The 221379-nt window shown below is 43.7% G+C and overlaps 3 protein-coding genes, 1 long non-coding RNA gene, 2 other non-coding genes and 3 pseudogenes across 28 annotated transcripts; 4 read left to right on the plus strand and 5 right to left on the minus strand.

Annotated features, from left to right (window-relative positions):
* Positions 1–17789: 17789 nt before the first annotated feature.
* On the minus strand, positions 17790–83145 carry Uso1 (USO1 vesicle transport factor). 4 transcript variants are annotated; one of them, XM_087584169.1, is made up of 25 exons: positions 82921–83145; positions 70291–70377; positions 69917–69981; positions 63356–63432; positions 54605–54705; positions 54101–54203; positions 53904–53959; positions 50047–50167; positions 46265–46443; positions 43248–43388; positions 40973–41061; positions 40372–40526; positions 39264–39469; positions 37761–37781; positions 32823–32933; positions 32448–32566; positions 32146–32327; positions 30897–31018; positions 27678–27816; positions 26349–26512; positions 24787–24873; positions 22093–22191; positions 20662–20769; positions 19244–19459; positions 17790–18741 (listed from the first exon to the last, which is right to left on the minus strand). In XM_087584169.1, the coding sequence occupies exons 1-25, from the start codon at positions 82984–82986 to the stop codon at positions 18661–18663; spliced, it is 2895 nt and encodes a 964-aa protein (XP_087440295.1). In that variant the 5' UTR covers positions 82987–83145; the 3' UTR covers positions 17790–18660.
* On the minus strand, positions 27062–27201 carry LOC148001247 (small nucleolar RNA SNORA57). Its single transcript, XR_015637755.1, has one exon. It is a non-coding gene; the product is annotated as a small nucleolar RNA SNORA57 (small nucleolar RNA).
* Positions 83146–83376: 231 nt separating the features above from the next.
* On the plus strand, positions 83377–174871 carry G3bp2 (G3BP stress granule assembly factor 2). Of its 13 annotated transcripts, none has more exon segments than NM_001401437.1 (12): positions 83377–83519; positions 149162–149280; positions 157750–157831; positions 159279–159452; positions 161149–161239; positions 161868–161970; positions 162928–163108; positions 164060–164158; positions 169059–169161; positions 170650–170778; positions 171556–171674; positions 171981–174871. In NM_001401437.1, coding segments are annotated over 11 exon segments (1449 nt in total). In that variant the 5' UTR covers positions 83377–83519; positions 149162–149185; the 3' UTR covers positions 172254–174871.
* Positions 94182–101096, minus strand: LOC148001248 (uncharacterized). Its single transcript, XR_015637314.1, has 4 exons — positions 100851–101096; positions 95984–96112; positions 95194–95283; positions 94182–94801 (listed from the first exon to the last, which is right to left on the minus strand). It is a non-coding gene; the product is annotated as an uncharacterized LOC148001248 (long non-coding RNA).
* LOC120096837 (small nucleolar RNA U13) lies at positions 117370–117474 on the minus strand (annotated as a pseudogene).
* Positions 118735–119206, minus strand: Lamtor2-ps1 (late endosomal/lysosomal adaptor, MAPK and MTOR activator 2, pseudogene 1; annotated as a pseudogene).
* On the plus strand, positions 170856–170982 carry Scarna23l2 (small Cajal body-specific RNA 23 like 2). Its single transcript, XR_015637765.1, has one exon.
* A 7783-nt stretch (positions 174872–182654) lies between the features above and the next one.
* Cdkl2 (cyclin dependent kinase like 2) lies at positions 182655–217566 on the plus strand. Of its 8 annotated transcripts, none has more exons than XM_087582922.1 (15): positions 182655–183482; positions 185334–185442; positions 186024–186222; positions 189869–190063; positions 193743–193921; positions 194319–194431; positions 196574–196719; positions 200175–200263; positions 202965–203094; positions 204612–204907; positions 205417–205510; positions 206985–207108; positions 207235–207341; positions 214725–214813; positions 215643–217566. In XM_087582922.1, the coding sequence occupies exons 3-14, from the start codon at positions 186055–186057 to the stop codon at positions 214788–214790; spliced, it is 1707 nt and encodes a 568-aa protein (XP_087439048.1). In that variant the 5' UTR covers positions 182655–183482; positions 185334–185442; positions 186024–186054; the 3' UTR covers positions 214791–214813; positions 215643–217566.
* Positions 194646–194873, plus strand: LOC148001249 (protein transport protein Sec61 subunit gamma-like; annotated as a pseudogene).
* Positions 217567–221379: the final 3813 nt, after the last annotated feature.

Consider the following 221379-nt stretch of genomic DNA (forward strand, 5'->3'; position numbering starts at 1 on the left):
CAACTAGCAGAAATGGGCTCGCACCAAAAGAATGGGGTCAGCGTAGGAGACAACTGTTTCTTGGAATGGTAGGTTCAACTTGGACAGAGCGTGCCTACCACTGAGCCCACCATGCCAGAGAGCTTGTTCGAAATATACAGCAATCCATTCTCTGCTGTAGACCTGCAGAAGGACGCGGTATGTAAGCAGAACCCTTCATTCCTCGGTCACACGGGACCATGTCAGCACATCTGTCAGAGTAACTCCAGGGTAGCTCCCCATTCCATACATATGAGGGTAGCTTTCACACTGAAAAGGTTATTTCTATTAAGCATAGACTCTCTTCAGAGATACCAGAAGTGGGCACCGGATCCCATTACAGATGGTTGTGAGCCACCATGTGGTTGCTGGGAATTGAACTCAGGACCTCTGGAAGAGCAGTCAGTGCTCTTAACCACTGAGCCATCTCTCCAGCCCATTATGCACGTTTTTAATGAATCATTTTGAAACAGGGTCTCATTTGTAGCTTCCGCTGAAGTCCAACCTGTCCTCAACTGCCCATAGATGCTCCTCCTGCCCTGCCTTCTGAGTCCTGGGATTACAGGCCTGAGATTGTTTTGATAGGAAACTAAGGGTGGTACAAGTCCGCCTCTCTGGTCACACTGAGTGACCCTGATCGTGTTGCCTCTTCAATGATCCCTCAGATGAAGACCCCTCCCACCAGCTAAAACTCCCATTCCTGCGGCCGGTCTCTCCGTGGCGTGTTTGCTTCTCCTAATACTGGAGTCCTCTCAACGTTTCCCAGAGACAGGTCCAGAATGGCACGTAATACCACAGATGTGATCAGGAAGGTGACAAAGGCAGGATCACCTGTGTTCTATATCCAACGGTTCCCTTGGACTCCAGAAAAGAACATTGCCTCTGCTATCTGGTATGTAATTGGACTCAGCTCAGCATCCCGACACATGGGTTTTACTTGGTTTGTTTTGAGAGTGATTTGTACTGTGTAGTCCAGGTTAGCTCAGCATACTGGCACATGGGTTTTATTTGGTTTGAGAATGATTTGTACTGTGTAGCCCAGGTTAGCTCAGCATACTGGCACATGGGTTTTATTTGGTTTGAGAATGATTTGTACTGTGTAGCCCAGGTTAGCTCAGCATACTGGCACATGGGTTTTATTTGGTTTGAGAGTGATTTGTACTGTGTAGCCCAGGTTAGCTCAGCATACTGGCACATGGGTTTTATTTGGTTTGAGAGTGATTTGTACTGTGTAGTCCAGGTTAGCTCAGCATCCCGGCACGTGGGGTTTATTTAGTTTATTTTGAGAGTGATTTGTACTGTGTAGCCCAGGCTAGCTTCCAGTGCACATACATTTCTCTTATCTCCCAGGTGCTAGGGTATAGATAAGCTCTTTCACCGCTGACTCGGGAGATCTGTTTTGCTTTGAGACAGGATCTCACTATGTGGCTCTGGTTGGCCTTGAGCTCACATAGATGTACCTGCCTTTGTCCTCCTGGGTCCTGGGATTAAAGGCACCAAACCGAGTACAAGAGATGGTTTTTCCTTGTTTTTTTGTTGTTGTCGTTGTTCCTTCATTTGTTTGTTTTTGTTTTTTTAAATCTGGGGTCTACGACTCAATGGCTCTCCGCTCAGCAGGCCAACCTTCCGTCTCAGCGTTGTTCATTCATCTACTTTTAGTTCTCTCAGGACTCTGCAGGATATTGAAACAACATATGCCTTTGGAATGCTGGAGCTGGCCCTCCAGAGGGAAAGGCATAGCCCTGGTTGTAACTGAGGGAATCTTTAAAGGCACGCAGAAAGTTCTTAAGGAAAAAGATCAAGAAAAGTGCCTGTTGTTTCTTTGTTTTTGTCCTTCGGCAAGGGAAAAGTTTAAAATGTACCTGTTCTGTTCACAGGTGACCACTTGGATTCTTCTTCAAGGAGAAATGGCTGCACTGACAGAACAGCTTCCAAAAGTGAAGTGGGAGAGGTGATAATGAAGGGATGTGCTAACAGCGCAAGAGAAAAACGGTGAAGAACAGAAAGACCGGTCAGCAGGTTACTCAAAGCTCAAAGTCTTCCGAGAACTACTCAGTTAATTACAGTACAAATGGCTGAAATTCACTCTAAGATTTAGTGCTATCTTTTGTGCAGCCAATGGAATGACTCAGAGGGGCGCCTTCCACAGTTAATGCTCTCTCGTAAAAGGAACCTGACAGGCCTAAAGAAGCAAATCGAATCCCTTTTGCACACCCAACTCATAAAGGACAGGGCCTGTGAACTGACCTGACTAGGCACTTGTGGTTTGAATGAGCATGGTCCCCGCAGGCTCATATATTTAAACCACTGGTCCCCAGTTGGTGGAATTATTTGGGAAGGATTAGGAGGTGTGGCCTTGATGGAGGAGGTTTGTCACCGGGAGTGGACTTTGAGGTTCCCAAAGCTCCTGCCAGTCAGTCAGCTCTGTCTTTACCTTGTGGCCGTTGTCTCAAGATGGGAGTTCTCAGTTACTGCCCCGGCACTACGCCTGCCTGCTGCCACGCTCTCAGAAACCGCGAGCCAGCCCCCGACTAAATGCTTTCCTTTCTAAGTCGCCTTGGTTATGTGTTTTGACTTGACTGTAGGAGAGTGACTGAAACAGCTCCTGTTGCACACGTCTTGAAGGTGGAAGACAGGCCCGTCGACATTTGCACAGCAGGAGTGCGGCTGGATTTGCCAAGCGTGGCGGTGGGTGGGCCAGCTGTGTCTAACAACGGCTCTGTGTTCATTTGCAGTTTTGCCGTGATATTACCAGACATGGAGTGTGGAAACATGTTAAGGTACGCAGCCTTAGACAGTGTTTCTTCCACATAGGCAGAAACGGTGAACAGAAATGTCCTCACTAGTGTAGATAGTAACAACAAGAATTCAGTGAGTTTGGGGTACTTTTATTTTTTTTATTTATTTATTTATTTTTTTTGGTTCTTTTTTTTTCGGAGCTGGGGACCGAACCCAGGGCCTTGCGCTTGCTAGGCAAGCGCTCTACCACTGAGCTAAATCCCCAACCCCAATAGGCTGTGTTTAAACAAGCAGCTTACAAACTTTCAACAAAGATAGACACTGAACAGGTGGCTCCGTGGTTAAGAGGGTGTTGCTCTTGCAGAGGACCTAGATTCAATCCCCAGCTCCGATACGGTAGTTCATGCCCGTTTGTAACTCCAGTACCAGGGGATCTGATGACCTCTTCTGACACCTGTGGGCACCAGGTACACATAGGGCACACATATATACACGCAGGCAAAATAGTCACACACGCATAAACATTTAAAAATCTAACACCGTTAACTAGTCCAGCATACTGTTAGGCACAGTGATTAAAAACAAAGTGTAAAAGTGTTAATTGGGGCTTTTCTATGCCGCCCTCGTTCCTGACATGGAGACCTATATATTTGTCATAATGCTTCTAGCGCTGCAGTTGGGCAAATTCTGGTGGATTCTAACATGGCGATACTGCCTACTTCCCAGCCATGAGCCTCATCATCTGCCATCTTCGTCTTGCCCTGAATGTCTTTCATCCATGTCCTCAGGGTGACTCTGGTCAAGACTCTCCGCCCAGAACTCCTTCACCTCTGAGTTCCTGAAGAGAACCCAGGAGGGGTTATTGGTGAAGGTGTGGTCCAGTTGCCATGGAGACCCAAGAATTTTGGAGATGCCAGTTCTGGGGAACTGGCAGGGATTGCAGGAGTGGTGGAATGGAACCAGCCTGAGTCTAGGAGACGAGCTGTACGTGTGCATGTGAGCGTGCATGCATGAGTGCATGTGTGTATGAGCATGAATGTGTGTCTCTGTGTGTGCATGTGTGTCTGTGTGTGCATGTGCATGTGCATGTGAGCGTGCATGCATGAGTGTATGTGTATGTGAGCATGCATGTATGTCTCTGTGTGTGCATGTGTGTCTGTATGTGCATGTGCACGTGAGCGTGCATGCATGAGTGCATATGTGTGTGTGAGAGCATGCATGTGTGTCTGTGTCTGTGTGTGTGTGCGTGTGCATGTGCGTGTGTGTGCGCACGCGCTGTGGATGATTTCCAAGCTTTTTGGAGGAACCCGGATGATCAGGAGTGGATCCCAGATACTAGACTGCATTATTCGTACTGTTTGGGTTTGGTTTGTTGCTTTGTTCACATTGATTGTGCCCTAGGTCTTCCCTCTTGAGGTACAGAACTAACTGTACTGGCTGGTTCTATGACACAAGCTGGAGTCATCAGAGAGGAAGGAGCCTCAGTTGAGGAAATGCTCCCGTGAGATCAAGCTGTAAGACATTTTCTCAATTAGTGATCAATTGGAAGGCCCAGCTCATTGTGGATGGTGCCTCCCCTGGGCTGATGGCCTTGGCGTTCTGTAAGAAAGCAGGCTGAGCAAGCTAGGGGAGGCAAGCCAGTAAGCAGCACCCCTCCATGATCTCTGCATCAGGTCCCTGCCCTGCTTGAGCTCCTGCCCTGACTTCCTTTGGTGATGAACAGCAATGTGGAAGTCTAAGCTGAATAAACCCTTGGTGCTTGAGGTACCTGTCTGGTCTGTGATGTAATTCTCTGACAGGAAGGTCAACTAAGTAGGACTTTCTGATGCTGATCCCCTGCATCTAGGCAAAGAGCTGGGAGTAGAGACCTGACAGTAGATTCTGTCAGACCCCGCGCACACGCCTTCCATACATGAAATGGGCATGTGTGGCTCCTAGTCCTTGTCCTGGCAGACCAGTCCTTCTCACACTTAAACTTTTTGTTTACAAACCCCTACCCCCATAAAACGAAGCATTTCAGGAGGGGGTCCTACTCCACCACTGCCAGCCACAAGGCAACTGCAATTCGGCCAAGCACCCACTGGTTTTATTACGTTTAACAGTGATTAGGCTAGTTTTGGCCATGAGGTAGAAGACAAATTGAGTTTAGGCTTTGAGTACCAACCCTTCAAACATTTCTTTTATCAACAATGGTCAGTAGTTCTGACTATCAATCAAACTTGTACGGCACAATAGACTTCATTCTAGTCACTTAACTTTATAGGGCAGCTTTCAACCTTCCTAATGCTATGACCCTTTAATACGGTTCCTCATGTTGTGACCACCATAAAATTATTTTTGTTGTAATTTTGTACTGTAAGCTTTGCTACTGTTATCAATTGTAATGTAAATAGCTGATTTGCAGGATATCTGATTGATATGAGACCCTCATGAAAGGGTTGTTCCACTCCCAAAGCTGTCACCCCTCTCTCACAGATTGAGAACCGTTGTTATGGAGGGACGAGAGAGAGCAATACTTAGTACCTAGTACCCGAGTTTCACGCAGAGGCTTGGTGGCTACATATGAACAGTGTCTTGGCTTCTGCCACTCAGCCTGTGCTTCCTAAGCCCATGGCTGTGCCCATAGCTGCGCCCATAGCTGTGCCCATGACTGTGCTCATGGCTGTGCCCATAGCTGTGCCCATAGCTGCGCCCATAGCTGTGCCCATGGCTGTGCCCATAGCTGTGCTCATGGCTGTGCCCATAGCTGTGCCCATGGCTGTGCCCATGGCTGTGCCCATGGCTGTGCCCATGGCTGTGCCTATAGCTGTGCCCATGGCTGTGCCCATAGCTGCGCCCATAGCTGCGCCCATAGCTGTGCCCATGGCTGTGCCTATAGCTGTGCCCATGACTGTGCCCATGGCTGTGCCCATGGCTGTGCCCATAGCTGTTCCCATAGCTGTGCCCATGACTGTGCTCATGGCTGTGCCCATAGCTGTGCCCATAGCTGTGCCCATGGCTGTGCCTATAGCTGTGCCCATGACTGTGCCCATGGCTGTGCCCATGGCTGTGCCCATAGCTGTGCCCATGACTGTGCTCATGGCTGTGCCCATAGCTGTGCCCATGGCTGTGTCCATGGCTATGCCCATAGCTGTGCCCATGACTGTGCTCATGGCTGTGCCCATAGCTGTGCCCATAGCTGTGCCCATGACTGTGCTCATGGCTGTGCCCATAGCTGCGCCCATAGCTGTGCCCATGACTGTGCCCATGGCTTGCCCATGGCCGTGCCCATGGCTGTTCAGGAGGATTAAGATTCCTGGGTTCATTCTATAGGTTTCTCATCTCCACAGAGATTCCTGTCCACACAAAGATCCATGATTGACACTTCCTGGCACACAGTTATTTCCCAGCACATAGCATTCTTCATCTAGCTGAACTTGGTGGTTGCCAAGGAGACAATGCTATGAAAAGCTGTACTCAAGGTCACTTTCCAGAATAGCCTTAAATGTTAGGCACCCAGGCCCAGGGTCAACTCTTACCTACAGGAAGTTGTCAGCTGACTTGGAGGAAAGAGTTCCAAAATGTTAATAGGAGATAGATGGGTGGGGCACTATGGGCTCGTAGCTTAGTGGTAGAGTGTGCGGGAAGCCTTGGTTCAATTCCCAGGACCCAAAATACATTCATACACACAAAATACAAACATACACACATACATACAAACATACAAACATGCATACATACACACAAATATACATGCATACATATACACAAATATACATACATATACACAAACATACATACCTACACACAAACATGCATACATACATATACACAAACATACATATATACACACATGCATACTTACATACATACACACATACATAATACACACACAAACATATACACATACACATACAAACATACATACATACACACAAACATACATGCACACAAAATACACACAAACATGTGTACATGCATGCATGCAAACACACACAAAAACATGCATACATACACACAAACATGCATACACACAAACATATATTCATATGCAAACATGCACACATGCATACAAACATATACAAACATGCACACATAATGCACACAAACATACACATACATACATGCACACAAATATACACATACATACATACATACATACATACATACATACATACATACATAGAAGACAAATTGGCAGTGGCCAAGCAGTTACTTGAAAGGTGCACGACTGGAATGCAGACTGCCCTTCCTATGGCAAGGCCTGAGGAGTTCGATCCCCACATGGCAAGGACCTGTGGGGATATTTGTGCAGAATTTCCCAGCCTTTCCTGAGGGAAAGTTTGCTTCACTCTGCCTTGCCTTCGGGTTCTTGGCTTTGCTAATGCAGTTTTTACTTTCACTTTGTCTGTGACCGACCTTTCCCCAGAATGAGAAAAAGAAAGCTAGGTTCAAATTCAGTCTTCTTTGTTTCTGAGAATTGTGGGAGTGGAATAAATCACAAGTTTGTTATTAATGGTGATGTGCTTAAGCCAACACAAGGCCCTGGTTTGGCTACTTCTGTGACTTCATTCTTTCTCAATGAAAACTTAGTTCTGACAACAATTTGCCCACCAATCTGTTCCAAACAACAGTTAGAGGACTATCAAAAGGTTAGAAGTGTCCTGCTGGGTCGTTGGTTCCAGAACATTCAGAGGTGAGCCAAGCATGGACGAGGAACTGACTCAGGTTAGTAAACTGCAGAGAGCCCTGGGCTTTAGAAGAATTAGATCTCTGGAGATGCCAGGTGTCGATGAGTGACTCAGAATTCCCTGGGTATGTAGTCCATCGCCTCTCTGTACTGTAACCGCAGCTGCTGCCAACCACAGACATGGTTATGTATTAATGTGCTGGGTTAGATATTAACTGCTTCCTGAGGCTGTGTCTCCTCTTTCTTTCTTTTTTTTTTTTCTTTTTTTCGGAGCTGGGGACCGAACCCAGGGCCTTGCATTTGCTAGGCAAGCGCTCTACCACTGAGCTAAATCCCCAACCCCCTCTTTCTTGATACAGTTCGTGGGTTAGCAGGAAACCTTGGGTTGAGGAGGAGAAGAGCACATTATTGTTCAATGTAAGAAGTTCTTAAAAGACACTGTATGTGAGAAAATGAGGAAGTGAATGTGAAACCTTTCCAGCTGTGAAAAAAAAATGATGCATAAATGAAGGGAACCCGAGGTGTCTGAACCAGAGTGTGTGAGCTGTGCCTCTTGGAACTGGACTCACAGATAGCCGTGAGCTTCCAGATGGATGCCCAGAATTGAACCTGGCTCCTCTGGAAGAGCAGCCAGGGCTCCCAGCCACTGAGCCATCCCTCCAGTCAGAAGACAAATTCTTATTAAACATGATTGTGTCTGGAGTTCAGACTTGAAACAGTTTTCCTGGTCCATCCACTCTCCGATACCCTGAAATGTCTATTTTTACAACCTCTCCCCTTTCCCCAGAGTTCTCTCCCTCCAAGTTCATCCAATTGCTTTGTACTTACGTGAAAATAGAAATACATTTTCTGAGCATACTCCTACCATCACATGGGAAAATTTTTCTTTGTTATTCACATGCTCCATATTCCTGTTACTATGGATATATCGCCTAGGCTCCAATCCAAGGCCACTTTTGCCAATTGCGCTTTAGATCGTAGGTCCTCTTGTTTATTCAAGGACCTTACCCCAGCACTGTAAATTCTCTTCTCTGTCCATCCTTTCTTTCCATCAGTACGTCTCCTTTAATATTTCTGAATAGGACGTCAGAGCCTGCTCCATCTCGCACTCTATTCTTTTTTTTTTTGGTTCTTTTTTTCGGAGCTGGGGACCGAACCCAGGGCCTTGCACTTCCTAGGCAAGCGCTCTACCACTGAGCTAAATCCCCAGCCCCTCTATTCTTCTTTATAGAGTAACACCTCAGAGGAGTTCCCAGTGCTGCAGTGAGAATTTTGGTTTCTTTAAAAACCCAGTTATGGGCTGGAGAGATGGCTCAGCGGTTAAGAGCACTGACTGCTCCTCCAGAGGTCCTGAGTTCAATTCCCAGCAACCGCACGGTGCTCATAACCATCTGTAATGGGATCTGATGCCCTCTTCTGGTGTACCTGAAACATACATTAAATAAATACATAAATATTCAAAAAGAAAAAAACCCAGTGATGTTCTGTGAATGTTTTTGTTTTAATCCCAGGTGTGGGATATGGGGCTGCTTCAGACCATCTGTTGCAGTGAACTATAATGTGTCTTGTGCTCAGGCAGGGTCATGACTTGTGCCAGTTGCAGTTAGTTTAATTCTGGCAACTCTTGAGAGGGTATAAATGGGAGAGCCCAGCTGCTGCTCCCCGAGTTGCTGCTGTGTTTGTTATTACTGGTTTGCTGGACAGCTGGATATCTTGATGATGAAGGTCAGAGGTCCCTATTCAGCAGGAAGCAGAATATAGAGGTCTACACCTCGTTTCCCCTCTAACCCGACTCTTCTACTTCATGCCTTTGATCTCAATACTTGGGAGACAAAAGGCAGCGAAGACAGGATCTTTGTGAGTTTTAGGCCAGTCTCAACTACAGAACAAATCCAGGTCAGCCTGGGCTATACAGAGAAAACCTGTCCTTTTTTTTTTTTTTTTTTTTTTTGGTTCTTTTTTTCGGAGCTGGGGACCGAACCCAGGGCCTTGCGCTTCCTAGGCAAGCGCTCTACCACTGAGCTAAATCCCCAACCCCGAAAACCTGTCTTAATAAATAATTTTAATTGTTTTTAAATTATCGAAGACATTAATCTCCAAAGAAGGCAGAAAGAAATGAAGATTGATATAAATGTTTTCAAGGGTACATAGATAATAAATAAATCAATCTAGGTCTTTGAGCTCAATACTTGGGAGACAAAGCAGGGACAGATAGGTTACTTGTGAGTTTGAGGCCATCCTAATCTACAGAGCAAATCCAAATCAACCCAGGTCACACAGAGAAACCATCATCATCATCATCATCATCATCATCATCATCATCATCATCATCATGTTTTAAGTTATTTTAATTATTAAAATGAATGGTTATAACCTCTGTGGTTGTGATGGTCTTACAAAATTTCAATGAGAGAGGTCAAAATAGAGCAGATCTAATAAAAATGAGGCTACTAGATCGAATCAACCTATACTTTCAATGATTGCGGACTGCTGGACCAAGGACATTATTTTGGGAGAAAGGTTCCAGGTTTGTGTTAACAGAGAAGATGAAGAGGCTTTGGACTCCTCCCAAAGTAATAAGGATCAGATTTGGTAGAGGGAGACCCCCTGAAGACCTTGGCTGCAGACAGGAGAAAATCAAAAGGACCAAACGCACTGGTAATGTTTGTTGTTAAACCCTTTATTGAAACAACTTTGGAACTAACAGGGACACACATTTGTCAGTAGCCAGAGCTTTAGTTTACATAGCCAATACATCTTGTTGGCTACAGAATTCTCATGACGTATTACATACCGTCCTTTCCTATGGCACGGATGGAGATTTACATTACAGTTTGATTATATGATCAAACTAACTTCTAAAGAAAGTTGTCTTTCGCCTGCTCAAAGAGCAGGGGAAATCCTTAACTGATCTGTGTATCCGGCACTTTCCATACAGATGTCTTAATAGAACTATGTGTTGCCTATAAGGGAGTATTGATTACTTAGCATTCTATAGAATGTCTGGTTTGGGGCTTCAGTGGAATCGAGAGCATTGTGTATGTGTTTTGTTTTGTTTTGTTTGTTTTGTTTTCGGAGCTGAGGACGGAACCCAGGGCCTTGCGCTTGCTTACCACTGAGCTAAATCCCCAACCCCTGAGAGCACTGTGTGTTAATGAAGGGGTTGTGCCACAGCAGAGGGCACTGCATCCCCATTCCTCTTATTATTCTAGGTCTGGTCCAAGCACCACATTCATCTGATGTAAGCAATTGCCTGCATGCCAGGTCATATGAACTCTATTTTGTCTATAACAGAATAAAAAGCCAGGAGAGCAGCCCTGGCAGGATTTACCCTTGGGGCTGAGAAGCTAAGACCTACTACTCTAGCTCCTGGGTGGAGCCTGCATTGACTGAGGCTGTTTCCAGAGACTTGCTTCTAGAATAACTTCCAAATGGACTGCTAATGGACCTCAGTTCATCCAGCCTTTCAGACTGTTCCAGTCAGGACAGGACTTCAGTTAAACCCTGAACTTTCTCAACACAGAGAGACTGGACAACAAATGGTGCCAACTGGCTTTCTTTCGACTTAACCATTTTTTCAATTTCCTTTTGGGTCACAAACAGGATTTCTTTGCTCCAATTTAACAGGAAGCAATTACAAGAAGACATTATCCTAATCCCTTAAATTGGGATAGATGGTTTTGGTAATTTTATAAATTATAGATATGTTGTCATTTTAGGGGACGATTACAAATAATTACGGTCTTGGACAGGGAGGAAATGAAACAGGAAGCTTAGACTTGGGGATTTGTATCCTTCCTCTCCTCTCCTCTATCCTCTCTTTCTTAGATAAAGGGAAGGGGGTTGAGAAAAGGCGGTATACAGAAATAAAAGAAATTGGACAAAGAATTAGATTACTGAATCTACTCTTAAACCAAAAAGATACTTCATAGTCATAATCTTACATTGGTAGAGATCTTTAGATTTTGATGTAGAATTGAGGTTATATTTTGTTACATTGATACAGATTTTTATATACTGATATAGGTTTAAGGTTTTCCTTAGTATAAATCTTTGTATATTGATACAAATGTAAGATTAATTTTGTTACAACATAATATATGTATGTATCAACACTTAGATGGCATTGTGCCTATGTAACTCACTTAAATATACAAGATTTAGTCCTCATTCTTTTTTTTTTTTTTTGTGGTTCTATTTTTTCGGAGCTGGGGACCGAACCCAGGGCCTTGTGCTTCCTAGGCAAGCGCTCTACCACTGAGCTAAATCCCCAGCCCCAGTCCTCATTCTTTTAATAGCTGCTATTACAAAATGTTTAGGATAATTAAATAATGCAAGTTAATAGTCAAACTCATAGTCATGTTAGACTTTATATATTAGTTAGATCTTAGATATCGTAGAAATATACATCCTGGGTTTTACAGATAATAGGTAGCTAAAAACAGGCAATGTTTGCTTGTTCAGATATGCTATGAACAGACAGATGATCTTCAGAAATCTCAGATACTCACAGAATATGACATTTAAACATAATTTTATTAATTTAAGTTCTTTTTTGACATTGAGACAAGTCAACCCTGGCAGCACCCCATTTGTCTCGGAAGATGACGAGTATCAAAAACTTCCACACGGAGTTGCTTCAATTGTGGCAAGCTAGCCACTGGGCAGAGAGAATGCCCTAAATTCATCTGCAGACAAAATGCTGTCCCAAAGGACAAATGGATACAGGATAGTTGATTGTTAGGCTCTGCCAATACAGGGTAAGCAAGCCCCTCATAATTCCTGCTTCACATGAGGTCTGTCAGATATTCTGGGCCAGAGGAAGATTAGGTGCTCCAACATTAGAAAGAATATTGGGAACTGTCCAGGCAGTCAGCTGTCTCTGTCATTCCTGTAATTTTTGGAATCTGCGTCTCTGAGCTTCCTACACACTCAGGTAATATTTATTCCTTCTCAGGTCTTTAGTGGGGTTGAAGACTAGATAGTTATGGTCTCACAAACTTAAGTTGTTTAGCATTTAGTAAGATATTTTGGGTTTAAAAAGATATTTTAAAGTTAATATTACAAATTAGGATAGCAATTAAGATAGAAATTGATTTAGACACATAATTCTAAGCTCACCAAGATAGAATAGATAAAATACTTTCTTCTAAACTGCCAAAACAAACAGATTAGACTTTTTGAATGTTAACACATATCTATACTATAAGAAAAAGAACTTTTTTTTTTTTAGACAAAAAAGGGAATTGTTGAAGTTTGGTCTTTTGCTATGTATTGGAATGCTAAATACTGGCCCCCAAGGCCTGGTGGCTCCCAGGGATGAGAGAATCTGCACGTAGACCCAAGTGATGCTGTGTAACCATTCCCCCTAAGTTGTCTCTGGCTGGTGAATAAAGATGCCTATAGCCTGTAGCTGGGCAGAAGAGAGATAGGTGTGGGTGTTTGGTTCCCAGGCTTGGGGTCTGAAAAGACCACTAGAAAGGGAGAGATGGAGAGAGGACAGGATGACATGGGGCAGGAATCCTGAAAACATGGCCATGAGCGCTGGCCAATTGGAGTTAAGAGCTGCTCAGACAGAACACAGCAAGTTATAACTCAGGGTTACCGATGGGGAAGTAAATTCTAATAGCTTAGAGGGTAGATGTCTGCCTCGCTCTAGTGCTATAAAGGCATATTATACATATAAAAGCATATTGTAAAGGTCGTATGTCTTTTATCTGGGAACTGAATGACCAAAGGCATGGTAGAAACCCCCAAATTGAGATTAAATGTTTTCTATGACATGACCAAATGGGATGAAGAATGTTTAACTTTTGCAAAGTTACTGTTTTAAATCTAGTATCTATATTTTTACAAGTGCTTATTTGCTTTAATCTGGAAAAACCTGGAGACATTATAACATTAAAATATCTTTGCAACCTGATGTGTATTGTTATTACTTGGCCTTTAAAAAGGTTCTGTTTTGTTTCTGAAAGTACTAGATGCTTTGAGGATGTTTGCTAACAAGAAAAGTGTCAGCTTAGAAACATTTGATATGTGACACACGGAGGTTCAAAATCCCATCATCCTCATCACATACTAGATATATTTATGTATGATAGCTAATTTAATCAGTAGATATCTTGATTACATGATGGACTGTCATTTCTCTGAAACAAGAAAAAAAGGTCAACGTTAGTCTCTATTTCCTAAGCATTAACACTTTGAATTACAGTACTAGCCTGCTGAGATCAGCAGGGTAAATGATTCCTGCTTTGAAGAAACCTTTCTAGGTTTGTTTTATGAGTATTTTGCCTGCATGTATGTGTGTATCACATGAATGCCTGGTGCCCTCAGAGATAAGGTGGTGTCAAATTTCTCAGAACTGACATTGCAGATGGGTGTGAGTCAGCACTAGGATCTGAACTCCGTGAGAACGAGTTCTTTGAATTGCTGTCTCTCTAGCCCCTTTAATAGTTGGAGAAAAAGAGTGTTTGTGATAAAAATCAGACTATGAATGCATCTGACAGGCTTGTTTACATCATCAGGCTATCGAGGAAAATATAGCATGACTCAGCTAGCAACACGGGGTCATGCTTCACACTTCTTGGCTGACAACCATGGTTGCTTGTCAACAGAGTACAGCACTCAGCAGATGTTGGGTGCTCAGGAGATACTAGAACATTGCAGACTCATTCATTACCTTGCTTGTTTGCAAGTTAAGCCAATCCATATCTGTATAGCTGTGCTTGGGGCCCGAAGGATAAGATCCCTCCCATGTTTAACATCCAGCTTCCTTGCATTGCTACAGCCTGTCAGATACTATTTTTCTGGTTCCAGGAACCCCAGTTAGCACATCTATTTCCCTGGTGGACATACGCTAGATGAACATGTCCACTTGGATCTCAGGTTCAGCAAGTCCACAGAAAACATAACCCTTGAAAACCTGCTCCTCTCATCTTGAACTCAGCAAACCATGTTGCCCTTCCAGGAACTGCTTTTGATTTGTCCTTTTCTTCCTCCTCTATTCCCTAGATATTTGCAGTTTGAGTCCCCTTAGCTCTACCTGCAGAACACACCTCCACTCCTACCGCTTTAGACACCATTACCCCTGCAATATAGTCTGACCCAATAGCTTCTTACATGGTCTCGAGTTCATGACCTCTGCCCCAGACAATTCTCAACAGAGGAGAGATGGGATCTATGGGCATTAGTGGATCTAATCACTCTTCTGGCTTCTTGTCCAACTCTGAACAACATGCAGACTTCTTTCCAAAAGCTACAGAGCACTGGACCGTGTATTTATTGGTACTTACTCTAGAACGTAAGTTAAGAAGGTTTTTGTCTTTCCCTCTATATCCTCGGTGCTTGGAGCTGAATCAACAGGTTTTGCTTTGCCAGTGAAGGCGAGTTCTGCAGAGCAGTGCGAGGCCTTAGTCAGGGCTCCACTGCTGTGAGGCATCACCATGACCACAGCAACTCTTAATAAGGAAAGCATTTAACTGGGGCTGGCTTACTGTTCCAGAAGTTCAGTCCATTACCTTTATCGTGGGGAACACGGCAGAGCATACGCAGACCTGCTGCTGGAAGGGGTAGTTCATAATCTAAAGGCAGCAGTAGAGTGTGTCACTGGACCTGACTTGTGAACACTAAAGCCCACCTCCAGTGACACACTTCCTCCAACAAGACCACACCTACTCTAAAGGCCACACCTCCTAATCCCTCTCAAGTAGTGCCAGTCCCTAATGACAAAGCATTCAAAACTATGAAGCTGTGGGAGCTGTTCCTGGTCAAACCACAAGGTCCTAACCTGGTTGCAACAAAACGATGAAACTTACATATTTGATTCCTACCCTAGCACAGTTCCAGATAAGTAACAACCTGTTAACCTGTAAACTGGTACTCTGGACAGCACCATCTTTGAGAATAAAGACCGTTCTCAGCAATCCAGACTGTCAACATTGCAGAGTGTCAACGTCACTCCAGAGGGTCAGTAATGGTGAAGGGCGTGGTAGGGTCCCACTTGAGAGGCTTCCACCACATCAGTACAACTCATTCTCTTCAGAAAGAACAAGCCTCTGGGTTATTCAGACGAGGACACAAAAAATGGCTACTCTGTACTATCTGTGGTCAAGTATAGAGGTTGATCAAGGTGTCAAGCTGGACTCAGGATATAATGGCAGCAGTGGGAGAGTCGTAGGCAGGGGCACTGGAACGGGATTTATGAACAGCTGTAAGCTGTCATGTGGTTTCTGGGAACTGAGCCATGAGTCCTCTGGAAAAGCTGCCAGTGTTAACTGGTTGGTGAGCCACCTCTCCATCCCTCATCTTTTTTTCAAGACAGAGGACTACTTTTCTTTCAAAAGTTAGCGCCCATTAGTGAACTACACGCGCCATCTCTGTACTCAGGACAAATGATAGAAATTGGCCCCAGCCTTTGCTATCCCGATTTAAGTCACGTCCTTGAGCCCTTTCTATTTACTTTGTGTGTAGGTGTTTTGCCTGCATTACTTCTGCATGTGCATGCCTGGTGCCCATGAAGGCCAGGGAAGGATGTGCGTATCCTGGGACTAGAGTTAGAGAGCTGTGAGCCTTATGTGTGTTATGGACTGAACCTGGGTCCTCTGCAAGAGCAGCAGTGCTCTTAACTCCCACTGCCCCTGCTCAGCTCTCTTTTTGAGATATTCTTATCTAGTCCCAGAACTCACTATGTAGCATAGCTGGCCTAGAACTTGCTGCAATTCTCCTTGCTTCAACCTAAGTTCTGGGGTTAGGGCTATGAGATACCACACCCTGCAAAATCTACTGTTAAAAAAATTGCTAACAATTCAAATCTGAATGTAAGAATATTAAAACTACCCTTCGGAACTTGGCAGTAAAACCCTACTGCTGAAGACACCACATACTGAGAAAGAGAACACAGAGAAATCAAGTGGTACTCGCCTGAAGATTCACCGTCACTGCCTAGCCTTAAAAGTGCTGGAATGCGTTATACACGTTACTGGAGAAGAAATATGAGCATCAACTTTACCCAGCTGTGACCTCTACAAGCTCTAAAATCGTGCCCACTGGTACAGAAGTAAGCAAGTATCACAGGAGTAACCAAACACTTTTCGATGAGCCTTGAGGAACAACATGAAGCCCATAGCCAGCACTGTTAACAGGCCAACAACCTGTGGCTATGTGGGTCCCAGGCCTCAGGAGAGGACCTGCTCCTCCTGCCTTGCTAAATGGACAGTATTAAACTGCCTCCCAATGATTTAATATTGTACCCGAGACCAGTGTACCTCTCAACCCTCAGCAGAAAAGCTTCTATTTATAACGATGGAAACCGATACAGAGGCCTGTAAGTGGTCAAGGTGCAGAGTAAGAGACTTTGGGATGCTCGGCCCTAAGTGGGGCACCTGTACCACTCCCCTCCCCCTTTCCACATAGGAGGGAGTGAAACAGCCACGAAGGCCAGAAATGTTGAGGAAGCAGTGTTTTTGGTACCGCCGTGTACTGAACAGAGGAACTCGGCAACTGTAAGATACACAAGATGGGTCAAACCACACGCCAGACAAAGTCCCAGCACGGAACGGGTGAGCAATGACCCCTGCCCTTCCTTAGCTGGGGAGCTATAGACAACTAAGCTCCCAAGAGAGAGGGAGGGAGGGTCAATTTTGCCTCTGGGAGGTTGGTGGGGTAAAAGCCCTAAACCTCACTTTCAAAACCGCTTCCACTCTGGCATCTGCTCCGATCAGTTCCTTCACTCCCTCGGAATCCTGGCCGTGGGCTTCACTGGGAAGATTGCTCCAAAGTGTGGTAGTTTGAATAAGAATGGCCTCCACAGGCCAGTATTTGAATAAAGCCAGGGAGTGGCTTTGATAGGGTCAGAAAGATTAAGAGGAGATGTAGTCGGACCTAAGGAGTGTCTTTGAGGTTTCAAAAGCCTGTGTCAGAGCATGTGCATTCGTGTGTGTGTGTGTGTGTGTGTGTGTGTGTGTGTGTGTGTGTGTGTGTGTGTGTGTGTGGTCTCTGCTGATCAGGAGGTAGCCCCCATGCACTCCTACAGTGCCATGTGTGCATCCCTGCTCCCACCATGGAATGTCCTCAACCCCTGAAACTAACCAAGTTCTCAATTTAACCCTTTGTTTCTTTTTTTTTTTTTCCGGGGCTGGGGACCGAACCCAGGACCTTGCGCTTCCTAGGCAAGCGCTCTACCACTGAGCCAAATCCCCAACCCCAACCCTTTGTTTCTTAAGTAGCCTTGGCCACGAGTTCTCCTCAAGGCAACAGAACACTGACTATTGGAAACTCCTTAGTGCTTATTTCCAGTGGTCTTAGTTCTTATAATGAACTTAATACTTTGTTAAAACCTAAACAAAGGGACCGATGACAGAGATTAAGTGAACATAATATCTATTTTTATTATGAAAACATTAGACTTTGACACATTGCTTCATTTGCTTTTTAAAAATCTATTATCTGACTTACACCTATTCAGCAAAAATGCCAATAAATTACATAAATCATAGTTTGGGTTTTTGTAAAACTAAGAACATGTTTTGTGATAATCAAACAATTCTAATCCCAGCTGTATGAACTGCTGACTATAATCTGTTTCCTTCTTTAGCTTTAACAGAGAGAAAACCAGCCACGTTAATACACTGTTCCAGCTCCTCAGAGTGCTTTCACACTCCGGGACAGTCTTTCCGCTCAGTAGGCAGAGGTGGCCCTGCTGGACGGCAAGCACTCTGAACTGTCCCATCCTGCTCACCAGGGAGGCACAGTGGGGAAGGGGGTGATGACACACAGGACCCCTGATTCAAGGCTGCCCTGTCTTTAAGTACAGTCCTTTCTTTACAAGGATTAATCAGCCGAGAATGCAAACGCTGATTTAGAAATAGTGATTCCCGTTCAATACACATTAATCAAATGTTAGTACTGAAGGCCCAGACTCTGTCTGAAAGCAAGCGACCGACCAGTGAACCAGTAAGGAACTGCACTGCCACCACGTGCCTTCAAATGCTGTGTTTTTGGAACCTGGTGCCCTCTGCAAATTTTGGGAGAGTTCAGAAGAACATAAATAAAACTTCCACATGAAGTCAGAGTTTCCCACATGGGTGGCAATATTAAAAACATACATCAATAATTTTATTAGTGAATGCTTTCCACCTGGTTCTGTCTTTATTTTTTGTGGAGGCAAGCCAAAGCACTGTCTTAAGACTTCTTCAACACAATGACATAATCTCTATTGTTCCTAGGGTTTAAAGCTAGATATCCTGGTCCCTGTCACCATCGTCAAGTTCATCATCATCATCTTCTTGGTCTCCAGATTCATCTTCTTCTTCAACCTAAGGGGAAATACAGATTTGTTCATATACACACAGAATAATACACATGATAATCATACACAGGTAAAACGCATGCTAATAAATATTACCAGCCAGCTGTCCCTATAGTAGAATCAGATTTCCTTGACTTCATAATGCTCAGGGCTCCCTGTCACTTTTTGCATGACTGGGTTATGCTAATCAACTAACTTCAATGGTAAATGGTCACACCTTTCTACCCACTGGATGCACTGGGGTAAAACCATGGCCACCCAGCTCAGCCTTGACTGTGACTGCTTATTACTAAGAGCAATGGAAACAGCTGTTTTCTATCTATGCTTGAGGTCTTCAAATATTGCAAAGAGATTTTAATTTATCTCAGATCAACTCTCTAAACAGTGAAAACTACAGATAATAATACCATGTTCACAACATGAACATAGGTACGACTGCCTCATGCAACATTAAACTTAGGAACATGCTTTACAGACAGAGATCATATATGGAAACGTCTCAGTCTTACTGGATGACCAAGATCCTTGAGTTTACTCTTCAGTGACAGGATTTTCTGATCTTGATCTGCCAACAGCACCAAAAGATCATCTTGTTCTTTCTTAGAATCCGTAACTTCCAAGTATAGCTTGTCTTTCTCCGTTTGTAGGATGGCGATGGTGCTGTTGGAGGAGTCCAGCTGCTTTTGAATGGCGGTCCTCTCCTCAGACAATGCTTTAATCTCATTCTACAAGAAAGGTGACAACAGCAGTCTAAATCAGTACTTACTTCCTAGAGCTCCTAACAGTTTCTGTTGATGACAAATCACTGCATGTCCTGGTTGAGGTGTGAAATATTTCCCTGGGTGGCAGATGTAGCCACTAGTCATAGTAGTCTTGAAGGCGATTCTGTTTCTGGTCTGGCTATGCAGTCATTTCTTGATTTGCCCACCTTGGCCACCACACACAGCTGTGAGCTGCTTCTGACAAACACCATGTCTTCCCAGCACTAGGGACTATGTCACCCGGACTGTAATCCAAAACAACCCTCTGCTCCTCAGAGTCCTCCGTCAGGCTCTTGCTTACAGAGCTGTGACGGTAACTAACATGTGACACTGTTGAGTCTGAGGTGCTTGGCGGGAACTGGGCACGTGAGGCGCATGCACACCCAGGAACACCAGCACTGTCAGCCTACTAGGAAAGAAAGCCACAGTGAAGAACAGAGAGAAGTGCAAAGCTTAGCTGCACTCAGCCCCCTGCCCCAACCCTGAAGATAACTCCGTGCACAAGAAGGAAGTGTCAGAACCCAACTCGAAACTCAAGGGGAAAACTCCATCTCATTCCGAGAAGTAAATGAACAGTTTCAAACAAAACTACAACAGACATCATTTAAACACAACCCAAAAAGCCTAACTACATATCATTTTCCTTTTCCAAACTTTTCTTCATGATTTACTTATGAATGTCACTCGATTCTTCATGGTACGTATTCTGACATGTTGTCACAATACTCTTCAGCCCTGTGGAAGTTTACATTCTATTTTGTCTTTTGTGATAGTATCATCATATGTCCTTGGCTGGCTGGAGACTCATGGTCTCACCTCTGCCTGCCTGGCTATATGTGGTTTTGTATTAGCCAAATTTGTTACCCTTAAATACTGATATTGGTAAGAATATGTGCTGGGCATGGTGCCACACACTTTTAATTGCAGCACCCTGGAGGCAGACGCAGGTGGGTTCCTGTGACTTTGAGGCCAGCCTGGTCTACAGGGTGAGCTCCAAGACAGCCAGGACAGTAAGAGAAACCCTGTCTTGGGAAAAACCCAACAAACCACCCTAGCTCCCAGCTTCCTTCATAAGGAGGAGCTGAAGACTCAGTGACACAAGGTCAAATGCTTTGGACTTGAGGTCACATCAGGTCTAATAAACAGCAGTTTTTACCAAAACCAACCTTTAACTCTTTGGTCTCCTGCAGCAGGGCGGACAGCCTTCCCTCTACATCCGTAGTTTTTGCGGCTGTCACAAGCTCACTCTCTCCTTCTACAGGAACTGACTTTGCCTGAAAACAGAAATTTGAAAAGTCTCTTGGAAGTTACAAATGACACAAACTTTATAAGTATGTGTACCTTCTTGCCATGCTAAAGTTTTATTTCAAATAAAAGAAAATAGGGGGTTGGGGATTTAGCTCAGTGGTAGAGCGCTTGCCTTGAAGCGCAAGGCCCTGGGTTTGGTCCTCAGCTCCGAAAAAAAGAAAGGAAAAAAAAAAAAAGAAAAAAAAATAAACTCATGTATTTATGTGAAAACGACAAAACGTGCTGACAGAAGAGCTGTCCCACCATAGAGTGGCATTAAACATCATCGGCACACAGGGAGGCAAGGCACAAGGCAGGCCAAAAGAGTAGACACCAATGGCAGGGACTCAACACTGCCTTCTAAGTTCCTGTGGTAAGGCCAACACTGTCACCTCAGGCTTTAAACCAGCCCAATGCCTTCACTTGGTGAATAAGTAGCTTAAGTGTTCTACGAATTGAAAGTTTTCAATCCCCACCCTTTCTCCATAAAACACCAGAGTAGGGACTGACACAGCACCTCCTCAGGTTGTGACAGTGTCCTTGGAGCAAGACAATGAGTGTAGTTTTGTGTGAGTATCAGATGAGGCTTAAGCTACTTCAAAGAAACTACTGATAGGAATATGAACATCAAAGGGAATTCAGAAAAGGATTCATAAAGAAAAGAGAAGTGTTATAAAGGATGTTTTAGTTTTGTGTGCACACGTGGAGAGAATGTATGATGACGTCACAGACAGAAATGGGAAGCAGGTTGGGGATTAGGGGAGACTCCCTGTTATAGAGCAGTGGAGACCGTCAGAACTGTGCTCTGTTATCTCAAGAGAGCACAGACAACTGACCGGCCAGTGGGCTGGTCTGTGTATCTGTGTTACCATGGGCTCTACCTCACAGTTATCACCCACTCAGCATGGTTACATGCACAACCTGAATCCCTTCTGTAGCTGAGATTCCTACATTAAGTACCACAGTGCAGTCTCCCTCCTCTCTGTGTTTACTGGAAAGTATAAGAGGAGAGAGAAATTTACAAATGAGTAAGGAAAAATGAAATTTTGAAAATTTCAGCCTACCTAGATTGCAAAATACAAGAAAGTATGTTATGGGGAAACCATGAGGGGTCTGCACCACCTTTTGTTAGTGACCATGCGGCGGACACCAGGGACAGAGATGAGGTATCTGAGGAGGGCTCTCCTGTGTGATGGTTGGATGCATGGATGTTGACAAGTTTACACAGTGGGGAAGCCATCAGCTTTGTAAAGGGAACGGTGGATGTAAAGAGAACAGTCAGCGTTGGAGAGGAAGACAGGGTGACTCACCAAGGTCTCTGCTCTCTGTTGCAGCTCACTGTTCTCTGTCTGGAGTCTAGTGATCTCCAGAGACTGTGAACATAACTGGGACTTTAATGCTGACAATTCCTAAAAACAACAGTAGAGTTGGGGTGGGAATAGCACGGTTTCATTAAGGAAATGTCCATTTACAAGGGAGAATCCTTTCTTGACACTATCTTTAAAACTCAGTCACATCCAAGTTGTAGAATTTATCAAGATGGAGAATGAATCACACATATCCACCCCTGTTGTCTCTTGAGAGCCTATATGTCCTCCCCCTCCCACAGAAAACATCCTAAAGGGATAGGATAACAGGGGAAGAAAGGAGTAGCCAGGCAAGGAGGCACGAGGACAAGAAAATAGAGAAAATGAGTCTGGAGAGCACACTGGTGACTGAAAACCCACTTGGGAGACCTGAGGGCTGACCACAGAGAGAGCAAAGCTGACACCTGAGTTACAAGGAAGCTGTGGCTTTCTGGTGCCATTAGCTATGTTTACATGTAATGGGGGTTAAGCTTAAGGGCTGGTCCAAAGTCTTATTTATGAGAGAGCCATCAGATCCATGCCAAATCTCACATTTCACTACTCCTGGCTCAAGCCTACAAGCTTGGTGTTTGCAACTTGAAGCAGGACAGCTCAAGGTCAAGGGCTATAGAGCATGGCTGCAGCAGTGCTCCCGGGAGGACAAGGAAGAGGCCACTAGTTTTACATCGCTGCACATTCTGATGCTTATCCCCATTTCCCACCAAATACAGTGACAGAAAAGCAATTAAAACATAACTCTCCCCAGTGATGCTCCTTACCCCTCAGGCAATGCCTGGGGATATGACTGGTGGTAAGGGACACAATGATTCAAACATCTGTTGTGTACATATATGTCTTTTCTCTCATTACTTCCTACTGCCAATTATCAACACAAGTATGCGGAGAGTGACAGTGTGGATCATCTTTGCTCTTGTCTATTTTCAGTGTGTGTGTGTGTGTGTGTGTGTTTGTGATGTATATATGCGTGGGTGGGTGGTAACACTGTCTTGGGGCCTGTGTGGAGGCCAGTCATTGCCACTGGTCATCCTCCTCTTGCTCTCCACTTTACTTCTGAGACAGCCCCTCACTGATCCTGGAGCTCACTGTTTTAGCTAGACTGGCTGGAGAGCCATCCCCAGGATCCAGCTGCCAGGCATGTAACAACATGGCTGCCTTTCTCTTACGTGGGTGCTGGGGATTCAAGTTCAAGCTCTCATGCTTGTGTAAGCAAGCATTTTTACCTACTGAGTCATCTCCCCTGTTCCTACACAGTGTGGGAAAACTCTGCTAATTAAGGTCAAAGTCTACCCTGACTGGTTAGCCTCTGAGCTTGGCACAATATGAAAGACTCCTTTCATTAGCGGGGCTTTTCCTTCTCTGACCTTGTCTGGGGAATTCTAAGCCCCCACATATGCTATTCCTATCTTAGGAATACACATAGCCTCAATTAGATTACAGGATCATCTTCCTTTCTCTGATAACAACCTGTTCAGCCAGCACCTGAGATTCCTGAGATGCTTCCCCATGCTAACGAGGCATTTCAGGTACTCTGAACCCCCAGCCAATGACCTCTGCCCATCCTGGATGTTCCTACTATCCATCCCCCAAAACTTTATTACCCTTGAATCACCCAAAGCAAGGCTTATCCGGCTCCTGATAGTTGTTCCCGGTGTGTCATTCACCAGAGGTACTCCTAGGCTTCCAAACACACGTCCCTTGTTGGTTCTGCTCCCACTGCCCTTGTGGACCGTCTGGCCAATGACCCATGAGAGTGGGTAGACCCACACAGCATTTTGCAGTATGTAATATAATACATAAACTCCTATGTTGCTAGGTAATGCCGTCATTTAAAAAAAACTTTTATATTGCCAGGCACAGTGGTTTATACCTTTAATGCCAGCACTTGGGAGGCAAAGGCAAGAGGATCTCTTAAGTTCTGAGGCCAGTTTGGGCTTCATAATAAGCTATAGAACAGCCAGGGCTACATAACTCAAAACAGGAACAAAACCAAAACCTCCTACCTACACACAAAACCCTGGAGCGTGTAATGTAAGAATAAAGAAATGTCTGTAGATTTAAGATGCAAGGACACTGGTGACACAGGCACAGTGTGGGCATGCCTCAGACAGCTGTGTCTGTGAGGGAGGCTGCTCACTGCAGGGGACTCTAGCTCAAACAGCAGCGCAGCCTATGTCTTTTCTAATAAACGTACACACCTTTATAACACAGAAGAAGGAAGGATGATGGAGAAGTGAGAGAAAGAAGGAAGCTTGGAAACAAGAAGCTGGGCTATGAGATGGCGCAGTGGGAGACTACCTGAATTCACTCTTAGGATGCACACAGTAGAGGGAGAGGCCCAACCCCTGCAGCTGCACTCTGACTTCCAGATGTGGTCTTTACAACACAGCTGTGCGCACACACACACACATTTATAGCATGAGATAAATACACGAATAAATGTAAAAACACTAAAACAAACCAATGAAAGACAAAACATTGCTACCAAGTAAAAGCTTCTAGATTTTTCAAAGCTTGTCTTAAATACCAAATCTTATTGTTCCTGACAGTGGCATTCTACAGCAATACAATGGCAGGGGGCTGTTACTCTATTGGAACAGAAACAAGACAAAGCAGAACTGGGCTCAAGCTGGACATTACCTGTTTTAACTCTGCAACTTGCTCGGCATCTCTGGGTGAACACGTTGCTGAAGCCTGTTCACTCATGCCAGACACTTGTGAAGATCTCTACAATTAGCACAGAAATAAACTGAAATTAAACCTGGAAGAAAGGGAGTCAAAGCAGAGGTTCACACTCACAGCCGGACCTTAGAAGCTCACCCAGGATTTCAAATAAAGACTTTAATTTTTATACGTGAGTCTATTTCAGCAGAGCGCTGACTGTCTACCGCTCTCCACAGCCTCAGAAGTTACACTTGTGCCAAGTGAGTAGCCATGAAATTTAAACATATATGAGTTTGTACCCTATGCTAAGTGAGAGACTGCTCGTGTAAAGGTGCCAGCCATCAGGCCTGCCCATGGGATATTGATTCCTGAGACTCACACAGTCAAAGGAGAAAATCAACTCCTAAAAACTGTCCTTTCGCCTACACTCTGTGGCTTGAGTGCTCATGTCTGCACAATATACACACACTAACTGCAAACAAAACAAAACAAAACAAAAACAAAAACGAAACCACAAATGTCTCTAAAACCACACCATCACTATTTTTAAAAGAAATAACCCCATATTTATTTAAAATAAATAAAAAATAAAAACCAGGGCTGGAGAGATGGTTCCTTGGTTAAGAGCACCGACTGCTCTCCCAGAGGTCCTGAGTTCAATTCCCAGCAACCACATGGTGGCTCACAACCATCTGTAATGGGATCCGATGCCCTCTTCTGGTGTGTCTGAAGACAGCATACTCACATAAAATAAATAAATCTTAAAAAATAAAATAAAATAAAATAAAAACCAAGCTGAGTGTGGTGGCTCAAGTCTTTAATTCCAGCAGAAGTGGCAGATCCAGCCTAGTCTACATAGTAAGTTCCAGGAAAACCAGGGCTACATAGAGAAACCCTATCTCAAGAGGAAAAACAAAACCAGCTGGTGCAGAGGACTTATTCTCAATCCCAGCATCCAGGAGGCAGAGGCAGGCGGAGCTCTGTGAGCTCGAGACTAGCAATGTCTACATGATGGGTTTAGAAGCATCATGCCAGGCATGAGGGCACATATCTGTGATCCCAGCACTCAGAAGGGAAAGGCAAGAGGATCAGGAATTCAAGATCACCGTGAGATTGTTGAGCCTGTCATAAAAACAAGAATAGGGCTGGCTATGGTGGTACATAACTTTCAATTCAGCTCTTAGAAACTTTGAGTTCAAGGCCAGGCTCATCTACATAATGAGTTCCAGACCAGCCAGAGCTACACTGTAAGACCCTGTCTTAAAACAAAACACCAAGGGGCTGGAGTAGTGGCTCAGTGGTTAAGAGCAATGACCGTTCTACTAGAGGTCCTGAGTTCAATTCCCAGCACCCACTTGGTGGCTCACAACCATCTGTAATGGGATCTGGTGCCTTCTGGTGTGTCTGAAGACAGCTACAGTGTACTCACAAACATAAAGTAAATAAATCTTAAAAAAAGAAAACAAATAAGGAAACCCAGAAGAACAAACAGGTATGATTGATCACTTGTTTACAGTTCTTTTTTAACCTTTACTTACCAAATTTTCAATCACAGTGTCCTTTTCAGCTAGCTGGCTCTGTAAGAGCACCTGATGACTTCTTAATTCTTCTATCTCTTCCCTCAGCCGACTGATTTCCTCTGGCTGAATGCCATTTACCTGAGCCCCGTCACTGTGAGAACCTTGATGGTGATTGTCTTTCCCTGTTAAACATAACATCATGGGGAAGGCTGGCTCAAGTCAAGCTTTTCAACACTGGAACTAGAAGACCACAGTACAAGACCACCTAAGACCACAGAGAATGTCTCCTTAACTGGGAAACTGGCAGGGCACTCCCCATTGTAGTGGGTGCCGATCGCTTCAAGGGTCCTGATTAAACGGTATGGTTTGGTGATTACGACTACAAATTACAGTAGCTTTAATTCCAATTCTGACTTATCCATTTAAAAAGCTCTCCAGAGGAACAGCTATCCACATGGGTTAACTAACCAAAAAATTATTGTCATAAAGAAAGATTTGTTTCTGAAAACATTAGTCACCCTCACAGAAATAAACTTCTTACTCTTGAGTACCTGGCATTATCATCACAAAGCTTGCAAGATGACGCTTGCTGCAACACGTGGACTGGTAGTGTGGCTTACTATACAGCACCACACACACACACACACACACACACACACACACACACACACACACACACACAGAGAGAGTCCAGGATTGGAAATTGGAGCCCCAGCATCCAGAATGGGAATCCTTTTCCCATGGAGCTGGTGGACCGGAGGCCACAGGTACCAAAGACATGCATGGTGCTAAGAGGGCTGGAGTCCTCTCCTTGTGCTTCATACACAGTGGGGAACAGGACTGCACAGCTGGTCTCCACCAAGAAAAGATGGGTTTACCAGGTCAGGCCCAGACCCAGCAGTACCCAAATGCCCAGGCACAACCACAGACAATTAAAGACATTGGAGAAAAACGCTTCTTCAAGAAGGGGGAATGTGAATTTTTACCTATCTACCTGGGACTAGAGTTTTACATATCTATTCTAAAAATTATTTCATTTATAGATGACATGAATGCTGTTACTTCAATTCTGAAATTGAAGCAATTGATATACTGTATCAGTCAATCTCAAATAGCCTATGGCATATATCATGTGGGGAACTTGTAATGAATCAAAACATAGTGTGTTACCAGGGTCGGCAATCACTGGATCAGCCAATCAAGCAGGAAAATGGAGACAGACTTTACATCGGAATGATCTGTTATTAGCTACTTGAGTTACAATCCATCCTGCATGCATTTGTCATAGTGATTACGGTTGAGAACAAGCAGGCCAGCTCCTGAGGACAGAGTGACTCAGACACTCACCGAGCTGAACTTTGAGGAGGTTGTACTGATCCTTGTGCTGCTGAATCTGAGAAGCCTGCTGGGTGACTGCTGTTTGCAGCTGCTCGTTCTGACATTTCAGTGTGGACACTTGCTGTTTTAGTTCCTCCAGTTGTAGGTCCTGTGAAACAAACACAAGTCAGATGTTCTCACTGCGCACACCAGGTACACAATAAAATACAGAGGCTTAAAAAGATCAGTATGTTAAAGCACTCAACATGCCCCAAATCAACAGTGAAGCAATAGGTCTTGGATATGTCCGCAGCTGATCATCATGTGGAGGCTTCAAGCAGGGCTGGGCTGTCGAGCACCATAGCCCACCTCACTCACTCTGGGGCCACGGACCCATTTAAGAAATATATACCAACTACTTACTAAACTTAGTACATGAAGATATCCATGTGCAGCTATACTATTTACTTGTTTTATGTGTGGGAGTATATGTGCATGGGCACAGGAGTGCAAGTCAGAGGAGAATTTGTTCTATCTTTTGAGCATGTCAGAAGACTCTGACACCTCTGTCCTTTATGGACATCTGCATTCATGTGCACATAACCACACAGACACATAACACATAATTATAAGTGATAAAGACAAACAAACAAACAAACAAACAAACAAACAAGCAAACAGAAATTGGCCCACAAGTAGGCTCTAGCATGTTCTCTAAACTTGCTAGAGCAAGTTCATATACAATCTTAGAGCATCTAGGTAGCTTACTAATTCTCCATACTACTGTACAGCTTTCATAATCATAACTTTAAAAACTATATTGATTTGTGTTTATATGTGTGTTCAAGCACACATGTGTGCCTGTGTGTGTGCACATGGAAGTCAAAGAGGGTGTCCTCCTCTGTCACATTCTGCCTATTCCTCTGAGACAGTCTTTCCCAGAACCTATGGCTCATGCTTCTTGGCGAGGCTGACAGCCCACAAGCCCTATCAAATCTGCTCTGCTCAGAGCTGGGGTTACAGGTGTACTGCGTGCCTGGTCTGTCACGTGGGTGCTGAGATCACAACTCATGAGTTGAATTTTCAGCCATAAGGTCATAATTCTTAATGCTCATTCGGTACCTGATCAAGTAGATATAATATAAATTACATTAAATGTTTTGAACATGAAAGTTAATTTCTACTTTTTTTTTTTTAAGTTTTTTATATTATTTATTTTATGTATACGAGTACACTGTCCGTGTCTTCAGACACACCAGAAGAGGGCATCAGATCCCATTACAGATGATTGTGAGCCACCATGTGGTTGCTGGGAATTGAACCCAGGACCCCTGGAAGAACAGTCAGTGCACTAACCGCTGAGCCATCTCTCCAGCCCAATTTCTACTTTTCTAAATGATAAATGTTCATTTAACAGTTTTTCTTGAATTTTGGAAAAGACTTTCAAACGTCATTCAAAGGATATAAACATTTTTATAGTTTTAGATGTTTAGATAGGATTTAAGTAGTGAGAATGTATAAAATTAACATTTTTTAAATAAGTCAATAATTAGATCAGAACAGTTTCCTCTTTCTAAATCAACTGTACTTATTAGAACCAAATGGAAGCTACACACTACATTGCAAAAATACTATACTCAAAGCTAAGAACGGCTGCACTTGGACCAATACATTGATTAAAAATCTATAACTGGGGCAGTTTAATGACTCAAATTTTGAACACAGATACTGATTTTTGTTTATTGATTTGTCTGAACATTGAAAAGCTGAGGACAAACTCCAAGAATTCTATTATCACTTGTACATTTTCTTTAAAAAAAAAAAAGATTTAATATTTATTATATATAAGTACACCATAGCTGTCTTCAGACACACCAGAAGAGGGCATTAGATCTCATTACAGATGGTTGTGAGCCACCATGTGTTTGCTGGGATTTGAACTCAGGACCTCTGGAAGAGCAGTCAGTGCTCTTAACCACTGAGCCATCATATCTGTTACATTTCCTTTATGACACTAGGATTTTAATAATATCAGTAATTTAATTTTTCAGATAATACTACATAATGCTTTACAAAATTCTATCATAGTATATACCATGATAAGAAACTGAATGACATTTTAAAGGATGTGACAGGACCTAAGGTGCACAATATAACATAAAGGACAGTGACTAGCAGTATGAGAGCAAAGCGGCACTAGACCACCCGAGACAGAAATCTTGGGATCATACTTATCCTCCTCTTTGCACCTTAATACCTGCAGAGAAACATCACCAAGTCCCCCATGTTTTATCTTCAGTGTCCACATTCCTCAAGTCTATCCCTGCCATACCACACAGTATGAGCTTTACAGTGTCACCAACACACATACACTTAGATTCTAACAGTTACCGAGAGATGCTGACAGGATTCATTAAGGCATAGATTCCCCATATAGTTAGAATATAGTCAGTCACTACTTGTAGGGATGCTGTGAAGTAAGAGATACTGAGGGCTGTAGAGATGGTTGAATGGTTCGGATGGCTCAGCGCACTGGCTGCTCTTCCAGAAGTCCTGAGTTCAATTCCCAGCAACCTATGGTGGCTCACAACCATCTGTAATGGGATCTGATGCCCTCTTCTGTTATGCAGTTATACATGCAGATAGAGTATACATATACATAAAATAAATAAATAAGTAAATCTTAAAACAAAAGACACTGAGTTCACAGAACCCAGCAAATATGTAAGGCAGTCACTATCATCATCCCTGTCACCAACATCCTCCCCTAACTGACCCATCACAATAATCTTCCTGGCCTACCTCCCTAGGCTTTCCCATCAAATGCCTCCTTCACATAGCCAGAAGCTGCTCTAGGCTCATGGCAGCCACAGCAAACTTACTGTGCTGTATGCCATCTCCTGCCGCTCTTCCTTAGCTCTCTTATGGAGAGTGTATTCCTAGGCCCTCTCAGAGCTCAGCCTGAGTGAATGCTGCTACACCTTTGATTAGCTCTAGCACTAGGCTTAAAATGGTATAACATATATACCACAATAATTTAGATATCTGCCTCACCCTGACATCAACAGGAGAATCTATAACATCCTGAACAGTGCCTGGGGTAAAGCAAGTCCCCAATTTCATAAACAAATGCATTTGAAAACAATGCAGTTTACTTTATGTATCCCTCATCCATTTGAAATGCCAAGAAGCGCCTTCCCTCAAGCAGGGTTGCTGCCAGTCAGGAGAGGACAATTTGTTGGTACTTACTTGCTCACGGATCATATTCTTATAGTGAGTCACAATATTATCATGCTGTTCTAAGGTTTTCTTTACCTCTTCCTCTTTCTTATCTTCTTCGCTGGACTTATAAATAGCCTTGGTAATAACACCTGTAAGACAAAAGGTACTCAACTGTAAGTGTAATGTAGCTTTTGTTTCCTCAGGTGAAGGGATAAGGTGAGATCCATACCCACGCTGTGTGAACACATGGCTTGAGGTGAGCCCAGAGCGTTTCTTTCTCTGTACTAACTATCCCTAGGCCTAGGCCTGGAAGCTTCTAGCCTCCATACAATCTAATCTTCTGCAAGCCCAGACCTTGAAGGCTTCAGCTTCCAGCCTCCACTTGCTAACCTGGGCCTCTCAGACTTCCTGCTGAATAAACTCACCCTTTCTGAACTCTCTCTGAACTATTGCTGGGTAGTTCAACACAGCTGTTCTGGCTCAAAACACTTCTTCAAGGTGACTGACTCAAACTGGAATCTCTCGGCTTCTGACTGGATTGTTATGCTTGAAAAACCTGCTGCTTGATTTCCATGAACTCAACGACACTGACTGCACCTACCAAACAGACCTCAACTGCACTCAGCTGAACTGCACAGAACTCAAGTGAACTTCACTCCACCTCTCTCTGCTCTGCTCTTAAGTAGTTTCTCTTTTCTATGTGTTCTAGTGAGAGTTGGGCATATCCTAGCTCTGACTCATTCTGTCAAATCTTTCTCTGATCTGTCACTTTGTCCACCCCTCAATTAGACATCATTGTTTGGAATTAGGGATGTGTACTAAGTGTGTGACTGTTTTCCAGCCAGATCATACTGCAATTCATGGTGTGTCTGCATTCCAGCTGGATCACAGACAGACCTAGGTGGTCTTTGGATGTGACCTCTTGTCAGAGCAGCCATGTTTCTAGATTAAAATTCCTCTATATAAACTGCAGTAACTGGTTTTCTTGAGGTTCTGCAGACTGAATACAGGACCTCAAGTGCTGAAGTGCATGCCTTACCACTCACTTTGTAAACATGACTTAATTTACAAATAGCCTAACTCAAGACAGTCATGCAATACTTTCTAATCTTAGCGATCCAAAGTGCTGCAGATGAACTTTCTGGCTTACTCATGGGCATCCCGAAACACACACACACACACACACACACACACACACACACACACACACACACACACACACACTGGCATGCGCACGTACAATGACTTTGGATCAGTGCAAACCTTCACATCTTACCTTCAAGTTCTTTCACCAGTTTTGTAAACTCATGATCAAATATCATGTATTCTGGACTCGGAAAGTTTGGCTGGGGTTTCTGAGATGCTCTGGAATATAACTCATGCTTGCTAATAAATCCAAGTTTCTCTATGTAATTCTCTTTGCCAATCCTCTTCTCTATTAGTTGCTTTAGTTTCTCTCTACGTGAAAGACAAATGGGAAGCTTAAAAGGCTGCAAAGTCATAAGCTTGGTTTACTTACACTTTAGCAAAGGCGTATCACTGTCTCTGGTGTCTAGATGGCCACCTGCCCTTACTTACTTCGTGTAGTTTTCTAGTGAGTTGTCGTTGAAATAAATTGAAATGCCCAAAAGAAGGGCACATAAGCCTTGGACCAACTGCTCTTCTTCTCCGAGATTTTCTGCAATCTGTCCTGTAAGCTGACATCTTTGTTAAGGAGTTGAGTGTTATAGCATCCAGAATATTTTACTTTGTAATCTGAATTTAACACACATCTTATGTAAAGTTTTCTATAAGAAATTCTCTATCTATCCCAAGCCAGCATAACATAAAAACCTATACATACACAGCTTAAGCATGCATAGTTATATATCTGTAACATTTTCAGAAGTTGTAACACAAGTTGAAAGACGTAAGTTACTTACACACAATGTACCAAAGCTTTGCAAAGGATACAAATGGAACATTGGCTGAGTTGTGAAGAAAGTGTGTTACAGCAATCGGACAGTTGCTTAACCAGGTACAAAGCAACATCAACAACCCGACTCTTGTCTGTATCTTGCTTCCCTGTAATAGATAAGTTGGCAGAAACCAGTTTATATTTACTATTTTTTCAAACTCAAAGTTAGCATAAGATCCCTCCTTGTCTTTTGTGTTAAAAGAACTTAAGCATGTATAAGAAAGCCAGATTTTAAAAACTGGACTAAAATAATACATTTTTGTGTCTACAACAAGCTGCCCTTTCCAAAAGAGCACAGTGCAGAAATTAGAATCGATTCGTATGCACAAATGGTTATTTAAAAAACCAGTGGTGGCTAGGCTGGGAGTACAGTTCAGTTGATACGGTGCTTGTCTAAAATGCAAGAAGCCCTGGGTCCCATCCTCAGCACTGAACAAAGCCAGGTGTGGTGGTGCACGCTGTAATTACAGCACTTGGGAGGTGGAGGTTACAGGATCGGAAATTGAAACTGGTCCTTGACTATGCAGGGAGTTACACAAGAGCCTGTACAAATAAGTAAAGCATGCTAAGACAGATGTTAGAACAAAACTATAGTGTGGGAGCCTTAAAAGATCAATCTCAAGACATGATATTAGAATAAAAATAAGCCCATATAAAGTTGAGTGGGGAGGATGGTGGGAAGGATCTGGGAGAAGCTGGGGAAAGCTACAAAATATACTGTATAAAAAATTAGAAAATGAATAAAAACAAAAATATATGTTCCAGAAAAATTAGTTATACTTCACTTTTTTAAATTAGCAAAGTAATGAGATTTTACTGAGAAGTGAAAGTGTAAGACAGCTATACTACAGAAGAAACTTGAACGGAATTTTAAAAACAAGTTCTTGATAAAAGGAAAAAAAACCCTCTTCTTTCTTCAAAAACCATCACAAAACAAAGACAAACAGGCACAGAAAGATCTCCTAGGTCATTTAATGAGATCCCACGAGAGCAGTGTTCTCAGTCAGGAAGATGAGAGCCCTGCTGCAAAGCTAGGGTCCACGCCCTCTCACGCTTCCTCTCACGCATGCCTCGTGGAGCTCGGCTCTCTGACATCCAGATAAGCCCTCAGCGCGCACTGCACGGCTGCCTAGACCAGGCAAATAGGATCAACAAGTCATAGCCATGTTGAAACTTTAATATAATACAGTTAGGTTTCCATGTATAACGCTCTTATTTCTAATACTGCCACTCCCCACTTATAATACTTTTTAAAAAACAGAATCTGAAAGAAAAATAAAATCAGCATAATAATGCATCATTTGGGGGGAATTTTCAGAAAGAATCCAAATTAGAATTACTCAAAGGAATAAACTTAACTGTTGCTACGTTTTTCAAATGTTCTTTTTAGATTTAAAATAAATTTACTTATTAGTACGAATGTGGAACAAGTGCCGCATCGCAGGTGCGCGTGCCCATGTCAGACTTTGGTGAGTCAGTTCTGTCCTTCCAGCATGTGGGTCCCAGCGGTTGGATCCAGGCCCTCAGGCTCGGTGGCAAGGCTTGCAACCACTGGGTTATCTCTTTCCCTTCTTCAAATCCACCCAGATCACTCTAATTTTGAGATCCTGGAGGCCTTGGTCTACTTATGATCTATCCTCAGGCATACGTAATATTAAACTACTCTAAACGACCTTCTAGGTAGACATCATGTGAGTTAGCTTTCCCTGATGTTTTCCTTGTTCTCATCTGTAGCCTCCTGTTACAGAGACTAACAAGCTGAAAGCTCACGCTTAGTCAGGTGCCTGGGCTGTCGACCTCCTGGATCAGAATTCCTCACAGTAGCGATCGGCTGGCAACAGATTCATTTCTGTTGCATATGGAAAAGCTCTGCATATGCAAGAATGACTCAAACAAATCATCTTAAGAACAGATTTCTTGGGGCTGGGGATTTAGCTCAGTGGTAGAGCGCTTACCTAGGAAGCGCAAGGCCCTGGGTTCGGTCCCCAGCTCCGAAAAAAAGAACCAAAAAAAAAAGAACAGATTTCTTTCTTCTTTCTCTCCTTTTCATGATAGAGAGTGATGTCAGGGCTGACCCCTGCTAGGCATGGGCTCTAATACTGAGTTATACCCTGTTTCCAAAGTTTTATTTTTGTAGGACTAAATAATCTGATTCTTAACATCATGTGGAAAAGTAAACTAGTGTTTACTGTGAAAAACAGTAATGAGGTTGACAGCAGATCCTGAAGAGAAATCAAGAGATAAAGTCCAGAAATAGACTTGTACAAAGGAGAATCTCAAGCAACCACCAGATAGACTTTAAAATACTGGGGCAACTAGATAGCTACCTAGAAAAAATAATCTGTGAGAGCTGGCAAGATGGTCCAGCAGATTAAATTGCTTGCTGCCATGCCTGGTAAGTTCAGCTTCCAAAACTCATGGAAGAAAAGAGAGAACTGATTTCCAAAGTTGTCCTCTGATCTCCATACCCACACCATGGAATGTGTGCTAAGATAGGCAGCCAGACATGCACACATGTGCACACAGATGGCTATGATGATGGCGATGATGGTGATGATAAAATAAAACTTGAAAAGATGAGTGGATCTTGTATCACATACAGTTCATTAAAACATGGCAGAGGAAAAACACTCACATAACTGGAACTTATGGTTAAGTACCCTAGAATACTTAAAGATGATCTTTCTAAGAATGACTTATAAAGCAGAGACCATAAAAAACTGATTTTAAAAATCCAAAACAAGGGCTGGAGAAATGGCTCAGAGCACTTGTCAAAAGAGAAATGACATGCAAAAAAAAAAAAAAAAAACAAAAAAAACCAAACAAACAAAAAAACATAGCTGCGAAAATACACAGCTGTGAGCTGCATCAAAGGACAGCACACAGCTGAGCTCCTCAATGGGTGCAGAGATTAGAAAGCACCAGACAAGTGCACACCTTCTGCGGAGCCTACGGAGCCCCACCGTGAACCATGGAGATTTACAAGAGTAGGCTGAAGATATTACTTGGGCATTCTGAAGCTTAGTCATTAGAATCCAGAGTTGAAAGGGTGAAAGAAAAGCCATAAATCCACAAACACAATGGCATTCTTTGTTTCTTATGAGAGAGGGAGTAGTCAGGGTGTGTGCACATGCACACATGTGGTATATGCGTGTATACAGGATGCCACATATCTTCCCTCTCTTTCTCCACCTTTTTTTTCCCGAGTCAAGTGAGCCTCTGACTGGACCCAGAGCTCACCCAGAGACTGGTTGGCGACCCAGCAGTGCCTGGGCTGCACCTTCTCCAACCCTTCCCTCAGTGCTGGGGTACAGGTGCACCACCATCCCAAGCTTTTGTGGGCGCCAAGGATCAAAACAGAGGCCTGCGTGCTTATGGCAGGCACCTCACTCGCAGAGCCACCTCACAGCCCTGTTTGTTTCTCTGTCTGTCTGCTTGAGACAAGGTCTTGATGTGCTAGCTAGTCTGAACTCACATTTACACAAGGCTGGCCTCACACATACACTGATCCTCCTGAGTCTGCCTCCAAAGTGCTGGGATTATAGGTGTGTACCACCATGCTCAGGCACAAATAAAATACTTGAAGTTAATGCAAATAGTCCTCATTAGCAGCTATGATACTCTCCCAACTCTATTTTCTAAACAAAAGTCCTTCTCATCCCTACTACGTTCATTCTAGTTGAGCATTTTTATACTGTTTATGTAAACAAAAGCTGGCACTTAAAACTTTTAAGGTTTTTGTATGAAAATAAGGTTGTAGAAGTTGGACATAATAGGTCTACATATAATCCTAGCACCTGGGAGGCAGAGGCAAGAGGGTCAGGTGTTTAAGGCCAACCTCAGTCACAAAGGGATTCCAAGGCTAGCTTGGCTTCCATTAGACCCTGTCACAAAAGCAATAAAAATAAGTAGTTCTAGTGTCATAGGATCAGACTCACTTTTAGCAGCAGCTTCTAAAAGAATAAGAGCATTGATGTTCTTGAAAGTACAAAAATATTCTATAATTTGCTATGTGGTTTTTTAAAAAGTCAATCAATTGAAAACACAATGTCTGTCTTTTAAGTGCATGGCATTTATACTTAAAAATATATATTCTAATATCAAAAATTTGGGGCTGGAGGTTACAGCTCAGTGGGAAAGCACTTGCCTAGCACACACAAAGCCCTGAGTTTGATCCCCAGAACCATCTAGTAAAACAAAGGAACAAACAAACAGAAACTGCTGGCACAAGTTGCCACATATGTGTATGTGAGTTACAAGTGCATGCTAGGTCACATGCACACATGAAGTGCAGTCACTAACTAGGCCTAACTTACTACCTGCCCTGCACAACTGAACCACAGGACCAAACAAGGATAGTAAGACTTTTTTTTTTTTTTTTTGGTTAAACACTTTGTCAAAAGAAAAACTAAATCAAACTGAACATAAAGATAGTAAAACCAATATGGTAGTTGGAGCATATAGATTATACCCAGAATAATCCATACTACTTCATTTAAGATCATTACAATTACAAAAATTTTACTATTGTACTATTAAAAGAATGTAAGTAATAGAAGTAAAAGAAGAAGTTCCTCCTTCATATATTGGTTAAAAGACACACTTTATCTCTAAGTGTGGTTTTCTTTCTTTAAGCTGTTTGTAAGGGAAATAAAGAAACAAGCTTAGGCGAACAACACAAGAACCAAAACTGCGAGTCTGAGAGAGTGAGCACCCTGGAGGAGCCCAGGCACACAGTGTGCTTGTTCCCATAGTTCTCAGTAACCAGCCAAGAGCAAAGGGAAGAAACTGGAGAGCCACCTGTGACAGCCAAACTCGCCAACACGTGTGAGTAGAACAGAACTTCAAACAAGCTGTTAAAAACCAACTGCAAAACCCAAGACAAGGAAGAAGCCTGTCAGAAGAAAAGGCCTCAGCTTATCAGGTATACATACCCGTCTGTCGATCTTATCGCCCTGCAAATTATATCAAACATTATTCATAAACATTGCTTTAAATCATCCAAGTCCAGAAAAGACCCTAAAATATGCTCTTAGTCTCTGAAAATCTAAGCCAACACTTAGAGGTAGTGAAGCTCTACTTCTTTATAGAGTAGGCACACAGAGAGGCCTTGTGATTACTTACAGGGCCCAGACACCGGCTCCCGAGGCCCTCACAGCGCATCCAGCACACTCACAAAGCTAGGGTGGCAATGCTGGGCATGGAGTTCCCACAACTGGCTTGAAAATAGTTGTTTTCAACAGTGGCAGGAGACCACCAAGCATTAAGTAAGTAAAGATTTGGAACATTTAATATAGGGTTTTTTTGTTTTTTTGTTTTTTTTGTTTTTTTTTTCCGGAGCTGGGGACCGAACCCAGGGCCTTGCGCTTCCTAGATAAGCGCTCTACCACTTTTTTTTTTTTTTTAAATCACTAAGGGACAAGTGATAAATTGGCAACTGAAGTAAAGCAATTTAAACATCATTCATTTTTCTTCCCTATCTTTATTTTTAAAGATCTCACTTATAACTTCTATGAATAATAACGGTATTTCTTTAATTAAAAAGTCCCCAAAAGGCCTGGGAAGTGGGGGTCTAACTCAGTGGTGGAAGGTGTTTAGTAAGCATCGAGAGTCCAGTGCCGAGCAGCAAACAACATCAACAAAAAGTTCAAAACAAAGAAAGTGCAGTGTGTGGTGAAAAAAATAGTGAGGACCACAGCACAGCACAGCGGGAGCACAGCACGGTGGGAGCACAGCACAGTGGGAGCGTGGTAGGGAGGACCCACCACTACTAGAGCAGTAGACAGAACAGTAGGCTTCTCCATAACCGAGCTTCCGTCAGGACCCTGACTTTACAGGCACACTGTGAGTCAGCTTTAAGCCTTCAGAAGGCTAAGCGGACATGGGCAAATCGGGTAGGATGCCTAAGCCCTGTGCCCACGCTCCACTTGTTCTCATTAAGTATCTGCAGGAACACAGGTTTTAATTAGTCTCGTCTACCTTGCTAGGCACGTGAGAACTCAGACAGGGGAAGTAAACACTGTACATTTGCATACTTAATAGACTACGATTGCTTGTTTTGGGATGACCAACTGCTTCAGGAGAAAACAGGGAGGCACAGAACTACAAACTGCATTACTAACTTTCTCTGTTTAACTAACCCAGATTCAGTTACTAGGAAGATAAACGACAAGGAAGAGCCCTGGGTAATTTAAGGACAGAGTAAAACTCGAAATAGACCTGTGCTGAGGACTTGTGTTTTTATCATAATAAAGTCCTTAACCATTTGACAGAAGTATTCCTGTAAAAACAGGTACTGCTTCCTCTCTACCTTAAACCTTCCTGATTTCACTGAAGTAGAAGCCAGCAAGTGCTCTCTACCTCTCTACCTGTATCTTCCTGGGGCTCCTGCCCGGGGTCCCTGGCGCTCGCCCCTCAGGAGCCCTGGTGGCCCTTACCTGGGACAGAATGTTGGTGCACTGCTGCAAGAGCGACACTGGGGGGTTGCCGATGCTGGTGGCCAGCTGAACCCTGAGCAGCTGCTCCTTCTGGGTGGCGTTCCCTTGCAGTGCATGGGCGAGGGCCACGGCAGCACACCAGTTTGAGAGGGAGTCTGTGGAAAACAAACCTCCGCAGAGCAGCTGGCCAGCTGAGACCGAGTTACCTGTTGCTGCGAGCAGACAGGAATGTTAGCCGCTGAGCACACGGAATATCCCAACCTCATGAGGGTTCAGAGGACCACGTTCCACACACAGATGGTATAAACACTTACGCACTCTCAGGACATTCGAACCTGAGAGGGACCTAGACAACAGGAAGCCCCTCCTAAGAACGGGAGCTGTACACACGAGCACCACAACGCTGCAGGCGTCAAGCTGACTGCCACTTTACAGACCCCACCTTCGTGGAAAACGACATTTCTACTACCTTACTCACTACCGCCATCATCTGAGTTCCTTCCATTTAAGAAAAGAAAGCTTTATAAGAGCTTTTACAAAAGTAATTTTAGTAAAATACAATTAAATACTTATAAACTTTTGCCAACTTCCAATATTTATGTGATTAAAATAAACTCACTGATATTTCTAATCACTTGTGTTAAATTGCTTTTAACTTTGTGAAAACAGCCTTTTAAACACATCTCAAGTAAACTCAACACAGGAGAAATCCCTAAATGATGGCTGTACTCTGTCACAGAACAATAGGCTGAAACATGGAGCCTAAGCGGTGGGATTTATCTGCTAATCGCTGTCAGCGGCAGCCCTGTTCACTGGTGTTTACTATATACCAAGACCCACAACTCTGCCTGTGTAACTGCGTACGTGTAAATCATCACAACCTTTCTAATGACATCATCCCATGTACAGACCAACGGCAGAACCCTCACACATTAATAAAGCAAGACAAGTAGAAAGTGCGAACTCAGGAGTGGTCTGTCTTAGCTCCTCTCCAGCCCAGGGAAGGTTTCCCCTAAGTTAGAGTGCCTTAGGGTAAAATGCAAGCAAAGGGTTAACTACAAGCTTGAAAAGATTTTTCCTTTCTAAATATTAGAACTAAATTACTTGCCGTCAATAGTGGAAGGTAGCAGAGTGGCCACAATCTCTCCTTGTCCTTTCTCGTTTTTATAGAGGAAGCACTGGAAACAGTAGAGCACGGCGCAGCGCAGTACAAATGGCTGCCTCTCGTTGACCATGGACATGAGCAGCACAACGATTGCCGGTCTGTCAGAGTGCAAGGGAAAGAGTGAGCAGAAGTGCACCCCACCCCCACTACCAGTCCTTCACAAAGACCGACGTGCAGAAAGGCTGGTAGCTGGACCAAGTATTAAGTTCCAGAAGCATGGTCGTAAACAGCAATACACTTTTACTGTCAGACCATTTCCTTTAAGAAAAATAAGATGGGGCTGGAGAGATGGCTCAGTGGTTAGAGCGCTGACTGCTCTTCCAGAGGCCCTAAGTTCAATTCCCAGCAACCACATGGTGGCTCACAACCATCTGTAATGGATCTAATGCCCTCTTCTGGTGTGTCTGAAGACAGCTACAGTGTAAAAAACTAAAAAAACAAAACAACAACAACAAAACACTTAAAGAAAAAGAAAGTGACATGTGTATGAGACCCACTGCACCCGAGACCATCCTTCATCCTCCATGCACTTCCTGATTCCTACCGTGGGGGATTTGAAGGCGCATTCACAGAAGCAAAGTAGTCTTGATTTACTTGGCAGCCTCGAATAACTTCTGATACAGTATTTATGGTCTGTCAAGAAAGAGAAACAAAGGACCACATGGAGAGTAAGTTAAGAGGGAGAATCTGTTTTTTAAAGAAGAAAATGTTATAGCTTGCTTTGTGTTTTTATTTGTTTATTTCATTTGTTCTATCGAGACAGAGTTTCTCTGTGTAGTCCTCCTGGCTGTGCTGGAACTCACTCTATAGACCAGGCTGGCCTTGAACTCACAGACCTGCCGGTGTCTTCTCCCAAGTGCTGCCACCACCTGGCTAAAGCTATTCCTAGCTTCAGAGATTTGACGAAGGAGAGAAATGAACAAGGAAGAGCACCCACTCCTGTATCTGAGGGGAACAGACCTGCTGTTGCTAAAAGGGTCACTACCGAGGCGGGGGGGGGGGGGGGGGACACACCATATTAGCATGAGTAGTTTTCAGAAAACTAGAATTAAAGAAAAGATCCAAAAATGTTCTGAAGAAAAAAGCAGGTTTCACTAGGAAAAAAACTAGAATTCAAAGTGATCACATATTTCTCCAAAGTAGTAACAGAATGATGTCCAAAGGCTGAGTGACAGTGATTTCAATCCTGAGTTCCATACCTAGTCAAACAGTAAAATAATATTTTCATGTATAAAACAACAACAAACCCCCCATTTTGGCAATTACTTTTAGGGAACTTAGTAAAATGAGCTAAAGAATCGAGAAGTAAGGAGGAGAAGATTCAAAAGGAAAAAAGGAATTCAAATCAAAGGAGAGGGCAGGGAGATCCCGAGAGAATGGCAGAAGGAAGTCTAGGACCGGAACTGACCACAGCTCAGATGGAGCAAGAGGATGGAGGGTTTCCAAGACTAGAGTGAGGCGCGCTGCGCTGAGCTGCGCTGAGCTGCGCTGAGCTGAGCATGGATGTACAGTTATACAGAGCTGCACAATGAGAAAGAACGCAGCCATACCTCATGTAAGAGTTGGACACACATGATGCCCTCTCCCACTGGATACAGAACGGTTTGGCTGAGCAGAGCAGTACTAGTACACACATTAATGCACAAGCCGCAGCAGGGGACAGTGGCTTGGGCCTGTAACCTCAGCACTCAGAAAGCTGAGGCAGGAATATTACCTGGAGTTCAAGGCTAGCCTGGGCTACAGTGATAGCCTGCCTCACAAATGTTGTATTTATACATATAAATCCCATTAGTTTAAACATACATTCCATATAATAATCCTGCCATGCCAGGAGGAAGTGAAGTAAGAGTTAGGAATCAGAGGTGTTTGGGAGTAGGGAGGCTGACTTAAAGTAGAGACAAATGTGACCAAAGACAACTGGTGTATGCTAAAACCTTTGTTATTGTGTATACTTTTAATATGTATAAATTAGCTGACAAGTTACACCTTACTTAAAAGTTTTATATCATTTACGTGTTTGTTTACACCTGCATGCGTGTGCCATGGTGCTTATATGGAGAGCACACGACAACTTGTGGGACAGGGTTCTCTCCTTCCTTGGGATCCAATTTATCTCAACAGGTTTGGTAGTAAACATCTTTACTGATTCTTCTTGCCAGCCCAATAAAAATAATTCAAACAAAGTATCTATATTTCTGTGAACTAACTTCTTTATTTTTATACATAAGAAACAAAAAATGCCATAAATCAAGGTAAAAATTTACTATTCTATGAGTTTTTCTGTTGAGGAAAACTAAATTTGCTCTTAAGATTAAAACTATAAATTCCTTCTGTACGTGGTCTGAAATAACCCAAGAATGGTGGTTTGCTACTCTCCTGATTCTAAAAATGCCACAAAATCATGCGAATCGAGAGGTTCAAATCTTTGTGTTCATTTCTAAGAACACTAGGCCATAGGGTATGCCTTTCTGAAAAGCTACTGGGTACTTGAAAGATGTCACTTCAAAGAAGCCATGTTTGGAGGGAGGAAAGGAAAGAAGAAAATAATATTATGATATTATAATTTCAAAAATGATTCATTTCTGTTAAATATGTTTAGTAAAATTAATGAATAACACTTCCAGATGATGGGCTAAGGTTAAGACTGTATGTTATGAAACTTGAGGAAAGACTATGCCCTTGAGAACTGACACTGTCATTATCGTGTAACGAGTGAGGAAGCTATCCTGAAAGTGGTTAGCTATCACTCTTCTTCCTTCAGTTAATGTCCAATTCCTAGGATTCCCAACTTCAACTTCTGCAGAGTGGCTTTCATTTACCTCAGTCAGGATATCAGCAGGAATTCCGGTAGCCATCAGGATAGTGCAAAGCTGTTGTAGTAACCCACACTGGAACATGGCCTTCTGGCAGCTACTGGTAGCACCGGGAGGGTTGGTGGGAGACACCAGTACCCGCACAAGCTGTGAAAGAGAATACACTTTGTCTTTTAAAAATTTGCAGCAGGGTGTGATGGAGCATACCTGCAATGCTAGCTAGCACTTGGGAGGTGGAGGCAGGAGGACCACAAATCCAAGACTAGCCTACTTGGATGAAGCCCTGTCTCAAGATCATCTGCAAAGGCTTGAGACAAAGCTGACCACGTGAACAAAACCATCTGTATGGAGCACTCGCTTATGTGCTCACACAACTAAGTGCTGTCACCTCTTACTTCTATGGCAACAGTGTTAGAACATAATACATTTTGCTATTTGCTTAATGCTGTCCCTCTCAGGTGATTTGAACTCTCACGGTAGCATCTGCTTCAGTATTCAAATAATAAACACAGTATTTATAAAATAAGGGATATTTAATACAAAACTGAATTAAGATATGGGATGACAGGCTTCTCAGAGAAAGTATGATCTAATAGAATGGGTCTAAAAACAGGCTCGCCTGATTTATGATGAATTCCACTAACCCTGGAAATAAAGAGAGGCTACAGCTAAGAGCCGGAGGTCTGACAGAAGACTCAGGCACTGGGTGGAGGCTGGTCTCATTATTAACCAAATCCCCATTACTCCATGATTACTTTGAATCTGAACACAAAATTTCAGAAACAAACAACTAATTAGGCCCAGTTAAATCTTCAAAATAACTTCAAAATAACTTAACAAATGGCTTATAGTGTACAAACTAGCCATGTTTTATATACAAAAATCATGTACTATGTAATATTGTATTGATGACAGCATTTAGGTAATGAGAGTGAAGACAAATGTCACCCATGATGTTATAGTACAGAAGTAATCAACTAGAACAATTACATCACTAGAGACAGGACATGCCACAGATTCTGCTTCCCTGATAGAGGACTTGGGAGAGGGCAGAGCAAAACAGCTCTGAAGGGAGACTTTGTTAGGTGGTGTGGCACACCTTCCAGCTCTCAGGATGGAGTCAGGACAGGGCCTCATAGTGAAACCTAACCTCCCTCTCCTAAAGATAATAATTTCGGTTTTCAATGGCTGAGGCGTCTACTCAAACAGAAGCAGTGGCACACCGTCCTTCAGCGCTGAAGAAGGACCTGAGAGAGAAGCAAACCTAACCACAACTGCAGAGAGAGACTCTGCAGCAGCGCTAACAACATCAGCTGTGGCTACAGAGTCAGGAAGTCAACCTCTCCATCTGTGAGTGGAAAGACAGAAGATGAGTGAATCTCATTCGCTGCGGACTTCATGGTCTTCACTAAGCATAAGAAAGGGATGTTTCCAGTAAGGGAGACGAACTCTGCAATGAACCTACATATCTATGTAGTATATAACACAGTTTAGAATATACATATATGTAGTATATGTGTAATACACAGAACTATATGTAATACTACGTTTCTCTGCTTACATGATATACTACATTAACTTTTTGGACAGACTATACTATTTAAACTGACACTTTCTTCAAAATCTCTCATTGTTAAGCAAATTGGGAATAATAGGACCGAAGGTCAGAGAGGGATGATGTTAACATGAAATGCCCTTCAAGGGAGAGCGAGCTTTATTTATTTTTCAAAAGTTTTATTGGTGGTGAGGACCAAACCCAGCGCCTTGTGCTTCCTACACAAGTTCTCCACTTCTGACGTAAATCCAAGCCCTATTTTAAAATTTTTATTCTGTGGGGAGAGAGAGATGGAGGGTTTGGGGTATAAATGAATGAATAGTGAAGAGGCAGGAAGAGGGAGTTTGATCCCTTGAAACTGGAGCTACAAGCAGATGTAGCGTTCAAATATAAATAAATAATGGGGCGGAGTCGGGCTCCTCCAGAACAGCCAGTGTTTTTAACCACCGAGCTCTCTCTCCAGCCCCTCGAACTCTTTCCCTGTGCTGTGAGTCACACCTCAGCTGCACTCCTCCAGGTCCAAAGGGCTCCAAGCCGACTACGGCACCGATCCTTCCACATCAGTGCTTACTGCACTCACAACAGCTAAGTCACCGAACCAACACAGGGTCCAGCGAGCGCTTACGGTGGTTCGTGAGGACGTGCTGACTCTAGGTTCTCCAACACTCTACTCTGACCTTCATGGATGCCCACCATAATGGCACACATTCACTCAGACACATATAGATATAAATGAAAATAAATCTTTAAAAAAAGGTTGGGGTTGGGGATTTAGCTCAGTGGTAGAGCGCTTGCCTAGGAAGCGCAAGGCCCTGGGTTTGGTCCCCAGCTCTGAAAAAAAGAACCAAAAAAAAAAAAAAAGGTTGTCTGCAGAAAAGTGAATGCAACTAGAAATAATCCTACTAAATGAGCAGGCCAGTCACAGAAAAACAATGTACTATTTTTTTTTGCCATTTGTGGTTTTTAGATTTTACATAAATCCAGAGAAGTATGTAAGTATGGGTGACAAAGGAACAGAAGAGAAACCATCTACAGAACTGAGGGGGAGGTGAAGAAGGGAGAGGGCGGGGCAGTATAGGTGCACGTGCGGTTAATACTTAATATATCTTTTCCTTGTGGCAGCTAGTGGGAAATTGCCTGATAACCTGAGTTTGATGAAACTTAAATAAAAGTACCCTACATGGTGGGAAAAGACTGACTCCCTAGAGTTGTCCTCTGACCTCTATACACATGATACGACATGCATGCTCAAGCACACACAGAACACTAAAATAATAACAAAAGGAATGACAATCCCCGTGTATACCACAGTATATATGCAACGAATATATGTTACTAAAATTCTTTTAAAAGGCTTTGTATTGCCTTAAACACCCACTGAAAGGCCTGGCTTCACTAAGTCGAAGCGATCGTCTTCTGTGGGAAGAGCCCGACAAGACGCTTTCCACGACGTCTGAGCAGCACATACCTGGAGCATTAAATGAAGATTGGTCACTTTCTGTGCTGACCAACCAGGATTTTCATCTCCAACTTCAAACCAAGCTTTCATACGTTGAATATAAGAGCCTTCTTTAAAAAAATTTTGATTGGAATTGTTGTTTTTTAACAAATTTTGGAGCAAAATCAAACAATCTTCCACTACTATACCTGGGGACAAAACATAAAATGGAGGCATTGAGGCTGGCAACATCTGACAGAGCTCAACCAGTGTCTCAAGTGTCCGTCTCCACCGCGGTCAGTCAGCAGGACACAGCCTGGTCTGACCTGATACCCATGTGCCTGGCTGTGCTCTTTCTCAGTCCAACTCACTATAGTAAGCCACCTTTCATATCCACATGCAAGCTTAAATAACAGGTTTTCAGTACTGATGGTCAATACCCCATGGCTAGACTAGACGGCCTTCTAGAAGCTCATTCTCTCCACTAGACTGTAACGCCCAAACACAGGAGTCTGTAAATGTCCAATGTAACTCTGCAGTCTTGGCAGACACAAGAAACTACTTCAGCTATATACAAAGTAGCAAGTACTAAACATTTCCTGTCACTCCCATCTGACACAGCTCTGCCTCTTCTCTAAAACCCTGTCCCCAGTCTCTCCATTTGGCCCTCTTCAGACTATGGTCCATGTCCCTGTCCTCCGCTGCATTCTTTTCCTACTTCTTTAATTACAAATGTCACTGTCCTGGGCAGTTTCAACCACTCCAGCTTCTGCTATTATTGCCACTAAAACCTTCTCACTGACCTCTACTAAGTCTAAGACAACCAGGAGTTCCCACGCACTCTGAGTACAGAGTGCTCCAGGCACTGCCAGCTCTAGGTCCCCCAGTACACACACACCTTTAATCTTACAGGATTTATGTTCAGTGGGGTAGATGACTTGCTGAGAACCCTGATGACCTGAGTTCAACCCCCAAGGTGGAAGGAGAGAGACAATTTCAGCAAACTGTTCTCCGGTCCCCACATGTTAAATGTGAAAAGCGATCTAAATAACTGCTTCTTAGAGCAGACTTACAGTTACAGAAAACAGGACAATAGCGCTTCCGCCTGCTCCCCTCCCCCGATCTAGTGTGGTGAGTCTGTCACAAAGGACAAGTAAACACTGGCGCACATTATGGAAGATCACACTTCACTCCTCACCCTGCAAATCACTGAGTTCTGACAAATATAGAACCTGTGTATTTACCAGCACAGTACCAAACAGAATAGTCTCACCACTCCAAAACTACCCGCCCTGCTTATCCCTTTTTCCTATCCAAACCCCCAGTAACTGCAAATACTTTGTCCTGACCACAGTCTTCTTAGAAAGCTGCATAACAAGAATCATTCAGCAGCAGGTACTTAAGGCTCCCATCGCCCTTCTGTAGCTTGATGACTCCTTTCATTGCTGAGTAATATTTCATTCAATTACCTATTAGCATGTGTTCATTCACCTACTCAAGAACATCCTGATTGCTTCCGGGTTTTAGCAATGTGAATAAAGCATGTATGAACATTCCAGTGTAGCTTTTCGTGTGGATGTAAGTTTTAATGTAATTTGGATAAATATGAAACAGTAATCCTATGAGATCTCACAGTAAGATTGTGTAGCTTTGAAGAAACTGCAGTGTCTTCCACACTGCTTGTGCCCCTTTGTACGCTCACCAGCATCTAGTGGAGTCAGTGTTTTGGATTTCCCCAGTGCACTGCCATGCAGTGGTGTCTGGTTGTTCCTGCTGCAACTGCCTGATGACGTAATGTTGAGCATTTATTTGTCTATTACTGCAAACTGTGGTATCTGCTTTAATGAAGACTGTGTTCAGACCTTTTGCCTAATTTTTAATTTGCTTTTCTTTTTTAAGTTTTTAAGTCTTTTTTCAGATATGTTTTAAATATTTTTCTCTCAGTTCATGCCTTCACCACATTCTCTTAATAGTGTTTTCTGTAGAACACAACTTTCCAATTTTAATGAAGTCCCAGTCATCGGCTTTGCCTCTAAGGCCATGCGTTTGGAACTGTTATCTGAGAGCCTGCTGTTGTTTGCAAACTTAACCATGTATTTGCAGTGGTTATTTACTAGGTATATAAACTGACAAAATACAAATATGCAAACATAAGGACTTATGAAAATTATTTGTTTGTTTGCTTTGAGGCAGGGTCTCTATCATGTAGCTGTCCTCTAACTCAGAGAACTACGTATTCTGCCCGCAGAGTGCTGGGATCAAAGGTCTGCGGCACCACACCAGGATCAATTAAAATCTTTAAACTCACAGGAAAGCAACCTTGGCTCCAGAATGGTCAACTTTTCGGCTTTACTCCTCCTGACACCTTCAAGCTGTCAACCAACTTCTTCCCTCTCGCTTTCCCTTCTAACCGTCTTCAGAACACACGCCTGCAATCCCAGCAGCTGGAGGCCAAGGTGAGACGATCACACACTAATGCCAACTTGAGCTACTGATAAGATGCTGATTGCTTAGAAATGTCTGAGATCAAGTTTGCTCCTGCCTTAAGTTCCTCCGTGCTATAAAGAACAACTGTGCCTTGCCCTGAGAGATTTGAAGCAGTGTTTGACTCAGTTTTGAGGCTGGAAGGAGACTTTGCACCTAAGAGACAGATGAACACCAGCTTTGTAGCTCTACCATGAGGCACAGACTAGTCCTTGGGAGTAGGAAGGGCACCCCATATACGTATTGGGGTGAACTAAAATGTTTAGGGGCCCATGGGCACAATAAGATCATATCAGGAGAACAAAGTCTACTAAGAGCCATGTGGTTGCTCAGTGGCTACCAGAGCGCTGCTGTGCAGGCCTGGAGCCTGAATCTGATGCCTGGAACACACCTAAAGAGCAGTGACTCTTCCACATTGTCCTCTGACCTCCACACAAATGCAGCTCAGCCTACCACCACCACTCCCTGTGCCACACAGCAGACTCAGTCTACTGAGTCTGATCCTGTGCTTGATCCGGAGAAAGCAGTGAACACTGAGCACTGGGACAGTAACAACCCTGTCATCTGATAACAGACAAAGGCTTTCCAACTGTCCCAGGCTTCAATCTACTTGTCCCCCTGTTGGCATGGTCTACTGTAACCCTCATTTGCTTGTCCTATCATCATACAGGACATTTAGCTCGACTCTAAAGCTGGCACCAGCAGTGTAACTTCTCCAGCTCTTGGAGAAGCTCAGTTTGGTTGATTTTCATATTCATACAGAACATGCTCTATCTGTTTCCCTGGGTTCTGAAACCTCTAATTCTACCCCTTAGCTCTGTGTACTCTATATGTCACACATGTAGATATATTTACTGTATGATCTGTAAGTTAATTCTAGGAATTAGGACTTCAATAAAAAGAACCTGTGTTGGCGAAGAGGGCGTATCTGGAAGATGCTGCGTCTGAGTTACAACGCCTGGGGATCACCACCCCACACACCCTGACACTGGAGACGTGGCTGTGCTCGTGTGTCTGGCACGGCGCACTCGCAATGCAGACAGACTCCTGCCTTTCTTCTCTGCCTGGCTTACATGTCCACAGCTCTCATTTCTTCCCTTGGGGAGATAATCTGCTAAAGACTCCTGTCCCAATGATACTTCTAGGTCCCCTCCCTGGAAAGACTGAAATCTGTGAAAACCCGAGGTTGTACAGCAGCATTTGATCCTGGGAGTCTATGGTTGGCAAGAGGGGCAGTTATGTAATCAAGTGTATGTTCTGCTACAAAAGCATGGTGCCTCCCTCAAGATGAGGGAGGACAAAGCAGTCTTCCCAGTCTCCCCTCTTACCTCCATCGCTGTTCCCCTCCTCTGTAATAATGTCCAGTAGTCTCTCGAAAGCATTTTCAAAAGCAACAATTTTCTGGATCGCTCCGTTGCTCCTTGTTAATGCCTGCAGTAGTAAGACGCCCTGAGGGAAAAGAAAGGTGGCGTTCAGTTGGGTACGAAATTTATTGGACACCTGAAAATTACTTTAAAATCACAGACTCCTACAATAAACAGGGTCCAACTGTTTCGCTTTCTATATACAGAAGGTCATAGAGGGCAGAGACAGTTCAGCAAACTGTTCCCCTGAAGGTCATAGATCACATAGGAATGGGGCCTTGGCAAGAGTTTACATCTAACAGGTCTTTCCTTACTACATACAGTAAAAACGCAATTACCTCATTCCTATCTGTCACTGTGTGGTTTCCACAAGCTGAGACTGATTATAAAGTTCTCATATTTACTCTACTCGAAATGATAATATAAATCATGAAACACCACCATGTTCTAATAGGACTTCTACAGAATTCAGGAATTCTTGCAAATCAGGCCCCTAAATTCCTACAGTTTGATTTTAAATCAACAGAAAAAAGAAATGAAAATTCGCAACCTGTGCAGGAAGTTTACAGAAGGTACATGTGGTGCGGCTTTTCTGCCCATGGTCTTGTCCCACCCAAACTGTCAAGAATGGCTTCCATGAGGAAGGGCAGCGAGAAGACTGGCTGTCCTGCCACCCACAAGGAATGATCCAGGAGGGTGCCATTGACATTCCCAAGCAAGAAGCAGGCCATAGGCATTGAAATCTGGAATGTGTCATGGGGGAGATGAGGTTCAGATGGGTAGGGAGCCTCCGGATGCACCTGAGGACTGCATGGATAAGGACGCAACCAAGTTGTCTTGGCCAAAGGAATAAGGAATATTCCACAGTGTATCATGGTAACTTATGACCCTGTTTACACATTTCAAAATCTAGTCAGTGTGGATGAGACCTAACTGCTGAATGTCAGAACAAACAAACAAAAAGGTAACTAAGTCTTTGCCCTGACTTTTAGGATTTTTTTTCAGCCTATTAAGCTGTTTATAATCTTTGTCATTCACAATTTAAAAAACATGTACATTACTGTTTATTACTTGTTTCTTTTCATGTGTATGGTGTATGTATGCCTGTATACACTTGTATGCCTAGTGCCTGTGGAGGCCAAAAGAGGGTACAGGATCCCTGGAACTGGAATTACAGACAGCTAAGAGCTAACACGTGGTTGCTGGGACTTGAACCCAGTTCCTCTGGAAGGGCAGCCAGTGCTCTGACCTGCTCAGCTGTCTCTCCAGCCCTATGGCTTACTCACTTCCTACTTCAGCATCACTCAGCAAGTGACCACAAGAACTATCTGAAGGGGACAGGCACAGCTACTGCTTCAGAGGTTTGGCACACAGGGAGGAGCACACGGTGGCAGCTAAGCACCCACACAAGTTTAAGAATGCTATCGACTCGCTGGGCTCGTCCACCCTTCTCCTGACTTTCAAATTTTAACACTAACATGAAAGAAAGGTAAAACAGAATTTAAATGTCAAATTCTCTTGCCCACATAATGTTGCCAACTTGAATTTTAACTGCATGAAAGGGAAAAAAAGGTATACCGCAGACACAAACCGAGTCTCATGAAGTGGACAGAAGCTAAATGCCCTCCTCACTAGCTGTGTGACTGTAAGTACACAAATTCCATGTTTCAGTATACTTATGTGCAAAATAGAGTAATAGTATCTTGAATCCCTCTGCCACACTCTCCATGGAACACTCTACACACACTAGACTGGCCTTGAACTCACGGAGATCCTGCTTCTGTCTCCAGAGGACTGGGGCTACAGGCATGTTCTACCATACCTAGATGTCATATAATTTTAAAGGTGGGAAAACAGCACCTACAGAGTTACCTTTTTTTTTTTCTTTTGGTTCTTTTTTTTTTTTTTTGCAGAGCTGGGGACCGAACCCAGGGCCTTGCGCTTCCTAGGCAAGCGCTCTACCACTGAGCTAAATCCCCAACCCCTGAGTTTACCATTTTTAAATCTCAACATTTATTAGTAGTTTATTTTCCTGAATAGGTCAAATGAAACCAAGAAAATATCCCTAAGAAAATAAAACTGAGATATTAGAGGTTACAACAAAAATAAAACTTAAGCTCTACTCATAAAATTAATAAAAGTCAACATAGACAATCATCTTATCTGTCTCGAATAAAACCTGAAGCAAAAAAATTAGAAGGGCCAAGAGCTAAAGTAAATAGACTGAAAACATGGTGGGGGTGGGGCACCAGGGGGTGCTGGCATAAAATATAGCTTACATAAAACACATGTAGTCATTTTATTTTGTACAATGAATATACATGCTCTAAGAAAGGAATTAAGGAACCAAAGTGGGCATTTGTAAAAAGGACAATTTTATATCTGAAAATAAAACAAATTCTGAAGACACGAACGAAGACTTAGAGAAAGAGAATTTCTTCATTTGAAGGCTTAACATCCTCTTAGCTAAACTTATGGCTGAGTAGAAGCCTTGACTTTAAGGTACACAGCCATGTTTTATTCACTTAAGATTTGTATTTATGTACATGTGTGTGCATCCTGCTTGTCTGTCTGTGTATCATGTCTGAAGTGCCTGTGGTGGCCAGAGGAGAGAACACCAGATCCCTGGGAAGCAGAGCTACAAGGGATGAAGAGCCTCTTGACCTGGGGACTGGGAACCACCCCTGCCTCTGTAACAAATCCTCTCAATCACTGAGCCACATCTCTACCCCCATAGTCGTATTTTAATTATGGAAAAACATCCCAAGTTATTCCTAGTAGATGGATGCTCATTTCAGAAAGAGAAAGCAAGCAGATATATAAGTCAGGCACAAAGACATCTGTCTGTAATGCTAGCACTTAGGAGGGGGTTCAGGTTTTAGGCCAGCCTGGGCTGCAGAGTGAGATTTTTACCTTAAAACAGACAAACACATACACACACACACACACACACACACACACACACACACACACACACACACACACACACTTGTAAAATCACTGTTACAGCATTTTACTGTCAATAATATTACTTTGCCATAGATACTACAACATTTAAAAGTTTTAGACTTATTTTTATCTTATGTGTACGAGTGCTTCTTTGATTCTGTGTATGCGCATGGCTGGTGTTTGCTGAATGCCTTAGAACTGGGGTCACAAATGGTTGTGAGCTCCCATGTGCTGCTGGGAACTGAACCCGAGTCCTATCCAAGAAGCTCCAGAGCCATCTCTCTAGCCCCACTACAACACAGTTTTACATGTTAAGTTAAAATATGTATGTATTACATGGGTTACAAGTCAAGGGTTTGGTTTAGTTCTGTTTCTGCTTTGCATTAACCTGTTACAAAGTTCAAAACCATAAGCAAGGATCACAGTAAGTACCAGATGGAGAATGGCTAGGGAAGAGTGACACTCTGCCTAAAGAGATCACCAATGAAAATCAGTCCTCTGGACACATTCTCAGTGGAGTAAGAATGAGGAAGCCACGAGACGCATGGTAAACTTACACCATGCGGTGTCTCGGAATGTTAACTGGAGGAGCAAAGACAATTTCTGAGGAGGATGCTATGTCAGCATTTCAGAAGACAACGGAAGAAAGTCTAAACATACAGAAGTGGTCAAGCTGAATAACAAAATGGTTTGTCTAAGTCCAAATTCTTGATAAGCACAGATAAAGAAATAATACGCCTGACACTTGAGTCTTAAAGTTGGCCAACGCTTTCTAAAACTAACTTTTCTTAACTCATAAAGGTAAAAAGAGATTCTATTTGCAAAAAGAGAATAAGCATCATGTTCTGTTTTTCTTTCCAAATTAAACTTACATCATTACGTATAATTTCCCTGGAATCTGCCAGCAAGTCCATTAATTTTGAAACACCTAGAACATAGAACCATGAGAAAATTACATGCAGACCAACAACACGAATAGCGGTTTACAATTTACTAAGTCGCTACTTCAGTCCCTTCCAGGCAGTGGCCCCTACTTTGTATGTGAAGTTACTCAGGAGGAACTGCTTACCCATGGGGCTGACTAGGATGATTTGCTGCACTGGAGGCCCTAGCTGTTTTAAAAGAGAAGTCAGAAGTCTCACACCAGGCCATCGGACGTGGAAATCAAACTCCTGCAATGGAAGAATTTCAACTGTTTAGCAACTCTCATTGCTATTTAAGGAAAACAATGTTTTCAACTAATAGTGCAATAAGAAACTACAACAGGAAAACAGAATTTCAGGGAACTTTAAAAATGAATTTTAAGAAATAAAAAGTTAATGTTAATTGGTTAAACTTACTAAAATGTTAATGATAACAAAATTATACTTTGTAAAACTAGAAATAAGATACATGTTATTTTAATAGATCACATATTTCCTCTATCAAGTCGCTCACATGCATTCAAAAGCATGGTACACAGCAGACTTCACTCACTACCGCCTTTCAAGTGTGCACATATTACTTCTTCAGAACACCCACAGGCAACGAAAGCATCTCATTGTATGACGAAATGTCAGGATTCCCTATTTACCTCCAACAAAGATAACAGGAGAGTGACATTTTCTGGCTGCTTAATGAAAATTTCTGTAAATTGGCTTCCCAAATCCTCACTCTGTCTTGTAGAATTTTCTTCTGTAATATTCAAAGAACAAAGTACTTCAACATGATGCTATGTTAAAGTATCCTTTCACTGACGAGCTAAACAGAAATGGTCATTTTCCTGGAATATAAACAAGTCAACAGCATGGCTGGTATCAGTAATGCAATTAAGATTGAAAACTATATTTGTAGCCTCACTTTCAGGGGGCAGTTAGACATCACATTTCCTCAAAGACTCAGGTTCAACTTTTATCAGGATAAGGCAAGTGTTTATGGTACAAATGTTCTGTCTTGATTGTGGTAGTGGTTACACAATTTTTTTTCCAGTGCTGGGGTTTGGACCCAGGGCTTGCTTTATGACAGGAAAGCATTTAACCACAGTGGCACATCCCATCAACCACTACTAGACTCTTTTGTTGAAACTTGTAAGACTATACAACATCTATGAGCAAATTTTACGTTAACTGTATCTCCAAATCAGTATACCTCAAAACGGCAGTCTGCTGATCTGTGCTTGTCAGTACAGTTTGATTATGAAATAGTCATTCACCTTCCGACCAACCAGTATTGTTTTTATATAGAACCTAGACAAGTATTTGGCAGTAAAAGCAGAATTAAACACTGAATTTCTTGACAGTGTTATGTACTAAAATGATCTAAATTTTATAGGCCTAAGTGGCAGGGTGCCTGTAGGCCCTGCACTCACGTGGCTAAGGCAAGATGATGGCTTTGAGTTTGTAACTGTAACTGAACGAAAGTAGAGCAAAACTAGTACTAGGAGTGGGGTGCTGAAATAAAGCTAACTGTGTGTCTCTATGCCTTGGACTGCTTTGTTAGAGGACTGTGCAGGACTTTGGAACTCTGGGTTAGAAAAGTCATCCAACACTCAACAAGGTATTCATCCTTGTGGACTCCTGAAAGAAGCACAGACAATGGAGGCCTGGCTTGTGGGGTTTCAGAGAGGGGCAAAGACTATTAAGGCAGTGTGTGATATTTTGGATTAAGAATCTATGTGGGGGGGTTGGGGATTTAGCTCAGCGGTAGAGCGCTTGCCTAGCAAGCACAAGGCCCTGGGTTTGGTCCCCAGCTCCGAAAAAAAAAAGGGGGGGGGGGGCTGGAGAGATGGCTCAGCGGTTAAGAGCACAGACTGCTCTTCCAGAGGACCTGAGTTCAATTCCCAGCAACCACATGGTGGCTCACAACCATCTGTAATGGGATCCAATACCCTCTTCTGGTGTGTCTGAAGACAGCTACAGTATACTCATACTATATATATATATATATGGGGCAAGAGATGCCAGCTTATAGTTAAGCCACTTGTTGCTTTTGTATAGCACCTGGGTTTGGTTCCCAGCACCCAGATGGTGGCTCACAACTGTCTATAACTCCAGATCCCATGTTCGAGGGATCCAATGTCCTCTCTCACCTGCATGAACAGCAGGCAAATGCATGGTGGGCATACAACCGTGCAGGCAAAACATTCATTCACATAAATAAAAATACTCCCCACAAGAAAAAGGAACCTGTGTGTGCCAGTCAGTTGGGCCTGAAGAATTAGCTACGATTAACCAGAAGTCAGGACCATCATGGCTCACTGGGGCAATGGGATGCTAGCTGGCTAGAGCTGAAAAGTCAGCTGCAATTGGTAAGAGATCTGCTTCACAAGGAGAAGTCTCTGGGCTTCACTGGGACAACAGTAAAGTATCTCCCCGGGGCTAGTACACAGAGCCTGTGGTCCAAGGGGGCCCAGCCCGTATCTCAAGCTGACACCAGAACTCAGCAAGGTGTAAGAGAGCCTTCATGGTACTGGCTTTGAAGGATCAAGGGGTAAAAGATGGAAGTGGGGTGGAGGGCGTCACAGAGAGCAGCTGAGACCTGGCACTGCATGGCAGGGTGGGATTCCTGAAGAGAGGTCAAGAGAAAAGGTGTAGCCTCAGTTACAGGGAGCTCGGCCCACTGTGTTTGGCACTATCTCGAGCAGGCATCCTGGGCTGTACTTACGGCTAAGCCTGAGCCTGTGAGTGAACCCATAAGGCATAATCCTTCATGATATCTGCTTCAACTTCCTACCCTGACTTCCTTCAACAACAGACTGTGAGTTGGAAGTGAAAGCCAAATAAATAAACCCTTTTATCCCTCAAGTTGTTTTTGATCATGGTGTTTATTACAGTAGCAGAGTAAAACATACATAAACCCTAAATTATTAAAAAGTTGAGTTGGGGATTTAGCTCAGTGGTAGAGCACTTGCCTAGCAAGCGCAAGGCCCTGGGTTTGGTCCCCAGCTCCGAAAAAAAGAAAAGGGAAAAAAAAAAAAAAGTTGATAGAAATGGACCTAATCAAATTTTAGTAGTCCTGAACTAGAAGCAACTCGATGCTCACCCACTAAGAGAAAGGATTGAACGTATTGCATATTGGGGCTGCAGAGATGGCTCAATGGTTAAGAACACTAGCTCATGGATTCAATTCCAAGCATGCACATGTTGGCTCCTAAGTGTCTGAACTCTAGTTCCAGGGCATCCTATGCCCTTTTCTGGCTTCTGCAAACACCAGGCACAGGTGATATATAGACACACATGCAGGCAAAACACCTATACACATAGAAAACAGCAGAGTAAACTAGTCAAAGAAAGGAGGGAAAAGGTTCTAACTTGATGGATTCACTGTATAATGTCTTTTGTTAATTTAGAAATACTTATTTACCTTTTAAATTACATGTATGAATGTTTTGCCTGCATGTGTGCGTATGTGTACCTTGAAACTAGAGTAATGGATGGTTGTAAACAGCCATGTGAGTACTAGGAACCAAATCTGGGTCGTCCACAAAAATAGCAAATGCTCCTAACCCCTGCTCTAGACCCTAATTTTTTTTAATGTTGAAATATTTTTATGTAGTTAATTACAAATAACTTATTTATAGTTTTAGCCTTGGTAGCTTTTTCAAAATACAGTTCAGAGAGGCAAGGTAAGAGCATCTGGAGAAGCGAGAGCCTGGAGACTGGTGTGTCTGACAAAAGCTGGGCAGCTTCTCACCACTTACTATCCCGGCGGGGTCTGTAGGGCCTCCAGTTACCTACTTTAGACTTTTTATCATACAAGACCGGTCTTAGAACTCCTGTGCACACTCAGGGATGCAGGCCAAATAAAAGGGAAGGGTTAATGTAATACTTGCACCAAAAATAAGAGAATAACCTATCAAGAAACAGTTTAGGGGCTGGAGAGATGGCTCAGCGGTTAAGAGCACTGACTGTTCTTCCAGAGGTCCTGAGTTCAATTCCCAGCAACCACATGGTGGCTCACAGCCATCTGTGATGGGATCTGATGCCCTCTTCTGGTGTGTGTGAAGACAGCTACAGTGTACTCATAAATAAAGTAAATAAATCTTTTTAAAAAAGAAACAGTTTATATCCTTGATTTATTCTGTTACCTATAGCATACAAAATACTGTAGCTTATTATTAATTGGCTCTACATTTTGAATTGAGCTAATGTGATATAATCTGATCTAAGACTTCTGTCCTAGCTAGGGTTTCATAGAGATAAATCACTATGACCAATGTAACTGAGAAGGAAGGGATTTATTTCAGCTTAAAACTGTAGTCATAACATAAACATAGCCAAAGCAGGAACTCAAGGCAAGAACCTGGAAGCTGGAGCTGAAGCAGAGTCCGTGAGGGAACACTGTTTCCTGGCCCGCTCAACCTACTTTCTTATACACCCAGGTTCGCCTACCCAGGGACCGTAAGCCTACAACGGCTGGGCCCTCCCATACCAATCACTCACATTCTTGTCCTCAGGCCAATTTATGGAGCCATTTTCTCAATCAAGTTCATTCTTCCTAACTGTGTCTAGGATTGCATCAACTTGACAAAACCAACCAAGGCAATCATCAATCTTAAAAAGTCGTCGCCTAGGGCAGTGCTTCCAAATTTTAATGGCTTATTTATTTTTATTTTATGTGCATAGGTATTTCCTCTGCATGTATCTGTGAGCGACACATGTATGCAGTGCCTGCAGAGGCCAAAAGAAGATCTGAGATCCCCTGGGACTAGAGTTACAGAACGCCGTGAGCCACCTTTGGGGCTGAGAGCGAGCCTGCGGAGCCCTGGAGGAGCAGCCAGTGTTCTTAAGCACCGAGCCATCTCTCCAGCCCAGCCCTTCTGTGCTTTTATGCAGTGCCTTCCAACTCGCTAAGTAACAGCACACACAGCTTTTGGTGGTGTAGTAAGGAAAGACTGTTAAAACTATTAAATCAATCATATTTAAAGTTTTAAATCAAAACTACACCCAAAGGAAATAATTATCTAGCTGGGCATGGTGGTGCCTGAGGGGCAGAGGCAGAGGCAGGCATATCTGGGAGTTCTAGGCCAGCTAGGTCGACATAGTTAAGTTCCAGGACAGCCAGGGCTATGTAGAAAGACGCTGCCTCAGCAAAGCAAAGCAGAGCACAGCAAAGCAGAGCAAAGTAAGTTATACTTGTAGGCAAGAGCATGAGACAGGCTATCTTGTTGATCTGGTCCACTTACATCATGCTGAGTGTACCTCTTTAATCTTAGTTTATATATTATGTGCAACTTTCTCTAACCTGTAAAACTGAATGATCCCTAATGTAAGTGGGGAAAAGTGATCTACTGTTATAGCGAAGATAACCCTAAAACAGAAGAGTAAAAGCAAAGCCTAATCCTAAGGACTTTGTGGGGTACATGTGTGTGTGTAAATTTATATATGAATGCACATATATATATATATATATATGATACACTTATCCCATATATAATAAATACACATATATACCCTTCTACTTTCCAGATCTATTTATAGAACTAGCTTCTAACTAAATACATACAAATACATTTGTTCTTAAAATATATTTATAGATATATGTTTTCCAGAGGTATAAACTGTTTAAACACACTATAGGACCTTTTGATGAATTCTGTATCAAGTTCATAATCTAGAGAACAAAACTGCTGTATAAAAAGGGCAGTCTACAGCAGATCATGGAGGCACATGATTGCAGTCTCAGCAATCAAAAGGCAGAGACAGGAGAATGACTGCAAGTTCTAGGCCAGGCTGATCTACAAGTTCCAGGCCAGCATTACAGGACCCTATCTCAACCCACCCCACCCGCCCCAAAAAAAGAGAAGAGGAGCTAAGAAAAGTACACAGTGAGTTACCAAGTAATCTTTACAACTGTGACTCACCAGCTAAGCAGCCATGCCTATTTTAATGATTATCTGAATTTTCTATCAACCAGTTATGTAAAGATATAATTCATAAGTTCTATGAAAACTTAGAAACTTTAAGTTTTCTTAGAAAACTTAGAAAAACTTAGAAACTTAGAAAACTAGAAAGTAAAATTGGCCACGATTTACTCAATTGGAAAAATCTATGGGGCATGAAAAGCAAGGAAGTGCAGCGAGAGAGGACACTGTTCTTCTGCTAACTGGGTCACAGCATGAGTGACACTGCCCAGCCTTTGGTGTTTAATCTGAGGAAAGAGACGCAACACCTACCTCAACGGTGCATGAGGTTAGGTAAGATAATGGGCATGAGAGGACTCTGCGCGCTTTAAGGCTCTACACAAATATGAGAGAACAATAACAGAAACGACAGTTCCTGCTCTGTAACATCCCAAAGAAACAGCCGACAAACGTCAGGGCTGTGCGAGGCTGTTCTGATCCCAAGCAAGGGGCTCAAATGCCAAGAAAAGTAGTAAGTTAGTTCTCTGTTAGTTTCGGCAACTGTTATTTTAAATCTACTTTAGATAATAATGGTTCATTCATTCTAAAAAGCATTTAAAAATATTAGTTAAACAAAAGTAAAGAAAATTGATTATTTTAATTATGAAGAAAAGAAATACTGTTAAAAGTTACTAGAAGCCAAACAGATCACCAGAGGATAAATATCAGTGAATTCCAGAAATTAGTGTAAAGGTCAGTAACTGAGGCACAGCTGTGCACACGGCACTTTAAAGGGACAACATCAATATACATTTATTCTCTGAACTGAGTAATTTCTAGCTCACTTATAAGTAGATATGTATGCATATATATGTACATATATGCAAATATTACTTATAAATAATGTTTTCCAGGAATTATATACAAAACAAATTTGAATAAATGGAACTACGAGAAGAAATTAGATTTTATTAAAAGAAACACTAAAATAGCTTCATGGTATGGATAACAGATTATTAAATATTGCTTTTTAATTCTGATTCTGACACAACAAAACCAATGTCAGACTTTTTAGCAGTCAGAAGAAACAGCATTTGACAGTGTCCTTTTATATTACCAGGTTTTATGTCTAAAGCATCATGCATATGAAAATGCAAACTTTTACCTTCAACATCATCTGAAAAGGTAGACAAAAATAAATAAATAGAAAGTAGGTGACAGAGCAATGGATATCTGTGTGAGCACAGGAGCCGGCCAAGCAAGCAGCATAGCTCAGAAAACGAGATTCTGTCACTGCGTCAGACAGGTGAGGCTCGTCCAGCACACACAGCTGTATATTAGATACATATGCTATGTATTCAAGATTATCAAACAGATTTATCACCAAAGGGTTATAAAACATTCCTAAGGTAAAGAACTCTAGTTTTTAGATCACTGCCTCGTGATGAAGCATTTAAGGAGAAGATACTGATAATACAACTCAAGGACACATTTTCTTATTATCTAGTTTTTAAAAAATTTATTCACTTAACTCAAGTTTCAGAAGCAAAAGGCCCTAGAAAAACTATTCTGCTACCATTTATTCTGATTCAAAAGCTGCTTTCCTATGTTATCAATAAACCTTTTGAATGATGAATTAAAAATACAGAGCAGAGAGGCAGGCTGCCTATAATCCTAGTGCCCAGGAAGACAAAGGATAAAGACTGGGCTGCAAGGCCAGCCTGGGCTATGTGGTGCGTAATGCTTGAAGTACTCTGAGGAACCCTGTCTCAAATGTACAAGTAAATAAGACATGTGGCTTGGCATGGTTTGGCATGCCTTTATTCCCAGCACTTGGGAGGCAGAAGCAGGTAGACCTGAGTTTGAAGTCAACCTGGTCTACAGAACAAATTCCAGAACAGCTAGGGCAACATAGAGAAACCCTAGCTCAAACACAACAAAAAGGTGTATTGTTTTAATTTTCTTATCTGAAAACCAGCCACGGGAAGTAAATATCTTTCTCTTCAAGAATACTTAGTCTTATGTATATATTTAAGTGGCTACATGTTCAACTTCTTTTTCCAAGGATAATAAATTATGTTTACTAAATATATTTACCCCTTAGAAATTAATAAACTGAGATATCACAGAGACATAAAACCTTAAGGAAAAGTATATTTGATTCTATGGACCATGACTATTCAACACTTCATTTCAAACACTCACACTCCCCACCAGTACTCTGTGGGGTTAGCATGCACATGCTTTCTGCCTAACTGTTATACAGTATGTGCAAGGTCAATACTCACTCACTATTTCTGTTCTGTTGTATTTTGATATAAATTAGAATTATAAACCACAAGAATAATAAGTTGCTCTTTTCTGGGAAGTAATGAAGTCCCACTATTGTCTCACTGTGGGTGGCAGCTGGGATACCCTCAAGGGTACGGTGCAATGTTACTCACTGCGCATCTTTTTACAGGATGGACAACTAAGGCACAGACAGTCAATCAAGCCTTTGGTCAAGTGACAAGCAAAGGGCAAGCTGCCTCACCTAAGTACCCAAGCACGTTGACTAGAAAGGGAAAGGAGGACATACCAAAGAGAGCAGACATCAAAGACATCTATACTATTTCATAGTGAGAACAGAAAATAAAAAACTCCCTACAACCTACAAATTGTTACTCTTTATATATTAACAAGGTCTTACCCCCCAGCCCCCAAGGCTTAAGTATTAGGAGAAACACCACTAACTACTGCGCTGGCATAAGGGTAATAACACATACAAAGACCAGCCAACCAGAGAGGATTATTTAACTCCACACTGGCTAATACCTACACTGCCTACTTACAGCCCAAAGAAGGAGAGACTTAAGGAGGCCTTCTTCCGGGTGTGACAGGGCACTCCTTTAACCACAGCACTCAGCAGGCAGAGACTGGCTGATCTCTACAAAGCCAGCCTTGTCTACAAAGTGACTTCTAGGACAGGTAGAGCTACTAACAAAAAAAAACAAAAAAACAAAAAACAAAACAAAACAAAAAACAAAAAAAAAAAAAAGAAAGAAAGAAAAAAGGGAGAGAGACAAACAGAGACTGACAGAGGAACTGGGGTTGGTGAGTGAGAGTGAAGGAGAATCTACTAAAACACACTTCATTTGAAAATATCAGAATATCTAATACCTTGTAAGTTCACTAAAAACTAAAAATGTAAGGCGAGGCACGTTGGTGTGTGTCTATAGAGGGAGGAGACTGAGCTTAGACTAGTCCAAGCTGCGCCGTGAGCCCCTGACTTAAGGACAGAAACCTCACTCCCATTCGTCATAATGGTCCGGACCACACACTGAGCAACTGTCCTAGAGACACCATTCAGTATGAAAGTGACATCTTTACTGTGTTGATTCAGAGAACAACTTAGGAAAACACCACACAATGAAAAGTTTATGAAATAAACTCAACTTCAAAGCAAAATTGGTATAACCTAGTTAATTTATATAGAGAGATACAGTAAAATAACTGGAAACTTACCTACTTCTTCCTCTTCATCATTGGATATTATATTATAGAGTGTGTCCAAAGCATACGCTATTATTTCAGAATCCGAACTGGAAAAAAAAATTATTACACTTATACACTACTGGCTGGACTTTAATGTTATGCACATTTTTAGGCGGATTTTTTTAAGACCAATAAAGTATTCATTTTTTTCCCTAGAAACTTAATCTATGAAAGTATTAGTAAAGCCAGGAAGCTCACACTGTACTCTCTGTGCTTGGTAGCCAGAAGGAGGGCAGCTGGCTGCAAGCTCCAGACTAGCCTGGACTACAGAGTGAGTTCCAGACCAGGCCTGGCTACAGGGTGAGATCTTTATCCTCCTCCTCCTCCTCTTCTTCTTCTCCTCTTCCTCTTTTTTTCTTTTTAAAGATTTATTTATTATATATAAGTACACTGTAGCCGTCTTCAGACACACCAGAAGAGGGCATCAGATCCCATTTCCGATGGTTGTGAGCCACCATGTGGTTGCTGGGAATTGAACTCAGGACGTCTGGAAGAGCAATCAGTGCTCTTAACTGCTGAGCCATCTCTCCAGCCCCCTCTCCCACTTCCTCATCCTAATCATCATCATTCTAATAATAATGATAATAAATTAATTTAAAATATGAGTCTATGTAAAGATTTATTTAGAATTATAAAAATTGAGATTCCACTTGACTGTCTAATTAAAATATAGCATACATAAGACAGCAATAAAAATGTATCTTAAGAGAAAATACAATAGCATCATAATTAATAAAGTATCAAGCAGAAAAAACCAAGGGGCTGAAGAGATGACTTAGCAGTTAAAGTCACTGGCTGTTTTTCAATTCCCAGTACCCATATGGTAGTTCTCCATTGTCTGTAATTCCAGTCCCAGGGGATCTGATGCTCTTCTGACGTCCATGGGTACCATGCGTGCCCATGGTGCACAGATACATGCAGGCAAAACACCCATATTCATAAACAATAAAATAAAAAGTTTAAAAATAAGGCAGATTGGGGTTGGGGATTTAGCTCAGTGGTAGAGCGCTTGCCTAGGAAGCGCAAGGCCCTGGGCTCGGTCCCCAGCTCCGAAAAAAAGAAAAAAGAAAACAAAAAAATAAGGCAGATTAATTCGATGTAGTAAAACTTATGTATGTAAATATATGTTTATGTGTGCATGCATGTTAAAACATGATATATTTATAAAAATAAGCCAAACTTTAAAGCTAGCAAACAGGAGAGTCAGTAATTTTATGTTCGTGTACGTTCATATGTATATAAAATGTACAAATCTGTAGATAGTCTACCTTTTCTATACTTCATTTTCTCAAGAAATTCTGTGGTAAATAGTAAATACATACAATTTATATAATCAAGAACACAAGATCTTGTACTTGCTGCCAGATTTCAAAATCTGTTAGATTGTTCCCTCTCATGGAGGATGACAGAGCATCCAGAGAAACAAGAATGTCACGATGGTTTCAGAGAGTCAGCACACAGTAAGGACAACGGGAACAGATGACAACCCCAAGGGCTGTCAGAGCGTGGGGAGACTGAGCCAAGTGGGCTTTTACACAAATTATTCACAGCTTTGCTTCTGGAAAATTTGAAACAGGTCTTTAAGGGATGATTGAGAAACCCAAACTATCAGAGACCTTCTTTAACACGATCAAGACACCCGCAAGAAATCATCCAGACAGCATGTGTGAGGCCCTGCGGTTAATCCTCAGGGTTCCAACAAGACAGAAAGGTCCCGTAACTAACACCAGCGAAGGGAAAATGCTCTCCCTCTCAGGTAAGAAAGGCAAGAGCAGTACCCCTTGTACCTTCACCCAACACTGAGCTAGAAGCTAGTTACAAAAATATATAGGTAAACTGGTGCTGAGGAGATGGCTCAGTGGGAAGGAACACTTCCTACGTAAGCACAGGACTGGAATCTGAATCGCTAGCACTCACGTCCAACAGCTGCATGGAATCATTTCAGTCCATACAGTAGGAAACAGAGGGGTCAAGGACACCATGAGAACATGGTTCACAGAGTCAAATCAACTAAGCAGGGCTCATAAAGATTGAAGCAACAAACAAGGACCCTGTATAGGTCTGAGGTAGGTCCTGAGCATAGTCCTTAAAGGTGTGTAGCTGGGTGTTCTTGTGGGACTCCTGACAGTGGGGAGTTGGGGGATCTCAGTCATTTCTGCCTGCAGTTGGGACCCCTTTCTTCCTATTGGGTCACTGTGTCCATCCTTGACAAGAGGGTTTGTGTCTAGTCTTACTGTATCTTGTTACACCACATTCAGCTGATGTCCCTAAGAGGTAAAAGAGCATTTTGGACACTGAATTCATTAAGAAACTCCTAGAGTTGGTGAGCAAATTAAGCACAGACTACAAATTCAGCTTACAAAATCAAATGGTTAGGAAGTAAGAAAACAAATGTTTGGAACAGAATTTCCTTAAAAGGTCTAAGATTTGTACTTGAAAAGTTCAAAAAGGCCAGGTGGTGGTGGCACAGTAGGGAGGCAGGCAGGCAGATCTCCCAGGTTGAGGTCAACCTGGTCTACACAGTGAGTTCTAGGGCTACAGAGAGAAACCATGTCTCAAAAATCAAAATGAAACAAAACAAAAAAACCAACAAACTAAAAACAAACAAACAAAAAAAAAACAAAGGAAGGAAGAAGAGAAGAGAAGAGGAGAGAGAGAAGAGAGAAGAGAAGAGAGAGAAGAGAAGAGGAGAGAGAAGAGAGAGAAGAGAAGAGAAGAGAAGAGAGAGAAGAGAAGAGAAGAGAGAGAAGAGAAGAGAAGAGAGGGAAGAGAAGAGAGAAGAGAAGAGAGGGAAGAGAAGAGAAGAGAGAGAAGAGAAGAGAAGAGAAGAAAAGAGAAGAGAGAGAAGAGAAGAGGAGAGAGAAGAGAAGAGAAGAGAGAGAAGAGAAGAGAGAAGAGAAGAGAAGAGAGAGAAGAGAAGAGAAGAGAAGAGAAGAGAGAGAAGAGAAGAGAGAGAAGAGAAGAGAAGAGAGAGAAGAGAAGAGAGAAGAGAAGAGAGAGAAGAGAAGAGAGAGAAGAGAGAGAAGAGAAGAGAGAGAAGAGAAGAGAGAGAAGAGAAGAGAGAGAAGAGAAGAGAAGAGAAGAGAGAGAAGAGAAGAGGAGAGAGAGAAGAGAAGAGAGAGAAGAGAAGAGAGAGAAGAGAAAAGAAGAGAGAGAAGAGGAGAGAGAGAAGAGAAGAGGAGAGAGAGAAGAGAGAGAAGAGAAGAGAAGAGAGAGAAGAGAAGAGAAGAGGACAGAGAGAAGAGAAGAGAAGAGGAGAGAGAGAAGAGAGAGAAGAGAGAGAAGAGAAGAGAAGAGAAGAGAAGAGAGAGAAGAGAAGAGAAGAGAGAGAAGAGAGAGAAGAGAAGAGAAGGGCTGGAGAGATGGCTCAGCAGTTAAGAGCACTGACTGCTCTTCCAGAGGTCCTGAGTTCAATTCTCAGCCCAACACATGGTGGCTCACAACCATCTGTAATGGGATCTGATGCCCTCGACAGCAATGATGTGCTCAAATACATAAAATAAATAAAATCTTTAAAAGGAAAAAAGAAAAGAAAAGAGAGGGAGAAAGGAAGGAAAATACAAAATAATGCCAGGCATGTATAATTACAATACTAGCTGTTGGTATTCTGTCTAAGCTCCACCCCCACAGTTGCCTGGCAACAGCCAAGTATGCCTGACTATAAAGGGGGCTGCTTGCACACCACCACTCCCCATTCTCCTCTTGCGCTCTCTTGCTCTTTGCTCTTCTCTTCCCCTTTGTCCCGGTCCCTTCTCTCCCCATTCCCCTCCCTTTTCCCTCCATGTGCTCATGGCCAGCCTCTATTCTTCTATTCTCTTCTTCTCATTAAACCTCTCCATGTGGAATCATGTTGCTTTGGTGTGTTCTGTCTGTTGAGATTTAAACCCCAACACTAGCCTGTCATTCTTCAGGCCTTCCAGAGTACGTTTCACGTTATAATTTAGGGCATCCTCTCTCACTTCCCTGTCCTGGTTTTAAGGTCCCAGGTAGTGACACTGGGTCTACCTAAACAATCTGTGTGATTTCCTCTTGTCCCTTAGCATAATTATATCGGCAAAGTTCCTTCTGCTGTGTAAGGTGACTTTCCCAAGTGTGGCTGATAAGGAATGCAGGTATCTGGTGGGATATTACTCTACCTACTGTAAATTACACACAGTAGCTGGCTTTGAGAAAGTAGTCAATGCACGCTCCTACTGGGAAGAAGAAAGGACAACCACTCACTGAGGAGTTGCTGGACTATACTCAAAGTGGCTATGAAATAAGTGGAAAGTGGTGCCTACATCTTTAAAAAGCGTATAGTCTTTGCCATAAGAAATCTGAATGTGGGGGTCTGGAGAGATGGCTCAGCGGTTAAGAGCACTGGCTGCTCTTCCAGAGGTTCTGAATTCAATTCCCAGTAACCACATGGTGGCTCACAACCATCTGTAATGGGATCTGATGCCCTCTTCTGGTGCTGTCTGTAGACAGCCACAGTGTACTCATATACATCAAAAAAGTAATTCTTTAAAAAAAAAGAAATCTGAATTTGGCATGCAGCATATGCCTATAAGTCTAGCACTTAGGAGGTAGAGGCAGGTAGATCTCTGAGTTTGCGGCCAGCCTGGTCTATAGACAGGACAGTCTATAGTTCCAGGACAGCCATGGCTACACAGAGAAATAACAAACACACACACACACACACACACACACACACACACACACACACACACACACACACACACAAGAAGTATGATGGAGGGCTGGAGAGATGGCTCAGGGGTTAAGAGCACTGACTGCTCTTCCAGAAGTCCTGAGTTCAAACCCCAGCAACCACATGGTGGCTCACAACCATCTGTAATGGGATCTGATGCCTTCTTCTGATGTGTCTGAAGATAGCTATAATGTACTCATATAGATAAAATAAAATAAATCTTAAAAAAAAAGAAGTCTGATGGATATTATACTACAATGAACTGGTGAAAACACATACTAGTCAAATTACAGAGAGATCAAAAGAAAAAAAATACAGTTTAAAGGTAGCTTTCAGATAAAAGCTCTCTGATACAGCTCTCAGAGGGGGGACCTAATGAGCCACCCTTTAAATCGACACAACTTGCTTATTCATTTCTGATGACTGCAATTAAGAGTGTACTTGTAGGGTTGAGGATTTAGCTCAGTGGTAGAGCCTAGGAAGCGAAAGGCCCTGGGTTCGGTCCCCAGCTCCGAAAAAAAAAAGAGAAAAAAGAAAAAAAAAAAAAAAAAAAAAAAAAAAAGAGTGTACTTGCTTGGTCCTTGCTCCTTCAAATCACAGGTTCCAAGTGATCCTAGAACTGCCATATATCATGAGGGTGCTCAAACAGGCTTAAAGACAGCAAGAGGCTGAGAGGCCTCTTACTAGCACATATGACTGAGTCATCTTGCAGTCAGACCCTCCAGCACTAGTCAAGCTTTTAGCTGACTCAAGCCTCTGGGCCTCCTGACCCAAGCCACTCAGTCAAGAGCAGGAGGACTAGAGATCAGTTGAGCTCCTGCTCTCTGCCTGTTTCTTTTTTTTTTTTTTTTTTTGGTTCTTTTTTTCGGAGCTGGGGACCGAACCCAGGGCCTTGCGCTTCCTAGGTAAGCGCTCTACCACTGAGCTAAATCCCCAGCCCTGCCTGTTTCTTTCTTGCAGCAAGAGGCCATGTTGAGCTGTTCTCTGGGTACCAGGCCCTTACGCTTGTACAGAAATACTTGTCTTCCCACCCCAATTCTGAATTTAAGGTTTATATGGGATCTCAGTGGAGAAGAAATGTGTGACAAGCAGCTAAAGTCTGACATATTTATCAGAGGCAATCTAACAATTATCTATGCACAGGTGATTAAAGCAGAAAATACAGATAAAATCTAAAAAGAAAGACTGAGTTAAAAACAGGCTGAGTTCCCTCTCTCTAAAGCCACACCAGATTTAACATCAGACTCTTTGTGCATTTGGTATCCTAAGAGGAAAAGTCTATTTACCTACGTACTGTAACTTATTTTGTAAATAAGTATCAATACATACATATATCCAGTACAAATCAAAATCTTAATTTCAATTAAGTTACATCATCACATTTTTTTCCTAAGACAGGGTCACATGTAGCCCAGACTGGCCTAGAACTTGCTAGAAAGGCAAAGATGATCTTAGCCAGGGGGTAGAGGAAAGCACATCTCTGTGAGTTTAAGGCCAGCCTTGCCTACAGAGCAAGTTCTAGGACAGCCAAGCTACATAAAGAAAGCCTGCCTCAAAAACAGACAGATGGACAAATAAACACCACAGAGGACCTTAAATGCTGACCTTAAGTCCTCTTAAGTGCTTTGAGTACATGTGTGCACTACCACATCTGGATCTTTTACTCCACTTTATGTCTAAACTAACACTCAGCGAACTGGTTTGTATCCAGAAAGGAACAACTAAGAATAAAAAGTGTTGTGTAGACTTAATGTCACTATCTTCTGGATGGTCGTGGTTACTCTAGAACAAATTAAAATTCCACAAAAAGTTGGAAAGAGAAGTCAACACATGAAACTTACCGATCTGTCTGTAAGACGTGGATAAGATGCTCCATGGCTTGGATTCCCACTTCCAAGCGGTATTTCTGCGCAGAAAACAAAAAGTGTTTTCACAGAAACTAAGGGCTGAAACACAACCACAAAACAAAACACAACCACAAAACAAAACAAAACAGTAACTTGGTTGGAGATGGCTCAGTGGTTACGGGTTAAGAGGTTAAGGATTTGGATCCCTGCACCCACAAGGCAGCTCACAACTGTCTGTAACTCCATGCCCTCTTCTGGGCTCTGCAAGCACAATGCATGCAAGTGGTGCGGACAGACATACAGACAAATCACCCACACACATAAAGTAAGAAATGTTTTCAGAGAAGCAGTGCTTTAGTGTTGCAAACCTTAGACAGTGACTTAAGGGCACGGACAGCATTTCTTCGGTCGTCCAGTAAAGTAGATGAAGCTACGCGGTCACAGAGCTTCTGAATCTGTCAATGAAAGGTAAAACAGCATTACAAGAAAAAAAAAAAAAAAAAGAAACAATCATGCTTTGCACTCCCAAATTTTACCATTTAATTTTGAAGAAAAATCAGCAAATGGGATGTTGAAGAAGTGATTTTTTGGGCTGGAGAGATGGCTCAGTAGTTAAGAGCACTGGCTGTTCTTCCAGAGGTCCTGAGTTCAATTCCCAGCACCCACATGGTGGCTCATGATCATCTGTAATTGGATTTGTTGCCCTTTTCTGGCATGTCTGAAACAGTGACACTGTACTCACACATAAAACAAATAGGTAAATCTTTCTAAAAGTGGTTTTTCTATTTATATAGGTAGTATTACTGAATTAGAGAGATCTTTTTACCCCATTAAAGACTTGAGAGGTGAGAAGGGCAAATGAGACGCCAACTCAGTAAGGCAAAGCAGCTGAGTTGGAGGAGTCACTGGCGGGGAGGGCAGAGGTCAGTACCTGTGCCTGCCAGTGTATTTCAGCTGGGAAGTCAGGCAGGCAGGCAGGCTCTGGTCCAACCTAACTGTGCTACCTTCACAGCACACTATGCACTGGGCTAAGGAAATTCAATATGTGTATAAAACGTTTTAAAAAGTTTCATTTTATATAATTTTTATTTTATCATGTGAGTGTTCTGCCTGCATGTGTGTCTGAGCACCACTTGCCAACCTGGTGCACAGAGATCAGAAGTGGGCATCAGATCCCCTAGAACTTGAGTTAACATGAGCCACCACATGGGTGCTGGGATCAAACTTTGGTCCTCTGGAAGAAGTGCTCTCAATTCCCAAACCACCTCTCTAGTTTCCAATTTTAAAGTTCTAAGTGTCTCAAAATCTTTAAAGATACAATATTTCTACTTTAAAACAATTGACAGGAATTAAAATTCAAATAGAACAAAATTAAACATCAGAGAACTAGATACAACAGAAAGATGTTGGGTAAATGTCCACCAATGAGAAACACCGTGACATATTTGATGGACCCATATAGCTATTCAAAAGAATTAACTAATGACATAAAGAAGAGCATCACAATAAATATAAGCAATAGGTAATTGAGCCCAAAGGAACAAGGGCATGTGTGTAAATAATTATATTCACTTTCTTTTTTTTTTTTTTTAAGATTTATTTATTTATTATATATAAGTACACTGTAGCTGTCTTCAGATACACCAGAAGAGGGCATCGGATCTCTTTACAGATGGTTGTGAGCCACCATGTGGTTGCTGGGAATTGAACTCATGACCTCTGGAAGAGCAGTCGGGTGCTCTTAACCGCTGAGCCATCTCTCCAGCCCTATATTCACTTTCTATGTGTGCACGTGTGCAGATGTACATGTCTCTGGGTAGATATAGGGGTGTGTGTGTGTGTGAGAGAGAGAGAGAGAGAGAGAGAGAGAGAGAGAGAGACAGAGACAGAGACAGACAGAGACAGAGAAAGAGAGAGAGAGAAACAGAAAGAAAGACAGAAGGGGAGGAAGAGAGAAAGAGAGGAGGGGGAGGTAGAGGGGTGGGGAGGGAGGACACAATCTGTAGCAAACTACTCGTTTCTACCTGTAGGTCTGAGGAATTGAATTCAGGTCTCCAGGCCTGGTGCAAGTGTCTTTACCAATGAAACCATTCTGCCTGCCCGCAAATGTGTATTTTAAAAATTGTACTGAAGAATTAATCCTCAATATGACAAATATGAAAAATATTGTAGAGCTACAAAAAAACAAACCCTATAACCTTCAAACAATAAAAGAATTTTCAGATGTATATTAAGAGAACACATCACTTCTGTTATTTAAGACACAGTTCAGAAAATAAAAGTGGTTAAGGTCTAGACTTGGTGAAAACATCTGACAAAGAAATAGTGTTAAAACTACTCTTTTTTGCTTAGTATTTTTATTAAAAATTGATACTAAGGCCAGGTATGGTGGCTCACGCCTTTAATCCCAGTGCTTGAGAAGCAGACTCAGGAAGAGCTCTGTGAGTTTGGTGACAGCTGATCTACACAGAATGTTCTGGCTGACCAGGGCTACACAGTGAGATCCCGTTTCAAAAAAACAAAACTATGCACTCCTTAATAAGTTACTTTGACAATTCAATAAAGGAGGTTTTGGTATGTCACTCAAATGCTTACACTGTTTATATGTGAATAGTATCACACAGAGCACTTCTCTACATTGCACATAGGCGTGGTCTCCAAGCCAGGTTATTTTCTCATTCATTCTAGCTACTCACACTTAGAAATCGCTTCTACCTTAAAATGTAACTACCATGTTCACAACAAACACAGGAGGGCATGTTCGTAACACTAGTGTTCGGGTATTTGTTCTGTTTCTGTCTCTACTTGAGACCCGAGCAAGCTCGTATTTGAACACACAGCCTTGCCACTCCTACTTTTGCTGTTGGAAAGCATATGGCCTCCTGCTCATATTCAGGACGACTGTGGTGCCCCAGTGATCTTCCTGGAAGGAGTGTGGCGCTGCTACTCTCTACAGACAACTACAACAAATGAAACAAAATATATCACCTATACCCAAATCCTACAAAGGTTTGTTTTTGTTCAAACACAGATGAATCAAATACAATCAAAGATGTTCAAATATATCTTTCATTTCTGTAGCATTAAACTGCTTAATTCTACCTAGAACTTGTCATCTTAAAGACTGTCACTCCCAGTGTCTCTCGCTGCTGTGTAATTGTGCTCAGCTATTCAGATGCACTCACTTCCTTTAGTTATGGTAAGTCTGTGTGCGACACTGTCCACATAGAACACTGCTGAGACTGCCTGGAAACATGGCATCAAGTGTGACCACATTCTGACCAACAGATTCTAACTCCAAGGTCATGTTCTTGTGTTTCTCACTCCTCTTCCAACTTGTCTCAGCCTGGAACGTGAACCTGATGGAACTAAAGAGTCTTCACTAGTTCAAGTTAGTACAGTGTGGCTGGGGACGGCAAGTACCATTCAGGGATCTAAGGAGCAAAGTCCCGTTGCCTGTCAGCCTGAACTTTAGACAAAGAGAGACTCCTTTCTCCTTTAAATCTGTCTACTAGCTTTCCATACAGCAGCTGAGCCAATGCCCGCAAATAATAAATTCATTTTACAATAAACATAAACTCTGGGAAAACACATTCTTAGCAGGTAGATTCAATCCTTCAACCCTTAGTTCAAGTACACACACACACACACACACACACACACACACACACACACACACACACACACAGAAACTGGTTTTGAAAAAATATTTTGTAAAACGTTTTCGGCAAACCATCATTTCTGCTAATTAGTGATTTAAAAAACTTTAATGCCCACTATTACATATTTTTTCTTGGAGTTGGGGACCGAACCCAGGGCCTTGTGCTTGCTAGGCAAACGCTCTACCACTGAGCTAAATCCCCAACCCCACTATTACATATTTTTAAAAAGCAAATCTCCCTTTGTATATACATATATATTGGGGGAAGGGAAAAAAAGAGATCATTTTTGGTGATGAGAAATAAGTAAATTGTAGACTATATACTGATTCTTATTATTCTAAGATTTATTTTTGTTTCAATAACCTTTTCAATAACCTAAAAAAAAAGTCTATTTTATTTTAGCATATTTGTTCTAAGCTGACCACTTGGCTTAATATTCATCTGCTTTATGCGTACAACTGTTCCTGCTGTGTCAGTTGTACTCTAGCAAGTCACCATGGACTCACAACCAGTGGGCCCTTAGGTACTCTTCTGGAGGGAAACACAAGGTTCGCCTCCTGTGAGCTGACAGTCAGATTTCTGTCATGCGAATCAATAGAAAACCTTGTTTTTAGCCAGGTGTAGGGACCCATCTCTAATCCCAGGACTCAGGAGGCAGGGGCAGGCAAACCTCTGTGAATTCAAGGTCAGCCAGGGCTAAATAGTAAGACCTTGCTTGAAAGAAAAATTGAAACTAAAACCTCTCAAACCAAAAATAACCCCTTTGTTTTATGTGTACTTCTCTTTAAAGATGCCTCATTTAATAAGTAACCTTATTCCTGGAGAATGAACTCAAGGCCAACTGCCCTTCATCCTGAATGGACTCCTAGAACTCAGTTTTCTTAGGATGTTGTCTATCCTGCCTGTACCTAGGAAAACCATAACTGCTCAGGGGCCGTTTGTTAGGGAGAAATGTCAGGACAGATACAACATGTGAAAACGTAATAGTGCAGAACACTGAGAGGCTGTTCACACTGAGAAGTAGAAACAGGGTGAGGCGGGCTTCCTGGACCTCGCTGATGTGGAAACTGGGAGTCTGCTTCACTGCTCTGCACCGTCCTCAAGTGAGCAGGAAAGCACCACAGGTATTGATCTGGGGCTGCAAATATGTCCTAGTAAAACTGCACATTAGGGGACTGACAAAGACGATGTTCCTAAAGTACAGTTCTAAGTCCACGTCGTTATCTATAACGTAGAAGGAGCTCAACAAGATGCACTCTTGGGATACTTAATATTTAAAATTTGCATGCATGAAGAATAGTCTACTTCAGCCTAAGGAATAGTAGCATACTTAGCATTTGAAAGTTATCTGACTTGCACATGAAATAATGTTAAGTTAGTTTTTAAAAATTAAAATATTTCACATGGAAGTCTACATTTCTATTTTTTCTTAAAAACACTAGCTTGATGGCCATAACACCATGTTTATGCAATGTAACAACATTTTATGTATTTATTTTACATTTATGTATTGTATTTTACATTTTATGTATTTATTTGTGTGTGTGTGTGTGTGTGTGTGTGTGTGTGTGTGTGTGTGTGTGTGTGTGCTTGCATGCATGTGCTATGGCCTGCATGTGGAAATCAGAGGACGACTTGTGGGAAGTAGACCCTCATTCAGGTCTAGGGGGCTAAACTCAGACAATCAGGCTTAGTGGCAAACATCTCACTGGTCCAGAACGATACATTTTAAAATTCACTCATTACGGTTTTTAAAAAAGATTTGTTTAGGGCTGGAGAGATGGCTCAGCAGTTAAGAGCACTGACTGCTCTTCCAGAGGTCCTGAGTTCAATTCCCAGCAACCACATGGTGGCTCACAACCATCTGATGCCCTCTTCTGGTGTGTCTGAAGACAGCTACAGTGTACTTACATATAACAAATAAATAAATCTTAAAAAAAAAAAAAAGATGGGGTTGGGGATTTAGCTCAGTGGTAGAGCGCTTGCCTAGCAAGCACAAGGCCCTGGGTTCGGTCCCCAGCTCTGGAAAAAAAGAAAAAAAAAAAAGATTTGTTTATTTCTATTTTATGTGCTTGAGTGTTTTGCCTGTGTGTATTCTGTATGTGCTTGGTGCCCTCAGAGGCCAGAATCCTCTGTTGGAGTCCCCAAAGTGGGGAGTCCTGAGCTACCTTGTGAGTAGTGGGAACCATCCCAGGTTCACTGTAAGAGAAACACACTCTTAGCCACTGAGTTACCTGGCTGGGCCCACATTTTATTTACTTTGCCCGCTCTCTAAAACTGGCTCCTGGGCCTACATTTAGGACACCCCTGGCTGCTGCTGAGTGCCAGTGGCCCCCTGTAGCCAAGATAAGTTGCCATGGCTTCACCTTGGGCTTCTGGCTCACCTATGCCCTGTCTGCTTCACCGATGCATCCACCCTGAATGAAGGCTTGTGGCCCTCACATTAAATAACAAAATACTATACAAGGACAATATCACCAAAAGAGTTCTTAAGGGAAAAACTTTTTGAGTAAAATTTAACCAGGATGAAAGATTCATACTTAATTAGTAACATGTTCACCTCTGGAAAGAGAATTCTAAATGTAGAAGATGGCCAAAAAGAACTTCATGCTTACTGGTATTGGATGTAGTACATGAAAACACAGACACACAGCCACGATGTGGTGGCACACATCTGTAGTCCCATCTATGCAGGATGCTGAGGCAGGAAGATTATGAGTCAAGACCAGCCTGGGCTACAGAGTGAAGCCCCATCTCAAAAAAAAAAAAAAAAAGTCTCATCAATAGAGCATCTGAGTCACCATGAAAAGTCTCACCAACAGAACAGTTGAGTCACCACAATTCACATGGGTGACTGTCAGAATGCCTTCGTGTTAATTGCCATGTGAGAGTCATACTTCCATTTAGCAAGTAAGACATGAAAGAAAGAGCCCTGCTAACAAGAGGCAAATTTGATACACACAGAACTGTAACTGAATGATCTGCTTATTAAAACTAAATGGGGAACTAATAATGTCACTTACTAATACACAAAGGAGACCCCCCCATAAAAGCAATGGGAATAGCTGGGAGTGGGACAGAAAAATGAAGGACATGACAGCGAAAGCCTGGCTTGAAAAGATGGCTCTGTGAGCAAAGGTGCTTGCCTCCAAGCCTGATGACCTGAGTCTGATCCCCAGAGTCCACGAAAAGGTAGAAGGGGGAACTAAGAGTTGCCCCGTCCACGCCATGCATGCCCCATAATAAAATACGGTTTAAAAAACCAGAAGACCAAAAGCTATCAAAGACAAAGAGGGGATTAGGGACACACAAAACTAGGATGAAGGTTGACTTAAATCTGTAAACAGTGACAGATTTAAGTCAACCTTTTTCTGTTCCTCATAGGAGTCTAACAGGCATGAAAAAATGAAGGAAAGAACAACAATTAGTTCTCTAGCTGTTCAAGGGGCAAGAGAAATGGCTCACTTCAGAGCACTTCTGCTCTTTGGGGTCCCAGCACCTACACGGTGACTCAAAACCATCTGTACCTCTAGTTTCAGGGCACCTGACACCAGACCCATATGAGTACACAAACATACATCCTGGCAAAACACTCTCATACATGTAAAGCTAACTAAATAATGTCTTAAGACATTTTTTAAAAAGCCCTCTGCGTTCAGTAATTTAAAAGGGATTTGCTCACCTACACCAACTTCCTATAATGATCTATCTCTGCTTTCTGTGAGTTTAAAACACAATTGTACCTCCCAAAAAAAGAACTCCCAAGGAAAACCCTTTTTGGTAAGACTAAAACAATTCATGTGACCCTATAGCTAAATCATAATGCATTAATAGTATAAAAATGTTACTGCTATCAAGAGATATCAGCTACAAGCAAGGACAAGGATTTGTTTCCAAAGCAACTCTGTAACTCTGAAGACAAGAGAAAAACAAAGGCGAGTCTTCCGATGACCTTACTTCTGTTACAACACATGTGAATCTGCCAAGGTACTATACTGCCTTATTCACTGTTCACACTTTCCCTAGTAAATGGACTATTCCTAAGAAGGACAACCTTTCAACAAGTCTATCAAGAAATTTGTCTGCCAAACAGCCTGTCATAAATACCAGTATCTTAAAATCTAACACTCTAAGGGTTAGAGAGATGGTTCAGTGGTTAAGAGCACTGGCTACTCTTCCAGAGGATTCTAGTTCAATCCCCAGTACATACATGGAAGTTCACAACCACCTCTAACTCCAATCTAGGGGACCCATGTCCTTTTCTTGCCTTTATAGGTCCCAAGTACACCCATGGTGCTGGCAAAACACCCCCACACAAAAAAATAAATACTTAATTTTAAACAACAACAAAAACCCTAACACTATAGGGCTGGCAAGATGGCTCATGGATAAAGGTTCTTACTGCCAAGCCTAATGACCTAAGTATTACCCCTGGAATACACATGAGTAAAGGCAGAACTGTCCTGACTGACACACTAGTGCACGTGCATACATGTGTACCCATATCCAGACACACAGGTAACACGCACACATGCACATAAACAATAAATGTTTGAAAAAAGTAACACTATAGAAGTTTTCAAATTAGAAATGATTAGCACTTTATATAAGAGATGTTTATAATACTTCTCTTGTGTAAAAACAGGCATAACTTTTCCATGATATTTGGACTAGCTAAATAAAGAGTTTTTATACAGAGAATTTCTGGGCTAGGTGTGGTAGTTTATAATCCCAGCACCAGGGCTGAGGCAGTTGAATTCTGAGTTCAAAGCCAGTCTAGGTTACAAAGAGAGACCCTGTCTCAAAAACAAGCAAACAAACACAAGCCTCTGGAAATGAACTGGGTATGTTCTCTCCGAGGAGATAATCCAGTTCAAGATGTTTGTAATTACTCTCTGAATCACAGGGTTTCAGGGCTTATTCTTTTAGAGCTGTTGTCGATCACTGCCTTGAAAAACTCTTGAAAAACAAATTAAATAAGCATATTATATACTTATATCACGGTAAAATAGACCTGCTAGGACAATTTTTCCCTAAGTACTTCTCAGAAAAGTAGATGCATGAAGTTCCCTGGAAGGCACAAGGAGGTGTGTGTGTGTGTGTGTGTGTGTGTGTGTGTGTGTGTGTGTGTACACATCCAGGGTGTAGACAGAAAACTGTGAAAACAGCACCTTACCTATACACCTCCATATAAGAGGGCTTTCTGCTTTGTCTGTGACCAGCAGACAACACAAGTCCTTGGTAACGAACTGTTTCCAAAGGCTGTTGTTATGCTCACAAGGTGGAGTGACCTGTGGCAGCATTAGGGCATGTAAATTTTAAGCGATTCTAGTTTTTTTTAAAGGGGCCCAACACCTTCAAAATGGAAAGTGACATTTAAAACAAGTCAAGAAGACATCTTTGCCTAGACATAAAAATCATCAGAAGCAATTCCCTCTCCTGTTTTCTCTAACACTACTATTGCAAGCCAAGGGAGAAAACATCCCAATTAAGACACTGGCCTCGTTACTAGCATAAATGGAAGCAGCAACTCCAAGAGGCATTTCAGAGCATACACTTCTACTACACTACCATGTGCTCCGTTACACACAAACGTCATCATCACATCTCTGTCTTGTAACTACGATAGGCGGGACATGCTCATACCACAGTGCTATGCAGAGTTCAGAGGACAGCGTTTGCTTCTTCCTTTTTTGTGGGTCCTGGGGACTAGCAGTTGTCAGGTTTGCATGACAAGTGACTTACCTGCTGAATCAATGGCCAACCCTAAACTCTGATTTAAGATCACATTCATCCCTGAATAAGTTTAGTCAAAAGAAGCACACCTGTAGGGCTGGAGAGATGGCTCAGTGGCTAAGAGCTTGGCAGCTCTTCCAAAAGTCCTGAGTTCAAATCCCAGCAACCACATGGTGGCTCACAACCATCTGTTATGAGATCTGATGCCCTCTTCTGATGTGTCTGAAGACAGCTACAGTGTGTGTGTGTGTGTGTGTGTGTGTGTGTGTGTGTGTGTGTAATAAATCTTTTTTAAAAAGCACACTTGTGGCTAGCTTGTTAGCCCTCCTGCTTTCTGAGCCAATTCCTCCAGATCAACCCCCACAGAGACACCTGAAACAGGGACTCTGTAGCTGTAGTCTGTTGGCCATTTTCATGTCTCAGGATCTAACCAGAAAACAGAAAGAACTACAACTTATCAAATATACTCACATTTCTTATGGACTTTGCATGGAACTATCTTTTAAAACCAGTAAACTAAGAACATGTGAGCATTCACAAGAATGTGTGTCCTGTCAAGGTTTCAATCATCAGCCATCAGTGTCTTTCTCTGCCTCAAGGGGGCAGAGGTGGGGAGAAGAAACTATATTAAAAAGTACTAGACTTTAAAATCCAAAGTGTGCTGTGGGTGGAATTCTAAATTTAAAATGTCTCCCCTTTTCACAGACTTGCTGATGATCCTGTGATACAAATATGGATCTTTACTACTTGGCTGGTTTTGAGGAATATCTTAATAAAAGTCCAAAGTCCCTCTCAGCTGAGGCTAGGAGAGGCTAGGCACACAGTCAGCAACATTACTCTCGTTACAGACAGGAGATGCTAAGCGGAGCTGGGTGTAGCTTACTCAGTCAGGTTCAATTTCTAGCACCAAAACCACTTCCACCCCAACACTCCGCACCCCCGTGCCCTCCTACATTCCACAATAAAGGAGGAATAAAGGGGAAGCAGGAAAACAGCTACAGCAATCCGTTCACTAGAAAAATGTCTAAGTGAAAAGCCTGACAAAGACAGTTCAATTATTTAATCACTGTGGAGGAATAAAGTAGCATTGTCTACCACCTAATATTTGTGAGTTGCTGACTGTAATATCTGTGGTTTATTTGAAATATAAATCTAATTTATTATTTTTTCAAAATGTGTATGAAGGGGGGATTAGAGATTTAGCTCAGTGAAATGTCAGTGAATAAGTTTTTATAGTGCAGAAAAACATCTGAAATACAACTGACTCTTGGACAAAAAGATACTTTAAAGGATGATATATATACACATATATATTTATTATGTTTATGTGTGTGTATGTGTGTGTGTGTGCGCGTGTGTGTGTGTGTGTACCATATTAATGGTAGCAAGACATACATATAAACCTAACACCTAGTTATAAAGCAATGGTTGTCCCTTGAGGAAAAGAAATTATTTGTAGTTTATGGGGCAAAGAAGTGAGGGATGCATACTAGAGATGAACAGGTCGAATTCAGATAAAAAGCTTTCCACTAGGAAAAAAAATGAAAAAGAAAGAATGTAGACCCACTCTGAAGACGATAAAATTTAATTTGCAGCAATGGAAGAACCTAGTAGATGATTATACAGTGAATGTTCAAAGCCCTGGTAATCAAACACGTAGGCCAAATCAAATAACGACAATTAAAGCATCTAATATTACACCATGCACTCCACTGAGGCTCTATAAACCCATGTCAATTAGTGGCCCATGGGACCTTGGTGTACTTCCTGACAGAATAAGAACTATCTTTGATCAGAGAGTAACTCAGTGAAACTTAGTCCTCAAAAGAGACTACTGACTCAATTCTCAATGCATGTGAAGTAGCAAGGGCATCCCTTTCGTCTCTCTTTACATGTTTACGGCGGTGACACTAGGGCATCACTATGAAATCATCATGTAAAACCATGATGTTGATCCATGCACACTGAACCAAAGTGTCCTGGGCCCAGCTCTGCAATACCAAGTGCACAAGTTACTTTGCTGATCGTAAAGCGAGGAGGCTTCACCTCTCGCTGCTCCAGGAACCTCAGCTTTAAATTCCTCTGACTCTGTAGACGGTGACTTCCACAGAGGTCACCATAACAAGGCCAAAGGATAATCTTAGTCTAAGGTACTGGGAGTCAGGACTCTCCTTTCCTGAGCATCTACTAAAGGCCGCACTTTCTATTTCTCACTTAAGACTCACTACCACCATAGGAGCCAGCACTTCTATTTACTTAGGAAGTGTTAGCCTTCCTGATCTATCCAAGTCAATCAAGCCTGGAAGCCTGGATTCAAATCAAGGTCTGATTTCAAAGCAAGCTTTTAATTTGTGTGTTACAGATATCAGACAACATATAGAAAGGCTAGAGACTGCGGTAATCCTGAGTCCATGGTTTTCTAGTAACAAGGGAAGAAGCCAGGTATTGGGGGGAAAAGGAGATCTGATTTTCAAAATCAACAGACTTGACAGCTTTCAGCTCGGTTCTAACCTGGTGGGAAGTCTGGTTCGTGGCAAAAGAGGCTTGCTGGCCTCGAATGTAATCAGGCCCTGGATTCAGTTCTAGGAACTCCTCCATCTCCCCCAGTACTAACTACATCAGTAACTACACTAACTACATTAATAAACTACATTAGTTAGTTAACTCAACCCTAACTAATGTGTTAACTTAATCCTAACGAATGTGGTTAACATCATGTAAATTTCCAAAAGTGCCAGCTAAGAACTGAAATATAGGGATCAGCAATAAAGTCTAGGCTTAGCAGAATGCTTAGTTTCTTAGTTTCCGCGGTAGTGAATTCTAGCTCCAAGATTCTGGTCAAGTTACTTTAGTAAAGTAACTTGCAGGGTATTTTATGACCCTTCTGAATCCACAAAACAGAGAGCTATGACAACTATCCAAAGTTTATCTTTAAAATACCACACACGGTCACTTTTTTTTCTGTATATCTAAATTTACTCTTCTCCAGTGAGCCATCCACAGCAGTTTCCAACTGGCTCTGCAAACTTCACAGGAGGTGTATCCTAAACGTAAAATCAAACACTGGTTTTCCATGTCTTAATAATTTAAAAAAAAACATTAACAAATCATGTCACCAACAGAGCAGAAGAGTCCCTAGGGTGGTTAGCGCCCAGATTACTACAGAGTGCAAGAGTAGTATTGCCACCACATGACACATTTGGGTGAACCAGAAAAGTAGGGTCTGAACCACCAACCCCGAGCAAACGCCCATTCTTACAGCTGATGGGGCAGGAACAGGTGGCATTGTGCCCCAAGAATATCGTTTTATTCTTAGCCACACGCCTTCGCCAACAGCTGGTTTTTAACCTCCTTCCAGCCCTCCAGAGCCGGGTTTCAGCCGGCACCGGCGCCGGCCGACAGGTTAAAGGGAAGGAGGGAGGGGCCGCGCGGTCCGTCGCCGTGCCGGGTCCCTGAAGCCCTCCTGTCACTACGGCCCGGGCCGCGCAGCCGCGCGGGGAGCTCGAGCGTCCGAGCAGGAGAAAGGAAGGCGAAGAGAGCGGCGTGGATGCCCTGTTCTCTCCCAGCCCGGCCCCAGCCCGGCCCCGGCGCTGCGCTCACCGTCTCAGCTTCTGTGTGCTGGGGTCCGGCACTCTGACCCCCCATCACCCCGCGGAGGAAATTCATCTCGTCGCTCAGCCGCCGGCTTCACCAGCCCCTCCGCCAAAGAAAACACGACAGCCCCCCGCCCCCGAAGGGCCTAGCCCCCGAGCCGGCTCTCCCGGCCTCCGCCACCGCAGCCTCCTACTCAGCAGCCGCTCCGGCCCCCTGAGCCCGGAAACAGCCACCGCCGCCAGCCGCGGTGCGCATGCGCGGGGACGTGGCGTTACGTGGCGGCTCGAAGGGCGAAGGCAAAAGGGGAGAGGAGGGAGTCCGGGCTGCAGGCCACACCCACCAGTCCGGGGGCGCAGACCACGCCCACCAGCAGGCCTGCCACCACAGGGGCACGCCCCCTCCTCCTCCTTGCTCTGCTCGCTGCCGCTGGTCGCGGTCACCCACGTGGTCGCAGCCCTGCCCAGTCGGCTCCGGAGGCTCTGATTAGACTACGCGCTTGGGCTGGTAGGTGTTTTGTCGCGGAGCGGGACGGACTGCAAGCTGTCAAACCTGAGGGCTTATTTTGTTGAGTCGAAAGTGAAATTTTCCTTTGACCAGCGTGACAGGTAAGGGGGAGAAGGGTGTCCTGTCCCCTGGGAGGATTCGTTTGGTTCTTTTGGTTAAGTGGTGTCAGCGAGGTGGCCTTTTGATCTTCTCAAATTGCATTTCTACACAGGGCTTTGTTTGGTGGTTAAAGGGGGTGCTAGAGACCCCTTATTCCACTACCACTGGAGGGCGCGTTTCTAAGTTCTTGCTCCTCAACCCTGCTTAAAGGAATTCCTAGATCTAAACAGCAGGTTCTCTGCTCATTTTCAAGTGTGAGAAAGAACCCTCATCGAACGCTGCATTCATCTCTAATAAGAGATTAGAAATAAATTTGTTCCAGAGTGTTATTTTGGTAGCATTATGCCCCCTCCCCCCCATTAAGTCTTAATTCCTACGTTTTCAATGGTTTTAACAAGCAGAATGTCATATTTCCAAATTGGCATACTTGTTCTTTCCAAATGAAGCACCAGGTACACATGCTTCTGGAATAGTCTTGTAAATTTCTGGACACTGAAAGGCAGTCTAGTGAGACAACTGACTCATGCATCTCTCGGTTTCAATTCTCCATAGGTCTCAGATGTGACGATTAAGACCTATGCCTTCCCCAGTCTCCCTCTAAAAAGAAATCAGTATGCTTCCACAGCGTTCCCTAGCATGCTCAGTAGTACTTCTGCCCAATAATTCCCTAGTCCATAAGGAGGAATCTGGAGACTTTGGCTTTCCACCTTACCATGTCCAGTGTTGAGCGGATGGTGTGCAGTTATAGAATATTTCTCAAACCCTTCCTCTCCTTGAATACTCTGCTTGTTGATACGACTTACATCCACACTGAGAGTACAGTGTACATCTAACTAGTTTATCTGCATTTAGCCCTGGCTCTCCTCAGCACACCAGCCCAAGAAGAAATACGTCAGTCCTCTTGTTAGAACGCTCAGGTGGTTTCCCGGTTTATATAATGACATCCAAACTCCTTAGTTTGGCAGACACACCTGTTAGGGTTGAAGCTCCGTGTCCCTTGAATACTCAACAGTTTCCTCTTGCCTCCGTGTGCCCTTTCCCTCTTTGTGAGACAGATTCCCGCTAGTTCCTTAACCCTCTACTCCAGCATCTCAGGAGAGAGTTCCTTGAAATCAAGGTGCAGACCTCTGTGCTGTCACTTTGCCGGCAGACACTGAATTAAAACTTGGCTTAGCCCAGCCTAACCACTGGACCATTTGTGCATCAGTCGCTAGTGTATTTACCAATCATAGAGTGATTTTGATGGATAAGGGGATAGCTTGTTGAGTGAATATGTGAATAGCATGCTAAGAAGACGGTCTATTCTGCCCGTGAATTACAGAACACCCTCGATACAGGCCATAGTGATAGCCCCAAGGTCGTAAGCCTGGACACAGAGCATGGTGGGATATTATTGCCAGAAATACTGTGTGCTGAGTATTGTCCTCTGCTTGGCATTTTGCTTTAGACATTTTCCGTGAGGGCATTTTGTCCCAGCCTAAAAAAAGTAACCATTAAACTCTCACTAGTTACCAAGTAAAGCCTGCAGAGAACCTCACCTAGCAGTCTCACCTTTCCCTGAGCCTGACCTCTCCTCTTCCCCAAGCCGCACTTCGTCCTATCTCAAGAGATGAGGCTCTCATACGTTTGGAGGGGGCTTGGAGACCTCTCTGTTATTTGGTAACGGAACGCAGGACCTTGGCATTGAACCTCGTTGAAATACTTTGTGTTAAACTTTGGGGGGGCATAGTACTCATGGCTTACGAGGTGTCCGTCATTTGTTTTATTCCCTAACATTGTGCCCTGGGCAGGTGGGATCGTGGCCAGGAAGGACTGAAAGACGGACAGTTGGGTGCAGAAGTGATGAGGGCCCCACAATCTCCATTCTGTCTGTTCACTACTTGAAGTCTAAAGAGGAGGCAGAGAAGGTGTAAACTCTTATTTATGCCCCAGGTAGGACCTGAGGGAGCCCAAGCGGGGAGCAGCTGTGAAGTGGCTCCTTATTTAAGGAGAGGGTTACTTATTAATCCGTCAACACTGGCGTGTCTACAAGAGTTAAGGACACTGTCTTCTTCCTGCTGTGCTCTCTTGTCATGTGGCAGAAGTCACCAGCATAGCAGTTGGCCAAGAACCACTTGTCGAAGGACAACCTGAGGAAGCTGTAACTGACTTTTGTAAGGATTCGGGACAGTGCGGTAATTGGTGTGTGGTTTAGTGACATTTCTACAACCTGAAACTCCAAGTTGACGAGAATAATTTCCCATTTCCCAAACTAAACCTGGCCAAGAACATCTACTAAAATTAATTATTTTGAAATCCATTTTTCTGTTGTTGTTGTTGTTGTTGTTGTTGTTAAAACCAGCTTCCTTCAGTGTCTGAGCTTGCCTAGACTCTTTTTATTCTCTAGTCAAAAACTCCGCAAAAGGGCTGGAGAGATGGCTCAGTGATTAAGAGCATCGACTGCTCTTCCACAAGTCCTGAGTTCCAATTCCCAGCAACCACATGGTGGCTCACAACCATCTGTAATGGGATCCGATGCCCTCCCCTGTTGTGTCTGAGGACAGCGACGGTGTTCCCACATACATAAAATAAATAAATAATTCTTAAAAAAAAAAAGAAAACTCGGGGTTGGGGATTTAGCTCAGTGGTAGAGCACTTGCCTAGGAAGCGCAAGGCCCTGGGTTCGGTCCCCAGCTCCGAAAAAAAGAACCAAAAAAAAAAAAAAAAAAAAAAAAAGAAAACTCAGCACAAGCAATAAAACATCTTAGCATAAGATTGTTTTATAGCTTGGAGGGGCGGATCGGGGAGGACAGTCTATGCCTCACAGTGGTGGTTCTCAACCGTCTAGCTGCTGAGACCTTTGACTGCTCTTCCTCATGTTGTGATGTCCCCTTCCCCCCAACCACAGAATTATTTTTAATACTACTTCATACCTGTAACCTTGCTACTGTTATGAATTGTAATGTAAATATCTGATACGCAGGATATCTGATAATGTGACCCACAGGTTGAGAACCACAGTAATCATCTGCATTTGAAACATCATATTCTGGCCACTGAAGAGCTCCTACTGGAAAAGCAGTGTCTCAAAACACCGTTAATAAGACTATCTGTTACTGTGCAATTAACCCAATGACTTACAACAAAATAAATTGATAGTGAGGCTCGTGGGGGGGAGGTGGGGGGCTGTCAAAGGTCAGGACTAATCAATAACAATGTCAAGTACTTTACCCTTTTCTGCTAGGCTGTGTTCAGAGTGCTTTGCATAAAAGAACCCCACTGGGCTGCAGATGTAGGTCTGCGTTAGAGGCTTTCTTAGAGGCTTTCTTAGAGCCGGAAGCCCAGCTCAGCAAGTACAACTCCAACTCAAATTAGTATGGTCCTTGCCAAGCAGGCATGGAGCCCTGGGTATGAGCCCCATAACCATATCAGCTTGAGGAGGTGAAGGTGAAGATGATGGGGAGGGGGTGGGGCTCAGAAGTTCAAGGTGCATAGCAAGCTAAGTGGCACTGACAGGAAAAAACAAAACAAAAAAAAAACAAAAACAAAAAAAACAACAAAAAAAAAAAACCAGACACCTAAATTTTCCTATGCATCCAGAAAGTTCACTTAGCATTTATGTGGCCATGGGTTCAATCTGCAGTATCACGAATAAATGAAAATATACATTAGTTTTGCTTGAATGCTTCATTGTATTTCCTGAGGCAGGCTTTCATTCTTTGTGTAGCTCAGGTTAGCTTTGAGTCTGAATCCTGAGTACTGGACTTACTGATAGGTACTGTCACACCGGACCCAATAACAATTGGCTTAGTCCGCATGGCAACTCAGTGATGTAATGTTCTTAGCTGTGTTTTAGAAATGGATAAATAGGGCTGGAGAGATGGCTCAGAGGTTAAGACACTGACTGCTCTTCCAGAGGTCCTGAGTTCAATCCCCAGCAACCACATGGCATCTGTAATGAGATCTGATGCCCTCTTTTGGTATGTCTGAAGACAGCTACAGTGTACTTATATAGAATAAATAAACAAATCTTTAAATAAAAAAGGAAATGGATAAATAAGAAACAACCTTGACGAGTTGTTTCCTGTAGGCAGAGATGAGCACACGTTGGAAAAGCTTGTTCTTCTTTCTCTCCGGCATCAACACTGTGGCCATGCAGTAAGTTAAAGGCTTGTGTGGACTTTGCGCTGTATTTTCCCTGTTTGGGAAGTTTGCTTCTTCTGTTCACCCAAAGGCATGTCACCTGCAGGCCTCTATCATCCCTACCCTCTTTAGGTCGGCTCAGATGTCACACAAGTGCTGCCTGACTCTTGGGAGCCCCTCTTCTACCTCTCTCTGCTAGTCTTATGCTTTCTGCACAGCTCCTGTAAGGCACAACCTACCAAAATAAACGTACCAAGCTTAGAGTTTGTAAGTGGGTGTGATGGTTTGCTTGTGCTCGGCCCAAGGAGTGGCACTATTAGGAGGTGTGGCCCTGTTGGAGTAGGTGTATCACTGTGAACATAGACTTAAGACCCTCATCCTAGCTGCCTGGAGCCAGTCTTCTCCTAGCAGCCTTCCAAAGAAGATGTAGAACTCTCAATTTCTCCTGCACCATGCCTGCCTGGATGCTGCCATGCTCCAGTCTTGATGATAATGGACTGAGCTTCTGAACCTGTAAGCCAGCCCTAGTTAATTGTTATTCTTTCTAAGACTTGTCTTGGTCATGGCATCTGTTCACAGCAGTAAAACCCTAAGACAGTGGGAAAATGTACATTTTAGGATTCATGAAATACAGTATTTGCCGAGCATATTTCATCTTGTTTTTGTCTGTTCCACCCCAACTCCTAGAATGCTAGCTCCATTAGAGCAAAGATGTCAATCATGTTGTCCTTTACCCTACTGGTTAGCACTGTATCTGACCCATGGGGACAAAGAGGAGATCCCCACTGTGGACTTGTGAGCTGATTCTGTAGTTTGCTAAGCATTTCACAGTGGCCATATTCATTTGGGACCCTCAGATTTTTGTCTTTTAATTTAAAATTTTACTTATGCGTATGGGCATTTTTTTGCTTGTATGTCTGTGCACCCCACACTGCAGTGCTTTTGGTGGCCAGAAGGGGGCACTGGAACCTCTGGAACTGAATGACATGTGGGTGCTGGGAATCAAACCCTGGTCCCATGCAAGAGCATCCAATACTCTTTACCACGAAACCATCTCTCCAGCCTCTCGACCCTCACCCCCTTATTATTTATCTTTCTTTCTGAAACAGGCTATAGCACACACAGGCTGGTTGTGAACTTACTACCTGGCTGAGTCTGGCCTTGAATTCAAAATCCCCTTCCCTACCTTCCAAACTCTGGGATTGTGAGTATACACGACCACACCTCGCTTGAAAATTTTATTAATATAATGAATTTTGTAACTCTGTTCATAGATATGTTGGTGGCCTTCAGTGACTAAATGGACAGTTAACCTTTATCAGAAGTAAATATAAACATCCGTGGAAGGAAGGACTTAACATTTTTACCATTCGATCTCCGTCCTGTTTCCCTGTGGTCAGCACATCTGACTTTAAGATCTACCACACTTGAGGCTGGAGAGATGGCTCAGTGGTTAGGAGCACTGAGTGCCGTGCTCCTGCAGAGGACCCAGGTTTAATCTCCAGCACTTACATGTCAGCTCACGACGACCTGTAACTCCAGTTCTAAGGCATCAGATACCTTCTTCCATCTTCTGCTGGCACCAGACATACATGCAGGTGACATACACACATGCAGACATACATACACGTAGACATACATACATGCGATGCACAGACATACGTGCAGGCGCATGAAATAATTCAGGTTGTAAAACGAAAGGAAGAGAGAAAAAGAAAGCAGTTGCTCCTGACAGCTGGCTTCTTCCCTTTTTTCTACCTTCATGGAGACTAACGGTGCTCACGTTCAAGTTGGGTCTTCCCACCTTAGTAAATTATTTCTAGAATGTCCTCAAAGATAAACCTGGAGGTGTGTTGCATTCAGCTCCTGGGACCCTCTTATTTCCATCACGTTGAGAGTCAAGTTTGATCATCGTAGGCTGTAATCAAAGCACGGAGGTAGAGGCAGGAGGATCAGGAGATCAAGGTCAGCCTATGCAATCTCATAAATGGGAAGCCAGCCTTCAATATGTGAGGCTCTCAAAACAAAAGCCAAACAAACATTAACTGTCACACATTACTGTCCTAAAATATTCAGAAAGGGGTCCATAGGAAAAGTCTCTTACCACTTTTTTTTTTCTTTTTTTCGGAGCTGGGGACCGAACCCAGGGCCTTGCGGTTGCTAGGCAAGCGCTCTACCACTGAGCTAAATCCCCAACCCCCTCTTACCACTTTTTGGTTACCCAGGCAGTTAAATAAGCAATTGTATATTCATCCACATACAATTGTGTGTGTAAATATAACACTGTTTTGTTGCTAATATAAATAACTGTACTACACGGTATTTGCTGCTTTATATATTTTCTCCTTTGATAGAGCTGGAGACTAAACCCAGAGCCCCAGCCATTCTAAGTGCTCTGCCACTGAGGTAGCCCACAGCCCGCCTCTCCGTTTGACTCCGTAGCTTGGCGATTGTTCTAGATCAGTCTAAAGGAAATGTTCTTATTCTTTTTGAATCTGAGGCACTTCCTTTGGGACAGGTTTTCATGTATCCCAGGCTGGTCCCAAATTCACTGTGTCGTGTGAGGGTTCCCTTTGTACTTCTGATCTTCTCGCATTTACCTCCCAAGTGCTGGGATTTCAGACATCTGTCACTTTGCCGGTCCATATTTATGCAGTAGTAGGGACCCGGCCTTCTGCATGCGCAGTAAGCACTCTACCAACTGTGTTCCAGTTCCATAAATCCAGCCCTCTGAAGGAAGCCCTTTCCAAAGTATTGTTTAAGCTCTGGGAATCTGCGTTAGAAGTAGGAGCAAGAAACGGTCTGGATTCATTCACATCCTTCTCCCATTGACTGGATCTCTAAACGCTTCCTGTTTAGGTTTAAACAAAGATTCAGAGGCAAAAATGTTGGCCAGTCACCCTTCACAGGCGACCAAGCCAGGACTTGGAATAGTTGGGACATTGTGCAGGCCCTCAAGTCCAAGCTTCTGCACCTCTTTAATAAGGAAGTGAAATCGTTACCTTCCTGGTACGTTTGGTTGTAAGATTAGAGACTAGTAGTAAGGACGTAAAATAAGGGGTTGGGGATTTAGCTCAGTGGTAGAGCGCTTGCCTAGCAAACGAAAGGCCCTGGGTTCGGTTCCCAGCTCTGAAAAAAAAAAAAAAAAGGACATAAAATAAATGTTACCGTGAAGACCCAAACCGTCCTTGGTGTGTATCGTCGGGGGGGGGGGGGGACCTCAGATCATCCTAAAAATGCAAGGAAAAATGGATGTCCTTTAAGAGATAGCTGGAGTTCTGTGCTATTAGTAACTTTAGCAGTACAAGAAAACCCAGTTATTCACCAGTTCCTTCAGCAGACTGAACCTTTTGCTAGATCTTTTTAAATTACACTTATTTGTTTGTTTTGGTTTGTTCGTTTGGGGGTCATGGGGAGCATGTGTAGCGTAAACGTGTGTGGAGTTCAGAGAACAGCTTCTGGGAGCTGGTTCTTTCCGGCCGTCGCCGTCGTGTGGTTCCTGGGGATGGAACTCAGGTTGTCACGCCTGGCATCAGACACCTCTACCTGCTGAGCTGTCTCCCAAGCCCCCTGCCAGGCTTTAAAAGTCTTCATCATCATCGTTGTTATTACTACTATTATTTATGTGTGGGGGTGCTTTGCCTGCATGAATGTCTGTGCATACAGTGCCTGAGGAGGCTGGAAGAAAGGGTCAGGTCCCCTGGAATCGGAGTTTCAGACGGTCGTGAGCCGCCATGTGGGTACTCGGAATCGAACTCGGGTCCTCTAAAAGAGCAGCAAGTGATCCCGACCACTGAGCCATCTCTCCCCACCTCAGTGTATTGAGCACACCTCTTCGGCGGTGCCATTAACACATTACATTAGTTCTATGGCTTTGCAAGATAGCGGCAGATTAAGCTGTTATTTGACGAATTCGTAATTTTTTTTCTGTCTGCAAGGGGAATCTAGACCTTTATAGAAATTTTTTTAAATTAATTTTTTAGGGGGCTGGAGCGATGGCTCAGAGGTTAAGGAGCACTGTCTGCTCTTCCAGAGGTCCTGAGTTCAATTCCCAGCAACCACATGGTGGCTCACAACCATCTGTAAAGAGATCCGATGCCCTCTTCTGGTGTATCTGAAGACAGCTACAGTGTACTTATATATAATAAATGAATAAATCTTTAAAAAAAATAAAATTTTAGGGGTTGGGGATTTAGCTCAGTGGTAGAGAGCTTGCCTAGCAAGCACAAGGCCCTGGGTTCGGTCCCCAGCTCCGAAAAAAAGGAAGGAAAAAAAAATAAAATTTTAAATGTCTATATAAGACACTGTAGCTGTCTTCGGACACACCAGAAGAGGGCACCAGATCCCATTACAGAAGTTTGTAATATAACCACCATGTGGTTGCTGGGAATTGAACTCAGGACCTCTGGAAGAGCAGACAATGCTCTTAACTGCTGAGCCACCTCTCCAGTCCGTAGACTTTTTTTTTTAAAATGCGTCTTCCTAGTGTGTTTCTAAGTTTAAGAAAGTATGATAAAGAGAAGTGCTTACTTATGGAAATATCTAAATTAGGAATGCCAGTGATTTATTTTTATATAAAACTATGGAGGAACAATTTTCTGGGATCCAGGCTCTAGCACTTCGCTTCTGTTGGGCATCTGACCATCACCTCCTCCCCTCCCTTGCCCTCTCCCTCTCCCTAGGGCTGGCTGAGGCTGATCAGTCAGGTCCTAAGCAGTTAAGGCTCGGGATTAACATGTTTATTGTCTCATTCCACAGCTAGGCCAAGCCTTTGAAGTTCTCATTGGCTGATGCCAAGATTCCATGAAAGTATAAGGTGACTTATTATAGAGTCACAGCCCCTTCTCCAGCAAGCCCAGGTTACAGGGCAAGTTGCAGCTGTCTGTCTCTATTTGCTGGTGGCCCATGGAGTAGGTGGCAGGCTGACTATCAAGGCTGCCCCGTCTCTTGAGAACAGAATGTAGTCTGTCAAATTAGCCTGAGCTTCTAGGACTAGAAGCTTCCAAAGCTAGCCAGCCTGCACCTTCAAAGTCCCGCCCCTCCCTTTCCAGGTTTGTTTGTTTGTTTGTTTTATTTTAGTCACCACCTCCACTCCAACTCCTCCCCGAGTGTGTGTGTGTGTGTGTGTGTGTGTGTGTGTGTGTGTGTGTGTATAAACTGGTGGGACCTAGACCAACTGTTGTGAACATGCTAAACATGCTATTTCCCATTCAGCACATTCCCAGTCCCCCAATTCCAGTTCTTTAATGGAGTTGATGATGGTATGCCAATGCTGCACTCCCCAGCCTCCCCCCCCACCCCCTCCCCTGCTGCCAGAAAACCAGAAAGGGCTCAGCAGAATAACTTGCAGGTGGAGACTCCAGGACTGTCACAGACAGACAAGTACATTGAAGAAGAGAGTTGGGTGTAGACTTTATTCCCTGGCAGCTACTCAGAAGGCCCTGGACAGTGGTGTGAAGAGGTGGGAAAGTAAGAAGAGTAGACAGACACACTGAGAGACAGAGGCTGCATTAGCATACTGGTAGCATCCATCCCGTCGTCGCTGTGCAAATCCTTCAGCAGAGCACACTGTTACCTAATCTGAGGAATTTTGTATCACACAGTATTTCTACCAGAAAGGAAATAACTGGAGGCAGATGTGGCGGTTTGAATAAGAACGGCGCCCGTAGTCTCATATTTGAAGGCTTAGTCACGAAAGAGTGGCACTGGATGAAGGGACTAGAAGGAGCAGGAGGTGTGGCCTTGTTAAGTGGGTGTGGCCTTGTTAGAAGAAGTGTGTCACTGAGGGTAGGCTTTGAGGTTTCAAAAGCCCACACCAGGCCTGGGGTTTCCTCCTGTGGATCAGGAAGTAGCTCCCAGCTACCGTTCTAGTGCGTGCCTCGTGCCACCATTCCTTTCCATGATGGCGACTGAACCTCCGAACTGTAAGCCAGCCCCAATTAAACGTTTTGTTTTCTAAGAGTTGACTTGGCCATGGCGTCTCTTCACAACAATAGAACACTGACTAAGCCAAGAGATAAAGAGGTAGAAAAGCCCCAACTTGCCTTCCTCTCCTTCTCTCTACCTACTAAACGTGTCTCTCCAAAACAGAGCCACGAGGTCTGTGAGACCCAAAGTGACCCAGAGCCAAGCCCCAGAAAATCTACCAAGTATTTGTCTCTACCATAAAATACCTGAGATGCAGGCTGCCCAGACCAAAGGGGAGAACTGTCCCTTTAGCCCAACATGAGCATGGTGGCACTGACACACATACACCTTACATGTACAGCTAAGAAACAAATAGCCGGTGTGAGACCACACACCCTCAATCCCAGGGCTCCGAGGGCAGGGGCATGAGGATCAGTTTGTTGTGGGCCAGCCAGACCTGAGTAAGGTCCCATCTCAAACAACAAAACCTCTGAGGTCTCCTTAGGATATGGGAACCACTCTCCTTCCTGAAAGGCTGCTAACTAGGTCTGGGCCTAAAATCTGGGCCAGAGCAAAATGATGGTTTCAGCATTAATTTGATGGTACGGTCGAAGTCAGGAACTTAAAGAAACGTTCAGGATCCACACCATTTTAATCAAAGCCAGGCAGTGACACATTGATGAACACATTTCATCTGAGCCTGTATTAGCCCTTAACCACTGAGTCATCGCCCACAGTCCCTGGCTAAGCATCATGGGGTTGGGGGATTGGGGAAACAAAGTCATTTTCTCAAGACCACAGTTTCAAAGCGGCGGGATTGCAATGAAAACTGAACTCTGTCCAGATTTAAAAAGAAAATGTGCCTAGAGGCCTGGCCTCAGTGTGTGAGGCAGCAATAGGGAATCCAAGCAGTCTCAGATGGGAACATGGTGAGGACCCGCAGGAGGGCCTGAGGCACAGATAGATCTGGGCCGCACTCAGTGCCTTCCTGCAGCTTCCCTTCCGCAGGCTAGAGCTCTGAGAAGCTCAGCCCATGCTCGCTCGGCCCTGGCTGGAGCTCCCTCACACAGCAGTTTGGGTTTTCTTTTGGCAGCTGGGAAGAAGGGTCCTTCCTATGTGGCAGCCTTGCCCTCCACCTCCGGGTGAACCATTTGGCTCTTAGAACTCGTTACATGGTATCCTTACCCTCCCCCGAGGTGGAGGTAGACAGTCGGAGAAGCTGACTGGAACAGGGTCAGAGGGCTTCTAGGCGGGACTGGGAGGGGAGAAAGTGCCGGGTGTGAGATCCAAGAAACGAGTGAAATTGCTGACTCACTTCTGCAGCCTTATTAAGCATCACCCACATAAACACAGTGACCCCCCCCCGCCCACGCTTAAAAATAGCTCACTGTACCAGCACACAAAAAGACAGATGTGCTTGGTTTCTTGAATTATTGATTCAGCCAACACTGAACTGGCGCTCTTGTGCAATCCCCCCCCCCTCTCTCTTTCTCTCTCTCTCTCTCTCTCTCTCTCTCTCTCTCGCTCTCGCTCTCGCTCTCTCTCTCTCTCTCTCTCTCTCTCTCTCTCTCTCGCGCGCGCGCGCGCGCGCGCGCGCGAGCCGCAACCACCAACAAGAAGCCCTGCAAGTCTCTTTCATGTACTTACTTGAGTCAACTAGGAAGTTTTTCTCTTTCATGTAGTGCTTACTTGAGTCAACTAGGAAGTGTTTTTCCTGTTACACAGGGTGAGGCCTGCCTTTGGCATGGAATAAAGCAGAAAAGGTACATTTTCTTTGCAAATCTAGATGGTTTCTCTTAAAATCCTGCCGCATTAGAACTGGTCTTGAGAAAACCATCCCTCCCCACCCCCACCCGCCATGATGCTTAGCCAGGGACTCCGAAGGTGGCCCAAAGGTTAAGTGAGCTTGCTGCTTCTCTTGCAGAGAACCCAGGCTCAGTTCCCAGCATGCACACAGAAGGTCACAACTCCAGTTCTGGGGATCTGACACGTGATCTTACAACCACCTTAGGGGCAGCCTATCCATGGTTTGAAAACATACATGTAGGCCAATCACTCATGCAAATAAAATACAAGTAAGTAAATCTTTTTCTTGTTTTTAATTAAAAAGATAGAAACCAGGGGCTGGAGGGATGGCTCAGTGGTTAAGAGCACTGACTTCTCTTCCAGACGTCCTAAGTTCAAATCCCAGCAACCACATGGTGGCTCACAACCATCTGTAATGAGATCTGATGCCCTCTTCTGGTGTGTCTGAAGACAGCTACAGTGTACTTATATATAATAAAGAAATAAATCTTTAAAAAAAGATAGAAACCAGGGCCTACACATGCTGACAGTCATAACCACTGAGCTACACCTGTAGGACAGATTACTTAACTTTGCTACATCTTTTGTGTGTATTGTAACAGAACAGGGAAGAGTGTCTCAGATAAGATACCTGGAAGTAGGCAGGGTGACTCCCTAGGGTATCCTGTGGGCTCCAAGTTTTGTCTGCCTGGCAGGACGCCCGCCTGGCTCGCTTTGCGACTCTTGCCGGCTCTTCTCTCTCCTGCATTGCAACCTTATTCTGGGCAGGAGAAAGGATAAGGATGAGGACCCCAGAGAGCCTACCCACGGAGCCCCCCCATTCTTTCACCCTTTTAACCTTTTATTAATGAGCTAATTTCAGAACCAGAGAGAGGCTGCAAAAGCTATATAAAGAATTCCTCAATGCCCTTCACCCAGATCCTTCCAACAGAAGCATTCCTAGTTGCTTCACTCTCTGCAAATGCATACATCTCCCCAACCATCCCTGAGGAATGATTGGCACGCCCTCAAGGACTTCATCATCCGCGTCATAAAGATGAAACTGTTTTCTTAAAGAACACAGCGCTGTGTTGATTAAAACCAAGAAATTATATATGATGCCTTGCTGTTCTCTCTCTCTCTCTCTCTCTCTCTCTCTCTCTCTCTCTCTCTCTCTCTCTCTCTCTTTAAATAAGGTTTTTCAAGACAGGGTTCTCTGTGTAACCCTGGCTGTCTTGGAACTAACTTGCTCTGTAGACCAGGCTGGCTGAAACTCACAGAGATTCTCCTGCTTCTGCCTCCCTAGTGCTGGGATTAAAAGCATGCACCACCAGCACCTAGCTGCTAGCTATTGTCTACATATCTTTACATTGTTATTTTTATTTTTTATTTTTTTTACCAGTAGTCCCGCTAATTCCCTTTCTAAGGGGGATTTTTGCTGCTGTTGGTATTCTGGGCTTGGATTAAATGTTTCATTTATATGTTCTGTATCTTTAGTTGTCAATTTCTTTGTTTTCAAGAAAAGAATTTGGGTGGGGGGCAGGGCTAAAGAAATGGCTCATGGGTCTAGAGCTTTTGCTGTTCTTGTGGATGACCTGGGTTTGGTTCCCAGCACCCATGTGGCAGCCCATAACCGCGTACCAACTCCAGCTCCAGAGAATCCTGTGCTTCCTTCTGGCTCTATGGGCACCAGGCACACATATGGCATACATACATGTATGCAGGCAAAACACTCATACATAAAGTAAAACAAGATAAAAAAGAATAATTCCTTGGCTGGTGAGATGGCTCAGTGGTTAAAATACACTCACTGGTCCTGAGGACCAGAGTTCAGTTCCCAGCACCTCCCTAAAGTGATTTACAAACAACACCTCCAGCTCTGGAGGACCCTATGCCTGTCTCTGGCTTCCTCAGGCACTGCACACACACACACACACACACACACACACACACATACACACACATACACACACACATACACACACACATACACACACATACACACACATACACACACATACACACATACATACACACATACACACACATACAGACACACATACACACACATACACATACACACACACATACACACATACATACACACACATACACACACATACACACATACATACACACATACACACACATACAGACACACATACACACACATACACATACACACACACATACACACATACATACACACACATACACACACATACAGACACACATACACACATACACACACATACACATACACACACATACACACATACAGACACACATACACACACACACATACACACATACATACACACACATACACACACATACAGACACACATACAGACACACACACACACACACACACACACACACACACACACCTCTGATTAAAAAAATAAAATCTCGCGCAAGGCCCTGGGTTCGGTCCCCAGCTCCGAAAAAAAGAACCAAAAATAAATAAATAAATAAAATAAAATAAAATAAAATCTCAGGCTGGAGGGATGGCTCAGCAGTTAAGAGCACTGACTGCTCTTCCAGAGGTCCTGAGTTCAATTCCCAGCAACCACATGGGTAGCTCAGGGATCCGATGCCCTCTTCTGGTGTGTCTGAGACAGCTACAGTGTACTTATATATGATACATAAATAAATCTTTAAAAAAATAAAATAAAATCTTTTTTAAAGGCCCTGGGTTCGGTCCCCAGCTCCGAAAAAAAGAACCAAAAAAAAAAAAAATCTTTTTTAAAAGGAAAAGAATAGTTTCTCTCTTTTCCCGTTGCTTATGGTCTGAACATGGGTGCACAGTGCGTGTTGGCAAGGGCTTGCTTTGTAGAATGCCCTCAACTTAAGTTTGTCTCACCTTGCTCCAGCCTTGGGGTCAAAGGTACTACAGAATTGCAGTTTTCACAGTACAGCCTTCAGGAGGCTCAACACACCTAATTTTTTCATTATTAGTGGTATTTTTGAGAGAGAGGGAGAGGGAGAGAGAGAGAGAATAAATGAATGAATGAATCAATCAATCATGTAGCTTGGGGTAGCTTTGAACTTGCAATGTAGCTGAAGATGATCTTGAACTCCCGGTGCCTCCACCTCCCAGGTGCTGGTCTTTGTAATGAACAAGTTGCCTTGGTGGTGTGCGTAGGCTTGCTTACATACCCCATTTGTTTTATGTACCCCCCCTCCCGTGTGTGTGTGTGTGTGTGTGTGTGTGTGTGTGTGTTTGTGTGTGTGTGTGCGCGTGCGTGTGCGTGTGTTGTTTTGTTTTTATGGTGTTGGGGATAAAACCGAGGGCCTTGTACATGCTAGGTGAGTGCTCTAACCCTGAGTGAGCGAAGTATCCAGCACTATGAATATGCTCTTTCCAGCTTCCCTTAGGGTTGCCGCTCTGCCTCCCATACGGGAAGCTCTCCAAGAGGCAGTCCTTTGACTTCCACCGATCTTGCTAAGAATTTTATCCAATTTTGTTGTTGTTGTTGTTATTGTTGTAGTATGGGCATCTTATTAGAGACAGAAAGATCGAGAGAAACCCCGTCTCAGAACAAAAACAACATCACAACATCCCCAAACCAGCTAGACGGAAGGAAGCAACGTCACTTTCACGGAACGACTTGACTCGAATTTCCTCATCTTTGGATCCTGACCCCTGACCCCTGACCCCCTGACCTCTAACCTGTGTTGGGCCAGTGGGTATTCCCTTATTCCCCCAACGATCAGCTTCTGGAAAGACCTTGGAAGGGAAAATGGTCAGAGGATAAATGACATTTGCTCAGTTTGATAAACAAACACAGTCACGGTTATTGATTCTTGGTAGTTTCTAAAATATTTAACAGCAAGAAAGAGGGAACTGTAAAAACATTTCCCCTCTCCCGACAGTTAGAAGGAATTGGAATTTTAAGGCTGCCTTGCCGCTGAGCTCGTTTGAAAGAGCATGAACATTTAATGATGATTGGCAGCAGGAACTCACGCCACCTCACTGAAACTCTTGCACCAAGTGCCATAAAATAGTAATATCAGTGCATGACAGAAGTCAAATACGATACTAGGAGAGGAACAAACCAGGTTCAAATTACACTCACGGATGATCACAGCTTGTTTAAAATATATCCATAGGGGGCTAGAGCGACGTCTCAGTGCTTAGGAGCACTGGCTGCTTTTCCAGAGGACCTGGTTCGATTCCCAGCACTGTAGTGATGGGTTCACAGTCACCTGTAACTCCAGTTCCAGGTCCGATGCCCTCTTCCGGCCTACCTCGGGGACCACACGCATGAGGTGCACAGACATACATGCAGGGAAAACACCCACATGCATAAAGGAAAAGCCAAAACACACAGAAGGGAACACTTACAAAGAAGCACAGTAAGGTGTGAATAAAGACTAAAGCCGGGTGTTGGGTGTGGGGGGCACACCTTAAGTTCTAGCTCGGAGGCAGAGGCAGGCGGATCTCTGAGTTCAAGGTCAGCCTGGTCTACAAGGCGAGTCCAAGACAGCATGGGCTCTGTTACACAGAGAAACCCTACCTCGGGAAACAAAAGGAATAATGGTGGGCACTGCGGTATATACCTTTAATCCTAGCACTCGGGAGGGAGACAGAGGCATGGGTCTTGTGAGTTCAAGGTTAGTCTGGCCTATATGATGAGTCCTAGGACAACCAGAGCTATGCAGAGAGAACCTGTCTCAAAAAAAAAAAAAGAAAGAAAGAAAGAAAGAAAGAAAGAAGGAAAGGAAGAAAGAAAGAAAAAAGGCAGTTATATAGTTATATTTTGGAGCCAGCCATGGCTTTAATACTCTTGGGAGGTAGATGTCTGTGTTCAAGGCCATCCTGGTCTACATAGCAAGTTCCAGTCCCATCCACAGTATAAACTAAAAAAAAAAAAAGGAAGAGGGCTGGAGAGATGGCTCAGTGGTTAAGAGCACTGACTGAAGGGGTTGGGGATTTAGCTCAGTGGTAGAGCGCTTGCCTAGGAAGCGCAAGGCCCTGGGTTCGGTCCCCAGCTCCGAAAAAAAGAACCAAAAAAAGCACTGACTGCTCTTCCAGAGGTCCTGAGTTCAAATCCCAGCAACCACATGGTGGCTCACAACCATCTGTAATGGGATCTGATGCCCTCGTCTGGTGTGTCTGAAGTGTACTCCCATAAAATAAACAAATAAATCTTTAAAAAAAAAAAAGGAAGAGGAGAAGGAAAGAAAAGCAACAGATTAGTGATATCTTTATGGGAGATCCTGAGTTCTAAATTTTCTGTTAATAATTTCTAGCTTTATTTTTGCTCTTTTTTTTTTTTTTTTTTTTTTTTTGGAGCTGGGGACCAAACCCAGGGCCTTGCGCTTGCTAGACAAGCGCTCTACCGCTGAGCTAAATCCCCAACCCCTATTTTTGCTCTTGAGATAGGGTCTCACAATGCAGCCCTGCCTAGCTTTGAACTCAAGGAGATCTGCCTGCCTCTGTGCCTGGCCCCTTCTGCTTTTTATTGTTTTTTTTTAATAATCATAAATAACAGATTCATAAGACAAACATACCAATCAGCAACAGCTGCGGAAGAGACACATCATCTGGACTCCTGACAAGTCTGTTACTTCACTCACGAGGAGAGCCCAAGGGGCTTTACCTGTGGCTGGTGCCTGGGCCCAGATTCCATCCCTTGAGCCTCGATGCCATCCCTTCCTTCTGACCCTCCTGTCCTTTGCTCAGTTTGTCATTTCCCTTTAACGTTGGGTAGATGACAAGATTAAGAAGTAGTTTGGTTTAGTAGGAAGAACTGTAATGCCAGAGGGACAGGGATTTGAACTTTGGCTTAATCTGTATTTATTCAACCAACACAGCCTGGGAGCTGGGCCATTGCTGATCTGTAACGGTTAAAACAGACACAATTACTGTCTTTGTCGGGGTTAACCTCCTGGTTGGATCTGGAAACCACTGTGTCTTCAGAGTTCCCGGAAAGACACCTAGATCAAAAATTACCTGCCTGATGAGCTGCGAGGGCTCGTTTAGAACTCAACCCTTTGGATGAGTAACCTCTTCAGCAACACAAGCATCAACAGAGAGAAGGACGGTCCTCTGAGGCCCTGTGAACCGGTTGTGTTGTTTCTCAAGAGCTCTGAGAGAGCAATGCAGGAACTCACATCTTAAGCAAGGACCTGTAGGGACGAAAGGTAGAGGAAGAGTGGACTTGACTGGGTTCCAGAGCACTCTGTGCAGGGACCCTGCAGAAACACGTGGCTTGGGAAATACACGGCAGATGCTGTAAGATCGGTAGGACGCAGATCTCATCCATAGTGTATTCATTTGTCCTGACGGAAGACTTTAAGATCTTCAGTCCTCTCCTTCTGAAGGCCAACATCATCTCAGGCTTTCCCGAGAGGTATATCCGCGGCCTTCTCAAGACCCTCACATCGGCAAGTATTTCTAGAGTGTCCATCTCCCTTAGAACGTGCACAAGAAACGAGAAAGAGTCACGAACAGCCCACTGGGGGATACATACAGGCTTTAACTCATAGAGTAGATGATATTGTTCACATTCAAAGACTATATTATTAATTTGTGACAAGGTCTCACTTTGCAGCCCATGATCCCCTGGAACTTGCCTTATAGGCCATGCTGCCAAGTGCTGGGAGTAAAGGCGTGTGACACCGAGCCTGGCTAAGGTTACTTTTGTGTTTGTGTAAGTGAGTGCAGCATGCATGCAGAGAGGGACTGAGGGCAGTGGGTCCCTTGGGTGGTTGTGAGCCACCTGCCGTGGGCGTTGGGGAGATTGTGGTCCTCAGGACAAACAGCAAATACTCTTAATCACTCGGCCATTCTCCAGCCCCTCGTTCTCCTTTCAAACAACTGGAAAAGACCTCGAGTTCCTTCAAAGGGCCAAGGCTCTGCTGGACTTGTCTCCATGCGTCTCCATATTCAGTCACGCCTCCATCCTGGCTTTCTGACACTTCTCCGATTGGAAAGGAGTTCTGTGAGGCTCGGGTGTCTGTCCCATTTGAAGAAACATCATTGCGAGAGATCTTCAGGTCAAAGACGGGACGATTGTGACATACAGGGACATCTTCAGGGATGTAGCAGGAAGTGCTCACGGCAGCCTCTGGGTTCTGTCGCATGCACAGGATGTGCCCGTGTGAGTGCCTGCGTGTCTGTCTGCCTCTAGCTTCACTGTCTTTTGCTTATTCCAATGCTATTTCTCTCTCCACAATCAGCTTTCTCTGGACTCTTGGCCTCTCTGCTATAAAACCTGTGGTTGCTTTGCCCATGTAGACCCCACTCCAAGCTCAGCAATGGCTCATAACTCAGCTCCCAGCAAACTCAGACCAGACCTCCTGGCAATCTCAGTCCAGGGATAAGCCCTCCTATTATTTCCTGTGCTAGTTTTTGCCTTGGTTTTCGGATGTAAAGATCCGGGGGATTATTGATCTGATCTATCTTACTGTCAACATGTTTTGGACTCATCAGTTTTGCGTGACTACAACACTAATTAGCATCATTTCTAGTCTCTCCCAACTTCTGTACCTAGCTTTTTGTGCAGACTGCCCCCCTCAGCTGCCCCAACTTACCTACTTTCTCCTTTTCTGTCCATTCCTTTGTTTGTGTTTTGAGACAAGGTATCACTGTGGCCCAGCCTGAATGGGAATTCACTGTAGGCCCTAAGCTTGTGACGACAGTCTTCTTGCTTCAGCTTCCCAAGTGCTGGAGTTGTGTGAGGCACTGTGTCTGGTCTCATCTTTTACGTGCTGTTTTCTGGGAGCTGAGGATCAAGTTCGGGGCCTCCCACATCCCAGGCAAGTGCTATACTACTGAGCTTTGTCTATAATCCCTTGCCCTTTTCCTGGAGAAGGAAACAATTGAAGAAGGGCGGTGAGTAACTGTGACAGGTGACAAAACTTAAGGACCAAGTTTGCTAGGAGGTTTCTCCATCTGGCCTGCACCCCGTTCCCCACCCCCTTGCTTTCCCACTTCAGCCTCTAGTCATTGGCTGCTTCCGATGACCATCTTCACTTCACTTACTTACCCAGCTAAACTGTCATCTTCTTGGAATGGGAAAACTAACCAATAGGCTCAGAGCTCCACCCAGACAGAGAACTTTCCCAGTCGTCTCTACAGTGTCACAAAGTTCAGTGATCTTGCCAGAACCCGTGGGGACAAGGAGAGACTGACTACCTGCCCTCTCAAGTCGGCTTATTTAGCAGTCTAAAGCTTAGCCCAGACCAGCCCTTCCCAGCTGCCATTTATATAAGCCACCTTAATGAGAAGTAGCAGGTCGTGCCTCACACTTGGCCCCAGCCCCACATGTGCTGAGATGTTCAACACAGCGTTGCTTTACTTCCCGACTCAGACTGCCTCAGCTCTCCTAGCTTAAAGCTGAAGCCACAGGTCACCAGAGCTGATTTGTTTTTTCTCAAGTTCAAATCCAGGGTGAGGGGATGTGCAGTTTGTCGTGACTAATAGGTTGAAAGCCCGTGGGACAGACGACACTGAAAGAAAGAAAGTGAATGGAAAAGAAACCGTCACGTTAGGGGGTTGGGGATTTAGCTCAGTGGTAGAGCGCTTGCCTAGCGAGCGCAAGGCCCTGGGTTCGGTCCCCAGCTCCAAAAAAAAACAAAAAAAACAAAAAACAAAAAACAAAAAACGAAGAAACCGTCACGTTTTCAAATAAAACTGGAACAACACACTTGAACACACTTGAACTTTGTAGAAACGATTCCCGTAGTCTATGCTTGTATCCACCCAAGCGTGCCTGATCTCATATGATCCTGGAAGCTAAGCAGGCGCTGGCTTAGTGAGTACTAGGATGGGAGGCTATCCCAATGGGGGGAAAAGCTGGACCATAATATTAAATCATCCCATTCTCCGCTTTGGTCATGTCTCCTCAATGACTGCTGTTTACCATATTGGCCTCTGGGAGGCACTGTCTCCCCTGTTAATGTGGCCCAGAAAGCAAGCCTTTCATCCACCGTGCTGGGTTCTGGCTGCTAGACTTGAACTGGAGCAACCGTGAGTGATGTCACTGTTGGCCATCTGGTGTACAAGCCAGGTTCATCCTGGGCTCCCCCAGAAGTGTCCCTTGTTGACTGTCACTGGACTTCCTGAAGACTGACTCTTATTCCCGGCCTGTGAGGATCATTTGCCAGCCCTGTTGCTCAAGGCTGGAGTAAAATTTCTCAACCAAGTCCAGAGAGGGAGAAGGCCAGTGTTCTTTCTTGCTGTGAGCAGCACCACGACTACTGAGGGGAGCCACCACGGCAGGAGAACTGGAGGCAGGAAATGAAGTACAAACCACGGGGCTACCCTGTGCTGTGTGCTGGTCTTTCTCCCCTGGCTTGCTCAGCTCATACCTTCCTTATAGAACCCGAGCCTACCTGCCCAAGGATGGTATTGTCTCTGCTGGTCTGGGCCCTTCTACACGGATGAGCAGCCAATCAAATGCCTCACAGACGTGCTCATAGGCCAGTCTGAAGGAGGTAACTCTAAAACTGAGCTTCTCTTTTGCAGGTATGGATAAATTTGGGTGAAGTTGATAAAAACTGACTGTAACAGATAGCTAATTCCTCTAGACTCAGCCAAGGAACAAGGCAGGGGAAATGGTCCTGTCAACCTTCCCAAAGATCCCAGGGTCTTTAGCATTTTGGTTTCTTCCTTTCAGGAAAACTGTGGCCGTCCTCACCCCTCAGTAACAGAGGCTTGGCTTGCTGGGTCTACATTTGAATTTACTGTGAAGTAAATTTGTATTTCACGCATACACTTGCTGGAAAGCAGCCAGTAGTCACAGTAAAATTCATTTAGCTAATTCGTTAAATTAGGATGTTTATGTTTTTATTTTCAAGGTTAGCCTTGAGCGTACGGTCACAGATCTTCCTTCCTTCACTCAGTAGTGCTCTGAACAGATTCCGAGAAGTGCGAAAAATGTAAACTTTTGATTTAACACATGTTTGGTGGGACGGAGGCCTAATCATCGTTTTAAAAACTTGGTTCTTGGGGGTTGGGGATTTAGCTCAGTGGTAGAGCGCTTGCCTAGCAAGTGCAAGGCCCTGGGTTCGGTCCCCAGCTCTGAAAAAAAGAAAAAGAAAAAAAACCAAAAAACAAAAAAATCTTGGTTCTTTAAACCTTAGGTTTACAGTGAATCCAAGCACTAGTGATTCTTTATAAAGAAAGTACGAAAGGCTTCTCAATCATTGGTTTTATAACAACCTTCTTTGCTCCAACCCTGTCAACATGTTGTTTCTTCTGGGGCCAGAGTCTGTGTCAGCATGTGTATCTGTCTCTTATTACATTTTCCTCCATTAAACAGTTATACTTGGTTCCTTTTTTTAAAAGAATTATTTATTTGAAGAGGGCATCGGATCCCATGGTTGTGAGCCACCACGTGGTTTCTGGGACTTGAACTCAGGACCTCTGGAAGAGCAGTCAGTGCTCTTAACCACTGAGCCATCTCTCCAGCCCCAGTTATACTTAGTTACTGGGTTTTGTTAAATCTTTATTTGTGTGTGTGGCATGTGTACATGTTAGTGTAGGTAGGCTTAGGGTACTTTTACCTGTTGCTTTCTACTTATTTCTTTTTTATTTTAGTTATTTAGTTTTCTGTGTATGGGTGTTTAGCCTGCACGTATGTCTGTGCACTGCATTTGTGCTTGGTGCCCTCAGAGGTCAAAAGAGGCCAATGGATCCTCTGAAACTGGGGTTACACGTGTTTGGGGGGCTACCATGTAGGTGCTAAGAATTGAACCCTGAGCCATTTGGAAGCTCAGACATCTCTCTTCCTCCTGTTATTTGAGTTAAGTCTCTCACTGAATCAGGGAGATCATAGATAAAGCTAGACTCGTCGGCCACTGGAACAGGTGTCAAGGCTAAAGTTTCTGTGGGTCACAGGGATTTGAACCCACATCCTCACACTTGCCAGCCAAGAAGGAGCCTTGCTTACTAAGCCATCCGCCCCAGCCCAGTCCTTTACCTCTAATGGTTGAGGTCTTTAACTCCTCCCAGGCATGCACATTGGTCCTTGTCATTTGGTCTTTGTGACCTAATGTAGACTTTCAGTGGAGGTCTAGACCCTGAACGTTGGTAATATATAATGTAACCCTCACAACCAAACTGCAGAGAACCACTATTCCAGCATCATCCGGCAGCAAGAGGCAGAACTGGGGGTTGAAACTCGGTCCACCTTGAACCCACAATATATAATAAGAACATGTAATAATCTCTCAATGCCCAAGTGCATTAGGACAGCTAACGTTCAAGTGTAAGAGCTGACCAAGACTTACCTGCGAGGTTTTTTTGTTTTTTGTATTTTTTTTTTAATTTATTTTCATTTTCAGAGAGAGTAATGAGCACAGGGCGAAGAAAGGCCTTTTAGACCTGTAAAAATAGCTTAGCGAGAACCCCACTACACCCAACGCTGCACCTCATAACCAGAACCCCGGGGGACACCACACCCTGATGGGAAGCAGGCACAGATGCCCACTGGACCGTGTATAAGCAGAGACCGAGAGCTATGCTGTGCTCTGCACATCTGGAGAAATGTCACCTGGAGAGACACCACCTTGATCCACCCTGAAGCCGGGGAGTCTCTCCCAGGATTCTGACCCTCGAATCAGAGACTACGGTTGGTTATTGACTGACCTCTAGCTAAGATACAGGGCACAGGAGAGCAGCCTCGGGGAGGAAGGCTTGGGACAGAAGTTAGGAATTCAGGCTGTGAACCTTGTGTGATGACCCTCAGCGTGATAAAATACAACTTCCGTTTTTACTAACTTGGCATGTCTACCTTCTCCCTTGTGACAGTATAGTCTGTCTAGACAGCAGGATCTTACGCTGTCCTTAGAAAAGGTCAAACCAAGGTGGCTTCTTGCTATTCCAAGGGCCCACACTGGCCCCAGGGAGAAGGGTGAATTCCTGACTTCAGGACTTCCTCTACAAAGGCACAGGCTTCTGCCTTAAGACTGGGTAGCCCAGAGCTGGTCGCAGGAAGGAAGGAACCAGAACCCTGAGGGGGAGTCACTGTGGCAGAACTAACTCCCAGGAAGGCATGGGCTTCTCTGCCTTAAGACGGTAGTGGAAGCAGTTCCCTCAGTTACCTGAGAGACTGGACAGCCAAGAGAATAGTAAGCAGGGCAGATCAAGGTGGCGTCTCTCCAGATGTGCAGAACCTTGCCTATACACTGTCCAGTGGGCATCTGGGGTTCTAGGACTGTGCCTGGTCCTCAGTGAGGGGAGTGACTTGGTTCTGGTTTGGGTTCAGCCTTGGGGATAGTGGGGACCCTCGCTATTTTTACACTATTTTTACACTGTGCTATAATTTGAGGGTCAGGTACCGGGAGGAGACTCTCCAACTGCAGGACAGACCAAGGTGACATCTGTGCAGATGTGCATAACAGAGCTCTTGGACCCCGCTTATACACTGTCCAGTGGGCATCATCCAGGCCTGTGCCTCGTTATCTCCAGTGATGTCCCGGGTTCCCATTATCAGATGCAGCCCTGGGTGTAGCGGAGTTCCTCACTAAGCTGTTTCTACACGTCTAAGAGGCTTTTTTTCTTTAACTGTGCTCATTACACTTTCAAATCTTTATCTATCTTGACTTTCATGGGACTGTTTTAACCTCCCCCACCCCTCTAACCTGATAAAACGGTTGTTTACTAAAAGTCCCATTGAGGCATTCCAGGAGTTTGAGGGCCTGGAGCTGTAAAAACCCCCACCCCAACCCGAACCCCAGCCAATAGGGAAAATTCGAAGTCACCTCCTGGGTTAGAAGGAAAACCAAACAGGCTTCCGGGCCCTGTGTTTGCTTTACCCAGCACACACGCTCGAGATAGAGTGAAGTTTGCTTTATCCGGACACTGAAGGTGTGGTGATCTCTTTGTCATCTCAAACTTACTTTGAACTGAGGCAGGAGGATCTCTGCATTCAGCAAAAGCTAGCTTTGAGCTAGAAAACAGAACAAAGAGGACGGGAAACTCTGGAGCCTCAGGGATGTTAGAATTTTGGGAAGCCCGCTTGAGCCTCCAGTGTGCTGGGATAACCGGCGGAGGGACTTGCCCTTCTGTTTCTGCTCCCTAACCTCCAGCCTCCTCAGCACCCCACCGTCTCCTGGGCTCCATTTCCGCCGCTACTCCTGGAGTGAGCTCTTCCCTCTAGGAGGGACTGCTCTGACCTGCATAGCTCTTTTATTTGTGTTTTTAAAATAAGGTATGCCGGCACTTTGTTCAGCGGGGAGAGCCAACCGCAAACAATACACAGGAAACTGCGGGGGAGGTACGAGGGCGACTTCTTTTGCTCCCGGCTGTAATTCCTGGCTCCTATTGAAATGGTAAAAGCGTGAATTGCTAATTGGCCTCGCTCTGAGGTCCTGTACTTTCCCTAACCTGAAGGTACAGCACAGGCTTTTGTGGGTGTTCTTTCTACTGAAGTGAGAAATCGCCCTCCCGGAGGAACTTTGTAAAGAGGGGAAAGTCAGGCAATTAAATTAATCTGGGATTCTGACGGGGCCGGAAACTATCCCCTCAGGGTATTTTCTCCTTAAACTTGAAGGAGAGGTTAGCTCCTAGGGCAGGCCAGGAGGTCAGATGACAAATAAAGCTTTCAAAGAAGTTGTTTAGAGGATTACTTGCTCTGTCAAGGTGAAACAATTATCAGGGGAAGGGCTTACCAGAGGTGTGTGGAAGCCTTGTCTCACAAAGAATAAGACGTAGGTTGAAATTGTCTTTTAATTAAGCTCAATAAAAAAATTGAAATGACCTTCAGTGGAGAAGTGAATAGAGACAATACCAGGTGGGGGATGTGGGGGTGGCAGTGGGAGTCGGAGTGGGAAGGAACACAAAGAGAAACTCTCCTGGTTGGTGGTTTACTGCTGGGGCTGAGCCCTTCCAGCCCCCGGTTTCGAGCTTCCAAAAGTTCCCTGGCCCCGCCCTTCCTTGCTCCACCCCCTTCTTCCAACCTCAACTTGATTGATTGATCGGGTTTTCTTGTTGATTTAAAAATTTCCCCTCCCTCCCTCCCTTCCTTCCTTCCTTCCTTCCTTCCTTCCTTCCTTCCTTCCTTCCTTCCTTCCTTCCTCCTTCCTTCCTTCAGACAGCCTCGATCTGTGTGTGCCCCTCCGCTTGATATACCAACTGGAGATTACTCTTGGCAATCCTCCTGCCTCTACACCCAGGGTACTGGAATTACAGACGTTTGCCACCACAGCCAGCTTGCGTTACCTGTTTTAAGCCTGGTTTGCCCGATGTTTTCAGTTCCTGGATGTTCTGACTGCAGGTCGTCTCGGTTCCCTGCACCCAGACCACTTTCCATCCCAGAGTTGGTCCTTAGTGTCCTCCGACCCCCTGGCCATCACTTTCAACGCCTACTCACCGTCTCTGTGTAGTTGCAGTCCTACAGCGTTTAGCTCTTGGCCCTTTGTGCCACGCTCCCTGAAGGGAAGGATTTGGGAAGAAAGCCGCAGTGACAGCTGTGTAGTTGACAAGGGTAGGTGGTAGGAAGACTCAGAGGTGGTGTCTTGTCTCTGTGTGCTTCCAGGTCCCCTGACTGGTTAGTAACTGTCTGGAGCCCAGTGACAGGGGCTTCTGCCAAGCAAACCTTCAAAACACTCCTATTCGTGCATTTGTTTAAACCCGTCAGCTCTTTATTTCTCCACCTGAAGCTATAGGGAAGCCAGAATAGTCTGAGGGTGCCCTCGTCTTCCTTCTTGAAGGTCTCTTAGTTTGGCCAGGAAAGGCAGGGGGCGGTTTAAGGAATGGCCTTTACCTAAGTGAACCTAAAGTGTTGCGTCTTTTCCCTTCTGTGGCTTCTGTTCCGATGGTTGCAGTGGCCAAAGATCCTTCTACTCTGAACAGGGAAGGCATCATGCTGGACCCGGTCCCTACACGCCTTGTAGACTGGCTGCCCTGCTCTCTTTGTGTGCTTAAGTTTTCTTTCGTTCTAGTAACAGCCTGAGTTCACTTCGTAGGAGTATTTGGAAGTTTCTTCTAGGTCCCTTGGCATACCTTTGCTGTCCGAGGCAGTCCTGTTTACAGATTGCAGGTATGGGGTCTGCAGGGACATTTGGACCAGTCATGTTGCTCCCACCATAGTACCCAGGGCTCACTCTCACAGGAAGATTCCAAATTCAGTGCGTGCAAAGATGTACTGGTAGTGTCAGTTTGTTGAGAAAGTAAGTCCTATCTTTGGTCTTTCCCGTTAGGTTCTACGAATGGGAATTCTAAGTAGGACAAAAGGCAGATTAGCAAGGGGAAAGACGAGATGTAATCACACGTTCATTAACATATTGATAGGAACTTCCAGAAACACCATGTGATTGGGACTCCCGGCGTCCTCACAGGAGAAAAAGGAAGAAGAGTACTTATAGGAAAATAAATGACTTAAATGGCTGGGGTAAAGGGACTCAGGACAGCTTTCTGAGAGTGTGCTGGGATGTGCCTTGGAGACTTGTCGTCTCTGGCCGAGTCAGCCTTCCCTGCCTTATAATGATTGAGTTAGTTTGGGGAGGTTCTACTTTTAGAATGATTTCAGGAACTGAAATGCCTCTTGCTGGAAATAATTTCAATGCTGCCATGTCATATTCCGGACCTCTTGAAGGTCTGCCTTTGTGTACATGATTCTACTGGAGAGAAGGAGGCAGAACACAATTGTGCTCCAAAATTATGCATCTAAAAATATTTACTATTAGTCTCTCTCTCTCCCTCTCTCTCTCTCTCTCTCCCTCCCTCCCCATCCCCCCATCCCCGTATGTGTGTGTTCCACATGTGTGATGGTGGGAGGTGCTTGTGGAGGCCAGAAGAGGTCAAGAGCGGAATGGTTGCTGGGAACCAAATTCAGCAACTCCGCAAGAACAGGACATCCTCAATCACTGCTGAGCTGTCTCTCAAGCCCCGGTACACCCGGTATATCAGTGTTTGTATTTGAGCCAAGGAGCCGTCAATCAAGTTACTAAAGTACATTTAAAAACAAAACAAAACGCTGGGGATTTAGCTCAGTGGTAGAGCGCTTACCTAGGAAGCGCAAGGCCCTGGGTTCGGTCCCCAGCTCCGAAAAAAAGAACCAAAACAAAACAAAACAAAAAAACGAACCCTTAAAACCAAACTTTTAAAAGAGCGATTATGGTATTAGTTACTAGGTCGAGACGACACTGGAATTTCAAGTATAAAATAATGCTTACCCAGCAAGTTTCTTCCTCACCAAATTAAAGAGGCGAGAAATGTATAAGAATATCTACTTTTTGACACTGCGAGGGGCTGAACAAGGGCATCATAAACTCTCCGCAAGCTTTCCACCACCCAGCAGCAAGAAAAAGATTGTAAGTCAGGGGCTGGAGAGATGGCTCAGCGGTTAGGAGCACCGACTGCTCTTCCAGTAGGCCCTGAGTTCAAATCCCAGCAACCATGTGGTGGCTCACAACCATTTGTGATGGGACCTGATGCCCCCCTTCTGGTGTGTCTGAAGACAGCTGCAGTGTACTCACATACATGTAATAAATAAATCTTTAAAATAAAAAAAAGGGGGGCTGGGGATTTAGCTCAGTGGTAGAGCGCTTACCTAGGAAGCGCAAGGTCCTGGGTTCGGTCCCCAGCTCCGAAAAAAAGAACAAAAAAATAAATTAATTAAAAAATTAAAAAAAAAGATTGTAAGCCAGATTAATATTGTTGGTGTGCTTCTGTTTACGAAGCCACTTCTCTGTGTTGTGTGTCTGTGTTCATTTTACAGGAAGGAGCCTGTTCACTGGTGGTGATGTGGATCGAACCTCACACAAACTATGCAGATAGATGCCTTTCTGCTGAGCCACATTCTCACCCTCACCGCCCCCTTTTATACCAAAAGACACAGTCTTTTCCCTTTTCCTTCAATAAGTATTTGCTGCATCAGGCTCTGTTCTGTTTGGAAGCTTTGGTTTGACTGTGTGATGTGGGGAAGAGCAAAAGGAAACAGCAGCTGGGAGGCTTTCCGCATGGAGGTGTCAGGTTCAAGGTCCTTGCCAGAGCTGAGGCTCCATTTACAGATCTCTCAGCTGAGGCCACCGCCCTTGCAGTTCCTTACAGGTTACTCCCCTGCGCTTCTCCTGCCCTGCTTCCCTCACACATCCTCTGCTTAATTCTCCACCTGGGCCTGGCCCGCAAGGCCGAGGAGTGACACAATTTAATTCTTACACTGTCAGCCAAGAACAAGTATTGCTTCTGCTTTGTGCAAAAGAATATATATATTTCTTAAGATATATATATAACTTTACATATATTTCTTAAGTTATACATATAACTTTTTATGATGAAAAATTAATTTTATGTTTCTTATGTGGAATTAAATATGTCCTCGGCTACTGCAGCTTTTGTTTATGTTGACTGGTCGGATATTTAATAGATAATTTCAAGATGTCTCCTGTGTTTGCTGTGGTTACAACTGGGGTTCCTGGGAGCTCGTATGAAAACTTGGAAGGGGGCGAAAGTGCTGACAGCCAGCAGTCGTGCTCTGTGGCATAATTCTGTAATTGTGGTAAATAGAAATTTTGCCCCAGTGCTCCACATTTTCACACCAGGCACGGATTTCTTCCATGAAAATAAGAAGCGTGTCAATGTGCTATAGACTATGGTAATACAGGTGCACAGCCAAGGGAAAGATCCACAGAACCCTGTCTAAGAAACAACGGTAAGGAGAAAACATACGCCAGTGTGAGCTGTGAACCAGCCGGGGAAAACCCAAAATGTACTAGTTTCAAAATCAGTATGCCACACACATAAACTAGTAAGAATCAAATCTTGTGATCATTTTATAAGGAGTGTATGCATGTCTTAATGTTAAGAAAGGCAGGCTGGGCAGTCTAGTTTACAAAGATGGGTAGGGCACCTGAAGTTTGAAAGGTGGGCAGAAGCAGGGAATAGAACTGGCAGGGGGTTAGAGGACAGTGCTCACTAATGTTTGGTTTTGAGCTGCCCAGACGTCTCTACATCCTGCTTCCTTCTCTACATAACGGAAATGACTGCCACTGCACTGGGGTTGTTAAGTTACAGCCAACTGGAAGTGGGCGCTGACCAGGCTGAAGGGGAGTTAGAGACAGAACCGTGGACTTGTCCACGGCCTTTGTGAGCATTAGTCCAAGGAGGAGGAGATGTGGTGGGGAACATCTTGTTTTTAGGCTGGGTTCTAGTAAAGTACCATTTGTATGCTGCTGGGTAAGCCAGGGAGGAGGGGAATAGCAGTGTTTGAAGGAGAGAGCAATGTGGAGAAGCTGAGAGGGTGGGATTTGCTGTAGGAGCAATGTGGAGAAGCTGAGAGGGTGGGATTTGCTGTGGGAGCAAAGTAGAGAAGCTGAGGGAGTAGGATTTGCTGTGGGAGCAAAGTGGAGAAGCTGAGGGAGTGGGATTTGCTGTGGGAGCAAAGTGGAGAAGCTGAGGGGGTGGGATTTACTGAGAAGTACCAGGTGGGACCAAGGGGTGGGCACAGAAGTGCTGGTAGCAGAGACTGGGAGGATTTGAGAGTTACCTTGGTTTTCTTTTGGTCCTGGTGTGTGGGCATGTGATCAAGTCCTTTCTTTGAACAGAGAAAGTGACCAGAGAAGTGACTGGAGGAGGCTCAGAAGCTACGAAACTAGCTAGCTGTAGAGAGAACAGGGGGCAAGCCGACAGGAAATCTATTGCAGGGTTGTGATGTTCAGGGATCCTGGACGTCAGTAGGCTAAAATGCTAAGTGAGGTCAGGCAGAATGTAGTCTACTGGCCTTCAGGCATAATCACTGGGCTAAAGTCAAAGGGTCAGCAGGGTGGCTTCCTTCTGAAAGCTGTAGGGGACTGGATCTTTGTCTTCGGCAGTTTCGGGAGGCCACCTGCATTCCTCGGCTTGTATCCTCCATCTTCAGGGCCAGTAGCGAAGTGTCCTTATGATCCTCCACCATTACGCAGGCATCGCTCCCCACCGACAGACACACTTGTCACCCTCTGATAGGACTCTAATTTCATGTCTGCAAACCCCCACCTCCTTTGTTAAAGTAATATACTTCTAGGTGTGCAGCTTAGGGGTGTGTGTGTGTGTGTGTGTGTGTGTGTGTGTTCCTGTCTTCCACAGTTAGTAAAGTTTTTATATAATTGACTTTTAAAACTTTTTTTTCTAGCACTTGGGAGGCAGAAGCAGGGGGATTTCTGTGAGTTTGAGGTCTACAAAGCGAGTTCCAGGACAGCCAGGACTGTTAAGCAGAGAAAGGCTGTCTGAAAAACCACAAACCACCAACCAACCGAACAAACAAACGAAAAATTCTTCTTTTTATGAATGGCCTTCTTTTTATGAATGAGATTTGTAGCAGCTGTACAGTGGAGGGCCTGTCTTCTCTCAGGCCCTTGTGGTTTGTGTTGTTGTTTACAAAATGCTGAGCTAAGTATGTTAAAATTGAAAGTTTCATATTGTTGAAAATGTTGGGCATACCTGCTGTGCCTAGAGCTTTCAGGACCAAAGGCCATGGTCTCTGTGACCTTATAGCTTGGTCTATACTGTGACTTACCGGTCGGCCAGGGCCGGATAATGAGACCTGTCCCAACAAAAGAAGTCAGATAACCTAGTAAGAGTGCTCTCAATCTGTTAGTTAGATCCAATTACAGGCCCAGGGCCAGGCTCCTTTGTTCGTTATCTTCACTCAAACGCCTACATTTATTATTTCAAAGGAAATGTAGAGATGTAATTTCAGCTACAGTTTGGTTTGCTTGCTTGTTGTTGAGGCAGAGTTTCAAGTACTCCAGGCTGGCTTTGAACTTTGCATCTAGACCAGGGTGTCCTCGAAACTTCTGATCCTTTTGCCCCACCTCCCACACATTTGCCACCAAACCTTGCTCAATTGCCAATGTTTTACCAAAATACATCCATTTCATGGCTTGTGCTTTCTCAGACAGCCTTCTCTGAATGGTTGTCTATATTTTTTTGTGAGACACACACACACACACACACACACACACACACACACACACACACGTACGTACGTCTTCATTTATCCTGTGATAGCAGATAAAAATAAATTCTGAATGTCTTTTTCTTCCTGTTATACTCGTGATTGGACCCAGGCTCTGGAGCAGGTGTTCCCCCACCAAGCTACACTCCCAGCCTCAACTTTTGTAGGGAGGAGGAGGAGAGGAGGAGGAGGAGGAGGAAGAAGAGGATGAGGAGGAGGAGGAGGTGGTGGTGGTGGTGGTGGTGGAAAAGGAAGAAGAAGAGGAGGAAGAGGAGGAGGAGGAGGGGGAGGCTGCTTCCCTTCAGTTTGTCTTTACCAGGAGCTGCCAATTTCTAACTGCTTAAGCGAGTCTGCCTGGGCACCCGCCGTGTGGAAAATGCTGAGTTTATCTTCACGCCGCCTGGTATGTACATGAGCTGGGAGCTGTGCGGAAGGCTTCCCTTTATAAAATTAGCAGTGTCCTTAGTCCTCCTTCCATGACGACACTGACTGACGACAGGGAACAACTGCTTGTAGGCTGGTGAATGAATTGGTTTCTGCCAGGGCCTCTGGATGCTGGTTGCTAAACACAAGGGTGCAAAACAGGGAAGGACATAACCTCCCTCCTCTCACGTAGCCTGCTCTTTGACGGTCCTGTTGTGGTTCCCAGACAGTGGGCACCGAGAGCCTTTGCCGTCCACGGTCTATGCTCTTGTGGGTTGTAGGTAGGCGCAGATGTATGAGAGAGCTGCTGGCTTCTACTTGGAAGAGGAAGTTATAGGACAGGATCAGTTTTTCCCCAAGACTAATTAAGAGTCAGTGGCATAGAGACAGTCGTGGCAGTACCTGTCGGGAACCCCAGCTCTGGGGAACTAGGCAAGGTGGAGGATCAGGAGAGAACATGGCTCAATAGGTAAAAATCTTTGCTTCCTCCAGCAGGAGATGTGAGTTTGGATTGTCAGTACCTGAGCAAAAGTCAAGCATGCTGGGATGGCCTTCTAATTTCAGCACCTGGGGTGGGAGTCTGGGATCAGAGGTAGCCAGATCCTGAGGGCTCACTAGCCAACCAGGCTGGCCTAAACGACAAGCTCCCCTACACATACGTGTTCACATATGCACACACATACACACACACACACACATACACACACACACACACACAGAGAGAGAGAGAGAGAGAGAGAGAGCGAGAGCGAGAGCGAGCGAGAGAGAGAGAATAGGTGATTTGAGTTTCAGACATCAAAGGTGGCCACGGAGGAACAGTTCAGTGTGTGCTTGCCGTAGTCCTAGCAACTCTACAGCCAAAACAAACACGGCTCAAACCTCACTCACTACCATAAATATCAACGATTTCTCGGGCGCTCTGACTTCCTCGCCACATACTGTCTTAACTCCTGGCTGTCTGGTTCCCACCTCTTTTGTAAAAAAAATAAAAATAAAAATCATGGAAGGCTGCAGCCAGATCTTAGGAATTCTCTCAGTTTGGGTCCCCTGTGTCCTGTCTTCAGTACTCGGCCTCTTCCTCTCTTTGGTCCAAATGCTCGCTCCTTCTGTAATTCCAAGACTGCTTCGAAGTGTGTTTCGCTTGTTTTTTTTTGTTTGTTTGTTTTTTTGTTTTTTTTTTTTTCCTTTTCTTTTTTTCGGAGCTGGGGACCGAACCCAGGGCCTTGTGCTTGCTAGGCAAGTGCTGTTTCGCTTGTTTAGTAGCCATAAAGGCAGTAAATAGAGGAAGCCGAACTCAAAATGGATTAGCAGGTGGTCTGGATACCTGGGAGGTCACCTAAAGCAGGGTCATTTTCTGTTGACATGTTCAGAGGGCAGGACATCTGAGCACAGGGTGTTCCCTAACTCAGGCCAAGGAGCCTGGTGAGCGTTAGGTACAAAGCTGCAGGTGGACGCAATGAAACTCAGCACAAAAGCCCTGCCTTATAAATAGTGATTCAGACGCACACGCTGCCGTTACCTGGGTAACTATGACAACAGCTCCCTGGATACAGAAGCCAGAGGATCAGGAGTTCAAGGCCATCCTCACTGTCGGGTGAATTCAAGGCCAGATTGGGAGAATTCTCCCATTCTCCCGTTCTCCCCAAATATCTGGGTTTTGAAGGTAAAGAAAAAAGAGAAAGCAGTAGGGTTTTGTTTTTGTTTGTTTGTTTATTTATTCACGTCAGACGGGTAATATGTTCATGTCCTAACAAGGTTTAGTGGGCGGCACTTATCACGCACATGGCATGAACACCCAATCATCACGCTTTATGAACCGAAAGGATCTGTTTGTTTATTTTTTAAATATTTTATTTATTTATTATATATGAGTATACTGTAGCTGTCTTCAGACACACCAGAAGAGGGCATCAGATCTCTTTACAGATGGTTGTGGGCCACCATGTGGTTGCTGGGATTTGAACTCAGGATCTCTGGAAGAGTAGTCAGGTGCTCTTAACCGCTGAGCCATCTCTCCAGCCCCTGTTTGTTTATTTTTAAAGACAGGTCTTACACTGTAGCCTAGGTTGCCCTGGAACTCACAAGGTAGCCCACGTGGGCCTCACATTCTCAGCCACTCCCCTTCCCATTAGGTAGACAGATCCATCTCCCCAGTGACTGTCCACATTTTAGGATTCAAGTCGGGGCAAAACCACCCATCCCACCTTAAGGGAATAAAAGATAGTTTATTCTGGTACCGTTTTGATTGACCATGCCCTGGGAACACAGATCGAGGTTATCCCTAAATCCCGTGTACCAACACCAGAGCAGTTTCATAGTTTTCACAGAACAAAGAAATCCACGGATCAAGGACACTTAAAGCACAGCGTCGGCTGCGTTAGAGGTCGTCATAGCAAGGCAGGGAGAGAGGCTTTCTGCAGGCCTAAGATGCTGTCTGATGACATTCTTGGTTTGGGGGTTGGTGGATTCCAGCAGCTCTGCTACATCAATAGACTGCAAAGGTTTTTCTCTGTTAGTCACAGGATGTTAGTTCCAATACAGAGGTAGGTGGGCAAGGAATGGGTGTTCCTAGGAGCTGAAGGTAGCAGGATAAGGTAGTTAGCCTCTGGACATGTAACATTCCAATCCTCCCTAGCACGGAACTTCTAATCAGTCAGTGGGTCCCTGCAGACGCACCTTCTTTGAAAGGACGTCCTTTCACAAGTAATCCATACCCACTGAGTAAAATCCGTAGAGGGCAACTCAGGTATCATTGGTTGGGGAGGTGATTTCATTGTGCTCCCTAGGTCTGGAACCCCTCCACCCCACCCCCATCCCCAGTGTGATTCCCGCTGAGCAGTGCTCGCAGAGACCAGAGAGTAGCAGGGGGAAGTTGGGAAGCCCTTGGGACTCAGGACATTTCACTGTACCAGCTTGTCGGAAGTGACAAGGAACATTAGTGCTCATTCAGGGACAAGGACAAGGAGGGCCAGATGATACTGTAGTCAAACCTCCAGTGTTGGTTTTGGCTTTTGTTTAGCTTTTCTTTCTTTTTTTCTTTTCTTTTTTAAGAATTGAAATTTTATTTAGAAAAAAGAAATCCCCGCCCAGCCCAGGCGTTTCCAGGGCTCAGCTCTTCCCAATCACCATCCCTCTTCTACCTCAGCTTCCGGCACACAATTATGATGCTGCTACTCTGGTGAGGGGCTCCTCCAGGTACTGCACCAAGGCCTTGGCCTGGAGCATTCCGAAGCCTACAGTCTCCTTGGGATACACATACATAGCAGAAAGTTGGCCACCCTGGTAATGGCTACCCGGTCCTCCGTGCAGTCCATGAGGATAAATTTGAGACTGTCTTCATTAAACGCTTAGTACTATTGTACGTGACCCAGATATTACTGGTGATGGCCGTGGTGGCCCTGCCTCTGTGTCCCCATAACTGGAGTAGGCCAGCATCAATGCCTCATTACTCAGCAGTAGGGTGCTTTGGACTCCTCCACTGCTGGCTTGGCTTAGCACCGGTGTCAAAGCCCTAGGAAGCAGCTTGCCTGCTTCTCTAACTCTGACCTGTACCCACATGACCCTACAGTCGTACCCTTTTGCTCTCCCTCAGCCGCTTCCGGTGGTCGGGGAGCCCAGCCAGGAGGCCTTGTTTAGCTTTTCTTAAAGTATAAAGTTCAGGGGCTCTTAGAACTTCTTGTTGTTGTTGTTGTTACTTCAGGCCAGATTTGGAGGCGCAGAACTTTAATCCTAGTACAGAGGGAGGCAGAGATAGGTGGATCTCCCAGTTTAAGGACAGACCAGTCTATTTATGAAGCAATTTCAGGACAGCTGAGAACCCGTTTTTAAAAAATGATAATGGTGATGATGGTGGAGGTGGTGGTGGTGGTGGTGATGCTGATGCTGATGCTGATGGTGTTGGTGTTGGTGGTGATGCTGATGTTGATGATGGTGATGATGATGATGGTGGTGATGCTGGTAATGATGATGGTGATGATGATGGTGGTGATGCTGATGTTGGTGGTGATGCTGATGTTGATGGTGATGCTGATGGTGGTGGTGCTGATGTTGATGATGATGGCGATGATGATGATGACAGAGCAGCAGCAACCGCAGGGATGGGGATGGAGCTCAGTTGGTGGAACACTTGCTAAGCATGCATAAGGCCCTAGGTTTGATCCCTAGCACAGACATTCAAATAAATAACTAGTACATCAGAAACTTTCAAAGCCTGTACCTACTTCAGCGAGCAGTCTTGCTGCCCCTGCCCGACCCAGCCTAAGCCACCACAGATCTACTTTCCATCTTTATAGATTTTCCTATCGTCCCATGACATTATTGTTGCTTTTGTGAACCCGGGGGTCAGCCCAGGGCCTTGCTTGCTGGACCAGTACTCTACCATTGAGCCAGTTGCCTCCCCCAGCCTCCGGTGATGGGCCTCCCCAATACAGGACTCGGGGTGACCTTTGTGATTTTTATGTAGTTTTCTGCTCGTCTGTTTGGGGTAGGGTTGGTTTTTGGAGACAGGGTTTTATTTTGTGGGCCTGGTTGCTCTGGAGTTCACTGTATAGCCCAGGCTCATTTGGAACTCACAGGGATGCGCCTTTCTCTGTCTCCATGGTCCTGGGAGGTGCCATGGCTACTTTTATATAGTTTTAACTTCTTTTAAAGTCCAACATGTGTACATATCAATGACGGCGCTAAGGGTACCTGGAAGAGAATGGGGGACAAGAGACGCGAAGAAGGACGCCAAGACAAGAGTCTGATCAAGGCGACAATTTTTTTTCCCAAGGCTGAATTTATACCGTAACAGGGGTAACAGAGGGAGTGGGTAAGTGTGAAACATTTACACAAGCCAAGGACACAGTATTCGTGTGGTCAGCTGATGTCAACAGGATGTTGGTTTTTCAGAAAGGTTATAGGTCATCACATTGGGGATCTTGACATCAGATGTATTTCTCAGCAAGGTCAGAACTTTATCATATCATTACTCATCCTGACCACCAGATTTGTATTAGTCTTCTGCAGCTGGCTGGGGATTTTCCACGAACCCAGTCATACTTAACGCTAACCATAATAATAACATCAATAATGGAGGGCTTCAAGGGCATCGCTTCCAACATATACAGAGAAAAAGTATCAGACATGCTAATAAAACCTGGCTTACTGAGCCTACCAGGTAAGTCGCATCCAGATCTAAAGACCCCAACCTCACCAGCCCCTGGGATGCCCAGCTCCTTCCAGAGTAGCTTTTCTCACTCACAGAGTCATAGACCACTGCTTCTTTTGCACTTACAGCAACAGGGTCATAAAGTCCGCCTGTGTCTTTCTGTCAGTCCACCTGTGTGTCTGTCTCTCTCCAGGGTCTCATCACATAGCCCCAGGAACTCAGGCTGGCCTGCAATACACAGAGGTCCTCCAGCCTCTGCTCCTGGAGCACGGAAATACAGGTGCACACCCTGCCCAGTACATCTTTTGTGTCCGGCTGCCTTTCCTCAACCTTGTGAAATGTTGTCCATGTTCCTACCCATAGCTGTCAGGAGTTGTCGTTGTTGTTGTTGATGTTTTTAATTCCACTAGAAATGTATTCCAAGTTAAAATGAAAGGTGGAAAAAATGGAGGACGAAGCATATCAAATGAATCCTGAACTTCTTCAGAGGACAGCAGGGTAAAATCCATAAGGATTCTTTTAATAGTCACAGGTTATGGCCAGCTCCCAGCCAGCCATGGCCGCCTCGCTCATCCGGGTCTTTCTAGGATTAACTCAGTGATGTCTTTGTGAAGTGTTAATAATTTTCATCCTGGTTTTTTTCTTTACACATAAAATCTGGTATAGTAGGTGAACATTTTTGGTTTTCTTTTTTTAGCCTAACAATATCTAACACTAAATGTATAGCTAGAGATGAATTTGGGTTCTGACATCTACAAGAAAATAGAAGAATCTACTTCCCAAATTACTTATATCAGTAATTACCACCAAATGTTCAAAAATGCCATCCAATGCCCTCCCAGATTTCTTGGCTGTTTCTTTTTTCTGTAGGACTTATTCTCAAAGAATCAAATGGAATGCTTCTTTTTTTTTTTAAACATTTATTTACTTTATTTATATGAGTACATTGTCACTGTCTTCAGACACACCAGAAGAGGGCATCGGATCCCATTACAGATGGTTGCGAGCCACCGTGTGGTTGCTGGGAATTGAACTCAGGACTTTCGGTTCTTTTTTTTTTTTTTTTTTTTTTTTTTTGGTTCTTTTTTTGGAGCTGGGGACCGAACCCAGGGCCTTGCGCTTCCTAGGCAAGCGCTCTACCACTGAGCTAAATCCCCAACCCCAACTCAGGACTTTTGGAAGAGCAGTCAGTGCTCTTAACCACTGAGCCATCTCTCCAGCCCCCAAGTGGAATGCTTCTTAAATGTGGCACAGTGTGCCATAGACATTCACATTTTACCTGTGGGCCAGTAACTGTCCTGGGGGACAAAGTACAAGGGAGGTTTTTGTGAGTCAGACCTTGGCTAGTCTTTCTGAATGCCCAGGGGATCCCGGAGACTTTGACAGTGTCAGATGTTACAGGATTCGAGCTGTGCCCTCGTCCCCAAAGTAAGCCCCAGTTGCTCTTCTTGAAAGGGGAATGAGGTCAGTATTGATACCAAAGGGACTAGGGTCCCTTCTCGGAATTGTCTCATTGATAAAATAATTTAAGAGTGGACTCAAGAGAGGCTTGAGGACAGTTTTATTACAGTTCAAATGAAAAACCAAACCAAACCAAACCAAACCCAGGGCAGGCCAGCTGTAAAACTGGGTGACTGCCTGGGGGGAGGAAAATGGAAAAGGGAAAAAGGCTGAGTTTCGAGCTTGCTTGGAGGTCAGACACACGGGGAACACATAGTGTCGGCAGGGAGGAGGAGGTGGGGGGAGGGGAAGGAAAGCCTAATGTCACAGAGTGTGCTTGGGTCCTAGGCAGTGAGATAGTTTCCAGGGCAGCCAGAGCTTCATAGTGAGACCCTGTCTCAAACCAAAACCAAACCCGGTAAAGTTCCATGTTTCTGAGTCCTGACTTGACCCGGAGAGGAAGACGGACACGGCAAAGCTCACGGCTATTCACGGCAGCTTGGCGGGACTGTGCTGGAGTGTAAACTTGGGGACTATAAAGTATAATATCGCATTAAAGGAATAACGATCCTGCCTTTCTCTTACGCCTGGCTTAAGGTGAACCCACATTTCTAAAGAGTGGCCCCTCCCCCTTTATGAGGAGTCATCCCTTAGCCAATCACTGAGCTTGTCTAGCTCGAGTGCTAGGAGGTTTTTCTTCGTGGGCCGGTACTGCTGCTCTAAGAGTATCTCTCGGCTTAGCAGTCAGCGCAGAAGCATGGCAGCAGGGACTCCATAATGTTAAAAAATACAACCTTGAATGTGCTTCCTCGATGGACATCCCTTCTCTGTGGCCATCAAACTAGCAACGATGCTTTCTCCTCAAACCAGGCATGGCTGGAAAAATTCTCCCTAAGCAAATGGACAGGAATCAACAATCGCTTCTACAGACTTCGTTTTGGTTTTTTTTTTTTTTTTTGTGTGTGTGTGTGTGTGTGTGTGTGTGTGTGTGTGTGGGTGAGGGAAGGAGAGGTGACAGTGGGCACCAACATGTCACAATTAACATGTGGGGGATGGAGGACAGCTTTGAGGAGTCTGTTCTCTCCTTTTACCCTTACATGGGTTCCAGAGGGGCTCAAACTTGGGTCCCCAGGCTTACACACAACTTCTGTCACCAGCCGAGCTATTTTGCTCACCCTCTTCTTCAGACTTCTCATTGAGTGTCTACCTAGCTTCTGCTCTGAATCCCTTAAGATTCTGAGAGAGAAAGCCACTGCTTTTTGTTTGTTTGTTTGTTTTAGACTGGGTTTCTCTGTGTAACTTTGGCTATCCTGGAAGTCGCTCTGTAAACCAGGCTGACCTTGAACTCTCAGAGATCCACCTGAGGGCTGGGATTAAAGGTGTGTGCAATGGCTGCCTTGCTAAGACCCTGCGTTCAAATGCTTAAAGCTATATAGTTTCTCAGTTTATAGAGGAGAGTAGAGAGCAAAGGTAGTTTGTCCTTGGATGTTCAAATGCTTAAAGCTATATAATTTTTCAGTTTACAGAGGAGAGTAGAGAGGAAAGGTAGTTTGTCCTTGGATAGGCACAGCCCTGTTCATCACTTTCTGTGAAGAAAGAGAGTTGTGCATGGAATGTTTTTCTGTGATATGTGGAGACCAGGGATGCTTAAAGAAAACCGTTTCTTTCTACACACCCCCTGACCTTTCTGAGAGGTGGTGCTATTGAGGATTGTGACCTGACTTGGGCTTGATCTGTGGTCACCAGCTCATCGCTGCTGTAGCCTAGGCCTGTGCAGAGATCACGAGGATCTGCACTTTCTAGCTGGCCTCAGTCTTGCTACACCTGCAAGCCCCCTCACGGGCCTAGGGATATAGATCAATAACAGAGTGATTGTCTAGCACAAGAGCAATCCATCCAGAAATGTAAGCAAGGCCATTAATACCTCAGCTCAAGCAGCACTCCTACAATCCTGAGAGTCTAGTTGGATAAAATCACTTCTAACCCCAGTCTGCACTGTGTGCCAATCTGCCTTAAACTTTATTATGCTACAGTGATATCAGAGTCTTTCTTTGAATGCATTTTTCCATTAGGAAATACATTCTTGGAGAACATGAAATTAATAAATATGATTTGATTACATAATGACTTTCCCAGCTCTCAAAAGGTAGAGGCAAGCAGATCTCTGTGAGTTCGAGGCCAGCCTGGTCTACAGAGTGAGTTTCAGGACAGCCTGGGCAGAACAGAGAAACCCTGTCTCACAAAACCAAACCAGAGAGAGGGAGAGGGAGAGGGAGAGGGAGAGGGAGAGGGAGAGGGAGAGGGAGAGGGAGAGGGAGAGGGAGATCTTATTCTGTAGTCCTGGCTGACTGGAATTACATATCCCTGGCTGGCTTCATATTTTTATTTTTAGATATATTTTGTTTTAGATGAATGAGTGTTTGGCCTATTTGTATGTGTGCGCACCGTGTGTATATCTGACGTCCTTGACAGAAGGCAAAAGAGAGTCCCTTGTGACTGAAGGTATAGATGCTTGTAAACCACCATGTGGGTGCTGGGAGTTGAGCCCAGGTCCTCTGTAAGAGCAACAAGTGCTCTTAAAGAGCCATCTGTAAGATGAGCCAGCTCTCCAGACCGCTAGCTTCAAACTCTCCAAAATGTTCTGTCGTGGTCTCCTTAGTACTGCAATTACAGGTTGGAGTCATGACGTTAAGGTTTATTCATTTTTCAAATCCTAATATTGTGGTTGAGTCACACTCCTTAAAGTAGTACACTCCTCTAAACCCAGCACTTGGGAGGCAGAGGCAGGCGGATCTCTGTGAGTTTGAGGCTAGCCCACTTTATATAGTGGATTCTAGACCATTGATGTTGAGGGCTACATCGTGAGATACTGTCTCAAAAAAAAAAAAAAATCCTGGGGGAGGGGCTGTGCTCAATGTATATTATTGCCTCCTTCCCAATCTTTTTTTTTTTTTTTCTTTTTTTCGGAGCTGGGGACTGAACCCAGAGCCTTGCACTTGCTAGGCAAGCGCTCTACCACTGAGCTAAATCCCCAATCCCCTTCCCGATCTTTAGGTTTGGTTGAACAATCCTTGATGGAAAACAGGCAGTCTCGTGCGAGGTACTTTTTCATCTTTTTAGCCTACTAGTAGAGAGAAGCAATTTAGATAAAGATTTTATCAAACTTTCGTGGTCCTTAAGCACAGGCAGATGGAATACCCATGTATGTGTGTGCTACATTAGAGCTCCTCTGCCCCCGCCCCCCCCCCCAATGATAAGAATTGAACCAGGGTAGGGATTGAACCAGGGTCTTGCTCATACCAGTGAAAAGCTCTCAGGGAGAACTTTCCCTCGGGATGGAGACCCTCTAACTCCAAAGACCAGACCGAGACACCACAGGATGCAATCAGCAAGAGGATTTGGTTTATTGTCGGGATACACAGGCACAGGCACCTGCGGGCGCTACAGTCACTCGGGGGACTGGCGCGCCCCACGGAACCAAGGATGGGCTTTTATAGGATTTTGGGGAGCAGAAGCAAGCATACAGAAGCAGATGCATGGTTACAGGGATATAATTGGTGGATTCTAATATGGCAAGGGTTTAGCCCGGGGGCAAGTTTCCTAGCTACCTTCTAGAAACATAACGGCTGACTCGGCCCCCAAGGGTTCAGCCCGGGGGCAAGTTTCTTAGCTACCTTCTTGGAACATAACGACTGACTCGGCCCCCCACCAGGGTGTGGGACCTCTCCTGGGGCTTTTTTTCATTGTCAGGTGCTCAACCGAAGTCGTCCTGTTGCCAGGCCTTCAACCAAACATATCTTGCTTGGCAGCGCTGTGTACTCAGTGTTCTAACCTTTCCCTGAACCAGTCATCTTAAGTACAGCCTTGCAAAATGGCGTTACTGCTGCTAAGCTGGGGTCTTTCACCAGGCTAGCATTCTGCTACTGAGCTATAATATACCCAACCCTGGGTTTTCTTTCTTGTTTATGATGCTTACTTTCATTTTTTAAAAAAAATGGGTTTCTTAGATTTCCTCAAAGAAATGCATTTCCCCTCGAGGACTGTCTTGTCCACGACCGCCTGACCTCATGCTGGTCTCAGCCTTGCTGTGCAGCTAAGGATGCCCAAGTTTCTGATGCCCTCACCCTCACTGCCCCCAGGGCTGCAGGGATGTGCTACTGTGCTCCGGATACAGTGCTGCCCTACATGTCTACTGCAGCGCTGTAGTCCCCTGTGTATGCCGCGCTGGGATTTAACTCCTGTCCTCCTGAACTAGACGAGTATGCTACTGACTGAGCCACATGCCCCATCCAGATCATAACCTTTTAGGGTTATAGATGTGTTTTAGAAGTCAATGAAATACGTGCCCTCTCAGAGAAAAAAGAAAGACACTCAAATATATAAGCAAAATGTTTATGATTGGGCTGGAGAGATGGCTCAGCAGTTAAGGGCACTGATGGCTCTTCCAGAGGTCCTGAGTTCAAATCCCAGCGACCACATGGTGGTTCATGACCATGGGATCTGATCCCCTCTTCTGGTGTGTCTGAAGACAGCTACAGTGTACTCATATGCATAAAATAAATGAGTCTTTTTTTTAAAAAGTTTGCGATTGGGGCTGGAGAGATGGCTCAGCAGTTAAGAGCACTGACTGCTCTTCCAGAGGTCATGAGTTCAATTCCCAGCAACCACATGGTGGCTCGCAACCATCTGTAATGAGATCTGATGCCCTCTTCTGGTGTGGACGAAGACAGCTACAGTGTACTTATATATAATAAATAAATAAATCTTAAAAAAAAATAAAAAGTTTGCAATCTTTACAAACTTCTCAAATATATGCATAGACTTGGGGTTGAAGCCGTTTGGTTTAAAGAAAAACAATTTACTTAAATTACGTAGATCTGTCTTTATTAATACTGGCTTATTTATGAGAGAAAGGCCAATGCTGCAGCAAGCGTGTGTTGAGGTCAGAGGGGAACTCTGTGGTGTTGATTTCCTCCTCCCACCTTTATGTGGGTTCCAGGGTCAGACTCAGGTCAAGGTCAGAAGGCACCTGGCCTTCTGAGCCATCTCAAATCTCTCTACATCTTGTCGAAAAGCTCCACCTCCTTTTTTTTTTAATTATTCATTTATTTAACGTACTGAAAGCCGTATTTAGATTCTATGCAATCTTTTGCTATTAGAGGGGAAAGCAAAACCGCGCAAACCTTTGCTTCTAACACCTTCGCCTTTGGCCACAGCCTTTATCCAGATAGGAAGCAATTAGTTACTTTCGGTTCTGTTTCCCTTTGCAAGTCAGCATGGGGAGAGCGGGTAATTTGGGGTCACGTTTCTCAAATTAGGGTGAGGCCTCACCGGGTCACGGAAGCCTGGCTAGATAGCCGAGAGTGTTCCTGTCAGTTCTGAGCGGGTGCCAAGCCATATACAGTGAGGTAGGTGGGTCAGTAAGGCAGAGGTCACGGGGTGCCTGCCTGCAGACCTTTTAGAAAGCCAGGCTTCCGGGCTGCGAAAGATAGGACACCTCTTGATTCAGAGGGAGGTGCCTGCCTTAACCTAACCTCCTCTATGCTTCTGCCGGGATGAGTGTTCTGCTGCCCTGAAAGCCCAGCCCAGCTCAGCTCCTAGACAATAAGGAAGCAGTTACCCTGGAAACACATAGATGGGATATAAGGCCAACACTGACCCTGAACAAGGTCTGCTTGGCTGTGTTCCTCTTTAAGCTGGCCTGGAGGTAGAAACCCGTGCTGTCACCGAATGGACCAGTGGCTAATCTCTGTGTAGTGGTGTTTTGTTCCAGTCAGAAATGTCTTCACGGTCAGTCCACTGTCTCTGAAGCATCCTGCCCACTGATGGATGCCCTGGGGTTTTCATGCATGTTTCTCACTGTCTCAAGCAGTTTTACAGACTAGTTACCGAAAGAGATAAGTTAAAAGATGGTTTTACTGCGGTTTACTGTGGTTTCTCTGCTCTGCTCCAAAAACCAAGTATTTGAGGCAAAAAGAGATAAGGAGGAGGCTTGTGGGGGCTGGGAGACCCAGGACAGCCATTCTGACTTTATGCAGCACTGTTGGGGGTCCCCTAACAACGGTTCTTTCTCCTAAGTCTCCTTTCCTTTCTGCTCCCTGCCAAGACTCTTGCTTTGTACCCGGGGTACCCTTGAGCTGGGTTCAAGCAGTCCCCTTGCCTCAGCCTCCTGAGTACTAGGAGACAGGAATCATGTCCACCTTACCTTGTTTATCCCAGGGGAATCATACATACATACATACACACACACACACACATATACATATATATATGTATATGTATGTATACATATGTATGTATGTATATACATACACATACACACACACACACACACACACACACACACACACACACACACACCTCTCACCAGGAGCCATGCTAAACACTACATGTAATCTTCACACCTACCCAAAGAAGCGAATGGACCTGATCATGTAATTCACGCTTCTGCATTTCACTGGGAATTGGTTCTTCAGCTCTGACTTCTCCAAGGCAGTCTCCCAGAGAGTACCCTGGCTCAGCAGTTCTCCCGGACACTGACCTAATCCCTAGGGCCTGATTAAGGAATGGTCAGAATCCCACTTCCAAAGAGAGATGCACATTCCCAATAAACAAAGTATCTCCTGACAAGGTCCCTGCAGTGCACGGTGAGCAAGAATGAGAGAGGAGAGCCAGATACAGTTGAGACATTTTATACTGTACAAATATGGTACAAAAGATGAAACATACCTGCAGCCCAGTAATGTCCAGGGTCCTCTTGTCTGACAAATTCTAGCCGAGGAAGATAAGCACCAGGCATTTCCCCCTGGACTGCAGGCAACTCCTGGCAACTTGTCACCATAGCTTCCTGAGTCCTGCATAGACTCTGTTAGAACTCAATCCAGATGAATTATTTGACAGTCTTGTAATCCAATCCTTTGTGGGTTGATTTTTGGTTATGACTGTCTTTAAAAGCTGAAGCAGGTATACAGTGGGTTTGTAGCATATATTTTATATGTATTTTTCTAGATGAGTGACATGTTTCATACATAGCAATGAAATGGGGAGGAAAAGACCTTTTAGCACAGCCTCAGCACTGGATGGTAAGACAGCAGGAAGGAGTCCTCATCAGATCCCCTCTTCACGCCATTGTAGGCTTCTCCTCTTTTCCTCTCAAAGGAGTGCTTCCCCATGAATTTAAGACTTTGTAAGGAAGCAAGCTACACCAAAGGAAAGCCCCGAAATAATCTAGCAATTTTCTTTTCTTTCTTTTTTTTTCGATGAATTCAACTTTTTTCATCTTTATGAACTTGGGTATTTCTTTTCTTTTTTTTTTTTTTTGGTTCTTTTTTTCGGAGCTGGGGACCGAACCCAGGGCCTTGCGCTTCCTAGGCAAGCGCTCTACCACTGAGCTAAATCCCCAGCCCCAAACTTGGGTATTTCTTATTTACATTTCTATTTTTTTTAAAGATTTATTTATGTATTATATATGCGTACACTGAGGCTGTCTTCAGACACACCAGAAGAGGGCATCAGATCTCATTATAGATGGTTGTGAGTCGCCATGCGGTTGCTGGGATTTGAACTCAGGACCTCTGGAAGAGCAGTCAGTGCTCTTAACCACTGAGCCACCTCTCCAGCCCCAATTTTCTTTTCAGTAAGGAATACTTGCTCAAAGGCTGGAAGTTTGTCACTTTATCAGCTGAGCCATGGCATGGGGACAGGATTTGATTTAAGACTTTTCGTTATTTTTTATTTTGTTAATATTTGTTATATTTATCTTTTTTTACATTTTACATTTATACATTTTATATTTTTATGTTTATTATTGTTGTCTTTTGCTACTATTACGTTTACTTGTGCACATGTGCACACGTGTAAGAGCACGCCACCATGCCCACGCACATGTGGAGGTCAGAGGACAGCCTGTAGAAGTCCATTCTCTACTTTGAATGTGGGCCCTGGGATGAGACTCTGGCCCAGGCCCACCTGGTTTGGAGACGTGTCTTTACTCAGAGCTACCTACCCCTCTGTATCGTGGGTATCTTTTCTTACACTGCCAACTTTATGACCCGTTCATGAGCTAAAATGGGATGGCACCTGCCGTAGTGTTCTGATGCCATGAAGAGACACCATGACCAACACAACTTAAAAGGACAAAAACAGAACACTTAATGGGGGCTCGCCCATAGTTTCAGAGGGCGAGTCTGTTTCTTTTCTTTATCAACATCTATAGATAGTTTTATTTGGTTCTCCTTAGTCTCACTTGGTTTGTCTCACCGCTTATATGATCTGGGAGTTCGGTTTGGTGTGTGGAGTTAGATGGTATAAACGTTTACCATCAGAGAGTGTCAGAGCTCTGAGAATGGCAAATGACCATTTTGCTTTGCTTTGGGTACAAAGATGGTGTTCTGTTTGATTCGGGAGTAGCATGAGGAACTGTGGGAAGGTTCAGGTAAAACATTAAGCCAGGACATTAAGACATGAGCTGTGTGGTTGGGCATTTAGCTCAGTGGTAGAGCACTTGCCTAGGAAGCGCAAGGCCCTGGGTTCGGTCCCCAGCTCCGGGGCGGGGGGGGGGGGGGGGGGGGAAAGAACCAAAAAAAAAAAAAAAAAAAAAGACATGAGCTGTGTTTCTACTTAATAAAAACTGACTATTGCGCTAGAGAAATGGCTCAGCCATTAAAGGCTAGGCTCACAACCAAAAATATAAGGAAACTGACTATCATAATTTCAATTTGAGATATATGGCCAGGCAGGTGTTCCAGGTCTGCAATTCCCACGTTCAGGAGACTGGGGAAAGAGAGTGCAGGCTAGCCTCTGTTGCAGAACAGGCTGGGACCAGCCTAGGCTATGTGGGGTCCTGTCTTTAAAAAAATCAACTAAAAAGAAAAAAAAAATCTCAAACATACTTGATTTGAGATTGAAACAAAAAAAGTCACAAAGTGTTCTTAAATATTTAAATTTGGGGGCTGGAGAGATGGCTCAACGGTTAAGAGCACCCGACTGCTCTTCCAGAGGTCCTGAGTTCAAATCACAGCAACCACATGGTGGCTCACAACCATCTGTAATGGGATCTGAGGCCCTCCTCTGGTGTGTCTGAAGACAGCTACAGTGTACTTACAATAAATGAATAAATAAATCTTTTAAAAAATATTTAAATTTAGAGCTTTAGATGTGTGTATTTTGTATTTGTATCCTAGTTAACTGTTACTATTTAACAGGATAATATGTCAGATGCCTAAACTTGAATGGCTCAAGTGTTTTTTTTTTTAATTTATTCATTTATTATCTATAAGTACACTGTAGCTGTCTTCAGACACACCAGAAGAGGGCGTCAGAATTCATTACAGATGGTTGTGAGCCACCATGTGGTTGCTAGGATTTGAACTCAGAACCTCTGGAAGAGCAGTCAGTGCTCTTGGTTCTTTTTTTTTTTTTTTTCCGGAGCTGGGGACCGAACCCAGGGCCTTGCGCTTCCTAGGTAAGCGCTCTACCACTGAGCTAAATCCCCAGCCCCTAGCAGTCAGTGCTCTTAACTGCTGAGCCATCTCTCCAGCCCTCAAGTGTTTTTTAAACCTAAGATTTATTTTTATTTTATATGTATGACTATTTTATGACTATTTTGCTGGGTTATATGTAGATATACTATGTGCATGCAGTGCTTAAGAAGCCAGAAATGGGGCTGGAGAGATGGCTCAGTGGTTAAGAGCATTGACTGCTCTTCCAGAGGTCCTGAGTTCAATTCCCAGCAACCACATGGTGGCTCACAACCATCTGTAATGGGATCTGATGCCCTCTTCTGGTGTGTCTGAAGACAGCTAGTGTGCTCATATAAATAAAATAAATAAATAAATCTTAAAAAAAAGTTGTGATCCCTGGCATTAGCTAACACCCCCCCTTAACTTTGTCTCCCTAATTTAAAAGCGATACCAGACATCAAGCAACAACAACAACAACAATAAAACAAAACAAAAAACCCAAAACAAACAAACAAACAAAAAGAAGCCAGAAATGTCAAATCTGGAACTTACTGAAGATTGTTGTGATCTAACATGTGGGTGCTGGTAACAGAATTCAGGTCCTCAGGAAGAGCAGAGTGTGTGTGTGTGTGTGTGTGTGTGTGTGTGTGTGTGAGAGAGAGAGAGAGAGAGAGAGAGAGAGGGAGGGAGGGAGAGAGAGAGAGAGAGAGAGAGAGAGAGAGAGAGAGAGAAAGAGAGTGTCCGTCTGTCCGTCCACTCATACCTGTATGAGAGTATGCCACATGTGTGGAAAACAAAAGAGGGTCTCAGATCCCCTGAAACTGGAATCATGGGGGGTTTATGAGCTGTCTGATATGAGTGCCGGGTACCAAAGAGCACTGTTTGCTCTTAACTGCTAATAAGTGTTAACCTTTGAGTCATTTCTTCAGACCCATATTGCCTCAAATTTTTCTTTTTCTTTTTTTTTTTAAGTTTTTTTTTAATTTTATTTATTCATTTTATATATGACGAGTACACTGTCACTGTCTTCAGACACACCAGAAGAGTGCATCGGATCTCTTACAGATGGCTGTGAGCCACCATGTGGTTGCTGGGATTTGAACTCAGGACCTCTGGAAGAGCAGTCGGTACTCTTAACCCCTGAGCCATCTCTCTAGCCCAGCCATCTTTCCAGCCCTGCCTCAAATTTTAAAATTACAAATTATAATAGATGCTTAGAATACCGTCTGGATGAACTTTATGGTATATAAATACCCAGAAGTGAAATAACTGCTTTGAAATATAGAACATCTGGGCTGGGCAATAACTGAACTAAGTGCCCAAGGACATCTGTAGGGTGGATGCTTTTGGTTCACAGGTAAAGGCTTGGGGGCTGTGTCAGAGGGAAGCTCTTGGGGTTGGGGATTTAGCTCAGTGGTAGAGCGCTTGCCTAGGAAGCGCAAGGCCCTGGGTTCGGTCCCCAGCTCCGAAAAAAAAAAAGAACAGAGGGAAGCTCTCCCATAGGTTTCACTATGTCCTTTCCCCCCCTGAAAACTAGACACCTTTTTATATGGATGACTGTGTTTTTATCATATCTTATCAATTAGATTTGCTTCTTGGTTTCTCATTAAGTTTCATTAGTTCCATGATTTATATGTGTGGCAAGAATGTTCAAATATTCAGCTTGTCTTTATTTTGGTTATATCCTAATTTTTCTACTTAGGGCTAATTGATTAATTAATTATTTTCCAATTTGATTGCCTAAGATAACCTGCCTAGCCATTGGGAAAAAAAAAACGAAGCGTATTTATGTACTAATAGAAAACAATGGCCAACCTATTTGATTAAGGGAAATAAACATGATCCTGTTACTCCTTCTTTCTTTTTTTTTTTTTTTTTAAAGATTTATTCATTTATTATATATAAGTACACTGTAGTTGTTTTCAGATACACCAGAAGAGGGCACCGGATCTCTTTACAGATGGTTGTGAGCCACCATGTGGTTGCTGGGAATTGAACTCATGACCTCTGGAAGAGCAGTCGGGTGCTCTTAACCGCTGAGCCATCTCTCCAGCCCTACTCCTTCTTTCTTATACACATATATTATTCGAAAATGTAGTTGTTATTATTTATATGTATGTATTTACTTTTTAGACATATTCATTTCTATCTGCCAAATAGTATCAACATTTGTTTATTCACTGATTATTCTATCTCTCTGGCTCTCTCTTTCTGTCTGAAAGCATCCATCCTAAAACAAGTATCTTTGGGCATTTTGGTTAGCAGCTAAGATGAATTCATTCCTTCCTTCCAAAAAAAAAAAAAAAAGAAAAGAAAAAAGTCTTGTGTGTGTGTGTGTGTGTGTGTGTAATACAATATAATGGGAAGATCACATCCAAGTCCTTGTATATAGCAGGGTAGGTGCCCTGCTACGGAACTCTCTCCTAGCCCCATTGGTTATTTGGATTTTCTGTTTGGTAGCAGACATGCAGTGTTGCAGAATTGGTAAGACCAGGGCCCTTGCAGAGTTTCCCCGGAGAGGTCCACAATGGGAAAATCCTACTCCGTGATAGCCAATGAGCTGAGCTGGAGTAGGGTAAGGAATGACGATGTTGTGCTTCTTTTTTTTTTTTTTTTTTTTTTTGGAGCTGGGGACCGAACCCAGGGCCTTGTGCTTGCTAGGCAAGCGCTCTACCACTGAGCTAAATCCCCAACCCAGATGTTGTGCTTCTTAAGATTCAGTGGCCACAGGCTGCCATCACATTGCCGTTAGATCAGGAAACTTTTGAAAGAAGTAGCATATATGTTATATTTCTTTTCTTTATGTGGATTAAGAAAGCATTCTGAACAACGCTCGCCCAACTTCTGTTCTCCCTTCTCAGTGCTATCTGCGTTACCCAGACTAAAATTCCCAGAGTACCCTTCCCTAGACTTCTCTCGAATATGCACTTAATTGGCGAGTGCTTGCTAGCTAGGTAAGTTTTGGGGGAGGGGTAGTTTTTTTAAAGACCTTTTTAAAATGAATATTAGTATTTTGCCTGCATGTAAACACACCCCATATATTGAGGCTAGAAGAGGTTTTGGATCCTCTAGAACTGTAAATACAGATGGTTGGGTAAGCCATGGTTTGGATGCTGTGAATCAAATCCTGGTCCTTTGAACGGCAGCTGATACTCTTAACCACTGAGCCATCTCTCCAGCCACTGTGGTTTAATTTTTTTTTTTTTTTTAATACATGGTCTCTCCAGGCTGGACTTCAACTCATGGTCGTCTTTCCTCATCCTTCTGAGTGCTGGCATTACAGTGATGTACCACCAAACCAGTCTTAGCTACATAGTTCTCAACTTTCCCTTTTCCTTATCAGTCTTAGCTCAGACCCCACCCTCCTTTAAAAAGATAAATTAGGTTCCCCAAAGGAAGCACTGTGGTAGGTATAAGAAGTACATACATGTGTCTGTGCTAGTTACATTTCTGTTGCTCTGTCAAAAATATGACCACGTGCAAGCTATGGAAGGAGTTTATTTTGGCTTATGGTTCCTGGGGATCAGAGTCCATCATGGTAGGGAGGCATGACAGTGGGCAAGGTGACAAGACTAGGAAACTGAGAGGTCACATTTCCAGAAGCAGAGGCAGCAAACTAGAGTGAGGCAAGGTTATAAACTCTCAACGCCTTCCCCTGTGGCCCTTCCCTCCAGGAAGACAGCACATCCGGTAATCTCTTCAGACAGTTCCACCAGGTGACCCCATGGGGGGCATTTCTCATTCAAATTACCACAGTCTCAAGTACAGCCAGCCCTAAGCCAGATGATTAATTGCAAAGGAAAAAAAAAAGGCATAGTAATGTTGGATCCCGTGGGGAATCACCAGATACAATTTGCTCTTGCTTTTTTTTTTCATACACTTTTGACGTAGGCTCGTGTCAGAGAGGCCTTGCCATGGGAAGTTAATCTGAATGTCAGTAGAGCTGAGATGGCATGAGAGAAATGGCAAGGAGGAAGGTAGAATTAACAAGTTCAGGATAGGGCTGGAGAGATGACTCAGCAGTTAAGAGCATGGGCTGTTCTTCCAAAGGTCCTGAGTTCAATTCCCAGCGACCACATGGTGGCTCATGACCATCTGTAATGGGGATCCGAAGCCCTCTTCTGGAGTGTCTGAAGACAGCAAGTGTACCCACATACATGAAATAAATCTTAAAAAAACAAAAACACCCCCCCCCCCCCAAGTTCAGGATAGTATTAGGTAGGCCTGGTAGGTCTTAGTAAGGACTTACAGTTTAGTATTGCCTTTGGGAGGTTTGGGGAATGCCATCTGATTTGAAGTTGTGAGAGACCAGGCTTTTAGCCAGGCAGTGGTGGTGCACGCCTTTGATCCCAGCACTCAGGAGGCAGAGGCGGGTGGATCTCTGAGTTTAAGACTGTCCGTCCAGGTCTAGAGAAAGAAACCCTGTCACAAACAAACAAACAAACGAACAAACAACCCAAAATGTTTGGCTTTTGTGAGAAGGATGAGCTATTATGGACTTCAGCAAAGTGGTGGTTTGCAGTAGGCTTTAATTACCATAGCAGGAGAAATAGTGCTTGTTTAATCCAGAATGAACGAGAGTTGAGGGAGCCCACACTTACTGACAGCTGGCTGTGTGGCCTGTTGAAAGGGTGAGGTCAAGGGTCATACTTGGGTTTTGGCCTGAGCCACTTGACGGAATATCACTGCTTGGTCCATGGGGACAGTGGTTGCTTCACAGTGGTTATTTTGAAAGGCAGAGAGATTAACTAGACAGTTACTTCATCATGGAAAGATGAACGGGCCTGACCCTGGGCAAAGCTGACAGGATTCAGAGTATAGACTAGAGACATTTAGGAAATAGTAATAATAAAAAAAAAGCTAGCTGCTTGTGGGAATTGGTTAATTTACTAAAAGATAGCTGGGTCTCTCTTTTTTTTTTTTTGGTTCTTTTTTTCCGGAGCTGGGGACTGAACCCAGGGCCTTGCGCTTCCTAGGTAAGCGCTCTACCACTGAGCTAAATCCCCAGCCCCCCCCCCCTTTTTTTAAACAAGTAACCATTAATTGGTATGTCTTAATGGCAGGGATTGCCTGAGGCCTGCTTTTGTATAGTCCTGGGGCTAAGCTTAGAATTTTTCTTATGTTTGAAGGATTGTAAAAGCAGCGGATTGAAGAAGACTAGCTGTTCCTTTGGTGACTTTTGCCGGCTTCTGTCTTAGGGGTGGTAGACTGGTTTCCTAGAGCTGCACTAACAATCCTCTGGTACTTGTGGGATGTGCACATTCTCAGACCTCAGCACACCCCCGCAGAGTCACAAACGCTGAGAGGAGTTTTAACAAACCCAGATCTGATTTTATGCACAGCAAGGCCCGAGACACGCTCTCAAGAAACGTCCGTCCTTATTCCAGGTTACAGGATAAAGAATACTTACTAAAACACTGCATGGAGTCCAGCATGCTATCACACATGACCAGCCTGGTCTATAGAGTGACTTCTAGCACAGCCAGGGCTACACAGAGAAACTTTGTCTTGAAATATCCAAAACAAACCAAAAAGTATTGGATGTGACTGGAAGCAATTGAAATTTTAGCAGTCAACAATAGCAGCATTCTATAGTTGACAGTTAAGGGTGTGGGTTCTGGATGCAGACAGCTTAGAGTGAAATGAATAATCCTTGTTTGTTCATGTATAGTTGAGTCTCCTTTTGTAGCTCTGGCTGACCTAGAGCCTGCCTTTTACAGGTTGGCCTAGACCTTGTGGTGGTCTTCCTGGTGCTGGGATTATAGGTAAACAGCTCCACGCCTGGCTGAGATGAGTAGTAGGTGTTTGTCCTTGGGTAAATAGTCCTCATAAGTTAGTCTTACTTTCCCCATCTGTAAAGAGTGCATTCAAATAGGTAATTACTTAAGTGGGTTTTTGTGAGACGTAAGTGATTTTATAAAGTACCAGTGGAGTATCTCCTCTATAAATAGTGTTCTTAAAAGTTAATCTGCATAAGTAATGCATTAAGGGAAACCATCTCAGAGTCATTTAATAAGTGGTGGTCTGCCTATATATTTTGTATATAAAAATTATTAAGCAATCCAAAGTAAAGCCAGTGTAGATTTTGGAGGCTCAAATATCAACACTGCCTTTTGTAAACCTTTTTTTTTTTTTTTACTTTTAGGAAATACATTGAAATCTCCATTACAGGACTGTGAGGGAAAACTGATGATTTAAGCCTGCATCAAGCTTGGTTCAGATGTGTTCTATTCCCCTCGAATTGCCCCTCCGTCCCTTTCACCGTTTCATATCTTCATTCCCAGTGTCTTCTGCTATCTTGATATTGATTAGTGACAAAGTAATGTCTTGTGGACAAAGGCTTTTTTCCATGAATCAAGGTTCATGAAGCAGTGTAGTCATAACTATGCCCCAGTGGCCTATATTTATAAGTGGCACTTTTTGATATTTTAAGTCTTTCAGCCTTTGTTTGTAAACACTCCAGTAAGTTCCATTTAAGGATGAAACCACCAAGGCCATACAAAAGACCCAAATCCATACAGCTTATGTCATATTTCCCCTATAGTCCATGGCTTGACACCCTTTAAAACTAGTTGGATGACATAGATTAGAAAGACTTTAAATCTCCATTTCCTAAAACAGGTCAATAAGCAATACAGGTGAGCTCACTATGCAGAGTTCAAAACTGCGTTTTAATGCTCCTAAAACGCAGCGATCTGCAGACAGGAACATTGCTAAATTTGCTCTCATCATCCAGGAATAACCGTTTGTAAAAGACAGTGTTTAGCAGCGAGCCATCTTTTTTGTTCGCGCCACCTGAAAGGACAGGGAGGCTTCAGCATCACTGCAAGAGAAAGGCAGCTTCCTTGTGACGTCAAATCAGCGGGCTCTCGCCCCGGCTTTAGGCCGGTTCCGGTTCCCTGGCTTTCCGGACACCCGAGTGAGCGAGCGCGGCGCCATACTGCGCGTGCTCCGCAGAGGGACGCGAGAAGGCTGGGTCCAGCTCTCCAAACTGATGCCTGATTGGCTGGCGTTGTGCTGGGGGGTTCCCTAGCCCTTTCCGCAGGGGTAAAACAATAAGAGGGGGCGGCGGCAAAGGGGGCGGGACGTCCGTGTTCTCGGAGCTCGTTGCAGCTCTAGGCTCTCGGGAAGAGGTGGCTGTGAGAGGCCCGAGCTCGCTGCTCTCTGGATTCCGAAGCCTCGGGTTGATTCGAGGGAGGAGAATCTGCTGCGGCCGATCCCGCGACACTCCTGACCTCCGCGCGACGTGCCCGCCGCCGCTGTTGGTTGGAGGTGTGTACGGGGGCCGAGAGGGGCGGTCGGTGTGGTGGTCGGCAGGGGACATTTCCCTCCGCTCCGCGGCTCGCGGCAACCGTCCGGTGTGTGCGCTTGGTATCGGGGTTGGTGCGGCAGAAACATTGTTCTCGCCGGCTGCCTACGCCAGCAGGAGTGCGTGCGTGCGGAGCCGGGCCTTTCCTTGCAAGGTGAGCGGGAGGCTGCGTGGGGAGGAAGATGACCCGCGCGCGTGGTGCAGAGGAGAGCACAGGTGGGGCTGGGGATTGCTAGGATGAGGCGGCCCGGGGGGGATCCTGTCCGCCGCAGCTTCCAGAGTGCGCCGACGGGCGCCAAGCCGCGAAGCGGGGCAGTGGGCTTCTGCAGTGGCGGTTTCAGGGTCGGAAGCCCACCCGGCCTGGCTTCTCCGCTCGTTTGCGGCCCTAGTTCCCGGTCGTCGCCCCGCCCGTGGGGGAGGGGAAGGAGGCCGTGTCGGCGGAGGCAGAAGCAACGCAGATGCGAAAGTAGCGGCCTCCGGGCACCATTTCTGTGCCCGGAAACTGAATCCGGGGTTGAAGGTGGCCGCTGCTCCAGTTGCCGGTGCTCCGCGTTCCTTCCCTTCCCCCGCCCCCCCGGATTATCCGGAACATGTTCGGATACTGGGACTGTAACGAGCGTCTCCTACGTCCTTTTTCTGCAGAAGATCTCCTGTTACCGAGGAATTAAAAGGACGTTTCAGTGCTTTGGGAATGGGTTTTCTACCCCCACCATTCTTTGGGGTAGGATGAGGGGAGAAGAACGTAAGTTTCCCTAGACGGTGTGGATTTTGTTAGTGGAATCTGATCGAGGTATTCTTGTGTCTCTAAGGGCAGATTTCTTCAGGTGCCCCTGTGCTGGTTTGGGGCTGTAGGATCGTGCTCACAATATCTACTCCCAAGATACAACTAGTTTTAAACCAAAGCAAGAAATACATTGAGGAGGTGCCTTTTGCTTCCTTAAAAACAAAACACGTGCACCAAAGCTGAATCAAGAAAAATTGCCCCCTTCTCTCCGGGTGTGATTGTTGCGCTATTGATCAGCTTAAGGTTTCTGGTTTTTGGATTCTAGACACCATCATTTGTTCCAAGTACCCAGGCAGGGGAACTATTAGTTGCAGTTTAAAAGGATGCACTCACTCTAGATGAGGATAGTAATTTCTTGTCCCAATTCCATATTTGGCAGTTATTGTAGCCCTAGGCATGTGAACCAAACTTTCTGAGTAAACACTTGCTTTTGCCAAATTTAGTGATCCCTTTATGGTCTTTAGGTTTGGACCCAGTGTCCCACCACTCTGGAGTCAGAGGCAGGTGGCTTTTTGAGTTCGAGGCCAGCCTGGTCTACATACTTCACAGGACAGCCAGGGCTACTTAGTGAGGTACTGACTTAAAAGAGATTTGGTCAGTTCGGCCCTTAGGGCTGAGGTATATATTGCCCCTTTATACTGTTTTAGGTCGTGTGTTCCATCTAATCTCAGTTGTATACAAGTTCTTTTGTGAAGAAAAATCTATAGTGAGAACGACTTCAAAATGTGTGTCCTAGTGGTTTAATTCGGTGGTTTATTTTATTGAGTATTCAGAATTGAAATATTGGTGGGCATGGATGCACGGTTTTATTCTCAGTGCTTGGGAGGCAGAGGCAGGCGGATCTGTAGTCTACAGAGTGAGGTCCAGGACAGCCAGGGCTACACCAAAAACCCACACTCAAACAAAACAAAAAATTAGAATTGCAGTATCAGTGATAGTGAAAGCAAGCGTCAGAGGGAGTAAACTAGAGTGCTTGTGGAATGGGTGGCTGTCAGAGGAGCAGGTGAAGAAGTCATTCAGTAATTTAGTAAATTAATTTTGGCTAAGAGTCTGAATTGCATGTTCAAGGCACTAGCAATACCCAGCAGTCTAGTACCCAGACTCAGCCACCATTAGCTGATAGGTGATGAAGGCAGTATCTTGTTCAGCCTTTGGCCTGTGAACCTAGGGCAGATTTACTATCTAGACTAAATGTTAGCTTAGTGACCTGAGCAGTTGGATTACTAGGGAAGTTCTGGTTTTGAAGAAATTGTTGGCATTGTTCGTAGCAGGGGAATGTGGGCAGCTCTATTTGTATTAGAGATTAAAATACCAAAATTTCAGTGTCAGCAACTGGAATTTTATACTCATAGTACCTTTAGATTCTTGACAGCAGTTTTTTTCTTTGTTGTAGAGTCCTTATACATTATGAATATTAGTTATTTTCTAAGTTGCCTTAATATTTCCTATATTTTATGTTGAGTGGATATGAAGACGACATCCTTTTAACATTTTTTTATTTTTATTTATTTATTTTTTTTTTCGGAGCTGGGGATCGAACCCAGGTCCTTGCGCTTGCTAGGCAACCGCTCTACCACTGAGCCAAATCCCCAACCCCTCCTTTTAACATTTAATAACATTTTACACTGAAGCACAAGTTGGATTGCTTGTGAACAGAAAGTGGGTGGGTCTGAGTTGAAAGTTCTGACCTGGTTTCTGCACTGGTAGATGTGTGCTTGATGGCCAGTAAACACACCTATGTGTCTCCCCAAACGCTTGTGCTTTGGTTTATTGTAATCATCTCTTCTCTGGACATTGTAGCTGTCTTGTTACTGTACTAACACTGGGGACGTTTCTTACTATCTTGTGTTGCTGTCCTGCTATTTCTTCCCCGAGCACCCCGCCCCCTTGTCTTTTTTCTTTTAATTGCATTTATTTGGTTTCTTGGGGACAGGATCTTTGTGTAGCTGGAGCTAGCCTGGCTTTGCTGTGTGTCCTAGACTGGCCTGGAATTTACAACATCCTGCCTTTGCCTCCTTGGCTCTGGTGTTACAGATACATGCTCAACATGAAAATTGAACTGTAGAGTTTCTTTTTTTTTTTTTTTTTTTAATTTTATTATTTAAAGATTTATTTATTTATTATATATAAGTACACACTGTAGCTGTCTTCAGATACACCAGAAGAGGGCATCGGATCTCTTTACAGATGGTTGTGAGCCACCATGTGGTTGCTGCGAATTGAACTCATAACCTCTGGAAGAGCAGTCGGGTGCTCTTAACCGCTGAGCCATCTCTCCAGCCCGAACTGTAGAGTTTCTTAAGAGCTTATTTTACAACTTTTAATTATGTCCATGTAAGTGTGTGTGTGTGTGTGTGTGTGTGTGTGTGTCAGAGGTGTTGTCTCCTGAGCTTGCCTTATAAGCAGACTGGTATCTGCCGAGTGTGGGTGGTAGGAAGAACTCAGGGCTGATAAGAACAGTATGCACTCTTAAGTCTCTCCAGCTCCTAAAGCCTGGTGGTGGTGGTGTTTGAGACAGTCTGGTCTTGAATTCCCAGAGATTAGATTTGTTGTGGTGACCTTGGATCCAAGAGCCTCAGTAATAGACAAAGTTATGGGTAAAGGAACCCTAATATATGGGGCAAGTTCTGACATACAGAAGCTAAACATGACTGCCATTAAGAAATTGCTGCCCACAAAAATAATGTCACCTGCTCACCACCTTTAGTTTGCTTTGCCTTTTTTTTTTTTTTTTTTTTGAGGTGAAGGGTCTCTGGTCCTGACCAACCTGAACTCTAGCTAGACCAGGCTGACCTTGAATGGGCTTGTCTCTACCTCCTGTGTTCTGGGATTCAAGGAGTGGGACACCACACCCAGTCTCTAAAATTTTTATTCTTGATTCTTCCAAAAATTTTAATCTTTTTCTGGACTTCTTGAGACTCTCTATGTGTAGTAGTTTTGGATGTCCTGGGTCTCACCATGTAGACCAGGCTAGCCTAAATTTTCAGAGTCTTCTGTCCACAAAAATGATCATATTATGCTGTTACATCACACCTTCCCCTTCCCCCTTTGAGACAGGGTCTCTATAGCCCCAGCTGTCCTTGAACTCAGTACACACACACACACACACACACACACACACACACACACACACACACACACGGCTAGCCTTGAACTCAGATCCACCTGTCTCTGCCTTGCAAGTGCTGGAATTAGAAGGCGTATGCCACCACAGCTGGCCCAAAGCAGACGTGTAAGGAATGAAAACATGCTGATGACTCCTGTTCTTGGGGCGCAGGCTGAGGAACCTTGATCTCTTTTGAATTCTAAGTATCAGTTTCCCTTTTCTATAAGTGAAGTAAAGACCCTCCCTATTGAAGGAGGTAAAGGAAACACAGGATACATTAGACTTTAAAACATAATGTAAGGGTGGGCATGGTTGCACATAGATGCCTGCCATTCCAGAGGCAGAGGCAGGAGGGGAGGTCCTGAAGCAGAGGGCAGCCTGGTCCTAGAGAGGGAATTCAGGACAGCCAGGGCTACAGAGAGAGACCTTGCTTCTGAAGGGTGGGGGCAGCATCTCATTTCCTAGTGGTGGTCATGTTTAGCTTCTGTACTTCAGAACTTGCCTCTTACCCTATAGTTGCCTTATCTATAACCTCATTCAATTTATCACTGTGGTTCTTGGATCCAAGGTTGACACAACCTTGTCCTAAAATCGAGTGGATAGATAGTATTGTGGTCATTAAAGTCACTTTAAACAAAGACCTTCGGGAGCTTTGGATATGGTTACAGTGTTAAAATGGAGCTAGCATTCTAAAATGGGATCTAGTCTTTAGATCTGTGAGAATGGACTTTGGCCTACCTGAGCCTGGAGAGGGGACAGGGCAGGGTGTGTGTGTGTGTGTGTGTGTGTGTGTGTGTGTGTGTGTGTGTGTGTGTGTGTGTAAGCATCATGTCCCGGAGCTGAGCTGAGCTGGGGCTGCTCATGGGTAGCCTTTGAAAACAGATTCTGCTAAAGAGGCTACAGTCTGCTGTTAGAACTCTCCATGTGTAAAGTGATAACGTATACCCTTCCAAGTGAGGTTTATAAAGACTAAAGGGTACTGAGGATATAGCTCTGTTGGCAGTTCTTGCTTAAAACATGCAAGCCCTGGGTTTGATCCCCTGTGCTCCATAAACTCCCTGTAGTGATGTCACATTGTAATTTGCTTCTGAGGCACTGAAGGCAGGAGGAGCAGAAACCTAAGGTGATTTTGCACTACATGACACCCGTGTCAGAGAGAGAGAGAGAGAGAGAGAGAGAGAGAGAGAGAGAGAGAGGGAGGGAGGGAGAATGAATATGAATGAATAACAATATCAAAGGTCCCTTTGTTTGAAAATGCATAGGCTTGAACATCTCCAGTCTGAAAAGCAGGAATGTTCTGAAATTTGAAACTTTGAAACAGTTGCATTGGTAATTATGGTCAGGTATTTGCAGTTAAATTTGATTTTTCTGAAGAGCCATTTTATCACTAGTGGTAGAGCAGTGTCCTTAGTATGAACATGGGGAGAGGCCATTTAAGATAATCTATGAAATTAAAATTATTTTGCTTTGGATAACCCAATCTTTTCAATTGTAATGTGGTCTAGTAAGTTTACTATTTGGTAGCTCTTTGAAATTAATTTCATTCTTTTGCTCATCATATACATTGCCTTTCCGTTAAGAAAACCATAATTTAATTTTAAGTTTTGTTCTGGTTTTTTCAGTGTCTTGTTTAAAGGCTCTGTGGCCTTTAGCAGTATTGGGGACTTAAGTCTGAGACATCACCAGGTTCATGGTTTATCATTGGATGACAGTGAAGTTTGGCTGCTCTTTAGGATCTGTATCATGAGCTTTTCTCTCTTAGTGCTGATGTTGGGACTTGGACCAGAACTGGCCAGCTGTGGAAGCACATTTTTGCTGACTACATACAGCTCCTGGCCCCAGAGCCTTTCCTTTTTATGTTTGGAGTTTTAACCTGCATGCAAGTCTGTACCACATGCATTCCTGGTGCCTGCAGAGGCCAGCAGATGGCTTCAGATCTGCAGGAACTGGAGTTAGACATGGTTTTGAGCTGCCATGTAGGTGCTGGGAATAGAAAACAGGTCTATTGAAGAGTGGCCTGTGAAGTTCTTAACCACCAAGCCATTTGTCCAGTCTCTGTTCTTTTTCTAGATTTCCCTGCTTTTGTTCCCCATCTAACTTCCCTAGCTTACCCTGACTTAGTAATATTTTTAGTATAACCAGACTCTAGCCATTAGAATTATATTGTTCTTACTAATGTGGGCATATTGAAAGTGAGCAGTTTTTAGCTTAGTGATGTTATGCCAGGCATAGTACATTTACTTAATACTAGTGTTCAGGAGTCCTGGGCAGAAAGATTGCTGTGAATTCAAGGCCAGTCTTGACTAGAGTGGACCTCTGTTGTCAAAACCAGTAATGTTGAGTGAATTTTCATCTCAATGATCTGATGGAAGTCCAGGACCTCAGATTAGGCAGACTGACTAAAATCCCTGGTACTTTTTTTTTTACTTTTTAAAAAAAAGATTACACACACACACACACACACACACACACACACACACACACACACACGGCATCAGATCCCTTTACAGATAGTCATGAGCTACCATGTGGTTGCTGGGATCTGACCTCTGGAAGAGCAGTCAGTGCTCTTAACTGCTGAGCCATCTCTCCAGCCCCACTTTCATGCTTTTCATTTCTTTTCTTCTTTTCTTATGACACTCACTCTATAGATCAGGCAGGCCTCAAACTCCTGGTGCTATTAGGTGTGCCATCCCTCCTAGCAGGCTAGCTTTGCTTAAATGTATATGTGAGGGTGTTTTGCTTGCATATCTGTGCCACCACATCTATGCCTAGTGCTCAAGGAGGCCTTGGATCTCCTGAAACTGGACCTGCCCGGTGAATGCTGGGAATCAACCACACCCCAAGTATATTGGAAAAGCAGCCCTGCTGTTAACTGTCCAGCCATCTCTCCAGCCCCTAGAACCCTATTTTCGAACTGTTAGCATGCCTGTTAGATCGTTACCAGAAAGGAATGAAAATTTAAAAAGTAACTGTGACATAGTAACTTTGATGTGCACGGTAAGGCTAATGGCCGTAGATTTGTTCATCTTGTGAGAATCTAGCACAAAGAACAGACATGTTCCTAGTGGCAGTGGTGGCGATGGAAGCCTTCCAGCTGCTTGCCGTTGACCTGCCTTCATGCGGCAGTCATTTTCTGGTCTCCCATTAGATTTTATAACATAGTGTTGATAACAAAAGTTCAGGGCTGGAGAGATGGCTCAGTGGTTAAGAGCATTGGCTGCTCTTCAGAGGACCTGAGTTCAATTCCCAGCAACCACATGGTGGCTCACAGCTATTTATAGGGGGATCCGATGCCCTCTTCAGGCTGGCAGATGTATATGCAGCAGAGCACTCATACATTAAATAAATAAAATTTGGGGGAAAAAAAAAAACAAAGCTTCAGGGCTTCAGAGAGATGGCTCAGAAGTTAAGAGCACTTTCTGCGTTCAATTCCAGCATCCACATAATAATCACAACTGTCTATAACCTCAGTTCCTTCGGATCCCATGTCCTCCTCCGACCTTCAGGCCTGCACGTGGTGCGCAGATGTACATGCGAGCAAAACACTGTGTGTGTGTGTGTGTGTGTGTGTGTGTAAAATAAACCTAACAACACACAGCTTCATTCTGCATTCCAGGTTGGCCTGAAATGATTCTTTTGCCTCAGACTCGCACTGCTTCATCTTGAGGCCCGAGCCACTAAGCTTGGCTCACGTCCTTTTTGAAGCTAAGATTCTTAGATAGCAATGTTCACAGTTGTAATTCTTGATAAAGTGGATGTTCTTGTCTACACTGGAAATTTTTCTATTTTTCATATTTTTGAGTGAATACTGTTGTACCACTCAGAAGACAGCCTAACATTTGGTAAGTTCCAGGCCAATGGAGACTGTCTTTTAAGAAAGAGGACAGTGTCTGGCGAGCGGCCCTGAGTTTGTCTGTGGACATGTTTTCTCACATGTGCACGTGAGAGAGCACTGGTGTGTTGGCTCGAAGTGTGGGTAGAACTTGGGGCCAGTCCTGCATTTCACCTGTTTGTCAGCGCAGCACCATGGCTTAAGTGTAGCACCTGAGTCTCTCTGCTTAGGGTTGTCAGCCTCTGAAACGTTGTGTTTGAGGAAGATAGTGGCACTTGTAGTGTGCTGTTTGCATCTGCTTCATGACTTTTTTTTTTTTTAAAGTGAGACACCATATAAAAATTCAAGTCTAGAAGGACAGTTGCAGAGGAAGGAACAGCTAAGCAGAAGGACAGGAAACACTGCGATTCTAAAGCAGCACTTAACCTCTGGGCTTCACCTTAGCACCTCCTGACAGTCAAGTGCCACATTGTATTAGGATGACTGGATGTCTTTGCTATTTAAAGAAAACCTGTATTGAAAATCGTTAAAATAGGAGTTCAGGTAGCATTTTGATTTGCCTGATGGATACACACACACTAAGATGTGTGTTTGGGTTTGTTTTGTTCCTCCCTGGAGTATTTTTAAGAAAAGAGGTTTGGTTTGGGCCCCACATTGCTATTCTTCACATAGCATGATTGACAGTGCCTTTGATCCACAGTCCAGGGCTTGAACATGATGCCCTCTTCTGGTTGCTTTGGGCACACACGTGCACATGAATAAAAGTAGTCACACCCTTTTAAGACAATGTGCTTGTGTGTACTTGAGTGAGTGCGTGTGTGTGCACATGCAAGTGTTTGTGTCTGTTGGTTTATACACATCTTTTGGTACTGGAGATTGAACCGAGGGCTATTTCTTGGACTTATACTACGCTACTGATTAGTGTAGATGTAATCAGCCACCTTACTAAAAAAAAAAGTAGGGTTTGGGACTTTCTCTTTGTGTGTACATAGAAGTGTGGAGGTCAGAAGACAAACTATGAAAGTCCATTTTCTCCACCATGTTGGTCCTGAGGAATTAAGCTCAGATCAGGCAAATGGCTCTACCTCCTGAGCCATTCCACTGGCCCTCTCCGTTTCCTCTCCTCGTCAGAGAGGGAGAGGGAGTGAGTGAGAGAGAGAGAGAGAGAGAGAGAGAGTGAGTGTGTGTGTGTGTGTGTGTGTGTGTGTGTACGTACCACTTGTTTGCCTAGTGCCTCTGGAGGTCGGAATAGGGTATCTGGTTTCTTAGAACACAGTTGTGAACCACCATGGAGCTTCTGGGAGCTGTCCTCTGCAAGAGCAAGAAGTGCTTTTTAGCTGCTACGCCATTCCAAGATATATATATATTTTTTTTCTTTAAATATTTATTTATTCATTTATTATATAAATACACTGTAGCTGCCTTCAGACACAGCAGAAGAGAGCATCAGATCCCATTACATATGGTTGTGAGCCACCATGTGGTTGCTGGGAATTGAACTCAGGACCTCTGGAAGAGCAGTCAGTGCTCTAACCGCTGAGCCATCTCTCCAGCCCCAGGATATATTTTTAATCGTGTATTTGTGTGTGTGTGTGTGTGTGTGTGAGAGAGAGAGAGAGAGAGCGCGAGAGAGAGCGCGAGAGAGAGAGAGAGGGAGGGAGGGAGAGAGCGAGAGCGCGCGAGCGGCGCATGGGCACCTGGGGTTAGAGGTCCCGTTGCTCTGGGGCTGCAGTTCCAGGCAGTTAGGAGTCATCTGTGTAGCCTGCTGTTCCTTATTCTTTATGTTGGCTGTAATTAGGCTGTTCTGAGGGCTATGTGTATAAGTAGTAAGTTGTTCTTAACTAAGCTGATTTTTCCATTTTTATTTAATGTATATGGGTGTTTTGTTTGCACACGTGTCTGTGTACTATGTGTGTGCCTGGTGCCCAAGGAGATGCCAAGCAGAGACAAGCAGACAGACCCCGTGGAACTAGAGTATATGGTTGTGTTCCTTGATGCGGGTGCTCCGTTAGAATAGGCTCTTAGCTGCTTGCTGTACCATCTCCTAGGCTAGACATTTATTTCTCTACTGTGATACATTTTAATAAATGGTGTTAATTTACTTTATTCTCAGTTATATATCTAAGACGATTTGTTTTGTGGTTATTTTTTTTTTTAATAAATCTATTTCTTAGTACCTTGCAGAACTTTCTCCACAATTGACCATACAATCTGTCACAAAGGAAGCCTCAACAGGAACAATAACCCCGTGCATCTTATCAGATCACCATATGTTATTTATCTTTTTTTTTTTTTCCGGGGCTGGGGACCGAACCCAGGGCCTTGCGCTTGCTAGGCAAGCGCTCTACCACTGAGCTAAATCCCCAACCCGTTTTGTGGTTATTTTACAAAGATGACTTAAAAGCTGTTTCTTGTGTTTTCTCCTCCAGCATTTGACATTGTGCAGCAAAGAAATGGTTATGGAGAAGCCCAGTCCGCTGCTTGTGGGGCGGGAGTTTGTGAGGCAATATTATACTTTGCTGAATAAAGCTCCCGAGTATCTGCACAGGTAAAATTCAGACATTACTTCGTATTCGCTGGGTATGGCCACGCTTATTGTCTGATCTATTACGTTATATGTTGATAGTTTCTTTGCAAACAGGAACAACATGTCATATCTTAGTACCATAACACATTTGGTTAAACACACACACTCCTTAGTATTTTGTGTTTCATTATTCTAATGTGGAGCTTGACTCACTACAAGGTTACAGTGAGTGTGATTAGAAATCAGTGACTTGGGCTGATGAAATGGCTCAGTGGTTAAGAGCACTGACTGCTCTTCCAGAGGTCCCGAGTTTAAATCCCAGCAACCACATGATGGCTCACAACCATCTGTAAAGAGATCCGATGCCCTCTTCTGGTGTATCTGAAGATCCAATGCCCTCTTCTGGTGACAACAGTGTACTCACATACATGAAATAAATCCTTTTTTAAAAAAAAGATACCTTAAAAAATAAAAAAGAGGGCTGGAGAGATGGCTCAGCGGTTAAGAGAACTGACTGCTCTTCCAGAGGTCCTGAGTTCAATTCCCAGCAACCACATGGTGGCTCACAACCATCTGTAATGGGATCCAATGCCCTCTTCTGGTGTATCTGAAGACAGCTGCAGTGTACTTATATATAATAAATGAATAAATCTTAAAAAAAATAAAATAAAAAAGAAAGAAATCAATGACTTAAACTGGTCTTTTCAAGTTTTCATAGTGTTAGAGCTACATATCCGTGAAGGATCTGTGCTCTCATCTGAGAAGCAGTATTACTCTCCAGACGCTATTAGTAGCTTGTTCACTATCTTGGTGAGAGTTGGGCATCCATAAGCTTAATCCCGAGGCTGGGATGCAGTGTGTGGTGGGCAGTTCTTGCTAAGTCCTATTCTGGGTGGAAGCAGTCCTTGAGGAAGTGGAGGGTAAGTGAGACTCTAAAGATGAGTCTTTGAAGCTGCTGTCCGTCCTTTGTTACTTCCCTCAGAGAGGCTGTTACTGACTCTATGTAGGTCTTGGGTAAGCTCTCTGGAATTAGATTTTGTAGGCATACTGTTTGACATGTTAAGTTCTGTATTTAGGAAAGGTTTGTGTTTACTGTTTTCTGGGTTTCCTTTCTGGAGATGATTTTTCCCCCATGTAAACTTTATGCTGGTCTTAATGTAGGCACTTTAATTCTGTATTTCTCGTATTTGACAACTGACAGCCTTCTGTGTTTCTCTGGGTAGCCCTGGCTGTCCTGTATAGACCAGGCTGGCCTTAGTCTCAGAGTTCTTGAACTGTCTCGTGAGTGCTGGGATTCACCACCTGGTTTTCAACTAGCTATAATAATATAACTATATTACTAATAGGAAAGCTTTGAGGTCAGCAACATGACAGTGGGAAAGACTTATGACCTGGAGCATCTCTGACCCCCACACAAACACATGTGCACATGAATATCCATAAAATAGTTGACAGAGTCTTAAGATGGAACAGCTTCCGTTTTAGACCAGCTTGTTTAACCACGCTGTCCTCTCCGCTGTCCTCTCCGCTGTCCTCTCCGCTGTCCTCTCCGCTGTCCTCTCCGCTGTCCTCTCCGCTGTCCTCTCCGCTGTCCTCTCCGCTGTCCTCTCCGCTGTCCTCTCCGCTGTCCTCTCCGCTGTCCTCTCCGCTTTCCTCTCCGCTGTCCTCTCCGCTGTCCTCTCCGCTTTCCTCTCCGCTGTCCTCTCCGCTGTCCTCTCCGCTGTCCTCTCCGCTGTCCTCTCCGCTGTCCTCTCCGCTGTCCTCTCCGCTGTCCTCTCCGCTGTCCTCTCCGCTGTCCTCTCCGCTTTCCTCTCCGCTGTCCTCTCCGCTGTCCTCTCCGCTGTCCTCTCCGCTGTCCTCTCCGCTGTCCTCTCCGCTTTCCTCTCCGCTGTCCTCTCCGCTGTCCTCTCCGCTGTCCTCTCCGCTTTCCTCTCCGCTGTCCTCTCCGCTGTCCTCTCCGCTTTCCTCTCCGCTTTCCTCTCCGCTTTCCTCTCCGCTGTCCTCTCCGCTTTCCTCTCCGCTTTCCTCTCCGCTTTCCTCTCCGCTTTCCTCTCCGCTTTCCTCTCCGCTGTCCTCTCCGCTGTCCTCTCCGCTGTCCTCTCCGCTTTCCTCTCCGCTGTCCTCTCCGCTTTCCTCTCCGCTTTCCTCTCCGCTTTCCTCTCCGCTTTCCTCTCCGCTGTCCTCTCCGCTGTCCTCTCCGCTGTCCTCTCCGCTTTCCTCTCCGCTGTCCTCTCCGCTTTCCTCTCCGCTGTCCTCTCCGCTTTCCTCTCCGCTGTCCTCTCCGCTGTCCTCTCCGCTGTCCTCTCCGCTGTCCTCTCCGCTTTCCTCTCCGCTGTCCTCTCCGCTGTCCTCTCCGCTGTCCTCTCCGCTGTCCTCTCCGCTGTCCTCTCCGCTTTCCTCTCCGCTGTCCTCTCCGCTGTCCTCTCCGCTGTCCTCTCCGCTGTCCTCTCCGCTGTCCTCTCCGCTGTCCTCTCCGCTTTCCTCTCCGCTGTCCTCTCCGCTGTCCTCTCCGCTGTCCTCTCCGCTGTCCTCTCCGCTGTCCTCTCCGCTTTCCTCTCCGCTGTCCTCTCCGCTGTCCTCTCCGCTGTCCTCTCCGCTGTCCTCTCCGCTGTCCTCTCCGCTGTCCTCTCCGCTGTCCTCTCCGCTTTCCTCTCCGCTTTCCTCTCCGCTTTCCTCTCCGCTTTCCTCTCCGCTTTCCTCTCCGCTGTCCTCTCCGCTGTCCTCTCCGCTGTCCTCTCCGCTTTCCTCTCCGCTTTCCTCTCCGCTTTCCTCTCCGCTTTCCTCTCCGCTTTCCTCTCCGCTGTCCTCTCCGCTTTCCTCTCCGCTGTCCTCTCCGCTGTCCTCTCCGCTGTCCTCTCCGCTGTCCTCTCCGCTGTCCTCTCCGCTGTCCTCTCCGCTGTCCTCTCCGCTTTCCTCTCCGCTTTCCTCTCCGCTTTCCTCTCCGCTTTCCTCTCCGCTTTCCTCTCCGCTGTCCTCTCCGCTGTCCTCTCCGCTGTCCTCTCCGCTGTCCTCTCCGCTGTCCTCTCCGCTGTCCTCTCCGCTGTCCTCTCCGCTTTCCTCTCCGCTTTCCTCTCCGCTTTCCTCTCCGCTGTCCTCTCCGCTGTCCTCTCCGCTGTCCTCTCCGCTGTCCTCTCCGCTTTCCTCTCCGCTGTCCTCTCCGCTGTCCTCTCCGCTGTCCTCTCCGCTGTCCTCTCCGCTGTCCTCTCCGCTTTCCTCTCCGCTTTCCTCTCCGCTTTCCTCTCCGCTGTCCTCTCCGCTGTCCTCTCCGCTGTCCTCTCCGCTTTCCTCTCCGCTTTCCTCTCCGCTTTCCTCTCCGCTGTCCTCTCCGCTGTCCTCTCCGCTGTCCTCTCCGCTGTCCTCTCCGCTTTCCTCTCCGCTTTCCTCTCCGCTGTCCTCTCCGCTGTCCTCTCCGCTTTCCTCTCCGCTTTCCTCTCCGCTGTCCTCTCCGCTGTCCTCTCCGCTGTCCTCTCCGCTGTCCTCTCCGCTGTCCTCTCCGCTTTCCTCTCCGCTTTCCTCTCCGCTGTCCTCTCCGCTTTCCTCTCCGCTGTCCTCTCCGCTTTCCTCTCCGCTGTCCTCTCCGCTTTCCTCTCCGCTTTCCTCTCCGCTTTCCTCTCCGCTGTCCTCTCCGCTTTCCTCTCCGCTTTCCTCTCCGCTTTCCTCTCCGCTTTCCTCTCCGCTGTCCTCTCCGCTTTCCTCTCCGCTTTCCTCTCCGCTTTCCTCTCCGCTGTCCTCTCCGCTGTCCTCTCCGCTTTCCTCTCCGCTTTCCTCTCCGCTGTCCTCTCCGCTGTCCTCTCCGCTGTCCTCTCCGCTGTCCTCTCCGCTTTCCTCTCCGCTGTCCTCTCCGCTTTCCTCTCCGCTTTCCTCTCCGCTTTCCTCTCCGCTTTCCTCTCCGCTGTCCTCTCCGCTTTCCTCTCCGCTTTCCTCTCCGCTGTCCTCTCCGCTTTCCTCTCCGCTTTCCTCTCCGCTTTCCTCTCCGCTTTCCTCTCCGCTGTCCTCTCCGCTTTCCTCTCCGCTTTCCTCTCCGCTGTCCTCTCCGCTGTCCTCTCCGCTGTCCTCTCCGCTGTCCTCTCCGCTGTCCTCTCCGCTGTCCTCTCCGCTGTCCTCTCCGCTGTCCTCTCCGCTGTCCTCTCCGCTGTCCTCTCCGCTGTCCTCTCCGCTTTCCTCTCCGCTTTCCTCTCCGCTTTCCTCTCCGCTTTCCTCTCCGCTTTCCTCTCCGCTTTCCTCTCCGCTGTCCTCTCCGCTGTCCTCTCCGCTGTCCTCTCCGCTGTCCTCTCCGCTGTCCTCTCCGCTTTCCTCTCCGCTTTCCTCTCCGCTGTCCTCTCCGCTGTCCTCTCCGCTGTCCTCTCCGCTTTCCTCTCCGCTGTCCTCTCCGCTGTCCTCTCCGCTGTCCTCTCCGCTGTCCTCTCCGCTGTCCTCTCCGCTGTCCTCTCCGCTGTCCTCTCCGCTGTCCTCTCCGCTGTCCTCTCCGCTTTCCTCTCCGCTGTCCTCTCCGCTGTCCTCTCCGCTGTCCTCTCCGCTGTCCTCTCCGCTGTCCTCTCCGCTTTCCTCTCCGCTGTCCTCTCCGCTGTCCTCTCCGCTGTCCTCTCCGCTTTCCTCTCCGCTGTCCTCTCCGCTGTCCTCTCCGCTTTCCTCTCCGCTTTCCTCTCCGCTTTCCTCTCCGCTTTCCTCTCCGCTTTCCTCTCCGCTTTCCTCTCCGCTGTCCTCTCCGCTGTCCTCTCCGCTGTCCTCTCCGCTTTCCTCTCCGCTGTCCTCTCCGCTTTCCTCTCCGCTTTCCTCTCCGCTTTCCTCTCCGCTTTCCTCTCCGCTGTCCTCTCCGCTGTCCTCTCCGCTGTCCTCTCCGCTTTCCTCTCCGCTGTCCTCTCCGCTTTCCTCTCCGCTGTCCTCTCCGCTTTCCTCTCCGCTGTCCTCTCCGCTGTCCTCTCCGCTGTCCTCTCCGCTGTCCTCTCCGCTTTCCTCTCCGCTGTCCTCTCCGCTGTCCTCTCCGCTGTCCTCTCCGCTGTCCTCTCCGCTGTCCTCTCCGCTTTCCTCTCCGCTGTCCTCTCCGCTGTCCTCTCCGCTGTCCTCTCCGCTGTCCTCTCCGCTGTCCTCTCCGCTGTCCTCTCCGCTTTCCTCTCCGCTGTCCTCTCCGCTGTCCTCTCCGCTGTCCTCTCCGCTGTCCTCTCCGCTGTCCTCTCCGCTTTCCTCTCCGCTGTCCTCTCCGCTGTCCTCTCCGCTGTCCTCTCCGCTGTCCTCTCCGCTGTCCTCTCCGCTGTCCTCTCCGCTGTCCTCTCCGCTTTCCTCTCCGCTTTCCTCTCCGCTTTCCTCTCCGCTTTCCTCTCCGCTTTCCTCTCCGCTGTCCTCTCCGCTGTCCTCTCCGCTGTCCTCTCCGCTTTCCTCTCCGCTTTCCTCTCCGCTTTCCTCTCCGCTTTCCTCTCCGCTTTCCTCTCCGCTGTCCTCTCCGCTTTCCTCTCCGCTGTCCTCTCCGCTGTCCTCTCCGCTGTCCTCTCCGCTGTCCTCTCCGCTGTCCTCTCCGCTGTCCTCTCCGCTGTCCTCTCCGCTTTCCTCTCCGCTTTCCTCTCCGCTTTCCTCTCCGCTTTCCTCTCCGCTGTCCTCTCCGCTGTCCTCTCCGCTGTCCTCTCCGCTGTCCTCTCCGCTGTCCTCTCCGCTGTCCTCTCCGCTGTCCTCTCCGCTTTCCTCTCCGCTTTCCTCTCCGCTTTCCTCTCCGCTGTCCTCTCCGCTGTCCTCTCCGCTGTCCTCTCCGCTGTCCTCTCCGCTTTCCTCTCCGCTGTCCTCTCCGCTGTCCTCTCCGCTGTCCTCTCCGCTGTCCTCTCCGCTGTCCTCTCCGCTTTCCTCTCCGCTTTCCTCTCCGCTTTCCTCTCCGCTGTCCTCTCCGCTGTCCTCTCCGCTGTCCTCTCCGCTTTCCTCTCCGCTTTCCTCTCCGCTGTCCTCTCCGCTGTCCTCTCCGCTGTCCTCTCCGCTGTCCTCTCCGCTGTCCTCTCCGCTTTCCTCTCCGCTTTCCTCTCCGCTGTCCTCTCCGCTGTCCTCTCCGCTTTCCTCTCCGCTTTCCTCTCCGCTGTCCTCTCCGCTGTCCTCTCCGCTGTCCTCTCCGCTGTCCTCTCCGCTGTCCTCTCCGCTTTCCTCTCCGCTTTCCTCTCCGCTGTCCTCTCCGCTTTCCTCTCCGCTGTCCTCTCCGCTTTCCTCTCCGCTGTCCTCTCCGCTTTCCTCTCCGCTTTCCTCTCCGCTTTCCTCTCCGCTGTCCTCTCCGCTTTCCTCTCCGCTTTCCTCTCCGCTTTCCTCTCCGCTTTCCTCTCCGCTGTCCTCTCCGCTTTCCTCTCCGCTTTCCTCTCCGCTTTCCTCTCCGCTGTCCTCTCCGCTGTCCTCTCCGCTTTCCTCTCCGCTTTCCTCTCCGCTGTCCTCTCCGCTGTCCTCTCCGCTGTCCTCTCCGCTGTCCTCTCCGCTTTCCTCTCCGCTGTCCTCTCCGCTTTCCTCTCCGCTTTCCTCTCCGCTTTCCTCTCCGCTTTCCTCTCCGCTGTCCTCTCCGCTTTCCTCTCCGCTTTCCTCTCCGCTGTCCTCTCCGCTTTCCTCTCCGCTTTCCTCTCCGCTTTCCTCTCCGCTTTCCTCTCCGCTGTCCTCTCCGCTTTCCTCTCCGCTTTCCTCTCCGCTGTCCTCTCCGCTGTCCTCTCCGCTGTCCTCTCCGCTGTCCTCTCCGCTGTCCTCTCCGCTGTCCTCTCCGCTGTCCTCTCCGCTGTCCTCTCCGCTGTCCTCTCCGCTGTCCTCTCCGCTGTCCTCTCCGCTTTCCTCTCCGCTTTCCTCTCCGCTTTCCTCTCCGCTTTCCTCTCCGCTTTCCTCTCCGCTTTCCTCTCCGCTGTCCTCTCCGCTGTCCTCTCCGCTGTCCTCTCCGCTGTCCTCTCCGCTGTCCTCTCCGCTTTCCTCTCCGCTTTCCTCTCCGCTGTCCTCTCCGCTGTCCTCTCCGCTGTCCTCTCCGCTTTCCTCTCCGCTGTCCTCTCCGCTGTCCTCTCCGCTGTCCTCTCCGCTGTCCTCTCCGCTTTCCTCTCCGCTTTCCTCTCCGCTTTCCTCTCCGCTTTCCTCTCCGCTTTCCTCTCCGCTGGGGCCAACCCAGGGCCTTGCGCATGCCAGGCAAGCGCTCTACCACTGAGCTACATCCCCAGCCCCTCTCTCTCTTCTACTCCTAATAAGCTTTGATGCTTTTAAATTTTTCACCAAGGAGTTGGAAGATGAGTCAGCAGTAAGTAAAAAGCATTTGTTGGTCTTGGAGAGGCTTGAGTTTGATTCCAACACCCATGTTTCAACTGAAAACCGTCTGTAACTCAGTCTTATAGGATCCTGAAAAGGCATACAGGGTGCACTACATAGATACAGGCAAGAAATCTAAAAACCCAATAAAATTTTTAATACTTTTCTCCTCAGATAGCCCTTTTTATATACCTTAATTATATTCTTAGAGTAAGTTCCTTGACCAGTTGTCATATCTAAGGTCTGATTATTTCTTAGGTTTTATGAAGTTTTTTTTAAAAAAAATTTTGTTTATTATCTATAAGTGCACTGTAGCTGTCTTCAGACACACCAGAAGAGGGCATCTGACCTCATTACAGATGGTTGTGAGCCACCATGTGGTTGCTGGGATTTGAACTCAGGACCTCTGGAAGAGCGCTCTAACCACTGAGCCATCTCTCCAGCCCCTGAAGATTTAAGTGTGTGTGTGTGTGTGTGTTGTGGTGTGTAGGCATTGCACATGTGTGCGGGCATCTGAGGAGGCTGAAGGAATTGGGCTCCCCCTGGAGCTGAAGTGACATGTCAGATGGTGTGAGCTGGTTATGTGGATTGTGTGCACACTTAGATAATAGCACCATTTTATGAAGTTGTTAGGATTAAAAGAATCAGTATATGTCACTGAAAATAATGACATGTTTAACTATTGGACGGGTTTTTCCTTTCTTCTGCCTGCTCCGTAGTGCTGAAGAACACCTTATGAGTTACTTAGCATTCAAAGGGAAAGCCAATGTCAAGATGATTGTAGACTTTCACTGGTCTTTGAATTAATTCAATTATTTGTAAGCTGTAAGCTGTGGAGTTAGTAACACTTGGAGGTCACTGAAGAGAGTATTAATGGACGTAGGATTTTCAGATAAGTCTGGACAGTGAGTTTTTATGAGAAGAAGGTAATTGATCACTAAGTTACTAGAGCACTAAGTGTATTTAGGATGCACTTGGACTTACTCTTTCGGTTTTAAATGAGGCGATAAGAAAAGATTGACCCAGATTTGAGGGTAGCTGATTGGGCATCTGCTTTGTTGTATGGATATGCTGAGGAAGGAGTCTGTGGGCATTGACTCATTTAACCCTTACAGCAACTCTGTGGGGAGTGGTCACATCCATGTTTATGACTAAGTACCGGACCCCTTTACCTATTTGTTAGCAGAACTCCAATGGCTAGATCCTAAACTTTCTTGACATGTCGGTGTGATATTTTGACTTGTGGCGGTTTCGCAGGTTTTATGGCAGGAATTCCTCCTATGTTCATGGTGGAGTGGATGCCAGTGGAAAGCCCCAGGAAGCAGTTTATGGCCAAAATGTAAGTCACAAATTACCTATTTTCAAAATGTCTCTGAATTAAGATGGCTTTTTAAAAAAAGCCTTTCAGTAGGTGTCTTTGGTGTGATCTTTTGCTATAAAGAGTTTTAGTAGAACTGCATTTGTATTAGGATGTATTTAAAAGGAGAACTCGGAATGCTTTATACACATAGTTGAGAAAGTGTATTTTGCATATTACAGGAATGTGCGAAATAACTGATCTTGATGGGAAGAGAGGATGTTGGAGGATTTGGGGATTCAGTTGCACTCCAGGCTTGGTCCGTAGCAAACAGGAAGAAAAATATAAAAATATAAAAAAAAGAATATCAGCATAATAAAGTAAATATCATAAAATAAAATTAGGTGTGAGGTCAAAGGCAGTTGGTAACAGTTTATGAGAATGGTCATCTGGTCCTGTTGCAGGACATTTGATCGCTGTGAACCCCAAGACTGTTAGTTACTGAAAAAAAAAAGTTTCTAGTTATGGTGTGGCTTAGCCTTAGCGCACACTTTTAATTCCTGGTTGCAATACAGACAAGTCCTTAGCACAGAACTTTCATCCCAAACAATGAAGGTAAGGTTAGTTTGTAGAAGGAAGCACCCAAGTTTGAAATGATGTGTAATTGAGTGGCAGTCAAAGTGATGAATCAGAAAGAGCTGACAGGATAGGATCTGCCCAACGAGAAGAGAGAGGAAAGGGAAGCTACTTAAAGGGCAGTGCAGAGAGAAAGAAAGCCATTTTACCAGAACAGTTTTCAGAAACAGGTTGAAGAGAGAACAAGCTAGACACAGGTGAAGACAGAATGAGTCGGGGAATGAGAAGGAGCCAGAGGATCAGAACAGATTGCCAGAGTTAGCATGAGGTCAAGCAGAGCAGTTCAGGAGAGGCTGAGAGAGAGAGAAGTCAGATTGAGTCAGTCAGCTTAGAGCCAGAACGGCTGAGTTGAACCAACCAGCCAGAGTTCAGAAAAACCAGGAATGGGGATGAGCTTATTCAGCAGCAAGTCTCAAAGACTGAGAACGTTCTAGGCCTAGATTAGCTTGTACGGAAGCTAGAAGCTTCCAGGATGAGGCCTAGGTTAGCAGACAGTGGTAGTAAGACTGCAATTACATAAAAGGTACTTGTACATCTGGCCCCCAATGGGGCTCAAACCCGAAACCCTGAGATTAAATCGCAAGCTCTATCAACTGAGATAAGCAGAGGAATGAAGGGGAGAGCTGCATAACACCCAGACTGCAACACAGCATCAACATGCATTCGGATTTCTTGTATAGAGTGGATAGTAGTTACAGGAGTCTGTGGTAATACATAGTTTCTGGACTGAACTCTAATTAATGCAAAAGTGGCAAGTAGTTACTCTTTTTGGGTTGTGAGGAAATGTGCACGCAATGATGTGCAGTTAATGTGGTAACATGAGAAATTTATTTTACCCTTTTCCCCTGTAAAGGATATACACCACAAAGTGTTATCTCTGAACTTCAGTGAATGTCATACCAAAATCCGTCATGTGGACGCTCATGCGACCTTGAGTGATGGTGTAGTGGTACAGGTCATGGGGTTGCTGTCGAACAGTGGCCAGCCTGAGAGGAAGTTTATGCAGACCTTTGTTCTGGCTCCTGAAGTAAGTTTTCACTTTGTTTGCTTTGTGTTTGTGGGAGTTATTCGTTAATAGTTTATTGGATGCTAGGTTTCTTCCTACAGGCTTTGGATTTGCCTGTTTTTTAAATTAATTGATATTTGAATTTTATTTACTTTCTTGGGTGTTCTGCCTTTATGTCTATACTGTTGTGTACACCTACATCTTCGGATGTCCTGGAACTGGTGCTAGAGACAGTTCCTTCATAGGTGCTCAAAATCAAACCCTGTCCTGTGAGAGCAGCACACCTGCTGAGTCGTCTCCCCAGCCTCTACTTTTGTTTCTTAGTTATGTGTTTGAGTGTTTTACTTGCTTGTATGGATGTGTCTGATAGCCATAGACGTGGAAGGGTGTCAGGACCTCTGGACCTGGATGATAAATACAGAAGGAAAAGATTGGCACGATGTGGTAGAGCACATGGCTCTGTGTAGAAGGCTCTGAGTTTGATTCCCAGGATCATAAGACAGGAAAATAACCCACATGGTCTTTGAAGTATTAAACTGTATTTTAAAAAGGTTTTGAAAAAGTGAAAAAAACTTTATTAACTCAATTTTTAGAAGTTTTTAAATCATAATAATTTTATTTTTTTAAAAGTCATTTGGTAAGTTTTTACTATGATGGTCATTACAGTGGGGCATATTACATCAGTAAGATTGGTGGCCATATATTTTCATTAAGTGCAGCTCTGAAGAAGCAATCAAACTATGCATTACTCAAGCAATCAGTCCTTATTAAAACTTCATCTGTGGGGCTGGAGAGACGGCTCAGTGGTTAGGAGCACCGGCTGCTCTTCCAGAGGTCCTGAGTTCAAATCCAAGCAACCACATGGTGGCTCATAACCATCTGTAATGGGATCTGATGCCCTCTTCTGGTGTGTCTGAACACAGCGACAGTGTACTTACATATAATAAATAAATAAATCTTTAAAAAAACTTCATCTGTGATCAGCTATATATAATAGAGTGCAGTATTATATAATTATAAAAGTATTGATCTAGAGTCTCAGCCCCTTGAATAAGAGAAATGACTGAATTACTATAAACTAATGTCGAAGCTCTGATTGCAATTGCAGGTCATTACGTCAAGAAAATTAACTTTAATTTTCTCAGTCGGGCAGAAATTAATTTTTATTTTTAATCACTAGTGTCTACTCATTCATGATGCTGGGCTTTTGACATTTTCATGTGTGTGTATTATGGATTTTATTTTTTAACACAGTCTTCCTATAGCTTGATCTGTGGCTCTCTTTCTCTGACTTGGAAGAGATGGGATTACAGGCATTGGCCCCCCACATTTTTTAAAATTTTATGTATGAGTACATTGTCCCTGTCTTCAGACACTCCAGAAGAGGGCATTGGATCCCACTACATATGGTTGTGAGCCACCATGTGGTTGCTGGGACTTAAACTCAGGACCTCTGGAAGAGCAGCCTGTGCTCTTAACCACAGAGCCATCTCTCCAGCACACCCCCCCCCCCTTTTTTTTTTTTTTTTTTTTTTTTGGTGCTACCATATTTTATAACAGTCATTTGGTGATGTTTGTCTTCTCTGAGTTAGCATCGTGATATAGATTGCATGTGAGATTGTGTGACTTACCATGGATGTTTACAGTTCTTGGAGGATATTGTGGGCACTTCTATTTATGGGTATTCATGGAATATTTGTATGTTGTTTTCCTGTAGGGATCTGTTCCAAATAAATTTTATGTTCACAATGATATGTTTCGTTATGAGGATGAAGTATTTGGAGATTCCGAACCAGAACTTGATGAAGGTGAGCTTAACTAGAAGGGGAAAGGTTCTCTCAATGGTCTGTCTTTGCCATTTCTGTAAGTATGAAACTTTGGGAAGTTTGCTGTTTATTTGACCTGAAATTCTCTTTTCCCCTTTAAATTTTTGTTAGGGGTAGTATAACTGTGTGTGTACATGAATTATGTAAAAGTCAAACGTAGGGAGTTAGTATAAACTACTAGAGTTTGGTGCACACTCTGGACATGTCTTGGGGACACAGACGCTTTTATCAAAATGAGATGAGTAGCCTAGAACTCACTCTTTTCTGTCTTTGTCACCCAAGTTGTGGCTGTACTGTAGTTATTCATCCTCCACTAAGAAGAATACCAGTTTTTTCATTACCACGCTTAAATAGGACAGCAAAACCAAAATAATGGTTTTTTTTTTAGCTTCTTTGTTTTTCCTTTCTTTACTAATACATCTTGTTAAAATAGAGTATAATAATCATTTTTCCTGCTTGTTCTCTTTAGTTTGTGGGGAACAGGGAATATTTCAGTGAATGACTGCCTTTGTAAGTCTGCTGACATTTTAAACTAGCAAACCCTTAAACATACTACAGTATATATGTTAGAGCCTCTTTTAAAAAGATGTGGTGTGTCATGTGTTGTCAGAGTCAGAAGATGAAGTGGAAGAGGAACAAGAAGACAGGCAGCCATCTCCGGAACCTGTGCAAGAGAATGCTAACAGCGCTTACTATGAAGCCCACCCTGTGACGTAAGACTAGCCAGCACTTGCAGGGCTGCGTTACGTTGGCCTTAGTGAACTAACTGTAGTTCATTCTAGGTGTTTCATGCCTGTTAAATTATGCACATTGCCACCAAACCACACCCTCAGCCCCTGGATTTTGTTAAAACCTGTTTTTTTGTTTTTAAGCCAGTATTTGGTTACTTACGATGGTTTGTGTTGAGCTGTGGTTGACAATGCAGGCTGTTTAGGACAGTACACTAAATTTCTTTCTGTAAAATTTTATTTTAACATGGCAGAGAAGTGCTCAGCCCATGCTCACCTGCAAGCCTGGTGTCGTAAGTTTTCTCCTGACATAAAGTGGAAGGAGATGAATGCCCACGGCCTGACCCTACACACATGGTTATGAACACAGGTTATATACCTAACACTGGAGTGAACCTTGTCACCATTTAGATTTAAAACGATGAGGTTTGGCTGTAGGGATGGCACACTGTTACGAGCACCAGCTGATCCCCAATGCCACATGGCTGCCTGTACCCTAGCCATGAGAATCTCATACCCTCTTGTGGCAGTATACACAACAAAACACACCCTATGTGCAAGAGTAATAAAACCCATTTTTAAACATTGATGGACCAGATGTGATGGTGCATTCTATTCCTAGCACTTCACTGGGTCTGAGGCCTGTGATCTCCATAGTGAGTTTCAGGCCAGCCAAGGATACATAATAAAATCCTGTCTCAAACAACAAAACAAAACAAACAAAAAGGATGGGTGTAGACTAGAGGTGAGCTCTGGCATATGCAGGGCAGGCAGGACTTCCTGTTCATCCATTCCTAACCCCACATATATATGTATGACCGGAGAATACTTTCTTACAAGTGCAGAACAAGTTGCCAACAGGAGCATACCTAGTCACAGTGTGGTTTGGAAAGAGGGTTTTATTTCCTTTGACTACCTAGTGACGGAGACGTTTCATTCTAGCAATGGCATAGAGGAGCCTTTGGAAGAATCCTCTCATGAACCAGAACCTGAGCCGGAGTCGGAAACAAAGACTGAAGAGCTGAAACCACAAGCGGAGGAGAAACACTTGGAAGAGCTGGAGGAGAAGTCCGCCACTCCTCCTCCCACTGAGCCTGCTTCTCTGCCTCAAGAACCGCCAAAGGTGAGATCAAAGGAACGTTTCTGATCTGGGACCTCATGTTTTCATACTTGGTGCCATTAATAAAGCATGGTTTTGGTTCTGTTGTCTGAAATAGTGAGCTGCACTTACGTTCATGAAATAGTAGGCTATACTTATGAACATGAGGTAGTAAGCTATACTACGTATATGAAAGCGGCTGGAGTTTCTGTTGTTCGGGAGATCTCATGGTTTCTCTCCACCCCAAAAATATTCCGAAGAGTGAGATTTATAACCTAAGATTCCTCTTGTCTGTATGCAGTGTTGAATGACTTACATGAAATAATCAAGTCCATGTGTGAGGTTTTCAGTTGCTCATCTCTTCTGAGGCTCCAGGAGTCATGCGGTGTCCCACCTGAAGTTGATCTGTGAGAGACACCTGTTTGTGATAGAAATGGGATCAGTTTCCTCACGCTACTAATTCTCTTGTACAGACGTGTGGCACCCATAGTGTAGCATGTAAACTTCTCTATCTCTGTCAGGTAGATGGCTAAGGTAGATGTGGGCAGTGAGAGCAGAGTAGTGCAGGAGTCCTTGTTCACTCGGTAATGTCTGCTAAGTCTCCAACAGTACTCAGTGCTCGGCTCTTCCCATGCTTCTCCGCAACACCACCCTCACGTCATGTCTTCCCCAAAGAGGGCAGGTCAGTTCTCTGCTTCAGAGTTTATAGCATGTTTAGCTGACAGTGGTTTGCCACTTGCTTATGTAGGAACTTGGTGTGGTTTTAGCAGTTGAGACAAAACAGTTGTATCTTGCATAATGAGATTTTGAAAGTTGGCACACAGACTGGCATGTGTGTGTGTGCCTTTCTATTAGGAATCCTTCAATAAAGAAACAGATTAGAAATGAAAACAGATTAAATATTTGGAAGTTTCCCTATAGGAATGTTGGTGGTTTTCCATGATTAGTAGTCTAGGTTTGTTGCATTTCCTGCAGGCTTTCTCCTGGGCTTCAGTGACCAGTAAAAACCTGCCTCCTAGTGGTACTGTTTCTTCCTCTGGAATTCCACCCCATGTTAAAGCACCAGTCTCACAGGTAACCAATCTGTGAACACATTGGATTGTATCCTTGTTACATTTGCCAATTGCTTACTTTTTATACATTTTTAAGCGAGTCAACCAGAACTACGGATTAAACATTCAAAAATGTATTAAATGTCAGCGCACCCACGTTAAATGCCAAATCTCTCTTAATCTGCAGAGGTGGTGTTGGGATTCGGGTGTGCGCAGTACAGTTAAGTTGGTTTACTAACATGGTGTCATTTTAAAGGCTTCTTTACACAAATTCCTTGAAAATTTTACAACGTAGCCAAGAGTATTTCAGGCAAGAAATTTGGAAAGGCATAAAATAGAATGACTTTTTTTTTAAATCACTGTTCTAAAGAAATAGAAACCTTGATATATATATGTGTGTGTGTATATATATGATATATATTTTGTAATATATATTATATATATTTACATTGCCTAAACTCAGTCTGTGAGTGTTTGACACAATTTGATTGAAGCCTGTACCAACTTATGACTGTAGTGTTCACCTTAACAGATCATTTCAGTATTCTGCTTTTTGTCTGTTTGTCATCTTACCCATTTCAGAGCTTTCCAAAACTGTGAAAATACGACACTATTTATGATGCTTGGTAGATAGGGTAGATTAAATTTGAATTAAGTTTATTGGCATATATAAGTATCCAGTTTCCCCCATACATTTTGAGTAGAACTTCATTTTCCTATAATATTTATACTTAAGATGGTTATTAATATACATTTTTAGATGATCTAACATTAAGACATTGAGGTTTTAAAAGTAACCAGTAATAATCTTGTCCTCGATGTTTCTCCACGTGTCCATGGTACCATAATTCCTGTGTGTTGTTGTTGGTGGTGGTGTTTTACTCTGGTTAAATACTTAAATGTGGTTGTATTTGATCACAGTCAAAGTTCAACCCAATGATTTGTGCTTTTCAAACCAATTTGGAGAAGGAAGAGTGACTTGGGACTTGAGATCTTTATTTCTGTCAGGTTCACATGTGGAGCCTTTTGAGTTGTTAGTTCAGAGATTTGGTGACACTTCAGAATTTTAACTTGGAGTTTGTGTTTACCTGTGTGCGTTCATGTGCACCTGGTGCAGGTAGTGCCCTCAGTTCTGAAGAGTGCTGGTCTCTTGGGACTGGAGATGCAGATGGCTGTGAGCTGTTGTGTAGGTGCAGAGGAGGAACCCCCTTGTCTGCTCGAAGAGCTGCTACTACTCTTCACTAACTGCTAAGTCATGGCTACAGCTCAGTGTCTACTTTAAGAAGTTCAGTAATATATTCCTTCTATTTGCCTAGCCATTATGGTCAGTGTGTTATTTTCACATTTCTCTTTGGGGGTAGAGGTGGGGACAGGTTCTCCTTGTCTAGCTCTTGCCAGCCTTGAAGTCAGCTCCATGTGCCTCTGCCTCCCTAGTGCTGAGATAGAAAGTCTACACTAAGACTCTTACTGAGTCTTTAAAGCCACCCCGCATGAGGTGTTAACATTCATTCCCATTTTAGAGATAGGAAAACTAGACTCTAGCGTAACTTACCCATGTTTACACAGCTGAAATATAGCCTGGCTTTTGAATTTATGTAGGTACACATCACACTACATATGGTTCTAAATGCATACATTTTTTTCTTTAGTGTCTCATGGAGGATATTAGGTCTCTATATTCATAACAATTTAAGGTATTTAGTATTTAAGGTGTATCTTTATTTTTTAAGCTATGTCTTAAATTTACTAGATTCTAAACTCTTAGGCATCTTATACATTTCAGTCATTGTTATTTTATTTCTCCTTCATTAAAAAATGTTACAAAATTAAACTTTTGGGGCTCAGTAGTTCAGAGCACATACCAAGGACCTGAGTTAAGGTTCCCAGCACCCGTGTCAGGTGACTTAGAACTGCCTATAACTCCACTTCCAGGGGACCTGGTGCCTCTGGCCTCTGTGTTCTCATGCGCACATGCCCACACGCCCACACATAGGTACACATACACATAATTGAAAATAATAAAACATAAGCTGTAAGACTATCCTGATGTCTTTGTGCTATGTGTAGAATAAATTTGTGATATTTTCATTTGGTTTAGTAACCTTCAACTTATTTCAATACTTTTGAACAGCATTCTTTTCCTTTTGTTTTAAATAGATCATTTGGTAAAAGAAAGTTAAATCTGCCTTAGGTATTGGTAGGCATTGAGATAAAAGTAGGTAAGTGAAGTCTGCTGGATCTGACTAGTTCTCTTGAGCTTCCACTCAGTTGAAGGATCTGTTGTAGTGATGCCTTTTGATGTGCTTTGACCATTTTTATTTTATATTTTGTTTGACATTCTTTTGTAGGATGTGCTGGAAGATCATGTTTTTGGTCACATGAAGTTAAAGTGAAAGCTTTAATAGAAAGAGATAGTAGGCTGTTAGCACTTCATCTGTTAGGGATTCCTTGTTTTAGTTGGTGGGTAAAAAGAGGGAGAAGGCATAGCTGGCTTAGCTGACATTTGTTTCCTAATAAAAGGAACGATTCTTTGCTTTTTGTTCTTATGCACTGACACTCTTGTCTACTTCCAAAGTCAGAGTTACCAAATCAGTGTACAAATTATTTATAAGATAAATTGTTTGGAGAATTTATTTTTGTAATAAGTTTTGAAATGTGTTAAGGTCAGAGCCTCAAGTTCTTTGATAATATTTAGATTGCATGTTCTAATTTTTTTCCTGAAAATTCTAAATGTAAGGTGTATTTTTTCCAAAAAGATTTGTTTTTATTTTATGAGCATGGGTGGTTTTGCCTGCACATGTATCTGTGCAGCATGTCCCTGTAGGGGCTGGAATAAGCCTCAGGTACCCTGGACTAGAGTTGCAGAGGCGTTCAGGACCCATGTGCACGCTGGGAACTGTCTTCAAAGCAGCAAGTGCTTTTCCCTGCCTCTCTAGTCTCGTGGATGATGAGAGCAAAGGCTAGACCACCGTACACTACTCACAATTGCTATTTTTATTAATTTCCAATAAGACACTAAAATTTGAGTAAAGTACATCTGTTTTTCAATTCAAATTGATAATAGAAACTTCAAGTTCTGCTTTTGAGACTCCTTTAGTGGAGTAAGCATATAGTTATAGTGATATGCCTTTTTATAAATATAAATACATACTATTTTAGATTGTTAATACTATTTTACTGTATATTCACAGACAGCAGTTAACCTCATTGTCAGGTATATGATACTCTGAACCGGTCAGTAACTGCTAAACATATGTTCAAGCACAAAGCTTGGTTTTTTCAGTAGTGCACATCTGCAGTCCCAGTATCGGGGAGAAAAGTAACAGTAGTATCATCACAAGTTTAAGATCCCCTTGGGCTCAGTCTGGAGAGATGGCTCAGTGGTTAGGAGCACTGGCTGCTCTTCTGAGGACCCAGCACTCATGTGGGAGTGCCCAACTGTCTGTAACTCCAGCTCCAGTGGATCTGGCACCCTCACACAGACACATAAGAAGACATACACGCAAGCAAAATACCAATGCAAATACAAATAAAATTAAAAAAAAAAAAAACAAACTCCAATTCTCTCAAGGATTGCCACCTCTCAAACACCCAAACCAAGATAGCTAGATAGGCTTTATAGCAAAAAGTGAATCTTTTCACTATGTAGGCTAGGCTGGCCTTTGAACTTGCCTCTGCCTCTTAAGTGATGAGATCTAAGGTATGCACTACCACACCCAGCAAAATTAACATTGTAAATAGGCAGATTCCAGGACCTGTGAATAGATTCATCTTGGGAAAATAGTCTACTTAGGGACAAAAAACAACAACAAAAAACCAGGTTGTAAGAAATAAGTAAATCTTTTTTAAATTACTTAATGTTAATAGAGTTACAGTGGCTGCAACTTTTATTTTTAGATTTATCCTTGTAAATTATAACATTCCAATTATATAATAAAAGAATATTGATTAGACCAAGATTAAAGTACTAGCTTTTAGTTTGGGATGCCCATAGTCTGTTGAATGCTTGCAAGGAACATCTTTTGATGATTCATTTAGTTTTGTCTTTTCCTTGAGCAAGTAGAGAGCCCACAGAGGTTGAGAATTCTGAAAATGCTGTTGTATGAGGGGAAATGAATGAGAGGTGTGGACTCCGGCATTTTTGTTCACAAAATCCTTGAGTGTACTTAAGTCAGCAGTTGACAGACTGACTGGTCAGTCCTGTCATTCCCACCCAGTTAAGGAAGACGGTTCTTCAATCCTTTCTTAAAGAGCTTCTTGGACTATTTGAGATATTTATGGAAACTCTTGTCGCTTAATTTTTGAGATGCGGTCATATTGTTTCAAGCTGGCTTCAAACTTAAGATCCTCCTGCCTCAGCCTTCTGAGTGCAGGGATTTCAGACACTTGCCACCATATAAAAGCGTTATTGTTTGAACTATTAAAATATTGGTTTCAAGATGGTGGGATGGGCTAGGAGATGTTACTGAGCACTGGTGATTTCGGAAAGCAGCACACTAGGATTTACTGAGGAATTGTGTGTCTTTATTCTTGTCTTCATAAGATAAGAAAGCTTTATAACCTTGTTCTCTGTATGTATATGGAGTTGCTCATCTTGCATTTTGTGATTTTTGTAGCAGTAACTTACCTGTTTCATTGTGAGTATAATTTTAATTTTAAAGAGTGTTATTGTGTAAAAGCAGCTTAGTGTGAATTATATAGTATTGAGTAAGAAAATTAAGATCTACCCTACAGTCCTAGCTTGGTACAGAATATCTTTTAAAAAGTATTTTCACACATATAGGAAGTTCTATAGAAACATCATAAGCTTAATATCATTATCCTTGCTAGTGACTTGCTAATAGTTGCTTTGATTGGCTTTTCTCCGGTAGAAGTTACTTCTTTATAATAAAATTTTTAATAGTTTTTCCATTATATTTTAGCCAAGGGTTGATGCTAAACCAGAAGTTCAATCTCAGCCACCACGTGTACGGGAACAGCGACCTCGAGAGCGACCTGGTTTTCCTCCTCGAGGACCAAGGCCAGGTAAGCTCAGCTTACTTATGGGCTTTATTGGACAGTTGGGAAAGACTAAGCTTTAAAGGAAACTGTACTGGGTTTCATACACAGATCTGTGTGGAGATCAGACTACTTAGGGTTATGCTGCTAAGATAATCTAGGCTAACAAACAGCTGAGGAGAGGGTTTGCTAAGCTCTGTGGAAGTGTGGTTTGATAAAATGTGCCCTTTTACCATTTGCTGACTGTTGGTGCATTTAAGAATGGTAAGCTGAGCTCTTAGTACCCATCCAGCTCACTGTACACTCTTGTCTCACACTGATACCTCCTGAGCTGCACCAACTTCTCATAAGTGCGTTGCTAGCTAAGGTGCAGTGAGGACCATTGTTGAACGCTGTAGGATTTAAGAGAGCTTTTCGGGGTTCGGGACCGGTGCAGCAGTTGCTCTTCCAGAGGGCTTAGGTCCCTAGCACCCACATGGTGGTCGGAGTTGTCTGTAGCTCCAGTCCTGGAGGTGTAGTGCCCTCTTCTGCCCTGCCAGCAGTACGTATGTGGGTGGCGCACAGACACATGCAGAACACCATACATGTTTAAATTGGACAAATAAACCTTTTAAAAAGAGAGAATGCTTTGGATGCAAGAGGGATATATATATATATACTACTATGCCTCCAATTTAGAACTGTAATTCTGTAAATAAAAGTAGTGCATTCCAAGGTTCCAGGCAGTGGGTGGCATGTCTCAGCTTTGGTATTGACTGCCATGATCTAGGATGGCATCCTTAAGTCTGAGCTGCTCCTTCTTAAGCCATGTCGGTGTCAATGACGCTATCTGGTGTGGTGTCTGTCTTCTGTGACTTGCTATGGTATGAGAGGATTAAGTAAGACTGTTACCTTCCATAGTACTTTGGGAGGAAAGAGGCCTAAGAAAGGAAATGCTGGTACAGTTAGTATTGATGAAATGTGTTTTATTTTAAAACACTAAGGAGGTATTTAGGAGGAGTATTCCTTACTAACTGAAAGTCTGTTGTGGCCCTGGTTACAGGGTAATAACTGTCCTTTGAGTACTAGTCATTCACAGTCTTTTCTTTTTTTCGGAGCTGGGGACCGAACCCAGGGCCTTCCGCTTGCTAGGCAAGCGCTCTACCACTGAGCTAAATCCCCAACCCCATGTCATTCACAGTCTTATCCATAGTCTGCAAGTCTAGTCAGGATCTGTCCAGCTGTGCTCTCTGTCCACCTAATACACCTTCAGGGAGCACCTCTGCTTTACTAAGTCGGCGCAGGAGTTTTAGTATTGGTTTTTTTCTTTCTCATTTGTTTTTGTTTATTTAAGACAAGGTCTCATTGTATAGGCCTGGCTGGTCTGGAACTAGAGAGATCCTCTTGGCTGGTGTTGGGCCTTAGGGCATGTACCACTGTGCCTGGCACCAATAGGAGTTTCCTTTCTAGTTCATTTCTTTGTACTGTTTTTATGTGCTGTTGTAGGCTCTAGTGTTTCCTTTCTTCCTGTTTTAGGCAGAGGAGACACAGAACAGAATGACTCTGACAACCGGAGAATAATTCGTTATCCGGACAGTCACCAGCTTTTTGTTGGAAACTTGCCTCATGATATTGATGAAAATGAACTGAAAGAATTCTTTATGAGTAAGTGGTTTAGTTTGCATTCATGTTCTACTTTAAGTTGAAGTTTGATGGTTATGCCCTACATTAGAGAAACGTAGCTGCTCACCAGGGCTCAGTCCTCCTCCTCTTGTGGTCCTGACCTGCCCTCTGTGAGCAAGAGAATCTGGACTGGTTGGGGGTGTCCTGTCCAAGTGGACACAGGACTCCACGGTTTTCAGTACAACAACCCTACCATCTGACATAACTTGTAACATGAAGGTTTCCCTTTAAACAAAATGTTAGTGAATTTAAATAAAGCCCTAAAGGAAGAAAGAGCCTTTTTGTCATAATAAAACCCAGCTTTCTAAATTACTTACCTTCAGATTATATCTTACCTGCTTTCAGTCTCACTTTAATTGGTCAGAAGGGAAGAAATGATAATGATATCACAATTCCCAGTGTTTGGTCAGGTTCAGGAGCTGAGGAAAGAGAACTAACTGGCTGGAAGAAACAGTCTTACATTTCATTCTTGAGGACTCCACTGGTAAAACGGGGTGGGGAAAATGTTTGTCTTTCCAAAATTTGGCAGGCAGGGTTTTTGTTTTTCTCGTGGAGACAAGCATCTGCTAAGGTTGTGAGGGGTATGAGGTGGTGGCCCTCCCGAGCACATGTCCTGTAGCAACCATCGTGCATAGCAGCTTTGCCCTGTTTGTTTTCAGATGGATCAGAAACGTGACAGTTGCTCGTTCTGAACAGTTAAAGTCACTAGGATGTTTTGTTAAAATATTTAACCCTTGGTTGTAATGTATATTTTCACAGGTTTTGGAAACGTTGTGGAACTTCGCATCAATACCAAGGGTGTTGGGGGAAAGCTTCCAAATTTTGGTTTTGTGGTTTTTGATGACTCTGAACCAGTTCAGAGAATCTTAATTGCAAAAGTAAGTGATTTAAGGGGCATAAAATTTTCTCTTTTTTGTTGTTTATAGGATGAATTGAAACATTTAAAACCATAGAAAATCCTTTTTATGGTAAAGCTAAAAATAGTTAATTGTGAAATGGTATTTATGCAAAGAATAAGAAGATAGTATTACAGTCTGCTGTATGGATCATTCTTTTGCTCAGTTGAAAAGGACTAAAGTTTATATTAAGACTTGTTAAAGTTTCTTATTTAAAAGATTTTTCTTATGTATGCAAATTCATATCTATTGTTGTGTAACCATTCATGTCATTTTTCTGTTTTAAAGCCAATTATGTTTCGAGGAGAAGTACGTTTAAACGTGGAAGAGAAAAAGACAAGAGCTGCCAGAGAACGAGAGACCCGAGGTGGTGGTGATGACCGCAGGGATATCAGGCGCAATGATCGGGGTCCTGGTGGTCCACGTGGAATTGTGGGTGGTGGAATGATGCGTGATCGTGACGGAAGAGGGCCCCCTCCACGAGGCGGCATGACACAGAAACTTGGTTCTGGAAGAGGAACCGGGCAAATGGAAGGCCGCTTCACAGGACAGCGTCGTTGAAATCCCCCTGTTGGCCAAGTTTTGGCAGTGGCACCTAACTCATCGTGTTTGCGTTCTTGTTAGGTTTGGCTTTGGAATGTGACACAGCCTTTTTGATCATTTCTTTGATGTGAAAAGCATCTTTTGGTTATCAGTTAAATTGAGGTGGACATTATTTCCCCAATTTCACAACAGGATTCATATTGTTAATTTATAAAGCTAGACTTGGAGAATTAAGGACTGAGAGATGACCATATCTTAAACTGTCTGCAACAAAATGAACTTTAAAAAAAGGACATGCCCACTGAGTTCAGGTCATTTGAGTTTAAAAAAAATCCTCTGCTGCACATTTTGTTTAAGTGTTAACTGTTTCTGCTATTAATGTTGGAAACACAAATAGTGCAATTTGTGCAATTGGAGAATCTTGCCTTTTTTCTTGGCTCCTCCAACCCCCAACACAAACAGAAACTTGTTACGTATTCATCAGAATGCACTGTCGGGTACTCTGAAGTCATTAACATTGAAATCTGCACCAGGAGGCAACAGGGAAATAAAAAGTTGATCTTCTTTTCCAGTAGAGAATAGTTTGTGAAATGATGAGGGCATTCTATCTGCTTGCTGTGACCAGCGTGTGCACACAAACCTTAACAAGACTGCAAATATTCCAGAAGGAAGTCCTTTAGCTATGAACGAAATAACAAAAACGAGAACTTCAAAAGCTGTGGTCTTAAATACTAGACCAGGTTTAGTAGCTCCGTTTTGTCAGTTTTCTACCTGCCCTCTTGAGTACAGGGATGGATGGCTGCTCAACACACTCCTCCCCTTTCCTTTCTTTAAACTGTGTACAGTAGAAACTGTCTTTCCTGTATTTTGTTCTCTGGTAATGTAATAAGCATGATGGTGCCTTCTATAACATCATTCCAGTCTTGCTGGTGATTCTGTACAGTGTGGTTTATGAATTGCTGTGCTGCAAAGCCACACAGCTGCAAACGTTGAAGAAAATCATTGATATATAAAAATTGCAGTATCTTTAAAATCAGTAAAATGGATGCTTATTCTTTATCTTGTTCAGTTAACATCTTCTGTGTTCTATGTGGGAGGGAGTCGTGTGTGTTTGAAGGGAGAAGTCAGTTGAGTCTCTAATTGACTTTTCTTTTGCTCCAGTGTGAACTACTAAAACATAATCACTTGGTTCTTTGAAACAACTTGGTGGACATTTTGTGACATTTTAGAAGCAGTCAGATTCCCAAAAATGGAATGTGAACCTGAGTGAGGATACTGCAATTTTCAGAGGGAAGAATGGCAGCTCTTAAGGTTGGGGGACGGGAACTGTCACTCATTTTGCACAATTCTTGAACTGATGTCAGCACCCAAATGGCTCCTGAATTTTAGTCTGGGAGGACATCTTTTTATTTTTACATGAATCTTTTAAACAATTCTGTGAGCAAAGTTTCTAGCTGCTGGATTATTGTCTGTCTTTATAGCAGGTTCCAGTGAACCGCAAGAATGGCAAGTTACCTGGTTTTACGGTTGGAACAATCAGTATGTATCAGCTTTCTGGTGTTTCAAGCAAGAAGCGGAGTAAACAAGTGTGACCACTTAAAGCTGCTTGTTAACATGGAAGACTTCTCCATTCTACCTTAGTGAAAACAATACACACTTGACATGGGAGCAGATTGGTTCTGAACTTTGGGACTGTTTGCTGGTTATTGAATTATTGGTTTTTGTCAACTGGGCAATATGGGTAAAATTTACTTTTTTCCCTAAGAATGAGGTCTTCCATGTTTGAGGAAATGTCTTGCACTATTGCATATATTTTGTGGACACAGATTTTTGTAGTTTCCATTTTGGAAGGCTAAAGTTTTTTGTTTGTTTGAAACAGTTTTACACTTTCTAATGTACAGTACTTGAAGTTCGTACTAGAGAATTACTTTGTAGTTTTGAAGCTTTTATCCAAACTACTTTGAAATAAGTGGCTTTCTTGTCAGTGGTTTGCCCCCAGGTGTAATTTTCTTTTGTTATTATTCCTCCCTATTATGTATGTGTGTGTATGTGTGTGTAAATATTTACACACAGCAACATCTGCACAAGCATATATATTCCAATCCAAGATATTGCCCTGTACTACACACACACACACACACACACACACACACACACACACACACACACACACACACACACTGTTGTGGCAACAAAAGACAGATGTGAAATGTAACAGAATTGGAGCTAAGAGCCATTCAGCTTCAGCCTTTCCATACCACAAACAAGACAGAGCATCACATGGAGAAGTTTACGTGGTGGCTGCTCACCTGCAGTACTGTGGACCTTTAACATTTGTCCCCTTTTCAGTGAAATACTAAAAAGTACTCATCTACCATTACTGTTTTTGCTGATTTGATTTTATTTTGATGGTAATATTCTATCCTTATGACACTATTGCAACCAAATTGGCTTTACCATCTTGGCTTTAGTAGGTATAGAGGAAAGCGGATTACCATCTTTATTTTGTAATGTGTTAAGCATTATATGCTGGTAGAATCTAGTTTAATTGTTTCAGGTGGAAAGTATTCTTTTTGAGTTTCCATTTTGAATGTGTTTGGACTAAAACAATAAACTACTGATGTCTGCAGCATTTATCTATGTCCCTAATTTAATCTGAAGTTATATTTTCCCAAATGCTTTCTCCCAGTTGCATTTCATAACGGCCTGAATGATACAGCTCAAATCAGCTGCTTCTTGTTGAGGTATATAAAAAAGCAAAACACTGAACATTGTCAGTGCTGGGCATCTAGTACTGATCTTGGTACCTAGTATAGAAATAAAAGAAAATAGCTGTTGGGAGGGAAGACCCGGCTACCCTGACATTGGGAGGGTTAGAGGCAGAAGGATCTGGAGTTCTGCCTCATACACAGCCAGATGCCAGCCTGGGCTACATTCAGTACTGAATGTGTGCAGAAGTAAGTTGTAATAATCTAAAAATGTCTATAGACTGTCTTGAAAATAGGCAGGAATTTGCAGGAACAAGTTACTTGGACTGGAATTTTTAATTTTGCAGCAGGATCTGGAGGCTTTAATCAAGCTGCTCTCGTCTGTCTCAGAGTTATGGTGTCCAGTTGACCCTATTGCCTTGGCCTCCCAAATGCAGGGGCTGCTGGCAGCATGCAGATGTGTATGACACATGGCCTGGCTGGTACCTAATTTTTCTTGCTAGGCAAGTACTTTTGTGCAATATATTCAACTTGGCTTAGGAAATTCTTTGATCAACAAAGATTTTTAAAAAGAACCCCCTCCCTCCTCAAAAAAGAAACCGCTCTGTTCATAATACTTCTGACAAGATTCCATTACGTTTTCCTGGAAAATAATTACTTAAAATGAGGTAGGGTGGCACACAGCTGCCAATCTTGGCACTGGGGATGTGGAGGCAGCCTCACCTACTGTGTGTTTTAGGGGTTGGCTGAAACACTTTGACCTACCTGCTCTCAAAACCCCTGACTCAGAAAATAATGTTTCTAAATTAATGATTCCAAGTTGCCTTTGACAAATGGAAAATGGCTAAAATCTCCAAATCTTTTTATTGTGTACATGAATCTGTTATGTTTAGTATCCTTCCAAATTATAAAAGTCTAGTTTTGGCATTGCCAATACTTGGAAAATATTGACGCATTAACTATGTGAGTTGTTCTCTAGAGTTTGGCTTAAGCTGGTCACTCCTTGGAGTACTTTTGTGACTACTCGGTTTTCCATTCTGATGTCACGCCATTAAGGGGGCCCTCCTTTGGTTTCATTAGTAGCTGGGTGCAGCGCCACAGACTGCATCAGTAACTGCCCACAAATGTCGCCTTCTGGGCTGATTTCCTGCCTTAGGGTCTGGTCAGTATAGTAAGCCCTCCATACTGTTGCCTGTGTCAGGCATATCTTTTAAAATAAAATTACATTTTCTAAGATTCCCTCTGTGTAAGCTTGGTTGTCCAAGAATTCTGTAGAACTCAGATCTGCCTACCTTTGCCTCCCAAGTGCTGCAATTAAAGATGTGTTCATGCCAACACTATTGCCCAGCTTTTATTTTCAATATATATATATTTTTTTTTCCACGTTTCCTTGGAAATATTAGGTAATGAACCTTTTTGTACTTTATTGTGCATACATCTCTAATAACGAATATCATCTAATCAGCCTCTCAGTTTGGAGTCCCATCTCCACTGAGCATTTTCCTGTTATGCTCCATTGTATCTCAGGTTGCCAAGTCTGTCCGTGTTCTGACTAACTCCCAGGAGTCCATCCTAACTAAATCACCTAGTTTTGGATGGCATGTTTTATTAATTCATGATCAGTGAGAGCTGAAACTCTGAGGAGATTGATCTGGTAGGCATTGATAGGGGAAATCCCCTTTTCCTGCAGGTATTGCCACGATTGTGTTAGGAAACAAATGATCCAAAGTGTTTGATAATGCCGCAAGGGTCCTATTACCTTGGCATCTGGTTTTGTTTTTCTTGATTACTTGGAGTCATTGTTATAGTGAACTTAAGTCATTGAAAAATGTTCATCAAATGTTTGCCAAGTACGTCTGTGACCTGAGTCCTCTTTGAGTGGGTCATGTTAGCTAGCCCTGGCTGTTATGTGCTTGGACAAACCTGCATATATTTAGGAAGTACCCGAGTAAAGAGGTCATGTAGAGACTTGGAACAGAATCCAGGAGCTGTTAACATCCTGTGAGGTGAGACTTCAGGAAGGACTCTTGTGTCTTAGGCCTTTTTTAATCTCACGAGCCTGTTAAGTTTTGATCTAAGAAATGAACTATATCGTGGAGAGGCTCGAAATTAAAACAATCCCTTGTCTAGTGTGGTAACAAAAATTGTGGCTTTTTGAAGGGAAAATCTAAGTATTGATTTGCTTGCTATCAGGAATGACTTGGCATGTTGTTTTAAAGCTGGCACAAATAGACTTGGTATGTGCCAAAGAACTCAGAGCAGCCAGTGGCTATTTACTTCTGACAGTAATACTATGAGGAGTACAGTTTGTTTGTGTTGTGGAGAGGATTAACCTTGACTAGTTTACCCTAGAATACATGGTTTTATATGGAATAGAATGGGAGAGACTATAATCTGATCTATTATATCACAGGGTGGGTGGGGGTTAATGAAGTGAGGCACATTTGAGATCAATTTCCTTGAGAAAATCTAGAAAGAAGAGTGTTCCAAATGGGAAAACAACATAGATGTTTCACAGGCCAATTTGGATATTCATGATGAGGTGTCAGTCAAATGTGTTATTTGTTGGTAAGGTAGTCTCACAGTGTTGCCCTAACTGGTCTGAAACGTGCTATGTAGATCAGGCTGGCCTTCTATTCATGGGCCATATCTACTCCTGGGTCTGTGTGAATCATTACACCCAACTAAGGCTCTGCTGAGTGGAGTTTGGAATCCTTTGGATGGGATGAGATCACCTAGGAGTACAGAGGAGGCTGACTACTAAGCTCTTAAATGGATTCCCAATTGAAATACAGGCTGCATGCAGAGAATATTGGGACACCAAATATGGCAAGGACTGGTGTCACGGAAAGTACAGGTAGTTAACAAATGCTGCTTAGAAGTCAGAATAGCAAATGTGAGTTACTGACAGGCCAGCTTGTAAAATTAGACCCTAAAGTGTCTAGTGGTTCAGGTAAGAGTGTTAGAGTAGAAATGCAGTTGCTGCTTCTCTGGCCCATTGGGTTATTTAGGAACAGCTAGAAGGGAGAGTCTACAGTTTTAAGTGTATGCTAGCTTCGAAATTACTTTTAGCTATCTAAACAGGAAGTAGTACATGAGGGATCTTGATTTTTATGGGCTAGGACTGAGTCCATAGAGGTCTGTCATGGCTATACCAAGATTCATTGGCAGCAAGAAGTAAGCCATCTGTAGGGCCAGGAAAAGGGCGCTTTATTGTCAGCAGCAGTTATGCGCCACAGATGAGTGGCAGCATGTATATAGTGGCTTGGTAAGAGTCATCTCCATGAAGTGATATAGATAAAGCCTAAGACTGGGGTAACAAAGGGAACTGATTAATCCAGACTCCTGAACTTTATAAGTATATATGGGGATGGGTGTTTTACTTGTGTGTATGTCAGTGTACAACTAGTGTAGTCCAGAACTGGACTTACAGGCCATTGTGAACCCCTACGTGGGTTCTGAGAATCAAACCGAGATCCTCTGGAAGAGCAGGCAGTGTACTTAAATGCTGAATCATCTGTCCAGCTCCTTTTTCTGAAAAATTGCTTCAGAATACTGTAGAGGCTACAGAGAATTAAAGGGAGCAATATGCCTGAGGCATGTTACCAGTGTGAGAAGAAATCAAGTAGAAGGCAACGTTTGTATTTGAGGACATACAAATTCTCAAGGTGGCACTATTGTCAATACCTTAGTGACGGAGAGCAAAGTAGGAGTTAAGTGGAACTTGGAACAAGTGGTATGCTGTATCTTCCACCTCCAAATCTAACCGCCTTTGGTGTGGGAGTGGGTTGGGACCTCTGATCTCAATATGTAGACTTGGCTCTCACTTACACCCCTCTTGAGACACAGTCAGTATAGCCCAAGCTGTCCTAGAACTGGCTATGTAGACCAGGCTAGCTTGGACCTTGAAGTCTATCGCCTCTGCAGGTGCTGGGATTAAAGGTATGTGCTACAACACCTAGCTCTCTTAAGTTTTTAATAAATTAAATCGGTCTAGATTGAGAACAGAATTGACTCTTTTAGAACTCCAAAACCAGCCAGTCCATTTTGGTTTTGCTTCCCCTCTTATGGGATTAAAAACCAGAGCCTTGCACTCATTACACATTAGCCCCCATTTTTTAAATGTAGTGGTGTATTGCATTCATAGTTACATGCTGTACAACGTACTTGTCAAGATTTTAGGAGCCCGTCATTCACTTTATTACTTGAGATGATGCCAAAAGTGAAGAGGTTGGGGGCAAATATAGGGAGGCAAGAATTGACTGGTACATACTGGCCTTTGATGACAAGTGTATAGCAATAATGGTCATGAAATAGTTTAATAGAGATGACTGTCAGTATGAGGAAAATAGGTCTACTGTAAGCTTAAGATTTATAAGTTCACTGAAAAGGGGATTTCTAGGGAGATGGGTGAGTTTTAGTTTTGCATTTTTTAAAAGATTTATTTATTATATATAAGTACACTGTAGCTGTCTTCAGACACATCAGAAGAGGGCATCAGATCTCATTACAGATGGTTGTGAGCCACCATGTGGTTGCTGGGATTTGAACTCAGGACCTCTGGAAGAGCAGTCAGTGCTCTTAACCACTAAGCCATCTCTTCAGCCCTTGCAGTTTTTTTTTAAAGAGATAATTTACACGCCTTACAATCACTTTAAGAATTGTGTATGTGTGTGTTGGGGGGAGGGCATGTGTGCTCACACACGAGATTTACACATCAGAAGACAGCTTTTGGCTTCTTTTCTCCCACACTGTGGATCCCAGCCATCAATCTTAAATTTTTACGCTTGGTGGCAAGCACTTTTACCTGTTAAGGCATCTCACTGGCTACACCTTGCTAAAAGTTTTCTTGTAGATTTTACAATGCTATATAACCATCACTATTATCTAATTCCAGAATATCTTCATCACCTCCCAAAAGAAACCCTATACCATTAGTGGTCATTTCCTTTTCCAAAGCACCTCTAATCTACTGGTTCTCAACTTTCTTAATGCTGCGACCCTTTACTATAGCTCCTCATATTGACCCCAACCATAAAAGTATTTTGTTGCTACTTCATAACTAATTTTGCTATTATTAATCATAAGTAAATATCTGACTTACAGGTCTGATATTCGGCCACTGGGGGGCGGGGGGTGGTCACAGTTCACAGGTTGAGAGCTACTGTTGTACTGAATGAAAATGCTAGAGCTAAACTCTAATGGACACTTGGGTTTCCACTTGGCTGCTGTCAACAGCACAGCTACCAGCATCTGAATGGAAGATTCTGGGTGATAACTTGGGGTCACTACTCTTGGTGTGTATGGAGAAGTGGAATTGTTATACTCCTTAGCCTATTTACAGCTTTGCTTTGTTGTTGTGCCTGGAGGGCTGCTGGGTCCACCTCGGGCATTTCCAGTGTTTTCCTTAGAACATTTTCCATTTATCCTGGTGATCTCTAATTTTAAGAACCATTGTAACTTGTCCATGTGTTTAGCTGGGTACCAGGCTCTCCCAGCATTCTGGGTTCCTTGCCTCCCGTGCTTAATCATCGGGCATTACCTTCCTCATTTTCTCCATTTTTGCCCTTGAACTTGGCAACTTGTATGAAACAAGGTCAGTTTTCACCATAGACTCACGTTTAGTCAGCACACTGGGTTTATTCTGTTCGTATTGAAGTGAAACTTGTCGTAACTACCTACCTAAGGTACTTACAACTTCTTGAGCCTGGATCTGACCAGTACTTTTGTCGTTTTGTTTGTGGCAAGGGTCTCAATATATAACTCTGGCTGGCTTGGAACCTGCAGTGTAGTCTAGGTTGGCCTTGAACTCAGAGAGATGCTTTCCAGGAATTAAAGTTTTCACTTCTATGCTAGGCTGACCAGTACGGTTTCATAGAAAAAAAATGAAATTTACTAAAGATCTAGGATAGCTAATGTGCATGTTTCTCTCCTTGAATTCTTTTTTTAAAGATGTATTTATTTTCTTTATGTGAGTACACTGTAGCTGTCTTCAGAACACCAAAAGAGGGCATCGGATCTCATTACAGATGGTTGTGAGTCGCCACGTGGTTGCTGGGAATCAAACTCAACCTCTGGAAGAGCAGTCAGTGCTCTTAACCGCTGAGCCATCTCTCCAGGCCCCTTGAATCTTCTTGCCTAATAAACCCTTGCACTTGGTATTTCTCGAAGTGTTGCTGCCTCCTTCGCTACCATTTTTCTCTGCCGGTTATCCTATGGTTCATGAAGAAAGCAACAATCCCAGTTGTTCTATATCTTCTATGTCCTCTTCAGTAACTGGATGACAGGATGTACAGTCTTCCCTCCTCTTCCTTTTTTGATGGTGTCTCACGTAGCCCAGGCTGGCCCTGAATTTGATTTGTAGCTGAAAGGGATCGTGAATTTGTGGTACTCCTCTCTCCACCTCCAAGGTCTGAGGTTACAGGGCTGTGCCACACCATCCTGCTTCGTTTTATAAACTGTCTGGTATGGGACCCAGGGCTTTGTGCAGTGTAAGCAAGCACCCCACCACTGGCCTACCCTCCTAGTTCCTAAGGGGACTTGGACTTCTTGAATCCCTTCTATTTCCTTTACAGTTACTTCCAACTTTTAAATGTTTTCTTAAGCAACACCTGCTCACCAATTTTAGCCTTTGTCCTTTCAGTTCCCATGGATACCAATGGGCCATTCCAGTGTCAAGGCCTTTTTGAGGGCCCCTCAACTGTTTATTTTTGTAAATCTGCAAAAATAAAATAAAAAATGAGTTTCCTGCCTTAACAAACCCCAGTTTGTTCCATAAAAGTTCACATGAAGGGCTGGAGAGATGGCTCAGCGGCTAAGCGCACCTGTCACTCTTCCTGAGGACCCAAGTTTGAGTCCCAGCACACCCATAGCAACTCAGAAACCAGCTGGAACTGGCTCCAGGGGGTCTTGACGCCCTCTTTTGGCTTCTGTGGGCACCAAGCATACTCACACAATTTAGAGAGAAGCCGTGGGAATTATCTACAGCGTGGTCACAGCTCATTGCTACATAACTCACATCTTGGGTTGTCCAAAACAACAAACAAAAAAACCCCATACCCTGTTTCCAGAGGTGGTTCTCAAAATTATAGGTTCGGGAACTAGATTTTAAGCAGTTTGGTGAATAAAGGTAACTGAGCACTGGGAGATTAATGCAGAACGAAACTAGGAAGAGATTAAAAAACAATTGCTCTTACATTTTAGTATGCAAGAATGACCCCTGGGTGCTGGCTAGGATACACATGTCTGTTATCAACTTTTATTTTATTATTTTATTGCTTCCCCGGATCGAGCTATTTTAGGAACTAAAATGAGTAAAAATTGTGTGCTATTGTGAGTACAAGTAAAAAATATTTGGCTTTACGATCTCAGTCCCTTAATAACCCGGGAGACTCCATTTCCCGGCTTCTTTTAATGGTCTTCCGATCTTGCCCAGTCATGGCTCATCTAGTCTTCAAACATAAGGCAAGTTTTAAGCTCCAGCTTGCTTCACTTGCAGTCAGCACCCATTCCAGCACCTTTCTTGTTGTCATATCCTCTCTGGGCTCTACCCCAAATCTTTCCCTACCAGGCTGGCGTTCCTGTCAGGTCTGTCAACAGATACCCATTCAACCTATTTCGGCTAAATAACCTACTAGGCTCTTCCGGTCCACCGCCCGGAACCGAAAGGAAACGAGGAATCGCGGCTGGGCGGAACCTCCCCGGGTGGGGCCCGCGCCCCGCCGCGCCGCGCCGCGCCGCGGGCGGGCAAGCTGGGAAATCTCACAGTCTCCTCAGTCCCACAGAACCGTCACCTTGGCTCTTCTCGTGACCACGCGAGCAATCTGCGTTCCCCTGAGAGCTGAGGTCTCCTGGCACGGACGGACAGGTCTCTACAAACTTAAGACTGTAGGTGTGGAGACGCGGGCGTCAGCTGATCGAACCTGTGGGCTCCAGGTGAAGGGGCGGGGCGGGGTGGCACGGAGCCAATCATAACGCCTGACGACAGGCCTCAGCCAACCAGGATCAGGGAGGCTCCGGCGTAGGCGGGGCAGGCCCGGGCGGGTGAGAGCCGCCCCTTGCAGCTGGCCAACGCCTTCGCCCAGGGCTACTTGACGAGGTGCTGCTTCCCGGAGATGAGCGACCCGAGGGCTTTTGACAGGCGGTGTTCTCTTTCCCCAGTTCGTTTCTCTGCAGCTCTTGGCCGTGACAGGTGCTAGTGTCCGTGCCTGTCACAGACGCATTCTGACTCGGGCCCTTCCCCTCTCTCTCTGGAGACTGCCTATGGCTGGGGACCGAGTGAGGTCGTTGCCTTGACGACGGCAGCATGCGGCCGGCAGTCCTCGGAAGTGTGAGCTTGCGGAGGGCAGAAGCCAATCTGCCTCCCTGCCTGCTTCACCTAGGACCAGTAACTGCGTCCGCAGAGGAAATCCCAGTACTGGGATTGCTAGTTTGCTAGTCAGCATCTTTTTAGATCTGCTAGCGAGATGCATATCACCTCAAATTTGTTTCCAAGTTGAAAACCTTTGGCTCTTTCCATGTGAAGGGTTTGGAAGAAATAGTAAGTATAATACTTTTAAAAGCCCTGTTATCTCGTTCTTTTATCTGAGCGATTTCAGTCTGATTTTAACCAAAGAAAATTGGTAGTATTTGAACAGTATGCTTGTGTAGCATAAATTAGTATAGTGCCATCGTACCAGACTTCTTTTTTGTATGCCACGTGATACTCATAGATTTAAGAGTGAGAAGGCAAGAGGGTTATGAGTAACTGAAGAAACAAAGCATATTTTAGGCCATGATACTCTTAAGATATTTTAGACAGGCCCACTTGAATAAGCAGGTATGCTCTATGTAGTGTGTCCGCATGTTGGTTGGGAAAATAAATTTGGATTAGTTCACTTGTATAATACTAGGTTATGATACATTTCACAACTTTGTAGACATGATTAAGGCCATTTTTTATTTGGTTCATCTTGCATCTTCAAATATCTAAGATGCCAATTACAATATGTTTAAAACGATCCAGACTATAGCTTCCAACCATTTATAGTATTTTTACTAGCCTAAAGCTTACTCTTTTATACTGTATATTCAAGGGAAAGTTAAAAACTAAGTTAGTTGGAATCACACTGAAGGTTTTTCCAAATGTAAACTTTTTATTAAAAAGTAATTAAAGGTAAAAAGAAGTTAAAATGTGATTTGTATGGGAAGTCAGCATCTGTGGCACTGTAAATAGGTTTTAGTAGAATCTTATATCCAAACTGGCAATAAAATAGGATTCTTCTGTTCTCCCCATCCATCTTTGCTTTTCTACGCAATCTACATTTATACTATGCAAATCATGGCTGCCAGACGGTGCACTTCCGTGGTAGGAAGAGCATCTATCCGAGGCCGTGGATTAGTGTGCACAGACAGACAGACACACACAGACAGACACACACACGTCAGATATTGAAAATGTAATATATACTTTGGATTATAATAACTTTTAGAATAAAAAGAATGGTTATTTTTGTTTGTTTTTCCTCCTTTGCTATGATTCTAGAAGCCACTTTTTACAGTGTGGGAACACATTAGCTTTATATGGCCACCATACTCAATATTAAGAGAGAGGAAAGAAGTGGTTTTTTTCTTCCACAAGTTTGTGATAAGTTTTTTATATGGTCAGGCTCTTAAAAATTCAACTATGAGTCATCATTTGAATATAAACTAATACTTTTTAAAATATAAATGTACCTAATGTTTAAGCCCTCCTAAACCCCTGTTGAAACCAAAGGAGGATCTAGTGCAATATTTTTTTTTAATTTATGCTGGAATTTAAATTCAAAAGTCAGTTTAAAAAAATAAATAAAATTTATGCTGGGCATGGTGGCATATATATACATATATATGTGTGTGTGTGTATTTATACATAGGTATGGTGTATGTATATATATACATTGGTGTGTGTGTATGCATAGGTATGGTGTGTGTGTGTGTGTGAATATGAATACGTGTGGTCTAGGACTGAAACCCATGCTAAGCACACACTTTACCACTAACCACATTCCCAGCCCTAAAATAATTTTTTCTGTATTAAACTATACAATATAAAACACCGGTTGCTGGGTTTTTGTCAATTATTGATAAAATAAGATCCATTTATAATAGACTTTATTCAGAAAATGCCTTCTATCCAGATGGGAAAGAACACTGTCAGTAAGATTTAAGTGATTCAAGTTTAATATAATCAAATCAACATGATGAGAAAAATCTACTAAAAATTCAGTATTAATCCAGTGGTTATGTCATGATAACTTTTTACAATTAAGTTGAAAGTACATAAATTCTTCCAACTTGGATATTTTGAATCTAGTATAAAATTTTTCTAAGGTAGGTTTATTTATTTATTTTTGTTCTGTATTCATGACAGGTTTTTCTCTACACAGCCTCAGCTGTCTTGGAACTGACTATGTAGAGCAGACTGGCCTCAAACTCACAGAGATTTACCTGCCTCTGCCCCCTGGGTGCTAAGATAAAAGGTATGTGCCACCATGGCCAGTAGATTTGTTTATTTTTATTCTACTTGTATGAGTGTATTCTGTGCACATACCTGTGTGCACCATATATATATGCCTGTCCCTGATGCATGTGCCCAGAAGTGGAGGTTGGGTCCCCTGAAACTGGAGCAGCAGACGATTGTGACCCACTGTGGGTGTGCGGGGAACGGAACCCAGGTCCTCTGGAAGAGCAGTAATGCCTTTTTGTTTGTTTGCGTTGTTTTTTGAGATAGGTTTTCTCTGTGTAGCTCTGGCTGTCCTGGAACTTGCTCCATAGACCAGACTGGCATGGAACTCACAGAGATGTTCCTGCCTCTGCCTTGCAAGCGGTGGGATTAATGGCGTGCACTACCACAGTCCAGTGCATTGTCTATTTTTATATTGTATACACATTTTTGAAAGCATAGCTTCCTGTGGGAATGGTAAGGAATTGTGTCATCGTAGATTGTAGTGAACGCAGTGACCGCTGACAAGGGAAACAGTCTCACAAGAGCGAGTTGTCTGGGAGAGTGGAGGGAATGGACACACTCAGCGCTGTTAATGCCGTGCTTTGGTTTCTACAGCAAGAAAAATTCCTACTGGTTTTGAAGCAAAATGGAAAAGTATGAGAACCTAGGATTGGTTGGAGAGGGGAGTTACGGAATGGTGATGAAGTGTAGGAACAAAGACAGTGGAAGAATTGTGGCCATTAAGAAGTTCTTAGAGAGCGATGACGATAAAATGGTTAAGAAGATCGCTATGCGAGAAATCAAGTTACTAAAGGTAAGAGCGTGCATTGAGCCGAAAAGGGAAGTCGCTTCTTGTTCAAGACTGTTGCATTTGAAGGAAAACATTACTGTGGTGTGTGTGTGTGACTGTGTGTGTGTGTACATTTGTGTGTGTGGTGTGTGTGTATGTATGTATGTGTGACAGTATATTGTGTGAGTATATGTGGTTATATGTGTATGCATGTTCACATGCGTGCACACACATGCAGATGGGGGTGCACATGTACATGTAGAGACCAGAGGACAAACTTAGCATTACTACTCAGGTGCTGGCCACCCAGGGACTTGCCAAGTAGAGTAGACTGGCTTGCCAGTGAGCCCTAGTCTTGATGCCTTTCCCTCCCCCCACACGATCTCACACCTGGCTTTTCCTGTGGGTTCTGGAACTTGCGCTTTGTGGATTAGCTGTTCCCCTAGACCATGTTTTTATATTTGTCTCGTTATAAGAAGATCCGGGCTTGGTGTGGATGTCTGTAGACACAGCTCTAGGGGAACAGAGGCAAGTGGGTCTCTGCAAGCTGGAAGCCAGCCTGGTCTGCATAACAGCTTCCATGCCAGCCAGGGGTACATTGAGAAACCCTCTCTCCAGCCCCACTTCTGGTCTTATTAATGTATACTTTCACATCAATATGTTTGTTTGAGCATTTTATAAGCATCCAGTTACCTTTTAATCTTGTTTGTTTATTAATCTCTGTGTGGTGGGATGTAAGTGCATGCCTTATGAACAGAGAGCTGGTGTTTTGTGTCATCAGCCATGTTTAGTGTTTCACACTATAAAGCTTCCTGCATTGTCATCTCTTGTTGTCTTTGTTGAATGTGGAGTGTGAGAATGAGGAGGCCCCCACACCCTTCACAGACTCATGCTTATCCTGAGTGTCCTCTAAAACCCCCTGTTCAGGCTGGCCTCTTGGTTCTATAACAGGATGGGTGTTAACCTTACACCCTGGAGAAGAGCTTAGAACATAGACCTTTTCAACACAGGGTTCTCCCATGGTATAAAACTCCCCATGGAGGGAGTGAGAAGCCAGAAGCTCACCCATGGTGAGAGAGTTCTCTGCCTAGGACTTTGAGTGAGGGACTCCAGCTGGAATGCCGTTAGGACTTCCCTAGCCCCTTCTGCTGGATGCTGTAAATACATTGTTTGATGGTGCTCTGCAGTCTATGTGCTGTTGGCTGTTTACTTGGAAGCATCACTGAAGAGGGACCTTCTGCCTTTCCAGAACTCTCAACTGGGAACTCCAGTTGGCTGCCTTAACTGGGTCTCCGCAGTCAGTTTCTGCTGGATGTTGTAAGCACCTCATTTGAAGATGTCTTGCTCCCCGTTGCCTGCCTTCTGATGATTCCTTCCTTTATTTTGGCTTGCTGTATCCTAATAGACCCACTCATTCTAAACCAGTCATTCTCCACAGAACACACACAGTACTGTGACTCATATATTTAGATTTCTCTTTGTTAGTTTCCTGTTGACTTCTATCGTCTCTCCAATTCTTTTTTTTTTTTTATCATTTATTCGTTTTCCAGTCTTTTGGAAATCACAGTAAAGTTACTTAACTTACTAATACCCCAAATTGCTGCTTTTGCAGTATAGACTCTTAGACATTTTAGCTGTACTTTCTGTGGGTGTTCTCCAGAGAAGACACGAGTTGAAGTCAACAGAAAGTCTTTGTTAGCCAGCTGGCAACTACACTGAGTGTTCAGGAGCCCAGCGCAGCCCTGAGCCTTTCTCAGGTGAGCTTTTAAGCACAAAGAACATGTCCTGAGTTGACATAATTCAGTTAACAAGAACAGCCAGAAGCAGAACTACAGAAGCCACAGAAGCAGAAGCCACAGAAGCAAGTTTAGTAGTAAGACAGTTTCCTATAACTGTGGACTTGCTTGGATCAGGCCTTTGTTTTAGTTTTGGCAGATGGTGCTGTCCACACGCACCACGCTTAGTCTTACAGCCTACATGGCACTTGCCCTAGGGGATTAGCCGTGCAAGGTCTGGGGCCTGTGACAGTGCTCACCCCTCTGTCTTGTCCCTCCCCTTACAAGAGATGGGTGTTATTACCTTCGTGGAATCTGGTTGTCTGCACTGTTAAATGTTTACAGTCGGCATGCTGGGATATATTTAAGATCTATCTTTTGCATCACTCTTCTGTGTTTCCTCTGTTTCTCGGCTGCTTCCCTGCTATCAGTTGTCTTGCTTTAAAACAAATTCTTTAGCCAGTCAGGGTAGCTTACACGTATAATCCCAGCGCACGGGAGGCTGATCCAAGAGGATTGAGGCTACTTGGATTTCTGCCTAAAAAGAAAACTGAAAGTAAAGAAGTGAATCTTTTATTTTCTTTAAAGCATATTATGTTAGCAAGGAATGCTCCTCATTTTTGTCAGTCTGAAAAAATACTTTTGTTTTTAACAGACTATATCCACAGAAAACAGAATTATTAGAGTTCATTACATTATGTTCAAAATTTGATTCCACTCTTCGCCTGTCTCTCAGTGTTCCATGAGAAGCTAGCTGTCTGTCTTACTGGACTTTGAAAAATAAAGATTTATAGCCAGATATGGTAGCACATGCTTTTGATGCCAGCATTTCAGAGGCAGAGGCAGAAGCAGATGGAATTCTCTGAGTTTGAGGCCAGCCTTTGAATTGAGTCCCAGGATAGCCAGACCTATACTATACTATACTATACTATACTATACTATACTATACTATACTATACTATACTATACTATACTATACTAGAGAGACTGTCTCAAAAAAATAAAAAATAAACCAAAACGTGCACTTTCTGTTTCATAGCCGTGATGCCCATATTTCAATAAGGTTTGTTCCTATATGAAATTGATAAATTTCCCATGTTCAAAATTGTCCCCCTTTTTTTTACTTAAATACAATTTGATTAAGCACAGTTATTGGGTCACATAATCTCTTGATTTCTTCCTTTTACACTGTTTTATATTTAGGGAGCGTCAACCTGCCGTTTGTCCTACTCTTTTCATATATACAGCATCGTTGAACAGACTTCGGGATAATCACCCCCTCCTGTCTGTCCTTCCTTCCCTCCCTTCCTCTTTTGTGCTAGATGAACCCAGGGCCTCGCTCATGCTAGGCCAGGCCTCTCTTACTGAGCTGCACTCTCAGCCCCTTGAATGTTTTAAATTTTATGGTAAGGTGGTACTTTTGGAGCATCCATTAGTAAGAGGTTCAGTGGGAGGTGGACAGGAGTTTGTTGGGGACCAGAAATCCGTTATGGTTTGTGATCATTTCTTTCTATCCTAGGGCTGACTGTAGGATTGAATTCTGTTAGTCTCAATTTCTCTCAATTTGTACTTTTTGAGTTTTTCCTAATGAAATTCTTTATTTTGTCTGATAGATTCTTTACCAAGCGTCTCTGTGTGGCTTTACTCGGCCTGCCTTTCCTTGTTAGTCCTGAGTGCCGTCTACTTTGTAATTTTAAGAACCAGCTTTACCATGCTCTCTGAGAGGAGAAGGAACGACATGCTCTTTTGACTGTTATTCTTGAACTTGAGCATACTTTACAATGAGCATTGTTTATGCGTTTTGTTTACATGTTTTTCTTACACTAATACCTTTTAAATGATAGCTAATTGCTCATAACTTGATCTAAAATTATTCTACATATTTTTAATGACAGCAACTGCGGCATGAAAATTTGGTGAACCTGTTGGAAGTGTGTAAGAAAAAGAAGCGTTGGTACTTAGTCTTTGAATTTGTTGACCACACGATTCTTGATGACTTGAAACTCTTCCCAAATGGACTAGACTATCAAGTAGTTCAAAAGTATTTGTTTCAGATCATTAATGGAATTGGATTTTGCCATAGTCACAATGTAAGTATTAGTTATGATGCTTAATTTGCCAATCCTTTACTGTATATAAGTTAAGATGTGACTTAGTTTAATGAGATATTTATTCAGTAATATAAGAAATTAAATTTGGTATAGCTAATTTTCACATGTCACAATGGAAAGTTGAGAGGTACACAATAGCTAGTCTCATTAGCTGTATTACACACTTAAGAGTTTCCTGTTCTTACTTTACAAGCGTGGGCACTAAGTTTTATAATCTGGGTTTGTCCATTAACTTATTAATCTCTAGTACTTACATATTTTAAAGTAAATTGCAAACATCAGTGCCCTTTTTGTACATCAGTTGATTGATTGCATGTGTGCACAGGTCACAGTGCACATGTTAAAGTACAACTTGCAGGAGTCAGTTCCCTCTACCACGTAAGTCCTGGGGATTGGACTTAGATTTTTATGCTTGGTGGCAAGTGCCTTTACCCACTGAGCCATCTCTCCAGCTCCCCCACCCCTGAATACTAAAACACTAAATACTTCACTTTAAACTAGACTTAAATATCTGTTCCTTGATTATTTTTTGTTCTTTTTAACATAATATTTTCTGATTTGGCAATTTTGAAGTAATGAGTTTTGATAAATATGTATACAAAGGAGTCTGTATTTTTCTGACTTGTGTTTTGTTTGTTTTTGTTTTTTGTTTTTTGTTTTTGCCTACTTGTAGAGTATGAGTGTGAAAACCTCTGCTCTCCTCATCTAGCCTGTATCAACAGTGTTTGTTAGTTTTGTCTTTTGAACACTATAGAAAAGCACCTCCAGGAAAAGCAACACCCTCAAAGCATAATGAGCAACTCAATATACACTTGGCCAGTTTTACAAAATACTTTCTGTGACCCCCTCTTGTGATGCAGTCATCACGAGCGATAGTGGCATGTAGTTTGAAAGCTGCAGGTAATCTGCGGATAGTGCTTGCCTCCTGTGCACAGCCCCGGCTGCTCCTCAGCACAACAGCCAAGTGTGGAGGCGCACGGTAGGCATCTCAGTCCTTGGGCTACCTCCCAAGCAACAGAAGCCATCCTGGGCTGAGTGGCAACCTGAAGCCAGCTACGTGTGAGACTCTGTCAACAGAAACCTAAGTAGGGGCTACAGAGATGGCCTCACGAATCTTCCCAAGAACCTGTGTTGGGTTTCTGGCACTCACACCTGGTGGCTCAAAACTACCCCGTATCCAGCTTCAGGAGATGTCACTGATAGCACTCACACACGACACACACTCACTCAGAAACATAAACAGCCATCAGTAAGAGGAGAAGTGTGTGCCACCACCTAAACGTTCGGGTGTTTGCGCTTTTCCCACTTACTGTCTTCAGTTTTCATGGCCTTATTGTCTCCTCCCGCTACATCGTTATGGTGCAGGGTATAGCTCAGGTGACTATATCTGTGTGTACAGATATAAATTATTCTGTAGAGACATCTAGTTTGGCTCAAACCTAGGGGCCTTTTTCGGTGAGGCCCCTGAAGCAATGATCCAGTCTCAGAAAATTGATGTTTGAGAAATTCAGTTTGACATTGTTTTTATCACAAAGACTACCATTAACCAAGCTCAGGAAACTGAATGCCAGCTGACTAAATCAGAGATAAGATTGTCACAGGAACAGACTGCATAATGTATAATAATAATTTTGACCATGTGGAAACTGGGCCAGTATGAAGTGCTAGCATCTTGGTGATCTTTCTTGCTGCTGTGACATGACATAATGACCTCAGCAACTTCAAGAGGGACAGGGGATTCTGGCTCGCAGTTTGAGATCACAGTGCAGGTAGCAGGGAAGCCATGACGGCCAGCATGTGGGGCAGCAGAGCACGCTGCATGCAGTCAGGCCACAGAGAAAGGAACCTGTGCTCAGCATGATTTCTTCCTTTTATTCAGTCCAGGGCCACAGCCCATGGGACGGAGCCCCCCACGTTCAGGGTAGGTCTCACTCCAGTTACAAGTCTCTGAAAGATGTATTTCCTAGGTGATTCTAAATCCCTCAACAGTCACTACTAGCTGCCACACACATTTCACGGACATTGTGAATCCAAAACAGACAGACAGACAGACAAACCCCAAACCGTACAAGGAACATGATAGAGACTAAGCAGGCTGTACTTAGAAATATATAACAACTATCAATAGAAAGGGGGTCCTAAATTTGAAAGAACAAGGAAGAATATAATGGAAGGGTGGGAGGGAGGAAAGGGCAGGGGAAAGCACGTACTTGTAGTCTCAGAAAAGACAGTTTCTTACCAGTGAGGCTGAAATGCTTAATTATGGGTGGCTAGACTCTTCGTCTCTGTGCTAAGGGTAGGATTATCAATGAAATCAGTATATGGCCGTAGTGTTGGCTTTGTTTGTTTTCTTTCTCTTGTTGGTTTGGCTTGTTTTTTCCAAGACAGGGTTTCTCTGTGTAGACTTGACTGTCCTGGAACTAACTCTTTAGACCAGGCTGTCCTTCAATTCAGAGATCCGCCTACCTCTGCCCGCTGAGTGCTGGCATTAGAGGTGTGCACCAGCACTGCCTGGCCATCAGTGGCTGGCTTTGTGTTGAAGAACATTCCAGTGTATTCTGCTCACATACACTTCTCTTTCCCTTTATTTTTCATTCCCTTAGGAATGATCAGCCCATATTTAACTATCCAGTCTGCCTTTAAAGTGTGGGATTTTAATATTGATGGCTTTTGTGTTCTGAGCATTTCTGTATCTATGCAAAATGTTTGATTTTGTTTGTTTTTTTTTCTAATTAAACTTGTTTTAATGAATCCCAAAATTCTGGGACAGAGCTTTGGTCGAGTTGTTTTCATTAAAATGTACTGATTTGGGGCTGGAGAGATGGCTCAGCAGAGCACTTAAGAGCACTGGCTGCTCTTCCAGAGGACCAGAGTTCAATTCCCAGCACCCAGATGGCAGCTCACAGCTGTCTGCATCTCCAGTTGCATGGGATCTGACACCTTATATAGACATCTAATGTAAGGCAAAACACCAATGCAAAGAAAGTAAAAATAGATAATTTGAAAAAAATGTACGGAGTTTGAACACTAATAACTTAAAACTGCCATGTATGGACCATAAAACATCCTCCTAAGAGTAAGCCAGATTCCAGCTTCCTGTCAGAAGAGTAATCACTCTTCTCTAATCTCTGCAAGCTCTCAAGCTATGTGAGCTTGTGTCAACCCACTTCAGGGTGTAACTGGTTTGGCTTGGACGATCCGGGATACTGGATTCTCTATCCCTTTCTCTCCTCCAACTTGTACCAGTTAGCCTCATTCCAGCCCTCTGCAAGTCTTGGGGTTGTTGTGTGGTACCGTGTTAGAGTATGTAAGATAGTTTATATGGTGTCCAACACACACACGGCCAAGTGTCTGCTGACGTGGGCATATTAAAACCTAGTGCAGAGCTCACCTCCTCTGAGTTTTCCTTGACTGTCTTAGTTTTCAGCAGTTTATTTCTGAGTCTTGACAGTAGTGAGGGACTGAGAGTTGTCTGTTGGTTAACAATAGCGAGCTTTACTCAGTATCTTTGCTAGTTTAACGAAGCTCAAGACATGAGTGTTCTCAAGCCCTGGAACAATGTTCTATGTGTTGTATTATGGTACTGCTTGTGGCAAGTACCCCAATAAATTATTTTTTTATTTAACATCTTATGCTCTATGGATTCTTTTTGTCTTAGATCATACACAGAGATATAAAACCCGAGAATATATTAGTCTCACAGTCTGGCGTTGTAAAATTATGTGACTTTGGATTCGCACGGACATTGGCGGCTCCTGGGGAGGTTTACACTGACTATGTGGCCACCCGGTGGTACAGAGCTCCAGAACTGCTGGTCGGTGATGTCAAGTACGGCAAGTAAGAGTCAGGAATGACAGGGCATGGACACCGGCGCTTTGAAAGTGGCATGTGTTTGTCATAAATGATCCGCTTAACACTGAAAGGAAGGCCTGGGTTCAGTGTTGGTTACTAAGTGAGTTCTACTGACCCTTAGTGCTTTCTCCTTGAAAATTCTTTAGAAGGTTTACAGTTCCTGTAAGGCTTTTCACAATCTTTCTTCTTTAATATCTCATGGTTGAAGTTTCTGGAAATCTCACTTATTAAAATAGAAGGCTAGAAGTACCTTCAAGTGACAAGACCTACTACCATGCCTTTCAAAACCAAAACTGACAACCTGGTGAAGTACCAAGAAGATGCAGGCCCAGGGCAGAGGTCAGGATGCCATGCCTTTCATCACGTAACTTTTCGTTTGCAGGGCTGTTGATATCTGGGCCATTGGTTGTCTGGTCATTGAGATGCTTATGGGGCAACCACTATTTCCAGGAGAATCCGATATTGATCAGCTGCATCATATTATGACATGTTTAGGTAAGATTATACATCTGTGCTTTAAATTTTACAGGTTTTCTTTCCCTGTGTGTGTCTGTTGTTGTTTAAGTTGCTCACATATTAAAGATAATGCTTATTTTAGGTGAAGGTAGGGAGCAAATAGGAAACACACATGAGCCGGTTCCTAGTTCTTTGGGCTCAGTTCTCTCCTAAGGTACATATCTCAACCCTCTCAAACCGCCAACCCACAAACATGGATCAGGTAGTGTAGTTTGTCGAGCCAGGCCAGCAGTTTGCAAAGGACTCAATTCGGCTAATCTTTGTAATTCTCCTTATGGTTAAAAGATGCACCAAACCTAATAGAAAAGAATTCCAAAAGATCGCCATGGCCACAGCCACGGGGTTTGCTATCATGGGATTCACTGGCTTCTTTGTGAAACAGATCCACATTCCTATTAATAACATTATTGTGGGTGGCTGAGTCCTTTCTCATTGTGGGACTAGTGAACCAATGAGAGAGTGACAAACTCATGAAGTAAAAAGTTGCCTGGGGGGAAAAAAGGAAACACAGACACACACATATGCACAAATCGAACACATACACATATCCACATATACATATGTACATACATACATGCACACATGATACACACACACATACACACACACACACACACACACACACACACACACACATAGACACACAGACCCTCTAGAAAGGCTGATCAGTGTAAGAGAGAAGGAAGTGGTTGTTGAAGATAAGTAAAATTATAAATCTAATGGGAGGAAAATTTAAAAATGCTATTAACAAAGGTTATATTAGCATGCAGTCAGCTAAAGTCACTGCTGATTTTAAAATGTGGCAAAAGTCATAACAAGGCAGTGTAGTGAGAACTCAGAATAAGTCAGAAAATCCTAGTAACCCGGAGCCTGGTTCTGAACCATTCTCACCTCCATCCCCTCGACAGCCAAGATGTCCTCATCACTTTTCCCCTGGGCGGGCGAGCATTTGGTGAGATCCAGTCCTCCTCTTTATCCTCATATTCCAGGAGAAGACGAGAAAACAAAGACAAGATAGCTTAATGTTGCCTTGCATTTGGATTTTAGGTTTTTCTTATGTTTTCTGAGACAAGAGTCTTACTGTGTACCACAAGGTGTCCTCAAACTCTCTCTCCTTCTGCCTAAGCCTCTAAGTCTCCACTGCGTCAGCCTCCCAAAGGCTGTGACCATGGCTGTCATCACCACACCTGTGACCACAGATGTGATACAGATGCTCTGGCATCACCGTGTTCGTGAGCGCAGATGTGCTTCACCATGCCTAGCTAACCAGATTTTTGCCTTTTGTTCTTAGTGCTTTGGATAAAATTCTAAAGCTGGACTCTGAGGCTTACATTTGTTAGATTATGTAATTCACATTCTAAGATAGACTTTAAAATGGAAAAATAGGAGGGCACTTGGGATAATATTTATTTAATTTTAAGTTTTGAGTTTAAGAATTTATGAAGTATATGATTTCTTGTGGTAGAATTTTTATATGACTTGTATCATAGGGAAGAGGGATAAACAGATTTCATCTGTACTGATGCATATATTAACCTTTTCACTATTTCATCAGTATTGTACTTATTTATAGTTTTAGTATAATAAAACGTTTGTAAAATTTAACTTTTTCATTTATACAGATCATGATATAGTAGGTATTAAAATTGAGATAAGGTTAAAATGCTCAAATCTAAACTTAGATATAGGTATACAATCTGTTGAGCAAAAATGAAATTCTTATTTGAAGGAAGACTTACCTAAAGTAGATTCTGTCCGTATAGCTGTATCTTCTTTGCTTTGGGGCAGAATGGAACATTTTACTGGTGGGAGTTGTAGTACTTCATCTAGAGTGGCACAAGATACCTTCACCTGTCATGTCTTCACAATTAATTCTGCTTATAGCTGTATTTAGTTTTTTAGATGAATGTTTCAAAATCAGTGTTCCTCTCCCTGTGCTGTCCTGTGTCAAGACACTGTAAAGACTTCTAAGTGCCACTGTTGACAGGTTTGTCTCCGGTTATTTTGCTGAGAGAATCTTATGCTGTGCTGGCTGTTTTCACCCTTTCCTCTCCACCACCTCTCTCTCCACCATTTCTCTCATCTGTACTGACAAACATCTACACTGTGCTCTCCTCCTAGGTAATTTAATTCCAAGACACCAGGAGCTATTTTATAAAAATCCTGTGTTTGCTGGAGTAAGGTTGCCTGAGATCAAAGACATAGAAGCAGAGCCTCTCGAGAGCCGCTATCCGAAGCTCCCTGAAGTTGTGATCAGTTTAGCAAAGGTAATTGCACTTTCCCTTCCTCTCTGTGATGGGGAATTTGTATAAGATAGAGACTTGGTTCATGTATGTCTCTCACTCTGTTTCTCTCTGTCTCTGTATCTCTCCCTTCCTGCTTTCCAACTTATCTTTTAGGTCAACAATTTCCTCTGGTGTTTTTAAATTTTGTACACTAAGAAAAGGTTTAAATAATTTGTTACATTGCTAGAGGTATTTCAGAATAAAAGCCTTAAGTCTCCTTCCTTTATTTTTGAGATTATTATCATAATATATCATTTCTCCCTTCCCTTTCCTCTCTGAATCTTCCTTGCTCTCTTTCTCTTTGGCATCTTTTTCCATTATTGCTGTGTGTGTGTGTGTGTGTGTGTGTGTGTGTGTGTGTGTGTGTGTGTGTATGATTTCTAAATATAGCCTGATCAGTCTGTACAGTCTACTCATGTTGTTTTAAGGCTCACCATTTGGTATTGACTAACCAGTTGGTCAGTTGGTGTGCTCTTCCTTGGGGAAAACTGTTTCTCTGGCTCTCCATGTTCCTTAGATGCTTATAGTTCTTTGTGTAGGCTCAAGCTTGCAGAGTCTGAAATTTTCATCTGTCTTAAAATTTCAGAGAACATTTCTAACATGCTCTAAGTTTGAAAACATTCTTATTTAAAAACATAAAAACTGTGTTTTATATGGAAATGAAAACTAAAATAAGAGAAATAAATGTAATTAGGAAAATTAATATGTAGAGCATAAGTTTGTAGGCTCATAATCAGTGCTATTATCCAAACATATTTTGCTTAGATATTGGACTTGTTGAAGCTAATTTACAAATTACTGTTGCTTTTATTTGTATCTAGTTTAGGAAACTCTTGGGGATTTCTACTGCATTAAGTTGTCTCTGAGAGTTGACCCTTTAAGGTTGTTAGTTCAGAACGTCATTGTTACTAATTGTTCAGGGTACTGCAAAACAGTATCCTTAAAATGCAAGGCTCATGCAGCCATTTACTTGATGATTTTTCTGTCTTTAACTCACTAGAAAAGTTTAGATAGGGGCTAGAAAGATGGCTGTCAGCAAAGTGTGTGCCATACCTCGCATAAAAGCCGGGGTGATGGTTGGTGCTGTCAAACTGGAGACGTCTGGAATCATCTGGGAGGAGGGTCTCTTAGCATGTCTAGGGCGACTACAATAGTTGAGGTAAAAAGACCCACTCACCCACTGTGGGTGCCATGATTCCCTAGGCAGGGGTCCTGGGTCATAAGAGTGGAAAAAGCAACTCAAGCTAGCATTTGTTACTTCTTCTAACTGTGCATGTGCGACATCTCCCAACAGTGCCACTCCCCATGGCCGCTTCAAGCTCCTGTTGCCTTGACTTCTCCTTCATGATAGACTGCATCTTGAATTATGAGCTAAAATAAGGACCCTTTCCCTTAAACTGGTTTTTTGTTTTTTGTTTTTGGTTTTTTAATCACAGAAACAGTGAAGGAAACTAAGACACTGGGCATGTCTGTAATCTCCAAGCAGTGCAGGGGTCAGGGAGTTGAGGGCTGGGGAGACAAGGAGATCCCTACCTCAGTTGGTGAGCTCCAGATTCAGTGAGAGACTATCTCAAAGATGCAAGGTGCAGAGTGATTAAAAAAAAAGAAAAAAAAAAGAGCACTGCACATCAGTGTTGGGCCTCCACACACTACAGACACACTCGGAGATAACGATGTTATAGCAAGTTTATAATCCTATAATGCATGTCTTTTTTCCCATTTAATCCTCTAAAAGATTAAAAGTTTTTTTCTATTTCTTCAGCCTCCCTCCTTTTCCCCTCCCTCCTTCCCTCCCTCCCTCCCTCCCTTCCTTCCTTTCCTTCTCTCAATACAAGGCTTTAGCTGGGAGGTGGTGGCACACACACCACCCAGCACTCCGGAGGCAGAGGCAGGTGGATCTCTGAGTTCAAGGCCAGCCTGGTCTACAGTGTGAGCTCCAGGACAGCCAGGGCTACACAGAGAAGCCCTATCTTGAAAACAAAACAAAAAACAAAACAAAACAAAAAAGTCTTACTATGTAGCTTTGACTGGCATGTAACTCACTATACAGACCAGGCTGGCTCCAATCCGAGTGCGGGCATCAGGGGCTGGAGAGGTGGCTAAGGGGTTAAGAGCACTGGTTGCTCTTCCACAGGCTCTGAGTTCAATGCCAGCAACCATATGGTGGGTCATAAAAATATGTAATATGATCTAATGCTCTCCTCTGGTGAAGAAAGCTACAGTGTACTCACATACATAAACATTTAAATCTAAAGAAACAAATCTTCCAAGTGCCAGTATTAGCAGTGAGTGCTGAATTAAAGGCATGCACCACCACGTCCTGCTATCATTTCTTTGATAATTTAAATTAGGATATTGTCTTGGTTAGGGTTTCATTGCTGTAAAGCGACACCATGACCAAGGCAACTCTATTATAAAGGCAAATATTTAATGGGGACTGACTCACAGCTTCAGAGACTTAGTCCATAATCATCATGCGGGAAGAATGGCAGACAGACATGGTGCTGGAGGAGTGGAGAGATCTGCATCTTGATCCAAAGGCAGCCAGGTGGAGACTGTCTTCTGCAGGCAGAGAAGGGCTTGAGCACTTGGAGTCCTCTACACTGACACACTTCCTCTAGCAAGGCCACATCTCCTAACAGTCACTCCCCATGGGTAAGTGTATTCAAACCACCACAGATGTAAAGACAATCTATAGATGGCTCAGCAGATACAGCAGAAGCCAGCTGACCTGAGTTCAGTCCCTGGGACCTACATGGTGAAAGGAGAAGACCAACGCTGCAGGTGTCCTCTGACGTCCACAAGTGCACTGTGGCTCGTGTGCATGCACACAAGATACACACCCACCTACACACAGACACGTAGCAATGAATGTAATTTTTTAAAAACTAAAAATAGGAAAATCTCTAAGTTGCCATTGGTTGATGTTGTTTTTGTTTGTTTTGTTTTATGTTTTTGTGTTTTTGGAAGAAGGTGTTGTTGTATTACCCAGGCTGGCCTTGAACCTATAGCCCATTCCTCAGTCTCCCAAATGTTGGGAAAACAAGGATGTACCACCACAGCTGACAGTTGCTCTTGTACTTACTCAATCTTCTTTGTTTAAACCCTGCACTCTGTTGAAGGAACCAGTTTGTGTTGTATAACGACCCCTATAGTGGAGTCTGACTTGTTCTGCTGCCTGTATTTTGTATAGACAGATAGTAGAGTTAGAGGCCAGAATCAATTTTTTTTTTCTTGGAAAGACCGCTTCTTAGTAATTTGTGCATTTATTTGCATCTATAGATACTGAATGCCTGCTGGGTCTGTTTTGGGGACATAGAAACCTCTGGTGGCCACTATCATAATTTGTGCCTTATTCTGTTCACTGACTGTAAGGAAGAAACCTAATGTAAGCAGCTATTCTTGAGGAAGACTTTTATGTGTTCTTAATTTTTCAGAAATGCTTGCACATTGATCCAGACAAAAGGCCCTTGTGTGCTGACCTTCTACACCATGATTTCTTTCAAATGGATGGATTTGCTGAGAGGTACAGTGCTGGCCTGAGCTCTGCAGGCTGTAGGGACCAGGGTCAAAGGGCAGGCCCCACAGTCACAGTCTTATTTGTCATTACTCCTTTTGCAGGATGTCAGCCATCTGCTTCCTACTCCATTTGCCTTGGCAGTACGCAGTCCCCAGGTGGTTCCTATGTGTATTAGACGGGAACTGCTGGATTTCAAGAAGCAGACTCTTTTCTGTCTTCATGTGGTGACACCCACTGTTCAGTCAGGCCCCTAATCTCTGTGGTGGTGCTGCGTCTGTGCAGTTGCCATTTCCTGTCGCTGCCTGTGTGTGTCCATGTATGTCTGAATTCATGTATGTGCACACAAATGAAGGTTCTCTTGGGGTCAGAAGAGTTAGAGGTAATGGTGGGCCTCCCGACATGGAGCTGGGAGACTCAGATCTTCTGCGAGAGCAGCATGCATTCATAACTGCTGAGCTGTCTCTCCGGTCCTAACGCTTCATCACTATGCAGATCTCTTAAACAATCTAGCTTAACACAAGACATCTGGATTCTTACATTTGATTTCATATTAACTTGTGAACTTTGTATGTTATTTTTGTTTGTGTGTGTGTGTGTGTGTGTGTGTGTGTGTGTGTGTGTGTGTGTGTGTAATAGTCTTTGAGGTAATTTAGTATTCCTTGATTCTAGGTCAAACTTTGATAGTATACCAGAACTTGGCAGTTGTAATTTCTGCCTTCTATCTTTTCCCCCTCTGTTCCTCCTTTCTTTCCTTTTTTCTCTTTGTTTTGTTATTCAGGGCAGGATCTTGCATCCTACTTGGCTGATGTGAAACTCGCTAGGTAGCCTATGCCTCCCCTTCCTTGACCTGGGAGTGCTGGGATTTACAGGTGGATGACACCAGGCTTAGCTGTAATAGCTCCTTGTGTTCTTTATGTTGAATTTGTGTGTGTGTGTGTGTGTGTGTGTGTGTGTGTGTGTGTGCGTGTGCTCACAGAGGCTGGACGATTGTGTTGGATGTTGTGGAGATGGAGGTGTAGACGGTTGTTTCTGCCCGAGGAGGCTGCTGGCAATCTAGTGTGGGCTCCCTGGAAAGCAGCTAGAACTCTTACTGCTGAAGCCTCTCTCCAGTCCCTTCTAGGAGTTTCTAAAAGACTGGTTGCAGTGTGAAATCTGAACGGTGTCATCGAATGAACTTTGCTTTTTCTGTTGCATTAAAATCTATTTTTGTCTGATCTTCTGACCTGATGTCTTATCTGTGCACGATTTTATGATATCCTCTCACTGTTTGAAACATATTGGTACTGTTGAACTGTGTGGACCTTGAAAGTGTAGTTTTTTATATAATATAAAAAATTATGCTCCATTTTACCAGAAAACCTTTGAACTATTGAAAGACCTCTAAGATCCTATGTTAACTGAATTGTATTTTTTTACATGAAAATTTGAATTTTATTATTTACAGAAATATTTTCAGTTGATTTCCTTGTAATGAATAGCTTACCTTGTTTATTTTCAAAGTAGAATGTCTGGCACATTCCTATCTGAATTAGCATTTTTTTTTTGTTAGTCGTTCAAGTGAAAAATGTGTGTGGCTTGACTTGTGTTGGGCCACCATTTGAGTGTTTCCCTTAAGACAACCAGTACAGCCTGTGGTTCTTGTTGTCTTGTCATGTAAGCTGAAGAGAAATGCTGTGCAAGGTCTTATTTTAGCTTTAATCAAATGGACCCTTTAACTGCTTCACTCTGAGCATCCTTAAGTGGCTTCCCCACAACAGTGAATGTGAGCTCCCCCCACAGTGAATATGTGAGCTCCCCGAACAGTGAATGTGTGAGCACCCCCCTATACACACAGTGAATGTGTGAGCACCCCCCCACACACACAGTGAATGTGTGAGCACCCCCCCACACACACAGTGAATGTGTGAGCACCCCCCATACACAGTGAATGCGTGAGCACCCCCCCCACACACAGTGAATGTGTGAGCACCCCCCCACAGTGAATGTGTGAGCACCCCCCCACACACAGTGAATGAGTGAGCACCCCCCCCACACACAGTGAATGTGTGAGCACCCCCACACACACACAGTGAATGAGTGAGCACCCCCCATACACAGTGAATGAGTGAGTACCCCCCCACACACACAGTGAATGTGTGAGCACCCCCCATACACAGTGAATGTGTGAGCACCCCCCCACACACACAGTGAATGTGTGAGCACCCCCATACACAGTGAATGTGTGAGCACCCCCCCACACACAGTGAATTCGTGAGCACCCCCCCCCACACACACAGTGAATGCGTGAGCACCCCCCATACACAGTGAATTCGTGAGCACCCCCCCCACACACACACAGTGAATGCGTGAGCACCCCCCCCATACACAGTGAATTCGTGAGCACCCCCACACACACACACAGTGAATGCGTGAGCACCCCCCCCACACACACACAGTGAATGCGTGGCAGTGAGGAGCGTGGGGCTGCCAGCATGGTTTGGTTCAGTGCTTGGTGAGAGTCACCCTCTATTCTTGTGCTGCTCCTCAGGCTCTCCACTGGAAGGCCTACAGGCCAGCTTTCAGGAGGTATTCATCTGGGATGGGATTTTTCTTATTTGAAGTAAAATGGATTAGTTTAACACTGAATTTTAAATAATTATCTTGAGTTTTTTCCTAGGTTTATCTTCTCATTAATTTTATTTTAACTGAGAAATATACTTTTATATAGGTTTTCTCAAGAATTGCAGTTAAAAATAGAGAAAGATGCCAGGAATAATTCTTTACCTAAAAAGTTTCAAATCAGAAAGAAAGAAAAAGACGATGCCTTAGGTGAAGAAAGAAAAACACTTGTGGTACAGGTAAATATTTAAGCTTTAAGTTTAAATCTGTGAAGGAAAATGATGAAGATTTAAATTTTTTAAAATTAGATTTATTAATTTTGTTTTATATATGAGCATTTAACCTGTGTATATGAACCACATACAGGCTTGGGTCCTGTGAAGGTCAGAAGAGGGCCTTGGATCCTGTAAAACTGAAATCTCATATGGTCTGTGAGCCACCATGTGGGTGCTGGCAATCAAAGCCAGTTCGAACCCAGGGCCTTGCGCTTCCTAGGCAAGCGCTCTACCACTGAGCTAAATCCCCAACCCCCAGAGCGAGTGTTCTTAACCACTGAGCAGTCTCTCCAGCTCAATAGTGAAGATTTTAAAGTTTTAAAATACTTAGTAAATTGATAACTTTCAACTTGGTTGCAAAAAATACCTAAATAAACAAAAAGATAGTGTCTTTCCTACAGATACTAACTTAAAAAAACATTACATTTTAAATGCTCAGTAGGTTCTAGAAGGTGCAATAGTGTTGCTCAGAGAATCACCTTACATAAAATAATGACTTGAAGGACATAAGGAGATGCTGTATGCTGGGCCAGGGATGAGTAACCTTGCATGACATGTTTTGCTGTAAGATCTTTGTAGCCACAGAATGAAGGAGGTCATGAGTCGCATCACTCACTAAGCATACTGGTAGGTGTTAGGAGCTGGGCTAGAGCAGAGCGGGCACCTCTCGTGTTACAGCTGTTATCTCACAGTCTTCAGCTTTGGGGTTGGTAGAAGCCAGATGCCCGCTATGCTTATCCGTACAGCCTCAGTTTACTGAGCAGTCTTGAGATGCAGGATGTACGTGGCTATTAAAGGGAGTAAGATAATCTAAGATAATCTTGGCTATGGACCTACATCCATCACTATATAGTCACAGGTCTCACCCAGTCTACAAAATCTGTGTGGTAGATGCGGCTTCAACAAGAATTTCAGTTCCACACACTCATCCAAGAATACTGGGCATCTCTCTCCATGTACACACACACACACACACACACACACACACACACACACACACACACGGGAGCAAACACATGCAACTTAGTCTATTTTTCTTCCTTAATAATAGAAAATAAAGATACTACCTTTAGAGTTTTAATAACAATTTAAACTTGCGCTTCTGATATTTAGTTAACAGTTTACTTTCCTGCTGAGTTCCTCCGGATATGCTCTTGATAATGTTTCCACTGCTGTCAAGTGAACCAAAGGAACTTTTCACTTTTATGTTTGCTGACTCTGAATACGTGTGAACAAAAGCAGCAATCCCTCTGAATTCCTACTTTACTCTCCAACGGAAATGCAGACCCACAGACACAGACACACCTTCTGTCTGTCTGTCTGTCTTCTATCAAGTTGTTTTTTGTCACATACAGTCTTCTTGCATTTTCACAATAACTATTTGAATAAGAGTGTTGATTTAATTTTAATTACATAGGTAGAATAGGATGTAAAGTTTATTGTCAGATCATTAACTGGTTAACATCTTTATTAATGGTCAGGATACCAATGCTGATCCCAAAACTAAGGATTCTAAAGTGTTAAAAGTAAAGGGGTCAAAAATCGATGTCGAGAAAACTGAAAAAGGAACTAGAGCTTCAAATGGCAGCTGTCTCCATGACAACGGGACAAGCCACAAAGGCTTGTCTTCCACAAGCCTCAGAGATTGCAGCAATGTCACCATTGATCACCCAAGGAATCCAGGCACAGCGATTCCTCCCCTCACACACAATCTTTCTGCAGTTGCTCCTGGTATCAACGCTGCAATGGGGACTATTCCTGGAGTTCAGAATTACAGGTATGAATGGGAAAGGAGACAGAGAAATGCTTGTTAATTTGTTCACATTGTTTCACTGTCAAAATTCTGGGTACAATTTCTACTTATAAAATAGCTTTTTAAATAGTTTTGACCTTCATGATGCGAAGTTATTTTCCAAAAAAGAAAAATAAAAAAAGAATTCCTGAGTTCTAAGAAGGCCTTTTACTGCTGTTTGCAATGAAGAGAAGCTACAGCAGTTCAGTTTAATAACATGAAAGGCCGTCCGTCTAATGAAAGGGGTAATTCGTCGTGGGTACCCGCTGCTGCACGGAGTGGTGGGGAGCACTTAGCGGCACACAGAAGCTCCCTTACGCAGGAAGCCTCCCCTAGTGATGGGACAAATGGTTGAATGTCGCACCAGATTTCCGTGCACTGTGTACTTGAGAATACACACTATGTTCTGATTAAACCGCCTATCATTTAGCACGTCACTGACTTTGTGTTTGAAAATAATTATTAATTATTCTAACTTAAAATTTTTGTTACAGAGTGGACGAGAAAACTAAGAAATACTGTAATCCTTTTGTTAAACCAAGCCAGCCTTCTCCATCAGGGATTTATAATATGAATGTGAGCGCATCCGTAAGTAACTGCCCTCTGCCACGAAAGAGCAAGCACTCGCCGCCTCTAGACCTCGCCGTAAGCATGGGCGCGAGAAGAGTTAAGCTTTACTTGGAGACAGAGAGTGAAACCTGAGTTACACAGTGCCCTCCTCACTTGTCAGAGTCGTAATTTGAAATTTCCAATGTCTAAATAAATTTTCTAAGTCTGGTTGAAAGATTCTCTCACAACGCCATCGTTTATTTTGTGGCAGCATAATAAATTTTCTTAACCCAATACTTGCAAGTTCAGTTCTTGTTAAAGAGTAAACGAGACAACACCTTGTCTGACTGTCTCACTAGCTTCTTAGGGAAAGTATTTTGTAAAATCACTTACACATGATCGTTCTGTTGTATATAAAACACAAATCAATCAATTCAATCTTTGCGGAGTTGATGGTCTAGTAGGTCAGCAGGGTAAAAACACAATGGCATATTTAGGATAAGAGCATGCGTGTGGTTTAGAGACAGCATGGGTAGGGGCATTGCTCTCAGCAGTGCCTACAGAAGGCTGGGCTAAGACCACACCACATAGTCACCTCTTATCCCAGTTAAAACGTTCACTTGGCCTCTGTTCTCTGTGGAAGGGCCAGAATCCTGAGAGGTATTAAATCTCTGTGTTCCATGTCTGTTTTCCTCTATCTGTTCCAACTGTCGATTCCCTTTTTACTTTATGTGAAGGTCAGATCCCCTTCCTGGCCTCTGGGCTTTGACACTCACCGTCTGGCCTGCTTTAGCACTTTCTTCCCTAGACAGCCCAGCAGATGCACTGTGTCCTCTTTGGTCCACAAGGGACCTTGAGGTCTTCTTTCACATTGAACTCGTTTTAATACGGCACCTCATCCTCCATCGCTGTGTAACCCTCTCTTTACCGTGTTTCTCCCACTGTAGATAGCCGATGGCCTCTGTAAGTGATGGGCAGGTCTGTCGTCTAGCAGGGGAGAGTAACTTCCACTCAGCAGTTTGGGCTTCCGCTTTCCTTGCTGAGCCATCCCATCACTTACCACAAGGTTTATTTAGGCTGTTAAAGCTGCCTGAGGGGCACCAAGAATCTAAAAGGACAGTAAACCTGGGGGTGGGATCGTGTGTAGAAGACCAATGGGTCACAATTACAGTAAAGAGCATCAGCTGTTAGCTGAAAAACCCAGGCGGTGGTCTGAGGCTGACCCCTCTGGCGCAAGAGCCAAGATGCCATGGCATCTTCAGCTGCCTAGAGCTTGTTGTGGCTTCCCCTGGAGATTGGCTAAGGGGGAAAAGAAACTAGAGAACAACTAGATTTCCTACTTGTTAACAAGTTTGATAAATTTGATAAGTTAATGGGTGAAACTTTTCTGTGTCAGTCATGTCCTTAAAGTATTATTATTCCGGCCCTTGAAATGGCATGTGTATTTACAAGAGGCTGAAAGCCCGGCTCACCTTACAGCTAATGTATGCGTGTCGGTCCTTTTGGTAATCAGGTCTCAGGGGAAAAGTACCTTCTTCAGGCAAACAAGAAAAGGAAGGAATATCCCAAAGTCGACGTGCGATTGCCTGAACTAAACTATAACCATCTTCCTGAACTGAGAGCTTTAGAAGGCATAGGTAGGTTTGTGTGCTTCTACTCTTTCTAAGTTAAGTAACAGTTCACTCATGTATAATAAGTACTTACAAATGTGGAAAACTAACAGTTCCTAATTTTTCATTATGTTTTTGATTATTTTTATCTAGCTCGAAATTCTAGGCTAATAAAGAAAGAGAACAAATGTCTTTCAGAATCTCGAATTCCCTCTCTGGCTGCCATTGACCTGCATGCATCCAGTGTTGCATCACACCAGGTATGGAGGTGCTCGTCACAGGTGCAGCTCAGGTGCAGAGATGCTCTTCACAGGTGCAGCTCAGGCGCAGAGTTGCTCTTCACAGGTGCGCCTCAGGTGCAGGAATGCTCTTCACAGGTGTGGCTCAGGTGCAGGGATGCTCTTCACAGGTGCAGCTCAGGTCTCGTTCAGATTTGATGTTGCTTCAGGGGGAATGTGCTCTTTGGTAGGTCTCATATGGGATCGATTTTGTTTATAAGTTCATTACACATACAACTTTATTACACATTTATCACAAAACTTCTCACCTGAAATAATTCATTCTTTAAGTTTTAGCTTTTGATGGGGCCTTTATCTTTAACATTTTTATAAATTTTATTACAAAAAAGTTGCAAATAAGTAAAAACAACACATAACAAAATTAACCATATCAAAAGTCTGTATAACTCAGTGAACTTGTAAACAGAATTATCATTAAGAATGGAAGCTGTGGAGTTCACATTAAATTTTATATTTAAGTATTGAGTATATTTCGTGCACTTATCAAAAATCATGTGGGAACTGGAAGAAGAATCAGCTGTGCGTCTGTCTTAGCTCGCGCTCACCACCTGCATCAGGCCTCCCTCGCCCTGCACTCAGCCTTTCGTCCCCCCTGTCCTTCATGTTATCTATACTGGCATCTACATGTGTTTACATGCACACATGTTCTTTTGGATAGAGTTTGCATATGAGAGAGAACATGGTTTTTTCTAAGATTGTATGACTTCATTTAGTATTACACATTCCAGGTCCATCCCCACCCATCATTCTCCTGCAAATTATACAACTCTCTTTAGAGCTGGGTAATGTATATATTCATATTCACACACACACTCACACACACACACACACTCACACACATGCCACACTCACACAGCTAGGCTGATTCTAGTGTTTTGCTTTGGTGAGTGAAGCAGCAGTAACCACGGAGTGCAAGACCTCTGGAGTAGAGTTTGGATATTCAGGAGAAGACGACGCAGGGCCATAGGGCTCAACATTTAATTGTTTGAAAAGTCACCAAATTCATTCTTGCAATGGCTGTATTAGTTTTCAGTGAATAAGGATGCCTTTGTCTCCACCTTCTCCCTCCATTTGTTGTCAGATTTGTGGATGATGGCCCTCCTGACCAGCATGCAGTGGTATCTCAAGCAGTTTTAATTCGTATTTTTCTAATGGCTAGTTTTTTAGTCAGGGTTTCTATTCCTGCACAATCATGACCAAGAAACAAGTTAGGGAGGAAAGGGTTTATTCAGCTTACTTGCACACTGCTGTTCATCACCAAAAGAAGTCAGGACTGGAGCAGGTCAGGAAGCAGGAGCTGATGCAGAGGCCATGGAGGGGTGTTGCCTCCCCTGGCTTGCTCAGCTTGCTCTCTTATAGAATCTAAGACCGCCAGCCCAGGGACGGCACCACTCACAATGGGCTGGTTTCTCCCCTCTTACAGCTGGGTCTCATGGAGGCATTTCCTCAACTGAGGCTCCTTTTCTGTGATAACTCCAGCTGTGTCAAGTTGACACACAGAACCAGCCAGTCCAGCTAGGGATATTGAACACTTTGAAAAATAGTTACTGCCCATTGGTATTTCTCCTCAGAGGCTATACAACCCATTTCATTTGCCCGTATGTGTAAGTTGATTGGCAGTTTTATTTCCTCAGCATTTAATTTTTGTAATTCTTTGTGAATTCTAGATACTAGCCTCTTGTCTGAAGTGTGGACCCTTCTCTCCTATTCTGTGGCGGCCTGTCTGTTAGCTCTGTCCCCTTTGCTGTTTAGAAATATACTTTCTCCCACTCCCGGCTCCTCCTACTGGGGTGAGTTGTGTGCTGTGGGTGTTCTGCTTGTAACTGTCTGGCCTACCCAAATATCTTGAAGGGTATCCCTTTTCTCTTTTCTAAGCCTCAGACTTTAAATTAAAGTCTCTGGTTCATTTTGAATTGTGTTTGGTGCAATGTAAAAGATATAAAGCTAACTTAATTCTTTTGCACTTAGAAATCTACTTTGCCAGCACTATTTACTGAATAGGCTTTTCCTGAAGGAGTTTTTTTCTTCTTTGTCAAAAATTAAGTGGGCACAGCTCTGTCATTGTATTTTGGGTCCCTCCTGATTCCATTGGCCTACCTGTCTGCCCTTTTCCAGTGCCTTCTGGCTTTGTCCCTGCAGTAGAGTGTGCTTGTCTCCTTAGCACTTAGCCTACCCTGCCCTTCTGTGGCGTCACACACATTCTGGTACTGTTTTCTCTAAGACTCTGAATACACCAGCATGGGAATTTTGATAGGTATTACTGTAATTCTGTCTATTAGTTTGTATAATTCTATTGGTAGACATTTTCACAGTATTAATTCTACCTATCCAGGAACGTGATATATTTTTCATTGTCTAGTATTTTCTGTGATTTTTTTTTCAGTCTCCTGAAAAAAACCTTTAATCATAAAAGGTCTTTTTCTTCTTTGGTTAGATATGTTCTTAAATACTTAACTTTTCTCAGGAGTTATTTTGGCTGGAATGTTTTTCCTAATTTCTTTCTTGGGCAGTAACTCGGTATAAATGAGAGCTACTTTTGTTTGCATTGATTTTTATGCTGCAACTTTATGGCGGTGTTTACTATGGCTGAGGATTTTCCAGTAGACGCAATCGGTCTTGTAAATAAAGAATCTTGTCATCTGCCAGTAGGAATGGTTTGACTTCTTCCCTGGATGTCCTTATCTTGTCTTATTGCTCTAGCTCAGATTTTGAGCACTGTATCAAAGAAGAGAGAGAAGAGAAGAAATCCTTGGCCCTGATTTTAGAGGAAATGCTCTGAGTTTTTCTCATTCGACATAATGGTATGGTAGTTTGAATAAGAATGGCCCACATGGGCTCATATATTTGAATGTGATATTAGGAACCGTGGCCTTGGTGGAGTAGGTTTGACCTTGTTTGAGGAAATGTGTCAGTGGCGGTGGGCTTTGAGATCTCAAAAGCCCAAGCCAGGCCGAGTGGCTCTCTCTCTTTTGCAGCCAGGATCCAGATAGAGCTCTCATCTCCTCCATCACTGTGTCTGCCTGTGTGTCACCATGCTTCCCCCCATGCTGTTAGTAGACTAAGCCTCCGAAACTCTAAGCAAGCCTTGTTTTCCTTCGTAGGCGTTGCTATGGTCATGGTATCTCTTACAGCAACAGAATGCTGACTAGGACAGTTAGCTAAAGCATTGTTGTATGAAGCATTCATTTTGAGGTATGTTCCAGCTATTTCTAAAGTCTCCAGAATTTCTCCAATGAAGGCATGATGCTTTTGAGCTTCGACTGAAATAACTATATGATTTTTGTCTTCGGAGTTTATGTATGAATCAACTTTGATTTTGGGATTGCGAGTACTTAGTCATAATATCTGATCTTCCTTTTCCTCCTTCTCCTCTTTGTTTTTTTGTTTTTTTTTGTTTTGTTTTTGTTTTTTGTTTTGGGGGTCCTGGAACTTGCTAATGTAGATCAGACTAGTCTTAATCTACATTCTGCCTCCTGAATGCTGAGTTTAAAGGTCTGTACCGCCATGCCTGAATTCAGTTTGCAAGTATTTTCTTAACAATGTTTGCATCCGTGTTCATTGAGGAAGTAGGTCTGTCGTTCCTTCCCTCCCTACTCCACACTACTGTGTGTGTGTGTGTGTGTGTGTGTGTGTGTGTGTGTGTGTGTGTGTGTGGTGTTTACCTAGTTGGCAATTTACCTAGCTGGCAGTGTTCCTTCACGTTTTATTTTAGGGAACGAGTTAAGAACTGATATGGGGGTTCCTTGGAAGCTTGATCGTCTTTAGTAGTGAATCCACCTGGTCCTGGGCTTGTCTTCAAGGAGGGCCTTTCAATGACAGCTTCAATCTCATTGCCTAGGGCTTAATTTTGGTACATGATATGCTCTTGAAATCCTTGTATTTCTTCCAGGTTATCCAGCTTTTCAGAGTGCAGGATTTCACTGTAATTTCTAGTGATGTTCTGAGCTTTACTGGAGTTTGTGTCATGGCACTGTTTGGTATCTATAATTTTACTAATCGTTATCTCTTCTCTCCTATGTCAGATTAGCTAAGCTTTGTCAGTTTGTCTATGTCCTTAACTTTTTCAAAGCATCAACTCTTGGTTGTGTTTGTGTATTTTTTTTTAACATCAGACTCATTGATTTTTCCCTAATCTTGATTAGTTCTTGTGCTGTGCTCTGTTCAGGATCAACTGCTTCTTTCCTGAGAGCCTCAGGGCGCACCACTAGTTGCTTTGGTATCTATCTCTTAGGTTTTCCCATAAGTTGACCTCTGCGGAGCCTTGGCTGCACCCCAGAGGTTCTGATGGGAGGTGATTCCACTATTGGTTGTCTCCTAAGAGTTTAAAGCCTTCTGTCAGATTTCTCACATGGCATACTATCCATTCAAAGTGTACTGTTTCATTTCCAAGCACTTCTGTGGTCTCTGTAATTGATTTCTCTTACCACTGATTTCTAGTTATGGCATTATGGTGTGATAGGAATAAGTAATTACAGTTTTTTGTTGTTTAGTTTGTTGAGACTTGATTTGTATGCTTTGATGTGACCAGTTTTGGAGAACTTTCCATGTACGGTTGGGTGGAATATTCTCTTTATATTTTGTTAAGTCTAGTTCATCCACAGTTTACTTTAGCTCTAAAAAGTCTTTACTTATTGAAATACTTCACTCTCATTGTGTCAGGGCTTATGTGGTTATTTATGTTTTTAGTGTTTTTTTTATGAAGTTAAGAACTCTAATATATGGAACATAAAGATTGTTTTATTTTTTTTAGATTATAACTTTTTGCTTTATTAAGATTTTAATTTCCTTGTGATATTGGGTTGAATCATGTATTCATTATACATCTATACAAGCATACTTTTGACCTTATTTTAAAAGATTTTTTCAATTTTATTTTAAAGCTATTTCCAATTTTATTTTGCTTTATGTTTTGATGAATTGTCCTTTTTTTTTTTGGTTCTTTTTTTCGGAGCTGGGGACCGAACCCAGGGCCTTGCGCTTCCTAGGTAAGCGCTCTACCACTGAGCTAAATCCCCAGCCCCTGGATTGTCCTTTTTATTAATAGGTAGTGTCCCTTTTATCTTTTTCAATTAGCTCCGTTTGGAATTCACTTTGTATGATACAAGAGTAGCTGTGTTGGCTTGTTTCATTTTACTTGTGCTTGGTCGTTTGTTTTCTGTCCTTTGATATTAAGTCTTTGGGTTGTTTGTGGGTTAAGTGTGGTTTTGGAGGCAGTACATAGATAGCTCTTGTTTTTCCTACGAGGCCCCCCTTAGTTTGTATCATTTTAGTGGTGAGCTGAGGCTGTTCGGACTTGGGGTGTTGTGGGAAGGGGTTTTCTATTTGCTGTGCTGTAGTAGGTGATGCTCTGTTTGACTGGATTATTGGTACTTCTTTGCCTACTACCATGCTAGTCCGGAGGACTTGCTCCGTTGCGGCATTGGACAAGGTCATTCCCTTCCTCCGTCTAGTTTGTTTATCTGTGGTTAGGGTATGTTTTGCCTTTCTCCTTGTCAAGTCCCACTAAGAACCTTCTGCCCTGCTGTTGTGACTTCCATGAGCTGCCTGGGTTTCTTCCTTTAAACCGCCCTGATGTCCCCGTCCTGCTGGAGGACAGTCTGCAGGGCACAGCGCTCTCGGCCACGGTTGTTTCAAAGCTGGAGATGTTTTAGTCCCTATTCCAGTGGCTCTTACAGTTGCTGGTGCAGGTCTAGGCTGGTCCTCGATTCCTGCCTTTGTCTCTGAGTTGGCATTTTGTTGTGCTGCTTTTCAGCTTCTGTCTTGACCTTGTATTTTGACACTTGGCATCCTCACTGTAATGTGTCATGGAGGGTGTCCTCTCTGGATATGTCTGTTTGCAGTTGTATATGCCTCTTGTGTCTGGAAGCCTACTCCTTTCTGTAAACTTGGGAAGTTTTCTTCCCTTTTTCTTTTTTGTGCAGTAGCCACTCCCCCCCCCCATGATAACGTGACTAAATAATCAGTTTCATTCAGCTTTACCTCTGATCCTTCTTCTGTCCTGTAAGTTCTTAGTTTGGCTCTTGAATGTGTCCCAGACTTCTTGGAAGTATCAGTCATTCTCCTATTCTCCTTAATCCATCCCCTCCGATATATTTGTCTGTCTGTGTTATCATCTCAGGGTCTGTCCATTTTGTTTTCTAAGACGGGATCTCTTGCTCACCTGGAACGTATGGACTGGGCTAGGCTGCTCAGCCAGCCAATCACAGCTCTCCATGCGTCTCAGCATCTCCACTGCTGAGATTATCATAAGCAGGTGCTGTGATGCCCAGCTTTTGTCTATGTAAATCTGGGCACTAAACTCAGCTCTTCATGCTGGTAAGAGTGTCACCACCTGAGTTCTCAGTGCTCCTCTCTGCTGCTAACCCATCCATCACACCATAGCGTTTCACAGCTCCCTCACTTAGAACGTTTAACCTTCTTAAGCCTCCGCACCTGTGTTCCAGCCATTTATTTTAAATACACTTTCCTCTACTTTGTGTAACACTTATAACGGCTTAGGCTCCAACAGATTTTGGTTTTGTTTTGAGGTGAGTAGGAGAGATTGGTTGTAGTGTGGCCATAGCAGATCAGAGTGTCTCTTTCTTGTTTGTGGGTTTTGTTTTGTTTGTTTTGGTGGGAGTTGGTAGCTTAGGCTGTCCTTGAACTCAAAATCTTCTCATCTTTCACCCTCTCTAGTCCTGCGATATTAGGCTCTAAAGTGTCTTTTAAAAATATATGTTTATTTTATTTCATATATCTGAACATTCTGTCAGCCTGTGTATCATATGCCTGTGCTGTCAGAAGAGGAGGTCAGAGCCCATGAAGGTGAACCAGAGTTAAAGATGTTGTCAGCCACTATGTGGGTGCTGGGAGTTGAATCCAACAATTACTCTGAACTACTAAGCTATCTCTCCCACCTCTAACAATTCTCTCTCTCTTTTTTTTCTTTTTTCTTTTTTTCGGAGCTGGGGACCAAACCCAGGGCCTTGCGCTTGCTCTACCACTGAGCCAAATCCCCAACCCCTCTAACAATTCTCTTAACGTTTATAGACCAGGGGTGTGGGTGTACCTGTCATTCCTGCACTTGGGGATTGGAGGCAGAAGGATCAAGAGTTCAAGGTCATTCTTCACTAGACAGCAATCTTGAGGCCATTCCTGGCTACAGTAAACTCTGTCCCCAGGCAACCAAACACATACCATTATGTGTAAGTATATGAATAGGGCCTCTTACTTCATCCTTCTTCATGAAAGCAACTTCAACTACAAATAGCTAATCCTAAGCACGTGAGTCTACACACAGTGAGTTCTTGTGGAGCAGGAGTTTGCAGCTGCTGCACCCCTGTAATGCTGTTTATTAATTTATAGGGAGCAGGATCACCTGTGTCAGATGAGTCCGAGGCTGACTTGCCTCGAATGGAGCACCAGCACTGAGACCCATTTTAATCCTGAACAGGGTAGGTCTCACTCTTCACATAAAGCTGTGTAAAGTCTCTGAGAAACTGGTGAAAACACTCTCTACTGAGTCCATGAGGGCCGCTGCTGGCAAAGAAGTGCTGTCGTGCTTAGAGGACCATGAGCAAGCCTCCTGCAGGAGAGCACATGTCTGTCTCCAGGGTCTGTCTTTCCCTGTGGGTTTGCAGAGCAAGATCCCCTCAGGGACTGCCTGCCCATTTCTGTCCCAGAACCAAAATCTACTCTAATAAACAGTACTCGCTTCGTAAGCACTGACGCTTTAGTGCCCCGTCCCACTCAACTTACTTTAGTAATAATCTGCTGGGACCTTAAGCTAAACATTTCTTATTCCGTACCTCATCAATTCTGTGTAGAATATGGTGGTGAGAAAGTTCCATGTGCTTGTAACTGTCATTGCAATTGATTTATTAATTTCAACAAAATATTTTAAACACCTGTGGCATCAAAGCTAACTTGACTTTCAGGTGACCAAAGCGTAGTTGCAAGCCTTCATTTACACAGCCCCAGCAAGGCCCCAGGAAAGGTCTCTACGACTCAGGGCCTGAGTCAGCTTGTGTGAACTATGGACAGTCAAGTCTCATGAGCTCTAAAGCTGTAGGCACTGCAAAACTTAGATCATAAGACGAGGTGCTATGCTGCACACGACTGCTTAGATTGGAATTATCTAAAAATTGCCTTTAAAATATAAAGTATCTTAGATTACATAGCATCTGCAAGTTTTCCCAACATACTCAGTATGAGAAAGTAAGTGATGTACAGTTAGCTTCCAGAAAGGTCCTGATAAAGTGTTGGTGTGCACCCTGCCTTTAGATGCTGCCAGCACTTGAGATGACGTCCTCTTGCACGAGAGCACTGATGCCCCAGAGGAGATCTGCGGTTTGACTGTTTCCTTCTGGAAACCTACGCTTTCTAAGAAAGGCTTTGCAGAAGAAGGGAAGACAGACTTCCAAAGACCTCAAAGGAAGATTGAACAAGTGCCCCTTCACCTTTCCAACCTATGATGCTATTTCAAGATATATCCGTGGAACGATAGTGACATGGTTCTTGTTACATGAATGTGTATTTGATATTAGTAGATTGTGTATTTAAAGTTATCTGAGATTAAAAGTCAGTAAAAAAGGAGAGAATCATTATAAAAAGTCATGATTTTATGCATTGAACTTTGTATTATCTATATAAGTGTTTACAGTTGAAGAAAATGAAAAGAAGCTAGGATCTGTGAGATAAAAGTTTCCTTTACCTTAACTATAAGAACACATTTTAAAAGCTTGCTTCTAGGTGTGAGTGGTGTGAGACTATGGTCGCGCTGTCTTTGTTTTCTGTCATTGTTAATTGCTGATCTAAGAACTGTGCTATTGCAACTTTTGTTACTAGTGACGGTGATGTTGGTAAGTCTTCCACACTGAGAGGTTCTGGTGCTGATGTCCTTCCTGAAAGGACATGATGGAAGTCACAGGGGTTTGTGGGCACACCTGTAAGTGAACAACTGAGCTTCTCCTTGAGGGAAAAGGTATAATATATATATATATATGGAGAGGTGGGAGCAGGCAGAACTGCCTGTCTATCTGTCTGTCTGTCTCTCCAGGCTAGGGCAGTAGGCACTGAATTACCCCACCAAAGAGGCTTTTAGAGGCTTTGGTGGAGTCCACTCTTGTCTCTGGTCGTTTGAGGTTAGTGGTGGACAACCCACAGCAGTTGATTGCCCTCTCACCTCAAATGCTTAGCCTTACCCAGAAGCCTTGTCCCAAGGCGGAAGGTCGTTTACGTGTATTCCACATACGCTCTCTGATGCACAGCTTCACCACCTCTTAGGTGGGAGGATTGGACCATTTGGATTCCAGGTCTCAGTGTCCGGGCTCTCAGCCATGCTCCCACTTATCATTGGAGAAAACAGTTGTTCAGGGGCCTGAATTTGCGTGGTGGTTTTGCATTAACCAACGAATGGAACCTTTTTATTTAAAGCTGTTGGCTACAACTTAGCCTAAGACTTGAACAAGAGTTCTTCATTCCCTTGGGGGACTTAAAAATGAAATCCTAATCTGGACACTACGAGTAGACATTCAGGATGAGGCAAAATAAAGGGTTCCAACATAAAAAAATCTGCTGGTAGTAGGTGAATAAATATTTTTTATTTAAAAGCTGTATTTTAAGCCTCTGACTAAGGGTTTTCCTAGGCTAGTAAGACTAACATGCTGATAAAACTCACTATGTCAGTAGTAATTGGCTCTCTACTAAAATACCACTATTAATTGTTATTTTGAAAAACATTGCACAGCCAGCAGCATAGGGAGGAGTCAGTACCTGAAACTAAGCAGCACCCAGTTAATTTCAGGCTGTTCTCATGTCAAGGCCAGTGTGAGGATATCGGCCTGACAACGGGGGTCTGCCTCAGCTCGCTTATGATTTGTATCCTTGAGTTTGGTATCTTTGGCCTATTAAGACACATTATGAACTTTACAATTAAGACTTTAAAAATCATTTCTTGAGTCCTTACTGATATCTGAAGATCATATTTTGTTAGACCTTGGTGTGGAACTAAAGAAGTAAACACTGCTCCAACGAAGTCTGGAGGTACTAAACCGACATATTCTCTTTTCAGTGCGCGGGTGGTGAGTCTCTTCCCCCAAGAATGTGATGTACGCAGACATGCTCATGTGAAACCAGTTTCTGTACTTTTGGGAGACGATGGGCTGCTGTGCCCACCTGTGTTTAATAAATATTATCTAACCAAGCATGATAAGTGGTTTTAATTTATACTAAGATTAGAAATAATATACATACCAGTGTATGGTGTTAATAAGTAAGATTGAAATAGTTTTTTCCCTCCTTTTTGTAGGGATTCTGGACAGGGTGGCAAGTTAATTTTTCTTGTACAGTTGTTGATATATATATAGACAGTACTGTAACAAAATAATGTTTTATAACAACTGTCTGGCAAAAGTATGAGAGACCCAGCCCAGGTTAGAGCCTGGGTTTTGTGTGTGTGTTAGAACATCAGGCTTCCCACTGAAGAGGGAGCATGGAAACATTTTCTCACATGACTCTCAGTTCTGCTCGTTTTTAGTCTGAGTACCATATTTGGCTGGATCTGTATTAAGCTGTTGGTCAGACTAGACTGAAAAATGTGCTTGAATTGTTTTTAAGGCCTCCTCCTGCAACCAGGGAGCAGGGAAGCAGAGGCCACTGGAGCCCCGTCACAGTGTTTAGGTTTATCTAGTGAGTTCAACTATTTTCTGCTATTGTTTTTGTTGAGTGTTTACTTTAGAAAGAAACCCTTAACTCTTCTACTTGCATAAAAAGTTTGTTCCCACATTTCTTTTTAATTGTATGAAGTTTTCTCCCTTTTCTTAGCTTCAAACATGAAGTAACTTGAGAATGTAACTAAGCCTCAGTGTATCTGCAGCTTAATGTGCTCCTCTAAGAAATGCTTTACCTCAGCTCCTCTCAGTATAACATTAGTTCAGACTCCTGATACATTACCCACTGTAAACTCTCTTTAAAACAAAAATATCGTTTTACTTTGGTTCTCATGAAAAATTGTCTCCCCCCATTTTGGAGCCTTCTCTAATTCTTTTATTATTTACTTTGGCACCCAAGATCATTTCTTGTAGAAGTGAGAAAAAAGTTCCAATAAAATTCTGGGAGAGCGGGGCTGGAGAGATGGCTCAGCGGTTAAGAGCACTGACTGCTCTTCCAGAGGTCCTGAGTTCAATTCCCAGCAACCACATGGTGGCTCACAACCATCTGTAATGAGATCTGATTGACCTCTTCTGGTGTATCTGAAGACAGCTACAGTGTACTCATAATAAATAAATAAATCTTTAAAAAAAAAATTCTGGGAGAGCTATGTCAGTTAACAAGATAGGATCAGCGGAATGAAAACATTATCTCACCACCATATTTTCCCATCTTTAGACCAGGGTGAGGCCTCCACTCAGTAGACAAAGAGTATGGTAGTGTCACTGCTGTGAAGATTTTTCTTTGTCCCTCAAGGTTAGGAACCAGAGCATGTTAATGTGTTTCTCTACTAGAGCAATAAGAATGTAACTGAAGGCAGAAATACCATTCGTACTCTCTATGTAAATAGTTTTAGACAGTTTAAATAATTTATTATTGATAAGAAAGCCAATTGGTGTTTGTGACATAAATTATGGTTATGATTACAGCAGAAAATAATTTATAAAGCATTTATTTAGATAATAGAGCTGGGGCTAGAGAGATGGCTCAATGGCTACAAGATTAGCTGATTTCCCAGAAAACCTGGGTTAAATTTCCAGCACTCACACGTGGGCTCACAATCGTCTATAACTCTAGTTTCAGTGAATCTGATGCCCTCTGCTGGCAAAATGCCCATTCACAATAAGTAAGTTTTAATAGCTTATATGAGCTTTTGGTGCATAGACTCCTGGTATTACTTGCTTCCTTAGCCACTTGTAAAGGAAGAATGAGAAGGTTCCTGAATCATTGAGCAAAGCTTCACTCAATGGCTTCTGTATTGATTTTCTGCTAAATTCTCTTCCCTTAATTATCAGAAATGAAAGGAAATAGGATTATGCGAAGTGGGTTGTGCTAGCAACATGTCTACAGAACGGCTTAGCCTTTACAAAGTGGTGAAGGCCAGGGTAGATGTTGGAGGAACAGTCATGGTGGTCCCCAGAAGTCAGGATTTTGAAGCTACAAAAGGTTCGCAGGAGAGTTCTGTGAGTTCAAGGTCAGCCTAGATGACACAGTAAAACCATGTTAAAAGTTTCATTTTAATTTTGAGTGATTCTGCCAAATTTTCCTCCAAAAAGACAACCAAATTATATTCTTACTCTCACTAGGAAAATACTTTTTCTTGCATCACATGTTATTGTTTTTGTTATTTTAAAATTATCTTAATTTTATGTGTATGTGTGTCTGCACACACATGTGTGTGTCTGGTGCTTGTGATGGGCTGACATGTGGTGCTGGTAACTAAACCAGGTCTATGAGAACAGTCAGTGCTCCCTACCACTGGACCTTCTCTCCCACCCCTAGCTAAGATTAATATATTTTCTTTATTATATAGTAATTTATAATTATATAATATAGCATAATAATTTATTATATGTTAGTAAATTTTATTTTAATCAATTTGGTCTCTTTGATTTACACTTTCTGGGCCATTGCTGATGTTAGCAGTATTTTTATATCTTTAATTTTTTTCTGTATGTCCAGTGGCTATTTAAATTCTTATGAGTTAAATGTATAAAAATTTTGAAAAAGAAGAGAGCAAAGCATATTTGTGCTAGAATATTAGGGATTTTTTTTCTCTGAGATATTTTTCCTACCCCTAAAAATAAAAGGAAACATCAAATGCAGGTAATACCTGAATATAATATGACTATATCAGATTATGTTATGGGTGGAAAATTAATACTGAGAAATGCACTTTAGTTAGAAGAAAGAAAGTGGACAGGGCCCAGTCCCTCTCTTGGGTCTTGGGCAGAAAATAGGATGAGCACCAAGCACTTATGGGCTGAAGGATGATGTCATGCAGCACTGAAGGGATGATGTCACTGCTGGGTCAGGCAGAAGCTAATTACTGCAGTTGGCTCGGATTGGACAGCTGGGTTCTGCCGAAGCCTGTCCCAGGAGGTGGCAGTAAAGCCCCACTCACATAAGCCACATCCATCCCAAGGGAGGAAATGTTACCATTTGTCAGGAATCTTATATGAAGGCTCGTGTTTGTTCCATTTTGCCCATGCATCAGAAAAAAAATGGTCATTATCTATTTTGTATTAGATTTAATCGTGTGTATGTACATGTGTGTGAGACTGTGTGGGGGTATGTAAATGTGTGTAGGCGCTCATGGACATGAGGGGCATCAGATCCTCTTCAGCTGGAGTTAGAGGTGCTGGGAGCCTAACCCTGAGTGCACATTGGAAAGAGAATCCTAACCCACGTTGGCCATGGCTCTCTCCCAGGATTGTGCCAGTCTATACAATGCAGCCTCAGCCTTGAAGGCAGTTAGCAGATGCAATTGTCATCTGTCCATTGAGACAGATTCTCAATTTTAAAAACGCACAGCAGAGGGTTGGGGATTTAGCTCAGTGGTAGAGCACTTGCCTAGCAATCACAAGGCCCTGGGTTCGGTCCTCAGCTCCAAAAAAAAAAAAAAAAAAAAAAAAAAAAAAACGCACAGCAGAAGTTTGTTTGTTTGTTTGTTTGTTTGTTTTAGAGGAAACTAGCATCTAAGTTATGCCTAAGAATATAAGTCCTTAGTCCACGTCCCAAAACAGAAGTCTGAAAAACAAGACACTGATGAAAACTGAGTGGGGGTGGGGGTAGAAAAAGAGGGACGTGTCGGTAATATGGAGACTGGAGGGTTTTAAACCATGGTTAGAATGTATTTCTACTGCTGTGTTCGCAATAGCTGCTCCTGTTCTAAGTAGAACATTGTCCAGTTCTTTGAGTGAAGGAAGTTGTGAGAGACATTTCCCAAATTAAAGTGTTTCTTCTATGCAGACTATGCAGTGAATGACTGTCTTTTGTGCACTGGCTCTTGGAGGTCCTGATTCCTCAG

Source organism: Rattus norvegicus, chromosome 14 (genome assembly GCF_021556685.1).
Source record: "Rattus norvegicus strain SHRSP/BbbUtx chromosome 14, alternate assembly SHRSP_T2T, whole genome shotgun sequence".
NCBI classification, from domain to species: domain Eukaryota; kingdom Metazoa; phylum Chordata; class Mammalia; order Rodentia; family Muridae; genus Rattus; species Rattus norvegicus.

What these genes read in the sequence shown, in the direction of transcription:
- Uso1 (XM_087584168.1), bottom strand. Translation starts at nt 82,986, where the DNA reads ATGAATTTCCTCCGCGGGGTGATGGGGGGTCAGAGTGCCGGACCCCAG. An exon ending in TGATGAAGAGGAAGAAGTAG is followed by an intron (nt 54,706 to 63,355) that starts GTAAGTTTCCAG and finishes TGAATATTACAG; the next exon opens with AAGAAAATTCTACAAGACAG. An exon ending in TCCTGTTATCTTTGTTGGAG is followed by an intron (nt 54,204 to 54,604) that starts GTAAATAGGGAA and finishes CTTCCATTGCAG; the next exon opens with GAGTTTGATTTCCACGTCCG.
- G3bp2 (XM_087582914.1), top strand. Translation starts at nt 149,186, where the DNA reads ATGGTTATGGAGAAGCCCAGTCCGCTGCTTGTGGGGCGGGAGTTTGTG. An exon ending in GCTCCCGAGTATCTGCACAG is followed by an intron (nt 149,281 to 157,749) that starts GTAAAATTCAGA and finishes GCGGTTTCGCAG; the next exon opens with GTTTTATGGCAGGAATTCCT. An exon ending in TTAAAGCACCAGTCTCACAG is followed by an intron (nt 164,159 to 169,058) that starts GTAACCAATCTG and finishes ATTATATTTTAG; the next exon opens with CCAAGGGTTGATGCTAAACC.
- Cdkl2 (XM_087582928.1), top strand. Translation starts at nt 186,055, where the DNA reads ATGGAAAAGTATGAGAACCTAGGATTGGTTGGAGAGGGGAGTTACGGA. An exon ending in TCATATTATGACATGTTTAG is followed by an intron (nt 194,432 to 196,573) that starts GTAAGATTATAC and finishes CTCTCCTCCTAG; the next exon opens with GTAATTTAATTCCAAGACAC. An exon ending in CCAGTGTTGCATCACACCAG is followed by an intron (nt 207,342 to 214,724) that starts GTATGGAGGTGC and finishes ATTAATTTATAG; the next exon opens with GGAGCAGGATCACCTGTGTC.